General features: G+C 37.1%; 5 protein-coding genes and 1 long non-coding RNA gene across 23 annotated transcripts in view; 3 read left to right on the top strand and 3 right to left on the bottom strand.

Annotated features, from left to right (window-relative positions):
• LRRC7 (leucine rich repeat containing 7) overlaps window positions 1–40364 on the top strand; it is a 544610-nt gene extending 504246 nt beyond the window's left edge. The window contains exons 25-27 of the mRNA XM_031935208.1: window positions 3377–3469; window positions 23473–23547; window positions 38660–40364. Of these exons, the coding sequence (XP_031791068.1) occupies window positions 3377–3469; window positions 23473–23547; window positions 38660–38767 (276 nt within the window). The 3' untranslated portion in view covers window positions 38768–40364. The remainder of the gene's footprint in view (window positions 1–3376; window positions 3470–23472; window positions 23548–38659) is intronic.
• Window positions 40365–53673: 13309 nt separating this feature from the next.
• Window positions 53674–61380, bottom strand: LOC111541050. The gene is made up of 2 exons (XR_002731158.2): window positions 55828–61380; window positions 53674–54022 (listed from the first exon to the last, which is right to left on the bottom strand). It is a non-coding gene; the product is annotated as an uncharacterized LOC111541050 (long non-coding RNA).
• Window positions 61381–61603: 223 nt separating this feature from the next.
• Window positions 61604–125014, bottom strand: LRRC40 (leucine rich repeat containing 40). The gene is made up of 15 exons (XM_023209593.3): window positions 124733–125014; window positions 107352–107533; window positions 105701–105774; window positions 103223–103352; window positions 99096–99219; window positions 96853–96995; window positions 93810–93982; window positions 91748–91835; window positions 91591–91636; window positions 77174–77282; window positions 73081–73188; window positions 69522–69632; window positions 68221–68298; window positions 65561–65746; window positions 61604–62696 (listed from the first exon to the last, which is right to left on the bottom strand). The coding sequence occupies exons 1-15, from the start codon at window positions 124920–124922 to the stop codon at window positions 62591–62593; spliced, it is 1848 nt and encodes a 615-aa protein (XP_023065361.1). The 5' UTR covers window positions 124923–125014; the 3' UTR covers window positions 61604–62590.
• On the top strand, window positions 124991–173027 carry SRSF11 (serine and arginine rich splicing factor 11). Of its 17 annotated transcripts, XM_023209646.2 has the most exons (15): window positions 125042–125123; window positions 141552–141773; window positions 148410–148543; window positions 151069–151177; window positions 151835–151951; window positions 152244–152353; window positions 154691–154783; window positions 155523–155572; window positions 157433–157560; window positions 159399–159480; window positions 164650–164781; window positions 166747–166836; window positions 169885–170001; window positions 170328–170466; window positions 170571–173027. In XM_023209646.2, the coding sequence occupies exons 8-15, from the start codon at window positions 155553–155555 to the stop codon at window positions 170766–170768; spliced, it is 906 nt and encodes a 301-aa protein (XP_023065414.1). In that variant the 5' UTR covers window positions 125042–125123; window positions 141552–141773; window positions 148410–148543; window positions 151069–151177; window positions 151835–151951; window positions 152244–152353; window positions 154691–154783; window positions 155523–155552; the 3' UTR covers window positions 170769–173027. The 17 variants fall into 17 exon arrangements, with proteins under 17 accessions (XP_023065398.1, XP_023065392.1, XP_023065373.1 ...); XM_023209669.3 differs by lacking the exon at window positions 125042–125123 and having other exon boundaries at window positions 141312–141773; window positions 169906–170001; window positions 170574–173027; XM_023209654.3 differs by lacking the exon at window positions 125042–125123 and having other exon boundaries at window positions 141312–141773; window positions 169906–170001.
• A 4398-nt stretch (window positions 173028–177425) lies between these two features.
• On the bottom strand, window positions 177426–269778 carry ANKRD13C (ankyrin repeat domain 13C). Of its 2 annotated transcripts, XM_023209570.3 has the most exons (13): window positions 268960–269774; window positions 249500–249541; window positions 237878–237982; window positions 228499–228584; window positions 226660–226705; window positions 221751–221817; window positions 216765–216909; window positions 212509–212640; window positions 208763–208924; window positions 195139–195218; window positions 193113–193211; window positions 189254–189354; window positions 177426–181440 (listed from the first exon to the last, which is right to left on the bottom strand). In XM_023209570.3, the coding sequence occupies exons 1-13, from the start codon at window positions 269387–269389 to the stop codon at window positions 181310–181312; spliced, it is 1626 nt and encodes a 541-aa protein (XP_023065338.1). In that variant the 5' UTR covers window positions 269390–269774; the 3' UTR covers window positions 177426–181309. The 2 variants fall into 2 exon arrangements, with proteins under 2 accessions (XP_023065338.1, XP_023065348.1); XM_023209580.2 differs by lacking the exon at window positions 189254–189354 and having other exon boundaries at window positions 268960–269778.
• HHLA3 (HERV-H LTR-associating 3) lies at window positions 269501–270492 on the top strand. Its single transcript, XM_023207203.1, is given in 3 exon segments — window positions 269501–269553; window positions 269859–270158; window positions 270160–270492. Coding segments are annotated over 3 exon segments (504 nt in total). The 3' UTR covers window positions 270311–270492.
• The last annotated feature ends 17866 nt before the right edge of the window (window positions 270493–288358 follow it).

Raw genomic sequence — 288358 nt, 5'->3', positions numbered from 1 at the left:
GAAGCAGACTCTGAAAGACCATTGATTGCACTACTACTGCATGTGTTTTCAGCCAAAACATTCATTCTTTAAAACCAGTCTCTTCAAAGAAAACTGAGGCTGGCATGGTGGCTCACAACCATAATCCAAGCGCTTTGGAAGGCTGAGGTGGGAGAATTACTTGAGCACAGGAGTTCAAGACCTCATCTCTACAAAGAAAATTTTAAAATTAGCCGAGCATGGTGACACGTGACCGTAGTCCCAGCTGCTCCAAAGATTGAGATGTGAGGATCACTTGAATGTGGGAGGCAGAGGCTGCAGTGAGCCAAAATTATGCCACTGCACTCCAACCTGAGAAACAGCAAGACCCTATCTCAAAAAATAAAAAATAAATAAAAAGAAAATTAAAATACTGGTTCTCATTAAATAAGCTATTTATTAGCTTCCTAGACCTAATCTTTTACTAGAACACTGCATTTCCTCTTTGCTGATCCTCTTTAGTTTCAGACTGTTTCTTGGATGTAAGGTATTCTGTCCTCTTACATTTTATGGCTTCTTTGGGCCCTAGCAGGCAGGTGCAACTACTTATATGTGAGAGGAATACTCTCTCTGACATGCTTTATGAGACCCACTAGTCACAATACAACGTATTAGCCATATCTTAGCATGCCCAAGAGCAGTCTAGCTTCAGATCAGAATTTATGTTTGTCACATTTATAAAACTCCACTGTCATCTTTATTATTTCTATTATTAAAAAATATATTAAGACAGTTCTTCATACAGTTGGCACATGTGAAATTTGTCTCTCTTAGATTTTTAGTGCCTTCAAGATTTACAATAATATAAAATAGATATAGTCACTACCTTGAAAGAGAACAACTGGAAACTACTCTCAGCAATTTACTTTGTAAATTAAACCTGTTATATTTGTTTCCTTTGAGTTTTATAGTGTCCTAGAGAAAGCCAGAAGTGCATATACCTTCTACATATTATGTTGTGGCAATATGAAATATTCACACTAGAAAGATACAACCTCAATTTTAAATAATGTAATTGGAAATGCATAAAAACGTGGAAAAACACAAAAGAAAAATGATTTCATCATATTGGTTGCTTTCTTCTCATTTTCTAATTAATAAATAATAACAAAGAGATCATCTAGCATACTGAATAAAGCTAAAATATTTCTTTCAGCTACATCAGGCTATTGTAAGTTTATATTCATAAACTATTCATAAACTATGATCAATATAAAAATACAAAGTATTATAAACTGTAAATTCTAGTACCTATGATAACTAGTTTTGACAAATCTAGCTGAATTGAAGGAAAAGTTATAATTAAACATCTTTAAAATAAGGGACAGTACTTATAGTTTTACTCATAATTTAGAAACTATTCATTAATGACTACATAAAGATCACATTAGTGCATAGGTTTTCATCCAAGTTTTTCATCTTGTATTGCAAGTGAACTATCTAATAGTTAAACATTATATTTACTATTATGAAATATGACAGTGAATTAAGTATAGGATTATTAAACAGACAAAGCTAATTGATCCAGGTTCCAGTGACAGTATGTGCTAATTAAGTCAGAAATAGGACTCAGTTTGCCTTGAACTAAGAGGTAGGGATTGAAGATAGCTTCACAATCAAAATGTAAAGAGTGTTCTGGACATTTACATTTGCCATAAGCAAATTAATAGGCTAAGCAAGAATGCTGGGGGTAAAAATGTGCTACTTAAGAAGCAAATGTTTACAATCACGTTTAAGAACTTTTCCAGTATGTAGTTATGTAAATACAAAATATATGCCAAAGTATGTCATCTTATTTTTTTTCTTAACTCTTTATTAATCTTTTGCCTGCTAACCTTTGGTAACACTTGGTTCGCCTAATACTTACTGTGTACTTAAAAGTTGCAAAAGAGCTGGGCACAGTGGCTCACACCTGTGATCCCAGTGCTTTGGGAGGCCAAGGTGGGAGAATCACTTGAGGACAGGAGTTCGAGACTAGCCTGGGCAACACAGCAAGACTCTATTTCTAGAAAAAGAAGCAAACTAAAATTATTCAGGCATGGTGGCATACACCTGTAAGTCTCAGCTAGTTGGGAGGCTGAGGCAGGAGGATCCTTTGAGCCCAGGAGTTCAAGGCTGCAGTGAACTGATTGCAGCAGTGAACTGATTGCAACACTGCACTACAGCCTGGGTGACAGAGTAAGACCTTGTCACTAAAATAAATAAATAAATAATACATAATAAAGTTACAAAGTGTTTTTTCTTTATGTAACCAATGTATACTGCCTCTTGGTCCCAAATCTTTCAATTATCTGGGATCACTCTGTCCCACTTTACCTGGAGAACTAACATTTTTACCATAGCCCACACACAGATCTCCTGCTCAGGGTCTCCAGGAATTCTTAGGTTTGTTAGAGTTTCTCTAGGTCATCCCTGACACTGATGTCATTTCTGCTGAGTTCTTAATCTACACTCTTTTTATTAACTTCCGTTATTGCTATCATTTTTACTACAGCCTTATCCCAAGGCAGACCCTACTCCTAATGCTGTCATTCCCCCATACTACTATAAAGCAAAATACTTTCATGTTTAATAGACTTTTATTGATGATTTGTGATGTTGGGGAGGGAATATAACACAGAACATTAGAATGTGTTGCTTATTGGCCATTCTCTTTCCCTAGCAATGTCTCCATAATTGTTGACTTCTTTCTTTAACTAGACCTCATCACACTGTTCTCCTCTTTCTTCTAAGGTTCCTAACTCCTACTCCAGGAGCTGCTGCTAGACTTGAAGCTCTCCACTGAGCATTTCATTTTTCCATTTTTTCAACCTCACACAAGCTGTAGCTACTTTCTCAAACTAAAAGATCTAATATTCCTAAACAAAGAATTATCTAACAAGGAGATGAATTGTTCTACTCCACTACAAAGCAGGCACAATTTATTTAAATAGCAGTATTTTCTCTCAGTCTACATTTTAAAATTTTGTTTCACTTATTCAGACAGTTCTTTCTAATCAACCTGAATACATGTGCATTTATGGTCTATAGCTAAGATAATGCATAGTATTTTAAGTGTTTATAAGACTTTTAATTTTTAAAAATGGCTAATCAAAATTTAGTCCTGTACGTGGTAACAAATAAGTACTTGCTAATATATTCTTGCCCAGGTAATTTCAAGCTAGTTTTCATCATAACTGATGCATATAGAAGCATTAAATCTTTTGTCAAAGTTTATATTGTCTTTTGTGTATCAAGTCAATATAGGCTAACCCTAAGAAATCAAGTGAAATGTGAATATTTTCTACTGAAATACAGTTTTTGAAAATATTTAGTTTTGATAGCTATTTACTTACCTTTTTATATCTTTTTTACACAGTTTTGTGTGAGAATAGAAAAGAATCCTGGCCTTGGATTTAGTATCAGTGGTGGAATTAGTGGACAAGGAAATCCATTCAAACCTTCTGACAAGGTAAGAAATGAGTATCTTGTTGACAATTTTAATTAGAAAATTTTAATTAGAAAAATACTATCTACTACAGTAACAAAGGTTAGAAAAAAATTCAAGAGTTTTTGCTGTGTTTTCATGAGCTAGCTAACTCTGAAGCCAATTAGAAATTTTTTCAGCACAGGGATAAAAGAATTTACTGCAGCACTTGACACATACTAAGAATAAAGGGAAAAGTCTCTAAACATTCTATTTAAAAGGCAGAGTATTTTTGTATTTTTGTAGGAAGGCTTTGTGTTTTGTTTTTATTTTTGGCTTCACAGTTGTCTATATTTGTAAAGAAAGGTATATAGGCAGTTTCTTACAAGTTGTTTCCAAAGGTTAACTTGTAAGTCACTTATTTAGGAAACTGTTTTCTCACAATAGCGGAATGATTACATAGTAATTCAATGCAAAGGCAAGCTGACTGCCATCTCTTCAATTCATCAAGCATATAAAGAATTTTGCTAATAGAGCTGTAGAATTGAGAAACCACAGAAAACAAATTTTCTATGAGAAAATCAGTTAGCATTAGCAGAAGAATTAGGTCCTCCTCTCATACTTACCCCTGCTTGTCAAACTGTGGAATTAAGGCACGCCAACTCTAACCTCAGCCATTTCCTGGACATTCAAGATGTTGCTCTTGCTCACATGTGACCTGCCTGATGCTGATGTGAACCATCTGATTTTTTATTTTTTAAATGTTTACCTGGAGCTATAGAACCTGCCCTGCTACCATCAGTGTTTAATACTCTCAGCTTTGAATCAATTAGTAATTATTCAATGATAATTGAAGCTATCTACTTTTGCCCTCATCAAATTGCATTAAGTGACCCCATAAAACTTTAGGATGATGAAGAGAGACAAAAATTAAATATCAATAAAACCTCCATATGCTCTGTACTTACCTTTGAGTCACAAGCTAGTCCACACCCTGTCAACTCATCACGATTATAAAAACCTACAGATTAATTTCTGATTATGAGACCTACTTCTGAAAAACCAAGATGCTGTTACTCTAGAGCTTTCTGTAGCCTGAAACAGAGCCTTTAACACCACATTTTCCTCCTCTTGTTCCCAGTGATCTTGTTTCTTACACGCTTCCTACCCTTCTTCCTTTCGTTTTTGGAGAAGGTCAGGAGAAGAGGATGGTCCAAAAGGAAGAATTGTTCACACGATTATATACATTAGGAAGGAAGAGACCAGAGGAAAATCTCCAGTGACCATGGATGAGAGCTCCTTTGGTCAACAGGCTGGAGCAGCTACTCATATAAAAGGAATGTATATGAGGCAATCTTATAATTAGGGGAATGCCAGTTGGAAACATCTGTTCCTAAGTAACTACTATGTTTCCATTTTGAAATGATGTTGAGGATACCATTGATTTATTACAATTAAAATATTCATGGCTTAGACCAACTGCTTAATTTTAATAAATTTTAATATATCTTAAGCATAAAAGTTCAAAATTATCAGAAACATGATAGCATTTTTTAAAACCTCAAATCATTATGTCTTATTTATCTTGACTCCTATTTTTGTCTTTCATTTTACATCTCTTTCATAAATTCTTTCAATGAAAAGTTAATAACCTTATGATACTTAAGATAGTTGAAATTCAAGACATATTTTTCTGTTCTTTGTCACCAGCATATAAATCTTTTCACTATGTTTTTGGAAGGTACAGGGTAAAAAATGTTTTTAAATTAAGGATGAATAGATTGTTAAATAGTCAAAATGTCAGAATACTGTTGCATTTCTGCCCTTTGCAACTGAAAGAGACTAGATCTGAGGCTTTCAAATCATTGCCTGCAATTCTTCCACTATGATGAATATGAACACTTCATAGCTATTCATTTAATTTCTCATTTGTAAGATTCTGATGACTCTGGTGAGACTGAACTATTTCTATGATCTTATAATTTGCTCTTTTGGTTAAATGTAACAGATAAAGCACTTGAATTGTATAATGTTTCCATTGAAAGATTTCCCCTCAAAAGCACTTTTCTTTGGCTGATTACACTCTAAAATCATTCATAATCTGAAAAGTAAATCTCTATTATTATAAAATAGGTGGGAGCAACTAGGAGTTCCAGATCTACAGAAGAATCTCAGTACTGCCTTTCATTTATTGACCAGTTTTGGTGGCATACCAAACATATGGGTATACTTTGGTTAACTGTTCAGAGGATCTAAAGGCACTGACTGACAATTTACGTAAGAATTTAGTCCACTCACAAGGAAAGGGATTAATCTGTTGGAAATTCAGTTGTGTTTTTGTTTGTTTGTTTGTTTGTTTGTTTTTAAGCCCTAGTGCCCTATTCTGAAAGTGTTGCATAAAAAAAAAAACCTAGTGCCTTGGCCGGACGTGGTGGCTCAAGCCTGTAATCCCAGCACTTTGGGAGGCTGAGACGGGCGTATCACGAGGTCAGGAGATCGAGACCATCCTGGCTAACACGGTGAAACCCCGTCTCTACTAAAAATACAAAAAACTAGCCGGGTGAGGTGGCGGGCGCCTGTAGTCCCAGCTACTCCGGAGGCTGAGGCAGGAGAATGGTGTAAACCCGGGAGGCGGAGCTTGCAGTGAGCTGAGATCCGGCCACTGCACTCCAGCCTGGGAGACAGAGCCAGACTCCGTCTCAAAAAAAAAAAAAAAACCTAGTGCCTGAACCTACCCAAAAATATTAAACAGTAAGAAAATGAAAATTTAGAGAAACAAATTGGTTTTTCATGAAGTGGCTGATTTACAGCTGGAAGTAAGAGGAGCCAAGTTAAAGAGATGTTTAAATTCAACAAATACTGCGTGAGTCTGAGGTAGACTTGTAAGGAGTCTACTCATGCAAAAGTTTAAACTTTAATATGATACATACTCTCTTCAAATAAATAAGTCATTGATTAGGAATATTCTCAGAAATACACTATATTACTTTTCTTACTGCTCATGGATGTTTGAATGTTTTGCTGCTCAAAAAAGTATCCAAGAACGTCTGAATGTCTTAGAGGTACTGAGGACTTTCTGTACTGAAGTTAATTAATACATTTGTTCCGTTCTCTTCATTATTGTTGAAGGAAACTAGTTTCAGGGAAATGTCAAGGACCAATGTGAGACAGCATCCAAAATGATGATAGCCAGACAGGGAAAGACTGAAACAGTCATCTCAAAAAGCTGAGAGCCGCAGCTGAGGCAAAAGGGAACTGTATTGTTCGGTCTGGCAGACGTTCTGATCTAAGTTCTGGGGTAGTGTGAGATTATTGCAGAAAAGCACTTAAGGCAGCCCAAAAGTTAACTGGGGCTTTATGGAGGAATCAGGATTAAGCCAAATATGAGGGAATATTTTTACCAGACTTTGAGCATTTAGAACAGCATCTCATCTAGCAAACTTAACTGCCCTTCAAGATCCAAGGTAGTCTTGATCAAATATTTTCTCCTCCAGTTAAAGGGGTAGAGCACAATTAGCCCTGCAGTTGATATTGTCAAAACAATGTTTAGTAGTTAAAAACACCAGTCCAATCACCATAGAACTCATTATGTCGGTGTTCACTGTCAAGCAGAAACTGCTTTTACATACTTGGAAAGAGAAAGCAGTAGAACACTGGATGGAAATTAGTTGCCTCTGTTCTCTCAAAGAAGTGTATGATAGCCATTATCTGTTTTATTACAGTAAAGAAACATCACTGTCAAATTGTCAAGATGTGCAGAAAGATGAAAGATTTTGAGCCAATAAATCTGATAGTAAAGCAATAAAAATAATAGCCTTTTATTGAGTATATACAACATGCTGGGCACTGTATTAGGCTCTTTTTTATTATTATTATTATACTTTAAGTTCTAGGGTACATGTGCATAACGTGCAGGTTTGTTACATATGTATACTTGTGCCATGTTGGTGTGCTGCACCTATCAACTCATCAGCACCCATCAACTCGTCATTTACATCAGGTATAACTCCCAATGCAATCCCTCCCCACTCCCCGTGATAGGCCCCAGTGTGTGATGTTCCCCTTCCCGAGTCCAGGTGATCTCATTGTTCAGTTCCCACCTATGAGTGAGAACATGCGGTGTTTGGTTTTCTGTTCTTGCGATAGTTTGCTGAGAATGATGGTTTCCAGCTGCATCCCTGTCCCTACAAAGGACACGAACTCATCCTTTTTAATGGCTGCATAGTATTCCATGGCGTATATGTGCCACATTTTCTTAATCCAGTCTGTCACTGATGGACATTTGGGTTGATTCCAAGTCTTTGCTATTGTGAATAGTGCCGCAATAAACATACGTGTGCATGTGTCTTTATAGCAGCATGATTTGTAATCCTTTGGGTATATACCCAGTAGTGGGATGGCTGGGTCATATGGTACTTCTAGTTCTAGATCCTTGAGGAATTGCCATACTGTTTTCCATAGTGGTTGAACTAGTTTACAATCCCACCAACAGTGTAAAAGTGTTCCTATTTCTCCACATCCTCTCCAGCACCTGTTGTTTCCTGACTTTTGAATGATTGCCATTCTAACTGGTGTGAGATGGTATCTCATTGTGGTTTTGATTTGCATTTCTCTGATGGCCAGTGATGACGAGCATTTTTTCATGTGTCTGTTGGCTGTATGAATGTCTTCTTTTGAGAAATGTCTCTTCATATCCTTTGCCCACTTTTTGATGGGGTTGTTTGTTTTTTTCTTGTAAATTTGTTTGAGTTCTTTGTAGGTTCTGGATATTAGCCCTTTGTCAGGTGAGTAGATTGCAAAAATTTTCTCCCATTCTGTAGGTTACCTGTTCACTCTGATGGTAGTTTCTTTTGCTGTGCAGAAGCTCTTTAGTTTAATTAGATCCCATTTGTCAATTTTGGCTTTTGTTGCTGTTGCTTTTGGTGTTTCAGACATGAAGTCCTTCCCCATGCCTGTGTCCTGAATGGTATTCCCTAATTTTTCTTCTAGGGTTTTTATGGTATCAGGCCTAACATTTAAGTCTCTAACCCATCTTGAATTAATTTTCGTATAAGGAGTAAGGAAAGGATCCAGTTTCAGCTTTCTACTTATGGCCAGCCAATTTTCCCAGCACCATTTATTAAATAGGGAATCCTTTCCCCATTTCTTGTTTTTCACAGGTTTGTCGAAGATCAGATGGCTGTAGATGTGTGGTATTATTTCTGAGGACTCTGTTCTGTTCCATTGGTCTATATCTCTGTTTTCGTACCAGTACCATGCTGTTTTGGTTACTGTAGCCTTGTAGTATAGTTTGAAGTCAGGTAGCGTGATGCCTCCAGCTTTGTTCTTTTGACTTAGGATTGTCTTGGAAATGCGAGCTCTTTTTTGGTTCCATGTGAACTTTAAAGCAGTTTTTTCCAATTCGGTGAAGAAACTCATTGGTAGCTTGATGGGGATGGCATTGAATCTATAAATAACCTTGGGCAGTATGGCCATTTTCACGATATTGATTCTTCCTATCCATGAGCATGGTATGTTCTTCCATTTGTTTGTGTCCTCTTTGATTTCACTGAGCAGTGGTTTGTAGTTCTCCTTGAAGAGGTCCTTTACATCCCTTGTAAGTTGGATTCCTAGGTATTTTATTCTCTTTGAAGCAATTGTGAATGGAAGTTCATTCCTGATTTGGCTCTCTGTTTGTCTGTTACTGGTGTATAAGAATGCTTGTGATTTTTGCACATTAATTTTGTATCCTGAGACTTTGCTGAAGTTTCTTATCAGCTTAAGGAGATTTTGGGCTGAGACAATGGGGTTTTCTAAATATAAAATCATGTCATCTGCAAACAGGAACAATTTGACTTCTTCTTTTCCTAACTGAATACCCTTTATTTCTTTCTCTTGCCTGATTGCCCTAGCCAGAACTTCCAACACTATGTTGAATAGGAGTGGTGAGAGAGGGCATCCCTGTCTTGTGCCAGTTTTCAAAGGGAATTTTTCCAGTTTTTGCCCATTCAGTATGATATTGGCTGTGGGTTTATCATAAATAGCTCTTATTATTTTAAGATACGTTCCATCAATACCGAATTTATTGAGCGTTTTTAGCATGAAGGACTGTTGAATTTTGTCAAAGGCCTTTTCTGCATCTATTGAGATAATCAAGTGGTTTTTGTCTTTGGTTCTGTTTATATCCTGGATTACATTTATTGATTTGCGTATGTTGAACCAGCCTTGCATCCCAGGGATGAAGCCCACTTGATCATGGTGGATAAGCTTTTTGATGTGCTGCTGGATCCGGTTTGCCAGTATTTTATTGGAGGATTTTTGCATCAATGTTCATCAGGGATATTGGTCTAAAATTTTCTTTTTTTGTTGTGTCTCTGCCAGGCTTTGGTATCAAGATGATGTTGGCCTCATAAAATGAGTTAGGGAGGATTCCCTCTTTTTCTATTGATTGGAATAGTTTCAGAAGGAATGGTACCAGCTCCTCCTTGTACCTCTGGTAGAATTCAGCTGTGAATCCATCTGGTCCTGCACTTTTTTTGGTTGGTAGGCTATTAATTATTGCCTCAATTTCAGAGCCTGCTATTGGTCTATACAGGGATTCAGCTTCTTCCTGGTTTAGTCTTGGAAGAGTGTAAGTGTCCAGGAAATTATCCATTTCTTCTAGATTTTCTAGTTTATTTGTGTAGAAGTGTTTATAGTATTCTCTGATGGTAGTTTGTATTTCTGTGGGGTCGGTGATGATATCCCCTTTATCATTTTGTATTGCATCTATTTGATTCTTCTCTCTTTTCTTCTTTATTAGTCTTGCTAGCGATTGATCAATTTTGTTGATCTTTTCAAAAAACCAACTCCTGGATTCATTGATTTTTTGGAGAGTTTTTTGTGTCTCTATCTCCTTCAGTTCTGCTCTGATCTTAGTTATTTCTTGCCTTCTGCTAGCTTTTCAATGTGTTTGCTCTTGCTTCTCTAGTTCTTTTATTTGTGATGTTAGGGTGTCAATTTTAGATCTTTCCAGCTTTCTCTTGTGGGCATTTAGTGCTATAAATTTTCCTCTACACACTGCTTTAAATGTGTCCCAGAGATTCTGGTATGTTGTATCTTGTTCTCATTGGTTTCAAAGAACATCTTTATTTCTGCCTTCATTTCGTTATGTACCCAGTAGTCATTCAGGAGCAGGTTGTTCAGTTTCCATTGTAGTTGAGTGGTTTTGATTGAGTTTCTTAGTCCTGAGTTCTAGTTTGATTGGGCGTGGGACCCTCCCGGCCAGGTGTGGGATATAATCTCCTGGTGTGCCTGTTTGCTTAAAGCGCAGTATTGGGGTGGGAGTTACCGGATTTTCCAGGTATTGTGTGTTTCAGTTCCCCTGGCTAGGAAAAGGGATTCCCTTCCCCCTTGCGCTTCCCAGATGAGGCGTTGCCTCACCCTGCTTCAGCTCTCGCTGGTCGAGCTGCAACAGCTGACCAGCACCGATTGTCCGGCACACCCTAGTGAGATAAATCCAGTACCTCAGTTGAAAATGCAGAAATCACCTGTCTTCTGTGTCGCTCGCGCTGGGAGCTGGAGACGGGAGCTGTTCCTATTCGGCCATCTTGCTCCGCCCTCAAGGCTCTTTATATATATGAATTGATGAATTTGTGTGATCTCCATAACAGTTTCTGTTAATTGAGTAGTATTATTATTCCCCATTGTACTGAGGCCTAGAGGGGTTAATTAACTTGCCCAAGGTGATTTAGCTGATCTGTGGCAGACAAGATTTGAAACAAAATTGAGCTGACTCCAAATGCTTTCCTTAATAAGCATTATAATACATGCCTCTATCTGCAAATGTAACTTAGCAGAAGAGCCACATGACAAATTTATACCCTGTAGAGTTGAGAGTAATATGATATTCTAATATTGAGAGTATTACAGAGCCCTCTAATTAGTCATAGTCTAGATATTTGCTTCAACAAGTCCTTGGGAGTCAGCATGTATTCTCTATTGAACCTAGATAATTAGGAGCATATTGTACAGAGAAGATTGCTAAGCAATTATATAACTTGTGGACTAAGGTATCATTACAGTGGTGATTCTGCCAATGGAGCAAGCCACAATATTCTTTGCTTGTATGTAAGCACTCATAAAATAATAATTTTGCATTGCAAAATTTAAGGAATTTACCAGTATAATTTCCACAGGATGTTGTTAGAAAGAGGACACTGCATTAATAGATAACTGATGTCATGCTGTTATAAGGCAACCCAGGACTCTGCAAACGAGATAATTTTTAATGATGCATTCACAAAACTCATCATTCAGGGATTCATATTCTTCCTTGCTCCATCTGCGGGAAGAACTAAGCTCCTGGATCTTAAAGACATTAAAAAAGACTCATAGCCCCTTTCCCTATATGGTGTAAAGGTGTTGCACTGAACAGTGGCATGAACGATTATCTACTCATAGTATCAAAATGAAAGCTGTTTTATGGATTCAGCCCATCCTCAAAGGACCTGACAGCAGCAAATATACATACTGGGGCATTGGGGCCAGAGAATCAGTTATCCTCCACGGTCCACCGTTTATGTGGAGAATAGTCATAAGTGCCTAAGCTCAACAGATGCCAGAGAGCTCATCCATATTTCCACTAAGTTGGGCCATCTAAATGTAGCCATAGAAATGATGGAATAAAACAAATTCATGTTTTTTCTTAAATGCCTTAATTTGCTTATGGTACAGGTCAAATTCCAAGACATCAAAAGAATATTAGGAGCATAGAAAATGTAAATTATTATCACCAATAAACTCTAAGTAAATGTCCTAAAATTTCAGATTAAATTACTATAAATTATTTACATTACATTTAAATTATTGCCTCCAGATGCCCAAACAGCCTGCAACAGGACTTAAGCCCCTCCTCTTTTCACTCCATCTTTTTTGTGTGGATAGGGATATTATATCAAATAAAAGTTTTTCCATGATTAATATTAAGAAAAGGAGGACCCTCAGACATGCAGAATTGAAGCTTTTATTTAATACTTTTACCCAAGGATAACAATACTCAGAGGCATGTGGGGCAATGGCAAGTTCGAAAATGCGCAAGAATAACGTTCCAGTTTTGCTCAACTTCATGACATTGGGTCATCCATAAACAAAAGCTTGCTAAAGATATGTTTTTAACTCATAAAAAAGGTACATACCATATGCCTATTTCCTGTCAGGTTTTCTCCATGGATATAAAAAACGAGAATAGCAAACATATTTGTTTAAAACTCCATATAGTGCAAGATGTATATTTACTACATAAATATTAAACTACTTTTAGCACATTTCCTTAACTTTGTGCAGCTACTAGACAAATACAATTTTTTGTATATGTTTCTAAATTCATTTTGTAGGTAATATAATTTATATATGTGTCACATCCTTAATTCTACTTCAAGTGATTGTGTAAGGCAAAGTAATTTCAAAAAATGTATGCATTATATGAAAATAAAATTCAGGAGCAAGGGACAGAGATCAAATTGTTTTAGTACTTCAGACTAAATTTAGGAAGGGGCTGAAACAGATTTTATTTTATATATAAAATGATTTTTAAAAATAAATTTCAAGCACAAATTATTTTATAAACATAACTGATTACTTCAGCTGCATCTTAGTCACATTGCAATTTGAGGTTCAGAATGCCACTAGGTTGTTTGAGGACATTAAAAGTGAGATGAATTCTTTCTTTAATAAAAAATGAATTTTCACCTTTCAGTTCATTGTCTTAATGTTGGAGTAAAAAGTCCAAGATCTATTAGAAACATTGGTAGAAATGAAATGTAGTCTTCACAATCTCCTACAAATAGTATTCCTACAGGTGTGACGACCTATATCAAGCTTTTTTAAAAAGGCATGGTAGCGTGCTTTAGCCAATTGAAAAAATGTCAGTATCTAGACATTATAAAAGAAAGGAGACATGAATTTCAGCTTATGAAAGCAAATAAATATCATTAATTCTTTAGGAAATGTTCACTGGGGTATAAATGTGAAAAAGTAAGGTCATTTAAAAGTATCAGTGTAAAGCTAATGAACAATTAAATAAATGCATGTATGTGTACTTTGGAAACCTAAACATTTTTAATCAAAATATGAAAGCACTTAAAATTAGCTTATCAGTAAGATCTTACATAATTACTAAAAAGAATAACCAATAAATCCAGAGTTAAAGAGTAAGTAATAGTAGTTTAGGATTACTGAATAGGTACCAAAGTACACATATATACTTTTTTTTCTTTTTTTTTTTTTTTTTTGAGATGGAGTCTCGCTCTTGTCGCCCAGGCTAGAGTGCAGTGACATGATCTCGGCTCACTGCAACCTCTGCCTCCAGGGTTCAAGCAATTCTCCGGCCTCAGCCTCCCGAGTAGCTGGGACTACAGGCGCCCACCACCACACCCAGCTAATTTTTGTATTTTACTAGAGATGGCGTTTTACCATGTTGGGCAGGCTGGTCTCGAACTCCTGACCTCAGGCGATCTGCCCACCTCGGCCTCCAAAGTGCTGAGATTACAGGCATGAGCCACTGCACTTGGACTATGCATTTATTTAATTATTCATTAGCTTTACAATATAAATAGTATAGTTATACATAGTCTAAGTATCTGATTCTAAGTACAATGGAAAAGAAAACTGCTTCCTATATTTAAAAATCGTGTTGAATAAACCCATCGCCATGCACAAACCACATTTCCATTAAAAGGGACTATCACTTAACCCCTGAGGACATTCATTAATAGAAAACAAGCAACCTCTCTAGGGTAGAATTCAACATTAAAATGATTAAAGAAAAGTCATATGTATTTATTTGTCATTTTTTGTTTATTGAGGTATACTGAGTTCTCTGTTGAAAGAGGAAAAAAAAATCAGATGTTCCCTTTGTCCTCTCTGTCAATGAATGTGTTTCTACCTTGACTCAGAATGACTGACTTTGGAAACTTTCCTTATTCCTACACTGAAGAAAAAGACCCATGATATGTTCAAGTTTTGCATAACTTGCATTAGCTGGAGTAGCTTCAGCTGAGGTGGTGGCATTAACTGAGGTGGCTTCAGTTCCCTGAAGGTGTTCATCTCTGGACCATAAAATGAGAGTGGCCAGACAGACAAAGAGAGAATCAAGAATGACTTTTACTTCTAAATCTTTGCTGGTTCTGCTGAGTGTGAACTGCTACCGTTTCATCCATCAGCCACAGGCAGTCTCAATGCTTTTCCTCTGTGTGGCATAATTATCCTCCTTTAAATGCACTCTTAGTCTCAGATGTGTACAACTACAGTATCCTTTTTCTTTAACCTACACCTTTTTAAAAACACATAGGTAATGAATGAAAATATCAGCACTGTAAAATTTTAAATAATTATATAAATATCGAGACTAAATATGATTCCCTCACCCCTTTCGTTCTACTCTACACCACCTATGCACGGCCTTGACCTAACAGCCACTTTATTAGTCATCATATCAAGAATTCACAACTGTAGTGTCTTCTGGCACTTGCCCCCAGCCTTTTTGACTTCCTGAGCCATCTCTAAGAAATGTTCTAGCATGTTCTGACCATAAAATGATGCATTAACCATTAAATAAAACCATATTAAACCTGTAAGAATCAGTTTGACTGAATATAGCTTACAACAAAACACAATTTTTCACTTCAAAAACCTTATTTTAGCAGAATTAGTTAAAGAAAGTTTCACTGAATTATTCACTTTTCAATTCATGATTTTAAAATAGTGCAGATAGTGTCAAAAAATTATACAACCAGAGGGGCTTTGAGGGAGCCTTCAGAAATTATCATCAGAAACCTGATTGTCAATACTATTTTAAGAATAGCTAAAAAGAAGAATCCACAGCCTTTTACAGTTCCCACTCCTGTTTTTAATCATTTTTACTATTTTATGTTATTTGTGAAGCTGAGAGGAAAAACCAGTAGGGGCTCTGAGTGGATCAGTAAACTCTACAAATCTTAGCAATTCAAATATTCACCACAAGTTGGGATCCCAAATTAAATACAGGCTGTAAAGGATTTATAAAATAAAATAAATGGTAAATAGTTCTTTTATTTTTTCCTAAGAGTCCAGAAATCCAGAAGGGTTGTAAGTGAATGAATATGATTATTGACTTTTAAAAGAATATATGACAAGCAAGTAAAAGAAAATTTAACAATTTCACTAAGAAATAAACAGGATGCAAATGCACTTTCAGTCACAATAGACAGACATCCCCGATATGTTTAATTGTTAAACAATAGTAGAAATACTAAGCAATTAATAAAAGTTAAAACATAATTGTAAAGTGACCAAAACCAAACACAATTTTAGCACTTACGTTCAAATTCTCTAAAAAAGAACAGCCCACAATCAGTATCAAACTATTAAAAAATATTCTAGTACTAATATATCATTTCTAAAAGCAATCTCAGAGAAACAGGAATAAATTGCTTATTTTTGATTGCTTTTAACAGGTCTGAAGAGTGTCATCTTGACGCTCTTTGTTTAGTAGCATATATATATGTGTATATATATGTGTATATATGTGTGTATATATATATGCTACTAAACACATATATGTGTATATATGTGTATATATATATATGCTATTAAACAAACTTTTAGAATGACCTAAAAGAATGATGCAAGTCCAAAGAGCAAACAACGTGTATTTATTTTGCTAGAATATTACATTTCATAATCTTGCCACTAAGAGATTTGTGATCCCATAGTCCATTTCTTTGGGTTGCACTAGTCTCTTTGTTGCTCCAATGCATTATTAATAAATTTTTTTACAAATGCAACCAAGTGATTTCCATTGTAATACTTACTTTTTTACAAATTAATGAAACTGAAATTCCTTTCTATGTATAAAATTTTTGTTAAATTTTTAGAAGACTTTAATCAGTTGCAGAATTTTTATTCGTATCTCTGCCTCAAATTTTCTGTTTCTAAAGCAGTACTCCTTTCTGTTTATCTTTTATGGATTTTACACTTAACTGTTTTGTGAGCTAAGTGCAGCCATTCATGGAAGCATCATATTTAGCTGTCAGTCTCCTTTTGTTTCTCTCTCCCTCTTTCTCTCTTCTTCCCTCACTTCTCCTCTCTCTTAGCTTCTAATGGCCATAGGATAAATCTCTTGATGATATGAATTTATCAGTTGCTAAGGTAGCAAAGTATTCAAAGCCTAAAACTTGATGCATAGCAATTAACCTTAAAATACTTTGTCATCACACTTTTGATTCATGGAGAGGAGCACTATTGATAATACCTTTATCCTTGATATGTCAAGTGTTCTAATAATCATAGGGACTAAGTAAATATAGGCTCTGATATATATCTAATGTTGCTTCTACAAGCCACAATATAGCTTCAATATTAACACTGCCCACATTATGAAAGAAAATTAATATTTGCTACTTTTTTAGAAAAAAAAGTTTCCCCCTAATAATTGAACCTATGGCTATTGAATCTATGGCTCTGTTTGCTGTTTTCATGAGTCAGTTTTGCCTCTAGAAACACTCTTTGAACTTCCATAGTTATATGAAAGCATGAAATACTATATGCTATTTTTAACTAATATGTTCTGAATTGTAGTTGTATATAATTTTTACTTGAGATATGGTCTTCTAGAAACCAATTTCTTAGCATCAGCTAGAGCCAAGACTTTTCAGAATTTTAAGGAAAAGTATATTTCATATGTTGAAGTCGTAGGTCCCTTAAGACAAGTTCTATTTTGGTGTCTACGTTTACAATAGCTGGACTGTCACAATCGTTCACCTTCATCATTAAAAAGCCATATAAAGTTCCTTTCTCCTCTAAACTTAGAATGTTAAATGTTGGCCTTGTAAACTAGCTTTCTAAGTCCTTTAAGGTTTATGTCCAGAGATGTAGAGGCTAGGAAGCCTCCCAAACTTATCCTTTTCCAAAATTACTTGTGAAAAGCAAAACGTTTTATAAGCCCATTATGAGTACTTCTGGAATAGTCATTATGACTTGTATTATAAAGACTACTGATAGTTTTAAAATGAGGTGGAAATAGGAAATGGCAACAGATCATGCCTATGTGGCACATCCAGCTAGCCCTCTCTAGATTAACTTTGGTTCAAACTAGAGGAGTCCCTCTGTGATGCATGAATCCACAGGATCTGTGCCTGTCTCAAACACGTCCGAATGCTGGTGTCTGAGAAGAGCAAAGATTTCCATTCTTTTGAAAGGAGCTTGCAGTACCTACCATGTTGCTCTGTTGTGAGATACCCTCTAGAGGTGGTCCTGAGGGAAAGCCATTGTGCTTTCAAGTCAGTAAAGAACCTGAGGTGAGAGATATAAGAAAAACCCACTTAAAGATGCCACAAGCCACTAACTATAGTGGATTCTATTAGCCATTACTATAAAGGGTTGAGACTCCTAACTTGGAACTACTAAAGGAAGTGGTCCCTGAAAGTTAATAAAAAATCGTTTAGAAAGCCCTCCAGATGGGACCCATGTCCACCACTAGGAGTGAACAGTAACTGGAGCCATTATCACTGTGAGTCACAACCAGGAAGCCATAGATGAGGCAGGAGGAAATTTCCAGCCCCTTCTCATCCCCTTCCCTAAATAAGACATGCCAATGTCCCCTTATTTGTTATGAATTCAAAGGAAAGATGGCAAATATTGGCCTTTCAATATACTCTAAACAGAGAGGAAAATAATTTTTCCTGCCAATAAATCTGGTATAGTTGGAGACTCAGAAACTCTCAATGTGGGCTTTGCTGGATTAAAGACCTTGAGTTGTAGATTGAGTTTCAGACTTTTTTTAAAAAGTAATAATAGAGATGGGGTCGCACCATTTTGCCCAGGGTGGTCTCAAATTCCTGGGCTCAAGCAATATGCCTACCACAGCTTTCCAAAGTGTTGGGTCTAAGGGAGTGAGCCACCATGCCTGGCAGAGTTTCAGACACTTTTGATAATTAAAGTAACATTTATTGATGCTATACTGAGTGTCATCCATTGTTCTATTTTATCTGTACGCAGTCACTTCATCTAACAATTCTGTAAAGTATGTACCATTTATTAACCCATTGTACTGATGAGGAAAAGTTAAGTCCATAGATATTAACTTGCCCAAGGTCACCAATTGTAAATGGTGAACACAGACAGGTAAACTCAAGAGCTATGCTCTTGACCACTACTTGCAGTGTGGTAGACAGAAAAAATGGCTTCTCAAAAACATCCTAGGCTGGACACAATGGCTCATGCCTGTAATTCCAGGACTTTGGGAGGCCAAGGTGTTTAGGAGTTCAAGACCAGCCTGGGCAACATGGCAAAACCCTGTCTCTACCAAAAATATAAAGATTAGCCAGGTGTGGTGGCACATGCCTGTAGTCGCAGCTACTCAGGAGGCTGAGGTGGGAGGATCACCTGAACCCAGGAGGCAAAGGCTGCATTAAGCCACGATCATGCCACTGCACTCCAACCTGGGTGACAGAGTGAAACCCTGTCTCAAAAAAAAAAAAAAAAAAAAAAAAAAAAAAAAAAAAAAAAAAAAAAAATCCTAATTCTCTAATTATCAGAACTGTGAATATGTTACATTACATGGCAGACAGGACTTTGCAGATGTGATGAAGTTAAGGACCTTAAAATGACAAGATTACCCTGGATTATTCACATGGGCCCAGTGTAATCACATGGGCCTTAAAAATGGAGAATCTTTCCTAGCTGCAGTCAGAGGGAGATGTGACAGCAGAAAAATGGTCAGAGAGATTCACCATTGCTGGCTTTGAAGATGGAATAATGGGATCGTGAACCAAGGAATGTGGACATTTCCTAGAAGCTACATAAGGCAGAGAAATGGATTCTCCCCCTGAAGTTTCCAGAAAAGAATGCAGCCATACCAAAACTTTTATTTTAGCCCAGTGAGACCTATGTTGAACTTCTAACCTACAGAACAGTAAAATAATAATTTGCTGAAGTTTTAAGTCACTAGGTTTATGGTACTTTGTTACAGCAACAGTAGAAAACTAATACATATTGCCTCTTTGAAAAAGAGGGTTATTGATTCCCTTCCTCTGGGACTTGACAGAAGCAGAGAGTCTTCATGGTATGTAAATTAAACTTGAAATTAAAGTTGCTACTACTTTTAGCTCCTGGTTTTATGGGTTATTATATAACAGCAGTTTTATGATAAAGTTTTATGATAAAGCTATGCAATAATAAGCTATCATAATTTTTCATTTTGACTTACATTAGTACATTACATAGCTAGTTTTAAATGTATTGCATCATAATTTGTCCTTCATTTAGCATTCTGCCAAATGTTATAAGAAACAACACATTTAAAATCTTGCTAGCAGAGTTGAAAGATTTATAAGATGCCATTATTTGGATATTTGATACACACAAGTTGGCTTCTTATTGTTTGAAAGTTAGGAGATAGCTTTTCACCAAACAGTAGGAAGTTATTGTTTCTAATTTTTAGAATACAAACAGACTGATTATTTCCCACCAAACTCTGCCAACAGTGCCAAAGTATTCTTTAAAATCTCAGGATAAAATGAGTTTTTAAAAGGGTGACACGTTGCTACAATGAGCTTTTTCAAAGCAGGGTCAGCATTTTCACATTTCTCATCAATATTCATCATAAAAGAGACCACAAAATGGGTTTAGATTTATCTGGTCTCTTTCATATAGCAACGTTTATATGCCTAAATGCAGTTGAAAATTAGGGCACTGACCTTTGCAGGCAGTCTTGGGAAACATTCCACCTCCACAAATAGTGAATGCCAAAAACCGTGATCAAATGGAGCAGTCATTGCTCTCTGTTTGGATTAATGTGGCAGTATGCTGGCTGATAGGATATATATGGAAAAAAGGAAACTATACCAATGGGCAGGACCAATTTCTTAGTTGATAAAGTATATTGATTAAAAAGACATAATAAAGTGAAGTAATAAAGCTTTCGGAAAAAAGCAATACATGCTTTGGAAGACTCAGGCCACCATAAGAGTAAGCAAAGCAAGTCTTCAGAACAGAGGTTGAATCCTCCAGAACTATGTGATCAGTGAAATTAAACCTGCCACAGACAACACATTTGTATTCTTTCAGCAGTTCAGGTGCGGACTGTTGCTAGTTCCTCCCAGCATTGCAGATATGATGGCCATAAGTCAACTTCTACGAACTGGATTCATACAAACATTATTAAAACTGTTCCTGTACAATGAGCTAAAGAAAGGCAATCAAAATTAACTGGGTAGCAGACATTTTGACTGCTGAGATAAAATAATAGTCAAAACAACTTCACTTCCAGCAATCAGAGATGTAGTGGGTTATTTTGGGCAACAGAGTCATTCTGCCTATTGTACAGAGACCCCACTAGTAAAGGAGGGGCTACCAGGGGAACTGATTGTATATATAGTCTCTTCAAATGATGGAACATAAGAGCTATTTGCCCAGTGTGGAAAGAACCATGTATTATATTCGTTGTCACAACTAGTGCTATTCACTGGCCTGGTGGATGAAATCATTGAGCCTTATTGAACTCTTTTTTTCAAACAACTAGTTTTCTTTTTTCTTTTGAATTGACCGTTTGTACAACTGAATTGGCCAACGCTGTTAAAGCATCACTCCTAAGAGTGCCACCATTAACCCAAATTTTTTAAGTTTGTTTTATTTTCTTAATCTTATAAGTAGTGCGTAATCATTGTAGAAAAATAGGAAAACACAAATAAGAAAAAAGAAAAAAGAAAAAAAAACCTGATGTCCCATTACCCTTTATTACCACTGTTAATGTTTAGAAGATATCCTTGCAGATATTTGTCCACACAAATATATATATAAACATATTTCAGCAAAAATAGCATCCCACCACACACAGTGTTTTATAACTTGCTTGTTTCATTAAACATTTGTGTACTTCTACCTCAACCATTTAGGACTTCCCTTTTAGTGACCACATATCATTCTACTGTATGGATTTACTACAATTTCTTTAATCAATACCCTGTTATTAGACTGTTAGGTATGGTTTGTAATTTTTGTTATTACAAATAATACTATTATGGACATATTAGCACATGTATATTGCATATTTGTCCAGTTATATCCTTTTAAGTCCTAGAAGGCTAATTACTTGGTTAAAAGTTATATAGTGTTCTAGAAATTTTGATGCCTATCTGTAGTTTCATCTCTAAATAAGAAGGAAAACAGATTAAAATATGAAAGATAAAAATCATTCAAAAGTCTTACATTAATAGGTTTCACAAACTTCTGAAAAACCAAGTGAAAACACAAGTAGAAATATTTTAGTTTGGGTCTGTTGTTAAACCATTTATACACACACACACAAAGTTATGAGTTTAAGTGAGTCATTATGTTTACAGATCAGCAAACAACATGCTTTTCTAAATAACAGGCAAGAATATCAAAATATTATCTTCTATTTTATTCATAATGCTTAGGAATAGAAAACTATTAACAGCTATATTGAAATATAATTGATATACTGCAAAATTCACCCTTTTAAAGTGTACAATTAAGTGACTTTTATGTGTTCAGAGTTGTGCAACCATCATGATTATCTAATTTCAGAACATTTTTGTTATTTACAAAAAGAAACTCTGTACATGTTAACAGTTACTCCCCAGCTACTGGCAAATGCTAATCTGCTCTCTGTTTCTATGCATTTGCCTATTCCTGACATTTCACATAAATGGAATTATATAATAGTTGGCCTTTTGTGACTTGTTTCTTTCACTGAGCATAATGTTTTCATAATGCTTTCTTCTATGTTGTAGCATGTTTCCATACTTCATTCCATTTTATTGCCAAATAATATTTCATTATATAGATATATACCACATCTTGTTTATCCATTCATCAGTTCATTCTTTGGATGTCAATTGAAATCTTATCACCATCATGTTTAAAATCTTTCAGTAGCACCTGAAATTGGTAAGAAGGTTTATGAAAAGCCATCTTAATCTTGCCCTAACCTACTTTTTGGCCTGATCCTCTGCTGCACTCCCAGCCCCATCCAGCCCCATCCACTACCACCCTTCCATCAGCACTCCAGCCATAGCAGAACCACTTGCAATTTCCTAGATATAACAGGCACACTCACTTATGTGCTGTCCCTTCTCTCTGCAATATCCTTCTTCCCCTTACCTGTGTAGATGACTTTTGCCTATTCTTTGTCATTCAGCTGTCAGGTATCTTCTCCTCTTGGAAGACCTAACACACAAATATAAGCTAGGTGCAACATATTTTTACAATCTGTTATACGTCTGTTATAACACTTGTCACAATGTTTATAATTATTGGTTTTCTTGACTTCTCCTCCACTAGACTGTGAGCTCATTAAAGTCAGAAACTATATTCTGTCTATGTCTATATCATGAACCATCCAGGCCTAGCATGTGGTAGACATTCAATATATGTTTTCTTTCTATACATGGTCAACAAAATTAATTTGACTTTCTTATAAACTGCATTAATCAATTTAGGGATTTTATAACCATATAGTCATAAACTTTATTTAAAATGCGTGTTCCAGTTTTCTTATATTTAATTTGTTCATATGCATTTTATATTAAAATTCTCAGTAACATATGAAACAATATGCATTAAAATAAACCCGAATGTATATATAATTCTAGTAAAACTTTTAAAGTATACAATGAACTATCAAATAGAAGACACTTTTTCAAATACCTTCAACTGCCTTTAATGGAGACATATTTAAGAAGAATAACTTAAGACAAATTCAGAATTTATACAAAAAATGGTTCAGCATCACATTTCAAATGATTTAAGAAAAAAAATCATTAAGAATATGCCATGAGATCAATTTTTAAATCATAATTGCACTTTCAAAACAAGATAAGCTTCTTTTTGCAAGCAAAAGTGTTACTTCTCTTAAACTTGGCTTGGAGAGTGCTGCCTTGCTTAAAATACTATAATAATCTTTGAAGCCTACATGCATAAACTGTTTCTGAATCTGTTTTCACTGTTTTCTATGTGCATGAAGATTTGTTTAAGTAGGTCTGGTTCTTGGTAATAGAATCCTAACCTCTGTTACTTCTGACTTATAGGGTATCTTTGTTACTAGGGTTCAGCCTGATGGGCCAGCATCAAACCTACTGCAGCCTGGTGATAAGATCCTTCAGGTAAGGCAGATAAAAGAAATGCATGCAAATGCCAATACTAAAACAGATATGTAACCATGTTACCACGTTAAATGATTTGAATTACATGACTGAAAATAAGTCCTTCTCACATTGCTTATTTGCCTTTATTGTTTTGGGGCTGAAAGTCAAGTCAAAAACATTTCAGTCTTAGCACCTTACACAGTACTTGACACATGACAGATGTTTTGCATATTTTTGTTGAACTGAATGGAATTACTTGATAATATAAGAAATATATATATGTGTGTGTGTGTGTGTGTGTGTGTGTGTGTGTGAATCTATGCATAGTTATCAAGTAAGAGTAAATGCCCAAACAGAGTATGTGTGTGACTTTCATGAAGGAGAAGGAACTGGTCCATATTTAATTTCTCAGCCACAGGCTTATTACTGTTTGAATGCTATGAAATACATAATACATCATTCTACTCCCCCTGCTTAGATAAACAAAAGTTTAGCTGTATATAAGGTGACTTTTTAAAATGCATTGTGTGATGGAAAATGACTTTCACTAACTTAAAGCTCTGCATATCAGAAAAGGTTCACCCCAATAAACAGTTAAGCAAATACTTTACATAACCTCATTTATTTGGCTTTTTTTGTCCTTGTCTCTGAATTCATTGTCTTTAATTTTTTTGCTTTGTTTCTTATCAGTGATTTGCAGCTCATTAATTCACTTCCTATATAAGAGGTACATAATCATTTTCTACATTCCAAGGAAAAGCTCTTAAGCATTACTGACGTATTTAAGATTCAGTATTTTTACTCAGAACCCCAGAAATTTCCCATTATATAAATAGGTGGAACTACTTGATACTACTGATATTTGACCATGTGCAACAATTATGAAATGGCTCAACATAATATACTGAAGATTTAGATTCACTGAGAAGACAGGACATGTGAAAAAGGAACCTTAGATCAGTTATACAAACACAGTTGACATGTGAAAAAGGAACCTCACATCAACATATTGGAAGAAAACCCCACCTCCAATATTTAACGTGGGTTCTTTTCTATTTCCCTAAGCATCGCGGCTGGTTTGAGAAATAAAGGAAAAGAGTACAAGACAGAGAAACTTTAAAGCTGGGTGTCCGGTGGAGACATCACATGTCAGCAGGTTCTGTGATGCTCTCCGAGCCATAAAACCAGCAAGTTTTTATTAGCGATTTTCAAAAGGGGAGGGAGTGAATGAATAGGGTGTGGGTCACAGAGATCACAGGACGGGGTGAAATTAAAATTGCTAATGAAGTTTCTGGCATGCATTGTCATTGATAACATCTTATCAGGAGACAGAGTTTGAGAGCAGACAACCTGTCTGACCAAAATAGGAGACCAGGGCTTATTTCATCCCTTTGGCTTCGACCAAAAAGACATTGCCCCCATGGGGGCCGTTCATAGGCCTACCCTCGGGGACGCATTCTCTTTCTCAGGAATGTTCCTTGCTGAGAAAAAGAATTCAGCGATATTTCTCCTATTTGCCTTTGAAAGATATGGCTCTGTTCTGTCTGGCTCACCGGCAGTCAGACTCCAAGTCTTATCTCCCTTGTTCCCTGAAGATTGCTGTTATCCTGTTCTTTTTTCAAGGTGCCCAGATTTCATATTGTTCAAACACACATGCTCTACAAACAATTTGTGCAGTTAACGCAATCATCACAGGGTCCTGAGGCGACATACATCCTCCTCAGCTTACGAAGATGACGGGATTAAGAGATTAAAGTAAAGACAGGCATAGGAAATCACAAGGATATTGACTGGGGAAGTGATAAGTGTCCACGAACTCTTCACAATTTGTGTTCAGAGATTGCAGTAAAGACAGGCGTAAGAAATTATAAAAGTATTAATTTGGGGAACTAATAAATGTCCATGAAATCTTCACAATTTATGTTCTTCTGCCATGATTTCAGCCGGTCCCTCCATTCAGGGTCCCTGACTTCCCGCAACAGACATGTAAAAAAGAAACCTTAGATCAACTATACAAACACAGTTAAAGAATGCAAGGATCCCCTCAAGTCAGCTCCAAGGAGATCTTCTATCTCCAATGTACTGCGTCCTCTCAGAAAGTCCTAGAAAAGTAGAAATCCTAAGATTGCTTTAACATTTCATTCTCAGAAATTTTTGTTGTTGTTTGTTGTTGTTTTTTGTTTTGTTTTGTTGTTTGTTTTTTGAGATGGCATTTCACTCTTATTGCTCAGGCTGGAGTGCAATGGCACGATCTTGGCTCACCACAACCTCCGCCTCCCAGTTTGAAGCGATTCTCCTGCCTCAGCCTCCTGAGTAGCTGGGATTACAGGAATGCGCAACCACACCCAGCTAATTTTTGTAGTTTTAGTAGAGATAGGGTTTCTCCATGTTGGTCAGGCTGGTCTCGAACTCCCAGCCTCAGGTGATCTGCTCACCTTGGCCTCCCAAAGTGCTGGGATTATAGGCATGAACCACTGCGCCTGGCCTCTTGGAAATGTTTTAAACTAACAAGATCACGATCAGCTACTCAAGTTTTCAAAAATGATAGTTCTCTGAAAAGAGTTTAAGCTACTTCAGCCTGTGCCAATGTCACAATAGAAATACCACCCAGCAGGCCGGAGTCCATTCTATGCAGGCAGAAGATGCAAACAGCAGTTGGTCTTTTGAAGTAGAGCTGAGAAACAATAACAACCACACATATAATAACTAAAATTTTCCTTTACCGCTTTATTATGGAAGTTCTATATTTTTGGATAGCCTAACAAGTTCTTTGATCTTAGATATTTTACATCATGTCTATGGGCCTCAAATTCATTATTTGTAAAATGAACTGCTGTTTATATGTCTGAAGTCCCTCCTAGCTCACAAATTCAACTCTTTGAAAATTGTATGAATTGCAGTGAAAAACAGCTGAGAATAAACTTAAACTAACAACGTAACTCTCTTAACATTTGGTAAATGCTGCTCATTAGCAAAGGAAATGGCTAATTTTTTTCTCCACCGAATTTCAAAGACATTTTTTTAAATCTTAGAGTCTGGAAAAAAATATAGCCAATTAATCTCAGATCTCTTACCTACTAGAATGTGAGGCTGGGTAGAGAAGTATGCTATAGCTTGAGCCAATGTTACAGAGTTCCTTCTTCCATGACAGAAGCTAAATAAAGATTTTTCCCTTCTGCTAGAATTCAGAAATGTATACGTAAGTATTATAACAAAATTATACACAGTATATCTTGCAGATGGAAACATAGGTTAGTGTCAGGCCAGACATGATGGCTCATGACTGTAACCCCACCACTTTGAGAGGCAGAGGCAGTAGGATGGCTTGAAGCCAGAAGTTTAAGACCAGGCTTGGCAGCGCAGAGAGACTTCATCTCTACAGAAAATTAAAAATTAAACAGGTGCAGTGGCAAGCACCTGTAATACCAGCTACTCGGGGGGGCTGATGTGGGAAAAGTACTTGAGCCCAGGAGTTGGAGGCTGCAGTGAGCTGTGATTATGCCACTGCACTCCAGGCTTAGTGACAGAGTGAGAATCTGTCTCAAAAAAATAAAAAATAAAAATAAAAACATTAGTGTCTACTTGCAAGGTATTAGAATGCTCTTTTCTGGCTATGAAATTCTAGAATTATATGTGGGGACATGAGGGTTATGAGGGTTCAGTATTTCTAATCCCAGAGAGGTAAAAATAACAGCAAAATGCAAGGAAATGGATTCCTCATGCAAGAAGTAGCAAGAAATTTTTAGCCAAGAATACTGCAGAAAAGCTGCACCCAAGATGTCTCTTCTCTCCACAAACGACTATCAAAGATGTGACATTTTATTTTTGCCATAGAACTCACTTGTACCTAGTCCAGTAAAATCAAAGCCCATTTTCAATAAAGAAAAAAGTACATGGACTTTAATCAAATTATGTATTTACAGTTTCATTCATACTAGTTAAAAAGTACACATGGGCAATTATACTTTCTGAAAGAAAGAAACGAGAATGACTAATTCTAAAATGAAATTGTTTGCAACATCAGATGCTAAGAAGGCAAGCTATATATTTATCTATTTATAATACTGTTGTCTCTTAGCTTAAAGAATGCTGGGGGAAAATTGTTTCATAACATTGGGTTATCTGTCACTTAAAAGGTCAGAATCATGTGTTTTCAATGGAGCGAATTTATTTACAAAGCTAATGGCAATGTTCAACCTAGAGAATCGAAGTAAAAGAAAGGAAAAAAGGAAAGAATGACCCTCCCTAAGTGTCAATACTTTTGGGGTTTAATCTAACCCAATAGCAAATAGCAAAAGATATATGAGAGAGCACAAGAGATACACCTTTCCTAATCCCTCTTCCCAAACCCAGAATTTATTAGATCTCTTTCTTTCTCTATAACTCTTTTTTTTTTTTTTTTTTTTTGAGACGGAGTCTCGCTCTGTCGCCCAGGCTGGAGTGCGGTGGCGCGATCTCGGCTCACTGCAAGCTCCACTTCCCGGGTTCACGCCATTCTCCTGCCTCAGCCTCCAGAGTAGCTGGGATGACAGGCGCCCGCCACCTCGCCCGGCTAGTTTTTTGTATATTTTTTAGTAGAGATGGGGTGTCACTGTGTTACCCAGGATGGTCTCGATCTCCTGACCTCGTGATCCGCCCGTCTCGGCCTCCCAAAGTGCTGGGATTACAGGCTTGAGCCACCGCGCCCGGCCATCTTTGTACCGTCCACTCTTTTCTTATTCTGCTGTGATATTATGAGGATGTTATTTGAATTACATGAAGATGTGTGCAATAAGGGATGATGTTAATTAAAACATATTCACATCATTTTTCTGTTGTATTATTCATTTTTCCAGAATAGACACATTGTAATTACCCTAAGACAGTGTGGCATATGGAAAGAGCAACTGACCCTTCATAGACTCACCTTCTGCTAAGTTCAATTATATAACAGTAAGAGAAAAAACTGAAAGCATATGGAATATAAAAATATGTCAGAATGAGCCTTTTGAATTTGCCAATATTTGAAATGACCGTTTTGTCAATTTATCATCATAGTTTCTTTTTTCTAATGTTCTTTTCAACTAAAAAATTCACTCTAATTCATTATACATTTTATAATTCAAAATATATATGAATACAGAAAATCTAGTAATTATAGTTACTCTGTTGAAAAGAGGAATAGACTGGAAAACATATATATATACTGTACCTGATAGTTAACAACATGATTCACAGTTGTAACCTAAAACTCACTTGCAAGTATGTCCTGTTCTGTCAGGGAAGCCAAACCCTCTCCTCTTCATTTACCCACCCCCATCTCCATACATAAGCCTAATTTTGGCAAGAGAAGAGAAATAATTTATAGAGAATTAGTTAACGACATCCAGATTTTGCCAATAACCAAAACAGATTTTTCTAATATGAGGTATATAAATAAGGTACTTAATTGAAGATAATTTTATAGTCTCTTTTACCTTGTCATCATTTTAAGGGTTTTGGAATTTGCAATCCAAACATACTCTTTGTCTACAGCTCTATTTCAAGATGCTAAAAGAGAATAATCAATGAGATAATAATTCAAACAAGCTAGATACTTTTCTTTTTTTCTCGTCTTAGAAAGACCCTTGGCCCTACAATTCATATAGACAGTTCAAGAAACTACTGTCAACAATGTCTATCAACAAATACTTGGACTATTAGCAAAGTCATTATTGCACTTTTTTTTACTTTTTTAAAGTTAGTTTATGGTAAGTTGTTTGGCTCAGAGCATCTTATCTTGGCCAAAATCATGGGGTTAGATGCTTGTTAGGCCTATTATCATTGCTCTGTTCTATACCCACTGACAACTCCACTCCACATCCTGATTAGTGTCTTACAAGGAAATATCATTAGAAGCCCCTTAATAGGTAGAAGGGAAGTCATGTGTCCTAAGGGAACTAATAGCTGGGGAGACAAAGTGAATGTATGCACTCATTAGGAAACTAATAAAGTACTTGATTTTGTGATGTATCTAATAAATATTGTAGCTGTGTTAACGGAATGGGGTAATTAATATAAAAGTGTGTATCCTGGGATGCAGAGAGGATGGCCACTCACAGACAAAAATACAAGATGTAAGACCCTCCTCTTCTTAGCTCCTCCAGTGAATCAGTGAGGGAGTGGGAGAGGAGACCTTTGTGGCTGGGTGCACTGGGGATCATGGAGATCTCTGGTTGTGGGGGGAGTTGAAAGAAGGGAGTTTATTCCTGGTGGAGCAGAAGTTCCTCCAGGCTTAACAGAGAGGAAAGAAGGAGGAGGAATACCTGTGGGCTAGACTGACATGAGTTTTCAGGAGCAGGGGTAAGAGTTTTATGCTAGAAAGGGTGAGTATGGAGTATAAAGGAGAGAATATTGGGGAAGAAGACCCCAGACTCATGTTAGAGTCATGAAGGAAGGAAACCCTGGGATTTTAATAAGTTTTTCATGGACTGGGAGAATTTCAAGCATGGCGATGAGTTGGAGTGAGGCTCAGGATGGCGGTAGGGAGAGACAGCAAGCAAGATATGGCATTCAAAGCTCAGAATGGGAGAGGTAAGTTCAGACTCCCCAAAGAGAAGTCTAAATGAAATGTCTGTGCATGGGTGGATCTGTTGCACACAGATATATATACAAACACTGAATCAATGCTTCCTTGTCTGAATAGAAATTCGATGGCTCTTTAATGACCAGTAGGTGTGATCAGCTTGCTGAGAGAATTTTCTTACTTAGGTAAAGCTCACTTATTCAACAGCCAGAGCTATAAGAAACAAAAACGTAAGCTAGAAAACAAAGTGCTTCTGAAGAGGCATAATTAATGTCACAAAGTCCATGCACTACATTTCATTCCTTTTACTCATAAGAGAGGATTTATATCGTACCTGGGAGTCTTTTATCTAGTTGTCCAGACCACCAAAGTGAAAGCCTTTGGCTCCAGGCTCATTGTCAGAAGCAAGAAGTCATAGCCAACAGCTTCACTCTGCAGTAAGAGAGAAACTTCTTTTAAAAGCCAGAAATAGAAGAGAACAACTTCTTTTAAAAGCCAGAAACAAGATTTTAAAAGTATAGCAGATTGTACTTCTAAAATCTTGTTTCTGGCTTTTAAAAGAACGTTTTGTACTTTCAGTATGGAACAGTTTTTCTCAATGACATTTTTTGACCTATCTTTGAAAAAAAAGAGTTCATGGTGAACTAAGTTTCGTAATCACTTCATACTCTATCCCTTGTTTCAGGACTTTACACTGTACTAAATAGGCTAAGAACTCTAAGAAATCTTACAAATATATGTTTCAACATGTTTAACTATACAGTCCTCTTTACCAAAGCGTCAATTAACCACTTCCACACAACACACTTTGGGAAATGTTTGTTATAGAAACAAACTAACGGGGCCATGGCTGTGTCCAAGAGAGTGTTGATGTTCACAATTATTACCATAAATCATTAAGAAAGGGTTAATGTTCAATTTCTGAGTTTTTAACAATTTCTCAAAAAAAAAAAAAAAACCCTCCAAAAATATAACCCCTAAAGAATGAGAAATGGTTTATGGTTAAAATGAACTGTTGAACCCTTAAAGAAATAAAGCATTTGAAAATTGTACTAAAGCATTTCCCAACAAGGCCAAGTAAGTTCCACATTTCTATAGTTTATCTTATTTATGGTTGAAAATCAAAAGCACCAGAGACACTGGGAGTGGGGGACTATGGAGGAATAATCACATAACTTTTAATGTTTAGGTAAATAATTGCTTATAATAATACAATACATTGAAGAGTAAGATTTTGTTTAATACATTAGAAAGGAACCAGAAATAGGTTTGAAAACTATGTGTTGGTTAGGCCCAGTGGCTCACACCTGTAATCCCAATGCTTTGGGAGGCAGAGGCAGGAGGATTGCTTGAGGCCAGGAGTTCAAGACCAGCCTTGGCAACATAGCAGATCCCATCTCTACAAAAAAAATTAAAAATTAGCCAGGCGTGATGGCACGCACATGTAGTTCCAGCTACTAAAGAGGCTGAGGTAGGAGGATCCTTTCAGCCTAGGAGGTTGAGGCTACAGTGAGCTATGATAGAGTCACTGCACTCCAGCCTAGGTTACAGAATGAGAACCCATCGTTAAACTGTCTTTTAAAATATGCTTTTATATGCCAGATTTTGACTGCATATTATACATTTAGTTTTGTTCATAATATACAATGTTCTTACACAGAAAACCAATAAAAATATTGAGGAAATACTTTTTGAAAATCAAAATGCATTTTGAGTATTTAGTAAAACATGAAAACCAATAAAACAAATTAGGTTTTTTAGGGTGACTCTATCCTTCATAGTTTAGCTAACAGAAAAGTAACATCCATTAAGTGTCTCTATTGTGTCATTTAAATCATACAACAACCCTGCAAGACATCTATTGTTGACAGATGTTCGATAACTTATTTGAGTTCTTCCATTGTGAACAAAATAACAAACAGAGAGACTCTTTAAAAGAAAATGATGTTTATTTGGGAATAGAGCATTGAAATGGGAATACATATGCCATAGTAAACTATGCATGTATTCAGGACGTTAAAGAAAGACAGCGGTTTTCAAAGGAAAAAATAAGGATTATGTAACTACTTTTAAATAATTATCCTTGGCTACAAAGATCAATAGCAAGGATGATGCCAGTCCAAGATTGGACAACAAATTGCTGGGCAATGTCCCTGCAGAAGTATTTGTTGTGTAAGGTTGCAATGGCTTTTGTGTAAGGTTGTGTTTTTGCAGTCTTTTGTGATAGTTTTTGTTATCAGGTATATAAGTATGAGAACCCTCTCTTCATGGCCTTCCCCACTCTATTTGCCAGGTTTTTTGTTGTGTTTTGTTTTGTTTAACACTAGTCACTCCAATTGATTCTGACAACTTTCACACCATTGCACAATACTGATTCTATGGAGCAAATTTTGCTGATGGTATCATATTTATTACATTTTCTAATTTATTTATTTATTTGGAAAATGTGCATCAAATGCCCACTGTGTACAAAGTATTGTGCCAAGAAATGTAAACAATGTTATATGAATGTAACCAAGTTCCTGCCTTCCACAACCTAGTCCTGGAAATAGACATACCCAAGTTATACAGAGCAGGAAACAAAGCAGGAAAAGAGACAAAAAGCTGAGTATCAAACATTTGATAAAATGAACGCCAGCCTGTCATTTAAGAGCAAGCTCTTCATCAAAGTGGACAGCAGCCTGGCTACAAAGAGCCCCCGAAAATTTGGGGTTGATTTTGCAGTTATTCTTTTTGTGAAAAGTAAAAGGATTGTGACTTGTTGGGAAATTGGCTTGCAAATCAAGGTAGGAAATTCATTTGTTGGAGATGATCATTTGATATGTTTGATAAAAAGAAAACAAGCATTTAAAAATCAGAGCAGATAAAGAAATAAATATATCCAGATTTACTATTTATTATCAGTTCCACACCTGAGTTTCTATTCAAATAATTCAGTCTTCAGTTGAGTATATTCTACGTTGCCATATCTTTTATGAGCCTTAATTCATGAGAAATTCAAGCTGCAGTACATGTGTGTACTTAACACAGAAGAGAAATTCTTGCCGGGTGCGGTGGCTCACGCCTGTAATCCCAGCACTTTGAGAGGCCGAAGTGGGCGGATCATGAGGTCAGGAGGTTGAGACCATCCTGGCTAACACGGTGAAACCCCCTCTCTACTAAAAATACAAAAAATTAGCCTGTGGTTGTGGCGGGCACCTGTAGTCCCAGCTACTCGGGAGGCCGAGGCAGGAGAATGGCGGGAACCCGGGAGGCGGAGCTTACAGTGAGCCGAGATAGCGCCACTGCACTCCAGCCTGGGCGACAGAGACTCCGTCTCAAAAAAAAAAAGAGAGAGAGAGAGAAATTCTTATTTATGTTTTGTTCTGCAAAGGTTTTTTAAAATACTAGAATAAAACTCGTTAAAACTTCAAACTTTCTCACATTTACAAAAGCAATGTAAATTTTTCAAATGAACTCTCTAAGAACTGAAAGTCTGTAATTCAGGTTTTCGATAGAAAAGAAAATTTTTTAAATAGCTTGACATAGAGTCAATGTAGTATTGATTATGAGTATACTTAGCCCTAAATATATCCTAATACTTAATGAGAGTACTCTTATCAGATTAAAATTTGAAATGAGAATTAATTCTGGTTAGTTAATGTGAAGCACAATGAGGATTATCTGAGATTCCTACTCTTTCTCATAATACCTGGCAATCAGAATGGAACACCATGAAGCGTTGCTCTTATGGCACTAATTTGGTTGCTGCATTATTTCATTTTCCTTCATTCTAAGAGCTGTAGGCATTCAAAGTGCAATATATCAATGTATTAATATTTCTCTAACATATAAAATTTATGTGTACTAGCCCTTTAAAAAGGCTTATCCCTTGGAAGGTGAATTTAAATCAACCAGAAATCACATGCCCATATCTCCAAACTGATTTCTTTTTTTGGAGTTTAAAAAGATCTGTGCTGTCCTCCCTGTTGGATAATCCCACCAACCCTGTGGTCTGGCCTTCTCTGAGGCTAGTTTTTAAGCTTAGAGCCTTGAATAATAAGAATGCAACAGAATTTCTAGGAGAATTACAACATCATCTGGACTGTTTCTGCAATGTGAACATCCATAATTTATCCATTTAACAAAACATTTACCAGAAGGTAATCAAACATAAATCCAGGAGAGAATAAGAGAGGAAATTCAGAAACCAAGTGTGTTTTACAATAGATTGATGAGCTCTATTTGCAAAGCTCTACTTTTTGTTGGATTTGCAAATACTATTTTCATTAACCTTCAGTCTTTTCATGTCTAAATCATGAAAAGGGACAATTAAAAAACATTTCGTGGCACAGAAAATATCAAATAAAATTAAAATAACAAGAGATGTCTTCTGAAAATGATGTAACAATTATAGTAACATGTTCCTCCATACTTTCAAATCAGCTAAAGCTAGAAACCCATTAATTACATATTTTTTAAGGATTAAATTTTCAGAATATCTTTTCCCTTTTTAGATTGTTTTCTTGGTAACTTCATTTCAACTTAATAAGTGATTTCTCATTTTTCATTAGGTTGCAATTTCCTCAAAATGGTACACATTTTATTCAAATCTCTGATAGTATATCTATATAAAACATATAGGCAGCCAAATGTGGCAAAATAGTTTAAATTTTTATTAATTTAGCATTTGTTCTTCATATCATCTTTTTCATAGTATGCATATATTTATTAATATAATACATTACATTAATACATGTAATATAATATAAATGTAAATCATGTGCATTTATTTTTTCAAAGCATCATTGGGTTTATACCCTGCAATGAACATTGCATAGTACCAGCCTTTATTTCCTCAGCCTTTTCTTCTTCTGTGCACACACACACACACACACACAAATGCAAAACTCCATTAGTTGGAATATTGTGATTCTTCTGGTCTTTATTTTAACTGGAGAAGCCCTACACAAATATAGTAACATAGTTGTTTGATTCCCTGTCTGAACTATCCAAGATGTAAGCCTGATAACCACATTCATGTTAACAAATACAATGTCAATTCATTTTCCACTTCTGTCCTAAGAATGAAAGAAGTTTCTCTGGAACTGAGATTTATTATTATCATCTTCCACTCAAAAAAAAAATTGGAGATTCAGCATTTCTGTAGATATTTAATTTAGGACTAAATGTTACTTCTACCAGTATTTTTAGAATAAGTTAAATTAAACCTGATAGAAATCTGAATGGGAATCACAGCTTGGCAACCACTGTAAAGAACAGAATTATCTTTGGAGATGATATAGCAACAGTTTTTTAAGGGAAAAATGTTCATTATTTTATCATGGTCAGTGAAATGTCAGCTCAAATTACTTGACATGATTGTGGTCTTATTATTTCAGTGAAGTAATGAAAGAAACAAGAAGAAGGAATATTACGGTATCAGGTGATTCAGCCTTAGCCCTTTCCCTTGTTGTTTGACCTCAGACAATTTGTTTGGTCTCCTTAAAATAAACAACAGGATTAGTCTAAACTAACAGTTTTCACACTGGGCTTTCATGAGCACTGTAGGGGTGGGAAGGTATTGGCAAGTAAGCTGGTTCGCTGGGTCCAGTCTGTCTTCCACCTCTCTCCCTTTCTCTGTCTCTCTCTAAAAAGATCTGTTTAAATGTTTTACATATTGGGCTATCTCTCTTCCTTTTGAAGAAGAGGTTTTTTGAACTAATGCCGTGTTTAAAAAAAAAAAAAATGGCCCCTCTACATAAGTTTATTTTTATGGTTGCTTCCCATGCTAAAGCCTATGGTCTAAATTCACAGGTTTTGGATTTGGTGCTTTTTTTGTTTTTTATTTCTTAGAAAAATGATTCCACACATGAACCATTTTAGAATGCTTTATTCTGCACATACTGTTACAGAACTTACCTGAAAAAAAACAACTGTTAACATACTGAGGGCTCGAGGAGACTCTAGGAATGAGACAAGACAAGGACTGTAGTCCTTTGGGAATCACACTCGTTCTATGCCTCAGAGAAACAGCAAAGAGAAGATGTCCCTCTCTTCTTTGCCCTCCTCTGAGCTACTCTAGCACTTTATTTCCCTCTTCAGATATTAATTCAATTCAGCATATATGTACTGAGGGCTCATTCTACATGCAACATTATATGTTATTTTTAGTTACGTGCGTGACTTATTTCCCCTCCTGAATGGCTGCTGCTTTGATTGGAGCCTTCCTGTTTCATCTCTTTCTTACTTCCCATCCCAGTGCCTAGCAAAATGCCTACGGAAGTGAGTACAAAACAGACATTCTTTGATTGAAAAAAATGCTAAAGTAATCACATTGAGAGCAGACTACCCTTCTTTGAAGATCTTTCATAATAAAAGTACCACTCTAAATTAACAGCTATGATTAATTTGCTAAGTTTTATACCACTTTTGCCCTTAACACTGATATTTTTAACATTGATACTATGTCAAGTATGATGATGAACGACGTACCATTCATGGCCTCCAAATCCTAGAAAATTTTTTATTTCTATAACTGTGAGATATTTAAATTTTGAACAATTCCCTGAAAATTCTCAGTGGATTTTTAATTCATTGCAATTCTAGGTTTCAGTCTGCAGATAGAGAAATCTGAGCACTCACAAAGTCATTATTATGGTTTGACATTCAAGAACTCCATTATTAAAGTTCAATTTTAATTTCACAATTAAGTTACAACTTTTGGTCAAATCGAAGGCATTAAAGTATTTTGATCAAATTGAAGGCATTAAGGTAGTCAGTACATCCCTCAAAGCTACAATGGAATAAATATTTATTTCATGCAAGTTCGCTATGTTCCTGATGTCTGAAACAGGTTAAGAGTAGAAAAAAGAATGGACCATATGCTGTATTCCTTACTCTCCATCAAAACTGATCAGAAATGACACCAAATATAACCTCATTGTCTGATTTTTAGTATAACGCAGAGCAAGAAATTTGGGCTGTGTAACACGCCCAAACTACTCAACTACTGTTTCCCGACACTGAAACAGCCAATGTCAACTTCTTCTTTTTTTTTTTTTTTTTTTTTTGAGACCAATGCCAACTTCTATGGGCATTTTCATTTATTAAATATCGTTAAGGAATGCCTTTAAGGTTTCTTTAATTAAAAGCAAATTTTTACTTCTAATTACATGAATTTCCAAGAATTTATATTCTGTCACCTAGTATTTTTTTATTGGCAGATGTACTATGGTTTACAAATGTAGTATTTTGGAATCTTCTTTACCACATCATTAGTCAGTCAATTTTAATGAACTAGTGATGAGATATAATGTATCATATAACTTTCATCTAAGTTTTAAAGGTTGTCTGATATTTCTAGAGATATAATGCTGCTTTAAATTTGAAAAAGCTAAAGTCAATGAAAGAGTCTAATTATTAAGTGATTGGTTATTTGAAATATTAATCATATTTTAAGAAAGCATAAAAACAGTAAGTAAAATAAAAAAGGCAATGTGTAACCAAAATAAGTATCAGTCCATTGAAAATTGAAAAAGTCAACCAGTGAACTGGCTCTATTACCTCTACTCAGCCAAGCTGTCAACGTGATCGACTCTTTTCTGAATCAACTGAGTCTCAAACCGCAAAGAAAACAATTACATAACCGTCAGTCATTAAGTTGCCAAGATTTATTTCTATCAAGTTTCAATAAGGTTGTATTTAATTTTACCTTTATGGCAGTGAAGGCTTATGGGATACACTTCTTTCTGTATTAATAATAAAAATCATTCCAATCAAGACCATCTGCAACTTAATGTGGAGAAAATCGAAGACCCATGGCACTCAATACAGAGAACAATATACATTTTGTGACATAAAATTCATATAATAGACAGAGGGAACTCTGAAACTGTAACCTTAGGCTATGTTTAAACTGAATATCAATTGCTTATATCAATGATTCTTAAACAGAAGAGAGCAGACATGTCCTCTGTTACTAATGTCAGTGTGTTTTATCCCCAAGGGACACATTCCTTAGGTATAGTGGATTGATTGAGAACCACTACTATAGATAATAAGTATACTTGCATTTAGCAATAAGGGAAATAAAAAATATTTCTCTAATATAAAAGTGTATAAACCAAGAACTTTCCAGTGAGTCAAAATAAGATTTAAATGTACTATAAGCATCCAGTCATGTTTGGCATGATTGAAATATTTGGTCTTGTTGATGAGTTTATATTAGCATTTATATAACACTAAGGTAATGGCCATATGCCCATTTCCAGACCACCCCAATCAGCCCCTGCAAAAGCAAATCAGGACAACAACAATGGAACTGAACTACTGTGACACCAGTACATCTATCTGTTATTTACCAGGGCATCTTGATGATTAGCACAGTGGCAAAGACATACTAGGTACTTAATAAATATTTGTTGAATTGATAAATTTGGTTGAATCTGGATAAAATTAGTTATTTCCATAATTGCGATTCCATTGTGAATTATAAAAACTGATCACTTTTTGTTGCTCAGTGCTCCCATGAATTTTATGAATAGAAACAATGATACAGTGATAATAGTTTGCATTGATTGCCCTGTTTTATTTGTGTATTTACAGGCAAATGGACACAGTTTTGTACATATGGAACATGAAAAAGCTGTATTACTACTGAAGAGTTTCCAGAACACAGTAGACCTAGTTATTCAACGTGAGCTTACTGTCTAAATATTTTTTATAAATAGTGAAGATACGTCTAGCCAGACCTAATGTTCAAAAATAAATTTATACATAGAAACAAATTTTGCCAATTGCTGGACCAATGGCAAACATTAGTGCCAAATGTATAATACTATATGTTAGCACTGACCATCCTTAAAAATGTTAACTCTATAAATATGATGTTCATGTGGTTATGTATTAGTTTTAATTGTCAGCCTCTGGCTGTGCATTGGTGCAGTTTTGTTTCTGTTTTTGTTTTTGTTTTTAATCAAATAAGTTTCTTCTCAAAGTGGATTTCATATAATTTCGGAGCACGGAAGCACACACAAGCTCTTTATGAATTCTGCTCTCCATCAGAAACACTGCCTCAAAGTTGTATATGCCTTTATATAGAAACTACAAATATAAAGAATTGTAATTCCCATAAAATATTTCTAGCACAAGGTATATGTTGGCATATATACAAAAAGAATATAGAGAAAAACAATATTTTCATAAACTAAACGTCTCGGATAGAGAAAAAATATATCTTAAAATAAGACTTTACTATATTGAATCTTTTTCAATAAAAATTACATGATAATGCCTTATGAAAGTAACTGTACATATGGTATAAAGTGTTTATATTTGGTTCCATATTCATTTGCTAAATTCTCATGACACAGAGTGAAATATTTCATAAATTAGCCATTTATCTCTGGGACCCGAATAAAAATAGGATGAACTAATTTGTTCAATGCCTTTAGCTAATTACAATACATGCAGAGTTTAGAAACAGACTAACGGTCATTGTAGTTAAGTCTTTTTCACCACAAATTTAAGCAGTGGATGATGGGTGGCAGGAAAGGTATTGCTTTATTTCTTTCAAGTTCCTGTTGATTATAAACTGTAGCCCCTGTGATTTCTTTACTTGTAAATGTAGAATTTATTTGTGTGTTGCTTAATCTAATTTGCTACTTTTTAAATTATTTAAAATGAGTTTTGGAAATTGATAAAATTTATCATTACGAAAGACTGCTGTTAGAAAGTTATGGTGGGTGATTTTAAATCCTTGGTATTTAAATATGAAACTTCAAATATAATTTCTCAGAGCTGTGGTCTACCTGTATCATTAATTTCAATGACTGATTTTCTAGGCAGAAATAGATAAAATACTTTTTTTTTCCAAAAACAGTTTCAAGGTATGTACAATCCTGAATGCTTTCTCACCAGAGAGAAAGACAAGCATGGTTAATGTAGAATTACTTACTTTTCTATTGAAACCATTTTCCTGTATAAATGATCAAAATTTATTTTATAATCCTTCAAAATATTTGTCTTTCATATTAGTCATTAATTTAATTACAATATTAATTTGAAATTCTAGGATAATTTCTCAGAGTTGGTTGCATGCATTCTCTTTCATAATTTTACATAGTTCTTTTGTTATATAATGAATTTACATGCTAGTGTTTCAAGTATTGTATGAGGATTTTCACAGTAGTATCACTGATTGATGTCACCAAAGCTCTGAGAATAATATTTGTAAGTTAACTGTTTTATGGGGACATTGAAAATATTGTATTTTTGTAGGGTCTATTAAAATGAGTGTCACTTATTAGAAGTACAGTGGTATTTTTTTGGCAATAGAATTTGTCACTTGGAAGCAAATAATACTTCACTTTATAGATGATGCACTAATTTTGATGTTGCTTTATGTCAGGATGACATTATACCATGATTTTATAGGGTTTGACAATTAGCTAATGATTAAATGATTGGCCTATTTAGTATGTTTCCCAGAAGTAACTTTTAAATGTATTTTAATATATTGAGAGTTTCAGATGAGAAATGTCTTCCAGAGACTAATTTTCTTTGTTGAAAACTCATGTCAAGCCACCATGTCCAGATATTATAGGATGATCATCATTAATCAAGATAGAGGCCTTTACTGGCATCATAAGATCACTTAAAGAAAAAGAAACTCATGGCTGTAGTTTGGTGGCAATGAAACATCTGAAATCATCCCATCAGTTTTTCTCAATCTTTTATGGAAGAAGTGGGAGAAGAGCCAGATATGAACTGCCCCAAGTCTTTTTCTTATGGTTTCTATATCAAACCCAGGGCTTCAGGAGATCCTTCTGAGGCACACAACTGAAAGGATCATAATCCTAATAAACACCTCTGCCACTCCTGATGTGACAACATTGTCCTGAGCCACTGCTTTAGTACTTCCTGTTCTGCAGTTCAGAAATGATGAAAAGAGAAAAGGGATCTTTGACCAAATGGAAAAGTGATCTGATATGCCAAAGCACCTCATTGTCAATAGTACTTCCATGTTGCATACTGAGAACAGGCAGGTAATAATGAAAACAGACAGGCCAGGCATGGTGACTCACACTAGTGATCCCCACTCTTTGGGAGGCCAAGATGGGCGGATCACTTGAGGTCAGTTCAAGACCAACCTGGCCAACATGGTGAAACACCATCTCTACTAAAAATACAAAAATTAGCTGAGCATGGTGGTGGACACCTATAATCCCAGCTATTTGGGAGGCTGAGGCATGAGAATCAATTGCTTGAGCCGGGAGGCAGAGGTTGCAATGAGCTGAGATTGTGCCACTGCACTCCGGCCTGGGCGACAGACCAAAACTCTGTCTCAAAAAAAATAAATGCATAATATTTTTAAGTAGAAAAGAGGCAATTTTTTTAGGTTGACTGAATAGAATCACTAAACACTTGAGGGATGTAAACCTAACTAATTCTATAGGTGATGAAAACCAATTATACATTGATTTTTGATTATTGCCTTTTTGCAGTAATTGATTTTGCTGCCTGAAATTAGAATCTGGTTATTTTAACAATAAAAAAAGTCAAGGGTGTGCCTTTTAAAAAAAAAAGATAAATCGATAACAACATAAAGGACTGGAATTCATGATGGCTCCAATAGACTCTACCTCTTGGTCTTTAATTTTTATTGGACTCTTTCTGAGGAAGCTGTTTATATGTGATGAGTTAGTAAGATGTAATGGAGGACACTGAGAAACATTAGAGGTAGAAAGAGCAAGTGATGAAAATTACTAGTAAAATTGCAAATTTTGCAAGACAAATAGACATTAGTAGATAATTTTTAAAACTATTTACAAGGCTCATAATATTTTACCATAAAAGCTCTGCTATGATAACTCCAGCCTTCTGACAAAACAATAATGTAAACACACATAATAACTTAAAAGTATAAGTGCACTTTTGACAAAGAATATTCAAAGTCAGTGTGAAATACAAATATTTACATTATGCTAATACATTGCCCATTGAAACCTATAAAAGATATGTATTTCCATTACTTAGAATTGTAATTATTAGGTTCCTGAAAAAGTAAATGCGGTGTTTACCATTAAAAGTAAGGGCAGAAACCACAATTACTTTTGTTCCAACCTAATACATAGACGTAAAACAATCTCAGTTGTTTCTGGACCTTACCTTAGATCATGACCTTTGAGATGGAAAACAGTTTTAAGGAAAGACTGACAAGCCAACGTTAATTTGCTCTTAATCTTAAAGATGATTGCACACATATCACTAATGTAATTGTTTATTTAAATATAGGACTGACATATCTTTCAACTGGTAAGCTAAAGAGAGAAAAAATTCGGAGGGAGAAAACATGGAAGAAATTTGATTTATATATTCAAATATTAAGTGAAAAGTATCTGAATTTGCCAAAATGATTAGATTAAAGAAACCAAAAAAACCACTTTATTTTTAATCATAAAATCTATTTAATATATATTTAATATCTCTTAATATTTAAGCTTTCCAATGTAAAGCTTTGGAAAATATCGTGTACTTGCCACCTTGTCTTTCCATTGTCTCTTGACGCTGTCCTTAACTAATTTCTACCCCTCGTTGGCACACCGATCAAATATGTCTGATGAATACATTCTTATCAAGAGGCAAGAATGCAACATAACCAGGTCAAAAGCCATACTGATGTAGGACTGCCACTCAAAGTCTTTGATAAATTCGATCAGACAACACATTTGGCTAATTCCTGATATGCCGACCAAACAGCAAGTTTATTGGCACACTGGGTCAGTAAAATGTTATGTAAATAATGAAATCCAATAGGTTAAGAAGATGGGTCCTTTATCTAGTATAAAGAAGCAGGGTTGAAGTTCCACTGTAGTTCCTTTCACAGAAATGCTAAATCTTACTGAGCTTAATTAAATGTTCAAACTCTGGGTTGGTAATGTGTCCTCTCTTCACACTTGTAGCTACCTGATTATCTGGGACTTGGGGGGAATCTCCAGATTGGTGATCACTTGCATGAACATTTTTCCTTAGCAGTACAACCACCTTCTGTTAAGAGAAGCATCTTGCCTTGGCTCAGAATATTTCCTATCACCCACCATGACCATATCCAAAGAATACATTATAGCAAGAAAACAGAATGTGGGCTGTGGACAAATCGATGTGCACTATGTATAGAAAGCATGTGGGTCACTATTACAGGAGATCCTCAGTGTCAGCTCCATTTTGATCTAAACTATTCAGGAAATATATTTTCCAAGACGCACCACTTGTACAAACTAAGGTAGATGCAATCAAGTTTTCTAGTCATATCCTGAACCTTCTGGGGGCATTTCTGTTTCTAGCGTGTAAAACTGACCTGTCTTCATTGCTGCAATTGCTACTGTAGATCCATCCCTCCACCTCCCCATGCTTTTCCAAAGGCAGTGGATGTCTGCTTCTATCCTGCTGAAAAAAAGATAAGAGGCCCCTTTAGAGTGATAGCTGTTCGGCGAGCCTTGAGTATCAACAGATGGTTACAGCTCCCAATTTGGGAGGAACTTTCTTGGGTGATCCTGGAACCTGGAGTAGTAGCATTAACCAAGGCCCAAAGATGGAGTGCTTATGTTACTGACAACAACAAACAAAGCTTGTGTGCAATGGTGGGGGTGGCAATGCCTTTATAAAACTGTTTCCACTTCTGTTTTTAAAATGCTGGATTTTGTTGGATTGAGGGATTTGCTCTAAGCTTCTCAGCTTCTTTTTACTGGGACAGGTTCCAATCTTCCTTACTTTCAACACTGCCTGAAAGAGAATGGTTTGGGAACACTCCCTGGTAAGGATATAAACTGCACAGCTTCTACTTTGGAGAATTCAGAGATTTTTGAAAAACTGAGGGGGAAAATCTACTCTAAGTTTTTATTTAAAAAACATACAGTTAAAGTATAGAAATATTAAATCCCTTGGGATTTTAGCCATGTGGTTATGTCAACCTTCCCTAAGAACAGTTCTATGGGAAGTAAGGAGAGAAGACCTGAGAGAGGAGAAAATTTACTGGTTAACTTCAGAGGCATTTCTTCAGCTGGTAGAGTCTTCCCAGTTGGGTTCTGAGCTCATGCTCTTTATAACAACACACTGAGCACTAAGCAATGTAAGAAATGGGCCTGGATTAAGGCATGCAGAAATGAGAAGGATACCTCTGCAGCTCTGTCAATACTTCCACAAATTGTCTGCAAAACACCCCTTTTGTGCCTAATTTTGTTATGGCAGCACCTCAAAAAGTGGAAGGTTGTGAAATTCAGGCAGCATTTATGTAAAAAGTCCATGACTCTTGTTAGTCTACAGTTGGAATCACTATATAGTCCTACCGAAAGACAAGATCTGGGCCAAATTTCCACAGGTGAGATTTTCAAACCTAGCATAATTTTCTCTTCTCCTTTAAAAAAAAAAAAAAAAAAAAGATTTTTATGTGGCTTTTTCTTTTCTTTTCTTTTCTTTTCTTTTTTTTTTTTTTTTTTTTTTTTTTTTGATACAGAGTCTTGCTCTGTCACCCAGGCTGGAGTGTAGTGGTGCTATTTTGGCTCACTGTAACCTCCACCTCCCGAGTTCAGGCAATTCTCATGCCTCAGCCTCCTGAGTAGCTGGGATTACAAGTGCGAGCTGCCACACTGGGCTAATTTTTGTATTTTTAGTAGAGACGGGGTTTCACCATGTTGGCCAGGCTGGTCTCGAACACCTGGCCTCAAATGATCCACCTGCCTCGACCTCCCAAAGTGCTGGGATTACAGGCATGAGCCACTGTGCCCAGCATTTTTTTCATTCTTTAAGCTAGCATAAATTTCACTGGGTGCAGAAATTGGTGTCGAAAGAAAGTTAAATGAATCACTCAATCTTTCTCTAGTTTTGAAAGTGTATTTTTTTATATCACTGTTGCACAAGTGTATTGTTTGTGCTTATTTTTTTCTTCTTTAAAATAACAGGTTAAATAAGAAGCTAACAAATAGCCAAGTATCTTTACATCCAGAGTGAAATATCTTAGTACAGGAACTTTTATTTTCGTAGCAAACTCTTGTATTTCCTCCACAGGAAAACATTTACTGTAGCTGAATCTTCAAGGCCTAAAGTATATTATTCATAAACTCAAAACATTTGGAGACATTTCATTGAAGAATATAACAAAAACATTAAATATTATGATTATAAATATTAAAATAAATATGTGTTGGGCATCAACTACAGATCAGGTACTACAAGGGATATAATGTGGTCCCCTCAGCACAGAATCTCACAATCAAAAGGAAAGACGAGAGATGTTGCAGATCAAAGACAGTACAAGGCAATGTGGTGAGTCCCTTTGTTCCTGCCCTCAACCATCCTATTGCAAAAGGAAATAGTCTTTATCTAGTCAAATCTATTTCAGTCTGAGCATGGTTTGTTCCATTTGGAGCTACAGATAGGTCTTCTGCTGGTTCCTGTGACCTTCATACAGCTAACATAAAGAGTGTCACGAGGCCAGGCACGGTGACTTATGCCTGTAATCCCAGCACTTAGGGAGGCCGAGGCAGGTGGATCACTTGAGGTCAGGAATTGGAGACCATCCTGACCAACATGGTGAAGCCCCATCTCTACTAAAAATATAAAAAATTAGCCGGGCATGGTGGCGCGCACCTGTAATTCTAGTTACTGAGAAGGTTGAGGCAGGAGAATTGCTTGAACCCAGGAGACGGAGGTTGCAGTGAACTGAGATCGCGTCACAGCTCTCCAGCCTGGGTAACAGAGTGAGACTCCATCTCAAAAAAAAAAAAAAAAAGTGTCACCAAAAGTGTGAGCTGGATGAATATTTGCCAGGATTTAGGGCAACATTTGATAGTCTAAACGTGGCAAGTGTGAATGCCTTACTAGACAAGATAAATAGCAACCAAAATCTCTTGAATCTCTGGGAGAGGAGTGAGAATTTTGCCAATTTGTTTGTTCTAAAGAGGAAAGGAAATGAAGAATGGTGTCCCTCAACTTGGTCCAGCACCGCGTCTGTATGCCCCTGACATAGGAGAAGGAGATGGAATTCGACACTTTAAAAAGCATGGGGGGTTTGCTTGAAAAGAGTCTTCTAGATTCTGCAGCCCCAAAAAGTCCCTCCTATGACCACTGTCAGGGAGTGTGAGAGTCCTTGCTGTCCAATATTAGAGTGACCCACTCAGAAATGCAAGGAGTTGAACAATCAGCTGGCTGCATTTCATGTTTCTTTACTCCACTTTTTGGGTGGAGAACATTTTCCCTGCACACTGCTCAAGTGATCCCCTGAAAATACTGTTTGCATGAGATTGGATCACACATATCCATATATCATCATCATCTGCTCTTCTAAGGAATTCTGATCCTCTGAATCTGGAAATTGTCTTCTTTTCTTCACCCTATGCATGCTCAGTGTTTTAGACACATATAAATCCTTACTTTTCTGAATCTTCACTGTGTTTTGTATTTCAGCTTTTGCCCATACTATCCTGCTACTGGAATGCCTTCCTCTCCCTATTCCCTTTCTAAATTATTAAAATCATACGCAGCCTTCAGAGCCCGGCTCAAATAGCACTAGAACCACGAAACCCTCCCTAATCTTCATGGAAAAAACTTTCTGTACTGAGCACTACCATATTAATTTTTTCTTATATATTTTAGTATCTTTCCCATTCTGCCTGAGATCATAGCTATTTGGGGTTTGTTTTTCCTATGAACTTTAAGCTTTTTGAGAGAGAGGATCAGACAATACTTAACAAAGGCCTTCTAGACAGAACAGCCTCAGGAGAGGTAAAATGACCAGATGTTTTGTTTACCATATATCCTTAATGCCTGTCATAGTATCAGAAGCACAGTATAGGTTCTCTATAAATATTTGTGTAATTATAAAGTGGATGACAGACCTGGCGCATAGAGCACTTTATAAATATTGAACTAAACAGCAAGTTGATGTTCAATTTGTGTAACCGTAAACTACCAACCTTTCATCTTCTCAGTTGACTCACAATTCCCAGTTAAAAAATTTTTTTCCTTTTAAAATCAGTTTTCCTCTTATCTTCAGCATTTTTCTAAGACATTCTTCATCTTTTCTGCAGTGTTTCAGCAGTTACATTTAATTTTCCTTTTATGTGTTCTAAGGACCTTAACACTACCCAAAAAGTCACACCATTCAAAAAGTTTAAGAAGTGGCTTTTATTTAATTGGAGCACATCGTATCTATCCTTTTGATTTGCTTGGGATTTATTTCTCTTTGAGAAGAAGTCAAGCACATTGTGACTTGGTAGATTACATTACCTAAGCAATTTTTACAATTTGGAGGTGGAAGGAAGAATAAAAGATGTCATGAGAGAGACGGGGCTATGGAAGTGTAGTTGGGAGAAAGGGGTTTCCATCCCCCAGTTTAGCTCTAAATTTTAATTAAACTGCTGCCAAATGCTGCCCGTCCTGTAAGTAGATAATCTGAATCATCTGTCCACAGGCCTTTGGCCACCGTTGAGCATGACAATGTTTACACACTGCATTTTGGCATCATTTCATGAATAGATCCCACCCCCTATATCCCTAAAGTGAAGATGTCATATAGTTCAGCCACAATTCTCAAGCCACTGTCAAAGCTATATAACTGATATGATTAACTATTTAGATAGAGCACAGAAAAAAATCAGGTTACCTTGACAAAACCATATTCCCCCTCCCAAACTTTTATAGAGATAGAATCTGGCCTGTTGATCTCAAAGTAGAAAGAGAGCATGCTATTTATACTGCCATGAGCATTGGCTTCATTAGATCCTTCCCTTGAAGGGACAAAAAATGGAATCCAGTCCCTTGAAAGAAAAATGATATCTAAGTGGGAATCCAGTGATATCTAAGAGCCCCAGGTTGGTAAGCTCCTAACCACAATCCCTTTATTACCTCATGGGACCTTCATTTCCTTTCAAGTAAAAGCATTTCTGTCCTAGCTTTCTCACAAAAATATTTCCCAGTTTTTCTATTTGGGTTTCATAGCAAAGTGACTCCAGAATTGAGTGAAATATTCCCAAACATCAAATGTTTTGTCATTGACTATTTTACTTATACTATTAATATTAATTACCCCATTCTACCTCTGCTTTTTAATTTCTTTGTATAAAGAGAACTTGATAACTATCAAGTTAATTATGTCTTCTTTTCACAAAATTTTTGATTTAGAAAGATTTAGATAAAGACATGAGTATGCCTTGAAGGCAACGGCCACCATTGGTGTCTTTGATAGCATGCTGCCCAGGGGGCTACTCTTTGGTATCTTTCAGTGGCCGGATCTCAGCTCACTGCAAGCTCCGCCTCCCGGGTTCACGCTATTCTCCTGCCTCAGCCTCCCGAGTAGCTGGGACTACAGGCGCCCACCACCTCGCCTGGCTAGTTTTTTTGTATTTTAGTAAAGACGGGGTTTCACCGTGTTAGCCAGGATGGTCTCGATCTCCTGACCTCGTGATCCGCCCGTCTCGGCCTCGCAAAGTGCTGGGATTACAGGCTTGAGCCACCGCGCCCGGCCCTCTTTGGTATCTTATAGCCCAGTGTCTATACATTTATATGGGTAAAAAAATGCCAATGTCTCTTTTAACAAAAATCAATGAGAAATGAACTGGAAAAGTGAAATATTAATTGAGAGAATGACATTATCTTAGGATAGTAAGAATATTTTAGAATAGTAAGAGCACTTTAATGAAATATTTTTAAGAGCATTTTGGAATAATGAGTGAGTAGGAACAAGAACAGACTAGGGTTAGGAAAGAGGGAAATTAATAAGTTATTAAGGAAGAAAGAATGAAAAAGAAGGGTGACAGAGGACTGATACAGACAATGAGAGAGGAACTGGATAAAAGAAATCAGATTCAGGCCGGGCACGGTGGCTCAAGCCTGTAATCCCAGCACTTTGGGAGGCCGAGACGGGCGGATCACGAGGTCGGGAGATCGAGACCATCCTGGCTAATACGGTGAAACCTCGTCTCTACTAAAAAATACAAAGAAAAAAAAACTAGCCAAAAAAAAAAAAAAGAAATCAGATTCAGGCATATATTGTCTGGTCTCTTGGTTCTGGTAACCATGCCAGCCCCGAATTCCCTTCGTCTCTCTCTGCTCTCTTGGCCAGAAGGGTGATCGTTCCGCCCGTCTTGGTTTCTAACTTCCCTCCTGCTCTTCCAGGTGTCAAAAGAAGAATTTACAATGTAAAATAAGGTGCATATTAGAAATATATTTAGTTTAATTGCTATTCATTTCTAGAAACGTTTTTCTAATGTCATAGGTAATGCTTTAGTCATACTTCGCAGAACAAGGAAAAAAAGTTATCTCATTTTAAAAAATTACCAGAGTACTTAAATAAAGGCTAATGTCAGACAGTGTGGCTGTAGGTAAAAGATCTGATAGTGTCCTGTCAAAAGACAGAAAGGGACCTTGAGAGGATCTGGTTCATCTGTCTACAGGGAAGGATTCATGCTATTCTTAAATTCCTCCAGAGAAGGAGTGAACACTTCCCTCTGTAACCTACCCTTATAAAGCAACAAATTGTGTTTCATCTCAATAAAATCCTGCAGTTTAAATTACTGCGTTCAAGTCTGACAAATACCTCGTATTTAGTTGTACACATCCACATACTTTTAAAGAAACGTGTCTGCAGTTCAGAAGAGTCACCACTAGATGGAGACCTCATATCTACATTTTAAATCGCAGCCTTGGCAATTCTCTAGCTTGGGTGAGCACAGGCTCTACACAGTCCGATTTTTGTTGTTGTCGTGGGCGTTTTTTGTTTGTTTGTATTCAGACAGTGTCTCTCTGTCGCCGAGGCTGGAGCGCAGTGGCGCGATCTCGGCTCACTGCAATCTCCACCTCCTGGGTTCAAACGATTCTCCTGCCTCAGCCTCCCGAGTAGCTGGCACTACAGGCGTGCACCCCCATGCCCGGCTAATTTTTGTATTATTAGTAAAAACAGATTTTCTCCATGCTGCCTAGGCTGGTCTTGAACTCCTGGGCTCTATCGACGCGACGCCTCGGCCCCTCAAAGTGCTGGGATGGCCTTACACAGTCCGTTTTTATGCCCCTTGTGCTGATACAATTGCTAACACCACCACTTTCCTTTCTCTTCTGAGAAAATTTGAAACAGTGCTCTAAATTTACACAATTTAAGAAGAAGAAAAAAAAAACAGCTTTGAGCTTATTCTAAGCAGTTTATGTGTTTTTTTACTAAACCTCTCATGTTGTGTCAATCACCCAAAACCTAATGAGACGGAAACCACTCTCTCAGTTAGTCTTGAGTGTTTAAAGTTTTGATGTTCTTTAAGTGTTCAGTTTAATTATTATACCACCAGTTTAATAGTTCTTCTCTAACTTGTGTTTTCCAAATATTTTGCTCCATCTCCCATTATTTTAGCCACACTTCCTTCAGGTATGCCCATTGCAAGTATGTGGGTATAGATTTGCCTCGAGTTATCAAAATTTATTTTTAAAGTTGACTTTCCAAAACTTAAACATCAGGAACTGCGGTTAATTTTCCTGGCCTTCTTTATGTAATTCTAAAACTAGTCCAATCTGAATATGTGTGTATCTGGGTATAGCTTTATTTCCATCTGGCAATAACTAGGCATCTACAATAAACTCCTAATTTTTCATTTTGTTTATGTGTACGAGTAATCAGCATAATATGACAGATTTTATTATGAAGTGAATAAGAAATGTATTTCAAAATGTCTCTCACAAAGTGATCATTGGATTCCCAAGGTAGTTTGCAATCTCCCCAGCCTCTCTCCGTTCAGTAGGAGTATCTGGGTGTTGAAAGCAGAGAACCCTGGCAGCCTTGGTGACATGTGTCCTCAAACTATTTTGATTCTTCTTAGTCATTTGAAATTCCAGGGCCTCTGATGGCTGGACCATTGCTTAAAAGGCCAAATGTTATTGTTCACTTCTTCTAAGCTAATTATATCCTCATCCTCACAACTTAGCCAGCCCCCTGGTCTGGGCTTCTCCTTTGCTAATTCCATCAAAGCCCTACTTATTTATGGGTTTCAGGTGCTCCCCTGCCGCGCATTTAATCTTTTTTCTTTCAACCCCGGAGCAAAGGTAGAGGGAAGACAGTGTTCTTTCCCAAATTTATGTGAAGCCATTTATATCCTCTGGTGTTTTCCTCCAAAAAACAATTTCCTTCTAGCCACATGATCAGCAGATACTAGTACAGAGTACACTTCCTTAGCAAATTCCATTTAACCTTCTTTGGGGGTTCATATGTTATAAGTTCTTTCTGACCTCAAGCCTGCCAATTTTAATGCACCACTTCGGGTTTGTTTACCAAGTGTTCTTCCTCTCTTTTCAGAGAAGTTAAATATCTCCTTAACAAATTTAAATTGTACATGACAGTGTCACCCATTTTAAAGCAAATCTCAGCAGGTGTCCATCATTGAGCTTTTGAGTTTTTGATTTGCCTGGTTTTCTATTTCATCTTTTTTATTCCTTCTATTTTCCATAACCTTTTAATGATAGGTTTAGCTGTAAAATCCAGAACTATTTAAATACTAGAATAAAAATTAGAATTTTACTGAAGAGTATAAGAGAAAATGTCTTGAAAGTTTCTATGTATTCCAATTGTGCTTTTTGTTTCTTTTTTCCTTTCTTTTGCACTACCTCAGATTTTTGATATCAACTATTATCAAAGTATTTTTTTTCTTTGTCTTCTACGGATAATCTTAATTTTTTAGTCCTGGGAGCAACCTCTAGCTCAGTGCTTGCTATCCAGCCACTAGCATAGTTCCCCAGGAGCAGGCTATGATTATCTCCTCAAAGCACAGGGGCTTGTGGCTTCTTCTTTTCACTTTTTTACTCATCTCCGTGCCATACTGTAGAACAAACACCATTTTTTAGTTCTGTCATGATGTAAAGAGGTTGAGAAGCTCTGCTTTTAGGTACAACAAATGGAAATATCATCTAGGCTGGGTTGGGGTGCAGGACCCCCAGCAGCTGCGTGAATAGAAGAAAGCAGGAGAAGCTGTCACTTAAAATGCACTGAGATCCTTTTGAAATATTTCATGCACGCCTCCCCTCCCCCAACCCAAGGGTGCTGGTTGTCCAATTTTGTCACCACCCTGACAAATAAGTGAATAACTGTCATATTCAAGACTTCGCTTTTAGTGATGATGATTAAGCTGGAATCTGTAAAAGAGAAAAAGAGAAAGTTGTTAGAAATCTGTAAAAGAGAAAGTTGTTAGATTGTTAAAACAATCAAGACAGACAGTATAGACAAATATTACAAGGCAAGAATAGTTTGGATGATGATATCCTGGAGGAAAAAATCACTTTTAGAGAATGGGACTTGTTCACTGTCTGTCTTGATTGTTTTAAACCAGCTATCTTTGATAGTCAGTTTTGGGACATAAATCTTCAGCTGTACTTGTAGAATCATTCAACTAAGCAACAGGTGTCTTGCACTTGCTAGGCTCTCACAGTCTCATTATGATCAAGATGGATATTCCAGCAGAACATCACTGCTATATTCTTTATAAAGCCATGAATGTTGCTAGCAAACAGTTCAGCCATTTGTGGCTGTTTCCCAGAGAAATTCAAACTTGGGAATATCTCTGTGTGTGTGTGTGTGTGTGTGTTTGTGTGTGTGTGTGAGTGTGCGTGTGTATGTCTATATATCTCATCAAGCACTTTTTTTTTTTTTTTGCATTTCCACATATTTCCCAAAAAATGATAGTTACTATCCCTGTCACCTAGGGCCCTAGGTCATCATAAACTACTCAAAGTGAAGGGACTATATTTTCTTCTTTTGCTTGGTCTTGCCATAAATATGCCCAGCAGGTTCACCTATACCCCAAAATATATACTCATATTTCGAATATTCATCCAGACCTGTAGGTTTGAATACAGGGATGTTTAAGTAATTCTCTCGTAAGTTTGCCTCTGGACCATTCTAAGGTTTGTCCTCTAGCCAATCTATATGTTTATCCTTTTTTAAAAAAAAAATATTAAACTGTTAAAACGATTTGTCTTTTTCTCACTGTGCATTCAATTTAATCAACAAATGTTAATGAACAAAAGGTTATGTTCAAAATTCTATTGTAAGAACAATGGAAGATACAAATATAAATAAGCCATGTTCCTGCCCCTCAAGAAACAGTCTAGCAGGGAGACACACACAAAGTCTAATAAATGCTATCGTGTAGGTACAAAATATGAGGCGAGAACACTGTATTCTCGCTTTCTCTCATAGTTTAGTAAAATGGCAAATGCTTCCTTTCTGCTTTATTGCTTTTTAGTGCCCTTTTTTTTTTTTTTTTTTCTGAGACTGGGTCTTGCTCTGTCACCCAGGTTGGAGTGCAGTGGCATGATCATGGCCCACTGCAGCACTGACCACCTGGGCTCAAGTGATCCTCCAGCCTCAGCCTCCTGAGTAGCTGGGACTACAGACATGCACCGCCACTCCTGGCTAGTTTTTTTTGTTTTTTGCAGAGACAGTCTTGCTATGTTGCCCAGGCTGGTCTCGGACTCCTGAGCTCAAGTGATCCTCCCACCTCAGCCTCCCAAAGTGCTGGGATGATAGGCATAAGCCACCATCCTCGGCTCTATTGCTTTTATAATATGACCTAAGGAACGTATTTCTGTTATCTCAGGAAGGAAAGTTCTTGTCCCTTGTGTGTGTGTGTGTGTGTGTGTGTGTGTGTGTGTGTGTATCTATATATATATCTTGTCAAAAAGGACAAGGCTCAGGTGACAGTGGGGACATAAATAACTGCAATATCATCCTGAATAAATCATATCATGGAGAGATAGTAACAGACTAGCTAAGCTCGAGCTTTCCACTTTCCTTGACTCTGTCTTTCCGAGGAGTGGCCTTTTTGGGTCAAAGTCAGAGGCGGCTTGCAGGAATCAAGGGCACCTCCTTCTTTCTGGAGGAAGGAACTTCATCTTAAGACTTGATAACAAAGGCTTACTGTTCCACCTAAAGGGATCAATCTGAGGAAAAAAGAGAAGTTAACCGTTAGTGTCCCTTGAAAGCTTTAAAATAATGCGTTTGTGTTTTAAACACGTAAGAAAAATGTACAAACATCCGGTGGACTTGCATATCTTTAACTCTTGTCATAACACATACAAGGAAAACGTTACACTCTTTACTGTTAGCAAACACTCCACTACTGGGGGTTGCTTTGTGTTTAAGTACCTGATAGGACCCATTAGAGTTCAGTAAGAAATACAACTTGAACAACCCATAAGATAACGTTTTCTAGGAAGTAAAAAAACTAAAGAATGCCTGGAATTATGCAGACACAGATCAAGTCTCATGCATGTCATTTAGACAGGCAGCCGAAATGCTGACATGGCCTATGCAGCCAGAGCCTTCGCTTAAGAGTTCTCCAATGTTGACAATTACAGCTGCCCTAGCAGCCTCTCTAAGCACTAAGTAGTGTAGCCTCTAAATCCTTACAACTTATTCTAAGGGAAGAATCTCTTTAGAGATTACATTACACCAGCAAGAGAATATTAATAGCCCATATGGCTTTATTTCCAACAAAATCCCAGACTTTTTGCTTGCTCTTAGAGGTTAAAATCAAAGATTTTTCACTCAGGATTAGCCTAGATGTAGAACAGCAACTGTATAATAAAGTTGAGTTCAAAAAGTGTATGAGTTCAGTTATGGTCTGGAAAATTAGCTGCCATTTTGTGATGAAGTGTTTGGTTTTTCCTTGTAGAAACTTAGTGTCATGGCGCATCAACTTAGAAAATGTGAATTTATTAAAAATATGCAATGGATTGTGCAGCATGCTTACATTTGAAAATGGAGATTGTGCCTGTAAATACTTAATCAAAGGACTCCTGACCTTCAAGTACCAGTTGTGGGCATATTACTGGAGATCCAGGTTAAAGGTATTGAAAAAAAAGCTCTGTATCTTCGTATATTCAGTTGTCAACATGGAGAAGCCACCTTTTAAAAAATATCAGTTCTGTAAAGCACAGTGCCTACTACACAGACATCATTATTCTACTTAAAAGTCTTTTTGTTTTTTGGGTTTTTTTTGAGATGGAGTCTCGCTCTGTCACCCAGGCTGGAGTGCTGTGGCCGGATCTCAGGTCACTGCAAGCTCCACCTCCCAGGTTCACGCCATTCTCCTGCCTCAGCCTCCCGGTAGCTGGGACTACAGGCGCCGCCACCTCACCCGGCTAGTTAAAAGTCTTTTTTTAAAATTCCAAATGCTTGTGGTAGTAGAAAGCAATAAATATTCTAAAATGAGGGATATTGGTCCTTTTGTGACTGAGCTATATGATAAACTAAGGGAAACTACGTAAGTTATGCCTATAACTCTTTAAGGTACATGATATAGCAAATAATCACTTATACAACCTCGTAGAAAGTTGAGAGGATTAATCAAATTGTTTAAAAATTTTCAAGGAGCCAAATTTAAATTCTCAATACCCTATGAGATTTTTTGTAACTATTTTAGATTTTTATCTGAAGAATGCATAGATATAGTAAAACCATTCAATACAGTAGTATCTGGTGGCCTTTCTGTGTGGAGGAGCTCGTTTGTCCAAGGTATGATCTACCAGTGAGAGGATCAGTGCCAAGGCACAACAAAAGCTAATCATTCTTAGTTTAATCCTGACCAGCTAGTCTTCCTCCAGACATTAGCTACCTGATTTTAAAGAGATCATGTTAGAAATGAAAAGCAGCAGTCTCTATCATATGTTAAATTCAAAGGCCTAGCTGCTTGTGAAGACCCTATTATGCTTTATTTGCCAATCTAAGAAAGAGATCTGCTTACCTGTCTTTAGGAAAAAGCAATGCTTTATGTAGCTTCAATTAGTCCTACATCAGGTTATTCTAATGCTTCCTGCTGCAAAAACCAAGCACGTAAGTCTCCAATCCTGAAAGTCACTAGAATATCGATATAAGGAATTCTGTCAGCAATATCACAGTATTCAAACCTCTGTTTAGGGTCCTGCATGTATTATCAAATTGGCCTCCAAACAGCAAGTGATAGAAAATTCAGGTGTTTATTGGATTTAAGGAAATTAATGAGTATTTGACATTTCAATAACCCCTTGAGATTGTCAAAAGCTTCAATAAGGAACTTTGACAAATAGATCAGAAAGTCCTAAGTGAGAAAGAAACAAGCATGTCTAGTGAAATCTGTCCAGTGTACATAACACTGCGCAAAGCATTATTTTATTCAGACCATTTGCATTCAGATGTACCCCAAAGACTACTATGCTATAATGGCTTGTCTCCTACTTCCTGGCCTCTAGCCCTACCCATTGCCTAGGTGGACGTTATGTTTTTAGTTTTTCCTTTGTGGGTGAGGGAAGAAGAGGACATCAGGTGAAGCGTGCCATTACTATTTGAAAACTAGCTCTGCAGGAAGGGTTAAATCAAATCCTTTACAGGGTGACCTTCCTATATCTCCTTAGAGCAACTGCATTTCAAAATAGGCCAAAGCTGAAGTCACAGGAATGAGACATTAATTGTAGGTTTTCAGGAAAGCTTCGGGGACACAGCAGGTACATTCTCCTAGAGCCTTTGAAAATACAACATGTAAGTCCTTCTTAGATTAGGCTGAAACTCCAAATCCTTGTTAAAGGTTTTCCTGGAATCCTGTAATAAACTGATCAGTTTATTATTAAGTACTGACTGAATGACAGAGAAAGGTACACAAGGAGGACTTGTATCACGTGAAGTAAAATAATTATTTCCTTAATGAGAAACTTAATTCTAGATTACTTACAATAGCTGCCTTATTGGGGGAAGGGAGGCATAGATTTGCAAATGGTGGGGGTTTTTTTTGTTTGTTTTTAAGTATTTGAAAAGATGCGTCAAGCAATAATAAACTAGATATGCAATAATCTTGTCGAGTAGTATGTGCTGGTTTTGGAAAGGTGAAAAGAAAATTGTTACATCAGGCTGCTTTTATCAAGCTAAGCATGGGCATGCCTTTCCAAAGGGTATATTTGATCCTACGGTTAATTTTAACATTTGGACTGGAAGCTTAACCTCATCAGGAGTGGAGTTAGATTTTACAAAGTTCCCCTTATCCAAACCACAGTATGCTTACTACTTTCTCCCTGCATTTTTCACACCTCAGCCTCCTAGGGCCAGCTACTGGCAAGTCATTTTGTCCATTTTCATTGATCTGGCCACATAAGGAACATCCTGTTTCTTTAAATCCTCAATGCTTAAATTGCCATGTAGAAATCAACTCCCTATCAATTTTCTACATTTAATCCTGAGCTTCTTGTCATATTTTCACTTTTCTGCACTGGTTCCCATGGCAACAAGTCTGTTGGCAGAGAAAGTATGACTCTGCTTTTAGTCTTCTGCACAGGACAAAATCCTTCTGGTGATCCTCAGGCAAGTATCATATAAAAAGTCAGGAGTTGACTACAATTCCCTTGGCTAATGCCTCTAATCCTTTACTCTCTCGCATGCCTTTTCCACCTTATTCCCAAACTAGGCTTGAGAAGAAAAGCATTCAAGGGCCCTGCCCAGTATCTTTTTAACTACTGATCCAAGTATTCAAAGGCCCTCCTGTCCAATCACAGCTGCAAAGACTGAATATTTTGGTTCAGACGGCTTTACATTCTCCCTAAGTATCAGCAACTTAACTGACATAAATGCGTAATTAATGACACGGACCACTGGGAGTAGCATCGAGAAGCAATTTTCAGTCATTTTTCTATAAACTTTCCTCAGTTAGCATCTAAGGTGTAGCCCAGGGAATAAGTATGTCCTGAATTGAGCCTTAAATCAGTGTCTAATAAGGCAATGGAACATTCAAGCAGATTTTCCCCTAATGAGTAGTTAAGTGGCAGAGGAGAGGCCAAGGAGTCATCCCAGAGTTCTAAGCTCATAAAGAGGAAGAGCTAACAAAGATGTAGGTAAGAAAAGAGGACATTGTAACTGGTGGCTGCATATGAGCAAGGGAGCTTCATTCAGTTGGGAACATTCAGGGTTCAAGTATGAAAAAGGTATGAAGCCTACCGAAAAATAAAGAAATGGAGCATGGAGAAAGAAAGGGTTTTTAAGAGTTAACAGTCAGTAGAAAGGGAGCCTGCAAATGAGAGAAGAATAGCTTCATGCAGACTTTGGCCCAACTCTTGTCTACAAATATTTTTGCAAATAATGTTTCTCTTAATAAAATGACATATTTTGTTTTGAACTTTGGAATTCCATTGCGACTTGGCACTAAATTATAGGCCTAGCAATCCTAAATTTCCTATGTCCTCAATATCTAGAAACAAGCAGGAACTGTTTGTCAGAAATTAAACAGGACTTATTTGAATGTGCTTTAAAAAAAAAAAAAATCAATGAATTCAGGGGAATGAAAATACATGTTAGAAATAAAAATGTGGTTATCTCAGCTATACTTAAGAAAATTATCAAATGTAAGTGATCCTTTTTTGCTAGATCTTATAAAATATGTGATACTTAAGTACATGGAAGTTTTAAAGTTAGCTGCTTATATTATACAAAGATATTTTTGGCTCTTTAAAGGTTATTTTCCTATATTAAGAAAAGCTTTCTTATATTAAAAACTTTTATTGCGACTCAGGTTTTGTGTCTATGTATAGGCACACATACATAGGAGGTGTTTTTCTTTGCACATTTGTTTTGCACAGCTAAAATAATGAGGTTAAATAAAGCCCAGGTATGCAGGTCAATTGACCTTTTTAATAGCTTAAGGAAAGCATTTGACAAATGGACAAAAGAAATCACATTGTATTTCTTTATATCTCTCCATTCCTCTTACCCTTCCCCAACCCTCTACTAAAGAATGTGTCTTATTTAGTCAGGAAATCTTATGTAATTTTTTGGGAAAGTCCATAGGAAAAGCAAGATGAAACTCTCAGGCAGACAACATAAAGCAGCTCCCATATCTGCTAGAAAGGTCATTGATTTTCAGAATATATTGTTGAAATAATTTTTATTTTCAATACTTATAGTCTTTCCACTCAGAGGACTCTTTATTTGTCTTGAATGTGGAAAAGGCATCTGGTTCAGGTCAGTAAGGACTGTTGTATGTTAAGTTTTACTCTAGAAAATTTGGTTTTAGCTTTGATGACACCTAGCGTCAGTGGAATGCAATGCATGTTTAATACTTCGGCTTCATAATGTTTGGGCATTTCTCTTGAACATCCTCAAGTACACGTTCATCCTTGAAAATGTAAGCCTATTTTCTGTTTGAAATGAAGAGAAAGGTAATTGATAGTCAGATAAACCAGGCAGTTTTTGTCTGAAGAGCCAATCAAGTTTCTCTTTGTACTCGGTAGGGACTAAAGGAAGCTTAGAGATAATGACATTGTCTTCATATGAAGAAGAAATTTTTTACTAGTGGAAAATTAGAAGTAAATCTACCAAATTCTGTTTGTAAATTTTAAAGACCACCACAAAAGACCTTGAAAAAAGTGAGATGACTGCAAGATTACTGTCGGTTATTGAAAGTACTACAGTTTTATTTTTTCCACTTTGTAACTGCCCAAGGGCTCCTCCCCCAACCAGGTATATATAAGAAAACCATAACATGAACTAGGCTCTTTCTATTCACAAAATAAACATTAAACTAACATAAGCAATTCTGAAGGAAGACAGTGGTAGGTTTTCAGATAGTTTCTTAAAAATTGTATGTAAAAGGATACTAGATATTATGTTTTGGATGTTTTTTTAAGTATCTATGAAAATTATTTTTTCCTAAACTATTTGATAATTGATTACTTTTGACCTCAGTTATTTTGGGGCATAATCCTTTTACTGCTCTATAAAGAAGTTCTAATTCTACCTATATGAATTAGTATTTTTCCATATGCCAAACACACACACATAAATGTTCCTTTTCTCATGTCAGGTCATACAATTCAGTGAAATATTTCACTCTTCTGTAAGTTTAAGAACAATTCCTAAGCAGTGATCCAACTTTGGGTCACTACTTTAGTAAAATGAAGATAGTCTCTAGACTTTTTTTTTTTTTAATGATATCTGACTTCACTACCATATGTGCAGCACAACAGTGACATCTTAAGGCCACGTAACCAGAGCTCCTTTACCCAGAGAAAAAACTTGAATTGGGATCTGATTTCAAAGAAATCCCATTATATTATCAAGTCGTTTTCAAATTTACAATATTCGACTGGTAGAGAAAGTGCTTCTTTATGACTTCTTTTGCAGTCTTTGTGAATCTTTTATGTGCAATAGTAAACATTGACATTTTACATAGACATATTGTATATTAATGCATGCATTTCACTGCATAGTTTATTGACACTCCCCTTGTAAAGCTTTTATGAAAGAACCAACAAGCCACAGCAGTATAGCAAAAGAGGCTCAATCTTTATAAATTGGGGCCTTTTCTGTCTCTTTGCTAGCCTAGGTGGCTGTATACAAATTTGGGTGGGAGGGGGCAGGAAACACCTCTTAACGTTTAAGGTTTTCTACTTGGGTGTACTCTAGCCAATTCAAGACAAATTGCTTACTTTAATAATACAATTTTACCATTTTATAAAAAAAATTAAATCACAACATGTTTAACTGAAATGGCTGTATTGTAATTAATATTTTGAGATAATTGTGATTTTGAGCTTAAATTATATATAAAAAATTGTCATTTTTGTATGTGTTAAAAAGACTACTATATCACAATTAAAAGTACTTTTTAGTTGAACTACATATTGATGTAAATAAAACTGAATGAAGACATATTTACTACTTTATTAACATAGATCGTGAATGTACTTACTGGTTTTTTTGCAGTATGAGACCATAACAACCTTGAAAGCTGCTTCATTTTATGTGCAAAGAAGTCCTATGAAACTATATTTTAAATTTACTGAACCAGTGAAATTAATTACTTTGTCAGTTAATTTGCAAATGCAAGCTGTATTCTCCAGTTTTATTTTATGTATTGACACTAATTGGTAAAGGTGTACAATGTGATTAGAATGCATTTTGAAGATGCTTTCTGTACAGATACAAAATACAGGGACTAAAATAATGCTGTGCAGTGTATAGCAGAGCCATTTTTCGGCTTTGGTGTACTCAACTTTTTCAGTATTTAAAAAAGTGTTTTGAATAACATAAAAGTCTCCTTATTGTATAAATAATAAAATGTCACCTTATTGTAAAGTGTCTTTTGTTTACTATCAAAGCAGACCTCGTAGTCAGCAACAGAGTTGTAATAAGAAAAAGGCATGTTTTTGTTTTTATATTTTTTTGAGATGGAGTTTCACTGTCACCCAAGGCTGGAGTACAGTGGCGCGATCTCGGCACTCTGTCACCCTCCACCTCCTGGGTTCAAGTGATTCTCCTGCCTCAGCCTCCCAAGATGCTGGGATTATAGGCACATGCACCATGCCCGGGTAGTTTTGTTTTGTTTTGTTTTTTGTATTTTTAGTAGAGATGGGGGTTTCACTATGTTAGCCAGGCTGGTCTTGAACTCCTGACCTCAAGTGATCTGTATGCCTCAGCCTCCCGAAGTGTTGGGATTACAGGCATGAGCCACCAAGCCCAGCTGAAAAGGCATGTTTTTTAAAACAAAAACATAAACATTGTAATCAATATTTGAAAAATGTAACTTTTATTCTGAACATGTAGTATTTATCTTTATTAGCAATTTTTTTCATAATATAAGCATGCCTCAATCATCCAAAAGCTATCTATCTATATAAATTGATATACATGCTACTGAATTGACTTCTTAATAGAATCATATGGTGTTTTAATGACTAATCAACCTATTTCTGATAATTTTGGTGTAAACAAAAATGATATTTAATTTTTATTAAATCAAGTTTATCTATATCAAATTCCCTTTTAGAAAAATAGTGCAAGTTTAGTCTTACCAAGATTGCAAGTAAATTTTAAAATTACGGTGCTGTAAATAAAAAGGTTTTAAGTTGAAATGTGTACTGAGATTAGTCACATCACAAAAGTCCTATGATGGGTAATGAAAAGTCTTACTTTTAATATATTTTTGTTTCCTTTTTCTTTTGACATGTGGCCCAAGATGAGGTCTTATTTTTTAAATGCCAAAGAACAGCATTCAACAAAATTCAATTTAATTTTATATCTAACAAAAACATAGAAACTGGCTAGTCATATCCAAGACAATTGGTCACACTGTATGGAATACAAAAAGAAATGAGAAAAAAAAACCAGTTCTACAAAAATGCTTTGTTATTATAATACTAAACCACATTAAACAAAAATTCACTTTTGGAGAAATTGCTTGCTGTAAGAAAATGAAAGTTAGTAGGATAAATCCTATGCAAAACATTTAGAACAAATGTATGAACACTTTGTGGTTATCACCATTACAAATGTTTACAACACCTTACAAAAATCTTAAATAAAAATGTAAAAATATTTACTGGCAGTGAATATGGCCCAGGCTAATTATACCAACGGGTAGGTAATACTGGGAAACTACAAGATCAATTATAGCAATCATCTTTTAAGATGATACTAAAACAAATGTTATATCTTCCTTAGAATTAACCAGGGTTAATAATACATGACAAGGGTTATAAAGCAACTCCATGTTAAGCAGGAATTCGGTCTCTCAAATATTCAAGTATAGCAGCTGTTCCTTTGATTAATATGGCTGCTCGAGGAACTCGGAATGGATTTCCATCCAGAAGTAATGTTCTAAACAAAAGAGAGAAACTGAGAATGTAAACATTTTCCATTAACAAGGTTTTTCATCTAATTTCATTTGCAATTTTATAAATAAAATTTGTATTTTTTTTTCTATTTGCCCCTTTTTATTTTTATTTCTTTTTTTTGAGACAGAGTCTCACTCTGTTGCCCAGCCTGAAGTGCAGAGGTGCAATCTCAGCTCACTGCAACCTCCACTTCCCAGGTTCAAGCAATTCTCATGCCTCAGCCGCCCGGGTAGCTGGGATTACAGGTGTGTGCCACCACACCCAGCTGATTTTTGTAATTTTAGTAGTGAGGGGGTTTCGCCATGTTGGCCAGGCTGGTCTCAAATTCCTGGCCTCAAGTAATCTGCTCGCCTCAGCCTCCCAAAGTGCTGAGATTACAGGCATGAACCATCATGCTTGGGCTAGTTGCCCCTTTTCAAATCTGAGCATTTAAACATTAGAATTATAACTAATTAATAACCCAAAACATATTAACTGAATACTTACTTTGTGAAAGGTATTGAGCCAAGTAATTTATATTCACTAACTAACTCTTAACAATCCTACTCTCTCAACAATCCTATGATGGAAGTACCATTAATAGTTCTATTTTAATAGATGAGGAAATACAAATTTAGGGAAGTAAGAAATATTGTCTAAGATCAAACAGCTACTAAATGGTGGAGTTGTGATTTGAACCACCCTTTTATCCAGCCCTCTCAATCTTATTAAATGACTATACACTAAATGATCAAGTAAGATTTAAACAAATATCAGCAAGAGTTATCCAAGCCAAGGACTGTAATGTAATCAATGCATCACCACCACTGCTCCACCCCTTGCCTCCCCAAAACATTAACACATTCTGCCCTCTCCCTCCTTTGAGCAGATATACATATATAAACCTATTTACATGATCTGAGAGTTCAACTTAAGATTTAAAAGCTTGTTTTGTTTCATTATATAATAAAATATCTTCAGCTAAGAGAGGCTTTTTGGCCGAGCATGGTGGCTCATGCCTGTAATCCCAGCACTTTGGGAGGCCAAGGTGGGTGAATCACCTGAGGTCGGGTGTTCGAGACCAGCCTGACCAACATGGAGAAACCCTGTCTCTACTAAAAATACAAAATTAGCCAGGTGTGGAAATCCCAGCTACTCGGGAGGCTGAGGCAGGAGAATCGCTTGAACCCGGGAGGCAGAGGTTGCAGTGAGCCGAAATCGAGCCATTGTACTCCAGCCTGGGCAACAAGAGCTAAGCTCTGTCTCAAAAAAAAAAAAAAGAGAGAGGCTTTTATATTACTTTTTAAGTTAAGTGTTTATATAAACAAAAATCAAAGGACTCACACCATATTGTTGATCTAAATTATATCTTCAAATATTTCTGTTTCTTGGGAATTCTTTTAAAGACTTATTTTCTTAATTTCTAGAAAAAAGTTGATTACAGTTGATCCTCATATTTGTGGGTGCTATATTTGCAAACTCGCCTACTCACTAAAGTTTGTAATGCCCAAATCAATATATGTGGCACTTCCGAGATCATTCATAAACATGCAGGGAGGAACAAAAAATTGGAGGCACCCCACGGGCATGTTTCCAGGTGAGGTTGAACAAGGTGATGCTTTGTCTTCTTGTTTTAGCTCTTATACTGTAAACGGGTCCTTTTTGGTGGTTCATTTAGTGCCACACTTTTCAAATTTTCATACCTTTGTTGGTGTTTTCACTGTGTTAAATGGTCACCAAGTGTAATGCTAAAGTACTGTCTAGTCTTCCTAAGCACAAATGGGATTTTGAAAAAAATACATGTGTCAGGTAAGCTTTGTTCAGGCATGAATTATAGTGCTGTTGGCCATGATTTCAATGTTAATGACATGACAATAATATTAAATGAAGTATCTTACTACAGAAACACATATATAACAAAGTTATATATTGACTGGTTGCTGAAAATGTTGTGACTAGACTCTTGCAAGAACCTAATCCCTGTATTTCCCAGCAATAGGTCAGTATTCAACTAACAGGGTGTTCAGAGTGTCTATAGAACATAACTGCCACAAAGAATACGAATCAACTGTATTTGTCTCCTATAACTTACTAATATGAGGTACTAGAGCAGATACCAGTGTTGCCCCAGTGAAGGAAAATATACCGAATCATTAATATGCAGTTTTCAGCAATTAAATTACTTCTGACACATTCTGCTTAACCACTTGGTTTTCTGTTGATATCTCAAACCTCCTTTATATTCACTTAACAAGCACTTACTGCGTGTTTACTATGTTTTAGGCACTGAGACAACTCTTTTCCAAAGAAAGACCCAAAAATCGTATAAATAAGTCCAAATGAAGCATGACGGGAAATCAGGTTAGGGACTAATTCTGCTTGGAGGACAGGGAAGGCTTTCAAAGGTGACAATCAATAGGCCAATTATTGATGAAACAGGGTAAAAGTACCTGATGCTGAGGGAACAGGAGATGTAAAGAGTGAGGAAGACTATGCTGGGCTCGAAATAGAATGGTGGTAATCTGCAATCAATTTCAAAAAAACCCTGTATTCAAAGCTAAAGAGTTAATATTTCCCTGACATTTTTATGCAGTAGAGATTCAGGTTATAAACATACACAGTGATAAGCAAAGTGCCATTAGAAACAATTAGTTATTATATTTACACATATACCATATAAGCAAAACTAAAAATATACATTTGGTAAAATTTGAAAAACAGAATTGGTACTCTGGGTTTTGTTACTTGTTATTTTTAACAGGATATTAAATCTGTTACTTTAACTTCCTGTAAATTTATCTCAAAAAGAAAAATCACTTCAATAAATCAATAAAATAAATGAAATAAGCAGTAGAATGGTATAGTTACCTTAAGTTCACACAATTACCAAGCTCTGGTGGAATTTGTAAGAGGTCATTATTTTGAAGGTCCAACGTGGTCAGATTTTCCATCATCTTCATTTTCTGAGGGTCCACAGATCCAACCTGATTATTACTAATCAGAATTGTTTCAAGTGTGAAGATACGATATAGAACTTCAGGTAGCATTTTAAACCTATTAATACATGAACAGAACACCTAAATATACTGGAATGAGACATCAAAACATTCCTTAAAACAGATTATCTTAAATTTGACATGAGTTTTTTCTTTAGTTTATGTTATTCTATAATTGGCATTAAGTCCTTTATTTGAATTTTACAAAAAATAAAGAGAAAGGGCTAATTTTGAAAATCTTGAAATACATGTTAAGCAGACAAACTTGTAACACTTACTATTTATTGTACAAAATCAGCAAAAGTTCAGAGTAAATTTTCCCATGTTTCTCTGTTCACATTCAAGAGAAGAGGAAATCTTCTCTAAATGTATCCATGTAGGTATTCTTCCTTTCACTTTTACTTCTTATGAAACATAATCACTCCCAATATATTACGTAAAATTCGAGATTTATATTTTGCTTTGACTGAAGCTTCCAAAATGAGTACACTTTGGGTTCTTAAAAAGACAGCAAATTAGCATAGACTGCTGGCTTTCTTGTCCAAGCAACCCTGAAAATGCCACAAGATATGGGAAGGCTAACAGCTCTCAAATCTATACTTGCAATTAACACAAAAATGGCTCAGGACCCTGCAGGGGAGAAAGGCTAGCACAGTTTTAGCATAAGGTAAACTGCAGCCTTGACTAGAAAATACAAGAATGGGCCAGAAAGGAGAGCTTTGGCCTTTTCACTTCCGCATACTGTCCCCTTCCTTTGCTGCCTTGATGAAAAAAAGCAACAGTGAAGTGTAAACTCAAGGCAGTGCTGAAGTTCCAGTGAGACTAGAGAAGCAATAGCCAAGAGTACAGATGGACCAAATGACCCCTTAGTAGGCTCTTCTCTTCCCTCCCTGTAACCCATGAACAAGATAATTATCTTGTTCACAGAAATTTAGGCTAGCTTTTGGTACTTCCCCAAAGATATCACTTGCAAGGCAACTGTTAGCTCAATTGACAACACAATATAAAACTGATAGCTCAATTCACAAGTAAAACTTAGGAGAGATCTGAGAAGTGCACATATTTTAAAACAATGACAATAATGGTGCAATCTATATACTAGAAAGCACAAGTAATGGAGCAGACAGAAGAAAAATTTAAATAAGCAATATTTTAACATCACTATGCATTAGCTTCCTCATCTATAAATGAGGAATAATAATAGTACTAAACATATACACTTGTTATAAGGATTAAATGAATATATTTGAAGACCTTAGGACATTATCTGGGTTACATTAAATATTAGCTGTTAATATTTTATTTTTTAAATTTTATTTATTTATTTTTTGAGACAGTCTTGCTCTGTCGCCCAGGCTGGAGTGCAGTGACGCAATCTGAGATCACTGCAACCTCCACCTCCTGGGGTTCAAGCGATTCTCCTGCCTCAGCCTCCCGAGTAGCTAAGTTTTACAGGCCACCACCACGTCTGGCTAATTTTTGTATTTTTAGTAGAGATGGAGTTTCACCATGTCGGCCAGGCCAGTCTCAAACTCCTGACCTCAGGTGATCCGCCCACCTTGGCCTTCCAACGTGCTGGGATTACAGGTGTCAGTCATTGCACCTGGCCAGTTATTCATATTTTAATTAAATTGTCTTTAGAATCCATTTTCATCATAAGAAACAATGTGACATAGTTGTTAAGAGCCCAACTTCTGGAGCCAAACCACCTGGACTCAAATCTCAGCTGTATAATTAACTATTTATGCATACTTTAGATGAGTTACTTAGCTTCTAATCCTTGATTTTTAAATGAACACAGTAACAGAACCCACCATGTAGGGTTCTTGTAAGCATGAGCTATTACATGTAAAGTACTTAGTACAGCACCAGCAGAATCAGCTCTTCTCAATAAATATGTTACTCTTAATTATCTGCAGTATCTTGATAGTGTTTGCAGAATAAAATCTAAGTTTTGTTGAGCATAAAAAGCTCAAGGTCTGGCTACTGCTTACTTGCCAAACTTTATCTGTTCCTTCTACTCCTCTACCTGCTTGCTTGATTGTCCAAAGCACACTGAACTTCTTGAAGTTTCCCAAACATCCCATATGTTCTCACATCTTTGTGCCTTGGCATACGCTATTTGCTTTAACTAGAATGCTCTCTACCTGAATGGCTGGCAAATGTCTACTTTTCAAACCTCGGTTTCAATGCTATCTCCTCTACTTAGAAGTAATCTCAGAAGACATTTTCCCCTGCACTATGCTTCCATTAGAGCAACTGTAATTATTTATTTGAATATTTATCTTTCTAGGCTACAGGTTTCTCAAAACAGTAAAAAGAAACAAAAAATATGTTAGACATCAACTATGAGAATTCTAAGAAAATAATATTTTTACCTCTAAGAAGAACTAAGTGAAAATAAAATCTGGATATTGAAATAAAGTAGAAGGGGCCTTTTTTGTTTATTTGGCTTTTAGTTGTTTTCTCCAATGAGAAAGATCTACATATTTCCACAGAATAACAATTGGAATTGTCTGTTCTGTCTCTTACCTATTAAAGGAAAGATTGATCGTTTGTAGTCTTACCAGTGATTCCATTTCTTCGGGCAAAGAATTTAAAAAATTGTTCCTAAATTGGAAATCAAAACAGATGATTCACAAAGTTTGAAAAATTTTACAAATTTAATTTATAATTAAAATGTTGAGCAGGAAAAAAAATATGTAGATCAGTTTGTCAGTCCTTGATCTGACTTTATTAAGGCTGAGTTCTGAGAATTCTGAATCAGTCACCTACCGCAGTTATTTGGTTAGTATGCCAAATCCTAATCACATCAATATGCAACCAATTGATAATGCAATGAATTCTTTATAGGTTTAATAGTGATTACGTGGTAAACATTGTAAACTAACTCCTTCAAAGTGGGGTCTTTAATATTTCCCCCACATCTATAATACCACATAAAATAAATATTCCATTGGTATTAATACATATGATACAGACATGAAATTCTACTCTAAGAGGAATTTTAAAATTATTTTAAAAATGAACCAGGAAGTTAAAGAGTTCTATTAAGAGATTTGGAGTTTTCTTCTCCATAGGTATAAGGCAAATCTATTCCTAAGTTTAGAATTTAAATCTACACAATGACTATTTTTTTTTTTTTTTTAGCTCTTACAATGAAACATGACAATAAACAAAATCTTATTTACTGTTGGAATGATCCGGGAGCAATGTTAGAAGAAAAGTTAACAAAAAGGTAAAAGGATTTTAGAGCCAATATAACTACTAATAATGAAAATACCTGTGAGAAAATTATTCCCAACTAGATGACTACCTATTACAAATAAAAACTTTTCGCTAACCTATTTCTTTGTTCAGAAGTCAAGCCTAATATGTAAAAGTCATACTTTCTACAGTATAATCTATATTCTTTTTCTATATCTATATTCTCTGTACTTTTCTCCAGGTATTGTCTGCATTAAGTTGTGTTAAATAACCCACTCAGCTGGTTTTATGCTATTTACTTTCAGAAAAGAAACAATGTGAAGAAAATACTTTCCATGTGTTATTTGTAATTTTGCTTAGAATGGGTTAATATTTTCAGTAATTTTGTCTTATCACATAACTTGTAAATTGCTTACAAATGATAAATGTCTGATTACAGTATTCTTCCTAAATTCTTTCTTGGGTTTCCTAAACACTATTTTAGGATTCTCCTAAACTACTGTTAATAAATAAAGGCCAGTTTTCATATATACCTAGGAAAATATGAGGCAAAAGGAATAAGTTAGGCAAAACTCAAAGACAAGTTATAACTTTTTAAAAAGTCAAGCAATAGTATCAATAAATACCTGAGATCTAAAAAAGTCAATTTTTGAAGCATACATAACTCCAAGGATATAAAGGAAAGTTTATTAAAACTGAGATTGACATCAGAAACCATTTCCTTCAGTTCTACCATCCTGAAACAAAAATAATTTTTAAATGTTAGCACTTGAATTCACTGTCAGAACTTCAAAACTGTAAGCAGATCAAAGGAGGAAATTCCTATATTTAACTTCTGCTAATTATGACTTTTTGTACCTTTTACTTTTTCACAGGAACATTAATGAGTTTGGATATGTAACTAATAAAAATAATTTTTTTAAAAAGGCTCACTTTTATCTGACCAAAAGTTTCTATTTGGCTTTAGATGTACATTAAAGTCGCTTAAAAAACTATTTATTTTGCATTTAAACCAACTTGGCATGAAGGAGAAAAATCAAATCTAGAAAATTTGTATACTTTATTCTGTTAATAACTTGAATCAATAAGACAAACTGTTAGACAGACATCTGTAACACAGTAGTTTTCTACTACAAAAGTGGTGTATCACCACTAAGGAGCTTTAGTTTAAAACTTAGAGGAAGAATTAAACATTTCTAAGTAAGCCTAATCAAGGTTTATAGTTTTAATCCTGTTATTAATATGATTTAATAACAAATGAAAGTTGGCTGGGTGTGGTGGCTCACACCTGTAATCTCAGCACTTTAGGAGGCTGAGGCAGGTGGATTACTTGAGGTCAGGAGTTCAAGACCAGCCTGGCCAACATGGTGAAACTCCACCTCTACTAAAAACACAAAAAATTAGCCAGGCATGGTGGCAGGCACCTGTAATCCCAGCTACTCGGGAGGTTGAGGCAAGAGAATTGCTTGAGCCTGGGAGGCGGAGGTTATAGTGAGCTGAGATCACACTACTATACTCCAGCCTGGGCAACAAGAGCAAAACTCTGTCTCAAAAACAAAAGAAAAGAAAACCAAATGAAAGTTGTACAACTTAGTCTATATCACATTAGCAAAGAAAAAAAAAAGGATATAAAATGCTGTGCTGAAAAAGATGTAGTGAAAGAAAGTGAGTTTCAATGTGTAACTGATAAAACTTTTTTTGATATATCAAGAGTCAAACTCTGACTTAATAATTTTTCTGGAAATCTGGCCTAGAAAAACAATACGTTTCCTTTATTGTCATAATCAACCTTATAGTATATAGTTAATTTATATTTTTAAAGTATTGTTTATAAACAGAAAAATACTTATGATAAATAAACCAGTTAAGATACAAATTATGGCCAAGCACGGTGGCTCACACCTGTAATCCCAGCACTTTGGGAGGCCAAGGCAAATGGATCAGTTGAGCTCAAGAGTTTGAGACTAGCCTGGGCAACATGGCAAAACCTGGTCTCTACAAAAATTAGCAGGGTGTGGTGGCATATGCCTGTAGTCCCAGCCACTAGGGAGGCTGAGGTGGGAGGATCACTTTAGCCTGAGAGGTTAAGGCTGCACTGAGCCGTGATTGTGCCAGTGAACTCCAGTCAGGTCAGTGAGATCCTGTCTCAAAAAAAAAAAAAAAAAAAGATACAAATTGCATGTGTAACTCCAAATGGAGAATAGCTTGAAATAAAATATGCAGTATGCCACAAAGTTAACAGAGTAAATCAGTGATGAAACTACAACTGATATATTCCTTTATCCCAAAATTTTATGAATATGTATTATTTTTATAATCTTTGGTGAAAAGTATGAATTGTTTTTTTTTTTGTTTTTTTTTGTTTTTTTTTGTTTTTTTGAGACGGAGTCTGGCTCTGCCGCCCAGGCTGGAGTGCAGTGGCCGGATCTCAGCTCACTGCAAGCTCCGCCTCCCGGGTTCCCGCCATTCTCCTGCCTCAGCCTCCAGAGTAGCTGGGACTACAGGCGCCGCCACCTCGCCCGGCTAGTTTTTTGGTATTTTTTAGTAGAGACGGGGTTTCACCGTGTTAGCCAGGATGGTCTCGATCTCCTGACCTCGTGATCCGCCCGTCTCGGCCTCCCAAAGTGCTGGGATTACAGGCTTGAGCCACCGCGCCCGGCTGAATTGTTAATTAAAATTTTTTTTAAAAGGGTAAGTGATTTGGGAACTTTCTAGAGAAAAGCATGGCTTTTTTAAAGCAACATGTCCCCGTAATAAGGCATGTCTTGATTATTTTCTTGACATTCTAAGTTGCTCAAAATGTGATACAATAGCTGTGTCAACAGAATGACATTGTTTTGCAAAAGAAGAGTCAGATAGATAAAATGAGGCAGTAAATAATAACTAATGTCTCTTAAGTCTATCTTTATTCCCAATTAACTGGATCCCCTCCAAAAGCAAACCTGTCCTATCTGAGAGCAAATCTAAATGCTCGATTCTATCAAATATCCTCTCAGTCCTTTAAAACAAGAGAGAACCAGAAGACAGACTAGAGATCCCTTCTGCCATGGACTATCTTAAATTTGTCATCTTTTAAGATCTACATTCCCTAAACTATGCTCTGTGAAACAGAAAGCAAATTATAGTTTGTCTCACTTTTTAAAAGTTTTAAACATCTAAAAAAATTATGATAGTCAGATGAAAGTCATTCAACTTCCTCAATTCATCACATCACTCTCCTCCACGACATCACCTTTTTTTTCCTTTTAAGTATTTACGTGCATAAAAGCATTAGGCTCTAGCTGAATGCTTTGTGTGGATTATGTCATTTAGTTTAATTCTTATAAATAGGCACTATTATTATCCCTATTTCACAGGTAAGAAAACTAAGAACAGCTAGTTAACCTGTCCAAAAACGACACAGCAACTCTGGCATATGGTATAAGCAATTGACTCTATAGCTCAAGTTCCTTATCAGTACCCTATCCTATCTCACACTGGGTTGTTTTAACTGCTAGATTATCTGTCAGCTTTCTTTGGGTATATAGTTTACTGCTGGATAACAAATGTTTTTTAAAGTTCAACAATATACTAAATTAATTGTTTCTCATAATCTAAAGATTTTGCTATAATTAACAACAAAAAATGTATTAAACAGTACAACGTATAAAGCAAATGACTGCATGTGAAGAATCCTTTTCTAGGAGAAAAATATTAACAGGTTTCAGTTAATTTTGCTTTTCTTATCAGTGGAAAAATTCTAGGCTTTATTAACATAAAGCCCCAGATGGAAATTCCTATTAATCCATATGGACCTGATGTTAGACAGTCTCTTAATACTTTTCCCTAATACTTCATGTCATTGTATGGGTGTGTGTATATATATATATATACACCTTATATTTCATTATATGGGAAAAATAACAATGTTTTTAATAATTCTTATACCCATTTTCCAAGTTTAAATATAAAAGAAAAAGAAACAAAACATTGTAAAATCTCTATACCTCTCAGAACAAATGATGAAATTGTGTCAGTAAATATTTAATGACATTTTGCTAAATCCCTCTAATATTAATAATGTAAAAATTTTTACATATAGTTTTAAATTTAAAAACCAATAAAAATAATTTTGATTGCAACCAAGATGGAAAAACAACAGAATGGATCACAACCTATAGACATGACATCATAAATAGTTCTTACCTTTTTGGAATTTCACATAGTTGATTCTTACTGAAGTTAACAGAAGTGATGATGTTGCTTTTTACTGCATTAAACACCTCATCAGGAATCAAAGTTGCTTGTTTATCACTAAATGAAAAATGGTTTTAAAAAACAAACCATTCTTAGCAGTCCAAAAAGATAGGATTATTACTCTTCATTTTTAAAGGTATTTAAAGATTTTATGAAATTTTTCAAAGCCATTGATTATAAAATTTTGTAATAAATGCCATATAATCTACCAAGCCATAAAAGGTTCACTGTTAAGAATTCAGACAACATATTGTGTTAGAACATATTGTGCCACATTTTCTGGGCATTCATATACTCAGTGTGAATAAAAATAGACATTTATCTTCGGAGTCTAAGATATCTACAAGTCATATAGTAAATGGAGCCCATTCCTTTACCTCTGAGTAGAATTAAATCTATCATTTTAAAACCTAGTTGTTGCCCAATCTTAAAAATCTATAAAAGGAGTTTTCTGTCAAATTTGTTTGGGTATATAATTTCTGCATGATAATAATTATTTTTAAAAGTTCAACATTATACTAAAATAAAATTAGTCTAATTAGTTTAAAATTAGTTTCAGTTTAGTAACCTAAACCAATTTCTCTCTCCTTTAGTATGTGACAAGGTAGACAGAGCAGAGGACTGAGATTAAACTATTCCTATTTCTACCATTAATGAGCTTTGTAACTTACCTCCCCTGTATCTCAGTTCTGTGACATTAGAATCTGAAGGACTATTTATTGTTATTTATGCCACGTTTTCAAATGTAAATATAAATAAATTTCCTTTTTATTAAAATTTTCAGTAACATTTTCAATAAAATACAAATTTAATCTTAAGTGAAAATACAGTAGTTCCCCTTTATCCAGACCCCCGAGGGATGCCAGAATCTTCTGAGAGGACCAAATCTTATATAGTATACACCATATTTTTTCAATCTGATAACAAGATGACTGACTACTAAGTGACTAAGGATGGGTAGCATATACAGCATGGATATGCTGACAAAGGGATGATTCATGTCCTGGGCAAGTCAGAGAGGGATGGCATAAAATTCCATGATGTTACTCAGAATGTGCGCAATTTAAAACTTATAAATTGTGCGGGGCGCGGTGGCTCAAGCCTGTAATCCCAACACTTTGGGAGGCCGAGACGGGCGGATCACGAGGTCAGGAGATCGAGACCATCCTGGCTAACACGGTGAAACCCCGTCTCTACTAAAAATACAAAAAAAAACTAGCCGGGCGAGGTGGCGGGCGCCTGTAGTCCCAGCTACTCCGGAGGCTGAGGCAGGAGAATGGCGTAAACCCGGGAGGCGGAGCTTGCAGTGAGCTGAGATCTGGCCACTGCACTCCAGCTCGGGCGACAGAGCAAGACTCCGTCTCAAAAAAAAAAAAAAAAAAAAAAAAAAAAAAAAAAAAAAACAAAACTTATAAATTGTTTACATCTGGAATTTTCCATTTAATATTTTCAGACTGCAGCTGATCACAAGTAACCTAAATTGCAGAAAGTGAAACTGTGGATAAGCGGGACTACTATATAGAACTCTAACATTTGCAGATTTAACTGTTTTTTTTTTTTAATGTTATAATTAGCCATTATCCTTACATTCTTCTTTTAAAATTATTAGTGCTTGGCCGGACATGGTGGCTCACGCCTGTAATCCCAGCACTTTGGAAGGCTGAGGCGGGCGGATCACAAGGTCAGGAGATCAAGACCACGGTGAAACCCCATCTCTACTAAAAAATACAAAAAATTAGCCGGGCACTGTGGCAGGTGCCTGTAGTCCCAGCTACTCGGGAGGCTGAGGCAGGAGAATGGCGTAAACCCGGGAGGCGGAACTTGCAGTGAGCCGAGATTGCGCCACTGCACTCCAGCCTGGGCGACAGAGCGAGACTCCATCTCAAAAAAAAAAAAAAAAAAAAAAAAAAAAATTATTAGTGCTTAACACAATGTCATCCACCTACAAGAAACTTCAACGGAATGCCAAATGAATGACTGTATGAACAGAAAAAACATTACATATAATATATAATATGGAAGAATTGTATAAGAAACGCATTGTAATACAAATATGTGAAAAGATAGCCTACATTTCACAGTTATTATGCCTTCTACTTCTGCTTTAGAATCCCATTTTCTTCTGTGTAGATGCAGCATTTTCATCTCTTCAATCACAAATGCTCAAGTTCATGGGGAACTGATTCATGCTAGTCAGACTTAAAAGATTCATGCTATTTAAAAATTTTAGTTGAAAGCATTTATGCCTTGAGATTGAGAATTTATATTTTAAACAGGATACTCCTTTCAAGTCTTTAAGAAAAACAAATTCCAATACATTTAGAATCAAAGCAATCTAAGATTATGCTTTTGTGATATCTGTGCCTTTAAGAAGTAGAAATGGTTATCCCAAATAAAATTGGACCAATACTCATCAATCAGTTTATTTATGATACCTAGCACAGCATTTGATACTTAGTAGACTCCAAAAATACCTACTGAATAAATGGGTGTATTATTTGGAAGATAAGATATGCTAAGTTGGCCAGGCATGGTGGCTCATGCCTGTAATCCCAGCACTTTGAGAAGCTGAGGCAGGAGGATCACTTGAGCTCAGGAGTTCAAGAACAGCCTGGGTAACATAGAGAGGCCCTATCTCTATAAAAAATTTAAAAATTAGCTGGGCATGATAGCGTGCAGCAGTTGCAGCTACTTGGGAGGCTGAGGTGGGGGGATCACTTGAGCCAGGAGGTGGAGGTTACAGTGAGCCGAGATAACGCCACTGTACTCCAGTTTGGGCAACAGAGCAAGACCCTGCCTCAAAAAAAAAAAAAAAAAAAAAAAAAAAAAAAAAGGCTAGGTTGCCATGCTCTGTAAGAAGGAGTCAAACACAAGTACAGAAGAGTGCTACCTGTGTTAGCGTGGCAAAAGAAATTTAGCTTAGAGTAGTGATTTCTAAGAGTGTCAGGCAAGAGGTGAGAACAATATAAATGAAACACAACAAATGTGAAATGGAGACTGTATCCTGACTGCTAAGAAGATAGTTCCTACTGATACATTAAGGATAAAAGACCACACACTGATGTTGGCTGTGTAGATTCTTGAATAAATCTAGTCACCTATCTGACTTTAGTCTATATTCTTTTGTATTTTCACTACAATACCCATAAATGAACCAATTGCTACAAAAATTTTGACAGTATTGCTTATGTTTTTGTTGTTGTTGCCTTAGACAGTACTGAAAGGATACCTGACAACTACCTTCAATTTCTGCATAGGTATCTTCTTTTCCCAATTTAATATACTTCCATAAAAAATATTTAAAATTTTTTTGCTTTGTCTCAATTTATATACTAACTTGTACTTTTTTCAGTTTTGGAGTATTTGCTACCATAGCACATTATTACTATGATACATTATTTGACTTGTGTTCAGATAAATTAGCAGGGAACAACCTCTCAAGCTTTGCCTGCTGATCAAGGTTTTCATTAACCAAATGATACTAGTTTCTTACTTACTAACATAGACACCCAACAATATGAAATTCTCTCTGGATGCTGGTTACTGAGTCAGAGAATTTTATCACCAATATGGTCATTCTTTTTTTTTTATAATAATGTTCCCATTATAAAAATATCACTATTAACAAACCATCTCTCTCTCAAGCATAGTAAAACACAAACTGCAGAAGGAATGGCCACTGAAGGTCATTTATACTTTTAATATCCTTCTATTTTTACTATACTTTTATTTTTACTATACTTCTATTTCATCATGGTTTTTTGCAATTACTATTATTCTAAGTCAAGTACTCTGATGAATTTTTCCTCATCAATTGTCCTTTTTTCTGAAGGATTTCTTTCTGAAAACTTTCCTATGTGTTTGGTAGTGTTTAAAAAAAAACTAAATTAGGCCAACCATGGTAGCTCAAGCCTATAATCCTAGTACTTTGGGAGGCTAAAACAGGAGAATGGCTTGAGCCCAAGAAGCTCAAGACCAGCCTGGGCAACACAGTGAGACCCTATCTCTACAATAATAATAATAATAATAATAAATTACATACCTATAGTCTAATATTTTTAATGTAATGATGGCATGTATATTGACTCTGGATTCACTTGGTAGTGTCATGGCAGTCTCAGCAGCAGATTCACTTTGGCTAGGTCCATCATCTAGCAAAAGAAAAGTTACATGAAGCCAATGTTAATACTATAGAGTCATTCTTAAAATTCTTGATAATATATTAAAACAGTGTATGTGATTTCTAGATATTATTGGTGAGAATGCCATTAGTCATATGCTTTATTTCCAATGGCTCAAATCTCAATCTGGAATTTAATATTTAATTAATAGAAAATAAAGTTACTGTAGCATGGCTTCAAAACTGTTTAACGAATCCTACCAAAAGGAAATTTAGCAGTAAGAAAGAACCTTCATAGAATAACTATGGTTCTATAGAAGAAACAAATAACAAGCAATCCTTCCTCTTAAGGAAAATAATATGGTCCACTAGAAGAAATTTGTTAATGAAGGAAAATCATTATTTCCCTCAAATGTCTACCAAATCAGCATAGGCTTTTCAGTTTAAGAGACAAAATTGATTATCCTCAATCACTTAAAATTTGACAATCTGCATAAATGGGTAAGTCTCCAGTATATTTTATATGTTAAGATTTTTTTCTTCGCAAAAGCATACTTTAGTTTTTATAGATATTTTCCTAACATGCTACATACTCACACATTCACACACCATCAACCACCTTACTATCTCCAGAGACTGTTTATAGTATTATATTTTTTAAAATACACATTTTAAAAGAAATGGCTTTGTGTTATTTTTGCAAAAAAGACTTGAACAATAGAGAAGTCAAATAAGACTATCACTTTTCAACAATGTGAAAATGATGAAACAGTCCCAGCATTAACACATAAGAGCAGAAGGCATGCCAAAAGAAAACAAAAAATTAGTAGTATAACTGATCTTGCTTCAGCCCAGTAGGCATTCAATAAACATCTGTTGAATATTCCTAAGTATATTCCTCTTGCATTGAGCTCATCAGTTATTCATTAGCCAATAATGATTAAGCTATTATTGTTTCTCATGCAAGTATCATATGAATACTTTATTCACAGAAGTAGCACAGAATAAATGACAGACTATCAAACAGAAATGAAAGGACATCAAAGAAAGTATTGACATCAAGTTAATGCTCTAGTAGCAGTACTACTCTCCTAGCAGTTTGGTTAAGTTACTTTAAATAATATGCAATACAGTGCCAAAATTAAATAAGCAGAGAGACAGTATTAAACCAGCAACAAAATCCAGCATTGTTTTAAAAATATCTATGTATACTACCATGATCATATAATGAGACAGGGTATTCTCAACAACTTCCAAAGAGCTCCTTTTAATAATTAGCATCAAGGAGAATATAAGGAGAGAGTCTATTGTCTCCGGGGAGAAGACTGTTGTAAGAGAGATTTCCTTTCATTATATATCTTTGCGTATTGGTTGATTGTTTTTTTTACCATGTGCATTTACTGTCTTTTTCATTTAAAAAAAAAAAAAAAAAACTACATAATTTTTAAAAACATCAACATTTCAAATTGAAAGGGGCATATAAGTGCCAAACACAATACATAAGAACCACACCACAGTTAATTACCAGAAAATTTCAAACAATGTCAATGAATAGAAGACCCTGTAAGTTTCCAGAGAGAGAGAGAAAAAAAAAGTTGTAATTGTACAAGTGACTGACAAGAACATAGCCAAATAAGAGGTCAATCACATAAGCAAAAACGGAGACTTCTTTTTTCTGGTTTTTTTTTTTTTTTTTTTTTTTTTTTGAGACGGAGTCTCACGCTGTTGCCCAGGCTGGAGTGCAGTGGCACGTTCTCGGCTCACTGCAAGCTCCGCCTCCCAGGTTCACGCCATTCTCCTGCCTCAGCCTCCTGAGTAGCTGGTACTACCAGGCCCGCCACAGGCGTGAGCCACCGTGCCCTGCCATGGAGATACCGTTTTAAGAAATTTTTGGCCGGGCGTGGTGGCTCATGCCTGTAATCCCAGCACTTTGGGAGGCCGAGGCGGGCTGATCATGAGGTCAGGAGATCGAGACCATCCTAGCTAAACACAGTGAAACCCTGTCTCTACTAAAAATACAAAAACTTAGCCGGGCGTGGTGGCGGGCGCCTGTAGTCCCCAGCTACTCGGGAGGCCGAGGCAGGAGAATGGTGTAAACCCGGGAGGCAGAGCTTGCAGTGAGCCGAGATCCGACCACTGCACTCCAGCCTGGGTGACAAAGCGAGACTCCATCTCAAAAAAAAAAAGAAATTTTCAAATGTATTCATTTGGTGAGTTTGGAGGGCATGATGGGTGATTTAGTTGAATGAGTGTCACCTAGAATGAAATCTTCAGAGCTTCAATTTATCCCTTTGAAGCAAATAAGCACTGATCACTCTGCCTCTCCAGGTTTAGAAGGGGTTGGAAAAGCTGATGAGCCTGTCTCTTAGAAATAAAAGTAAAAAACTAGAGTCCATTTGGTTATTTATTTGTTCCTTCATTCTACAACATTATCCATCACACATAGACTGGTAGGTACTACTGTAAGTAAGAGACAAAGACAGAAGATGAACTCGATCTAGTGGACAAGATAAACAAAAATTATAAAATAGTATGGTAAGTACAGTAATATATGTATGTTGAAAGTATTTTTATGGGAGCAGTATGTGTTGAGGGTAATTCCCAAGAGAGTAACCACCTCAGAATGGAGAAATTACAAGTTCTTGTTAATAATAGAAGAATTGAAAAGAATTTGTCATCTTTTAAACTTCTCCATTTCATTTTTTAGATTTTTTTAATGTTTGATTTTATTATCCTGTATTACTCTTAAAATGAGAGGAACTAAGTGAACCATCATTTTCTGAGGCAACAAGGCTGGGGATTGGAAGAACAAAGCTTAGGAAAACTACTAAATATGTTAGTCAGGCCTGTAGAGTATAACCCCTAAGGATGCAGTGAGTGGCTACAAAAAGAAAAGCAGATAGTTCTTGGAGAACATGCAGAGCTAGTTTGTCCCCTGAGAAGACATCTGAGAAGGACAGAGGCGTAAAATGCCCCAAAGTGTGGTCCCCAGAATAGCAACATCACCCTAACCCGGGAACTTGTTAGAAATGCAAATTTCCAGGCTCAACCCAAACCTATGAATCATAAATTCTGAGAGTGAAGCCCAGCAATCTGGTTCACCAAACCCTCCAGGTGAGGCCAATGGACATTAAATATCCAAACCTAGTTCTTTAGTCAAGCACTCCACTTTTATCACATGAAAGATGATGAACATAAATTGGTAATACATAACCAGTAGCAATCCCTGGGTCTAGATATAATCACTACAAATGTATTCATTTATCCCCCAAACTGTTACTGTGCTTCTACTCTGCGGCAGTCATTGTACTAAGTGATGGGGATATAAAAATGAGTAAGACACCGTGTGTGATAAACTATGGCCAGGCCTTTTGTGCAGAGTCCATCCTAAGCCTGATAACAGAGACAATAATTGCCCAAAGACTGTTCCTTAGTACAAGATTGCAAAGAAACTAAAAATATGATTCCAATTCATTAATACATAATTTACCAGCATAAATTATTTTATGCCCAATTTATGAGCAGTTTTCAGTTTTCTATGGTTGCTTTAACAAATTACCACAAACTTAGTAGCTTAAAACACACAAACTTATCTTACAGTTTTGTAGTTCAGAAGTCTGCAATGGGTCTCATTGGGCTAAAATCCGGGGTTTGGCAGGTCTGCATTCCTTTTTCCTTTTCTTTTTCTTTTTTTTTTTTTTGAGACGGAGTCTAGCTCTGTTGTCAGGCTGGAGTGCAGTGGCACCATCTTGGCTCACTGCAACCTCCGACTCCCTGGTTCAAGTGATTCTCCTGCCTCAGTCCCCTGAGTAGCTGGGATTACAGGCACACACCACCATGGAACTTTACCATGCCCAGCTAATTGTTGTATTTTTAGTAGATACGGGGTTTCACCATCTTGGCCAGTACGGTCTCGATCTCCTGACCTTCTGATCCACCCACCTCAGCCTCTCAAAGTGCTGGGATTACAGTCGTGAGCCACCGCCCCCAGCCTGTATTCCTTTTTCTAAAAAAGAATCTGTTTCCTTGCCCTTTCCAACTTCTAGTAGCCACCTTATATTCCTTGCTTCAAGGCCTTCTTCCTCCATCTTAAGCCAGCAACAGTGGTTCTTCTCATATCTTATTACGCTGACCTCCTCTTCTGCTTCTCTCTTCTACTTTTAAGAACCCTTGTGATTATATTGGGCCAACACAATTCATAATAATATGCTTATTTTAAAGTCAATCAATTAGCAATCTTAATTGCCCTTTGCCATGTAAGGTAACCCATTCACAGGTATCAGGGATTAGGGTGTGGCCATCATTGAAGGGTCATTATTATGTCTATCAAAGGTAGCACAGCAAGATGCTTCTGGTGACACAGCAAGAAATTAAACTCAAAACACAGATATCAGAATCAGGTGATAGAGCTTGAATAAAGGCAATGTTTGCAATCAAATAAAGTAATCAAGCTTAATGCCATGATGGTGTAATTGGGGTTGGCACCTGTCTTAGTCTGTTTGTGCTACTATAACAAAATACCACAAACTAGGTAATTTATAAATAATAGACATTTATTTCTCACAATTGTGAAAGCTAAGAAGTCTAAGATCAAGGCCCAGCATTTGGTGTCTGGTGGGGGCTTTCTTGCTGTGTCTTCATATGGCATAAGGCAGAAGTGCAAGAGAATGCTGCCTTCAACCTCAAACCCTTTTTTTTATAAGAGTGCCAATCTGGTCGGGCACGGTGGCTCACGCATGTAATCCCAGCACTTTGGGAGGATGAGGCAGGCAGATCACCTGAGGTCGGGAGTTTGAGACCAGCCTGACCAACATGGAGAAACCCCATCTCTACTAAAAATACAAAATTAGTCGGGCATGGTGGCACATGCCTATAATCCAGCTACTCAGGAGGCTGAGGTAAGAGAATCACTTGAACTCAGGAGGCAGAGGTTGCAGTGAGCCAAGATCACGTCATTGCACTCTAGCCTGGGCAACAAGAGTGAAACTCCGTATCAAAAGGAAAAAAAAAAGCGTGCCAATCCTAATCATGAGAGTAGAGCCCTTAAGACTCAATCTCCTCCCAAAGACCACAATTCTCAGTACTGTTGCACTGGAGATTAAGTCTCAACAAAACTGTAGAGGGGAAACCATCACTGAAACCACAGCAGCACCCACTGGGGAACTTTACCAATCTGGCAGGACCTCACCCTTGGCAGGCATAGTATCACCACCACTGGAACATATCTCTCGCCAATAAACTGGGGAGGCTTTAGAATCTGCACTCACTTAACACCTCCAACTTGAGATGCTCCTCTTACAAGGGTTTTTTAAAATCTAAAATTGATCCTTTGAGCTTATCACAAACTGTAATGAGTGTAAGATTTGCTTGTCAGATTGCTACTTTGCAAACCCCAAACCTAGTCCTTAAAAAAGATATTTTATAAACCATAAAAACAAAATTTAAATTATAGTCCATTGATATTTACTTAGCCTACTGATGTAGAATGGAGAACAAGTAAATAGCTATCAGGATTATTTGAAAGTCTGTGTAACCAAATAAGAAGGTTTAATGCTATTTAGATGAATCAAGAACATTGTAGGGTAATTTCACACAATGCTACCTCATGAAATTGTGATCCTCAAAAGATACCTTTCAAAAAGGTATTATCTGCATTTTACATATAGAGATGTGTAGGCTCAACATAACAACACACCAATTAAAATGTAAAAATTAGAATAATGATCATCTGGAGAATGGTTTAAGTACTCTAGAAAAAGATTAATTTTTCAAAAATAACAATTTCAGAGTTATATTTGTAGGCTATCTGGGATTTGTATATTTACTCTTCCTAGCAAAAGATAAATAAGAGTACACTGCAGAAAGTTTTTCTAAATCCTGTATGAATTACTGCACTTCTGTTAGACATTGGGAAGAATATAAATTAATCACAACCAAAACTTAATAAGCTGTAAAAGAGAAGATTTTTCTTCGACACGGTCTGAGGAATCTGTGGACCACATTTCTACATTTGAAGCATCACAGATAAGTGCCTTTTAATGAAATTTTAAGTTTATTTTAAACTGGTACATAACTTCATGCTTCTGGATTGTTCAGTTTCTTTAAAGTTAGTAGTTTCTACTCACTTCAGCACAAAGTTTTTATCTCATTTTACCAGCATCCTTTGAATCAAATGATCGGCACTGTTTTCAATTTTCACCAATTTCTACCTCTAAAACTGAGAAAAGAGTACTTAAAAAGCAGAGAAGAAAAGCTCAAGGAAAAAAAATATATATGAAGTAATGAAGTGTCCCAACTTTTTCCTCAAAGAGCTCCAGAAAATTCAGAGATAATTAAATGCAATTCCACTCTAACTATTGTTTAAATACTTAGGCCCCATTACCCCAAAATTCAGATTTAATTCGGCTGAAGTCTGGGCCTGGGCATATATTTTTTTAAAAGCTCCACAGGTGATTCTTACATGCCTCTAGATACGTATGTAGATTGCTCTTTCACCGAGCATCTTTTCACTGAGAAAATACTTATTACTTATAAATAATAAAGTTATGCTTTGATAAGGAAAAAGTCTTGGGCCCTTGTATGTATGTGGAAAGTTAAGTATTAATTCAAAATAAATGTTTCAGTTCTATTTGAAATTCCCCTTAGATTATGCACACACATAATTGTTCCCCATATGATTATCACAATTTTAAGAGTCTTGCCAATATATGCTTTGAATAATTCAACCTATTTTGAAGTCCAAAGGAATTTTCTAAGTATGTATTTTCTAAGTATGTATACCTGTACAAACACCAAGAAAAATGGAAGAGATAACTAAACCCCAGAAACTACAAATGTCTGAAAATACCAAGGGATTATTTAAATGTGATTGAACAACCAGGGAGAGAAGGAAGAATGGTAAGATGTTAATAACATGACCAATTATTGGCAAGAAGCAGAGCAACAAATAAATAATAAATAAATATGGCCTGGGCATGGTGGCTCACGCCTGTAAATCCCAACACTTTGGGAAGTTAGACAGAAGGATCACTTGAGTCTCAGAGTTCAATACCAGAATGAGCAAATAGCAAGACTCTGTCTCTACAAAAAAGTAAAAATAGCCTGCTGTAGTGGTGCATACCTGTAGTACTAGCTACTTGGAAGGCTGAGGCACAAGGATTGCTTGAGCCCAGAAGTTCAAGACTGCAGAGAACTAGTATAGTGCGACTGTACTTTAGCCCAAGAAACAGAGCAAGACTTCGCTTCTAAATTTAAAAAAAAAATTAAAAATTTAAAAAATGCTTTTTAAGTAAATTACTCTCTCAGGCTTTGAATATTTATATTGGGATATTCCTCTTTGTATTATTTTTTTAAGTAGCTGAGCTGGATATTTTCTACTTCTGAACTTCTTAAACAATAAGGCCATTGCTTACAATCCTGTTCTAAAAAAATTTTCCCCATCCCCAAAAGAAAGGAGAAAAAAGGGGGAGGGGGAGAAAGAAACAGGGAAAGAGACAACGTAAAGGGTTGTCATAGACAACAAAAGAGCTATGAAAAACTGAGAAGAAGGCAAAGATATATATATGGAGAAGTTCCCAGTAAAAGATTCTACTGACATATGGCCAATGGGCTTTCAATTATTGCTTATTATGGAAGACTGCTAGTTTTATCCAGTTTTTGTTCTCCTTTTGCATAGACTTCACATAGAAAATATACTTGCTAAAGATCAACTTCCATCACGACAGCAAGAGGAGCTCTGTTAATCTGCTCCGCAGAAAAGCTGGTTAAATACTGTAAAAAAATAATTTTTTTTTAAAAAGTTGGTGGAAAGGGATGATGAGCACGGTGGCTCACACCTATGATCCCAGCCCTTCGGGAAGCTGAGGCAGCCAAATCATCTGAGGTCAGGAGTTCAAGACCAGCTTGGCCAACATGACAAAAACCCATCTCTACTAAAAATACAAAAAAATTAGCCGGGTGTGGTGGCAAGTGCCTGTAGTCCCAGCTACTCAAGAGGCTGAGGCAGAGGAATTCTTTGAACCTGGGAGGTGGAGGATGCAGTGAGGTGAGATTGCACCACTGCACTCCAGCCTGGGCGACAGAATGAGACTCTGTCTGAAAACAAAAAGAAAAACAAAAAATAAGCATAATTTAAAGCCTCTGGAAATGAATCTATTTTTATTTATTTATTTTGAGACAGAGTATTATTCTGAGTTGCACAGGCTGGAGTGCAGTGGTACAATCTCAGCTTACTATAGCCTGCACCTCACAGGTTCAAGTGATTCTCCTGTCTCAGCCTCCTGAGTAGCTGGGACTACAGGTGTGTGCCACCACTCCTGGCCAATTTTTGTATTTTTAGTAGAGGTGGGGTTTCACTATGTTGGCCAGGCTGATCTCGAACTCCTGACCTCAAGTGATCCACCTGCCTTGGCCTCCCAAAGAGCTGGGACTACAGGCGTAAGCCACCATGCCTAGCCTTGGAAATGATTCTATTAGCAAACAGCAAATGAAGAAATAGCTGTTCAAGAAAATCTGCGAAAATTTGTTAAGAGGTGAGTCTGTGGTATTTGAACCTAGACTGCTCCCTCTCTCCCCTTCTCTAGGTCAGAGAGGTAGAAACTCCACTCCAGAAGGCTATAACTAAGAACACAGGGTTCCCTCTTCCCCAACCCTCCAGCCCCAAACCTTATCTCCCAGCCAGAGGGCTTTCTTCCTGAGAGGAATGTCAGCATCTCTCATCCTGCCATCAGCTGCCTGTTGCTAATGCTAAATCCCTGATGAGTAGGGTGAGGACTCCCTTCTTCTACTCCGGTCCCATGTACAGAAAGGAGGCTCTACCTTGAACTTGGCATGATGAGAATACTGGGGCTCTGACTGCTCTTCCCCTGGCTCATAAGTTGGTGGTTCAAAGAAAGAAGAGGCAAACCAAGAGAACCTGTCTATTGCTGACTCCTACTGAGTGTTCAGCTCCTAGAGGAGAGAGTTACTCTTAGAGAAACTTGCCATCTTCCATATTCCCAGCTTCACAGCCCGGGCTCAAAGATTTTGCCTGGGGAAGAAACAGGTCATAAAAACGGCTCCTAATCTCTTCCCAAAGGAACTGATTTCACTCACAACAAAGCATGAAAGCTCTCAAAAACAATGAAGGTTGTGGTAAAAGGCAGTTGGGATGAAATTCATGGATCTACTGAAGATACAGCCTAGATTGTACACAAGCAGGCTGTACACAAACTAGCTCACAGGAGGAAACCAAGGAATAAGACACTACAGAAACTACAGAAAAGCTGAGTGTCTATAATAATATCAGACAAAACAGACTTAAAACATTTTTTTATGTCAGGGACACATTATAATGGAAATTTAACAACATATCCTTAAACAACCAATGGGGTCAAAGAAGATATCAAAAGAGAAATCATAAAATACTTCGAGGTAAATGAAAATGGCACGACATACCAAAACATATGAGCTGTAGATAAAGCCATGCTTAGAGGGAAATTTATAGCTGTAAATGCCTCTGTCAAGAAACAAGATCCCAAAATCAATAACCTAACTTTCCACCTTAAGATACTAGAAAAAAAGAACAAACTAAACTCTGGAGTCCTGATAAGTAAGCAACAATTAAAAGGGGTGGGGTGGGGGGAGAACAATTGTTCCAAGAGACAGCTAATCATAGACAACTCTAATCACAACTTGCTGGCACATCCTGTTCCCAAATACCTCCCTCTGTACACAGCCCCAGCAGCATGACCTCGTTCTGTAGAGCCCACTCCAAGCATGAACCTATAAAACTCCCCTCCAGCACCTGCCTCTTGGCAGACAGCCCATTTTACTTGTTGCACCCTTTCAACATATCTTCGTACTTTCTCTAATAAATCTGCCTTTCTTTACCACAACTGTCTTGGTAAATTCTTTAACCACCCACAACGCTGGCGCCAGTCAGTTGAACCTGCAATAGAAATCTAAACCAATTAGGAGGAAACAAATAATTACAGTGTTAATTAATGAAATAGAGAACAGAAAAACAATAGAGAAGATCAATGAAACTAAAAGTTCATTCTTTGGAAGGTCAACAAAATTAACTAATCTTCAGCTAGTGTGGCCTAGAAAAAAAGAGAGAAGACTCACATTACTAGAATCAGAAATGAAAGAGAGGACATTATTACTAACCTTACAAAAACGTAAAGGATAAACTATGGCAACTATATGCCAACAAATTAAATAACTCAGATAAAATGGACACATTCCTAGAAAGATGCAAACTACCGAAACTGACTCAAGAAGAAACAGACAATCTGAGTATATCTATAACATGTAAAGAGTAATAAAAAAACCTAACCACAAAGAAAAGCCCATACCTAAATGGCTTCACTGCTGAATTCTACCAAACATTCAAAAAATTAATATCAACTCTTCATAAATTCACCCAAAAAACAAAAGAGGAGGGAACATTTCCCAACTCATTTTATGATGCCATTATTAGGCTATGACCCAAACCAGGAAAAAAAAAATCACAAGAAAACAAACAGATCAAAAATTCTCAAATTCTCAACGAAACACTAAAAAACAAATCTAGCAACATTTCCAAAGTATTATACACCATTACTAAGTGGGATTTAACCATGGATGCGAGTTGATTTACCATCTGAAAATCAATTAATGTAACACAGCATATTAACAGAATTTTTTAAATCACACAACCATCTCAACAGATGCAGAAAAAAAAATTGACAAAAACTCAACAACTCGTTTAGGATAAACACACTCAAAAACCAGAAATAGAAGGGAACTTCCTTAACATGATAAAGGGAATCTACAAAAAACCTACAGCTAACCTAATGTTACTTAATGATGAAAAACTAGAAGCTTTCCCCCAAAGATGTCCAGTCTCAGTCCTTCTATTCAGTACTGTCCTGGAGGTAGGTCTAGCTAAGGGAATTAGGCAAGAAAAGGAATAAAAGGCATCCGAAATGGAAAGGAAGAAGTAAAACTATCTCTATTTGCAAATAACATAGTCTTGTATATAGAACATCCAAAGGAATACACCAAAAAATTATTGGAACTAATAGTTTCATCAAGGTTGCAGGGTACAAGATCAGCATTCAAAAATCATTGTATTCCTATACAGTTGCAAATAACAGCACAAAAATGGAATTAAGAAAACAATTATATGCCTAATAGCATCAAAAGGAATAAAATGCTTAGAAATAAACTTAAGTATAAAACTTATATTCTGCAAACTATAAAACATTGTGTAAAGAAATTAAAGCTCTAAAATGGAAAAACATTCCATGCTCATGAATGGAAGACTTAATATTGTTACAACAATATTCCCCAAACTGATCTACAGAAATGCATAATCTATATCTTTGTAGAAATTAACAAGTTAATTCTAAAATTCATATGGAATTGCAAGAAATCCATAATAGCCAAAGCAATCCTGAGAAAGAAGAGGAGCCCTCCTAAAGTAGGAGCCCTCAATCTTCCTGATTTGATTTCAAAACTTACTACAAAGCAATGGTAATCAAGACAGTTTGGAACTGGCACAGGTCAGACATATAGATCAATAGAATAAAACTGACGGTAGAGCAATAAACCAATACATTTATAGTCAGCTGATTTTTTACAAGAATGCCAAGACCATTCAAAGTAGAAAGAATACTCTTTCCTTTTTTTTTTTTTTTTGAGACAGAGTCTCACTCTGTCGCCCTGGCTGGAGTTCAGTGGCGCAATCTTGGCTCACTGCAAGCTCTGCCTCCCAGGTTCACGCCATTCTCCTGCCTCAGCCTCCCAAGCAGCTGGGACTACAGGCGCCCGCCACCACGCCCGGCTAATTTTTTTCTTTTTTCTTTTGTATATTTAGTAGAGACAGGGTTTCACCGTGTTAGCCAGGATGGTCTTGATCTCCTGATCTCGTGATCCGTCCGTCTCGGCCTCCCAAAGTGCTGGGATTACAGGTGTGAGCCACCGCGCCCAGCCAGAATACTCTTTTCAACAAATGGTGCTGAGAAACTGAATAGCCACATACAAAACAATGAAATTGGACTCTTACCTCACACTGCATATAAAAGTAATTCAAAATTGATCAAAGACCTAAATTGTAAAACAATGGCAGTATAAAATGTTTAGAAGTATAGGCCAACTCTTTATAACCTAGGATTTTGTAAAGCTTTCTTAGATATTAAAAAAAAAATGAACAAAAAAAAGGAAAAAATGAAAAATTGGACTTGCTCAAAATTAAAACTTTTATACTTCAAAGAACAACATCAAGAAAATGAAAAGACAACCCACAGAGAACTATAAAATATTTGCAAATCATTTATTTAACAAGGGATTTGTATCTAAAATATGTAAAGAACTCTTACAGCTCAATGATTAAAAAAAAACAATTAAAATATAGACAAAGAATCTGAATAGCCATTTCTCTAAAGATGCACAAATGGCTAATAAAGCACAGGAAAAGATGCTCTACATTATTACTCATCAGAAAAAATGCACATCAAAGCCACAATGAGATGCCATTTCAGACCCAACAAGATGGCTAGAATCAGAATTAGATAACAAATGTTGACGAGGATGTGGTGGAATCAGAACCCTCATATACTACTGGTAAGAATGTCAATTGGTGCAGTTGCTTTGGAAAACAGTTTGGCAGTTCCTCAAATGATTAAACATAGAGTTATCATATGACCGATAAATATGTTACTCCTAGGTATATATACCCAAGAGGAATGAAAATATACATTCACACTGAAACCTGTACATGAATGTTTATTACAGCATTATCTGTAATAGCCAAAAGGTCTTTCTGATTTACTAACTCAGTCACCATCTGTTCAGTTATGCTATGGCTTAAATGTATGTGTTACCCCAAAATTCCTATGTTGAAATCTAACCACCAAGGTAATAGTATTAAGAGGTAGGGCCTTTGTAAAGTAACTAGATATTGAGGGCAGAGCCCTCATGAATGGGAATAGTGCCCTTATAAAAGAAGTCTTAGGGGGCTTCTTAGCCTCCTTTTGCCATGTGAAAGCATGAAGAAGGTGCCATCTATGAGAAACAGGTCCTTACCAGACACCAAATCTGCTGGTGCTTTGATCACAGTTCTCTAGAACCATGAGCAATAAATTTGTTATTTATAAATTACAGTATAAGATATTTTGTTATAGTAGCCCAAACCAACTAAACAACTCACTTTCCAATGTCCACATGTTTATTATTTTATTCTTCCCCCATTCTCCCTATCTTTATGGAAGTATACCTTTAAAACATTTCCGTTACCAATTTTCTTTTTGTAGGGTTTCTGGAAAGAATAAAATTATATGAATGGATTCACTCTCCCATCTTTGGATAGAAACTGTCTAACAGAAATGTTTGTACATAACTGTAACTTACACTAAGTTCATCTTGGCTTTCTGTTCATATAATTTTGATCAGTCTGACATGACATGACCTCTAACTGATTCATGACAGAATAATCAATTTGTTTTGGACGAGAAAGCATATTTGGAGAAGGAAATACTTTCCTTGATAGAAAATAAGAGTCTTAGAAAACTATTTTAATAATTTACTTGAAGGATAAAGCAGAAAAAATAGCTAAACTATGCAATTATCTTATTTAATATATGTTGACTGGCAACATAGTGCTAAGCTAAGCTATGCATAACCAACAAAGTTGTGAACTAAATTAACAGCTACCACATTTAGCCATTATGGTCTGGAGTGGTTTGTTACTTAGCAAAGCACTTGTACAACTATTTTTTTTTCCAAAATGTTTTAGTTTATTCTATAATGATAGACATAAATAAAAACTGGGTATATGACATGTTTAGTAAATTACTAAAAATTAAGTTTATTGTATTATTTTCACTTTTGGTACATATTCTTGCTAAATTAACATATCCTGAAAAGTGTGTTTTGTCTTAATTTTTGTCAGAGTTTAGCAAAGCTGGGCAAGAAAAATAGATAATGAAATACTTGTCAATATACGTTCTAGTCAACAGAACCCATATATCCTGAAAGTCAAGTTTTACTCCTTTTTCAAAGTTGAAGTACTAAGTGCTTACTGAATCTTTCTTGTTAAATTTTCTAACTGGCAGACTTAACACAAAGAGATTACAGATTCAAATTCAAAGAGATTACAAATTCAAAGAGATTACAGACAGAACATTATTATTGTAAGTTTAAAGATATTTTTATAACCTCAGCACACTTACAGACTATATGGATTTAGAATTAGCCACACCTGCTAGGATCTACTACTTCCAAATATGTATACCCAAAAGACATTTAAATTTATGTACTATTAATTCTTCACTTTTTATGAACCCTTCAAAATATAAGAGAACATTTTGAAGTACCTTTGATCTTGCTTCGTAGATATTTTAGGACTTCTTGTGTTCCTTTCTAAAAGGGTGGAGACAAAGACATTCACCAAGACATGCCTTGCAGTTTTATAGATCAACATATATGTCTGAATTTCAATTTAACAAAGAGTTGAATTCCAAATATACTTACATTTATAATTTCTCTTCGAATTGTTCTCAAAGGATTTCCTTCTAATGCCAAAAATTTCAAATGAAGGTTCCCCAATGAATAGGGAAGACTATAAAAGATTAAACTGATTTCAGGGAAGGCATCAAATGTAAGTATACTCCAACCATAGTTAACTATAAAACAACATACGGCAAACAACATATCACAGAATAGTCTCAAAGAAAGGCCAAGTAATGCAGACCTAAAACATTTCCCTTCAAGATAAATGATAAACATATAAAAAAAAATCAGATTTGTTTTCAAAATTGTCATACTGGGATTAATTTAAAAAGAATGTGAGCTATAAAACATTTGTTAAATTATAACATTTGCTAAAAAAGTAAATGTCAAACATAAATTTGAATGAATCAGTGATTCAAGACAGACATCCTCACTGATACTAAATGTTCTGATTTTGCACTTAGAGCAAGGAAACAAAATTCTAATTGAAAAAAGATGACAAATAGAAAGAAAAATATATTTTTGAATGTCCAATTCATGTTTCCATTCAATAAGGAAATTCATCTTCATCTCTGGCACATTTAAAAAACCATTTATACACAAAAATTCACTATCAATAAAATCTATTAAGCATCTACAAAATATAGCGCACAGGTATAGTGATAGCAAGATTCTTGTTCTCAAGTCCTCAGTTGAACACAGGAAAAGAACACATACAGGTAACTAAAATATAATAAGTATTATCTTACAATGCTGGTGGGAATATAAAATAGTACAGTCACTTTCAAAAGTGGAGTCTTTAAACATATGGTCACCATACAACTAAGCAAACACACTGCTACACGTTTACTCAAGAGAAATGAAAATAATGTCCACGCAGAAACTTGCACACAGATGTTTACAATAGCAAAAAATCAAAAACAACTCAAATGTCCATCAACTAACTACTGAAAAGACACATGAACTGTGGTATATCTATCTCTGTACAATAGAGTAACATTCACCAATAAAAATAAAACTACTGATACATACAACCACATGAGTGAATCACAAAAAACTTTATGTTACATGAAAGAAGTCAGACACAAAAACTACATTCTATGTAATTCCATTTATGTGACATTCTAAAAAGGACAAAACTATAGTAACATAGCACGTCAGTGGTTGCCAAGGGTTGAGGTATGGAAAAGGAATTGACTGCAAAAGGTATGAGGAAACTTTTTAGGGAGATAGAAATGTTCTACATGGCTGTGATTATGGTTACACAAATATATACCTTTGCCAAAAATCATCAAGTTGTATGCTTGATTGATAAATTTTATTGTATATAAGTTACATACTAACAAATGAATATGATATAAAAAGACAAATGCTAAACAAGCCAAGTTGCCATGAGAGTAGAGATATAGACACTGGTGAGGCTTTAACGGGGAGAAGGGAGTAGCAAAAACCAGATTTGGACTTAAAATGAAAAATGAAATACTATTAGGCAAAAAAAAAAAAAGGCATTCTAGAGTAAAGGAATAAAACAAAGAAAGGGTTGGTATACATGGTTCCCAGTTAATTGCTGGTTGGAAGACCAGAAGCATCAAATTCTAGGAATTGTTTTAAAGAAAACAAAGAACAAAAATTCTAAGGTCCCATCATCAGAGATTCTGATTCATTAGTGTCCCAGAAACTGTATTTTTTTTTTCTCAATGTTTCTCAAATGATTCTAATACATACCCATATTTGGGAAACAGTGCTATGGCAATGCTTTTAGAGTAAATATATTCCAGCATTCTTAGAATTTAGTTCTAGGGGGTAACTAGAACTAAATTATACTCTAGTAAGAGTAATAATACTAATACTAATGACAATCTAGTTAGAGTAAGTCATAAATATGTCTGCTTCTATTATCATATCTAGTTTGCTGCTAAAGACAAAACCTAATTAATCTTTATCTGTTCATAATTACTGCTCAATCAATATTTAGAATTAAATTTAGAAAAAAGGAACCTCATGGTTATTTAACAAATATTTCAAATTATGAATTACAACCAAATACAAACACAATTTCTATGCATTTGATATTTAAACTTACCTACTAATATCATTGTTGCTTAGGTCAAGCCTTTCCAAGGACTGTAGTAGTGTAATTTCATCTGGAACAGATTTTAACTTGTTATCCCTCAGGTCTAGCACAAGAATTGAATTCAGATGTTTAAGATGCTCTGCCTCTAACATTTCAATCTGGTTTTCACCTACGTGCAATTCCTACAAAATCAAAGATGAGTTATGTGTATCTCTGTATTCAATTTTATAGTAGATAATGAAAATAAAATTGTAGGTACTCTCAATTTCAAGTGATTGAAAAACACATAGAAAAAATGCAACTTTATAAATATCAAGATGTTTACATTTTCAATTACATTTAGGCTATCTTTCAGCTAAAGAAGAATGGCAAATGAGAAATTTTTTTGGCAATTTAAAAATAATCAAAGGTTGAATCTGGCAGAAACATCAAGTTTATAAAACCAAAGTAGGCTGGGCGCAGTAGCTCATGCCTGTAATCCCAGCACTTTGGGAGGCTGAGGCGGGCGGATCACAAGTTCAGGAGTTTGAGACCAGCCTGGCCAATGTGGTGAAACCCCGTCTTTACTAAAAATACAACAAATCAGTCAGGCGTGGTGGCGCATGCCTGTAGTTTCAGCTAGTCAGAAGGCTAAGGCAGGAGAATCGCTTGAACCCAGGTGGCAGAGGTTGCAGTGAGCAGAGATCACACCATTGCACTTTAGCCTGGATGACAGAGCAAGAACCCATCTCCAAAAAAAAAAAAAACCAAAGTAGAGAAATAATTTAGTAGTTACATTTAAATAATAGAAGTATAAATCAAAAAACTACTTGCAAAACAAAGCTGTAACAGCGTTTTAAAAAGTTATTTATATTATACAGTTGGTCCTTGAACAAGGGTCTAAACTGTGAGGGTCCACTTTTATATAAATTTTTTTCAGAAAATATATTGAAATTTTACTTTGGAGATTTGTGACAATTTGAAAAAACTTGCAAACCAACTGTGTAGCCTAAAATCACTTTTAAAAATAAAAAAAAAAAAAGTTACTATGTCATGAATGCATTTAATATATGTAGATACTAGTTTATCATTGATTACCATAAAATATATACAAATCTATTATAAAAAGTTAAAATGTATCAAAACTTACATACAACTTACAGAGAAATGTAAACAAATGTGAAGATGCAGTCATCACTACATAAAACTAGGCCAGGCACCGTGGGCTCACGCCTGTAATCCCAGCACTCTGGGAGGCCGAGGCAGGCTGATAACCTGAGGTCAGGAGTTTGAGACCAGCCTGGTCAACATGGTGAAACCCCATCTCTACTAAAAACACAGAAATTAGCCGGGCGTGGTGGTGGGCACCCGTAATCCCAGCTACTTGGGAAGCTGAGGCAGGAGAATCACTTGAATCCATCAGGCGGAGGTTGCTGTGAGCTGAGATTGCACCACTGTACTCCAGCCTGGATGACAGAGCAAGACTCTGCTTCAAAAAAAAATAATAATAATAATAATAATAATAATAAATCAGAGACTCTGCCTCAAAAAAAGAAAAACCATAACTATGTAAAATTAACTGTAGTACATACTGTACTATTATAATAATTTTGTTGCTACTTCTTGTTGGTACGGTGGTGAGCCTATGTTGTGAGCATCTACTTAAAACCTGTATGAAGCTAATCATTTCCGGGTGAGCAGTTCACCTCTCCAGTAAATTGCGTGTCACAGTAAAAAACGATCTCTTGCAGTTCTCTTGTGTTTCTCATAGTGTTTATTGCAAAAACTATAAATTTCAAATAACATCATGGGACTAATATGAAGTGTTATTAGTGATGCTGAAAGTTCTCCCAAGGAGTGAAAAGTCATGACATTACAAGAAAAGTCGAATTGCTTGACATATACCATAGATTGAAGTTGCTCACCATTTCAGACACAGCATTCATCTTGTAAGCAGATGATGTAAATTGTGGTATCAATACAGCATGGTACTATAAACACAGTTGATCCTTGAACAACAATGGGTTTGAACTGTACAGGTCCACTTATATATGGATTTCCCTCCACCTCTGCCATCTCTGAGACAGCAAGACTAACCCCTTCTCTTCCTCCTCCTCAGCCTACTCAACATGAGGACAATGAAAATGAAGACCTTTATGATGACTGACTTCCATTTAATTAATAGTAAACACATTTTCTCTTCCTTATGATTTTCTTAATGAGATTCTTTTCTCTAGCTTACTTTATTGTAAGAACATAGTACATAATACATATGGCATACAAATTATATGTTAATCAATTGTTTATGTTATTGGTAAGGCTTCTGGTCAACAGGAGACTACCACTAGTTTTTGGGGAGTCAAAAGCTACACACAGATTTTCAAGTCCATGGGGGTCAATGCCCATAACCTTTGCACTGTTCAAGGATCAACTGTAATCAGTTGGTTACGTAACATTTTCATTAGTGATTATTTTATATACTGATCTGCCATTATTAGAAACTATAATTATCAGATGAAAAATTATTCTTAATTAAAGGAAAACTTTTTCAGTTCATTTTATAGGTCATCGTTCTGTTTAAAATAAACTGTTTTAACACTAGAGCTTAAAGGTATATATAAAAAAAGGCAAACCAAGGCAAATTTAGAAGACAGTATTAATTCTACATACTTAAAGCCAAAAGAATGTAATTCATTTCAAACATATTTGATTATGATTAGGTAAAGGTAAGAGGTGGCACTTTATAGAATTAGGTGCATAATCCTGGTTGGTATTCCAGGTCTCCTACTTACAATTTTAGCCTCTTTATCTACTACTTCTCCAGTTATGAACTACTGGTCAGATGAAATGGACAAATCTCCATTTTTAAAATTCTTTTTAAAAATGTATTACTAAAAATACCACTAATGTAAGTAATCATGTTCAAATTCTGAAAAGTATTAACATAGGAAAAACACAGTACTTATAACTAATACATAGTCCCAATGTAAAACAACATTAGCTCCTTTAAAAAATGCATTTTAATAATTAACTTTTGGAAAAAATAGTTATTTAATAATCAACTAAATAGTACCTTCAACAGACTACAAGAAGGAAATTCTGGTAGAAAACGTAATTTATTCCTCCGCAAATACAGCAATTCTAGTGATTCCATACCAGCCAATTCAGGAGGTATAGTTTCCAAGAGATTTGAATTACAATCCAAATGCTTCAACCCTGTAATATATATTCAGTGAAAAACAAAAATACTAGAGGAAAAAAATTAGTTTCTGATCGTATACAACTTTAAAGAATGTGTAAGAAATTACTATGAGGACTTATGAACCTGTGCCATATAATCAAGAATATTCAAACACCATTGAATTAAATAAATGTAAATTTTTCTACATTTAATTATAATTAAAGAGAAATAGTAACATTAAAATTATTATTTAGGCCAGCTGTGCTGTAATGCCAGCCCGCACTTTGGGAGAGCCAAGGTGGGCGGATCACTTGAGTTCTGGAGTTCAAGACCAGCCTGGGCAACATAGAGTGAAACTTCGTCCCTACTAAAAATAAAAAGAAAAATCAGCTGGGCATGGTGGTGCATGCCTGTAGTCCCAGCTACTTGGGAGGTTGAGGCAGGAAGAATGCTTGAGCCTGGGAGATAGAGGTTGCACTGAGCTATGATCACGTCATTGCACCCCAGCCTGGGCAATTTAACAATAATCCGGGTCATTTTCATAATACATTTAAAAATAAAGTTCTGGTACTCTGTTAAAGTACAACTAAATGTACTCTGTGTAACAGCTTAAAAGTATCATTGTTATGGCTGAGAAACAGAAAGCATCTGGTCATAACATTGGATATTAGAAAAATTACTATAAACTCAAATGTATTTTTCAGTTGATTTATCTGTATGTTCCTACCTCTCAAGATATTTCCACTCAATTTATGAAAAAAGTCCATGCTGCTTATATCTTCATTCTAGATATATTTTACATTTAACTGCTCTTTATAATATCCTTATTGAAAAAAATGACAAATACAGGAAAATCTTAACTATTGGTATCCCAAGTAAAGACTCCCCTAAAATGTCAATTTGATTTAGGGCAGATTTAACTCATTTTAAAACTCCAGTTTTAAACAACAAATAACTATTAATCTAAAGCAAAACAACACAATTTTAGAAATTTACCTCAAACTTATCTGCAACTGAATGCAGGCAATCATTTCTATGACTTGCTCCACAAAAGGGAGGTTTTTAAAATTGAAGAAGGCTTACAAATATCAGGAAAAAAAAAAAAAAAGACTAACCATCAACCAAGAAATAACAACAAAATAACAGTTTCTTTAATTAATCTATTTTATTTTACTTTTGTATAGAGAGAGAAGAGGTCTCACCATGTTGCCCAGGCTTGAGTGTAGTGGATATTCAAAGGGGCAATCCCACTATTGATCAGATGGGAGTTTTGACCTGCTCTGTTTCTGACCTGGGTTGGTTCACCCCTCCTTAGGCAATCTGGTGGTCCCCCACTACGAGAGGTCACCATAATGATGCTGAACTTAAGTGTGGACACCCAATCGGCATAGCCACACTATGGCCCAGAACTCCCTGGGCTCAAGCGACCCTCCTGCCTCAGCCACCTGGGTAACTGGGACTACAGGCACATGCCATGGTGCCTGGTAATAACAGTTTCTTTCAACAAACAAACAAAAAAATCACTAATGATTTTAGACTCTTAAGAATTTTATAATGAAGCATACTAATTTAAAAGGTACTAAAATGTACCTTGACTTTTTTAATCCCTTAATATTAGTTCTACAATACTTCAAATACTATGGTTTGATGGCAAACTTTAATAGAACCAATAAATTTTGACATTTTGTTTTTTTAAAAAAAGATTGACAACCTGGGACCTCAGACAAAACATGACTTATTTCTCGACATTATTACTTATGGACCATGAGGAGGCTACAGCTTTAATACAACTAACTGCATATCACAGGTAGATTCACCAGTAAGAGGGGACTAACCTCTCTATGAATGTAGAATGAATGAATGAAAGACAGTATAGCTTAGGTATATAATCCTACTACAACTAATAATCATATTTTCTTCTTTTTCATATGCCTAAGTATCTTTATGACAGTATTTCTTTAGGCAGTTGATACATAATAATGGTCTGGAGAAAATCTAACCAGTTGCTTTTGTTTGCATTTACCACTATAAAAATCTACTACTTTAGTTCTCTGTAACTATATTAAAAATTACTTTCTAAATGTAAATTGCATCAACTTTAAATTTATGTATTATATAAAACAGAAAATACTTACTTTTCATTCTATTTATTCCCGCTGGCAAACTCTTCAGTTGATTACTAGAAAGATTGAGTCTCACCAGACTGGACAAAGAAGAAAAACTAGCAGGAACAGTTGTAAGACGATTGTTTGAAAGATCCTTTAAAAAGAGAAAGACAAAATAAATGAATAAACAAGTAAAAAAAATAAATAAACAATGCTCTAAAAAGGATTTCAAATTTTTGAAGGAATTACAACATAAAAGAGACTACTTAAGATGTGATAAGTTTTGTAACCCTCAGTCACTGAAAATTTCATAGATCATCATTCATTTCAAGATTCTTTTTCAATATCTGCAGGCCCACTATATGTTCATCAATGGTACCAGACAGGATATAAATGAATTCTAACTTCAAAACTATTTTACATAACGGATTCTGTTAAAACTAGGTCATATTATGCATCATATTTTCAATGCAAAAATTCATATATTCATCCAATATTTATCGAGTGCCCAAGAAGAATTAGATGTACTATTAATAAACTCTCATGTGAAATGAAAAACATCTTTGCAAGAAAGAAAAATTCCTGAGAAAAGGAAAAATAAGGCTGAAAAAATGGCCATTCAAATTTTTGAGGGAAAAAAAATATTTTCTGTTGGTTCTTCTGCTGACTTCAGCAAGTCAGCTCTGACTGGTACTAGAAGTTTACCCTCTACTCTTCATTCACTCAAGATTGATTAAATAATCGCTATACCTCAATGTTTCTTTTTTTTTGTTGTTTTTTTTTTGAGACGGAGTCTCGCTCTGTCGCCCAGGCTGGAGTGCAGTGGCCGGATCACAACTCACTGCAAGCTCCGCCTCCCGGGTTTTTACGCCATTCTCCTGCCTCAGCCTCTGGAGTAGCTGGGACTACCGGCGCCCGCAACCTCGCCCGGCTAGTTTTTTGTATTTTTTAGTAGAGACGGGGTTTCACCGTGTTAGCCAGGATGGTCTCGATCTCCTGAACTCGTGATCCGCCCGTCTCGGCCTCCCAAAGTGCTGGGATTACAGGCTTGAGCCACCGCGCCCGGCCACCTCAATGTTTCTTTAAATGATTGTTTGTTTTTTCTATAAATAGTTATAAGAGAACTTTTTTTTGAAACTCCCTTTAAAAGCCGTTGTTACAAATCAGGTAATTTTTTTTGTTGTTGTTGTTCTTTTTTTTTTTTTTATTATACTTTAAGTTCTCACTCAAATTAGGTGTAAAGTGCTCCACTACATAACAGCAAAGTGTTAAGTAGTATCAATGGCAACAATGAATAAGAAAAAGTGGTTTTCCTTTAAAGAACGGAAAACCATTCCGAAGATTTTCATGTAATATAACATTAAATAATCTAACACTAAACAATTCGTTTAATCTAACAGTAACATTTTGTAACTCTGAAGAAACCAAGAAGATAGAAAAACGTAAAAATACTGGATCAAATCTTTTTTTGAAAACATACTGCTATAATTATTTTATAATAACAATATATTATTATAATCTACAACAGACAACATAACATATTCTACAACTCTAATACTAAAAACTCTAAGAATCAAAAGATTGCTAATAAATAAATATTTTATAATATCAAAAGTTAGTAACACTAAATGAAATGTGGTATCCTGCATTGGACTCTGAAACAAAAACAAGGACATTAGTGGAAAAACTGGGAAAATCTAAATAAAGTCTGCACTTTAATTAGTATTGTACCAATGTGAACATTTGAGTGTTCCTGTGGTTATATCAAATATTAACATTACAGAAAGTTGGATGTAGGGTATATGAGAACTTTTACTATATTTGCTTTTCTAGAAACCTAAAATTATTCCAAAATAAAAAGCCTAAGATAATAATCAACAAAAAACTTAATTCAGAAATTTTCAAAGCATTTTTAAAAACCCAAATAATTCTAATAAACTCCCTTGTAAATTCTAAATAAAATTACTAATAAAGTTAAATAATTACTGCAGTTAGTAATTGCTTGACATAAAACATAAATACACTGTATATAATCCATATTTATGCCAAGTCATTCCTTTAGCAAATATTTAATTAGTTGCATTGTGCTAAGCAGTTTTTATATGTTATTACTTATATTACTAGTATATATTAGTAATATTACTAGTTTAAATTATAGGTGTTTAATCTGTTTTAATATATTGTTGCTCACATTTATGGTTTATTTGACACTGAGTCTGTAGAACACAATTCTGAAATGAAACATCCTTTCATTATGCAAATGAGCCTTTGGGAACATGTAAGGTGGATAGTAGAAATTTTATTTATTTTAAATTTTCCTTTCAGTTCTCAACTCCAAATGGACTCTTTTAAATCAACTGCTACCTTTTACCACCAATTTTTATAAGAAAATCTGATGGCTTCTTCCTTTGCCATTCATTTTATCTACCTATGCCTTTTACTTTCCAAACCTTATTTCCGATCTGATCATATGGAAAGACAAGAAGATACTGAAGGAATGGTTGAGAAGAGTATATATTTTGACTTTTAAACACTAGAGCAAATGATGGGAAATATCAAGGAGGATGCACACACAACAAAAATAGAAAAGGAGTAATTTCTTCCTTTAATGAAAAGCAAGCTAAAATGACAGGAGTTTTCCAAAACATGTAAAAGGGAAAAGAATAACAATGCAATATGAATTGACTATGTGGAGTAGATATTATATATTAGTATCTTTGATTTAATACAGCTAAAGTCTTTCACATGGTATAGCCTACAGTGGAATCTTATTCCTTTGGTGGTAAAATGGAAAAAAAGAGATAGATACACTTTGGAGTCAAATTGACTTATACACAAATTCTAATTTTGTTACTTATCAGTTGCGTTACTTTTGACAAATTTCCTTTTCTCTGTCTCTTTCTTTCTTCCTTTCTGTTTTTCTTTCCTCTCTCTCTTTCTTTGAGACAGGGCCTCCTGTCACCCATGCTGGAGTGCAGTGGCTCAATCATGGCTCACTAAAGCCTCAACCTCCCTGACTCAGGCAACTTCCCTGCCTCAGCCTCCTGAGTAGCTGAGACTTATAGGCATGTGCCACCACACCTGGATAATTTTTGTATTTTTTGTAGAGACAGGGTTTTGCCATGTTTTCCAGGCTGGTCTCAAACTCCTGGGCTCAAAAAATCCACTTTGGCTTCCCAAAGTGACGGAATTACAGGCACGAACTACCACACCCAGCTCCAAATTTCCTTTTTATCAGCTTTACTTTCCTATTGTATTAGGGGATAAGACTGCTTACCTTGCCATATGTAATGCTCACAGATAAACGTCTACTGTTTTTATTATTCTTAATAATATGACTAGGCCAGCAGTGGTGGTTCAAGTCTGTAATGCTGGAACTTTGGGAGGCTGAGGTGGGTGGATCATTTGAGGTCAGGAGTTCGAGATCAGCCTGGCCAACATGGGGAAACCCCATCTCTACTAAAAATACAAAAATTAGCCAGGCAGTAGCAGTACATGCCTGTAATCCCAGCTACTCGGGAGGCTGAGGCAGGAGAATCACTTGAACCTGGGAGGTGGAGGTTGCAGTGAGTGAGATCCCGCCACTGCACTCCAGTCTGGGTGATAAGGTGAGACCCTGTCCCCCAAAAATAAAATAATAATCATATATGACTAAAATAATATTTGTATTGCTTTATGGTTATCTCTGTTTAAGATAAGTGAAACAATAGAATTAAAATTTTGCCAGGAAGTGTGGCCATTTTGAAAAGTAGAGAAGACGGACCTTCAGTGAATTACCTGGGCATCTGGAAGGCAGAAGGGCCACAGGTAATATAAAGAAGGAAATGGAAATGGGCATAGAAAAGAGAATTGGTATATGCCAAAGACCACTTTCCTCTATTCTGCTATGCTGTAAAGCCTCTGGATAACAAAGTAATCTTCACTGCACCCTTCCCAAACTCTTCCTAAATTAAAACTTAAAGTTGATTTCATAATACAGGAAAACCAAATTTACAATGACAAATTTAGCTATCTAACTTAAATGCACATTTCTGATAATCTAATCACAAAATCAGTTTTCCATGTTCCCACAGTTTCAATCATATATCTAATTTCTCAGCCTGATGAAAAATCCCCCCAGCCCAGAATTATATAAAAATTGGAAAATCACAACTTACTAAATCTTCTAAATTGGAAAGTTGTTCAAATCCCTCTGATATGCAGGTTAGTTCATTATGCTGGAGATACAGGCACTTCAGGTTTCTTAGGTTTGTAATTTCTTCAGGGAGTATTTTCAGTTTGTTATGGCTATTGGTTGATAAAATAAATGATGAATAATTTAGTGGTAATACAATAAATATTTATCAAAGACATTTCTTGCTAACCAATGACACTGGACTCACAAAAATCAAATATAGTTACTAATTTTAAGTACTTATCAAAATTCATATCCAAAAATATGTACTCATTACAATAATAGTAATCTAAAGTAACCACATTGGGGTTTCAAAGAAAAACAACATAAGAAATAAAGGCTTTTAACCAAACATAAATAATTTGTGATGCTTTGATTGCATGCTTATAATCAACTCTTGATGTGACATGCAATATGATAGGACATTCTAGGCTCTTAATTTGTTATACTGTGATATGCTTTGGTTGTGTTACCACACAAATTTCATCTTGAATTGTACTCCCATAATTCCCATGTGTTGTGAGAGGAACCCGGTGGGAGATAATATGAATCATGGAGGCGGTTTCCCCCATACTGTTCTTGGTGGTAGTAAATACGTCTCACTAGATCTGATGGTTTTATCAGGGGTTTCCAATTTTGCATCTTCCTCATTTTTCTCCTGCCACTGCCACGTAAGAAGTGCCTTTTGCCTCCCACCATGATTCTGAGGCATTCCCAGCCATGTGGAACTGTAAGTCCAATTATATCTCTTTTTCTTCCCAGTCTCGGGTATGTCTTTATCAGCAGCATGAAAACGGACTAATACATACTAAAACTGACTTTCAGAATTTTGACAAAACTATATGCACACATACACCATAATGGAGTTACATCTTACATGGAGATTCGGCTTTAAGGCAAAAATAGCTATTTCTGTTTGAGGACCTAGGATGTCAAGTTGAACGTAATACGCAATTCCACTCTTCTTCATACTTGGTCTTTTCAGTTAAGCCCTTCTGGAGAGATATTCAGTGTAATGGTTTAGAAGTCCCAAATCATGGAGGATGATACACTCCGTGATAATTAACAGATGAATGAACTAGTTCCCAGGTTTATCACAACTTAAATATTCACTTATGAATTCCATGCTATTTTCATGCCATATACAGTTACTTTACAAATAACAGGGGGAAAATGGGAAATATAAGGTGCTTACAATAACCCTAAATTACAGTAAAATAAAACTTGTTGGGACAAAAAAAGTCAAAAGATGTCTTCTAAAACAAGAACCAATAATATTGTTACGTCAGTTACTGTTACTGGTTACTTAGCTGAAATCTTTGCATACTTGATAGGGATCTAACTCGGAAGAGACGTAATTTTAGCTATATATTTCCTCCATCTCCTTTTCTTAGCTAATTATTCCACCCTAAGATTCATACTTTTTTTTAAACTTCTCCACTGAGAACATACCTGCATACTCTTAAGTATACAATCTAAAACTTAAGCCATGTCACTCAAAACTTACTGCTTCTTCTCTTCCTCTCAACAATCCCCACTCTTGTCTTTACAGGCCACGTCTATGCCTTTGACTTGTAAGGGGAAGATACTCTGATAGAGTTCTAAATAATTAGCACCTTTTTATGTATATATATTTTCACTGGCCAATGGTAATTTTGTGTTTTCCATCAAACGAGGAGTGTTACTGGGAGGGACTATTTTCCCTCAAACCAGTTAGCTTATCTCCAGAAAACAAATTTGACTATATTATGTTACATAGCTCTGTAACCGTACCTATTTTATAAGCCACAGTTTTTCAAACTATGCTTTCAGTTCTTAATCCATTTATTTCTACTCCAAAATAAGACCTCTTTAAATCTCCTTTCCAATAGCCTGTCTATATAACAAACATAAGGCAAAGTTATTATTTCTTAAAAGTCTGGGTATGTATCAGAAAGCAAACAGTTAGCTAGACCCTTTGCCACTGAACATCCCATGTACCAGTATGTCCGTAACAGTTACAAAAACATATCTGTAGAACCCCAGGAGTCCTTGGAGAAGTTTGAAAATGACTACTAACAAAAACTATGAGATATTTCATTTATGAAAGAATTGTTTTACATTTCTTCATTATTGTTTAGATATTTTTTAGAATATCAAGGTAACTTAAAAGTTGAGAAGTCAACAAAGAAGTTTACTACAATAACAAACCACTAAGAATTGTTTTATAAAAAAAAAAAATTTAAGCATTAAAAAAAATCAACTAGCCTTGCATTTGTAAAATCAGAAATCATGGGGGTAATGCGAAAACAAAGAAAAAAACATACAAACTAAGAATTAAAGCTTTAAAAAACTTAAAATTCTTACTCTGCTTTACTTTCTGAGATAATTCAAATTTTTTTTAATGTTGACAAAATTTAAAGAATTTTAAATTTAAACCATTATAACGGCAATAACAGAAGTAAGTAAGCTTAATTTTTACCTGACATTAAGTTTCTGAAGATTTTCTAGCTCTCTTATAGCAGAAGGAAGGGATGTCAGCTGATTATCATGTATCTAGAAGTTTTTAAAAGACAAAGACAATATTTTTAGTCTTATCACTAACAATATATAAGCTTTGCCTGTGTACAGAACTATTAGTCAATAATCTCCTGTTCCTCAAATTCAATGGCAACAAGTTGAACTACCAAACTACTGTTCAACATACTTGTTTTGTATGTAGAACAGTTTGAAGATGACCAAATGGCTGTTCAGAAATCATGAAGTAAGGCCAGGTGCAGTGGCTCATACCTGTAATCCTAGCACTTTGAGAGGCCAAAGAAGGCAAATTGCTTGTACCCAGGAGTTTAAGACTAGCCTGTGCAAATTAGTGAGATCTTGTCTCTACGAAAAAAAAAAAAATTCTAATTAGTCAGGCATGGAGGTGCACACATGTAGCCCCATCTACTCAGGAGGCTGAGGTGGGAAGATCGCTTGACCCTAGGAGGTCAAGGCTGCAGTGAGCCCAGATTATGCCACTGCACTCCAGCCTGGGCTACAGAGTGAGACCCTGTCTCAAAAAATGGAAGAGAGGAGAGGAGACAAGGGGAGGGGAAGAGAGAGAAATCATGAAGTGTTAAGTCATCCACTTTAAATATTATACTAAGAAAAATTTCAATTCATTGAGTAGAGTTTCAATTTCAAAGAAGAGATTAGGGGGTTAGAAACTAAAAGCAGCTCTCTGATGACATGATTTATGCCAATATATACAAAAATTATATGAGAAAAGAGAAAAGGACTTTTCTCATGTTCTCACAGAATCATAGTTTTTAAGGTAGAAAGAACCTTAGAGTGAGCCAATCCATTCATTTTACAAATTAAGAAAATAAAAATGTCCCTAAAAATTGATCTGTTTAGATTCTACTTTTCTACACATGAACTGGAGGATTTTTTACGTTGATAAGTAAAGTATACCAGACTGTGAAGCCTGCAGGTTCTGAAATATACTACTCATGCTTCCTTTTACCACAGGACATGGCAACAAAGGACTAAAAAGAATCCCTAAATAAAAACACAAAACATTTAAGTTCAATAATTGAACTCAATGAGATTGAAGGCAAGTAGTATATATACATACAGACCTGCTTTAGTATCTAGAATAATGATGATAAAAATAGTAACAATATGCCAGGTGCAGTAGCTCATGCCTGTAATCCCAGCACTTGGGAGGCTGAGGCAGGAGGAGAGTTTGAGGACAGGAGTTCAAGACCAGTCTTGGAAACATAGACCCTCGTCTACACACACAAAAAAATAGCCGGGCGTGGTGGCATGCACCTATAGTCCCAGCTACTTGGGAGACTGAGGCAGGAGAATTGCTGGATCCCATAAGTTCAAGGCTGCAGTGAGCCATGATCACGCCATTATTTTGCCTGTGCAAAATAGTAATAATAAGAAAAAGAGATGAGCAGAAATAAACACTTGTTGAATATTGATTCTGTTTGTATTCATTAACTTATTTAATTCTACAAACAAAATTTTTAAATATCTGTCCTTGCATTACCAACTCAACATGAAAGGTTTTCTGCTATCAAAGCCTAAATTTAGCTTTAGAGTCTCTTCAATTAATAATCCATATTTATAGTCAGTCAACTTACATCAAGAACAGTCAGTGCAGGCAGGAGTCGTAGGTCATCTGTAAGTGACTGAAGTTTATTGTTTGATATTATGAGTTTGGTCAAATCTGTCTGCTCCCACCATCTTTCAGTAGCACCAAACGAAAGATTCTGATTAGCTTCCTCAGGGATATCCACATTTATTCTCCAGACACACTGTGGCACTAGTTCCATCAGCACCACACCAGAAAAAAACAAAAACAAAAACAAAAACAAAAAACAGATGAAAACAAGAACTAGATACTAAGTGACATACTTTTATAATAGCCATTCCATTTATCTATTGAAAAACATTTTCTGAAACAAAAAATAAGTCAAATAGCAATAATTGTAACTAGAGTGAAAGTTGATTTTATTTTAAAAGGCTATATATCAATAATATGTCTTCTACATATTAGCTTCCACTCTAACCTCCATTCAACTATATTTACTAGGTTTACATACACTGAAAAGCACATACACTGCACAGCACATTGTGGTAAATATGTAAGACAAAGAATGCATTTTACCATCAGGCTAACAGATTAACAAAGAAGGCATGGAAATCAACATGCATATGTAATAACGTTTATAACAAAAGTATATACTAAAGCTCAGAAAGAACTAGTAATAATAGCTAACACTTACAAATATTTCTAACATAATAATTCATCTAAACCTTGGAACAATTCTGCAAAGTAGGTATTATTATTCCCATCGGATGGATGAGAAAAATAGAGCACAAAGAGAATGTATAATTTGGCCAGGGTTACAAAGCTAGACAAGTACCACAGATGTGATTCAATGCCTAGCAGTGCTATATTGTCTTGCTTTCTATTAACATTTGGGAGAAATATCTGACTTTGGTAGCTACTCTCTATTTTATCTGACATATAATTTTATTTCTTATGGCACCATACAACACTGTGTTATGCTACTGCAGCAAGTGACAACACCTGTATAGAAAACAAGACTGTACAAATGAAGCAGGGATAATTTGAAGCTCCAGAAGGTAGAACGCTGTAGTGTTGTAGCAAAACTATTTTAAATACAGTCCTTCACTCCTTGTTAAAAATAGGACTACATTTAGGGATGATGTAGAACTTCAAGCTGGTATTAATCAAGGCAAAAATTGGTTATACCTTGCTGCCACAGGCTATAATTTCAAAACCATCAGAGATTATGTGAAAAGGTATAGTCAAAGTTTCAGATTCAGGACACTTAAGTGCAGTTTTGGATGATTAATCAGATAAAATGGTGCTACAGAAGCAAAGCCAAGCCCCTGCATGAAACTTATACTCACTCAAAAAATGATTTAGCGAGGTGTGGTGGCTCAGAGCTATAATCCCTACACTTTGGGAGGCTAAGGTGGAAGCATCACTTGAGGCCATGAGTTTGAGACCAGTCTAGGCATCAAAGCAAAACCCTCTCTCTTAAAAAAAAAAAAAAAAAAAAAAAAATCAGCTGGTGTGATGGCACACACCTGTAGTCCTACTACTTGGAAGCCTGAGGCAGGAGGATTGCCTGAGCCCAAGACTTTGAAGTTCAGTAAGTAACTGTCATCACACCATGGCACTCCAGCCTGGGAAACAGAGTGAGACCCTGTCTCTTAAAAAAAAAAATTAAAGAAAAAGAAAAAAACTGAGCTATCTACATTTGTATTAAAATAAATTATAAGGTCCCTCTCTTACTCCTTATGTCTGATTAGGTATTCTCTGCTTCTCTACTCTTCAACCACTGAATCTCCATTAAGTATTAGCAAAATAAAATATGAATCCACCTGTGTTTCTGTTTGTGGACGGAAGTTTAATTTTAAAGTGAAGCAAAATAAAATAACTTTACCATTCTTGACTGATTTGAGAGCGAAAGCACTGCACAACTTATCATCATCGTTATTTTGGTATGCAGGTATGGATAATTAGTTAAGTATGAAAGAGAAAAGGAGATCAGCCAAGCAATTGGCATGTGAATTTACTGACAAATAAAGCAGCCAACAGAAATGTGGTCACACATATACTTTTCTAAAAATAAATATGACTCTTGAAAAAAAAAAAAAAACTACTAATGTGCCATATAGTATGAGTCACAAACAGAAAGCTCCAGATTAAAAAAGACAAAACAATACAAAACACTAAAGAAGTATATAGAAAAAGCTATGTGAGATGCACAATTCTACTCCTAAAGATGAGACATAGAATATTTGTGCGTGCATTTTTTTCTAACATCTATACATAGGTATATTAATGCCGTTATACCTAAAAAGCAATGTAATAACAAATGGCTTTTTCTGGATGGAGAAAGGTGGGCATAACAAGAAATTTATACATAACATAACAAAAATACCTGTTACCCATCAACTATACTGAGTATTCATGTTTTATTATTACTATTCAGATATTTTTATTAACAAACTTGGTCTTTGTGGGAACTATCAAGGGGCAGATACATGTTGATACTATTATTGAACATATATCCATTAGCTTTTCCATAAACAATTACTTACTACTCATTCATTTCCCCACTAATCGTTTTTGAGGTATCCCAATTTCTTCCAGAGCTTACAGCATCAAGATTCATGTCACTGTTGCAACTGTCCCATAAGAACCACTAAAAAGCATATACAGTCTTAATTGTTAAGAAATTCTGTGAGGCCAGGCGCGGTGGCTCAAGCCTGTAATCCCAGCACTTTGGAAGGCCGAGACGGGCGGATCACGAGGTCAGGAAATCGAGACCATCCTGGCAAACACGGTGAAACCTCGTCTCTACTAAAAAATACAAAAAACTAGCTGGGCGTGGTGGCGGGTGCCTGTAGTCCCAGCTACTCGGGAGGCTGAGGCGGGAGAATGGCGTAAACCCGGAAGGCGGAGCTTGCAGTGAGCTGAGATCTGGCCACTGCACTCCAGCCTGGGCGACAGAGCGAGACTCTGTTTCAAAAAAAAAAAAAAAAAAGAAATTCTGTGGAGCTATCCTACAAGTAGTTTACCAATATCTAAAATAGAAACTACCCACATAAAAATGAATGTCAATAGCATATAAATATGAAAATAATTACTATGGAGTTGGATATTATAAAAAATTTCAAACATATACATACATTTAAAGAGTAGCATAATGAAATCAGGTAGTGTGATGCCTCCAGCTTTGTTCTTTTTGCTTAGAATTGCCTGGGCTCTTTGGACTCTTTTTTGGTTCCACATGAATTTTAAAATAGTTTTTTTCTAGTCCTGTGAAGAATGTCATTGGTAGTTTGGTAGGAATAGCACTGAATCTGTAAGTTGCTTTGGGCAGTATGACCATTTTAACGATATTGATTCTTCCTATCCATGAGCATGGGATGTTTTTCCATTTGTTTGTGTCATCCCTGATTTCTTTGAGCAGTGTTTTGTAATTTTCATTGTACAGATCTTTCACCTCCCTGGTTAGCTGTATTCTAGGTATTTTATTCTTTTTGCAGCATCTGTGAATGAGAGTGCCTTCCTGATTTGACTCTCTGGTTAGCTGTTGTTGGTGTATAGGAATGCTAGTGATTTCTGTACATTGATTTTGTATCCTGAAACTTTGCTGAAAGGGGAACCCTTACACAGTTTGCAGGAGTGTAAATCAGTTCAACCATTTTAGAAAGCAGGATGGCAATTCCTCAAAGAGGTAAAAACAGAACTACCATTTGACCCAGCAGTCTTATTACTGGGTACATACCCAGAAGAATATAAGTCATTCTGCCAAAAGGACACATGCATGCAAATATTCATTGTAGCACTATTCACAATCGCAAAAACATGGAATCAACCTAAATGCCCATCACTGACAGACTGGATAAAGAAAATGTGGTACATATATATCATGGAATACTATCCAGCCATGAAAAAGAACAAGAGCATGCCTTTTTCAGGAACGTGGATGGAGATGGAGGCTATTATCCTTAGCAAACTAACACAGGAAAAGAAAACCAAATACTCTTATGTTCTCACTTATAAGTGGGAGCTAAATGATGAGAACTCATGAACACAAAGAAAGGAACAACAGACACTGGGGTCCTCTTGAGGGTGGAAGGTGGGAAGAGGACGAGGATCAGAAAAAATAACTAATGGGTATGAGGCTTAGTACCTGGGTGATAAAGTAATCTGTATAACAAACCCCTGTGACACAAGTTTATCTATGTAACAAACCTGCACAGGTACCCTTGAACCTAAAATAAACATTTAAAGAAAAAACAGTATAATGGAATAAAACTCCATGTATCCATTGTCCAGTTCTAACAATTATCAGCACATGTCTCCTGTTGCTTCATCTATAACCCCATCCCACAATGATCTAAGCTACAATCTTAGGAATCTAGAAAAAAGAATTAATTAAATCCAAAGAAAGCAGAAGCAAGGAAATAAAAAGTAGCAATCAATGAGATAGAAACAAACAGAGAAAAAGCAATAAAAAATACTTACATAAAAAGACTAATAAATTGATAAACCCTTAGCTAGACAGATGAAGGAAAAAAGAAGAAGAAACAAATTATCAAAATCAGGAATCAAAGTGAGAATGTCAGAGATCCTACAGATGTTAAAAAGATAAGGGTATATTATGAACAACTTTATGCCAACAAATCCAATAACCTGGACGAAATGGATAAACCCCTAGAATAGAGAAAAAAAAGCACAACCACAATAGAAAGTAGCCTTGCATCTATTAAAGAAATTGAATTAGCTACTTAAAACTCCCCACAAAGAAAATTTCAGGCAGACATTTTCACTGGTGAATTCTACCAGACATTTAGAGCAAAAATAATACTAATTCTACACAAGCTCTTTCAAAACATAGAGAAAAGAACAGTTCCCAATTCATCTTATAAGGCCAGTCTTACTCTGATGCCAAAAGCAGATAAACACATTAAAAGAGAAAATAAAACAAAAACTACAGGCCAACGTATCTAATGATTATAGACCCAAATTCCTAAACAAATTTTGCAACTCTATATAAAAAGGATAATATATCATGATCAAGTGTGAGTTATCTTAGGACTGCAAGGCTGGTTTACCATTTGAAAATTAATCAATATAATCTACCATATTAACAGAAAAATTTAAAATACTATGTGATTGCTGAGATACAAAAAAAGCATCTGACAAAATTCAACAAAACTCAGAAAACTGGGAATCAAAGGGAACTTCTTCAGTCTTATAAAGGGCATCTGTGAAAAACCTAAAACTAACATCATACTTAATGGTGGAAGACACAGTGCTTTCTCTCTAGAAGAGTATACAAGGCAAGGATGCTCATTCTCACTACTTTAATATTTTACCAGAGGTCTTGACCAATGCAGTAAGATGAAAAGAAAAAAAAAGAAATAAAGAAACAAAAGGCATTCAGATTGGACAAGAAGTAAAACTGTCCTGATTAACAGACAACATGATCATCTATATACAAAGTGCTAAGGAATCTACAAAAAAATTATATGCAATCAATGAGTTTAGAATGGTCACAAAATTCAAGCTCAATATAGAAAAATCAACCACGTTTCTATGTATTAGCAATCAAATAAAAAGTTTTTTAAATGTTAAAAGATTTACAATACAAGACAAAACCATGAAAGAGTATTAAATTTACAAAATATGTACAAGATCTGTACATGAAAATACAAAACATTGCTATGAAAACTTAAAGGTCTAGATAAGTAAAGAAATGTAACATAAGACAGCTTGGAAGACTCCATATTATAAAGATGTCGCTTTTCCCCAAAGTGACTTATACATTCAGCACAATCCTAATAAAAATCCTAGAAAGCTTTTCTGTAGAAATTAACAAGCCAATTCTAAAATGTGTATTGAAATGCAAAAGAACTAAATTAGGTCAAACAATTTTGAAATAAAAGAACAAAACAGGAGACTTTACAGTATTTGATTCCAAGTCTGACCATAAAGCTACATTTGTCAAGATAGTGTAGTATTAGCATAAGGATTAGCATAAGCATAAGGATAGTGTAGTATTAGCATATAGGTCAATGGAAAAAGAGTTCAGAAAACATTCCACACAATAAAATACTGAAAATTGATTTTCAACAAAGGTGCCAATAGAATTTAACAAAAATGAATCATGTTTTCAACAAATGGTACTGGAATAACTATAAAATAAACTATAAAAACGAACCTCAACCTTTACCTTGTGACACACTCAAAAATTAACTCCAAATGGACCACAGACTTATATGTAAATGATGAAACTATAAAAATTCTAAAAGAAACAGAGGAAAAAATTTTCACAGCCTTCAGATAGGCAAAAAATGTCTTGAGACAGAAAAAGCTCATCATAAAAGAAAAACAATTGATAACTTAGATTCCATAAAAATTTATAACTTACATGTTTCTAAAGTTACCATTAAGAAAATAAGCTACACTGGGAGAAAATATTAGACAGATACTCATACAGATATCTGAGAGGGAGTTGTGTCTCAAATATATACAAAATCTTGTTACCCAAGAATAAAACCCTACTCAAAAAAAAAAGACTTAGAACAAACACTTAACAGAAGATACACAAATGGCTAAGAGGTGGTAGAAAAGATGCTAAACATCATTAGTTTTAAAGGACATACAAATTAAAACCACAAAAAATTATGCCAACACAGCCACAAGAATGGTTAATATTTAAAAGATGACAACACAAAGTGCTGGTAATGATGTGAAGCAACTGAATCTCTCATATGTTGCTAGTGGGAAACAGTTTGATGAATTCTTATGTTAAATAAACACTTTCTGGGATTTTTTGAGGCAGGGTCTCACTTTCTCACCTAAGCTGGAGTGCAGTGGCAAGATCCTGGCTCACCGCAACCTCCGCCTCCCGGGTTCAAGCAATTCTCTACCTCAGCCTCCCGAGCAGCAGCTGGACTTTCAGGCATGCGCCACCACGCCCAACTAATTTTTGTATTTTTAGCAGAGGCGGGGTTTTGCCATGTTGGCTACACTGGTCTCAAGTGATCCACCCGCTTTGACCTCCCAAATTGCTGGGATTACAGGTGTGAGCCACCATGCCAGGACCTATACTTACTACTAACTACTACACAATACAGCAATTCCATTGTCAGGTATAGATTCAACAGAAATGGTATGTCTACACAAAGACTTATACATGAGGCACAGAGATCCACCACCTTATCTCACCACTGTCCAAGACACAGACATGCCTTCTGCTTATAAGACCTATGAAATGTTTCTAAGAAAAAAAAAAAGGACTATACAAGAAAGCTTATAGCAATTTTATTCATAACAGCCAAAAACTGGAAACCACTTAAATGTCCATCAACAGGTTAATGGATAAATAAATTGAATTGTATACACAAATGGACTATTACGCAGCAATTTTTTTTATTATTATTACTATACTTTAAGTTCTAGGGTACATGTGCACAATGTGCAGGTTTGTTACATATGTATACTTGTGCCATGTTGGTGTGCTGCACCCATCAACTCGTCAGCACCCATCAACTCGTCATTTACATTTATGCAGCAATTTAAAAAACTGCTGGGCGTGGTGGCTCATGCCCATAATTGCAGCACTTTGGGAGACCATAGCAGGAGGATAATTTGAGCCCAGAAGTTTGAGACCAACCTGGGAAAAAGGGCAAGACTTTGTCTCTATTAAAAACAAAAAAATTAGCCAGGCATGGTGGCATACACCATGAGTCCCAGATACTTGGGAGACTGAAGCAGAAGGATCACTTGAGACCAGAATTTTGAAGTTGCAGTGAGCTACGATTGTGACACTTGCACTCTAGCCTGGGCAACAGAGGGAGACCCTGACTGAAGAAAGAATAAAAAAAGAACAACTGATATAAACAACATGGATGAACCTCAAAAATATGATTCTAAACAAAAGAAGCCTTAAGCGAAAAAGAAAAAATAGCAAATGTAATATTTCATTTACACGCAATTTTAAAAGAAGTAAAATTAATCTACATTGACAAAAAGCAGATCCGTAGTTATGTGGAGCCAACAGTAGGACTGACAGCAAAGGGGCACAAGTAAACTTTTCAAGATGTTGGAAATGTTCTATATCTTGATTGTAGTACAGGTTACATGATGGTATATATTTGTCAAAACTCATTGAACTGTACACTTAAAATGGATGCAACATACTCTTTGTAAATGATACTTCAATAACGTTAACCCCAAAAAAGAATAATTTTAAAATATAGGTGATATAACAAATCAAGGCAATTCTATGGGAAAAATATACACATATAATATATATCACAGGGTAGATACAATATCCTTAAGCTGCACGGCTCAACAGAACTTTCTACAATGACGTAAATGCCCTACATTGGCACTATTTAATAGGACAGATACTACTAGCCACACATGGCACTTGCAATGTAGTTAAAGTAACTGATGAACTTGATTTTTAATCGTATTTAGTTTTGATTATTTAAAATTTAAAAAGCCAACACGAGTACAGGCTTCCACAATGGACAACATGGCCCTAAAAAATAGTGGGGGGGAAAAAAAGATTTGATTTTTTTTTTTTGAGAGCCTGTCACCCAGGCTGGAGTGCAGTGGTATGATCATAGCTCACTGCAGCCTCGAACTCATGGCTTCAGGATGCACCTCCTGCCTTCATCTTCCAAGTAGCTGGAACTATGAGGACTACAGGCATGTGCCACCACATCCAGCTTATTTGTAAATTTTTTGTAGAGACGGGGTCTCATTATGTTGCCCGGATTGGTCTTGAACTCCTGGTCTCAAGTGATCCTCCCACCTTGGCCTCCCAAAGTGCTGGGATTATAATCATGAGCAATCACACCTAGCCCCCCAACCCCCGGATTTTTTTTTTTTTTTTTTTTTAAAGCAAACTGTCTTACTCTTTTTTTCCACTGGTTAACAGCTAACTATAGAAATGAGGACTCACAAATGGGTTGATCACAGAGAACTACCTAGTTTGGGGAGAATATTTACGATACGGGTGGATAAAGAGATAGAGAAGAAATAAAAAACATGCTTAAAATGGTGTTTGCACAGAAGGATGAAAGAATGTGGCTGGGCACAGTGGCTCATGCCTATAATCCCAGCACTTTGGGAGGCCAAGGCAGGTGGATCACCTGAGGTCAGGAGTTCGAGACCAACCTGACCAACATGGTGAAACCCCATCTCTACTACAAATACAAAAAAAAAAGAGAAAATTAGCTGGGCATAGTGGCAGGTGCCTGTAATCCCAGCTACTTGGGAGGCTGACACAGGAGAATCTCTTGAACTCGGGAGGTAGGGGTTGCAGCGAACCAAGATCACACCATTGCACTCTAGCCTGGGCAACAGAGTGAGACTCCATCTCAAAAAAAAAAAAAAAAAAAAAAATGTAGCCAGTAAACTGTAGGAGCAACAAACCATGAGATTTAAAAATCTTTTTTGACTTTTTTGGACAACTTCATAGATATCACGATCACCCACAGTAATGACAGTAATTATTTCCTTAAGGCAGAAAATCATGTCCAATTCCCCTTAAGGTCCATATCCTAGCATATGTCAATTCCTATCTTCCAAAAAACAGTAAACATGTTAAACTGTGATACACGGTATGGTATCTCAGACAGACCACTGATCTAAGAGTCAGGGACCTAAGGCTGTGGTTTAAACACTGCAACTAATTATATTGGTCAGTAACCTAATATGGCATTCTCTGGTCCCCAGTTGCCTTGTTGATTAAACGAGAGGTCCCCACTGACACTTAAATGCTAGGACCTAACAACAGTAGTATAAAAAGGGTTATGCTAGGTTTAGGGTAGTATTCTGATGATAACAAGCTTATCCTACAAATGTTATTCACTGAACTGTCTACCCAATTATGAGCACTTTAAAAGAATAAACCAAGAAATCAAATCACTATGTAAAAAATCAGGGAAAGCTCATCGATAAATATTCCAGTTTTCTCCACAGTAGTTTATTCATGGCAACCAATGGACTCATACATTAAAGAACCCCATATTGGCAAAGCACAATTCTGCACTGTCACTTTCAGATAATCTTTAAATTTTAATGAGAAAAAATACACACAAATACACACCCCAAAGACAAAGAGTTATATGAAAAGCATCAACTTAGTTGCAGCTTGAGTATGACTCAAAGGGATGTATCTTTGTGATTTAGACCATCTGAGCCATTATTAAGTTAGAAAGCATAATGGGAACTGTTCTATCCTAAAGTCCATCAAGGACATTGTAAGAAAAATGAAACAACGTTTAACATATGAAAAGGAAAGTATTTTTACCAATCTCTGTGAGAGGAAAACATACCCAAATTTATTACTTTGAGAGTACCTTCACCTTTATGATGAAGATAAGCCTTAATAAAACTGTAATTCCATTTTTCCCAGTCTGTTTTTTCCTATGACAGTATCTATGACAGAGGACATTCACTTGTTGTCTAACTCCTCCTTTTCCTCTCCTACTCAAGAAAACATATTAAAATGCAGATGAGTGAGCTGACATTAATAAAGGAATAATTTAAATTTGCACTAATTTATAAAAAAAGCTGACATTGGTAATAATAACTTGACATATATATCTCAAGAGGTTGAGACGTTAAGTTCAGAACAATTATTTTAATGAATCAAGAAACAGGAATACGACTTTCAATTAACTATCTAGTTCCTTGTCTTGTAATCCAAACACAAAGACTTCCTTAGATTTTAATAGACTAAAGATTAAATGTTAACCTTAAGATTCTGGCACATATATATACACATGGGTATGTGTGTATGTATACATGTGTGTATGTGTACATATACACATATACATATATATGGGCTTTCCTCTTGCTTTAATTTCTAACAATTGTTTAAGAATTAGCTTGTTTTAACAATCACCTCACCAGGAAGCACAGTTTTTTTCTGGAATTATTTGTTATTAAAATATTCTGGATACTTTGGATACTTTGGTTAATTTTCATTAGCTATTTAGAAATATCACAATAAGTTCCATTAAACCACTAGTAGTCAAAATACAGAATCAAGCTAAATAGTAAAGCAGAACATGGATTATACAGATTTAGGATGGCTATTTAAAACCTTGAAAATATACAGTTTGTGTTAAACTTTTTTTTGTTTATTTTTTGTTTTTGGAGACAGGATCTCACTCTGTCACCCAGACTGGAATGCAGTGGCCAGATCACAGCTCCCTGCAGCCTCGACCTCCCCGATGCAGGTGATCCTCTTGCCTCAGCTTTCCAAGTAGTTGGGACTACAGGGGTGTGCCACCATGCCCGGCTAATTTTTTTATTTTTAGTAGAGACGAGGTTTTGCCTTGTTGCCCAGACTGTTCTTGAACTCCCAGGCTCAAGTGATCCACCTGCTCTGGCCTCCCGAAGTGTTGGTATTAAAGGTGTGAGCCACAGCACACCTAACCCTGTGTCACACTTTTTATTCTGTCCCAACAAACTATATGTATTGAATAAGGCAAATTCTCATTACCCTAGAACAGTAGGTTTTCTTGATGATTAGGTGCCCTAGACCTAATTACTTAATTACACAAATAAAAGGTAACCAAACTGCTCTCTTCAAGATAAGGCAGGATAGTCTTACACCCATATTTCCCTTTCAAATAATTAGTTTTCAAGCTAATTTAACTGGCTTGTTTAATGAATTATCCTCTTACCAATTTGCCTTTCCCATCAACAGTGCAGTTTCCATTAGAATTTACAGTATTCTTTTGTTCCAAACTCTGGCACCTTTTACTTTTCCTCAGTTTTAGATAATCATCCAATAACATTCTTGCACTACTGTTCTGCCATGGCCCTGCAGCTGGAAAGCATCAATCAACACCTCTTTACAACTCCATCTTCATTTTATCTAGTCCAATGAAAAAGAGCTGCAACACTGAACCAAACTGACAATATATTCTCATGTTGCTGCTCCTAAAAAGAGCTGTCACTTACATGTACAATATTTTCCTTTGAAGTTGGTCATTAACAATTATTTCTATTTGAGAATATCTTTCTAAGTAAGTTATAGAACTGACACTCAGAATTATTACTTAAAATTGCCAACAAAATTTGATTGTTTAAATATTAATACATATTAATTATAGTAGTCATAAGATGGACTATTATACAGCCACTAAAAATAAGATTTTTCAAGTGACAATGAAAATGTACAATTAGAAGTCAGAAAAACAGGAGTCAGTGCAATTCTAAATTTGTTAAAAATAAAAAATAGGGCCAGGCACAACAGTTCATGCCTGTAATCCCTGCATTTTGTCAGGCTGAAGTGGACAGGTCGCTTGAGCTCAGGAGTTCAAGACCAGCCTGGGCAGCATAGCAAGACCTCATCTCTACAAAGAATATAAAAATTGGCCCAGCATGGTGGCACATCCTTGTAGTCTCAGATACTTGGGAGGCCGAGGTGGAAAATCACTTTTGAGCTCAGGAGGTCAAGGCTGCAGTGAGCCATGATCTCACCACTGCATTCCACCCTGGGCAACAGAGTGAGATCCTGTCTCAATCAATAAACTAAATTAAATAAAAAATAAAAAATAGTAAAATTATACATAGTCTCTCACACACACACACACACACACACACACACACACACACACACAGAGTATTAGAAGAAAAATCTCTACAACATTTAACAGTGATTAACCCTGGCTGGCTTCTTCACTTTTCATGCTTTTCTCTATAGATTCTAATCTTTCCACAGCAGACCTGCTTTTATAAACAAGAAAATAATAAATATTATTTATTTATGGTAAATGGTATTTTTCAAAAAAGAACTAGAGCCTACAAAAAGAAAGTACAATTTATCCTTGCACAATATGTGATTGAATTGCATAGGTTCACTTACATATGGATTTTCTGCTGCCTCTGCCACCCGTGAGAAAGCAAGGCCACCCCCTGCTTTTCCTACTCCTCTTCAGCCTGCTCAGTGTGAAGATGATGACAATGAAGACCTTTATGATGATCCACTCCACTTGATGAATAGTAAATATATTTTCTCTTCCTTATGATTTTCTTAATAACATTTTCTTTTCTCTAGCTTACTATTATAAGAATATAGTATATAAAACCTCTGTCATCCAGCTTGGGTGACAGAGCAAGACCCTGTCTCTAAAAAAAAAAAACCTAAATATATCTTGAATGTAATTCATAATTTGAGGTACTAATACTTTGGGGTAAAAACAAAGATAATAAGACTATTTTTAGATTAACATATATTAAAAATACAACATGCAAGGAATCAGTACAAGGGACAAGCTAGTAAGTTTATCAGAAAAGAAAAATCACTTTCTGCGATTACTTTCAACTGGGTCAAAAAACACCTCTGCCGCATTTATCTAGGCTTTATATGATACAAAATTTAAGAATCATAACCAACAAGCCACCAGTCTATTTATATATGTCACTTATTCATTGAACAATCAGTTGCTGAGCAGAAACAAGTGGCATAAAAAGACAACTATGATCAACAATAAGGAAATGAGCCCAATTAAAAAACGGGCAAAAATTAATAGACACCTCACCAAAGAGATATACAGATGGCAAATGAGCATATTAAAAAATACTCAACATCATATGTCACTAGGAAATACTAAATTTAAACAATAAGATAACACAATACACCCACTAAAATGGTTAAAATCCAAAAACCTGATCATACCAAATGCTGGTAAGAATGTGGAGGAGAGAACTTTCATTTATTCCTTGTGGAAATGTGAAATGGTACATATTAGTAGTCTGACGGTTTCTTACATGGCTCATCACAGTCTTATATGATCCAGGGATCATGCTCCTAGGCTCTTATCCAAATGAGTTGAACATATATCCAGACAAAAACCTGAACATAAATGTTTATAGCTGCTTTATTCATAACTGCCAAAAACTGGAAGTATCCAAGATGCCCTTCAAAAGGTGAATGAACAAAATGGTACATCCATACAATGGAATATTACTCAGCAATAAAAAGAAATAAATGATTAAGTCATCAAAAATACATGGATGAACCTTAAATGCATACTGATAAGTTAAACCATCAGTTTGAAAAGGTTACGTACTGGTATGATTCGAATTAAGAGACATTCTGGAAAAGGTAAAACTACAGAAACAGGAAAAAGATCACTGGTTGCCCACAGTTCAGGGGAAGATGGGTAAGGAATGAATGGGTAGAGCACAGGGGATTTCTAGGGCAGTGAAATTATTCTTTATGATACTCTAATGGTGGATACATGACATGCATTTGTCAATTTCACGGACCTGTACAACAGTAAGAATGAACCCTAATAAACCTATGAACTTCAGTTAATAATAATGTATCAATATTGGTTCATCAATTATAATAAATGTACTATATTAATGCAAGATGTTAATAACAGAGGAAACTGTAAGCTGGAGACAGAGGGTATATGAGACTATAATGTACCATCTGCTCAACTTTCATTAAAATAGTCCTTTAAAAAATTTTTAAGTATGGTTTTTTGGGGGGAAGGTAATTTTTGTTAGTATCATTATTATTATTATTTTAGAGACAGGATCTCACTCTCTTCCCCAAGCTGGAGTGCAAGGTAACAATCATAGCACTCACTGCAGCCTCCAACTCAGGCTCAAACAATCCTCCCACCTCAGCCTTCCAAGTAGCTAGGACTATAGGCGCATGCCACCATGCTCATCTAATTCTTTTATTTTTTTGTAGAGATGGGGTCTCACTATGTTGCCCCAGGCTGGTCTTGAATTCCTGGCCTCAAAGCGACCCTCCTGCCTCTCAATTTTCCAGAGTGCTGGGATTACAGGCATGAGCTGCTATCATTATTAAAGCATACGATGCTGAAAAGAGGCCACAGAGTATATAGTTAAGGGAAAGGATTAGAAAGGCTTTTGTATGCTGTGCTAAAAACCTTACCTATACTGTATCTTCTGGGCTATGGGAAGTCATTAAACGTTTTGAGTGATGTAAGATCTGTTTGGGAAAAAATGACTCTTGGTAATGATACTAGGATTCAGAGTGTGAGGGTAGTTGTTGTTGTCGTTTATCGACAGGGTCTCACAATATTGTCCAGGCTAGAGTGCAGTGGCTATTCACAAGTGCGATCATAAGGCATTACAGCCTTACACTCCTGGACTCAAGTGATCCTCCTGCCTCAGCCTCTGGAGTAGCAACAGTGAGATGTAAAGTAAAAACTCCAGGAAACCAATTAGAAGGTTACTGCCATGATAATAGCAATGGTGAATTTTTACTGTGTACTTTTTATGTACCAGGCACTTTACTTCATTTTATCTCATTTAAACCTTAATAGGTCCTGTTACTACTCCTGCATAACAAATGAGAAATTAGGGCACAGAGTGATTAACCATCTCAATGTTATGTGAGCAAAGATAGGAAGATAAGACGCATGACCCTGTAACGAACTGCAAATAGTTCAGAATTACAGTGATTTGCCTATTAAAGTTTCAGTGACAAGTGATGAAACTGAAGGCTACATACAGCCAGACAGGGAAAGACCTTCTATATTATAGTAACAGGGATTCCTTTTTTATATATAAGCTACAAATACCATGAGTTTCTCCCATTTATATTTTTCCCTCCTATGAAATACTGTTTATTCACTCATTTAAAATCATTTTAGGTACCAGGTAAGTGTTAGGTTCTGGTTATACAACAATAGCCTAAGCAGTTCTAATCCATATCATCACGGACCTAAGAGTCAGAATCCATGTGCTCTCTTAAAGTTTAACAGACTAAACCACCTGAGTCTAGTCAATAAGTACATTCCAGTACACCACTTATGATTTGAGAATACTCATTCACTTACTTATTGCTTCCACAATATTTAATAAGACTCTACTATGTACAAAGCACTATTTTCAGTGATAGAAATACAACAAAGCATAAAACAAAGCTCACTAACTTCATGGTATTAATCTTTTAGTTGGAGGGCAGAGAAGACAAAAAACATAAATGATATTATGTTTATATAATAATAGTGACAAATACTGTTAAAAAATTAGGTAATATAAATTCTAATAGTGATAAATACTGTTAAAAAATTAGGTAAGGGCCGGGCGCAGTGGCTCAAGCCTGTAATCCCAGCACTTTGGGAGGCCGAGACGGGCGGATCACGAGGTCAGGAGATCGAGACCATCCTGGCTAACAAGGTGAAACCCCGTCTCTACTAAAAAAAAAAAAAAAAATACAAAAAACTAGCCGGGCGAGGTGGCGGGCGCCTGTAGTCCCAGCTACTTGGGAGGCTGAGGCAGGAGAATGGCGTAAACCTGGGAGGCGGAGCTTGTAGTGAGCTGAGATCCGGCCACTGCACTCCAGCCTGGGCGACAGAGCGAGACTCCGTCTCAAAAAAAAAAAAAAAAAAAAAAAAAATTAGGTAAGAGAACAGAGTGTTAGCGTGATAGTTAGGTATGCAAGTTTAGAGAAAAATGTTTCAGGCTTTGGGGAAACCAAGTGTGTGTATATATATATGTATATATGTACATATGTAGTATATATATATGTATATATGTATATATGTAGTTTGAAAATGCATATGTTCCCATTGATCAAAAACTCTTTTAGGTGGAGTAGGGATTCTATGTCATATGTCCTTTCATTCATTCAGCAAGCATTTGCTTGCCTAATCTACTTGATACATGTCACAATAAGAAGGCAATCATTAGAAGGAAAATGGAGAGTTTTAATCAGTCTTTAAACCTAAATATAAACTAAGAAAAACATTACAGGAAGAATGCTCTATTTCTCCATATCTCCATTCCCCTCCCTCTCCCTCTTACATACACACGACAATCAGAAGAGCATCTGACCATTCATTCATGATATCCAGATTTGTGCTTGTTGGTCTTTAACAGGTTTCTCAAGATGTCCCCACATTCAAACACTCTGTGTGGCATCTATCCTGATCTTCAACTCAGAAAATATACTCATTATTCCTTGTAATTAGGACTCTGCACAGTTGCATACAGAAGAGCGTCTCGGCAGGGAACAGTGCAGTTTCACAAAGGGGCCGATAAAATACATAATTTTGGCTTTGGTAATTGCCCTTGAAGATTAAAATAAGAGGAGGAAAATAAGAGCCAAAGAAACAAAAAATTTGCCCGTGATTTGATAGCTAGTTTCGTCACATATTATGTTGCTCATCCCACAGAATGTGAGAATCCCAGAAAGCGCCCCGTTTAAATTTAGACCGTATTTTTAGCAGGGTCCCTTTAACAGAGATGGCGGGAACCTGGGAAGGAACTGAACTGGGCTGACCAAAACGGTCGAAATGAGCACAGGAATTAGATCAGAGCACAGAAATTCTGGCTAGCAATCTGAGAAAGCGGCCAAAGCCAGCCCAGAGAAAAGGGAGGTTTCCTGGGCCAAAGGCTTTCTGACGGGAGACACAATAGGATAGTACCTCTGGGTCTTACCTTCACTGAGGTTTCTACCCGACAGGTTTAACTGGCCGCTCTTCCTCGCTGCCTTCAATAGCCCTTGGGGTACCGAGGTACCGCAGTCTCTTCCAGCGGCTTTGAAACCAGCACGGGGATCCTGCCCCGCTATCCGTTTCAGGCGTGACATGTTCAAAGTCCTAAGTCCGGAAGCTGCAGCCCCGCCCATGACGCTTAAAGGTGGCGCCGCTGGGATGCCACGCCCCTTTCGTGAGCGCGCGCTCTGTGCGCCTGGCTCGCGGACTCGCGCTGGGCCTTCACTCTCTGAGGCGCAGTCCAGATGTCGTCAGCACCAGCGCCTGGGCCGGCAGACAGAGAAGCCCTTTCCGTTGCCGGTGCCGGCCTAGCGTCCTGGAATTACTTCGCTCAAGTAAGTGCGTTTGACGGGCTTAAGAGGGGTTTTGGGTTTATTGTTTAAACTGTTACTGCGACTCCACCCTTCTCCTCCGTGCTTCCACCGTGGCGAGGGTGTCAGGAAAGATAACCCTCTCTTCTCCCCTCTCCTAGTCTGAACGTGGGCCTGGACTAAAAACTTGAGATCTGGGCGCGGTCGGCAGGCTTTCTGGACCCCAGCCTGTGTTTGTCGCTTGTGGTGGTGGCGCCAGACCTCCGGCGTACGGAGTAAAACAAATTTTCTGTTCTCAGGGCCTGTACTCTGACACCATTCTCGTTGTATTGAGGGTATATAGCCCACCCAGCAAAGGAGGTAATGTGAAGTGGAAGAACTGGCAACATAGAAGACAAAAACAAAAATCTTAAAATGTAGTAAATGTTCTCTGTATCAGACAGTTTAGGGAGACAGGTAGTGGTACAAGCTTTAGTGAAGCTCAGACAACTTGGATTTTTGAGCCCCTAAAAAACAAGTTCAAATCTCAGCTGCTTCTTTACTTTAGAAACTGTGTTAACGTTAGGCAGTTTACTCAACCGCTTTTAAAGCTCATTCCTCTTTTTCATTACTTTGGGGATAATTCCTACCGCATAAGGTTTTTGAAATAAGTGAAGATAAAAACTTGAATCTTGAGCTCTTGGTAAGTCCGGAATAATAGCAAATGAAAATTTTGTTCAATAAGTCGGTGTTTCCTAGGAAATTAAAGTTTTCATCTGAAATGTACAACTTATTGATTCATTCAACAAGTAATTACTAAGTTTCATCCTCCCTAGTATGTACTATCCTGGGTGCTAGACTTTTTTTTTTTTTTTTTTTTTTTTTTTCTTTTGAGACCGAGTCTCGCTCTGTCACCCAGGCTGGAGTACAGTGACCGGATCTCAGCTCACTGCAAGCTCCGCCTCCCGGGTTCACGCCATTCTCCTGCCTCAGCCTCCCAAGTAGCTGGGACTACAGGCGCCCGCCACCTCGCCCGGCTAGGTTTTTGTATTTTTTTAGTAGAGACGGGGTTTCACCGTGTTCGCCAGGATGGTCTCGATCTCCTGACCTCGTGATCCGCCCGTCTCGGCCTCCCAAAGTGCTGGGATTACAGGCTTGAGCCACCGCGCCGGGCCTAGACTTTTCTTTTGCCTGAAATGATTTTGTTTTAAAAGCGTATGCCAGGGAATACCATTTTAACCCCCATCAAGTCTACTGAGGATTGGTAGAATAGTTGAAAGCTAGGATGAAGTCCCTTTGACAAATTCTTCATCACGCACTTTTACCTGAGTCCAGGTTATTGCTACCTGTAAAATTCGGTTTTTAACTCTACCCTTTTTGTTCTTAGTTCTGTAGAGTCCTTTTCAGTAATATCGAACAAGAGAAAGTTACCAATAGTTGTTACCCTGCAAAAAAAGCAAAGAGTGGTTTTTGTCTTGATTTTTTTTTTTTTTTTTTTTTTTTTTTTTTTTTTTTTTTTTTTTGAGACAAAGCCTCGTTCTATCGCCTAAGCTGAATTGCAGTGGCGTGATCCTGGCTCACCGCAACCTCCTCCTCCCAAGTTCAAGTGATTCTCCTGATGCATTCTCTCCAGCAGCAGGGATTATAACCGCGCACCACCACGCATGGCTAATTTTTGTATTTTTTAGTAGAAGCGGAGTTTCGCCATGTTGGTCAGGCTGGTCTCGAACTCCCGGCCTCAAGCGATCTGCCCAGTTCGGCCTCCCGAAGTGCTGGGATTACAGGTGTCAGCCACTGTACCCAGCCTGAGTTTTAAAGGAAAACGACCATAGCAGCTTTTGCAAGGTTATTAATGAGGTCCCTGGTCAACTTGCCTTTGCAGTAATGGTAATAGCTGCCTTATTGGGCCCATACCAAGCTCAGTGCTAATAATACCTCTATTTGCTATTTCTTATTTAACACAGTGACTAATTTTGCTGATGAGGAAATTGAGGCTAAAAGGGGTAAAGAAACTTACCCAACCTCACAAGTTTCTCTGAATAGCACAACCAGGAATTTTAACCTAGATCTGTTTCCAAAACCTTTCTTTTTAATCACCATGACTTGCCTAGTGGCTGTTCATAATTCCCGACTTGCTTTTTTTTTTAATCCTGCAGTCATAGTAAGAGACATTTCAGTTGTTTTTAAGAAGATTTATTTATTAAAGAACCACCTTTTTCTCTTTTGTAGGAAGTAACAACCTACCTTTGGGGAAGTAACAACCCACCTTTGGAGAATTGAATTGCTCGAGTACAAAATTTTACAGTCACCACACCTCCCCCTACAATAGATTCTTCTTTGGTTCTTTTTTTTTTTAAGAGACCAGGTCTCACTCTGTCACCCATGATGAAGTACCATGGTGTGATCACAGCTCACTGCAACCTCGAAATCCTGGGCTCAAGCGGTCCTCCCACTTCAGCTTCCTGAATAGCCATCACACAACCATGCCCAGCTAATGGTTTTTTTTTTTTTTTGTAGAAACAAGTGTGTGTTGCCAAGGTTGGTCTTGAACTCCTGGCTTCAAGCTATCCTTCCATCTAGGGCCTTCCAGAGCACTGGGACTATAGGCATGAGCTGCCTCAAGCAATCCTTCCATCTAGGGCCTTCCAAAGCACTGGGATTATAGGCATGAGCCACCACACCCTGCCTAGTTCAATTTATTAAAAAATAACAACAAGGTATAATTTTTTAATTTGTTGTTCTTGAAGTTAAATATTTCATTATTGACATTTAATGATACTTATTAAAACATTGTTTCATCATGTATAAGGAAAGTATATTCTGTTAAATGGCAAAGAGTAATTCTGAAAAAAAAAAATCCCGGTGGCCATATGCTTGTGGTAAACTCTAATAGATATAAACTGACATATGTAAGAATGTACTCGTTACTGTAATACAATGTGTGGTGTGTGCTGCGTGTGTGTGCATGTGTGTGTGTGAGAGAGAGAGAGATGGAGTCTCACTCTGTCACCCAGACTGGAGTGAATGGCTCAATCTTAGTCACTGCAACTTCCACCTCCCAGCTTCAAGTGATTTCTCGTGCCTCAGCCTCCCAAGAAGCTGGTATTACAGGTATGCGCCACCACACCTGGCTAATATTTGTGTATTTTTTTAGTAGAGGCAGGGTTTCACCATGTTGGCCAGACTGGTCTCAAACTCCTGGCCTCATGTGATCCACCTGTCTCGCCCTCCCAAATTGCTGGGATTACAGGTGTGAGCCACCGCACCCAGCGTGCTGTATTGTATTTATGTAGTAAGTGCAGATTGAGCAAGTTACAGTGAAAATTATTACCTCATGCAATAGAGAAAATAACATGTTTTGTCTCAAATTGACGGAAACTGAAAGCTAATCAACTTCAATTGAGCTTCTTTATGAAAAAGTAGTTATAAATACTTATATGAGAATTAACTCCATTTCAATTGTTTTAAGGAGAATACATTGAAAGCAAAAATTCTAACTCTTTTCCAACACTGGCATTTAAGTCAAAGTATTTGCTTTTTTAGAAAAATTGACTTTATATACATTACCAAAATAATATGAAATGAATGTCTCCTGTGTCAAGGCTGCAGACTTCTGCACAGCTACCTTTTGTAATGGAATTGTCTAGCTAGTATTTATTATATTCATTTTATTTATGTGATGAAAGCCTTCCCTCTTCAAACTTCTTTGCTAAATGCAAAAAGAAAGTGAAGAAACCAAATTTATGTTAAACCTAAAAATCACATTGGCCAAAGGGTACTGTTTTGTTTCATAACAGAAAGTAAGACTGTTATCAAAGTATAGCGCAGCTTGTCTCTACCATTAAAATTTATAAAGACATAGATAAAAAGTACAATTGATGGGATGGATTATTGAAGTCTGAAATTATAGTAAAAGTAAATTGAGTTAATTTGTGCAGATTTGCAAGCACATTTGTTTATAAAATGGAGTCAAGTAAGAGCAAAGTATTTGTTTAGCAGACATTCTAGGAAGTTTCTTTTTGTGTAAAGTAACAAATTTAGCCTATTTCAAATTGTATTATGTTTATCTTTCAGAATATTGCCTTATCTGTGGGGGCTGCTATCTTATGGTAAAAGTTATTTATTGAGAGAACATTTGAGCTTTCTTTCTTTAAAAATTTAGACTTGCAGTTTCATATTTGTTTTCCCTTCAGGCCTATCATTGCCAACTTTAAAAGTAGTTAGGAAAGGACATTCTTTTTTGTTTGTTTTGCCTTTTGTTCTGAGACAGAGTCTCACTCTGTTGCCCAGGCTTACTGCAGGTTTGACCTCCCTGGCTCAAGGGATCCTTGCACCTCAGCCTCACAACTAGCTGGGACTACAGGCACCTCACTTTTTTTTTTTTTTTTTTTGTGGTAGAGATGAAGTTTTGCCATATTGCCCAGGTTGTTCTCAAACTCCTGGGTTCAAGCAGCCCACCTGCCTTGGCCTCCCAAAGTGTTGGAATTACAGGCATGAGCCACGATGCCTGGCGAAGAACACATTCTTTTCTTTTCAGTGAAGGCAGTACATATTTTGCATTTTATTGATAGTTTCAAATGTGGCTTTGAAATTTGTATTATGTTGTTATTAGAGTCGGATATGGTCATTTTTTCTAATGGAGAAAGTGGGCCGGGCACGGTGGCTCAAGCCTGTAATCCCAGCACTTTGGGAGGCCGAGACGGGCGGATCACGAGGTCAGGAGATCAAAACCATCCTGGCTAACACGGTGAAACCCCGTCTCTACTAAAAAATACAAAAAACTAGCCGGGCGAGGTGGCGGGCGCCTGTAGTCCCAGCTACTCGGGAGGCTGAGTCAGGAGAATGGCGTAAACCCGGGAGGCGGAACTTGCAGTGAGCTGAGATCCGGCCAGTGCACTCCAGCCTGGGCCACAGAGCGAGACTCCGTCTCAAAAAAAAAAAAAAAAAAAAAAGAGAAAGTGCATTGTCTTTGGAATAATGCGTTTGTATATTCTTTGTTTTCTCTGCTTCTCTTATATACTTTTGAATCGTGAAACAGCTTGCTCTAGGAGATTTAATATCTGATTCTAATATTTTCTGTCCCCCCGCCCATTTTTCCCCCCCCAAGATAGAGTTTCACTTTGTCACCCAGGCTGGAGTGCAGAGCTTACTGCAGCCTCAAACTCATGGGTTCAGGTGATCCTCCTGCCTCAACCTCCACCCCATGCCCCCCAGTAGCTGCGACTGTAGGCTCATGCCACCACGTCCAGCTAATTGTTTAATGTTTTATAGAGACAGGATCTCCCCATATTGCCCAGACTGGTCTCAACTCCCAGGCTCAAGCAATCCTCCCACCTCAACCTTCCAAAGTGCTGGGATTGGCCAGGTACGGTGGCTCATGCCTGTAATTCCAGCACTTTGGGAGGCGAAAGCAGGCAGATCCCATGAGTTCAGGAGTTCGAGACCAGCCTGGGCAACATCTTGAAACTCTGTCTCTACAAAAAATACAAAAATTAACTGGGCGTGGTGTGGCATGCACTTGTGATCCCAGCTACTCGGGAGGCTGAAGTAGGAGGATGGCTTGACCCCAAAAGGTAGAGGTTGCAGTGAGCTAAAATTGCTCCACTGTACTCCAGCCTGGGCAACAGAGCGAGACCCTGAGGGGCTGAAATTACAGGTATGAGCCACCACACCCAGCTCTCTCTATTTTCAACACAAAAAAATGTTAATCCCCAGATTTAGGAAAATTTTTTTTTCCTCTTATATGAGGGCTTTTTTTTAAATGTTAGTTTTATTTACTTGAACGTGGAAGAATTAGTAAAAAATAATTATCAAAAATGCTTTTAATTTGGGGGTTTTCCAGTTTATTTCATTATATTATAAAAAGAAACTGAAACAAGGGTGGTGGTAAACCAATCCTGCTTATGTCATTTTCAAAAAAGCACTATAATACTGAGATGTGTTTATTGGTTGTTTTTAAATCAGCTGGAAGTGTTTCCTATTATTCACAGTGATTATTACTCCTAACCTTTAAAAGCTAGTGCAGTATTCTTGCTCTGTTTTCCAAGATTAATGTGTTCTCTGACTTAAAGTCTCAGATTTTGTATTAATTGTATGGATTTTATGTTTTTGGTTTTTTTTGGCTTTAAACTAGTAAAGTAATACACAAGTAAAGTTAGGGCACCAAACACTATCTTTATGTTAACACATACACTACTGAGTAAGTCTGTTTTAAAAACAATTTCAATGAAAATTCACTATTTTAAAATTTGACTTTTTATCCACCCCCTCCCCACCCACAATTTTGTTCAATTGGGTTCTGCTTGCAATTTCATTCACTTTAAAAAGGGAGATACAGTAAATGTTTATAATTGGCAAATACAGTTTATATAGCAAAGCTTGCCTACAGTTTTTAATAAGACAAAATATGGTCTCTGAGACTTTATCCTTAAACATCAACTTAAGGAGAAAAATCTGAATAATTTGGTAGTTTGTTAACAATCACAATCAATAGATTGTTAATTTAAAATTTGATACTTAGATTTCTAGACCACATATTTATACTCACAATTTGGTAAGTGCTAGTTTAGCTTTCAGAATACCTTCAAGATTGCTCACAATTTTTTTTTTCTACTTGAGGTTGTTTTTTTTCCATCGTTTGCAATATCACAGTTACATATACTTAAATATTTTAAAGGTATGCATCATTGGAGTGTTGAAATACTAGTGGACATTTAAATACTTGGTACCTATGATGCAAATCTGTGAACCCAGCCATCATCATTCTAGAGGTACATGTTTTTCACTCAACACTAAATTTATCAGCCATCAGTACAACTTTATGGCCATCTTAGAGGTGCTGACATTTTTGCTTTTCTTTTTAACTCATTTCCTAAAAATATTACATCTCTACCACCTCATCCCTCCCCTAAAATAATTACTTAATCAATATCTCCAAGTGCTTTAGACTTCAGCCTGAGCTAATTGTGGCTTGAAACTAACAACAGTTTATTGTTTCAAGTGCCTGGGGTGGCAGTTGGGGGAAAGAAACATGGCCCTTAAAAACTACTTACTGTACTTTATTTTTAGGAACTAAAATTGTTTAATTTTAGTAAAATTGTGAGTAATATTTTACTTTTTAAAAATTTATGCTTTGGTTATTTTATAGTTTTTTTGTTCTGACCCATGTCACGGCACTTTTAATTAATTTTTATTTATTTATTTATTTATTTATTTTTGAGATGCAGTCTCACTCTGTCACCAAGGCTGGAGTGCAGTGATGAGATCTTGACACACTGCAACCTCCACCTCCTGGGTTCAAGCGATTCTCCTCCCTCAGCCTCCCAAGTAGCTGGGATTATAGGCACACACCACCACACCCGGCTAATTTTTCTATTTTTAGTAGAGTAATTTTGTATTTTTGGGGTTTTGCCATGTTGGCCAGGCTGGTCTCGAATTCCTGACCTCAGGTAATCCACCCACCTTGGCCTCCCAAAGTGTTGGAATTACAGGTGTGACCCATTTTGCCTGATTTTAATTTAATATTAATCAAAGATAGGTGCAATTGTTTTGTGTCTTTTTATATTGGTGTCATGTTTGCATTGCAGTAGCCTGTTTAAAGAGATGGGGCATCTAATAATGGTATAATTCTTATCTTTACTATAACTTAACTGTTTATAGGGTATATTCTTATCAATTTAATTTTGACAATAATGCTGTAAAGTAAGACAAGTATTACTGTTGTTAGTCATCAATTGAAAAGATGAGGAAAGCCAAGTGTGGTGGTTCATGCCTGTAATCCCAGCACTTTGGGATGCCCCGGTGGGAGTTCAAGACCAGCCTGGGCAACATAGGGAGACCCTGTCTGAACAAAAGTTTAAAATATTAGCTGGGTGTGGTGGCATGAGCCTATAGTCCCAGCTACTGGAGGGGTGGGGGTAAGGGGCTGAGGCAGGAGAATCACTTGAACCCATGAGTTTGAGGCTACTGTGAGCTCTGCACTTCAGCCTAGGTGACAGAACAAGACCCTGTCTCAAAAAAAAAAAAAAAAAAAAAAAATTAAAAAGAAAAGATGAGGAAATTGGAGAGTTGGAAACTGACTTTCCTATAATGACATGTAACATTTGTTGGGTGCCTATGTGTTGGGCACTCTGCTGAGTGCTTTGTATTCATATTTTTAATCTTAGAACTTCAAATGGCATCATTATCCCCATTTTTCACATAAAGGACACATTAGCTCATGTGGCTAATTAGAGGAAGTATTTATTACAGTAGGTGAGAACACACATAGGGGAGTAGAATTAGGGAGTAGAATAGAAGCCGCTTATGTTTTTTACAGTCATATAGTTTGAGTATTTAGCATTAAACTTATTGCTTTATAATTTTTAACATGCCACAAAAAAACTTATTTTAAAATGTGAAATCTAAACAAGAAACTGTTCTCACTATGTAAACCAACTCTCCTGAGTTACATCTTTCATGTGAGTTTAAATTTTTCTGGATTTATTATGAGAAGACATAGTAGGAGACAGTACAACATAGTGGAAATACAGGCTTTGGCGTGAGATGTAGTACCTGGTTTTGTTTTTTTAATCCCTGCTCTACTATTACCTGCTTCATATGTTAGACAAGTTGCTTAACTTTTCTAAGCCTTAGTTTCTTTATTTGTAGAATAGTCATTATAATAGTAATTTATTCTAAGCATTTGTATTAGTAGTCTCACTTATTATCCTCATAACAACCCCAATGAGGTGGGCATTATTATTACCGTCTTAGTTTAAATAAGGAAATTGAAGCACCAAGTAATAAGCTGAAGTTCACACAATTATCTTAATTGGTAGAGCCCCTTCAGGTTGACTCTAGGGCCTGCATTATTAATCACTCCAGCACCTTTTAAGTGTTACGAGGATTGAAGGTCGTTTTAAAAGCATTCAGTTAATGTAATTCAGCCTTATTAATGAAATGTACTGATTTGAGTACACTTTCATTTTTTTTCCAGTTTTAAGTAAGTCTTTAAAAATAATTTTCCTTCATGAAGAGAAAGTTAATTTTACTGCATGGGGGAAAAAACCATAAAAGGTCAAATGGTGCATGTGTTTAATTCCTTGATTACGAAAAGCTAATATTAAAATGCATGAAACTATTAGAGGTAAAGATACATATAACTCTACTGGATATTTTCTTGCATTGAAATTTTTTTTATTTTTTAAGATTGTGAAGCATTCCTTCCAATGGCTTTTTGTCAGTTAAGACTCCAAAAGAATCTTTTATAACATAGAAGATAGTATTGAGTAATCAGTGTCTGGAGCTTCCCCAGCCAAATGTTTCTTTTGAGCTGATTAAATAAAAAAGCCAAGCAAATCTGTACAAATAAACTGATTCTGATTTTCCAAGCAATCATGTGCACTATAGCTGAGAATACTGTGCATACGATGCAAGCAACAGTATCTTAATTCTCTGACTACTACTTTTTCCCTCTATGTTAATCATAAAACAAAGCTGTGAAAAATGGTCACAGATAGATTTTTACCTATAATTTTAGGGTGTTCACAGACCCTGCTCTGTCAATTTAAAAACATACATACAAAATCCTTGCTATTGGAAGACAATATATATTAAACGATATGAAAGAAGTATTTGAAAATAAACATAGGTAAACTTTTTTTCTGTCCTGGTATGTGTGTCCATGTGTTCTTTTGTCAGTCAGTCCCCTAGTGCTAACTCATCCTTATCCTCTCCCCTTCATTTAGATGAAGAAGAAATGGGAGCATGGGATTTACAATTTGATTTTTAAACACATCTGCAGATAAATTTTTTTTTTTTTTTTTTTTTTTGAGGCAGAGTCTTGCCCTGTTGCCTAGGCTGGAATGCAATGGCACAATCTCAGCTTACTGCAGCCTCTGCCTCCTGGGTTCAAGCGATTCTCCTGCCTCAGCCTCCAAATAGCTGAGACTACAGTTGCATACCACCATGCCCAGCTAATTTTTGTATTTTTAGTAGAGGTGGGGTTTTGTCATTTTGGCCACGCTAGTCACTCCTGGCCTGAAGTGATCCGCTCACCTTGGGCTCCCAAAGTGCTGGAATTATAGGCATGAGCCACCGTTCCTGGCCTGCAGATAAGTTTTTTAAAACTTACGGATTTGTAACCAGCAATTTATTTCCTAGGTTTTTCTTATTGCTCTCTATAGTCAAAAGGAAAAAAAAATTATAGCCAAATACTTTGAGAATTTGCTCAACCAAATTTCCCTCTAAATGAAACAAATATATTACCATCTTCATTCACAAAGCCTTTACTGCAGGCATTCCCTTAATATACTTTAGTGATAAGCCATCTCCCTTACAAGAGTTGAGCAGATTGTATGAGGCATTTGTAAAGTTCCTAGCATATAGGTGATGGTAGATTTTTGTTTAATGCTGGACTTGTTCCAGTATAATATTGTTAGGTATCGGAAACCCAAAGACTGATAAATTGACTTTTCTAGCCTCAAAAAATGTATTTGCTTGGGGTAGAGGGAAGAGCTGTTTAACAACTAATTTCATAAAAGTCCTGTTGCTTGTGGCGATTTGCAAAATTGTGTTAATTGGAAGGACTCCACTGTCTTTTCCATTAGTGTGAACAAAAGTGGCTAACAAAAAGTGGTTTGATTTATCCAACTGGAAACAAGGTGTCCAGTGGGTAGAGGGATTATGCATACCTGTGTCTGCTCTTTTTTTTTTTTCTTTTGAGACGGAATTTCGCTCTTGTTGCCCCAGGCTGGAGTGCAGTGGCACAATCTTGGGTCACCACAACCTCCACCTCCTGGGTTCAAGCAGTTCTCCCTCCTCAGCCTCCCAAGTAGCTGGGATTACAGGCATGTGCCACTACGCCTGGCTGATTCTGTATTTTTAGTAGAGACGGGGTTTCTCCATGTTGGTCAGTCTCGTCTCAAACTCAACCTCGGTCTCCCAAAGTGATGGATTACAGGCGTGAGCCACCGCGCGTGGCCTGTCTGCTCTCTTTTATCTGAAAGACCTTCCATCTAAATACAAAGATCTTTTTAGAAGCTTGAGATGGGAAAGAACTAAAGCTTGTTCATTAGGACTAAGAGGATTAGTATTGTTTTAAGGATGTGTACAAAGACTCATTGTCTAATATTGTTTGACATGTTTTCCTGCCAATATCAAGCACCAGTTAATTTTTTTTTTTTTCAGTGTGGCAGTAGTGGTTCCCTACCTGTCCTACCTGTGAATCTTCAAAGTATTTTGGGGAACCTGTAAGTTATTTCCTGTGTTTCAAAAGCCTATCAGAAATCATGCACTTTTCCATAATGTAACTTTATAGGCCAAATGATAGGTTATTTAACTTTTTTTTTTTCTTTTGAGATAGGGTCTCACTCTGTCACCCAGACTGGAGTACAGTGTCACGAACCCAGCTTACTGCATCTTTGACCTCCCAGGCTCAGGTGATTCTCCACTTCAGCCTCCCAAGTAATTGGGACCACAGGTGCACACCACTACACCCAGCTACCTTTTTTGTATTTTTGTAGAGATGGGATTTCTCTGCGTTCCCAGGCTGGTCTCAAACAACTGGGCTCAAGCAATCCACCCACCTCTGCCTCCCAAAGTGCTGGGATTACAGGCATGAGCCACCATACCCAGCTGCATTAATTCATAATAAAATTGATGATAATGATCATTTATATATAACTAGAAGCTTTCCCTTACTTACATCCAAAGATGAGCTAATTGAACCTTCTCTGTGCATACTTCCTTCACTTCACTTTCCACATGACAAGATTTCTAAGTCTGTCTCTGAAATATAAACTGGAAAGCATTCACTTCACAAAAAAATGGTCTTCTTTTCTTGAAAGCTTCAAACTTGTTCGTATCCTTAGGGTCTTTCTAATTTGTTATTTCCTCTGTCTGGAATACTCTTCCTCCAGAAAATCAAATGGCTGGTTTCTTCCTTTTAGTAAGGTCTCAGCAGATAACACTTTTTCCACCATCCCCTGTCCTATTTCATGTCATCACAACACATCACTCCTTTCATCTTTGTGGGGTTTTTTTTTGGTGTTTTTTGTTTGTTTGTTTCTGGTTTTTTTTTTTTTTTTTTTTTTTTTTGGAGATGGAGTTTTGCTCTTGTTGCCCAGGCTGGAGTGCACTGGCATGATCTCAGCTCACTGCAACCTCTGCCTCCCAGGTTCAAGCGATTCTCCTGCCTCAGCCTCCCAAGTAGCTGGGATTACAGGCATGCGCCACCATGCCCCGCTAATTTTGTATTTTTAGTAGAGACAGGGTTTCTCCATGTTGATCAAGTTGGTCTCGAACTCCTGACCTCAGGTGATCCTCCTGCCTCGGCCTGCCAAAGTGCTTGGATTACAGGCGTGAGCCACCGCACCTGGCTGTGTTTTTATATTGAAAGTTTGCCATGCTAGACCTGAAGTTTTATGATATCAGGGACATTCACTTCCTTTTCCCTACTCTATTTCCAGCAGCTAGGAAAATCCGTGGAATAGAGTTAGGTACATAATATTTGAAGAAATTGTGAGTTTTTTGACTGCCTGTTAATGATGTTGTAGATACAGTGAATAAAACAGGCATGAATCCTGTCTCCAGATTCTATATTTTCTATAGTCCTGTTTAATTGTGAGCCTAAATAAATCTGAAGTGATTTAAAACTGTCATAAATTGGTTATATTTATTTGCTTTAATGTATTTGTCATTTGTCTTTAGGTATATGTCTTATTCCTATGTAAAACAGACATTAATGTAATTATTTAATCTATTAGACCTACAAGAATCTTCAGAATTATGATTCAGCTCTTCATTTGACTGACAAACTGACATAGATTTTTAGAAATTAAGTCAAATTTCCTCAAATCACATGCTTAAAGACAGGGCTGGTTGTTTTTTGTTTGCTTGTTTGTTGTTTTGTGTGTGTGTGTGTTTTTGAGACAGAGTCACGCTCTGTCACCCAGGCTGGAGTGCAGTGGCGCAATCTCGGCTCTCTGCAAGCTCTGCCTCCTGGGTTCATGCCATTCTCCTGCCTCAGCCTCCCAAGTAACTGGGACTACAGGCACCTGCCACCACACCCAACTAATTTTGTTTTTGTATTTTTAGTAGAGATGGGGTTTCACCATGTTAGCCAGGATGATTTCAATCTCCTGACCTCGTGATCTGCCCACCTCAGCCTCCCAAAGCACTGGGCATGAGCCACCGCACCTGGCCAGCAGGGCTGGTATTTTAAGCCAGCCTTCTAACTTTAAATTCAGTAATTTTTTTTTTATTTTGGTAGCTGCTAAATGATTTGAAAATAAAATATTTTAAAATCTTCTTCATTTGAATAAACTTTTTGCCACCTAGTTTCTCTGTAGCAAAGTGTCATCTATTTTTTCAGTAAGTTATTATACATAAATTGGCTTCTGGTGGTTTAAAGGATTTTATTACAACTACTTTTGAATTTGTAATTTTAATTATGAAATGTGTCCAACATACAGAAAAATGTAGAGTCATATAAAAGATTTATGTGTACCCATCACAGAGAATAAATAAGTGTTAACATTTAAGGAAAAAAAGAAAAAGGCATGAACCCTGACCTTCTGTTATTTGTCCTTTTATCATCAAATATTTTAACATGTGTGGCATATAGTAGGCAGTCACAATAAATGTTAAACTATTAAGAATCTGTAACTGGCAGTTACATATGTCTGATTCAAAATGAGAAAATAAATTACCATTCTTTGTATTCACAGATATTTATGAGTGACATGCAGTTAGTTGTACAATCAGCCTCCATATCATGTGTTCCACATACTTGGGTTTAGCCATCCCCTATCAAAAATATTCAAAAAATAAAAAATAATGACATTAAAAATGAAAGTTTTTAGAAATGCAGTATAACAGCTATTCACATAGCATTTACATTGTATTCAGTATTAAAGGTTGAGTATCCCTAATCCAAAAAACCAAAATCCAAAATGCTCAAAAATCTGAAACTTTATGAGCACTGACATGACACAAAGTAAATGCTTATTGGAGCATTTCAGATTTTAAATGTTAGGATTAGGGATGCTAAATCAGTAAATATAATGCAGATATTCAAAAATGTTTTTTAAAAATCCAAAACACTTATGGTCACAAGCATTTTAGATTAGGGTTACTCAAGAGTATGAGAGTACGTGCTTACATTATATGCAAATATAGTCGTACCAGTCCTGAGGTGAGTATTCATGGGGAATTGATAACAGGACCCCAGAGGATACCAAAATACACAGATGCTCAAATTCTTTATGTAAAATAGTATAGTGTTTGTATATAATCTGTGCACATCCAAATATTTTAAATCATTTCTATACTAATACGATGTAAGAGCTGTGTAAATAGTTGTTAGACAAGAAATAAAAAGTCTGTACATGTTTAGACCATCAATTTTTTCCCAAATATTTTCAGTCCCAGGTTGGTTGAATCCACATACATGGAGCCCATGGATACAGATCAAATGCACTGTTACACAACACCATTTTATATAGGGGATTTGAGCACCCTCTGGTTCTGGTATTTGTGGGAGGGTCCTGGAACCAATCCCGCACAGATACTGAGGGACAACTATATGCTTTTCTTTAAAATTCTGAGAAGTCTTGACTCCAGCTAATGCTAGTTGGTTTCTATGAAGGCCATAATTTGTCATTTTGCTGAGGCTCACATTCAATCAATCCATCCATTTTCTGTATAAGCACTAGTGACAGTCACTTAGCCAGTTGGCTCTACATCCAAATCTCAATAACCTTGTGCTCTAATCTCTCACATATTGCATCTTGACTGCATTGTGCCAAGAAGTATTCACTAATGTAGATACTCTGTTAGGCTTCAAGTTGTTTGTTTTTACCTCTAAAACCTCTAAAAGTTTTACCTCTAAAAACATTCAAGGTCAAGTAAATTATTTAGTGAACTGTCTTAAATGACATTGTCATTAAGGTATGTTTGTGCGTGTGTCCAGCACATGTATTGGGACTGTGTGACAGACATTGTGCCAGGTTCTGGACTGACCCAGGAAGCTCACAACTTTGAGTGATACATGTCAATAATAAATATATGTATCTTCTGTTACTTAGCAGAAAAGAGGAAGCCTTAACAGCTTGCAGAAGTCATAGCAGTGAGGGAAGGAACGCTCTACAGAAGATGACAGATGAATGATGTTATTAATACCTTGTATATAGGCACAGAGATATTATGGTTTTTGTCATGTTTGGGGCACTACAAGTCACTGGAGTACACACTGGATGCAGTTGAGAGAATAGTTCAGATGAGGTTGAAAACTAAGGCAAGGATTTTTTTAATAGTCAAAAGCTTCAGAATTATTTTAAGCAAGAATATGTGAAACAAGTTTTTCTTGAGAAATTGCAGTATTTTCTTTAGAAATATATACTTGAATATATTTAAGTACTGTAAACTGTTTCCAAAAAGTCAGCTATTGTGAAATTGGGCACAGTGGCTCACGCGCCTGTAATCCTAGCACTTTGGGAGGCCAAGGCGGGTGGATCTGCAGAGGTCAGGAGTTGGAGACCAGCACGGCCAACATGGTGAAACCCCATGTCTACTAAAAATACAAAACTTAGCCGGGCGTCATGGCAGGCGCCTGTAATCCCCAGCTACTCAGGAGGCCGAGGTAGGAGAATGGCTTCAACACAGGAAGCAGAGGTTGCATTGAGCCAAGATGGTGCCACTGCACTCCAGCCTGGGCGACAGGGCGACCAGAAAAAGAAAAGTCACTCAAAAAAAGTCATTCATTGTGAATAAATGTACAAAACGCTTATTAGTAAGTGTAATATTAAAATGTATCCTTTCTGAAAGTTTTAATGACAAAACAAATTGGTTACAGATTTAATGTTACCAAAATTCATGAACATTTAAGATTCCGGGACATTTTATAGTGGTGGTGGTGGGGTGGTATCTTAGCTTGGGTTTAAATATCATTAGTAATTGGATAGATCTGTAGATGATTATCAGTATATAAAGACATATCGTGAGCAGTATTTAGTAAGAATAGTTACTGAAGTGACTTTTTGCAGGGGGATGAATTAAAAAAAAAAAAAAAAGTTTATACGTGCCTCTTCTCTCTTCCAAAGAAAAAGAAAAAAACGAGAGACGAAGGTGGATAACGCTTCTTTCTAGACCGCGGTGCCTCGCATATCTCGGGCTGCGGGCGAGGGTTGCTGGGCCTGCGCAGGGTAGAGGCGACGCTGACGCGCCCTGCGCCGCAAGGCATTGTGGGAGCTCGGGCCCGCTAGTGCTGTAGTTGGAGGCTAGGGGGGCGGCCGTTTGTTTTCTCGTGGTCTCGAGCTCGCGCGCTCTCTTCCCCTCCCCCGCGGCGTGCAGCGGGGCGGAGAAACGGCGACGGCGGCGGCAACGGCAGCAGAAGCAGAGGCTGTAGCATCGGACACCCTCCTCTCTCCCGCGAACCGGTTCCTCTTCCCCCTCCTTCTCACTGTTTGTTGTGTGTTTGATGTGTTAAAGCAGGAGCGAGAACCCGAGCAGCGCCATGAGCAACACTACCGTCGTCCCCAGCACTGCAGGTCCGGGCCCCAGCGGCGGGCCCGGTGGCGGAGGTGGTGGCGGCGGAGGCGGCGGCACCGAGGTAATCCAGGTGACTAATGTCTCCCCGAGCGCTAGCTCTGAGCAGATGCGGACTCTCTTCGGTTTCCTAGGCAAGATCGACGAACTGCGCCTCTTCCCGCCGGAGTGAGTATCGTCCACCATCACTGTTCCTGCTAACGCCGCCTCAGCGTAGGCCTAACACACACACAATTTCCTTAGGCCCCTGTCGCTGCTTCCCCGGGCCGGGCTGCTTGAGTGGCTGGTGGCTGTTGCATTTACCTAAGACGGTTGTGTTCCAGGCCTACAAAAAAATGTAGAGAGGCAGGGCCAGGGCATTTTGGGATTAGGAAACTCTGACTCTTATTCTCGGGAATTTTTTTTTTTTCTGACTTAAATTGTGCCAACGTGGTCGTTTGGCTTTGGGGGCTTAACGCAAGACTAACTGCACTCTGTACGTCGTATATAGGTTAAATCCCCTTTTTAAAAAACTGAGTATTTTTTCTTTGCGTTCTTGGAAGAAAGAAAACAAAATTATTCATGCCTGTGTTAATTTAGTGTTGAACTTTGTAGGTTGTTGGTCACTTACTGCTCTTCCTGTTATGTGGTTCTGGCCCAGCAATATAATTCAAAGATCGTATTCTTTTTGACAGACGCTTACTTTAGTGAGCCTGATTACTTAATTTTTATAATGTCAAAAAACGGGTTATATCTGAAACCAGAGATTTTCCTTTGTTTGAATAATATACAGATTTGTGATATTTCACAGTTGTTCTTGAGAAGAATTTTTATAAATGTTGAAATTTGAATTAGAGTGTATGACTTTTTATCCTTTTGTTTCACTTTTGAAAATTATTTCTATCGCAAGAATATTAAATGGATTAATTGTAAAGAAAAAATAAGTTATGAAGTAAGATAAGGTGTACTTTTAAAACAGACATTTGGAATAAAAATAATAGTCTTGTGCTTTTTGGAAGACTTATTGGTGGAGAAGTGACAATTCAAGTGTCATTGTCAGTAAACACCATATATTGAGAATTTTATGATGTCATTTAAATACTAAGCAGGAAATTGGAATTCTCTAAGAATCTATTGTTATGGTACAGGTAATCATTAACTTTCTGCTCAATAAAATAATTGACAAAAGTTTATCATAATGAGATATTTGTTAAGTATTAACATATTTCATCACTTTCCACTTAAAATACTTTCAAAGATTATTGGTGTTCTCAAATTGGTATATTCCTAATTTTTAGGGAAATGTACATGTGGAGAGAGGATTTACTTAGCATGCCGTGGAGTTCTGGGAACAAACACATGTTTTTATTCCTGTTATTTTGACAGATACTTGATTTGGTAATGAAGGACAAATAGCTTTCATAATATGAACATACAAAAATAGATGCTTTGCTATTGTTCAGTTTTCTCAAGACTTACTGTTTTAAGCTTGTAAAATTAATAAACAATAAAATAGCAGAAAATACTGATACATTGGATGATTTTAAGTGTTTTATTAGTGGGATATTTGAGATATTCGATTTATGACAATTCTTTCCAGTCCTACAAGAATTTTATTATAGTTGCTGATTTTTAAATGCTGTTTATTCTCCGAAGGCAGTTTTATGATGCATTTAGAAAAAAGATGAGAGAGATGTAGGCATTATACTGGTTCATCTTTTACCTAATGCATGACCAGTATCTTAGAGGAAGTTGTGATGGACCAGAGTCTTTCTGTTTTGTAATCAAACGAGTAGTTCCTTCATAACCAGGATGGCTAGTGTGTGCTTGAGAATTTCTCCCTCAACTATATGATCTGGGATACTCTGCATTAAAAGGACTCCTTTCCCCGTATTGAGAGAAAGAGAGATAAATTGACAACATTTTTACTCTGACTCTTTCATTTATCTTTCCACATACAAGATCATTTTGTCTTTCAAAATGTACGAGGTTACAATAAGTTAAATGTTACTAGTGGCATTCTACATTTGATCAGTAATGTAGATGGCTACTTTTATTTACTTGATGTTGCATTTTGGTTTTTTTAACTATAAGTTTCAATAAACTAATCTGACTTGCACAAGTTGCATATACTTTGTTGGTAGTTTCTATCAACTTAGTAGAGCTTTCAACAGTAAACTTGCCAGGGATAATGTGCAATGGATTCCCAGTGGTCTACAGGGTTCATCATTCCAAAAATATTTACTCGTAACATTGAATGGCTCAGATTACATAAAATTCTGTCTGTTGTGAACAGGTCACCTGATTGTAACTAGTATCGATACACAGTTGGCCTTCTTCATCTCTGGGTTCCACATCCATGGATTCAGCTCACTGTGGATTGAAAATAGAGCATCTGTACTGAACATGTACAGACTTTTTTCTTGTCGTCACTCCCTAAACAGTACAACTATTTACATTGTATTAGGTATTATAAGTAATCAAGAGATTTGAAGTATACAAGAGGATGTGCACAGGTAATACGCCATGATTTTATTTTTCCTCCACATCTTCCCCCTCCCTACGTCATTTTATATAAGAGACTTGAGCATCTGGAATTTGTTATCTGCAGGGAGTTCTGAAACCATGGATACTGAGGGAAAACTGTGATTTCCCCCAAGAAGGCGGTGACATGCACCTGTAACTCTTTTTCCCCTAGACATATCTGTGACATGCTTAACTACTTTTGTTTTTCCAATGTCACTTTAATCAGAGAAACCTTCCCAGACCACCTGTGTAAAATAAAGCACCTCTGCTGTTGCTTTATTCTACTTAACACTACTTTTTTTCTGTAGCACCTGTCACCAGTTGACAGGTTAAGTTTAACAACTTCTCTCCTGTAGAATATGAGGTGCTTTAAAATACATATATGACTGAACCTCACCCACACCTACTGAAACTCTTCATTTTGGTTCTGAATGCCTATTTTGGGGAAACATTTCCGGGATTATGACAGACATTTCAGTGACAACCTGCTCAAGGAGGTTTCCTGCATTGTCATTGTTAAATCCATGTATTCCTTCTTTTAAACCAGAATTTCTGGCCTATAATTTCACTGAGAAATAAAGATACTACCTTTACAATAGGTGGTATTCTAACCCTCTCTACAGCATGATGTCTCTGCAGCTATTTGAAAGCATCTCTCAGTGTACCCCACATATACTCTTGTTAAACTGTTTTGATTCTGGTTGTTTCTGAAATGCGTGTTGGAAATGCAGCATTGTTTGAATGTCTATTGTGAGTTAGTTGCTTTCTAAATTTATCTTAATCCTTACAAACCCAGAGGAAAAAATGTTTTTGACCCTGTTTTACAAGTTCATGAACTGAAATTTACATAGGTATTTTTTGTATGCCCAGGCCATACTGCCAGTGTCAGAACTAGACCTCGAACCCAAGTTGTGACTCTCCTTTACCACTTGATCAGGAGTTTGTTGATTTAGCCAAGTAACTTGTAAGATCTTCACATGCTTTCTTTTAGTGGGATTGCCCAGCAAAGTGCTTATCAGGTATCAGGTAATGATCCCAGTGAAGTATATCACAGCTATGCAGTAACTTCAGGCTGGTATAATACTGAGATAAATTGAAGTTCATTAGTAACTTTTCAGTGACCCAAAATGGATACTTTAATGGTCATATAGGTATAAATTAGTATATTAGGTAAGGGAAAGTGTTTAGTGCATCTTTAAAGAAAAAATGGTTTTAATAAATGCACCATTTTACTGTATATTTCTTTATGTAGTGAGGAGGGGGCGCATGAGGTCAGCAGTCAAGTTTTCAGGTTAATGTCGTCTTTGTCACACACCTCCATTTGTGAGTTTTGGAGATACTTTCATTTATGAGCTCAAAATTCTCCACTTAGCACACTATTAAGGTGGAAGTTGAAAGGCTGATATCAGTGGCCTAAACCTGAAATTCTGGTACGTTAGTAGGCATGAATACCTTGTTAAGAATCTGGGCCTTCATATAAAAAAGATTCTCTACAGACCTTAGGTGAACAACAGAAATCTCGATTTTCTGTGTGTAGCCTAGAAGATTCTGAAATAGCCCTCAGAGGACACGTAAGAACTGTTAAAAACTGTACAGCCAGTCTTGGAGGACAGAAGTGGCATGCAGGACTCACTTTACCTATCTTGTTCCTCATTTCTCCCTACTTTATATTAATTTTTAAGAGATACAGAGTAAAATACATGTCATATTTGGAAGCAGTACTTCCACAGAATTTTAGAGAACAAAAATTAATTTCAGGCATCAGTCCTCTATCTTATATTATCTTAAGATAAATTTTATTAGGAGGCCGAGGCAGGTGAATCACCTGAGGTCAGGAGTTTAATACTAGCCTGACTAAATGATGAAACCACGTCTCTGCTAAAAATACAAAAATTAGCCGGACGTGGTGGCGCATGCATGTAATCCCAGCTACTCGGGAGGCTGAGGCAGGAGAATTGCTTGAACCTGGGAAGCAGAGGTTGCGGTGAGCCGAGATTGTGCCATTGCACTCCAGCCTGGGCAACAAGAGTGAAACTCCATCTCAAAAAAAAAAAAAAAAAAAAGACAAATTTTAATTAAAAAAATGTAAGAATGTAATTCTGGGCCCAGATACTAACAAAAACTTGTTTTAAACCCATCTAAAGGAGGCCATTTGAAGTGGAGAGAGATGAAATTATATTTTCCTTTCTGAGTTACTATTTTATTCACGGTATTCAAATTCATATTTAGTCTGTACTGTACCATCACTTAACAGATTTTGATATAGCCAAAATAATTGGAGCATTCCTATGATATTAATGGGTAGGAAAAAAAATATGAGTCCCTTTAAGGTTGCCAAGTATAAAGAATACAATTTGAGCACAGGGGTAGTACTTTTTTTCCTAAGGAGCTGTTCATTTACAGATAACTTATTTGGAGTCATTTCTTTTCATAAGATAACAATAAAAAGTGTTAAAGAATTGGTAGAGGCTAGTTTTTAAGAAGTGTTAAGTGCCCGCTATTTCCCAACATTATCGTGTTGGGTGTTAAGAATATGAGATGATAGCATTAAAAGAGCTTTGTAATTTAGTGATGGAAACACGGATGTCAGCAAAGAAATGTGAAGTGCCACAGCTTACTAAACCTGCTAAAGTACTTGACAATGAGGCACACCTGCAGCCCCATCTATTTTGGATGCTAGAGTGGGAGGCTGGTCAACATAGTAAGACCCCTCCCATTTCTTTAAGGAGAAATTGCTAAAACATTGTTTTTACTACTGCAGGTGCAACATTGTTAAGTTTTATACCAGCAGTGTTTCACATCTAAAAACCACTGTATTCTTTAAGAAACATTCAGCAGTGAGCCTATGTAACAAGGTGGTTTAACTTGCTTGTGGATACCCTGTTAATTTTGCTTTGAACTTGGGTTAGGGTCTGTGCTTAGCCTGGGAGATCCTTGTAGGGAAACTTATATCAGAAGTTGTAATGGGTTTAAGTTCTCTGGCCATGTATAGCATCATGTTGTTAGTGTTTGAGTTGTGATAGAAATTGTGGGGGTTTTTTGTTAGGCCTAAAATAAATTATTTTTCTTTTCAACAATGAATCTGAAATTCTTAGTATAACCAAATCTGATGCAATTACAATTTTATGTACACATGAGTGTGTTTCATTTGTTAGAAACTGAAGCCTCATTCAGATAGTGTTAAAATATAGGATTTTCCTTTTCATTAATGAGTCCTATGATGTGTTATATTAACGTTACAATGAAGTAGTTTTGCACCCCAGGTACGTAAAATTGTCAGAATTAAAAAAGAGCTCAAACTTCATCAGAGATCGTGATTTAATTGATGTGGATCGAAGAGTGTGAATTACCCCCAACTCCCCACCCCATGACTCTAATACACATTAGAGTGTATTAACTAGGGATGGTGTGTTTATTTCTGCCTTAGGGTACTAGCTTTCCAAATAACTTTTGGTATGGGCTTGAGCCATCCCTGCATTCTTGCACAGAGATTCAAGACAGAAATTTGAACTACCCTGTAACTTAACAGTTGAAAAAAACCCTGCTTCTTTTGTTACCTATCTTACCTACACTACCATAGCTTGCAGTTTAGCACTTGTCTTTCTTTACCTAAGGAAGTAATTTGCTGAGGGAACTGGCCCTTTTGCTTACTGAAACTTTACAAGGTAGCACTAGTGGAGCATAGTACTATTTCCATGTGTACCTAAATTTTTTCTTTTATCTGAAAGTGCTCCAAGCCAGAAATCCTTGATTATTTATAGTGCATAAGAGTTCTTATATGCTGTGGGTAAAAGAGCGCAGGGCATGGGACCTGTTTATTATGCAGTTCAAGAAAACTCATTGATTATTGAGTACATGTTCTTTCTCCTGATATTCTTTTGTCCCTGACGTAAAAATTGTTCATCTTTCTTACTCCGAGAAAGCCATAAGGAAGTTTCTAAACCCAAACTACTGTTACCTGTATCTAAAAATAGCTGGTATTAGTATTATGAAAGAAACTGCTGACAATTTTGTGGTCCCCTCAGTCTCTGAGACTTTAGTACCAAACTGTTTTTAACCTGATACCCTGTAAATATAAGTTGTGATTGTAAGTTTTTATCTGAACTGCAATTCACTACATCATTATTTCAATGAAGAGTATATTATTGAGAATGTTTTCTTTTGAATTTAACTACGTTAGTATACACTTAGGTTTTTTTTTTTTTTTTTATCTGCTTTACTTTTGAAATTTGTTGGTTTGTGAATCAGCATTTGTTTTAACTGATACTCTGTTTCTCTTTTATGTTGTTTATTTTTTAGTGATTCACCTTTGCCAGTCTCATCTCGTGTCTGCTTTGTTAAGTTCCATGATCCAGACTCAGCAGTTGTGGCACAGCATCTGACAAATACTGTATTCGTTGACAGAGCTTTGATAGTCGTACCATATGCAGAAGGTTTGTGCTTTGTTTAACTACCTATGTGGGCATCCTAAGATGACCATCTACCTCAGTAAATGTAGAGTGAGCATTAGTAGCATGTTAAATCTAAGCTATTAACATTTTTAAACCCTTGTTATACTGCAGTCCGTAATTTTTGCTTGCAGTTTTTTTTAATTCTAAAAATGAGAAATTAAGTCTGTTATTATAAGGTATTTACCTTTTGTTTTCTTTTAAAACATTTTTAAGTTGTTTAAAACCATGTCCCTTATTGTAACTCCCTGAGATACATCTACTTAGTTAATTTAATGTTGAGTTTTATGAAAAAGCCCTGAAAGTAAATGATTCACTCCATGTATGCTTACAGAGCCTTCAAATAAATGCATGATGTTATTTCTGTTTTAAATAAATGAGTAGGTTGATTTTATTTTCTTAAAGTTTCCTCACATTGATAATCTGGAGGAAAAAAAAAAAAACCACATTGAATTTCAGTATACCAAGGGTTACAATGATTTTGGTTTTCGTGAAAGTTCAAGATTTCCTGTAGCTTAGGTGCCAAATGGGCACTGGGTGTTTTATTTTATGCCAGATTTTCTTGTTCATTCTTGCTATATTTCTAGAATATCTCTAAATAATAAATTCTTCTCTCTGTTATTTGTGTGTGTGATTTTTGTAGTGGAGAAGGCAAATGCAAAACCCTTCCAGATGCCTGAAAAACAGTGGGTCCTCTGCAGCTACAGGGGATTCTAGACATTAACTAAAGGCCAGCAAGCACTCAAGTGCCCCAAGTGTTTTCCTGGTGTAACCATTTGTTAACTACATTTTCTCTCTTTTTACATTTTAGGCTGTTAAAGTAATTTGACAGAAAAAAAATGAGCAGGTTTTTTGGATCTAAAAAGCCACTGTGACAAGAAATTTTAATACCATTTTGTAAAATTTTCTAAGGCGTATTTCATAATTAGTTTGTTCCCAATGTACTGCTGCTTGATTTGCTTTTTGGTAACTATAAATTTTACTCGAATCATTGAAATATGATAAAACTGCTGGATTTTAAGTTAATAATTTAATATGCTGACCAGGATTTAAATGCTTTCCCCTTTCCTTAATAAACTGGTCAGTGGAAGTGGAATCTTAATGCTATCTGAAATCTTTGAATACAAATGTGAACATTTACACCATACCTTGTAAAAGTTGTGAAATGTCTAGTCCTTAACACTTAGAGAAATTGCCTCTGGTTTTCTAAAGAAATTATATTTGTAAATGGGTTAAGGCATGTTATGTAATACGACCTCTGTCTCCATGATATTAAAGTGTTTCAGCCAAGTTTTAAGGTTTTATAATATATAGATAGATAAATTTTTGAGTTAGTGTGTTTTGGTTAAGCAATTTCTTTTATGTCAGTATGCCTGTTGTAGGATAAGACCATCAACAGAAAATTTACAGAATTCAAATTCAGGATGAATAAAATAGAGTATAGGTCTTGGAACAAGGGTCAAATCATGTGAGTAATATGTAAAACATTTTGGTTAGCCTGTAAATTTAAATTTTTTATTGGCTAAGTATTATAGTTCCCAATCCCTGAACATAATACAGTATATCATATAAATGACTTTCATAAATATTTTCAGGCCATAGTAATTTTTCTGGACCTATTTTTGGAAGTGAAATATTTAGGAATATACAGTACATAGAATTAGGGGAATGTTTCAGAATTCTGTTGTTGGTGAATTTAATTCTGGTATGATATGCTGTATTAATGTCACCTCCAGTAAATACCATTCCCTCCAGATTTAGCTATTACACTTTGGTGTTAGCTCTTGGTCAGTGTTTTAGAACAGTAGACATAGTCTACGGTAAGGAATAGTCTTAATTGGTAAAACTAAGATAACTTAATTTGGAAGGAACTCTTAATGGTAATGGATTTGGGGATTTTTTAGGTTCCTTGGTTAATGTTTGTTTCTTTTGTCTGTTTCTTTTTCTTTCATTTCTACACATTCATGCAGTATTTCATGGTTCTATCAAAGCAGCAGTAAAAAAAATACTCTTGACGCATGAAAATTAACTGGTGAGGGGCCTCATTGCTATTTTTAAATTGTAGTTTTATTTTTAAATAGTCTTTTTTTAATCAGAGGATCAGATGCATGACTTTTTTTTTTTTTTAATGGATGCAGATCTTCTATCAGGTGTCTCACAATAAATTCAAGAGGATTTTAGTTTGCCAGAAATGTTGCAAATGCACTAATTTGAGTAAGATGTTGTTACTGAATATATCCTCTTGAGACATAATTTTGCATGCAAAATTATCCCATAATCTTTGTAGGTTTGTTAATATTGATGCATTACTGCCCTATATCTAAATGATCTTCTCCCCCTTCCCCTCCATAACTCTTGGTATCTAAATTGATGACAGCTCTGACACAAGCAAGATAACAGTGCTGTGTAGTATACATTTGTTTATATTATCGGCACTTCTCAGTATAGGTGGAAGGAACCATTACCTTTATTTAACAGTGGTTTTTCTTTTTTGTTGTTGTGTTTTACAGTTCTTTTCCCTGGTTCAGCCTGAACTATATACCAGGCCCTGCTGAAAATACCACCCAACAGTTTTCTTCTGCAGCTTATCCAGTTTCTCTTAAGTGCCCTGTACATATTGTATGTTTTATGATGAGATGCAGTTTCTTAATATGTATTACAGAAATACTACTGGTATTTGCAAATATGTAGTTTAATTGTATTATTGAACTCTCATTTTGGGGGCTTGGGCACATTAACAGATTAATCCATCTGTATAGGGCTTTTGCTGTTGGATAGAATTTAAATTGTCTACATAAATATTTGTTTTAGGACCCTTAGATTTTATCTGAATACACAGATTAGGCTTTAAAAACAGATATATATGTCATTTTTGGCTTAAGGAGTTTGGCTAAGTTAGCTTTTCAACTGGCACTATATAGCAGCATTTTTTGGTATGGTTAGCATGGCACATGGCGAAACATAAAGCATTTTACTGTACAGGTAAGGAATGTGCCATGTTGTTTTACCTATCTCTCTCTCTCTCTCTCACTCCCATGCACACATCCTGTGTGTATTCAGAGACCTTCAGAAACATTCATATTCATTTTCATGAGTCAGCAAAAGCCCTACGCTTGATTCCAACAGAATATTTCCTTTACATACTTTCTTCTCTTAATTTTTACAAAATTTGTATGGTAGGTGTAAAAGAAAATCATAGTAACTGTACCATATTATTAACCCCTAAATCAAACTTTTTTTGTCTTGTGTATCTTGATTTTTCTGTGTGCTTTATAGTGAAGCAGCCGACACGAGTCGTTGTTCATAAAACAGCTTTTGAAAGTTGAGAGCACACCCCTGGAGAACCGACTGTGCTTGCTTACGTTTGGTTCATGACTTAAAAATCGAGTACAGGTGATGAAATCTTGGCAGTGTTAACAAAAAAGTAGTGTGTATTGTGCTATTTTTTTTTTACTCTAGAAACTTAACCATTTGTAGAGAAAAAGGAAAAAATTTTCACACATTGAAGTTCATTCTGACATAAAATTAATGATAAATAATCATAGAAATCAAGCTTTGTATTTTAGCGAACATAAGTACTTTCAACAAACTCAGGTGGTGTATCAGGGAGACATTTTCTGGGTGTTTTTGTGTGTTTTCTGTCTTAGAAAAGAATGTGTTCTAATGCAAGGATGTTTCTCTGCAGGAGTTATTCCTGATGAAGCTAAGGCTTTGTCTCTGTTGGCACCAGCTAATGCAGTGGCAGGTCTTCTGCCTGGTGGTGGACTCCTGCCTACTCCTAACCCACTTACCCAGGTACTCGTTCTTTTGAATTCTTAAAAGATGGGGGGAAAAAAACAGAATTGTGGATGAAGCTAAACATATTTGAGCTTTGTAGGTACTCATGAGATTCTAGTTGAGATAGCATTATCACGTGTACAGTATTGTAAAGAGCTATATCGAAATCACAAATAGTATAGAGGAGCTCTTAGACTTCTGTATTTTAAGAACATTCTGAAAATCGTAAAATATCTATTATATCACATTTACCATTGGCTCTCAAAATAATCCTAAGTAGTTTTGGAGCCATCCCATGAGGCACGAACACTTCTCTGAACACACTGTTAAAAATGTGTTCATTTGGACCAGGAAAGAAAACTGAGGTTCAGATTTCACAAGTGAGCCCTTCCGTGTTTTTTTTTTCCTTCCCCTTTATCTTTTCCTGTTACTTGAGGGGTTTTTGGCTTGAAAACAAAGGCAATTCTTGATGGAGACGTTTGATATGGGAACATGAAAGAAAACTGGTTGCAATAGTGTTTCTAACACTGACAATGCTGTAGGAAGCTTATCATTTTAGAACTAAAAGACACTTTAAATACGGTGTATTCTAATTAATGAGATTGTAACTGGTCAGTAGTTTCAAAGATTGTAGTGAATGATGAGCCTCAACTGGAAATTTATAAAAGCATTCTTTCTAGTATATCATTTTGCGTGTGTAAATAATTGACCAATTGACTCTTAACTGAAGTGAACTATAAAATGAAAGATTAGGAGTTCCTAAGCTTTTTGGGTGTGACTTTTATCACTTAACTCTGAGGGGTTTTTTTTAACCTATAAAATGAGGATCTGGGTAATTTTCTTTTTTCTTTGTTTTGTTTTGGTTTTTGTGTTTTTGTTGGGTTTGTTTGTTTGTTTGTTTTTGTTTTTTTGAGACGGACAGAGTCTCGCCCTGTCACCCAGGCCGGAGTGCAGTGGCACAATGTTGGCTCACCGCAGTCTCCACCTCCCTGGTTCAAGCAATTCTGCCCCAGCCTCCCAAATAGCTGTGACTACAGGCGTGCCACCATGCCCAGCTAATTTTTGTATTTTTAGCAGGGGTGGGGTTTCACCATGTTGGCCAGTCTGGTCTTGAACTCTTGACCTCAAGTGCTCTGCCCACCTTGGCCTCCCAAAGTGCTGGGATTGCAGGTGTGAGCCACCACGCCCAGTCCAGATCTGGGTAATTTTCTAAATTCCTTTAATGTATAAAACTATGCAATAGCTATGTTGGACAGTAAGTTAAAGTAGTATTAACACAGCATAAACAGTTAAATTGCCTGTACTGAATAAACAGTTAAATTATAGAAAGTTTGATAGTTTGTATTTACTAAATAAATTGAAACAAGGAGAACTTGTAGCACAATGTGGAGAAAGTGAGGCTGTTTCAAAAGCTACAGATGGTTTTAAAGCAGCCTCACTTTCCTGGTTTGTGTCTATTACATTATGCATTAATCAGAATTATGTCAAGCAGGTGGCAGAACCCTGCAGTAATTTGAACAGGGAACATTTAAGGAATTACTAACTAGTGATAAGAGATTACTCGGGGAACTCTAATGAATACAGGAATCACAAGTATAAGAAACAACCACTACCTCTGAGGCTGAAGCAGAAGGAACACAAACCCATTTAGTTTAGGGGACTCCTCTTTCCCCATCTATGCTGAAATTTAGATTTGTTTTTGGAAGAATGACTAATAAAGAAGTTCTCTTGGGTGCCCTGGGGAGCTGTATAAGGAGTTGATACTGAAACTCATGAGAGGTGAAGGCTGCTGTGGTTTGACATGGTGGTACAGGAATGATCAGGGGACACAGGAACCAGGAAGAGCCCCTTCCTTAGTGTCCTTCCAGCACTCTTTCCAAATGAAGTGTTATATCATGGCAGCTGTCAAAGGAGAAATGCTTTATAAAGGTCCTGCCTCCAGTATCACAGAACAGCAGGGCAAAGAATAGTAGATTTGGATCCTGAGAAGCAATAAATAATTAAAATCAGCACAAGAATATGTTGAAATATTTTGTCTTTTTGTCTTAACCTAGGATTTAGGGGGGAAATGTGTTGTAATGGATGGAACATGGGTGTCATATAGCGCAAGACCCCTGTTTCTATTAATATTGTTATTGGACCACAGCCATTTGTTTAGGTATTGTCTCTGGCTGCTTTCAAGCTACGATAGCAGTAGTCATATGGAGTTGTGTACAACTGGGTAGTTGTACAGAGACCAGAGACCATGTAGCCTGAAAACTGAAGTTATCTGACCCTTTACATTAAAAAAGTATTAACCCCTGGTATAAGGAACTGAAATGAAGCTTTACATAAATAAAATTTGACATTTCACAGATTGGCGCTGTTCCACTGGCTGCTTTGGGGGCTCCTACTCTTGATCCTGCCCTTGCTGCACTTGGGCTTCCTGGAGCAAACTTGAACTCTCAGGTATAACTTAGTAACTTCAAGTTTTTCACCCATTTTTACAGAAAATCTGTTTAACTGTTGGTTTGCATTTCAAGAGCAGGAGCTAATGGCTATGTTGTAGTAATTTTTTTTCTTATTTAAACTTGTTAGAGCTTTAAACAGTCACTGAATGACTACTTATCCGTTCATGGATTTTTTTTTTTTTATATAGTTCAAAATAGAAAATAGGTTCACAAGAAGCCATTACATTATCAGTGTGTCATACAGTCAGAGTAAACAGTCATGAAAAGATAGGAATGTGGTTTATAATTTTTCTATAATGGAAATTTTTCTTTTATTGTTATTTAGCTAACCTTTGTTTCTGAAGTTCTTACTTTGTAGAGATCATTTGTATTATATTGGCTAAGCTGTTTTGAGTTTTATGTGTTTCTTTATTTCAAAAAGTGTTAAAGGAGACAGTTGTATAATATCAAGACTGTTCAGCCTCATGATCTTTAGATAACTTGCTAAAGCTGCTCTATCCAATACTGTAGCTACTGAGGTCACCGGTTTCTTTTTTTTTTATTTTTTATCTTTTCAGTGTGGCTACTAAAAAAATGTATGTTTCACGGCATTTAGTTTGCATGGATTTCTGTTCAGTTTTCTGCCTACAACATACTTGTAGGTTTGGCAGTTTGTCCCAGGGCATTTCAACATAACTCAGAAAATATTAGTTATTGTTTTATGTATTCTCATTGTTCTTATGTTTTATTTTTTGCAGTCTCTTGCTGCAGATCAGTTGCTGAAGCTTATGAGTACTGTTGATCCCAAGTAAGGGTTTTTTCTTTGTTTTCATTGGTGATGTGATACCTGAATGTCTACAGAACTAGAGTTTTTTTTGATAGCTTATAAGAAAGTTATCAAGTTTTCTTTCTCAAGACAAGCAATATATATTGTTACCTAGAAACAAGGAGAGAAATACAGAAGTAAGTAAGCCCCTCTAAAATACTTTTAGTGTCATTCGAGTCTTGAATAGTAATTGTAAATGACTTATACCTGGATGATAGCAAAAGAACTATTAAGGGGACAACTTAGTTTGAAGATCAGACGCTGAGTCCTGAAGATAGTAGGAGTTAGAGGTAAAGCTGAGGGAATCACTATCCCAGAGCAAAAGTAGTATTACATATTATATAATTAAGAGCCAACATTTTCTTTTAGTGCTTTTAATAAGTGCTCTTTATGCTGTCACAGAAATTGTTTCCGACTTGATAATGTGACAAATCAGTTTTTTTCACTGGTTATTTCTTGGCATAATAAATTTGAACTTTATACCTTTTCCCCTTAACTTGGTGAAAGCCCCTATCAGTAAGTGAGGGAGCATGGAAAGAAGGACAGAATCGTTTGACTTCAGTAGTCAGTGGCCTTTTTTATTAGCAATTATCTAAAAATAAAACCAAGCATGTACCCATCACCCAGCTTATAAAATAAAATAATACCAATACAGTTGAAGCTTCCTATGTACCCATTGTTTAGTACATTTCCCATTCTGCCCACAAATAACTACTGAATTTGGTGTCTGTAATCGTTTGTTTTCTTTCTTTTTTTTTTTTGAGATAAGTCTCACTCTGTTACCGAAGCTGGAGTGCAGTGGCGCAATCTCAGCTCACTGCAACCTCCGCCTCCCAGATTCAAGCAATTCTTCTGCCTCAGCTTCCAGAGTAGCTGGGACTACAGGCGCATGCCACCACTTCCAGCTAACTTTTTGTACTTCTAGTAGAGACGAGGTTGCACTGTGTTAGCCAGGATGGTCTCGATCTCCTGACCTTATGATCCACCTGCCACGGCCTCCCAAAGTGCTGGGCTTATAGGCATAAGCAACTGTGCCCGGCCTATAATATTTTTTTACATGTGTTAACCTGTAAGGGGCATCTTTAGCCTTTCCACTCAAGATCTGATGTGCAATTTTGGTGGGCCATTGGTCTCTGCCTTAGTTCCTCCCCAACTACAGAGTAAAAGGTAATGCTCTTCCTCCACAAAATTACTATGTCATAAATTTTTTTTATTTATTTTATTTTTTGTTTTTTTAGACAGAATCTTGCTCTGTCCCCCAGGCTGGGGTTCAATGGCACAATCTCAGCTCACTGCAAGCTCTGCCTCCCGGGTTCAAGCAATTCTGCTGTCTCAGCCTCCCGAGTAGCTGGGACTACAGGCACCCGCCACCACGCCCGGCTAGTTTTTTGTATTTTGAGTAGAGATAGGGTGTCATCGTGTTAGCCAGGATGATCTCGATCTTCTGGCCTCATGATCCGGCCTCCCAAAGTGCTGGGATTACAGCCGTGAGCCACCATGCCTGGCCAAAAATTTTTAATTTATATGAAAAAAAGTTCTTAGCATCAGCATATTTTATTGTACTGGCATTTCTAAAAATGTGTTTGTTTATGGAAAGTTAATGGATGTTCAGCAAAATAGATATTTTTCTAATTCCAGATGACTCTTATTCATTAAAACAAATACTTGTAAATATTCAAAACAATGCTATACTATATGTTGTTTACCAAAGTTATCATGGGAGTCCTCCCCTCCCTTTTTTTGAAGGAATATTTTGCTAAAATGGTATTATATACTTATTTATTTGAAATGCTGGTGTGCATTTTAAAATATTTCAGATACCATTTCTTGATTCTGTTTCAGGTTGAATCATGTAGCTGCTGGTCTCGTTTCACCAAGTCTAAAATCAGATACCTCTAGTAAAGAAATAGAGGAAGCTATGAAAAGAGTACGAGAAGCACAGTCCCTAATTTCTGCTGCTATAGAACCAGGTAAACAATGTTTATGCAATTTTGTTGTGTGATTCTTGGCAAAAATGATTTTCACGTGTGAAATTGTGTGGACTGACACCCTAGTTGTTTAAAATGTTCTAAATTCTGATAAAAAGATTGAATAGTTGAGTGCCACTCAGACGTATTTGGAGACAATTATGGTGGTCACAGGAGTGCCAGCTGCATCTAGAGGGCAAAGGGCCAACATGTTGCTAGATAATGCTGCAACAAACAGGGCAGCCTTCCACAGCAATGGTTAATCTAGTCCAAAAAATCAGTAGGATTATCTAATACTTGATATCATTATTTATGTTTATCTAAGTTGAGGTAGCCTAATTTTAAATTTTTTCATTGATCAAGAGAACCTAGTGAAAATGCTTCTCTTTAAAGTGCTATTTCTTTAAAGAAAATTAGTTGTCTTCTTTGCAGATTGTCTTTTTGAGATTAAATGAATAGATATCGTTATCTGCCTGTATATATTTAGATCTATGGCCCTGGATTTTCTTTCTTATTATCTTATTCATTTAATAAATGGGAATGTTTTTTAATATGCCTAGGATTAGGAAAATAATTTTGAAGTATAATAGTGGATAAACTGATACCAAATGCTTTGTATGTGTTATGTTATTTAACCAATAAAATGTCAAATAATTAGCCACAGTCACATGGCAAACAATAGGAGCTTTTAGATAGCACAGCCGGGTCTATGTAAAGTTTGCTACACCACCGTGTTCTAACTGCTGTTTTTATTGAAAACTTATGACTAAAATGACTAAATGTAGTTTCTTTATGAACTGATGTTTTTACCAATATTTTTATGAATTTATTATTGATAATGACATTCACAATATATTGAACCCTATTAATGATATGACTTAAATGGGAAAGAAACTCAATCTCACTTTGATGATAGTCAGTGAATGTAGAATACAATGGCTTTATTTCTCTTGTTATGTCCCCGGTTAAGAAATTTCTTATGTGTAGTTGTAGATCTCCTTTCTGTACTTACACAATTAAAGATTGGTAGGGAAGAGGAGTAATGAACAGATAATAGGAAGCGAGCTAGCTTACTAAAATCTGATTCTGTCACAGAAGTGGACTAAAATCAGTGAGTGAATCATGACTTTCTGCATTTGGGGGCCAAATACTGAATCTGTGAAAAACCACGGAAAGGAAAGGGGACCCCTCATTTAGAAACTTGTCGAGTAAATTAGAGCCAAAGAATGAGGAATTTAGCCTCTTTATAGATTGCTTTACAGAAAACATTTCACAGCCTTTTAAGTCTGTCAAGTAAAATAGTCAAAGGAACATTTAGCTAGCTGAGAACTAGAAGTCTAATTTGTATCTACCAAAAGCTTGGATGATTTATAATTTATAGTATTTCAGTAAGCTTCAAAATCATAGTTATAAAATGGTTACTTGTAACATTCAAGGGTTGTATGTAAAAGCTGAAAACTAAGGTGAAAAATTATTAGAATAACTTCTGAAAGGGATTAATCTTCCTATTTGATACAATTTTTAGTTTATTTGTTTTTGTTTTTGAGAGTCTCTGTTGCTGAGGCTGGTGTGCAGTGGTGCAATCACAGCTCACTGCACCCTCCATCTCCAGGCTCGAGCAATCCTCCCAGCTCAGCCTCCCAAGGTAGCTGGGATCACAGGCACACACCACCATGCCCAGCTAATTTTTGTATTTTTTGTAGAGATGTGGACTCATTATATCGCCCAGGTTGGTCTTGAACTCCTGGCCTCTCAAAGTGCTGTGATTACAGGAATGAGCGACTGCGTCTGGCCCCTATTTAATGACTTCTAAATGCGAGTTCCTTTTCTTTTAAATATAGATAAGAAAGAAGAAAAAAGAAGGCATTCAAGATCAAGATCACGTTCTAGGAGGAGAAGGACTCCCTCATCTTCTAGACACAGGTTAGGTTGCTTTTTAGTCAGTTATACCTTAGACAAAGATAGCTTACATATGTCACATCTTTTTCAATTTGCTATTAATCTATTAGCCTCTGGTTAAAGTGTTTTAAACCTCTGCTGTTATAGTGTGTGAATGACTGTTCACACATGTATAAAGTAAGAAAAGATACAGACGAAGTAGATGATTTATACTTTAAAACCCCAAAAAATTCAGAGGTGGTAGGAAAGCATTGGAACTTGAGTAACAAAATGAAAAATAATTGATTCATTGAATTATACAAGTTTCCAAATACTGACTTGTATTTGTTACCTAGTATCAAAAAAATGACATCTGGTAATATCTCATCAGTAAAATGCAAGTACTAGGAATCTGGCATGCTCATAACAATGGAGTCATTTTCCAAAATTTAATTTTCTCAGATTTTTATTATTTGCAACAAACTCATCTGTTTTTCTTATATAATAGACTTCATTTATTTTTCAAAAAATTGTCTGCCAAATACCCAAGTCTGAGTAATCACAGTTTGTAGATTCTCAAAGGGGATAATGAAAAAACAGTTAGTTCAGCTCATAACTCACACAGGTGTCTTCTTTAATACAGCCATTATACTTCGTAAGCATCAGAAGTGATTTATGCATACTTTCCATTTCATCACACACAATATTACTCAAGAGACTAGATTTAATTTTGCTACTATGTTAATAGTACTCAAGAGAGATTTAATAAAATTAACTTCTGCTTCATCAAAGACATCTTTATAAAAGTGGCGTTATTTTTTCTTTTACTGCAAGTGCATACAGAAGTGCCAGTGAAGAAGATAGTGACTCCTAGGGCAGTTCAGTGGCCCCTACCTTGATTTGTGTTGAAGAGTTCAGTATTTCTACCCACTATGGCCTTTGTGACATTGTTGCAAACGTCAACACAGTGGAAAAGGCAATAATTTATTATTATTTTGAAAATAGTTTTGACTTTATGCACCCCATAAAAGGGTCTTAGAGCATCCACACTTGCGCAGACGACAACATGAAAGCCCTTGCTCTAGGTTATTCACCAACTATGTCAGCCATTCTTCAATTTTCTTAATTTCCAAACTCAATCCTAATTGGCCTAATTGCATTCTGGTTCTAGTCAGAACCTTTTAGGGTTGACATTCAGAACTAGAATATTCCAGTTGTGGTCAGTTACTTCAACTAGTTTCAGCTTCGCTTTACATACCCCTCCACCACTTGACTTTTTTTTTTTTTGGAGGCGGAGTCTCACTCTTGTTGCCCAGCCTGGAGTGCAATGGCACGATCTTGGCTCACCACAACCTCCACCTCCCGAGTTCAAGCGATTCTCCTGCCTCAGCCTCCCGAGTAGCTGGGATTACAGATGTGTGCCATCACGCCCAGCTAATTTTGTATTTTTAGTAGAGACGGGGTTTCTCCATGTTGGTCAGGCTCATCTCAAACCCCCGACCTCAAGTGATCCGCCCACCTTTGCCTTCCAAAGTGCTGGGGTTACAGGCATGAACCACCATGCCCAACCAGTCACCACTTGACTCTTAAACCTTCACTCCTGGGTTCGTCTGTTCTGGAATCTAGTTCTGTCAGTTGTCTGCCTTTTCTTAGTGTCTGTTACCCCTTAGTTTTTACCGAGGATTAGATAAAATCATTTCTCCTAGATATTGTCAGGATTTTTTCAAGAGCAGTGTGACTTGAATCCTAGACTTTGTCACATCTCTATTAAAAGCACTTACATCATAAAATATCTAAAAAATCACATTTATTCTGTCTCAGAGATGGCCTTTTCACTCTGTTTTTATTATCTTCTAATATCATTTTCTTAAGTCATTTCTTGGAGTATTACAGGAATTATCCTATATGCTATGTTTATTCCCTGTCACCCACTTTATCCCAGTCTGTCTCATTCTTAGAGACATCTTTCAGAAACCCAAATATAGATCATGTCACAGATACTGAGAAGCTCCTTATTGCCTTGATAAGGTGATAGATAAAACCTTAGAATGGCTTTCAGGGTTCTTTAGTGTTCTGTCTGGTTTATCTTTTTACACGTGTCATTTGCCACTCCAAAAGTTACAGGACTAATTGCCTCAATATATCATTTTCTTTATGTCTTCATATTTTTGCTCATGATCCTTTCTGCCTAGTGTTTTCCCACATCTTCCATTTCCGCCTTGAGGAGCTCCTTTTTCTTTCTTCAGGTTAACAATCCTTGCAGTCTTAATCTTCCACAACAGTGCTCTCATAGTTTAGTTTAACCTCTGCAATAGGATGTACTTCATAATATGATTACTATGATTGATATGTGTTTCCCTTCTCTTTACCGAACTCTTATTAAAAAGGAGAGCCTGGGCTGGGTGCATTGGCTCACGCCTGTAATCTCAGCACTTGGGGAGGCTAAGGTGGGTGGATCATAAGGTCAGGAGATTGAGACCAGCCTGGCCAACATAGCGAAATCCCATCTCTACTAAAAATTCAAAAATTAGCTGGGAGTGGTGGCATGCACACCTGTAATCCTAGCTGCTTGGGAGGCTGAGGCAGGAAAATCGTTTGAACCCGGAAGGCGGGGATTGCAGTGAGCCAAGATTGCACCACTGTACTCCAGCGTGGTGACAGCGAGACTCCATCTTAAAAAAAAAAAAAAAAAAAAAAAAAGAACCTGTGTCTTTTTCTTTATATTAAATCTTACTGGGACTCTCATTTTAATATTAATTACTTTACTATGACCAGTGAAAAGTAGAAGTGAAATATATCCCTGAATCCAGACACTCATGATACATCGTAACGGAGATCATTGTTGTGAGTTGTGGGAACCCCCACCACAGACACACACACACACACACACACACACACACACACACACACACCCCACCCCCCAGCTCAAGCCATCCTCCCACCTCAGTCTCCTGAGTAGCTGGGACTGCAAGCATGCACCACCACACCTGGCTAATTTTTGCGCCTTTTTTTGTTGTTGTTGTTAAGAGACAGGGTTTTGCCATGTTGCCCAGGCTGGTCTCAAACTCCTGAGCTCGAGCTGTTCGCCCATCTCGGCCTCCCAAAGTGCTGGGGTGACAGATAGAAGCCACTGAGTCCAGCCCAGTTGTAATATCTTAAGCATCACATCTTAGTGTGTTAAATGATCATGACTTTCACAAGCTTTTTGACTTTATTAAATATATTTTACACTAATCTCTTTGGCTGGCTGTTAAAAGCTCATATGAACTAGTAAGTGTAGAAAAGTGACTCTGTAGTACATTTCCCTTGAAAAACAACTGTTTAATCTCTTAAGGTTATGATTGTGATATTTTATATGCCTCTGTTTCATTCAAAGTATATTATTGGTGCCATTTATTTAAATCCAGCAGTGTGGTAGTTGCTTAAGAATACAGTCATGAAAAGACTTACTTCCCATGTCTTTGTGATGCCTATGGAAGGGTAGTTAAGTGTATAAAAACATCTTAGGATGTGGAGATGTTATTGCAAGGAATTGTTTAGTAAATAGTTCCAAATGCGGCTGAAAATAAAATGTTAAAGTTGAGTTCAATAACTCAAATAGTTTATTGAGACATTACTATGGGTTTTGAGGCAGTTGTTTTATGGAATTATGGCAACAGAAGCTATATTAGCACATCAGTAAGAGGAAAGAAGGCATCAATATTTAATGTACAGTCCCTCTGTATATGCAGGGGATTGGTTACAAATCGACCTATACCAGAATGCATGCATACTCAAGTCCTCTGGAATCCACATATAGGAAAAGTCAGTCCTTATTATACATGGGTTCCTCATCCTTCGAATACTGTTTTTAACCCACATTTGGTTGTGGCAAAAAAAAAAAAAAAACTGTGTGTAAGTGGACCCATGCTGTTAAAGCTCATGTTATTCAAGGGTCACTGGTGTGTGCCTACACTAAGGCACCGAGCTAGACTCTATCTTTGCCACTATTTGGTGATGGAGGTGTTGACTGGTATTTGGTGATGGAGGTGTTGCCACTATTTGGTGATGGAGGTGTTGACTGCTGAAGTAACCAGGTTAGAGAGGTTAGATGATACTCTTAAGTTACCTGGCTTATAAATGAGAGTTTGACACAAGTCTTTAAGATGTCCATACTCTCATACCTTGAAAAGTAGGCAGAAAATTTAGACTATATTTGAAATGTTGCACAGAAAGAAGTTGAATGGTCAGTAAAAGTGATCAAGACTAAGCAAAGGACTGCAACTTATTTTTAGTTTTTAAAATAGAAGAGAATGGGCTGGGTGTGGCGGTTAATGCCTATAATCCCAACTCTGGGAGGCCAAGGTGGGCTAGTGGCTTGAGCCCAGGAGTTCGAAACCATCCTGGGCAACATGGCAAAATCCCATCACTTAAAAAAAAAAAAAAAGAATGAGTATTTTAATGCAGTAGCGGGGATGACAATATCTGAAGGTTAAATGTGCTTCTTACGTCCTGGAAGAGCCAGGTCAGGACACAGTGGATGGGGGCTCGGTGTGGGGAGTAGAGAAACAGATATGTCAGGGAAAAAAGAGAGTAAAAGAGGCAGTTTATACACATTGTATATATTTATAAAATGTTTGCATTGCCTGGAGTTTCCTAAATTGTGGATTAAAGGAGAGGAATTTGTTTAAGAGAAAAATTTGAAATAGGAGATGGCAACACAGTAAGTGGTTTCTCTTTATAAAATAGGAAAATAGTGGCATTTACTTTATGGACTAATGAGACCAATTTATAGTTTATATATAGCATGATATAAGTATTTGATTTATGATGAGGAAGGTTTAAGCTGCAGTAATGAGGAATCAAATAAGAAATACATGCTAAAATGCTATATAATTGTATAAGATGATGCAAATAAGTCATATTTTTATTCTCCTTCATGATCTAGTAGTAGTTTCAACCTTGGAGTTGTAAGTACAGTGAGCATAGAAGGACCTATCTGACAGTTTGAGCAAATCATTAAAAGCTGAGGAATTCCAAATGTTTAAAGGTATTACTAATTTCTAAGGTGTTGAAGGTGTTTGTTCTGTGGGCTAAATAATAGCAACTGGAAGGGAATTATCCCCCATTTAATTGTTTAGTCCATTTGTCTGAATCTTTTGTCTGATACTAAGCACAAAATTTATAGTCTTTTTACATTTATACGCATGTATTGGCTTCCTTTTACATTATTAGGCGGTCAAGAAGCAGATCGAGACGGCGGTCACATTCTAAGTCTAGGAGTCGGCGACGATCCAAAAGCCCAAGACGGAGAAGATCGCATTCCAGAGAGAGAGGTAGAAGGTCAAGGAGCACATCAAAAACAAGGTATAGCATTGGGTGAGAAAGCAAATTTTAGGATTCCCAGTATCACCAGTACTGTGCTACTTAGTAACAAAAGAGGTGGTTGGGGTGGGGGGCAGAGAAATAGCGCTAGACAAGGGAAGAAACTGTCAATATTTGAGTTTGAGGAGGCTGACATTTATTTTTCTGGTGCTTCATTATAAACTGAAACTTCAGCTTATAGCTGAGAGCGTAAGTAAAATTTCTTAGTAGTAGGAATTGTTAGCTTTCCTGCTACCTTCTTTCATAAGAAACACCTTAACGTTTTATTTCCATCTAAAAATATATTCAAAAACCAGTCTTTTTGTGTAGAGCCAAGCACTTTTAAATTAGTATGCCCCCAATCATTTATAGTTGTGAGGCATACAGTTTCACAGCACTTAGTTTTTTTAGCAACTGCTTTTTATCTCTTGCTAAAATATCTTAATTTTCTAGAAGCAACTATATTTGGCATTATTTTGTTCATTTATATATTTAGTTAAATCATGTCATTAAGTATAGCTGGGGACACAAACAATATAACTTACTCTTGGGAAGCATAAAACTCAACTGTTGAGAACAGAAGAGTGGGGGTAGCTTTACTATCTTTGTTAAACCCTTATGTGCTACAGAGTGAATCAAACGACGTCAATAGAACAGTTATACAATGGAATTAAGCGTTTCTTTAAGGACTTTCTGATTGCTAGAAGAGGTGTGATGGATTTAATTACAGGCGAGGAACCATTAAATGATGATTGCTACTTGCTGATGTTGGAAGAAGTTTGAGAATGACTAGAGTATTAAATTCTGAAAGATTTGACTAGACTTCAACGTGGGGCATGCTTTCAGGTCGAGAATGGTGTTTCTTGAAATAACAGTATTTTGGTGTAGTAGGACTAGAAAATGAGGTCAGGAAAATATAATGAGACAGATCATGGAAGGCTTTGTTGTTCACACTATGCACTTGATCCAGGAGGCAACAGGAATGAGTTGAAAATGGTGAACAGGGAATTAATATTTTTAGGTTTGTACTTTAAAAGATTCATGACAGAGTACGGAATCAGTTTATGGAACCTACTAGGGGACTATTCTAGTAATCTAGGAGTTAGATGATAAAGATTTGAATGAAGAGGGAACCAATGATAAAGATTGAATGAAGAGGGAACCGAGGATGACCAAAGAAGGGAAAAAAATGAAATAGAGAATATAGAGTGGAAACATTAGCTTAGAACAGTAAGAGAGGGATACTTTGATTCCTAAAATTAGAGAGTAGTTAAGGGGGGGGTTATGAGACTTCTCATTCTACAAATATATATCATTTATCTACTCTTTGCTCAGCATCTTGGGGAGAATGATGATCTTGGGGAAAAAAATATTGTGAGGAGTAAAAATTTATAGGAATCTGTAAAAAAATAAAATTGAGTTATGGCTATAGTCACAATCTGTTAATGATATTTTTCTAATAAGCCCTGAATAGTTCATAATACATAGCAGCAGAAAAAGATAAAAGCTTGTTTGATCCATGATAGAGGTTGACAGGGGATATGTGTCTTGGAAGAATATTCATGATATTGATGAATGATTTTGGTAGTGCTCTATGGGTTTTGGCCTGATAGGAGTGGTGAGTTGGGTAAGTGGTCATCAGCTGAGAGAAAAAGGAGTCTTGAGGAGCTTAGAGACAGTTAACTTATTGGTGTTTACCAGACATATTTCAAGCCAACATCCTAGTTACTTTCTCACCCATCGTCTAGTCTACTCAGGAGAAAACCTAGGAAAATAGGATTTTAAAAGAAGTTACTGTACTTCAGATATGCCACGTGAAGTATTATTTTTAAAACAATTTCTGTCAGAATAACATTTATGCTTTTAAGAATGAGATTAGAGCTGATTATATTCTTGTGTATGTAGTGCTATATAAATTGGCATCAGCTGAGTCTTCTAATGCATTGATCAATTGTGCTCGTTTGTTAGAGACAAAAAGAAAGAAGACAAAGAAAAGAAACGTTCTAAAACACCACCAAAAAGTTACAGCACAGCTAGACGTTCTAGAAGTGCAAGCAGGTAAGGTGGCATTGTGAATTCTTGGCAATTATTTTTTAACTTTGCTTCTAACAGTATCAGTATGCTGTGAATATGAAGTCTTTTCCAGAACATAAGTATTTCAATGTTGAAAAAAGTTACATTTTGCCGTTATTGAAGTTTTTAAAAGGCAATTTGTGAAGAATAATGTAGTTTATTTTTCTTTTTACTTAATATTTTGTGGTCTAGAGTATATTTGAAGTAACATGGAATTCAACAGAGGTGAGTTTTTCTCTTTATAGTTTTAAGTTTTAATGGCTAAACCATACTAAATTGTTCCATTAAGAAAGTTTATTATAGTTAGCTATATTTATCATCTACATGTTAGTACTTGATAATTTTTCTATCTCTTTTAATGATTGTTGAATTAATGGGAAGGTAATGCAGATTCTGGTTTGTGTCATTCTTAGATGAATTCTGTCTTTAAGCTGTCAGTGAAAATTGAAATGTTGCAGACTTTCAGTTGCACAAACTGCACGAAAAGCACATTTTCATCCTTAATTTGGGATTTGTAAGATATTAGTAAGGGCTGGACTTCATTCCATTTTTCAGATCTCATTCACATGTATCGCTGCAGTGCTTGTTTTATTCATCAACATTACTTAAATTCACGAGGAGGTTCATGCCATATAAAAAATTTAACTGAAATGTATAAAAGACCTAAATGTAAGAGCCAAAACTGTAAAACCTTCAGAAGAAAACAAAAGTGAATCTTTGAGACCATGAGCTTGGTGGTTTCCTAGATATGACTTCAAAAGCATAAGCAACAGAAGAAAAGACAAATTTTTGGAATTCACCAAAATTTAAAACATTTGTATTCCAAAGGATGCTATCAAGAAAGTAAAAACCTGAAGTGTTAGATAGAAAATGCTTGCAAATTATATATCTGAAGGAACTTAATATAGAATATATAAAGAACTCTTACAACTCAGCAATAGAAAGGCAACCCAATTTAAAAATGGCAAAGAATCTGTAGCCATTTCTCCAAGGGAGATATGCAAATATCTAGTAAGTACATAAAATCTGTTCAACATTATTAGTCACCAAGGAAATGCAAACCAGACCACAGTGAGATACGTCACAGTCACCAGGTTGGTTTTGAATCAGAAAGACAGATGATAGCCGAGCCTAACAGATGACAGTAAGTGTTGATTAGGATATGGGGAAATTGGAACCCTATGCATTGCTAGTATGAATATAGACTGATACAGGTGTTTTAGAAAACAGTCTGGCATTTCCTAAAAATGTTAAACATAAGAGGTTTTTGATCCTCCAGTTGTACTCTTGGGGAAAAACGAAAACGTTCACACAGAAACTTTTACGTGAATGTTTGTGACATTATTCGTAATAGCCAAAAAGTTAACTCAAATATCATTAACACATGGAGAAACAAAATGGTATATCTATACAGCTGAATATTTTTCAGCAATAAATAAGATTGATACGTGCTACAGTATGGATGAAACTTGGAAACATCCATAAAAGGCTATGTATTGCGTGATTCCTTTTATATGAAATGCTCAGAATAGGCAAATCCATAAAGATACCAAGTAGATTACTGATTGCTGGGGAGATAGGGAGGATTGGAGTGATAGCTAAAGGTTAAGAAGTTTTTGGGGTGATGAAAATTTTCTTAAAAACTAAATTTTTAAGGATGAAACTGAAACCAAATATCAATACAGAAGGAAATGCTACATCAGGCCTGAGGGATAGGTGACAGATAGAAAAGATGGAAAGTACTACATGTATTTTCTTACCTTAAAAACTGTTGAGGCGTTTTTGTTTTTTTTTTTAACCTGTTGCTTTATATAATGTAAGTGCCTTCTCATGCTGTATTATTGGCTCGCTCTAAATTAAGGCATCTTCTGTGAGTTATTAAATACCCACTGTGTTTGTAGTCGTGCTACAGTCTATTGAGGGACACGGAAATGTAATATAAAATATTTCTTCCATCTAGAGAATTTGGAGTTTCAGTTACACAAGACAGTAGTAAAAAGTATAAGGTACACAGTCGTGACAATGTTTGATAAGTGAATACTCAGTTATGTGTATTGTTTCCAGGACAAGGATCACAGAGGGCTATATATGTAGAAGAAAAGCTTCATTTGGAAACTAGACAACTAAGTGCAGGGTTTTTTAAGTCTGATAACTTTTGAGAATCAAGAACAATTTTTTTTTAAGTCACAGTAAAAAGGGGAAGGCTGTATATCTTCCAAGTAATTGGTGAAAGCAGGGTTGTTGGGGTACTGGGGGTGGGAATTTTGCTAGAGTATAGGGTTTCTACCTTTGCTCTAACTAGTTCTCTGAATTTCATCTAATGATTTAAAGGTGAATATGGGGATATTTTATTAGTAACTACCTTCTGTATCACATTATTGAATTATTCTGTACTTACTTTGAACACTGAATGTTTGAACCAAAAACTAACTTCTTCAGTAATAGTTTACTTAACACGTCACCCCTCTCACATTAGTTTTGTTAAATCAATTTTTTCTTAAGCTTACTGTTTCTAACATTTTGTCAACAATTAAAAGAATTGCTAGAAATTAGGAGTTTTCTTGAGGGTAGTAAAGGGAAAGGTACATGGTTTGCAGATGTTTACATTACTCATTTAATTGTTTAGTTCATACCAGTATTGTGAAACAATCTTCCATTTATCTGTTTTTGAGACAGGGTCTCTCTCTCTCCTTCTCTTGCTCAGGCTGGAGTGCAGTGGCCCTATCACAAGTCACTCCAGCTTCAACCTCCCCAGGCTCAAGTGATCTTCCTACCTCTGCCTCCTGAGTAGCTGGGACTGCAGGCATGCCCCACCACACCTGGCTAATTTTTTTGTATTTTTTATAGAGACAGAGTTTCACCATGTTGCCCAGGCTGGTCTGGAACTCCTGGGCTCAAGCAGTCCCCTCACCTCAGCCTGCCAAAGTGCTGGGATTACAGGCGTGAGCCACTACACCCAGCCACTTCTTTCATTGTTAGAACCATCTATGATGTGTCTGCATTTTTAAGATCACACTGTATTTTAAAACCTAGTTTGCACATTTGTGATTCTAGAGAGAGACGACGACGAAGGAGCAGGAGTGGAACAAGATCTCCTAAAAAGCCTCGGTCTCCTAAAAGAAAATTGTCTCGCTCACCATCCCCTAGGAGGTAAGAATGTTAATCATTCAAATATATTTTTGTATTTTTCAGAGGTTTTTCATTTTAAAACTGTCCTATAGTTTTTCTTTTCAGCAGTTACAGTTCCTAAGAATATTTTAATGTATTCTCTTTCTGACTTGTGACTTAAACACCATGAAGGATTGAACACTTTAGTCCTGTAACCAATTTAGTTTTGTAGCCTATGTTACTTGTGTACTTTGATGGTCCAAGATTTTGAAGTTGGATCTTTGCTGTACTACTTACATCCTGTGAAGTCGGGTCAGGCTTATCTAAACAAGTTAAACCTGTTGCTGTACATTTTACTGTCATTCTAGACATAAAAAGGAGAAGAAGAAAGATAAAGACAAAGAAAGAAGTAGGGATGAAAGAGAACGATCAACAAGCAAGAAGAAGAAGAGTAAAGATAAGGAAAAGGACCGGGAAAGAAAATCAGAGAGTGATAAAGATGTAAAAGTATGTTTACAAATTGATTTATTTTTATATTTGGGTTGATGTTGGTACTTTCAGAAGTTATTTTTCTTTGGAGAAGTTTACTTGTATTATTCTCCTTGGCAAAGCAGGTTACACGGGATTATGATGAAGAAGAACAGGGGTATGACAGTGAGAAAGAGAAAAAGGAAGAGAAGAAACCAATAGAAACAGGTTCCCCTAAAACAAAGGAATGTTCTGTGGAAAAGGGAACTGGTGATTCACTAAGAGAATCCAAAGTGAATGGGGATGATCATCATGAAGAAGACATGGATATGAGTGACTGAATATTGCCTCTGTGGGAATCCAACTGTATACCTGCATCAGTGTCATTCCTTTGTGTGATTTCTTAATGCTGTATTTGTTCATCTCAAACCTAGATGTATACAGCTCTGAGTTACAAATGGTTATAAAGCTCCTGTTACTGATATTAGTTATTTACATCAAAAAGCTTTTAGAAAATGGTACGAGGTAACCAATTCTTGTTATGGTGAAATCTGATCGAGTAACCAAGCAGTTTTACTATTCTGGTGCTGCTTCATAACAAAAATGAAAAGCTGCATGCATCTACATACAGCAGGCATGGATTGTTTATGTCGTATGATCTCCTTTATTAAGTAAGTTCACTTATAGTATTTCTATAATTTGATTCATTACCGTAATAGGGCCATGTAGGAAATGCACTGATTGCATGTTATTGTGGCAAGAATATCCTAAATGTCATTAAAATCCTCCAACATGATGGATCTGCTTATGGTCTTGTTTGTTGACATCACAAATTAACATTCTTATAGTTACATCTGGAAATGAGCATTTGAAATAGATAATCCTTTAAGCCTTGTGGCAAAATTTTTGTGGCTTTTATTTAACTTGGAAAGGTTATTGTGCACTAACCTTTTTTGGTGGCTAATTAGGGTTTAAATACAGAAACAAGATTTCAAATAAAACTGTCTTTGGCAGTGAGTAAATAGCAGCATATTTTGAAGTAGAGTTGTATACTTTTTCATAAGATGTTTGGGAATTTTTTTTCCTGAAGTAATAATTTATTCCACATCTACATCAGTGAAAGCTATCTACCTATCCTGAGTCCATCTTAAAGGGAAAAAAAAAAAAAACTTATCTCTTGCCTTTATTTTTAATTTTCCACTCTTTGATTAATTTGTTTTAAGCTCCGTGTTGGAAAAAAAGGGGTAGTGCATTTTAAGTTGACCTTCATATGCTTTTAAAATAAGACAAATCTACTTGATAATGTACCTTTATTTGATCTCAAGTTGTATAAAACCAATAAATTTGTGTTACTGCAGTAGTAATCTTATGCACATGGTGATTTCATGTTATATATGCAAAGTAGTTAGGCAACTGTTTTCTTAGTTACAGAAGTGTCAGGCTTCACTTTTGTGCAGTAGAAACAAAAGTAGGCTACAGTCTGTGCCATGTTGATGTACAGTTTCTGAAATTGTTTTACAAGACTTTGATAATAAAACCCTTAAACTTATGTTCATGTTCCTGTAAAACCGTATTTGTATTTATTTACACTATTGAATGTATGACATTTACCTCATTCATTTTACAAATTATTTCCCTTTCTGTCCACATGTTTCAGTATAGTAAAAAGAGGAAGTCTATCACTGTAGTGATAATTGCCATCAAAATTGTCAAAAATGATTTAATTTCTATCCAAAACAGTCCTTTTCTTAGCTTAGTATCATTTTACTGCTTATTTTTTGTGTGAGAATGGGGTTGGATAAAGCAATGAACTTTAGTATAAACAAATCCCACCTATATCTAGCAGATTTATATTTTCAGTGAAATATAGATATTTGCCTTTTCTGGAGTAGTATAGAAGCTGTCAATGATATGTATTTACTGTACAGTACTAAATAGTGTATTCATTTATGAAATGAGTAGTGTTTGGGTGGATGGGGTTAAGGGAAAATGAGACTTGGAATTGTAGCTTTTATCCAAGTTTTGAGTATAAATAGAATTTTTTTTTTAACCTAAAAACTGAAATGCCATATAGAAAAGCAGCATTGTTTTTATGGTTTGTAGTAACTTTTTAAAAGATTTTATCAAAAGGAATTTTGTCTATAGTGAGTAAAAGAAGTTCTAATAATGGTCCTAATCACTGCATTTTTAAAAAACAAAGTTGAACACAAATGACATTTGTTTTAAACTTCAGTAGATAAAAGGTGAACCATGTGACATGGCCATTTTTGTAAGACAAAAACAAATTTCACATATGGTAAACCTAGTAACATTTACAGTCTGCTCCCTCACTTGTAATCTCTGAATACAAATATACTAGCTTTTCTAAAGGGAATCATTTTTTTAAAAGTAGTGCCACTGACAAGATGCTGCAGTGAAGATTATCCATTCTTAGGATATTTATTTTCAGTGAAAGTTTTCTGCACAAAGGTAGTGTTGCACTGGGACACAAGCCTTTTAACAGATAACCAGTTGAAATCAAACACTGCCTCCACACCGAGTTCTGTTCTGTATTTGATAGTAAATTGATTTAAAAATAAAAGTGGTTTTTGTTAGAAAAATGTTTTGTCCTTATTTATTTGCTTAAATTCTTTAGGAGTAAATGAGAGGTGGTAGCTATACAATGAGCTTTTTTTAAATGGAAAGATAGTGTCCAGTCATGCATTTGGTCTTTATTTCATAGAGCTGGGGTAACTGTTCCTTACCTTCAGTTTCCTAGGGGTAAAATGGAAGTGATTGCTACCTTGTAAAGTACAGACATACCTCGGAGGTATTGTGGGTTTCGTTCCAGACTACTACAATAAAGCAAGTCGTGAATTTTTTTGGCTTCCCAGTGCATATAAAAGTTGTTGCCTGGGCACTATGACTCATGCCTGTAATCCCAACACTTCGGGAGGCCAAGGCAGGAGTGCTTGAGCCCAGGACCAGCCTAGGCAACATAGCAAGACCCTGTCTACAAAAAAAAAAAAATAGCCAGGTGTGGTGATGCACACCTGTAGTTCTAGCCACTGTGGAGGTTGAGGCAGGAGGATCACTTTGAACCCAAGGAGTTGGGGCTGCAGTGAACTATGATCATGCCACTGCACTCCTGCTTGGGTAACAGCAAGACCCCATCTGTATCTGTAAAACAGTAATTTTTAAAATGTAGCCTTTGGTGCCTGGGACATTAAATGATAGCTGCTATTTGATTATGGGGCCCTTGAAAGTTGTGTAATTAATTTGTTTAGGGGGTAATGTTAAAAGCACAAAATAAATTGCATACCTTTTATTGAAAAGGCTGTGTTGCCCTAAATGTTTTCATGAAGATGAAACTTAGGTAAGTTTCCTAGTGGTAATTCTATACATGGAAGATAGAAAACTGCAAATAGGCACTTGGGAAAAGGAATTAAAAGAGGTAGAGGATAAAAAGTACTGTTAACCTTGCAGCTACATCTTAAAACTGAGTCAAGTTCTGGAGTGTGCATTATGCAGCTTATGTCATAAAGATTACAGTATTATCAATACATCAAATTTATCTCTAGCAAAATTATCACTTTCAATTGGGCACTACATGAAGGGTTGGATCCATGCATGCTGTTTGTAGATTGATACACATCTTTTCAAATGGAATTGAGATTTCTTTTCCCTCAGTCTGCCTCAAAACCAACGAATGCACTTCCATCCTGTGCTGCTTGAACTATTTTCTCTAATCAAGTACATGTAGTTGTGTTTTAATTAAATATGGGTGTAATGGAATTGTTACTCGTACTTTTAAAAGCATTCAGAATGTCTATTAAAGTTTTATTACCGGAAGTAGTAATTATACCTTTCTAAATTTCTCAATGAGACAATTTTGGAGTGGTAGACATTTCAAATTTCAACCTGTTTTACTCAGTTTTATTTCTATTCTCATTTTCATTTTATGTCAAAGTATATGTGAAATTTATTGAGACATTCTTAGCAAACAGGTGAGTACCATGACAATTCTTTTATCAGTGGGAATATTCCTTAGAATATACTTAAGGTTTATCATAGAAGATGGTTAGCAGTCGTGTGTGTGTGTGTGTGTGTGTGTGTGTGAGTGATGGAGTTTCATTCTGTCATGGTCGTCGCCAGGCTGGGTGCAGTGGTGCAATCTTGGCTCACTGAAACCTCTGCCTCCCGAGTTCAGGCAGCTCCCCTGCCTCAGCCTCCTGAGTAGCTGGGATTACAGGCATGCGCCACTATGCTCAGCTAATTTTTGTAATTTTACTAGACAGGGTTTCACCATGTTGACCGGGATGGTCTCCGTCTCCTGACCTCGTGATCTGTCCACCTCTGCCTCCCAAAGTGCTGGGATTACAGACATGAGCCACCGTGCCTGGCCAATGTTTATCAGTCTTAAGACAATTTAGAGTCTGATATGACTAATATTTTTAGGTGACCAATAGAATGTTCTTATATAAATAATAGAAGTGACATATTCACATCATTCTCAGATTTCTCAATTTATTAAAGGTTATTTTTGCAATGCACTGTCACTAAAATTAGTACCATGATGTCTTTTTTAAGAAAAAGCTAGTTAGGACTGGGTGCAGTGGCTCACGCCTGCAATCCCAGCACTTTAGGAGGCTGAGGTGAGTGGATCCCTTGAAGTAAGGAGTTCGAGACCATCCTGGCCAACATGGTGGTGAAACCATCTCTACTAAAAATACAAAATTAGCTGGGTGTGGTGGTGCATACCTGTAATCCCAGCTACTTGGGAGGCTGAGGCAGGAGAATCACTTGAACTCAGGAGGCAGGCACTCCAGCCTGGGCAACAGAGCGAGACTCCGTCTCAAAAAAAAAATTCATTTAAATGCCAAACGTTGGAAGACAAGCATCAAGTAGATTAAGAACATATTTATCTTTCCACAAAATTAATCAGGATTCAGAGAAGCAGAACCACAAGAAGAGGTACTTTTTAACAGAGATGTGACATCAACAATGGTGAGACCTGGTTAAGCAGTTTGTAAGGCTTCATCTTTGCATCTGATGCTGGAGGTTGAAGTTCATTTTAGGCAATTGGAAAGCAAAGGTGGGAGGGATGGTGGCACTAGGAATAAGCTGGAACCAGCCACAAGCACAAGCTGGAACCCACAAACATGGACTGAAACTCTGGTCAGATCTCACTGCTTCTGACCTTGGTGGCATGGATGTCCTTCCAAAGTCAGGACACTTCATCATGGAGCAAAATATAGCTGGCCAAGGAGTCTGAGAAGCTGAAGGAGGATCTGGGGACAGTGGAACAACTGCAGGCCGAACTGCTGCCTCCTCCCAAAGGAGCAGCAGATAAGCAATGTGTGTAAGCTACAAAATTTGTTTCACTTCAGCCCTCCAAAACTCCTACATTATCCATATTCATTAGTCATGCACTGCATAATATTGCCTCGTTTTGGTCAACAATGGACTGCATATAGGATCGCGGTCTCATAAGATTCTAATGGAGCTGAAAAATTCCTGTCACCTAGTAACATCGTAGCCACTGTAACATCCTAGCCCAGTGAATTATGTGTTTCTGGTGATGCTGGTGTACACATACTCTGCTGCCAGTTGTATAAAAGTATAGTACATACAATTATGTACCATACATAATACTTGGTAGTAAATTATTACTGGTTTATGTATTTACTATTTATTTTTGCAGTATGTGTGTTCTTATTACAAAAAAAAAAAAAAAACAGTTATCTGAAAAACAACCCCTGGCAGGTCCTGCAGAAGGTATTTCAGGAGGTATTGTCATCACAGCAGATGACAGCTCTATGCATGTTATTGCCCCTTAAGACCTTCCGGTGGGACAAGATGCGGCGGCGGAAGACGGTGACATTGATGATCCTGACCCTGTGTAAGCCTAGCATAATGTGTGTGTGTTTTAGTTTTTTTAAAAAAGGCTAAAAAGTAAGGCCAGGTGCAGTGGCTCATGCCTGTAATCCAAGCACTGGGAGGCAGAGGTGGGTGGATCACAAGATCGAGATCAAGACCATCCTGGCCAACACGGTGAAACCCCATCTCTACTAAAAATACAAAAATTAGCTGGGCATGGTGGTATGTGCCTGTAGTCCCAGCTACTCGGGAGGCTGAGGCAGGACAATCACTTGAACTAGGGAGGCGGAGGTTGCAGTGAGCCGAGATTGTGTCACTGCACTCCAGTGACAGAGATTCCATCTCAAAAAAAAAAAAGGTTAAAAAGTAAAAAATTTTAGTAAATAGAAAAAAGCTCACAGAATAAGGATATGAAGAACATTTGTGGATAGCTGTACCATGTGTTTTAAGTGAAGTGTTATTGCAAGAGTCGGTTAAAAAATGTAAAGCGCTTTGGGAGGCCAAGGCGGGTGGATCACCTGAGGTCAGGAGTTCCAGACCAGCCTGACCAACAAGATGAAACCCCATCTCTACTAAAAATGCAAAAATTAGCCGGGCTTGGTGACAGGCGCCTGTAGTCCCAGCTACTCGGGAGTCTAAGACAGGAAAATTGCTTGAACCCAGGAGGTGGAGGTTGCAGTGAGCAGAGATTGCGCCACTGCACTCCAGCCTGGGTGACGGAGAAAGAGTCCATCTCAAATATATATATATATAATAAATAAATTTAAAAACTTACAAAGTAACAAGTTATAGTAAGCTAAGGTTAATTTATTATTAAAACAAATGTTAAAAATATATTTAGCATAGCTTAACTGTGTTTATGAAGTCCACAGGAGTGTACAGGTATGTCCTAGGCTTTCACATTCACTCACTACTCTCTCACTGGCTCACCTAGAGCCATTTCCAGTCCTGCAAGTTCCATTTATGCTAAATGCCCTATGCAAGTATACCATTTTTTATCTTTCTATATCATATTCTTACTATAGTTTTTCTATGTCTAGATACACAAATATAATGTAAGTATAATTTGTGTAATACACAAATTGTGTTAGAATTGCCCACAGTACTCAGTACAATAATATGCTGAACAGGCTTGTGACCTCGGAGCAATACGCTTTATCGTATAGTCTAGGTAAGTGGTAGGCTATACCACCTAGGTTTGTGTAAGTACACTCAATATGGTTCTCACAATGACAGAATCACCTGATGCATTCCACAGAACATATGCCCATCATTAAGTGACACACAACTGTATTTAGAACATCCCAATCACTGTCATCCTTCTTCAGTCACCAAGAACTCTATATATGGGAGGTACAGGTAAGTAAGTGGTGGGTTTTATCTTTTTGGTTTTATGTTAGATATTGTTTCTTCTCTAAGCTAAAGTCATTTTCACCTACAAAACATGATGAAAACCAAGAATGGTTAACAAGCACCTTTCTTAGAAGTTCTTAAGAGATTTTGCTTCAATATTTTTCAGTGTGTGGAAAAAGCAAAATTGTAATTCCATGTACCGTAGGCACCATTATGACTAAAGAAAAGTACTACTCTTCTAAAATGAACTATAACAATTAAGAAGCTCATCACAAGGTAAGCTCACTCTGTAAGGATGGTTTGCATGATGTAAAAAATGTGATACTTAACATGTTATGAAATTTTTAGGTGGCAACCAGAGTTACTGCTGCCCCAGATTTCTGACATAAAATGCTTTGCAAGAGTAGTGTTGGCTATAGGTATACAAATCATGGGCTTTTTACTAAGCTTAGTTCTGCTATCTTTTTACAAGTGATTTAATACCTCCTGTCCACTTCTCTTTCGAAAGTTTCCAAAGTTTGCAAATACAGTAACTTTGGTAAGAATGCATTTTGTTCATTTTAGAAAACAAGATTAAAATACCTTTTGCTGGAGTTAACAGCAGAGGCATATTATGTCCCATACTAAGCTGAGATTAATAATTTTTTACTCCATTTTAAAAGCTAGCATAATACAAGCAGGACTTCTAATTCACCTCAAGTTTTCTACTCCAACTTTTTCTCTAGCACGTTTGTAAATATGGATAATATCAATGAGGAGAAGGAAGCACCTTTAATTCAGCAGTTGAACAACACAGGTTTGGACTGCACAGGTCTACTTATATGCAGATTTTCAACTGAATCCCTAACCTCCATGTTGTTCAAGGGTCAACTCTGTTTATTTACAATATTTACTTCAGCCCTTTCCACGGCCTGGAAACAGGATCTTTGTCTTCTGTAGACTTAGGGAAAACTAGGAAGAGGGCTCATTAAATAATCATTATTCATTACCCTCCCCGAGGGTGTGAATAATAAACTGTATGTGATAATACTATTAAAACCCATTTTTATTAGCATGAGTGGGGCTTAATTCCAGTTCTGAGCAGAAGGAAACTAGTTTTTCATCTACTAACAGTTATCAGCAGACAGATGTGACCGTTTCCAAACCATCATATATACTTACACTCACAAAAATCAGGGCATCTACTTCATGCTCCCCTTTTAGGAAGTGTGGCAACTCTCTGTATGTGAATGTCTACAGAGGGCAAATTGTCTCATCAGAGAATTGTTTTCTCAAAGACAGAAACCTGTCTTCTCTGGATACCATACCAATGGGGAAGAATATTAAGCATTTCTAAATGGCCACTGAAGATGACTGTACAATGGTCCGCCTAACCAATTTAAACAGTTTCAAAATCACAAATGGAGAAGAACATACAAAATTTTATGTACGTATATTGCAAAATCTTGATTTTTCATGTGGTACTATGAAAACATATGGTGTTTTGATGTATTCATTGGAAACACTGCATATAGCTTCATTAACTGGATTAAAAGGCACATTTCAAAAAATCTTCATTAAAAGTAATACTGTGAAAAGTTTATTTGCATCGATTAATTCCTTTTTTTCACCATCATAAGAGATATTGACATTTGTTTGCTCTTTGTGATCACAGAAAAGACACTTTGGAATGGATAATCTGTTTCTACCATTCTTTAAAGAAAACAGCTTTAAAAACAAAATTCAAGTGCAAAAATTTCCAGTAGTCTTCCTACCTCCAGTGTACCCCAGCAAAATATTCATAGCTGTGCTGTTAGGGAATTAATAAACCACAAGCTTCAATTACCCATGTTTTTTTCCTCCCTGTCTGTACTTATGAAAACATATATAGAATATTCCTGAAAGTATACCATATTCCTACAAAGTAAGGGAGCCTAGAAGCAACAGTGATCACTGCCTTTCAGTGTCTCCAACCCCACATAACCACTGATAGGATAATTCAGTCTCTAAGTCATTTGATCTACCCATTTCCTAAATAACAGGGATCAACTTCTATTCAACAAAGCTAGTCTGGGTTTACTAACACGTTCCCCAAAATTCAATAGGCTCATGTAAGGTAGTAATTAGGTCTTTCAATTTTTAACTATGATTATTTTTCTTCATTATAAAATGTATTTAATGTCAACATATGCAATGCATGCATCAGTATGGAAGATGCAGCTTTAAAGATGTTTATTTAAAATTTTTCTTATGGTTTATGCTTTGGATTTTTAAATCATATTTTCAATAAGGGTCTCTAAACTCCTTTCAAATTACCTAAAATCCTGGAAAAAGTTTAAGCTACTGGTCAGTCTAAAAAACTTGACAGATGCATTCTTGAGATATTCATCAGGATACATTTTAAAAACATTGATCTAAGTAAGCTCTTTAATACAACATGATACTTTATAACTGTTATACATTATTCCCCCTAATTTATTTTCATACTTGGACCTTCAAACCATCTTGGAATAAATAAGAAAAATTTTAAGTGCAAAAATGAGTAATATATGATTTTATCACTTTGGAGACAATGAAATCAATATTTTCCTGTGATTTAAAAAAAATAAGCAATAGGAGTAATCAATCTTGCGTATACTTCTGGACTTGTAACAAATATATTCTGTTAGCATATAAAATGTTTTTATCTTATTTTGAAAGGATTAAATATGTAGGGTTGTCCAAAATATGTGTATTGTTTTTTAAAACTGACACCAATGCATCCATATTCTACTAAAAACAAACAAAATAATCAGACTGATGTGCACTTATTAGGAAGCAAGTTTAAAAATTTGGAATTATTTTTAAAGTGCTGAGATTTGGAAGAGGAATATTTTAAACATGCTAACCATTGCCTTATGATGAACATAACAAGGACTCAAACTCAAGTTTAGAAAAAAAAAAAAAAATAGAGGTTCTATGAAAGGAAGATTAGTAACAAACATTCAGGTAAAAACAAATAGCACCACAATGAATTGCACTAAGGTGCTAAAGGAGGTACCTTATTCCCTGCAGAGTGAACGCTCCTTCTGAAATGTATTGCAACACATAAATGCAATTGTTTAATGGTTACCATTTGGTTCATTCATCTACAGAAAATTGCATTCCTTCTAGTTCATTATATTGAACAAACATTCAAATTACTGAACTATACATAATGTTACATAGTTTACATTTTATGAAAACAAAGCTCGAAGGAATATTTATAAATGTCACCTTGCATAAAGATGACAAGTTTAAAAGGGCTCCATACCTCTTAAGACATTTAATTTACGTTAATGGTCCAGGAGTGTTTTAGATATAGATATAGATATATTTATATGCATATATATTTCAACAAGAAGTGTAAAAATTTTTAAAAACAAATCACAGCACTCATAGCTGCTTTACATACGAAGGTCTTAGGGTCATTAATGTGTCAAACTATTACATTTATAATATGTATATTTTTAAAAAGACCAAAAATGGCACATCAGAAAACTCGCTGAAATCATTATTAGAGGCCCATTTCACTGTATCGTATTACTGATGCATCAATTCAATGTGTAATTCCCTTTTCTTCACTGAAAGCATTTGTCCCTTCTATTTGGATCCACTTCTAGGGTCTCTGCATTTTCTTTCCTTGGTTAGACAGCATCCTTTTCCACGTCAGTTAAAGATCAGGAAAACGGCTTGGGTCTTCCTTGTAGTCATCAGGTATAGTAAAGATGGAGCCATCAAATTCATCGTATCGAAACTCTTGAAAAGTCACAGTGGCTGTGATTGTGGGAAACACAGGTATATCTACAGAGAGAACATCAATGATAACATTGTAAAATCAAATGTTAATATTCATAGACTACAAAGTACTAAGGAGATGTCCATACTCTTTAAAATGTTAAAAAAAAAAAAAAAATACTCAAGAACCAGAAGAATATGTAGTACTGAGTGTGTGTTTCAGAGAGAGTCCTGGGTATTAATTAGTGAGAAGAAAAAGACATTCAGGCATCCAGTGTTATATTGAAAACTCAAGATCCCATGCCTTCCTAGTCTTAAGAATATAATGCCAGATTCTACCAGTCCTTTTTTCTTTTTCCTGGGGCAGAGGGACAGCTACTTTTGTACTTTTTGCATTCTGACTTTTTTTTCTTCAGATTATAGTATATATACTATTCCAACTCTTTCAGCTGATTTCTTTCACTCTTACTAGCCCAAGTAAAATACTCTAATCCTTTTTTGTTTTAAAACATTAAAAACAACCTATCACTTAAATATGTGGGATAAAAACAGTCTCATCAGAAATGGAAAAATATCATACCACCACAGCCTAATCTTCCAAATGAAATATATTTCTGGCTGAAACTGTAAGTAAAATCAAGCAATTAAAATGAGCAAGTTAATGATTACATGGGAACCAGAAACAGTAAAATAAATAAAATGAACAAACACATTAAATTAAATGTTTAGTTTTATTCCTCATATGAGTTACTGACATGAGTACAAATCATAAAGCCTGGGTTCAGACTCCTATAATCATTTTACTCATGAGCCTCAGGGATTTCATATGTAAAATAAACTCCGAAATTCCCTTAAAACTCTGAAATGAGGTTGGGTGTGGTGGCTCACACCTATAATCCCAATACTTTGGGAGGCCAAGGCAGGAAGATCACTAGAGCCCAGGAATTCAAAACCAGCCTGGGCAACATAGGGAGACCCTATCTCTATTTAAAATAATAATAATAATTTTTTTTAAAACTCTGAAATGAGTGTATGAAAGCTAATTCAAGTGTCTAGGGTAAGGACATACAGTAAATTAAGTCTAACTGATATAAGCTAGTATTTTATTGCAGAAAGTTATGTTCTTATGTAAAAAGCAAAACAAAATACCTTAGTTAGATTTAAACACAATAATCAACATACCAATTATAGAGTTTCCAATGATTTCTGGAGGAAAAAGTCATTCCTTTGTACCTACTGTGTGCAGATGCTATCCTTATCCAGAGGTCTCTACAGTAAGTCCTATGGCCATGCCTATTTTGGTAAGTAAGGCCCACAAGCTAAGAAAATATTTTACATTTTTAAATGTTTAGGGGAGAAAAAAGAATAGTATTTCATGAAGTGAAAATTAGGCTGGGCATGGTAGCTCACACCTGTAATCCCAGCACTTTGGGAGGCTGAGGTGGGTGGATCACTTGAGGTCAGGAGTTCGAGACCAGCCTGGCCAACGTGGCGAAACCCCGTCTCTACTAAAAATACAAAAATTAGCTGGGTGTGGTGGTGGGTGCCTGTAATCCCAGCTATTCAGAAGGCTGAGGCAGGAGAATCGCTTGAACCCAGGAGGCAGAGGTTGCAGTGAGCCGAGATTGTGCCACTACACTAGAGCCCGGGGAACAGAGCAAGACTCCATCTCAAAAAACAAAACAAAACAAAAAAAACATTACATGAAAGTCAAACTTCAGTGTCTGTAAATAGCTTTTTTGGAACACAACAACATGCCCACTCACTTACCTATTGTCTATGGCTGCTCTCATTCTCCAAATAAAAGAGTAGTTGTGACAGAAACCATAGAGCCCACAAAGCCTAAGATGTTTATTATCTTTCAGACAAAGTTTGCTGACCCCATTCTAGGTTTTGGACATATATTACTAAATAAGAAACAAAATTCATGCACTTATAGAGATTACACTGGTTAGGATGGGCAAACAACAAGTAAATGATGATGAGTATCTAGAAAAAAATAAAGCATTGACAGCAGAATAGGGAGTCTCAGTGCTGGGGGTAAGAGTTGTTGAATAGTGTGGCCAAAGGAAAACCTCAATGAAGGGACTTTTCAGTAAAGACCTGAGATAAGAACAAACCATGCAGTTGCCTGGAGGAAGAAAATTCCAAATAGAAGAACACGAAGTACAAAGCCCTAAAAGGAAAGTATCTGGTTTATTCTCGGAACAGCCAGGAGGCCAATGTGGCTGCAGCCAAATGAATCAGGGGAAGATTAGCAGGCGATGAGGTCAGAGGGCAAATAGGCTGCCAGATAGGTGGGGTTTAGCCCAAGAAAAAAGACTTCAGTTTTCACTCTGGATGAGGTGGAAAGCCAATGGAAGGGTGTGACCAGGGCAGTAATGTAACTTGAGTTTTGGCAGATGTAGTGAGAATATAATACAAGGTGACAAGAGTGAAGAGGGAGATGTACTCCAGAAGCAGCAGCCAGAGAGGGAGGAAGAAAACCAAGAGAGAGTCTATAAAAGAAGTCAGAGGAAAATGGAATGGCTTGTCTCAGTTATTCATTGAGCCAAGGACTTCAAAATAAGAAAAGTCAAATCTTGAAGAGATTAAGATAAAAACAGATTCTAGTAGATTTAAAAATAAGGATCAATAATAAATAAAAGGAAGAGAGAATCTATAATGAACTAAGGGAGTACGCTTTTTATTCTGAGATAATTGTAGATTCACAAGCAATTTTAAGAAATAATAGAGGCCAGGAACAGTGGCTCACACCTGTAATCCCAGCACTTTGAGAGGCCACGGTGGGCAAATCATTTGCGCTCAGGAGTTTGAGACCAGCCTGGGCAACAAAGTGAGACCCCATCTGTACAACAAATACAAAAATTAACTGGGTGTGGTGGCTCATGTCTGTGGTCCCAGCTACTCAGGAAGCTGAGGTGGGAGGATGGCTTCAGACTGGGAAGCAGAAGTTGCAGTGAGCCGAGATCATGCCACTGCATTCTAGCCTGGGCAACAGCATCAGACCCTCTCTCGAAAAAGGAGAGCGGAGGGGAGAAAGAAAAGAAAAAAGAAAAGAAAAGAGAAAAGAACAGAACAGAGGAGAGGAGAGGAGAGGAGAGGAGAGAAGAGAAAAGAAAGAAAAGAGAAAAGAGAGAGGAAAGAAGGAAGGAAGGAAGGGAGGGAGGGAGGGAGGGAGGGAGATTTCCTGAAGCCTTTATTCAATTTTATCCAATTTCCCCCAGTGGTAACATCTTACAAATAATACAATATCAAAATCAGGATATTGACAGTATAGTAAAACATGATGAATATTTCCATAACCACATGTTGTTCTCATGTTGGATCCCATGGTGTTGCCCTTGTATAGCCACATTTGCTTCTCTTATGCCTCACCCCTTCTGTAGTCCCTGCCATCCACTCAACTGTTCATTGCTACAGTTTTTTTACTTCAAATACTTTATATAAATGGAATCATACAGTATATAATTTTGGGGATTGGCTTTCTTCTACTCAGTGTAATTCTCAAGCAATTCATCTAGACTGTTTCATGTATTAACAGTTCATTGTTTTTATTAGTGAATAGTATATTCCATGGTACAGGTGTATCATTGTTCATTTACCTGTTGAAAATTGTAGTTTTGGGCTATTACAAATAAAGCTGATAGAAAATAAACATTTGTGTACTTTTTGTGTGTATGTAAACATGCTCTTCATTTGTCTGACCTAAATGCCTAGCAAACTAATATAGCTATTCTAGCTTCTTTGCCTTTCCATCCAAACTTTAAAATAATCTTGCCTATGTCTATAAAAATATCTTGCTGGGATTTCTCTCTCAGCACTGCTTTAGCCATGTTCCACAAATTTTGATACGTTGCAATTTCATTTTCATTCGGTTCAACTTGTTTTATTTCCTTTGAGACATCCCTCTGACATAGAGATTATTTAGAAGGGTGCTCTTTAAATTTCCAGGTGTTTGGACGTTCTCTTGTTATTTTTCTAATATTAATTCCTAGTTTAATTCCATTGTAATCAGAGAACACACTTGGTATGATTTTCGGTTCTTTTATACGTATTCAGGTTTGTTTATGGCCAATACGGTCTACCTTGGTATATGTTCCATGGGCACTTGAAAGGCATGTGTATTCTGCTGCTGTTGGGTGGAGTATTCTATAAATGCAAATTAAATCCTGTGGCTTATGATGCTGTTGATTGTTCTATATCCTTGCAAATTTTCTGTCTGTTGTTTTATCAATGGTTGAGAGAAGGGTGTTGAGTCTCCAGTTATAATTGTGGATCTATTTTTCCTTTCCATTCTTTCAATTTTTGTTTCATCTATCTTGCAACTCTGTTACTTGGTATATATACGTTTAGAATGGCTACATCTTCTTCATAGATTGACCCTTTTATCACTAAATAATGTTCCTCTCTGTCTCTAATAATTTTCTTTGCTCTGATATCAGCCCTAATTTCAATATGGCCAATCCTGTTTTCCTTTGATTAATGTTTGCATGATGTATCTTTTTCCATTCTTTCACTTCTAATCTGCCTATATATATCATTATATTTCAGGCAAAGTTTATTAAAATAGCAGACAACTGAATCATGGTTTTTGTTTTGTTTTGTTTTTTATTGAAAAACAAAATGGAATGAGTGCAGTGGTGTGATCTTGGCTCACTGCAATTTCCATCAGCCTCCTAGGTTTAAAAAAATTCTCCCACCTCAGCCTCCCAAGTAGCTGGGATTACAGACATGAGCCACCGCACCCAGCCTGGATCATGTTTTTTAATCCACTTTACCAATCACTGTCTTTTAATTGGTATATTTAGACCATTTACATTTAATGGAACTATTAATATGTTAGGGCTTAGGTCTGCTATTTTATTTTTTGTTTTCTGTTCATTATCTCTGTTCTTCATTTCTGTTTTCTTTTTCTTGCCATCCTTAGGTTACCTATTTTTTAGAATTTCATTTTAATTTATCTATAGTGTTTTTGAGTTATCTCTTTGTACAGCTTCTATAGTGGCTGCTGTAGGTATACATTATTGTGTGTGTGTGTGTGTGTAAGTAAACTTATCACAATTTCCCAGTGTCAAAATTTTACCATCTCAAATGAAGTACACTTATCTCCCTTTATGTCCCTATACCTTCCCCCCATTTAAAATATAATTGTAAACAGAAAGTAGTAAGAGATAAAAGTAGGCTTTCAGATAGCTTGGCTGTGAAAAGCAAAGATTAAAGCAAGTGCTGGTGAAGTTACGGGGACTGTTTTTTTTGTTTTGTTTTGTTTTTTGTTTTTTAGTTTTTTGTCTGATTTTAAAAGGGGAGAGACCTGAGCAAGCCTAACAACTGAGAGGAAAAATGCAGTAGAGAGAGGTAGAAGGAAAACGAGAAACACGAAGTGACTGATACAGTTAGCTTATTTATTTTTTCTTTTTTTTTTTTTTGTTTTCCTCGAAACAGAGTCTCTTGCTCTTGTTGCCCAGGCTGGAGTACAATGGTATGATCTTGGCTCACTGTAACCTCTGCCTCCTGGGTTCAAGCGATTCTCCTGCCTCAGCCTCCTGAGTAGCTGGGATTACAGGCGCCCACCACGACGCCTGGCTAATTTTTAGTATTTTTAGTAGAGATGGAGTTTCACCATGTTGGCCAGGCTGGTCTCGAACTCCTGACCTCAAGTGATCTACCCGCCTTGGCCTCCCAAAGTGCTGGGATTACAGGTGTGAGCCACCATGCCCAGTAATACAGCTAGCTTTTTAAAAGAGCTGGGATAATAGATTCATAATACAAATGAAGACATTACTCAAAGAAGAGGGGCACTTCCAGTGAGACAGGAAGATAAAAGAAAAGGTTGGGCTTGGGGCAGAAAAGTCTGTATAGGGTGTTGGAAGCAGTAAGGGAGGTCCCATTTCTGATATTATCTTTTTGTATCAAAGGAAGTAAAAATCATCTGTGCTTAGGTTGTAGGAGGAAGTGGTTGGGGAGGATGAAGATGTGATGATGAAAGAGGATCAAATTTAGTCTGGGCAAAATGAGAGAAGAAGCCAATCAGAGAAAAGACCATTCATAATCAGCACTTAAAGTTCTGGCTGATTCTGAAACATGTAATTGAGTTAACAATAATTTCCAAATTTTTATAATTTATCCCAATTGTGTTTTTTATCCTAAATGTAGAAAAAGAAATGGTGAAAGATTAAACATACACAGGAGGAAGTTTTACAGGATTGGTTTAAAAGAAGGACAGTGAAACAAAAGAGAAATAGTTAAACAAATATCCCATAACTTTAAGTATACAAACAAAAGATTATTCCTTGTTAAAAATGTGGTTCTACATCAAAGAAATGCCTGCAAAGAAAGGATTACAGATTTTTTTCCTTCTCATATAATGAAAATATTTCCTTTGCATAAAAATAAATGTATTGTGGGGTTTGATTTGGGTTTAGAACTTAAAAATAGATGTGAATACGGAGATAGTTTGAAATTCTCATCTGTTTAACTCCTGTTCTCTATTCTGGTTTGTCATGGGTCTCTTAACAGTACCTAGAAGGGAGTCTAAAACTTGAAATATTTCCCTCACCATAGAACATGGCAGTGGAGTTTTAAACTTCTGCAGAAATGCTAACGTGAAGATCCCTTATGGCTATGGCACACAGCTCTGAATTGCATTAGTTTTCTAACCATTTCTGCCTAAGATCTTATCACTGATTTATCCAAGTAGACACTGGGTTCCTAGTGCTTTTGAATTGCAAAGGGCAACTAGAGGGACAATCTGAAAATCATTTATTTAAAAGTCATTTTTAATCTAGAAAACGTTTATTTCCAAGTGTGCAAAATGGTGAAGATCAGGTTTAATTTTTAATAATGAAAACATTTTGGCCTAAGTATTCTGAGACGTGGTTTTAAAAATATTGAATAAAACAAGATATATCTGAAGAATTACAGTACTCATTAAACATTGAGTGGCTGAATTGATGGATAGTGTTAAAGGATCTCCTGAAGCTTGAATTATTGCTAAATCTAAATCTAAACACCCAAAACACCTTTTAATAGTCTCTTCTTCCTCGGTTTCTGATATATTAGAAAGAAAAATATATGCAAAAATGACTGCTATTTCTAAAGATCATTGCTTAAGACGAAATTAAACATTTAGGGCTGAAAAATAAAATGTACGAGTATTACTTTATCCATCAACAGTGACTGCTGACTCCAGAAACATTCTAACTACACAGAAACTCAAAGCATAGCTGAAAATCTGGGCTAATCTCTAGTCTCCCTTTTTCACATGAAAAACATTATTACAATACATCATTTAGTTCACCCACACTTTTCTTGTGTGAAATAGATCCCTTACATTTAATTTAAATCAAGTAGAATAAGAATTCTCATCAGGCACTTTAAATATTAGACAAAACATAAATAAATGCATATAATTACTGAAAACCTTTACAAAAATGTAAGCAACTAGGAAATCTATTTTTCTTTAAAACAGCAGCCCCCAACCTTTTTGGCACGAGGGATCTGTTTCGTGAAAGATAATTATTCCACAGACTGGTTGGGGTCGGGGGAAGTTTTGGAATGAAACTGTTCCATCTCAGATCAGGCATTAGATTTCACAAGGAGCATGCAACCTAGATCCCTCACATGTGCAGTTCACAATAGGGTTCATGTTCCTACAAGAATCTAATGCCACCACTGATCTGACAGGAGGCAGAGCTCAGGCGGCAATGCTCACTGCCTGCTGCTCAGCTCATCTCCTGCTATGCATCCCATTCCTAAAAGGTCATGAACCAGCAGAGGTGTTGAGACCCCTGCTTTAAAACAAATTGCTTATTAAATGTTAATAAACAGCTCCATATTCCTAATGGACACTAAAATTACATCTAAATTTTTCTCTTACCTAATTTTACAGGAAAGCCTGGAGGAAGCTTCATCTGAACAAATTCTCTAAGCTTGTTAAAGTGCTTGAAGGGAGCTATTACTTCTAAAACATTCAATAATCTGAAAAATGGAAGAAGAAAAAAATGTTTTCATTGTTCAAATTGCTATGTGTCCTTATGCTTTTCAACTACATGCTTCAAACTTGGACAGTAGTATTGACTTCCAGATATTAAGGATGAATAAATTACACACTTTATTCCTCCTAACTTTTTACTCTATAATGGTTTGTAACTTTTGATTGTTCAGCCATAATTTTCACAGTTGTTTGATTTTAGGTCCATATTTAGATGGACTCAAAGCTAGTAACTAGATTCACTGTTTGGGTGGCTGATTTCCACTGTCAATTTATTGTGTGTGTAAAAGGCTCTTATGTGCTTAATATTCCTTGATTTCCTGCATATTTGATAAATGACTGCTTATCTTTATTATATTTAAAGGGAAATTTGACTTACATAAAATTTCAGGTTATACTATCTTTCCCTCTGAACTACAATTTCATAATATGTCTTAGCATTCTATATCATATTAATCATTATGCTATAATTTCTTTCATGTTTTGGTTGGATGCATTTCTTTTTTAAGTAGTAGTATTTTTCTTTCAAAAATGTCCTATGACTTGAATTCTTTTGTGCTTGAGAATATCTTCAGTTGCCTCCATACATAAATGAAAGTTAGAAATACTGACAGATCACACTTTTGTTATTCAGAAAAGCAAAGATATATGAAAAAATGTAAGGCCAGGCTGATTTTATCCCTTTTCTGCCAGGGTGCCTTTGGATTTCTTTATCAACAAATGAAGCCTAATAGTTAGATCAGGATAATTTTTGTTACTAATCATTCTGTATCAATTTTTCGTAGAACCTAACGTCATCCTATAGATTTAGTTCTTCATTACTGAGAAAATTTCTTCTATCATATTTTGAATATTATTTTGATTATACTTGGAGGCCTTTTAAGTAAAACATGAATGACTCATACTGAACCACTTTTGTCTTCCATACAAATTGCTTGTGTAATTTCTTTAATCTCTTCTTCTACTGAATTCACCAAGAGCTGTCAAAATTTAATTTTCAGTTACATCTATTCTATTCATTACTGTTTCTGCTGTATTTATTTTGTAATAGTGTCATTTAGTGCTCAATTTATTTCCTTAGCTTTACAATTTCCTTTTCATTTCATTTTACTGTCTTACATTCTCATCTCAGAAAGATCTACTTTACTGATTTCGTGTTCTTTCTTGTTTTCTATGGCATATATACGTAATTTTCTTTTTCTTTTTTTTTTTTTTTTTTGACCTTTTAGAACAAATTCTTTGGCATTTGTATGCTGTGTTCCATATTTCTTTTTCTTTTCTTTCTTTCTTTTTTTTTTTTTTTTTGAGATGGAGTTTCACACTTATTGCCCAGGCTGGAGTGCAATGGCGTGATGTCGGCTCAATGCGAACTCTGCCTCCTGGGTTCAAGCAATTGTCTCAGCCTCCCGAGTAGCTGGGATTACAGGCACGTACCACCACTCCTGGCTAATTTTGTATTTTTAATAGAGACAGGGTTTCTCCATGTTGGTCAGGCTGGTCTCAAACTCCCGACTTCAGGTGATCCAACCGCCTCAGCCTCTGAAAGTGCCGGGATTACAGGCGTGCGCCACTGTGCCCGACTCCTCATTTCATTTTCTTTTTCAGGAGTAGTGGTTATAACTGCCACATTTTATAAATTCTAAGATACTCTTTTTTTCATATAACATATCTGAAATTAGGATAACTCCTAAAATTGATGACATCTTAATATTTGCTGCAATTTTCACCTTTATTAGTAAGTAGAATATAAAATTGGTGAATCTTTGGCCAGGTGTGGTGGCTCACACCTATAATCCCAGCACTTTGAGAGGCCCAGGTGGACAGATCACCAGAGGTCAAGAGTTTGAGACCAGCCTGGCCAACATGGTGAACCCCATCTCTACTAAAAATACAAAAATTATCCAGGCGTGGTAGTGCACACATGCCTGTAGTCCCAGCTAATTGGGAGGCTGAGGCAGGAGGATCACTTGAACCTGGGAGACAGAGGTTGCAGTGAGCCGAGATTGCACCACTGCACTCCAGCCTCAGCAACAGAGTGAGACTCTGTCTCAAAATAAATAAATAAATAATAAAATAAAATTGGTGCATCATTGAGTCAATCGGATCCTAGATATGACAAATTATGGCAGATCTGTATGTGTAGCTAACTCTCCACATTTTCTGACACTTACCTATCTCTGACATAACTTGAAAGCTGTACAGAACATTCTATCTACTTTTCTAAAGCCTAGGTATAGGGAAAGCTCAGGTATGTACATACTTTTTTAAAAAAAATATGCACCCTGCTCTCTTCTCCAATCATTTTTTAAAAATGTATTAGGCCGTTAAAAAAATTAATGCATTAGGCCAGATTTGAAAGGGAAGGAACTAGTAAGAGAAAATAGCCCAGTGCTTCATCTCCTCCCTCCCACTTTAGTGAGGAGCCTAAAACTATCGTCGTATCAGTCAGTTCTTGCTACCCATCTCTCATTCCAGTCATTTTTCCAAATTGAATATTTTTAAAAAGGAGCATACAATGAGTACATGTTTGAGAGGATATATTCAATATGTTTACCAGAATATTGTTGAAAATGGTGACAAACGACAAATAACCAAATGTTTATCAGTAAATGAATGATAAACAGTATATCAACACTACAAAATACCAAGGAAAAAGAATAGACGAAAATATAATCACTGTAAAACTTCAAGACACACTCATTTTTTCTTTTCTTTTTTTGAGATGGAGTCTCCTTTGTCACCCAGGCTAGAGTAAAGTGGTGTGATCCTGGCTCACTGCAACTTCTGCCTCCTTGGTTCAAGCAATTCTCCTGCCTCAGACTCCCTAATTGCTGGTTTTACAGGCACGCGCCATATGCCTAGCTAATTTTTATATTTTTAGTAGAGATAGGGTTTCACCACGTTGGCCAGGCAGATCTCAAACTTGTGACCTCAGGTGATCCGCCCGCCTTACCCTCCCAAAGTACTGGTATTACAGACATAAGCCACCATGCCCAGCCAAGATACACTCACTTTTAAATGAAAACAAGAAACACACAGAACAAAACATGAACGATTCCCCCATTTTTATTTTAAAAAATGCAAAAATACGGATAACTCTAGTCAAAAATACACCAAATAACCATTAACTAGTGATGTGTTAAAACATCACATTTTATTCTGTAAATTTCCATACTTTTTGAATTTTTTTAAAAACAAGCATGTATTCATGTATTACTTTTATAATTTAAATAACCTCCTCGGCTGGGCATGGTGGTTCGCACCTGTAATCCCAGCACTTTGGGAAGGTGAGGTGGGTGGATCACCTGAGGTCAGGAGTTCGAGGCCAGCCTGGCCAACATGGTGAAACTTCATCTCTACTAAAAATACAAAAATTAGCTGGGTGTGGTGGTGGGCACCTGTAATCCCAGCTACTCGAGAGGCTGAGGCAGGAGAATCGCTTGAACCCAGAAGGAGGAGGTTGCGGTGAGCCGAGATTGTGCCACTGCACTCCAGCCTGGGCAACACAGCAAGACTCTATCTTTTAAAAAAAAAAAAAAACTACTCAAAAATGTATCTGATGAAAGCAGCAAAACTCAATACTGTTGCAAACCAGAAAATTTCCAGAACGGTGCACACACTATCAAATGGCTATTTGCTTTTCATTTCAAAGGTCTCAAATGCACCACTGGGGTACAAATATTATTACAGCCTTTAGGGTTTAATAGTTTCTTTCATAAACATTTGTAGTTAGTAACAAACTTACAACTCTATCCCTAAGGGAAATTCCTGGCTCATGGCTATCGTAGCTTTAAACGTTTTCTTACTCTCTTTGCACACCAATTCTCTACCCAGATGAGGAGCTCTAAAATGGGAGGAAAAAAAAAAGTTAGGAAACTTTTTCCATAGTCTATCACCTTCCTAAGAAGCATCTGTCATCTTTCAATGACATTCATTAATATTTCAATTTTTCTTACTGTCTGTAGAAATAAAATTATGCTAAAAGAGAATAAGATATGCATAAGAAATTAAGACAAGGGCAATAAAAAAGAATAGCAAAGAGTAAAAGTTCAGAAATTATCAGATCTAAACTAATTTCACATTGAATATAATTTTAATAATCACTATTTTAAGGAAGAAAATAATTAGTAAAAAAATTTTTAAGGTATCATTGTATATCTTTAAAGCCACTTATTCAATTCAACTTCTATACTGTATATTGCAGTCTCTTCACTGATTAATAAGAAATATTGTGAAGAATAAGGAATTCTATATTAACTATTATCAAAAAAAATTATCAATTTAGCATAAAGATCTAATTGGCTTTTATTTGCAGTTCCAGCACAGGACAGTACCTAATTCTGTGAAGTAGAATGAGCATTCCAATAAGCTGAACAGAGGAGATTATCTTTACAGACTGAAAAGGGCTGAAGTGGAAACAGTGGGGAAAGAAGATGATCTGGTTATTTCAAAGTTGCTTTCCTTATACAGTTAAAAAAACAGAAGACTTCATTACTATGCCGACTCAGGTTGCCTGGAATGTCCTTTTTTTTCTTTTTAAACTGGCCCATTTCAAAGTTCAGTTTAACTATGTAGTACTTAGCAGAAGTAACTACATTCTGGTTTGGTATGGTCTGCTGGTGCCTAGTGCATGCAGGAGGCTAATCTAATACAACAATCCACTCATAAATTTTGTTTAACACTATAAATTATTAAGGTGAGGCACAGTGGCTCATAGCTGTAATCCCAGCATTTGAGAAGCCGAGGCAGGTGGATCACTCGAGCCCATGAGTTTGAGACCAGCCTGACCAACACGGTGAAACCCTGTCTCTACTAAAAATACAAAAATTAGCCGGGCATGGTGGAGCGCACCTGTAATCTCAGCCACTTGGGAGGCTGAGGTGAGAGAATGGCTTGAACCTGGGATGCGGAGGTTGCAGTGAGCCAAGATCACACCCACTGCACTCCAGCCTAGGCAAAAGAGTGAGACTCCATCCCCCCCCAAAAAAAAACTATAAAAATATTAAGATGGAAACATCTTGGAGAAATTAGAAAAATACAACAAAACTTTCAATAAGAAAAAAAAATGACAACTTCTTCCTAAACAGGAGCAGGAAAGTAATATTTTATATTTTATTCTCCACCAAAAGGAAATAATGGTTGACCAGGATACACTTTTTACTTATCCATTTATTAAAAATAAACCCTTTCTTTATTCATTCATCATTCTTTCAGTCAATAAATATAAACTGAGTATGAGCTATGTGGTAGGCACTCTACTGTTAGTAATACTACATCAGCAAAGGTCCTATGGAAGGATGGTGAGTAGTCTAGCATAGGTTGAAACTAAAGGATAATGACAGGTGAGGAGCTTGGAAAGGCAAAAAAGAAGATAAATAATGAATGGCCTTGCACACTATGCTAAAAAATCAGGATAATCACAAAATAGAAAAGCTCATCATACAATGGGAAATCTCAAATAAGCAACTGCCCTGTGCAATTTCCTACATCCTATTTCCTTAGAACAGTGTCCTTTAGTTTTTTAGGTGTGTATAAATTGACAGGAGGGATACAGAAAGAAAGATCTACAACCATTTGCAAGAGTTTACATAATTTGGGACACTTTGTCCTTATTATACTTAATCCATATTTTTAAAAGGTAGAAGAATTGCTTCAGTCAAAAATATATCAATAATTCTCTCCAAAATAATTTTACACCTAAATATTCATGTATTCAGTTTTTACAAATTATTCTTTCTAAAAGTCAAATAATACATAACAAAAAAACTTACTTTCCATTTTCAGCAGATATATATTCTTCCCATGTAATAGTGTTCTGAGGAGGAGGTGTAAGAGACTGTCTTCGAATCGGCTGCCAAAAACAAAAATAAAGAAAGAAAGTGGGGGTGGGGGAAAAGAAAAATGTTATTTTTTAAATATAAGATGAAAATATATAGTAAACGATTAAAACTAACAATCTACTTAATCTCTTAATATAATACTTGAAAAGGTTACTTCCAAGATCATTCCATAGTGGTTTAAGTTCTATTGGTAATATTTATTAACATTTTTTTTCTAAATCCCAAAAGGACAAATATCAAAGTAATAACACCCATTCATTGAATGTGTCAATCATCTAAAATGTTCCTAGCATCATACTAGCTGCTAAACATAGGAACTACAAAGAAGTGTAAAAACTAACTCTGGGCCAGGCCCAAGCATGGTGGCTCATGCTTGTAATCCCAGCACTTTAGGAGGCCAAGGTGGGTGGATCACGAGGTCAGGAGTTCAAGACCAGCTTGGCCAAGATGGTAAAACCCCGTCTTTACCAAAAATACAAAAGAATTAGCCGGGCTTGGTGGTGAGTGCCCGTAATCCCAGCTGCTCAGGAGGCTGAGGCAGAGAATTGCTTGAACCCAGGAAGCGGAGGTTGCAGTGAGCCGAGATCGTGTGACTGCACTCCAGCCTGGGCAACAGAGCGAGACTCCGCCTCAAACAAACAAAAAAAAACCAAAAAACTCTGACTTCAAGGAATTTACAATTCAGTTAGAAAGAAAAGAAAAAAAATACAGACATGAACAGTTAACCAGAAATATGAAAGAGCATATTAAAGGCCAAATGAGATTACAGAAAATAGAAAATATGTCAGAAATGATAGGAATCTTCTGTGGGGAATAATCAAGACTATGCAATTGGACTTCAGATTTAAATGAAGATGAAACAGAGTGTTTTTAAAACAGAGAAAATTAAAGGTAAAAAACACAAGGAGACTGATTTAAACTCAGATGGGAAGTTTAAAACGGAGATCAACTTAGATGGTAAAAATTGCAACGGTCAGATTTTAAAACTTTCACCCTATCTTTGCTAAATATGAATTCCAATCACTGTAAGATGAACTGGCAATAAGGAGCTAAACTCTGGAGCACAAGTGGAAATTGGAAATTCCTGGGCCAGGTGGAATGGCTCATGCCTGTAATCCCAACACTTTGGGAGACAAAGATGGGAGAATCACTTGAGTCCATGAGTTTGAGACCAGCCTAGGCAATAAAATGAGGCTCTGTTTCTTAAAAAAAAAAAAAAAAAAAAAAAAAAAAAAAATCAGCTAAGTGTGGTGGTGCATGCCTGTGGTCCCAGTTACTTGAAAAGCTGAGGCAGGAGGATCACTTGAGCCCAGGAGGTTGATGCTGCAGTGAGCCAAGATTACGCCACTGCACTCCAGCCTGGGTAACAGAGTAACACCCTGCCTCATAGGAAAAAAAAAAAGAACTGGCCAGGCATGGTGGCTCATGCCTATAATCCTAGCACTTTGGGAGGTCAAGGCTGGTGGATCACTTGATGTCAGGGGTTCAAGACCAGACTGGCCAATATGTTGAAACCCCATCTCTACTAAAAATACAAAAATTAGCCAGGCGTAGTGGCTCACACCCGTAATCCTAGCTACTCAGGAAGCTGAGGTAGGAGAATCATTTGAACCCAGGAGGCAGAGATTGCAGTGACCTGAGATCATGTCACTGCACTCCATGACCCAAGATCACGCCACTGCACTCTGGACTGGGCAACAGAGCGACTCTCTGTCTCAAGAAAACAAAACAAAACAAAAAAAAACCTCATACATTTTTAAAAACAAATTGTTTTTCAATTGCTAATGAAAATCTAACAGGACTATGGAGCAAAAAGATAGTAAGTGAAAGACTAATATAAATAATAAGATGATAACATTAAGAGAGGGTCTCATTCAAGAAATGTGGTTTTACATATAATTAGTGTAAGATGTTAATGAGCTGTATATTAGAGTTGTTAAAATCAAGGACTGTAAAGACAGAAAATTGAGTTAGAATCCCAGCTCCAATACCTGGTAGTTGTGTGAATTTGTGCAAGTTGCTTTCTATTATGTCAACTTAACTCACCTGCAAAATGGGAATTGGGCCACTAACTCATAGTTAAAAATTAATGGAGATAACATATGTAAAAAGCTTAGTGCAGGCCAGGTGTGGTGGCTCATGCCTATAATCCCGGCACTTTGGGAGGCCAAGGCAAGTCAATCCCTTGAGCTCAGGAGTTCAAGACTAGCCTGGGCAGCATAGCAAAACCCCATCTCTACAAAAAATACAAAAAAAAAAAAAAAGTACCAGGAGTGGTGGCACACACCTGTGGTCCCAGCTACTTGAAGGGCTAAAGTGGGAGGACAGCTTGAGCCCAGGACATGGAGGCTGCAGTGAGCTGAGATCATGCCACTGCACTCCAGCCTGTAGGACAGAACAAGACTGTCTCAAAAAAAAAAAAAAAAAAAAAAAAAAAAGAGAGAGAGAGAAGCAGTAAATGGAGGAAAAGTTTTTTCTCTGTCCTCCCTGTTTTCTGCCTAACTACAGAATATAAATTTTGCTTCACTGGAGATAACCTGTACTCTTACTGGCTCAGTGACAGCACCAGAGGAATCTGCAAACCTTACTCCTTTCCTGTCCTTGGAAACCTAAAATCACTTTCGTTTGTCCTGTCATTTCTCTACAAATTTATTGTTCTTTGTTGAAGATGCTATATAAGTTGAGTTCTAAGCCACTATTTTGAGTTACTTTTTTTTTTTTTTTGAGACATAGTCTCACTCTGTTACGCAGGCTGGAGTACAGTGGCATAATCTCTGTTCACTGCAACCTCTGCCTCCCAGGTTCAAGCAATACTTCTGCCTCAGCCTCCTGAGTTGGGATTACAGGTGTGCATCACCAAGACCAGCTAATTTTTGTATTTTTAATAGAGATGGGGTTTCGCCATGTTCGCCGTGCTGGTCTCAAACTCCTGGCCTCAAGTGATCTGCCCGACTCAGCCTCCTGAAGTGCTGGGATTACAGGTCAGCCACTGTGCCCAGTCCTTGAGTTACTTTTCATTGGGGTTTCTCGTGTGGTGTGTGGCACGCATTAATAAACTTGTGTGCTTTTCTCTTGTAAACCTGTCTTTTGGTACGAGAGTCCATATCAACTAAGAACTAAGTTTGGAAGAAGTTTAGTTTAGTTTCCTTTACAGTATAATGGAGGCCAAAAGAAAAGACTGTTTCAATATCAAACTACAGAGACTTTGAGGAGAAAGAAGCCTGAAAAAGGCCATAAATTTTGTTGGTTAGAAGTCACTGGTAATCTCTGACCATGGCCACCATGTCCAGCTAATGTTTTGTATTTTTTAGTAGAGACGGGGTTTCACCATGTTAGCCAGGCTGGTCTTGATCTCCTGACCTCATGATCTGCCCACCTCAGCCTCCCAAAGTGCTGGGATTACAGGCGTGAGCCACCGCGCCCGGCAGTATAAATCATCTTATACCATGTGAATGGAAGGCCACATCCTAGGAATGGCAGAGAAGACAAAAGAAAAAAAGCTGTCTGAGATTAACTCACAGAGCAGAGAAAAATCACACAAACTCAGATTTTTACATGAGAGAAAAACAATCGTTTAAGTCACTGTTCTTTTGAGATTTCTTATAAGCAGCCAAACTTCCATCATAACCAACACCAAATTCCAAATTTACACTGGGATATTACACATAATATTACGGCATGTAACAATGGCTTATCAGTAGAACGACAAAGAGGCTTAAAAGCTAGTTAATGACCCTCACAAATGCTGTGGCAAAACATTAGGTAAAATAGTATCTAGTGATATGCTAGAAAGCAGAGAGACATGCGTTAATATAACCTTTAAGTTTAGGGGAAACCGTTGGAAACGTTTAAGATTGCTCTGTAACCTACAACCACAGCAAAGACTAATCCCATATCCACCGAAATCTCTATCTATTAATATTTTTAATATTATATATATAACATTTTCATAGTAAAGACACATTTGTCACATGATTACATAACGTGGCATGTCACATCGTTATATTTTTTCAGGTAATAACTTTTCCAAATAAGTTTCTACCATTTCTAAATAAACTCTTTTTAAACAGTACATTATACATTCCCCATCTTAGTAAAGAGTGTAATCAATATAATTTAACCTTTTATTGAGCACTTTATCTCACTGTTATAAATATCAATTATATTCTAAAAATGTCTTTCTAGTTTAAGTTTATCCTAATTAGTCCTTTATTTTTTTTCAACAAATCCCAAATAGATTCAGAGTCCTTTATTATATACTGACACTTCTAGCTGAATCCTTCAGTGCCCCCTCTATACTGATGCCATGGCTATCTAATGGAACAGGAAGACACAGAGGTTGGTGCAATACCAGATAACTCTTTAATGTTATTTTGCCAAATCAATCAGCTCTGTAACTGAAATACCTTCAAGCCTTTCCCTCATAATTAAATGTAAAACTTCTGACGACTATTTTCCTTGAAGCATATAGGAAATACTTTATTTCTAGGTTTGTTATCATTCTAATATTTCATATGGCAAAGCTTTCTGAAAGTTTAAGATATTCATGTATTTTGTAAAAAAATCCATGCTGGTGCAGTGGCTCACGCCTGTAATCCCAGCACTCTGGGGGGCCGAGGCAGGTGGATCATGAGGTCAGGAGTTCGAGACCAGCCTGACCCACACGATGAAACCCCGTCTCTACTAAAAATACAAAAATTAGCCGGGTATGGTGGTGCACACCTGTAATCCCAGCTACTCAGAAGGCTGAGGCAGGAGAACTGCTTGGAGCCGGGAGATGGAGGTTACGGTGAGCTGAGATGATGCCATTGCACTCCAGCCTGGGCAACAGAGCAAGAGCAAGACTCTGTCTCAAAAAAGAAAAGAAAAAAAAATCCATAATCATGAATAGGGCTTAACTCAATATTCTGAACATATAGTTGGCACAGTATAAGTGCTTTTATCACTGACTCTGACTAAGGTATAAACGGAGCATTGTTCCCTACTCCAATGATAACTGGTTACAAGAAGGAGCTAAAAATACAAGAGCAAGTATCCATGATTTAAGAATTTCTGAGCACTTAAATTTTGCTATCAAAATTTTTGTCAAAAATATATATTACATACTAGAACCACATCTGGGAAAGAAGAGAAAAAAAGGCAGAAGAAGTACAGTAAAAGTAGTCAAACGGCAAATAATTCCTTCTAAATATTAACTATAAGCCATTTCTTGCAGAAATTGAAATAAATGTTTGGCTGGGGGTAGGGGACAAGAAGAAACCCAAAAGCTATTTATTTATAATAAAGCATATAAATTCATTCCAAAAAGGAGTAGACATTTATTTTTAAGAATTGAAATTCTATTAAAACATGGCTTTAAAATATAGAATTTTCATGTCTTTTGAAAAAAATAAGAAATCATATATATTTTCTAGATTTTTGAAACTTTTAATAATTCTCCAAAATCAAAAATATAATTTTTACTATTATGTGCTCTACTAGTTTTTACTACGTTTACCAATAACATATTCCCAGGATTATTTCTTAAGGTTTCCTCCACTCTTTCCCAACTTCAATTTCCCAGTATGTTGAAAGAATTGCTAAGACATGTTAATACCTGGATATACAGAAAGAAAAAACTATAACAAAGACAGACTAAGAAGCAAAGTACTTACAGCAAGAACAGGCTTGCAGTCAGGTTCCTAAAATAAAAGCCCATCTCTGCTTCTCTATCTTCGTAACTCAGACAAATTAACTTACTTAAATCTCAATTTCTTTTTTATAAAATGGGCAATGGCTCTCACCTTTTAGGTCATTACAATAACTAAATCAGATAATATATGGAAAATATTTAGTACAAGGCCCATGCTAACCACTCCAGTGCTTTAAGTCAATACCAATAAGAAAGAAAACTTTGTTGAGGTGTATATGAATTCAGTTTTTGTTGTTTTCTTTTTCCAGCCAGCTATGAAAGACATCCAATAAATTTAGTTTTTAACCTGCAGAAGCTGAAATTGAGTTTATGGCACTCAACTCAGATTAGGTAGGCCACTGGAGAATCCTTCATTACTCTCTGATAAAATATAATGCTTTCCACACAACTGTTATTAATTAAATACATCTGAGTTACTAATGTACAATTCACCATGACTTGAAAATTAATACAGCATATAGCATGTCTATTTCTACACTTGATTTGTTCTTACATTGTCAGCTGTCATCTTGAAAGCGTCAATTTTCAATATTGATTTATAACATCTTTTTTTTTTTGAGATGGAGTCTCACTTTGTTGCCCAGGCTGGAGTGCAGTGGCATGATGTCAGCCAACTGCAACCTCTGCCCCCTGGGTTCAAGCAATTCTCCTGCCTCAGCCTCCTGAGTAGCTGGGATTACAGGTGCACACCACCATATCCGCTAATTTTATTTGTATATTTAGTTGACATGGGGTTTCACCATGTTGACCAGGCTGGTCTTGAATTCCTGACCTCAAATGATCCGGTCACCTCAGCCTCACGAAGTGCTGGGATTACAGGTGTAAGCCATCGCACCCAGCTATAATGTCCTTTAAAACTTTAAACTTTAAAATCTAGTTCACCATTAAAATGGGAATGTCTCTTGAATTTATTTGACAGGTCTCTCCTCTTTGACCCCCTATTGTTTAACCTCACATTAAATAATAGAGTTAAACACTTTTTTTCTTTGTTTTTTGAGACAGTCTCGCTCTGTTGCCCAGGCTGGAGTAGAGTGGAGTGATCTCGGCTCACTGCAACCTCCACCTCCCAGGCTCAAGCAATTCTGCCTCAGCCTCCAGAGTAGCTGGGATTACAGTGTACCACCACGCCCAGCTAATTTTTGTATTTTCCGTACAGACGGGGTTTCACCATGATGGCTAGGCTGGTCTCAAACTCCTGACCTCAAGTGATCCGCCTGCCACCGGCCGTGCCAGCCAAGTTAAAGACAATCTTTTATGATAGCCTCAAAAATATTAAAAATTTACAAGATAAATTTAATAAAATATGTGTAATATTTATACACTGAATACTTCTGAGAGAAATTATAGAGAACCTAAATAAATGAAGAGATACATATATATATACCGTTCTTAAAAAGCTTACTATGTAGGCTTAAAAGAACTGTACTCCTAAAATTATAAACAAAATGCATACAAATATTTCTTTTCCTCTTTCATGTCCACTATTATATATATATAAACTGCTAACAGTTCCATGCTGCTTTCCAGGTGTTCAATTCTGTGCCTGTGTCTAAGAGAAAAAACAACATACAGCTACCGGTATCCTTCTATAATTAGACCTATCAATTCCACTTTGTTGTTCTTGCATCCTATACCTTACCTAATTAAACCAAATCAAATTATACATATTGATGAATATCTGATAGAATTACTATTAATATTTTCTTTAAATTTCTTCTAAAAAGATTTGTAATTGAACTCTGAAAATATTCTCAAATGCAATTCTTCGATTCCTCCTTATCAAAAGTCCAAACAACATATAACAAGGCACATTTTCTTTATTCTAAAAAAATTTAAAATATAATATTAAAAGGATTACTATGCTGACAAACAACAACAAAATCTTGGTTCCTAGTAATCATTAAATGACTTAAGTCAGGTTGAAAAATAATAGAGTAATTTTTTTTAAAAAATTAATGTTAGTATAAAAAAGTCCCTTCTAAGATCAAGAAAAAGCCAAGTGCACCTGCTCATAATATTTTTATTCACAATTTTACTGGTGTTACTTCCCAGTAAAAGTGAGGTAAGAAAAACAAATAAAAGAAGTAAGAACAGGCAAGAGAAAAGTAAAACTACCATTATTATTTGATGACATGAGCATTTGTAGAAACTCCTAAGTAATATACAAAAGACTATAGAATACACCAGGCACAGTGGCTCACGCCTGTAATCCCAGCACTTTGGGTTGTCGAGGCAGGTGGATCACCTGAGGTCAGGAGTTCTAGACCAGCCTGGTCAACATGGCGAAATCCTGTCTCTACTGAAAATACAAAAACTAGCCGGGTATGGTGGTGGCTATAATCTCAGCTACGCCAGAGGGTGAGGCAGGAGAATCACTTGAACATGGCAGGCAGAGTTGCAGTGAGCTGAGATTGTACCACTGCACTCTAGCCTGGGAGACAGAACAAGACTCTGTCTCCAAGAAAACAAAAAATAAAATAAAATAAAAAGACTATAGAATATATAAATGTAGAAATATAAAAATCACATTTATTTCTATATATAAAAAACAAACTGGGAAATGAAATTTAAAGACAATCTTTTATGATAGCCTCAAAAATATTAAAAATTACAAGATAAATTTAATAAAATATGTGTAATATTTATACACTGAACACTTCTGAGAGAAATTATAGAGAACCTAAATAAATGAAGAGATATACCATGTTCATCAAACAGAATATTCAATATTGTTAAGATATCAAGTCTCCCCAAATTGATCTATAGATTCAACACCATCCCTATACAAACCTCAGCAGGCAATACAATGGAGGAGGAACAGACTTCTCAAAAAATGATGCTGGAGCAACTGGGCATCCAAGGCAAAAAAAATAAATAAACCTTTGACCTAAACCTCATACTTTCCACAAAATTAACTCAAACTGGTCATTTCCTTAAATGTAAAATATAAAGATATAAAACTTAGAAAAAAACACAGGAGAAAATCTTAGACACCTGGAGCTAGGCAAAAACTTCTCAGATTTGGCATGTGACACAAGATAAAAATTGATAAATTGGATGTCATCAAAATGATAAACTTTTTTTTCAATGAAAGCCCACTTTGAGAAGATGAAAAGATAAGCTACAGAGTGAGAGGAAATATTTGTAAAACATCTATCTGATAAAGAATTAACATCTGGAAAATATAAAGAACTTTGGGCCAGGCATAACGGCTCATACCTATAATCCCAGTACTTTGGGAAGCTGAGGTAGTCACCCAGGAGTTTGAGACCAGTCTGGGCAACATGGTAAGACCTTGTCTCTACAAAAAAAAAAAATAATAAAAATAAAAAGTTAACTGGGCATGGTGATGCATGCCTGCAATCTCAGCTTAGGAGACTGAGCTGGGAGGATTGTTTGAGTTGAGGTGGTCAAGGCTGCAGTGAACCAAGATCGTGCCACTGCACCCCAGTCTGACCAAAACAGTGAGACCCTGTCTCAAAAACAACAACTTTGAAAACTCAACAATAATGAAAAAAAGAAAATCCAATTAGAAAAAGAATAAAAGGCATGAAGAGACATGCTACAGAAGAGGATATACAGATAGCAAATAAGCACATGAAGAGATGACCATTCAATATCATTAGCCATTAGGACAATGCAATTAAGTCAAAATGAGATCGCATTAAACACTATCAGAATGAGTAACATAGAAAATAATGACAATACCAAAAGCTTGCAAGGATGTAGAAAAACTGGACCATTCATACACTGCTGATGGGAATGTAAAAAACGAAAAACACTTTGGCAGTCTCTTATGAAACTAAACATTCAGCTAACTACCATATGACATAGCAGCTGCACTCTTGGGCATTTATCCCAGAAAAATGAAGACTTATATTACATTCATACAAAAACCTATATGTGAATGTTTTTTGCAGCTTAATTCATTATGGCCCAAAACAATCCAGATGTTCTTCAACATGTGAATGGTTAAACAAACTGTGGTACTCTAATACCATGAAATATTGCTCAACAAAAAAAAGAACAAACTATTGACACATACAACTTAGATAAATCACCAGTGAATTATGCTAAGTGAAAAAAAAAAGCCAATTTCAAAAGGCTAAGGCTAACTATAAAGCCAATTTCAAAAGGCTAACTATATGATTCCATTTACAGAACATCCTTGAAACAGCAACACTAAAGAAATGGAAGAACAGATTAGTGGTTGCCAGGCATAAGGGACGAGAGAGGCTAAGAGGGCAGCAAATGTGGCTAAAAAAGAGGAACATGAGGGATCCTATGGTGGTAGACATCTTCTGTGTCTTGACTACAAATGCCAATATCCTCGCCGTGGTATTGTTCTATACTTTGGTAAGATGTTACCATTGGGGGAAACTGGGTGAGGCATACATGGAATCCCTGTATTATTTCATACAACTGTATGTGAATTTATAATTATTTCAAAATAAAAAGCTTAATTAAAAAAAATCCAAACAGGCTTTTATGTCAAAATTGATTTACCTACAGATTCAACATTATCCCAATCAAAATCCCACCAGATTTTTTATCTTTTGTAGAAACTGACAAATTGAATTTCAATATTCATCAACTATAAAGCTCAAAATCCTATGGTTCATATGGGAAGTGTTTCCTTTAATTTCTGATTCGAAGTTGAAAGCTTAATTATTTAATGTAATTAATATTAATTTGTTCCACTATATAGTTATCTCGCATTAAACTATGTTTTAATTTCAACTTGCAAAACTACAGCTGCTTAAAATGCTACTTAAAGACCTCTTTAACTATTCAAGTACATCCGGTTACAACCTCTGCCCTTAAGAAAATCAAGTTGTCTATCGTAAATTTAAATGTACATAAATCAGACCAAAAGAGGCAACTGGCAAATAGTCCATGAAACGGCATTCTATAAAGTCTTATTTCCATATACTTATCCCAAATTAGTTTGTTGCCCAAATTTTATTTATTTATTTATTTTGAGACGGAGTCTTGCTCTGTCACCCAGGCTGGAGTGTAGTGGCATGATCTCGGTTCACTGCAAGCTCCACCTCCCAGGTTCACGCCATTCTCCTGCTTCAACCTCCTGAGTAGTTAGGATCACAGGCATCCACCCGGCTAATTTTTTTTTTTTTTTTTTTTTTTTTTGTATTTTTAGTAGAGACGGGTTTTCACCGTGTTAGCCAGAATGGTCTCGATCTCCTGACCTCATGATCCGCCCACCTTGACCTCCCTTGGCCTCCCAAAGTGCTGGAATTATAGGCATGAGCCACCGCGCCTGGCCTGTGTTGCCCAAATTTTTTAAAAAGTAGCAATAACCACCAACACAACAAAATCACTTTTTTTCAAAAGAACTCTAATAAAATTTAAATCACAATATAAGTCCAAAGAGATGGGCTTTTGTCTGGTCAACAATGGGAGAAGATAGCAGCCCTGTCAAAGACTGAGCTCAGCATTTCCGCTATTAATTAATCTCCATTTCTATTTCCTGAGTGCATTTTGGCCTGTATTTCCTACTGACTGAGAGATCAGTAAACACTAGCAGGCTCCTGGAAAATTAAGTCTGGTGAAGCTTTCTCCCAAAGTCAGAAGAAAAACGAGGAGCACAGATGAGATGTGGCAGGAAGGGGACAAGATCACACTAAAGTGGTATGATCACAATTTTAAACATTTTACATAATGTACTCAAGTAAACTATGGTTGATTCACTCAATACATGATCTTTCTAAGTATTAAAAAGTACTGACAAACATAGTACTACCATGAATTAGGTGAAACCTGGCATACTATTCTGGAAAGTTTGACCATCACTAAAACATAGAATCCAGGACAATACTATAGGGAAAGCACTAAACATTCCAGGAATTCAAGCCTCCTTGTAGTAGCCTTTTAACCTTTTCATAACTGTGACTCACAATTTATATTACAATCTGGCACTCACACACATATGCATGTTTATACAACACACACACTCTCTTGAAACTATTGCTTCATGAAGTAGTAATGACTCTCATTATGTATAATGTGCTCTGATTTTTCTTTTTTTTTTTTTTTGGTGAAAGGATCTCACTGTGTCACCCAGGCTGGAATGCAGTGGCAGTGGCATGATTATAGCTCATTGCAGCCTCAGTCTCCTGGGCTCAAGTGATCGTCCTGCCTCAGCCTCCCAAGTAGTTGGAACTACCGCACACAGCTGATTTTTAATTTTTTCTTTTTTTGGTAGAGGCAGGGTCTTGCTCTGTTGCCCAGGCTGGTTTCCAACTCCTGGACTCAAGCAATCCTCCCACCTTGGCCTCCCAAAGTGCTGGGATTCCAGGTGTGAGCCACTGTGCCTGGCCTACCATTTTCATTTAGATACTAATTTTTTTCAGTATTGCCAACAACTAAGGGGGGAAAAGGAAAAAAGTAGTCATGGCCCACTAAATTAATTTCTTATAATCTACTAAAGGATCCCTATATCGCAGTTTGAAAAACAGTGCTATACAACTGGCAGTATCTGGGAAACTTTTTTTTTTTTTTTTTTTTGAGATGGAGTCTCACTCTTGTTGCCCAGGATGGAGTGCAATGGCATAATCTTGGCTCCACAACCTCCACCTCCCAGGTTCAAGCGATTCTCCTGCCTCAGCTTCCCGAGTAGCTGGGATTACAGGCATGCACCACCATGCCCAACTAATTTTTTAGAGGCGGGGTTTCACCACGTTGGCCAGGCTCGTCTTGAACTCCTGACCTCTGGGGATCCGCCCACCTTGGCCTCCCAAAGTGCTGGGATTACAGGTGTGAGCCACCATGCCCGGGCCCATCTGGGAAATCTTGATGAAGGTGTCCAAGAATTCTCTGTATGACTCTAGTATTTTTTTGGAAATCTAAAATTATACAAATACAAAATAAATTTAAGAATGCATCTAATTCACTTCACAGAGGAATAAAATTTAAGGAGCAGTTACCATGTCTCACACATCTTTTATTTCCTAATTTCCCCTCCCCTTTCCTTACTGTCACACAATTCTTTGCATATAGCAGGCTTTCAGTAAACATATGCTAAACAAGAAATATATGGGAAGGTATAAGTCAGAGACGACACCATAAAGTAGATGGATCTTTAGCTGGGCCTTCAAAGCAGTGGATTTTGATTAGCAAAGCAGAAAGAATTAAGCGCCTGTAATCCCAGCTACTCGGAAGGCTGAGGCAGGAGAATCACTTGAACCCAGGAGGCAGAGGCTGCAGTGAGTCAAGATCTCACCACTGCACTCCAGCCTGGGCAACAGAGGGAGTCTCCATCTCTAAATAAATAAAGAAATAACACTGGGCATAGTGGCTCGCAATCTGTAATGCTAGCACTTTGGGAGGCCGAGGCAGGCAGATCACTTGAGGTCAGGAGTTTGAGACCAGCCTGGCCAACATGGTAAAACCCCATTTCTACTAAAAATACAAAAATTAGCCAGGCCTGGTGGCAGGGCCTGTAATCCCAGCTACCTGGGGGGGATGAGGTAGAAGAATCACTTGAACCCAGGAGGCAGAAGTTGCAGTGAGCCGAGATTGAGTCACTGTACTCCCGCCTGGGCAACACAGCAAGAATCTGTCTCAAAATAATAATAATAACATTAGGTTTCAAGCCTTTAATCTACTTATTAATGAAGACTCAAAGATAAAGTACAGATTCACAAAAAAATCCCAAAGGCCATTTTTTTCTTTTTTATCTTCTTCATAATAATGACATCAACGAAATGAAGATTCACAGAAAAAGGTAACATATAGTAAATAAAAGCTGTGAGTATATTTATATACTTACTGAATGCCACCAAAAATGAAATCTATCCCCTCTCTTCTTAGGAAACTACAAATTAGGAGAATTAAAAATTATACCTCAAAATTCTGTTCCATTATGTTTCCACCTTTACTCAAACTCTCCATGATGGCCTTATTTCGAAGAATATCCTCTTCACTGAGATGTTCTCTTCTTTTCCTTGATTCTAAAACAAGTCCATTCACCAGATAAAAGTCTGCCAGAAAGTTTCCTACTCTTTCCTAAAACAAAACCAAATATTTAAAAGTAAAATTTTTAGGTTAAAAAAAGTGTCAAGGTAATATATTTTTCCATAAACATGTAACATGTAGGTAAAAATGAATATTCCTTTGGTACTTGAAATTATCAAATTATTTTACATTTTCTAGGTTTATACAATATATATATCTAAGTTATTCAATAAGTTAAAAAATATACAAAGCATACATTTCAAATCAGTAAAGAGAAATTTAAAACACACAAAAATGTATGGTAGTTAATTTGCAAATGATTTTAAATAAAATTGCCACATAGCATTTCTTTAGATCCTACTCCCAAGTAGCACAAAGCTATCTCAAAACTATTAAGCTGGCAGTCAAATATCACAAGTAACAAGGAGGGGTCAGGGATAACACTGTTCCCATTTTATAGATAGAAAAAGAGTGGAATAAAAAGAAATAGTCCACATCACATAAGAATCTCTAGTACAACCAGAATTAATGACCTGTTCAAATTCTCTATTCTCTAACAGGCACCAAACTTCAAATTATAGCTGCTTGTTTTCAACAAAGAAAAGAGTTCCCTTGCTCACCAATACAATTAAAGTGTTTTAGGGAAACTCAAGTGGTGTAAAGGACATCAAGAAAAGTCATTGCTTCCTTTCAACAAAGTCCTCTTAAACCTTCAACATTAACTTTTACCTTTTTCAGACCCACAGGTATTCAGTTTGAAATACCTTACTTAAAAAAAAAAAAAAAGATAAATAACTTACTGAAAACAAGCTTCCCATTTCTATCTGCATGCAAATCACATGTCTCCACCCTACTGCTGTTTACTGACATTCCAAAACTACATGTTCAGAGTTGTGTTCCGGTCCACCTTGCAAAAAAAGCAAAGCATTCTGCACCTATTTCTACCTACAAAATGGGAACCTTAGGCATTACTGACTCCCTCCTTACCTGTCAAAGATTTAAGAAGATCACCTAGATGCTTCAAGAGCTTTGAGCTGCTTAGCAGTAGTACTAGATGATTAGCAGTTTCAATTTTTATCTTCTCTTGAAGTGATCCATCTAATGCTGCCCAGAAGAACAAAGTACAAACAAGTAAGACTTTAAAGCCAACAAATGGACTGCAATGTAGGACCTCACAACTGAGAATGCTATAATGCCATTAGGCTTAGAGAGGAAAATCAGTGAGCTTAGATTTCCTAACAGAATTTATCTGTGGCTGGGAAATAACCAGGTGGTAATCATCAGTTTTTGAAACCTTATAATGAAAAACCACTTAGTAAATGTAAATTATCATATCAACAAAATGTTAAGTGTGTATTCCCCATTATCCAGCCACTTAATTTCTTGCTACTTATAATTGGCAAAAGCATGTAAAAGGATGATAAACACGTCATGTATAATGGCAGAAAACTGAACACAAATATGTGTCTATTCATTTAAATATCCAAAAACAAGACTGAATAAGTTAAGTTACAGTATATCCATCATATAGAATACTATGCAATTGCTAAAAAGAATGAACTAGCACTACATGTACTGGTAAGAGAAGACTTCTAAGACATACTAAAGAATGAGGAAAAAAAGCTAGCTGCAAAACAGTAGATACGATACGACACTTTATGAAAAAGTAAGCATCAGCAACAAACGGCTATCTATTATTATGAGTTCATATTTATGCATTGAGAGCATAAAAAAGGTCTGGAGGATATAAAGAATGGTGACGTTCTGCAAGGGGATATGGGACTGTGGGCAGTGGCCAAGGAGGGCTTTTTAGCTTTATATATAAAGTTATATGATAATTTTATGTGTCAGCTTGGCTAGGCTATGATGTCAGGTGTTTGGTCAAACACCAGTCTAGATGTTGCCGTGAAGGTATTTTTTAGATGTGATTAACAACCAATGGACTTTAAGTAGAGCTAATTACCCTGCATAATGTGGGTGGGCCCAATCTAATCAATTTGAAGGTCTTAAGAGCAAAAACTTAGGTTTCCAGGAAAAAAAAGCAATTCTACCTCAAAACTGCAACACAGAAACCCCGCTTGAGTTTCCAGCCTGCAGATTTCTTTTTCTCTTTTTTTTTTTGGACAGGGGTTTGCTCTGTCACCCAGGCTACAGTGCAGTGGTGTGATCACTCACTGTGGACTCAACCTTCTGGGCTCAAGTAATCGTCTCACCTCATCCTTCCAAGCAGCTGCGACTATAGGCTTGTGCCACCGCAGCCATCTAATTTTTACATTCTTGTAGAGTCAGGTCTTGCTCTGTTGCCCAGGAGGCCAAGCTTGAACATTTCTAACTCAAGAGCACAATATCCACACATTACTAAATTTCCAGCCTGCTAGATTGCTTTACATTTCAGATTTGCCAACTCCTATGATTTCATGAACCACTCCTCAAAATCAATCAATTTCTCCCTCCTTCTTCTCCTCTCCCCCTTACTCTTTTTTCTTCCTCTCTCCTCTCCCCACTCCCCTTCTCTCTATTGGTTTTGATTCTCAAAGAACCCTAATAAGGCTATTTTTTAAATTTCTCCAGTGAGAATATATTCATTTCACTGTGCATAATAAAAATAATTTTTAATAGAAGTCAATCTTGACCCTGACTTGATGTAGTTACTTATTGCTAAACTTAGAAGTTTATAAAAATGCTTCTTCATACAGCTCCTTCAATTTTATATTTATTTATTTATTTATTTATTTATTTATTTATTGAGACTGAGTCTCACTCTGTCTTAGGCTGCAGTGCAGTGTCACCATCTTGGCTCACTGCAATCTCCACCTCCCAGGTTCAAGCGATTCTCCTGCTTCAGTCTTCTGAGTGTTACAGGTATGCACCACCACACCTGGGTAATTTTTGCATTTTTAGTAGACACAGGTTTTCACCATGCTGGCCAGGCTGGTCTCGAACTCCTGACCTTGTGGTCCGCTGGCCTCAGCCTCCCAAAATGCTGGGATTACATGCATAAGCCACCGCATCTAGCCTCAAAATTTTTCGAATATATGTTTGAATGGTCCTATATAACCTCTTGCTGACAGATAAAATGGGGAATTATGGAAATAATTTACACTAATGGGGAAACTTCCACAGAGATTTGATTTAACATTTCTACAGTGTTGCAGAAATGTAAGGTTATTTAATCTTAGTCATATGTATAGAATACAATGTAAGGTTATTTAATCTTAGTCACATGTATAGAATACAAGAAACAAATATTAAGTAAATGAGAAGTCTAAAGTAGGGAGAAAAACAGGTTCAGAGAAATAGTCAAGTTTATCCCTTTTTGTAGTCTTCTTATGGAATAAAGCACTAGAAGTGTGGAATCATGTGAAAACATTGTTCCCTGTAGAATAACAAGGCAGCTAGCAGTAAGAGTCCTTCCTGACAGAATTCAAATGAGCTGAGCTTTCTTTCCTGAATTCTCCAAGGACACATTCTGACTCTAACCATCCATTATAATTCCTTATCTGGATTCAAGAAAGAGAGAAAAAAAACTACTTGGAGACAATGTTGTAAGCTACTTCTTGCATTTCATCACATTATTTTGGAAATATTAAATACCGAACAATGCTTAAAGTTTAAAAATCTAGATTTGCACATACTGTTTTATCTTCCCGAAAAAGCCATCCTGTCTGGGCACGCGTGAAAGAAATTGATTTTGTTGATAAAGTTGCAGAGTAAATATCACTGCTCATTAAAATATCAACCTCTTCTTCTGTTTCCATCTCCGATTCCTGGGATCAGAACAAAAGTTAAACATAAAAATCTAGGTTTTTCAAAAGTTCTTAGTGCTACATATGAAAATATCAACAATTACAATGTTACAAATTTTTAAAGACAAAAAGGACAGTCTCTAAATAATGTGAAGTGCTACTTACCCTAAAAAGAATTAGATGTTTAAATTACACATACTAATATCTTCTCTAAGTTAGCGTTATAACTAATTATGAATCTACAAAAGCAGGACACATGAAATATAGTACCCTTACCCTGTTATAGATATGTAATGGAAGCAGTACTAGATTACCCATTATAAGACTATATAGTCCATAAAGCAATGTTTAAAAACTACTCTAAGAATTAAGTTGACAGATCTGAGAAAAAAGCCCAGATAAAGAATATTTTTCTTTCAATATAGATGAATCTTACTTTAGTTCTTTTTAATGTAAAGATCCACTACCGTCATTTGAGCCTTTCTTTCCCAATAAATTCTAAGTGGAAGAAAGAAAGGAAGAAGAGAACATAAGGGAAGGATAGAAGAAGGGAAGCAGCAGAGAGAGAAGGAAGGAAAATAAGTAAGAAGGGATCTTTTCTATATTCCTTATAAAATGGAAAGGAATCCATAAATATCAACCATGATCTCTAAACTTAATGAGTAGCCATGCTTCAAGTTTTATCCTGTACATATTCCATAGTGCTGGTATATAATAATTGAGCAATAATTATTTTTTATATGAGAAAAAAGGAAAGTTTTGTGCTTGCTTCAGGGACAGAAGACTAAATGATCAAGTATAGAAAAGTAAGTGAGCAGGTATAAGATGAGATTCTATTCCATAATAGGCCAAGAGAGATATCCTAACTAATATTTAAGACGTTATAAGGAAGAAAAAAGGCAAAACGTAGAGAGTTGTCTGAAGAATAGGGTTTACAATAGTTAGAGGTGCCATTCTCCATACCTCTTTATTTCTGGGTTCCCAAGAGGCCCATTTCCTATTCTTCACCATCTAACTTTAACCTACATATAGTCCCTTTCTGAATTTCTAAAAACAATACCCATGGCAGCCAGGTGCAGTGGCTCATGCCTATAATCCCAGCACTTTGGGAGGCAGAGGCAGGCGGATCACAGTCAGAAGATAGAGACCATTCTGGCTAACATGGCGAAACCCCATCTCTACTAAAAATACAAAAAATTAGCCAGGCATGGTAGCACGCGCCTGTAGTCCCAGCTACTCAGGAGGCTGAGGCAGGAAAATCACTTGAACACAGGAGGCGGAGGTTGTGGTAAGCTGAGTTAATCAAGCCACTGCACTCCATCCTGGAGACAGAAAGAGACTCCGTCTCAAAACAACAACAAAAAACAATAGCAATAGCTTGGGCCTGGGACAGTACCATTTCCTCTACCCATACAAGTAAAGAATGCAAAATCTTGGTATTACTGCTAAAGCCATAATAGGTGAAAATGTATTCCTGGTAACCCAAATTAATTCTGAACACAATTTTCTTTAAAAAAAAGTTTGGTTGCAGTAGTTAAACAGAACTGTTAAACACTATACTTCAAATACATTATGAATCAACTAGAATTTTACATATTAGCTTGGAAACTGAACACTATATAACCCATTGTCTATGAGCAAATTTGCCTTACATTTCAAACATCCTATTTTCAATAAACTTTTGGAACAGAATTCTTATATAAATCAGAGACTATCTTTTAACCACATCACTGAAAAAAAATCTGCTGTTTTAATTAATTACATTGCTTCAACATTTAATGAAGTTACTACTTATACATACATATTAGGATAAAAAACAAGTATTCTCTGCTCAAAGGAATACTGCTTAAAATCTATCTTTCCTGTATTGTAGGCATTATAAAATACATAATACATATATGTATGTATACATACATACCTTAATACCTTAAAACTGGTAGCCTTAATACCAGTTCTTTGGTAATACTATGACATTCACAAATACTTATGCACTATTAGCCTTAACTTCTAGCTTCTCCTTCAAGACCATATTTCCAATTCACTTATTGCCTAGTTGGCTATCCTGTTGTAATTTCATAAGTAAGAGGTCAAACTATTTAATAAATATCTGAAAGTCTAATATAGGAGTAAGCAAACTATAATCAGCCGCCTGTTTTTATGAATTAAAGCATAATGTAATATAATCATTTATTTACATATTGTCTGTGGCTGCTTTTAACAACAGCAGAGTTGAGTAGTTGTGACAGAGGCCATGTGGCCCACGAATATATTTTAATATCTAAAAATATTTATTATCTCTTCCTTCACAGAAAGAGTTTACCAACCTATAGCGTAGAATGTACTGATGCTGTATTGGATACTGGGGAATACAACAAAAAGAACCCCATGCCCTTGAGGAGCTTCGACTAACAGAAGTTAAAAAAGCCATGTCAGTAAATTTTTATGGTTCCAAATTTAATGGGAGCATAAGGACAACAAAAGTCATTTGGCGGGAGAGAAAGTAACACCAAGTGCATGCCCGACAGGTGTGAGGGTGCAAAAAGAAAAGCATTCCAGGAAGTGGAAAGAACATGAAAAAAGGAATAAAGGCCCAAATAGCCTGGCACATCTGACAAACTGCCAAGAGCGCAGTATGATGGTATCTAAAATAGCAAGGTAAGAAAAAGGCTAGAAAGGTGAGCAAAATTCAGGTGACAAAAGGAAACATGCCATGCTAAGGAGATTAGATTTCACTCTAGGTAATGGTGAACTTTTTAAGTATCTTTAAGTAAGTAAGGTTTCACAAATGTGTTTCTAAAGTTCAGTGTATCTCCAACATGTGGGATAATTTAAAAGCAGACGAGAAAGGAGCCAGGAAGATCATTTATAAGACTTTCCAATGGTCCAGTTGAGAAATAATGAATATTCAAATTACAGTAGTGACAGTGTGAATAAAAGAGGAATAATTATGAGACATTAAGGAGAAATAAATGACCAGATATGTACTCTGATGAGAAAACACAGAGTACAAGAAAAGATACCAGAAATAACTCCTAGGCTTCTGACTGAATAGAGAATGGCATCATTTATCAAGAGAGGAAAAACAGGAAAAAGAGCAAGTTTTGAGGAAAAGTAGTAAGGTTAGTTTTAAATAAGGTGAATTTTGAGGTACCTGGGAGACACACATGATATCCATTAGGCATTTAAACACATAAGCCTCTACTCAGAACTGTCTGGGACACAAACATGTATTTGTAAATCATCAACCTATAGGACTGTGGGAATGGAAGGGATTATTCTGGCAGTTTGTAAAAATGAGAACCATATCAAGGGCCTATCAATGGTTTTTCAACACAAAGATATGGCATGAGAGAAGGAAAATCATGTTGTACTCAAAGAGGGAAAGGACATAGAAAGGAAAGGCAGCCAAACAGTTAGGAAAAGTTAAGACTACAGACAGAGCCAAAAGAAGTATTCATATTAAGGAAATAAAATAAAGATTGTCAACAACATTAAAAGAAGGTAAGATAAAAAGATAATATATGGTAAAGGTCCAGCACAGGTTCAACAAATGAAAACTATAAATGAGAATGAAGAGAAGTTGGAGTTCACTGATGTAGGAGATAATCAGTTGAATTCTTAGCAGAGTCAATGGACTGGTCAAGATGGAGACCAGAGGATAGAAATATAAAAAATGAAAATAGGCCAGATGCAGTGGCTCATGCCTGTAATCTCAGCTCTTTGGGAGGCCAAGGTGGGTGGATCATTTGAGGTCAGGAGTTTGAAACCAACCTAGCCAACAAGGTGAAACAAAGCCTCTACTAAAAATACAAAAATTAGCTGGGCTTGGTGGCGGGTGCCTGTAGTCTCAGCTACCCTGGAGGCTGAGGCAGGAGAATTGCTTGAACCCAGGAGGCAGAGGTTGCAGTGAGCCTAGATCATGCCACTGCATTCCAGCCTGGGTGACAGAGAGAGACTCCAGTCTCAAAAAAAAAAGAAAGAAAAAAGAAGAAAAGAAAGCTAGTGGTCAGGAAACTATAGCTTTAGGAGCAAACTATCTCAATTATACCTTAAGCTTTTAAGCAAATTATACTGAGGCTTGGCTAAAAACCTAGATTTTTTTTTTTTAACAATTTAAAGGAATATTGATAAGACAACATGCTTACCTCATGATGTATTCGCTGATAAACTTTTTGTTCATTGTCTAATACTACAAAAGATTCAGAGGGTGCCGCATCCCCATTGAAAATGAAGCTTAGATCCCCTCGTTGGCACTTCATGTCAGTAAAGTCTATGAGAGTTGTGTCAAGCCTGTGAAACATGGGTAGATGAGAAACTCTGACAAATATAATTTTGATAAAACTTCACTAATAATTAAATAAGCTTTGTTCCTTCTAAACTCAAACCGAGATGCTAATACCATATTGCAAAGTCAAATTTATACATAAAAACTAAATTTAAAATATTCCAATAAAAACCAAAATACTAATGCCTAACCATCTGATACAAAACTTTGTTTATCCTTCAATTTGATAAACCATTTAAATTCTTGGCCATTCTATTTGACTTCTCAGATTTGGAAGTATTCTCTTTCCCAGCCAACATCTCTACACCCTGGAAACCTTACAGATCATTCTGTATCCAATACTCATGGATTCACACATCTGTGTGTTTACTGTGCTCTTTGGTAACCTGGACCTGTCGTGGTCTAGCCTAATGTGCTGGTCTCAAACAACATTCTACAAAGCACTACTTGCTGAAATTAGGAAAAATACTGAAAATAGAAAGCTTATAATACATTGAAGTGCTTCAATCTTGCACATGGCTCTATAAATCACCAGATCAGGATCACCCTAGCTAATGGCTGCTAAACCCAAGAAGCTGGTTGGCCCCGCTGTCAAGAGATGCTGGTCACATCCCCAGGAAGCTCCTTTAAGCCTCCGTGAAGATCCACCCTGGCTACTGAATTTCTAATGCAACTGTAATAATTCATTACTCTGTATGTTTTTCAGTTCTCATCACAGACAAGGCAAAATGAGTTGGTATTCTTGGTTTCTCTAGACAGGAAAAACAGAAATAAAACATGCCTCACATGCATGAAAATAATAACTAAGGTTACATAGAATTTATCATCAAAATTAATAACAACTAAGAATGAAAGTGACACTATTGATAATTCTGCCAGGAAAACAGCGGTGAGCCAGAGCAAAGAGGGAAGTATGGTTGCCTTATGTATCAAGAAGCCCTAAAAAAGTAACGCATCAACTCACAGGGGGCTGGGGTGGGGAGACCTTATCTGTTGCTTTATAGCTGAAATCTAGTTTTTAGTCCACTTCCAGAAGCTAGAATTCAGCTATACTATTAAATAGCACCTATCACTGCTTGAGCATGTGTCTTAAAAGAAAATAGTATTAAAAAGGACTCTTCCCCTATCTCTGTAAGATGTGGGCTCCTCATAATACCAAAAAGGACCAGATCATTCTATATGTAAGTGCACTATTTGGGCTCCAAGCTTCAGCTATCAGGGAATGTTATGCTCTACATAAAAGAAGAAATGGGCTACAACAGTCTTCTGCCTCCATTCCCTGCTTGCCCATCATAGGTGAAAGTGGTGGTGGCTTGCCAGGAGTGGGGATGAAAAGGTGAGTAAAGAGATGCACAGAAAGACAGATAAAGAAAGACAAAGACAGACTGAATGGTGACCTTTGAGATTTTAGATCTAACGATATGTAAAATTAGTCATAGAAACTTCCCAGTTATATAAATTAATACAGCCTATTTTTATTTCATCCATGTTTCTACAATTTGCAATAAAATGGGTAATACATTTTCTGTATATCCCTGACATATTAGATGACCTGGTAAGCTGCATCACATATGACTCAATAAATAATGTTAATTATCACGATGGCATTTTAAAGTACTCACTAGTCCTTGGCGTTAAGCCTATGAACCTAAATATTTTTAATTTTTCCCATGTAATTAGCCATGAAGAAGAAGTTCTTTATACAAATGCAAATATTTGAATGGAAAGTATTATAAGAAGAAAGCCTGAAAAAATGCCAAATAACACTGAAAAAAGGAACTAAAGCCTTCACTTCAGACAAGAAAATCCTGAAAAGTGTGCAAATATACTTTCAATCAGTGATTATAGATTACCTCTTAATTATTTATATTTTTGGTCAAAATCTTTGTCAGTACTCTCAAGAATAATGTTGCTCACACTTTTGAAGTATTAGTCTCTCTTTGATACCAGAGAAGACATTTCAAATGATTACATGGCTGCCATGAGATAAAAGTAAACTTAAAGATTTCTCTTTGAATATATTTTAAAATTTAGCTTTATTAAAATAGTGTTAAAAATTGTCTTATGACATTTAAAATAGCAAGTTTTTATTTAATGTTAACAGATTTTTTTCTTTAGATTCTTATCACCTAGGCAAAAAACCTTTTGTCATACATCCTAAAAGCTATCCTCTCCATTAATCTGGTAAGCCTTGTTTGATGAGAGCTTTAGAACCTATCACATTTGTCCTTCATCCTCAGTTACTAGTAAGCCCCATGTCTGAGTTGCTAAGCTATAGTAACTTCCCCTTAACCTACAACCTCTCTCACAATTTTTCTCCCCCAGGCTTTTACCCTCATGTTCCTTGTTTTAACTTTTGTGTGTGTGTGACAGGGTCTCACTCTATCACCCAGGTTGGAATACAGTGGCAGAATCTCGGTTCACTGTAGCCTCAACCTCCTGGGCTCAGGTGATCCTCCCACCTCAGCCTCCTGAGTAGCTGGGACTACAAGTGCGTGCCACCATGCCTAGCTAATTTTTTGTATTTTTTGTACAGACAAGATTTCATAATATTGCCCAGGTTGTGTTTTAACCTTTTTGGTTTTATTACCTATAGTTATTATATAATGTGTACCAAAACATTTACTTTAAAAAGTCATATATAAATGTGAAGCAATTTTTTTCAAAGAGACTCCTTTTTGCCTAAACCTAGGACTCAAACAGAATAAAAACTTTATTTTTTTTGAGACAAGGTCTTACTCTGTTGCCCAGGCTAAAGTACAGTGTCATGATTATGGCTCACTGCAGCCTCAACTTGCTGGGGTCAGGTGGTTCTCCCACCTCAGTCTCCCAGGTAGCTGGGAGTATAGGCACGTGTCACCTTGCCCAGCTAATTTTTAATACTTTTTTGTAAAGATAGGGTTTTGCCATGTTGCCCAGGCTGGTCTTGAACTCCAGGACTCAAGTGATCTACCTGTCTCAACCTCCCAAAGTGCTGGGATTACAGGCATAAGCCACCACACCTGGCCTAAAACTAACTTTTTAAAGTATCACATGGAAGATAATAGTATCCTCCAAAATTGCCTACCATCTTTGGCAAGCACCTATATTAAAAATATCTAAATTAATGAAACCATAATAATTGCTAACAAAAGGCTGCTGAATTAAATCCACATCTAAAATCCTTTTCTACTTAATTTTTCTTCTATTTTTCTGTATTTTCCAAGTTTTCTGTAATGACAATGCATTTAAGGTACATGAGCACTTTTATAATTAGAAACACCTGAAGAGGTTTTTAGAAAACAGGATAGGTGTGATGGCTCACACTGTAATCCCAGCACTTTGGGAAGCCAAGGTGGAAGAATCACTTGAGTCTGTATGTTCAAGACCAGCCTGGGCAATATAGTGAGACCCCATCTTTATTATTTAAAAAAAGAAAAAAAAAAAAAAAAAAAAAAACCAGAAACATCTACCTTAACCAAATTCTATTGCTTAAGGATAATATCCTAGAATTTACTTCCAAGTAAAAGTTATTGCTTCACTAATTCAAAATACTAAACAATAAATTTCTCAGAAATAGCTGATTTTTAAAAACTTCTGCTTTGTGTCATGGTGACAAGAACAACGAACAAGAAATCAGAAGTCCTGGTTCAGCCATTAATTTGTAAAATGCTCTTGTAAAAAAATCACTTAACTTCTCTGAGCTTTCTCATCTCTAAATGAGGACTTAATATGAGATAATCCTTCAAGTTATTTCTAGTTCTAGACCCTTAAACATTCAAATTAATATTCTGGAGATATACAGACACACACATACACAAAATTTTATATATACACATATACTATTTATAAATATACCAATATATGCACATATATATATAGAAGTTGGCATATTCACTAGCATTATATATAGTTTACAAATAGATAATTTATAAATATGGCTATATTATTATAAAGCAAAATAAAGAATGATAAAAGTAAAATTCTCACGTAAGTTAAACAGATGTATTTTCCATCAGATCCAAACATTAATCTTAGTTATAAAAGGAATAGAATAGAAGGAAATTAAAATTAGCCTCAAAGTATTCACTGGAATGGATAGATGAATGAATGAATGGAAGAACAGATGTACGGATGAGTAAACAGGGGAAGGAAATATATGAAACAGATGGAGAAAAAGTCAAGAATTGGGTCTTCCGGCCGGGCGCGGTGGCTCAAGCCTGTAATCCCAGCACTTTGGGAGGCCGAGATGGGCGGATCACGAGGTCAGGAGATCGAGACCATCCTGGCTAACACGGTGAAACCCCGTCTCTACTAAAAAATACAAAAAACTAGCCGGGCGAGGTGGCGGGCGCCTGTAGTCCCAGCTACTCGAGAGGCTGAGACAGGAGAATGGCGTGAACCCGGGAGGCGGAGCTTGCAGTGAGCTGAGATCTGGCCACTGCACTCCAGCGCGGGCGACAGAGCGAGACTCCGTCTCAAAAAAAAAAAAAAAGAATTGGGTCTCCCTTATATGTTCCTTATTCCTTAATAAATCCAGGATCAGGAAGGTAACCACTGTAAATCTTAATATTATATCAAGATTCTCACTGTTTGCCTTCTAGATAGTCTGTAGTTACATAAGAATAGTATCTTTGCTTTAGTCAAGATTTTATGTCTTCCACTTTGAGTTTGTTCTCTAAGTAATAAAAAATAAAGTTTCTATGTCTTTGATTTTTTATCTATATGTCTCAAATGAGATAAAATATTGTGAATCTGTTACAGAATTTTAACATCATAAAACACATGTAAGTTATGATTACAGGGAAAAAAACCTTCCTCTAAATCTCAACTTTCTTTTACTGAGAAAAAAATCAAATCACCTTACCTGATATTGATACCTTGTTTGTATATTTTACATGCATCGGAAGGCAGAATTCGGGAAAGTAAAGGCACTGTATTTTTAAAAACAAAAGGTAAAAAAATAACTATCTAAATTTTGAAATATTTACAAACTTTTAAATTAAAAGGGTAATGTGACATTTTATTATCAAATTATAATAATTTCCTTTCAAATAATATTTTTCCATTTAAAAATAAATAAAATATAAAAAACAATTTTGAGCAACTTCAAATATCTACTAGTTACTTGTAATTTCTGTATAGTTTACTACACTCCCATCCCACCCACAAACAAGGGTAGCAGAGTCAATATGATGCCACTCAGGTACAGACTGCATATTACAGATGAGTAAACAATACCCTGTGGTAACTAAACCCTCCTGAATGGGTAACCAGATAGACCTGAACCTTATCTAATTTTTTAAATAAAATTTGGAAAAATTGCAGGAAAGTAATGTGTATAATAGAAAGAGGCATCTTTGAAGTGAGACAGTTAAATTTGAGTTTGAATCCCAAATATATGCCTTGGTTATTTAGACTCAAGGTACCTGAGTTTCAAAATCTGTATTTATCTATAGACTTCTACATTCCTATGTTGCTATCTATAGCTCATATACAAGCCACAAGCTGTATTCTGATAGTTTTTTATTATTTATTATCTGCTATTTTGGGGAGATAGGAGTTATTCTATGGATAAATAAAGCTATATAATAGGCTATAATAAACTACCATGTATAAAGAAATGAAAAAAATGTGAAGTTCAAATTCTTGAAATTAAGACCATATCACAGGCACATGTGTACATAAGTGTATGTGTAATATACAATTAACAGTCGCAAATACAGGATGGATTGATTCTGTAGATAACAAATAAAAATAGAAAATTAGTTTTTTAGTTAAAATGTGCTATCTGCATAATGCAAAATTTAAAGTAGTGATCATATTATAAATCATTTGACATTTTATAGTGTATAAAGGGCTTTATAGTATACTTTATAGTATACAAAGTATTACAGTATACAAAAGGCTTTCTTCAAAAAAATGATTTTATTTCATATACATCAAAAGAAAGTTTGCAACAGTGGGATAGTTAGTATTACCCTCATTTTAAAAATGAAGAATCAAGCTCAGAAAACATATAAAATATGTGATTTGCCATGTCAAATACTTAGGGGCCGGTACTTTTGATTCCAATTCAAAGCTTTTATATACCTAAAAACCCAGGCTGGAATATTTCAGTTACCTTCAAACTTGTTACTAAGTCTGTGGCTATTTTCTCCGAAGTCTGAATATAAGTAACAGCATTAAAAAAAAGTGTGCTCTACTATCTCAAAAGTAAACTCACCCTGATTTCAGTATTTCTTGGCTTCCCCTTATTTTTCGCTTGCCGTTTTAAAAATTATTATGTGTTTTGACAAGGGAAAGAAATATGCCAAAACTCTTAAAGCTTGATCATAAAATCTAATAAAAGACCTAGGCTATCTAGAAGCCAACGGGTTTCGTTTTAGAATTATATATATGACATCTAATCATCACGTACTAATAGTTGTGACTTTAAATCAGTAAAATCCTTTATTAGGAATGAAACAGATGTGCTGAGTTTTTGCATCAAAGTCAAGTTCTCAGAGAAGAAATACTTTGGACAACTGTCTCATGGTTACTTCAGGAACTCAATTATGCAACATTTATAATGTGTTGTTTATGATATATACACGATTTTAGAAGTGATTGCATGTATTTATATCTTTTAGTATAATTAAAATATCACTTTTAAACTATTTTATAACATTTTGTTCAGCAATATACATTGACTATTTTAGAATTTAAACCACTAATGATTACTAAGGGAATCAGTTAAAGAGCCAAAATACTCAAGAAACAATCCAGTTTAGGATCACAAAGCAGGACTGGGGTCTCTACAGATGGGAAAAAAATCGGGTAAAAAAGATAGTATTCAGGTTTTAGACCAATCTAACTTGGAGCTCCTTTACCACACAAGGCTACTATAAACCTGTTTTTCGATGTGTTCTAGGACACCAGGACCCCCGAATGATATATAAGGCATAAAAGTAACAGAGTAACAAGACTGCATAATCTTTAACAGAGTCAAACTAGCCTAATGAGCTAGAGTTATAAAAATGTGAGAAAAAACTGATTAAATATAGAATTAAAATTCTTTATACAAGGATTAAACACACTAGAAAAATCTTAATCATCCATGCCACAAAGTATTATGCAGCTGTTAAAATTAGTGAAGTATTACCACATGAAATATGGTAAGATGCCTATAATTGGTTGAATAAAAATGACAGCTGGGTGTAGTAGCTCACGCCTGTAATTCCAGCACTTTGGGAGGCTGAGGAAGGCGGATCATCAGAGTCAGGAGTTCCAGCCTGGCCAACACGGTGAAACCCTGTCTCTACTAAAAATATAAGGCGCACGCATGTAGTCCCAGCTACTCAGGAAGCTGAGGTGGTAGGATCACTTGAAGCCGGGAGGTGGAGTTTGCGGTGAGCTGAGATCACATGACTGCACTCCAGCCTCGGTGATAGAGTGAGACTCCCTCTCAATAAATAAATAAATAAATAAATAAATAAATATGTCAACTTGCATAACAATATAATAGTATGATGCTATGGGCGAAAAAAAAACCTAATTCTGAGGGGTTGTGTATGCATAGATATATACACAAACACTTCAGTAAGCACTGAAAAGCATTTGAAAGTAGTCATACGAAATGTTAACAATGTTAACCTCTGGGAAGTAGTAACAGGGAAACTTAAAAATACCTGATTAATTTTCTATAATGTTCAAAACTTTAACAGTGAATATTAAAAATAGATTAAAATCTTTGTAAATTCTGAGGATAATTTTAGTATTAAATTATAATTTGTATTAGTAAAAACTAACTAAAAAGCATAATATAATTTTTAGAAATGTATACATATGTTATAAAATCAATGCTTAAAATTTACATAAGCTGTAGTCTGATTTGTATCTAAAAGTTCCAAATAAAGAAGGCAGTTTATCAAAACTATAATTTGTAGAAAATTATTACTTGTTGAAAAGAGGCCAGATTCTTTCTCAAGACAGTAGAATACTACTATTTTTTCATACAGTAGAGAGAAATAAGTGTTAATGGACTTCAGATTTTTAGCTGCATTTATTTTTTCAGAAGAAATCAGAAGATATAAGGGAATTAGATGAAATAACAAGCATAATTGTTAATTAAAGTTTAAATCTGGTAACTTCCTAGGCATTTTACTGCTATATGGTATATTGTATAACCATATATTTTCTTACTGATGAGTTGAAGCTGAATTTGCAAACCCAAGTGTATTGTGAGAATATCATATTTTTCTTACTGATGAGTTGAAGCTGAATTTGCAAACCCAAGTGTATTGTGAGAATATCTTAACTTCCTCTAGGTTAACAAATGCCAGAATGTAATGTTTTAAATTAAGTTGCATTTATTCACCTAACATAGACCAGGCCTAAAACTGTGAAATTTCTATTACTTTTCTTTTTTTTTTTTTTTTTTTTTTTTTTTTTTGAGACAGAGCCTTGCTCTGGAAATCCCACTACAAATTGGGAAGGGCAGTAGCAGCACTGGATGGGGCTAAGTACTGTAAGTAATTTCCATTTCACAGTCTAGAATTTGTTTTTAAATGTATAGAGAAAATCATAGAGGCACAGAATGTAGAACTGAAAAGAAACAGATTTGCTAGTTCAAAATTCCTATTCTACTGACTTTGAATTATTAGCCCAAAGTTCCTCATTTGGTATAATATGCATATGTGCCTGGGCGACAGAGTGAGTGAGACTCTGTCTCCAAAAAACCAAAAATTAATTTAGATGCTTTAACAAAAATGCACATAAGCTCATTATGTCCAAACCTTTTTACAGATTACATTTTTTTAAATCTTTAAAACCAACAAAATTTAGTTGTTCAGTTAGTGAAATAAAGGTCACTAGAATCAAACTTCATATTTGGATATGAAAGTTTTATGAAGAGGAGAAAAATCTTGTTAAGGTAAGTCAATAAATGACTGCAAAAAAATCTGGGGCAAAATTAGGGTCTTTCATAAGTCATTGGAATCACTGTTCAACCAAATGGTATGTAAAGAAAGTGGCTATAAAGTATGCAAGAGGCAAAATAACTGAAAGACAACAAAATATACATAAACAAAAGATGTTAACTAAATTCTCCACATTCAGAGATCTAAGTACTAGATTTCAAACATCCTTAAATTCAGTAGTCCTATAATCCCATAGTTATTTTCTTTTCTGAAAACTCCTTGCATTCTATTATTAAATTTTAAATGCTGTTTGTAAAACAAAATTTTTAAAACTAAAAGTACCATCTTCAACCTTAAAAATATAAACTATTAGCCAGATGTGGTGGCTCACTTCTGTAATCCCAGCACTTTGAGAGGCCGAGGTAGGAGGATTGCTTGAGCCCAGGTGTTCTGGACCAGCCTGGGAAACAAAGTGAGATTCCATCTCTACAAAAAATAGAAATAATTAGCCAGGTGTGATGGCATGTGCCTGCAGTCCTAGCTACTCAGGAGGCTGAGCGGGGAGGATTGCTTGAGCCCAGGAATTCGAGGCTGTAGTAAGCTATGATCGTACTACTGCACTCCAGCCTGGGCAATAGTAAGAACTTGTCTCAAAAAAAAAAAAAAAAAAAAAAAAAGATTTATTAAAGTTACTAATGAATTTAGATAATTAAACATTATAGGGCTTTATAACGATTACAGTCAATGTCACGAAAAATACTTTTCCTCACAGCAAGTATTAAATTTGTTATCTTAACATTTCTATATGATAGGTATTTTCATACTTGCATTTCTGCATGAGTACATATTTTATAGTAAAACATAGCACACTCTTACCCCAGCTTTGAAAATCCCAGTGAAGTTCTAGATAAAAGTCACCTAGCTGAAAAATGAAATATGAATAATTACTAAATGCACCTTAGTTAACAGCTCTTATGCTTTAAAAAATCTTTTATCATCAAAGGTCTCTAGTCAGAAATAGAAAATGATAAAATATTAACTTTAATGTTTGGAATTTGATAGAAAAAATATGGCTATTCCTTAAAACATTATAATACATGCATTACTATACTTAATTACAAAGGAAAATATGCATCTGTATATTTTATAAGAATATTTTAATTACATAGTAACATATCTGAAACTGGTAAGCATTTAAATTTCTATCAACACATATTACACTTCCCAGTATAAACAAAATAACAATAACGATAAATATTATTTTTTAAATAGATAACTTTAGAAGTGTTATTAAAAATTACTACCAAAATGATTATTTGTATAGCCTCATAATGGCATTTAAAAAATGGCCCATTGTAATAGAAAATATTTTTCTGTAAAGGGATAATACAAGTTTATAAAATCTGAAACATACCATCATATAATATCTATGAAAAGAATTTTTTGTTTATTTTGAGACACAGTCTCACTCCATCGCCCAGGTTGGAGTACAGTGGCATGATCTTGGCTCACTGCAACCTCTGCCTCCTGGGTTCAAGCAATTCTCCTGTACCAGTCTCCCAAGTAGCTGGGACTACAGGCACCTGCCACCACACCTGGCTAATTTTTTTTTTTAATTTTTAGTAGAGACAGGGTTTCACCTTTTTGGTCACGCTAGGCTCAAACTCCTGACCTCAGGTGATCCACCCACCTCAGCCTCCCAAAGTGCTGGGTTTACAGGCATGAGTCACCATGCCCAGCCAAAAACAAATTTTTATTTTGCAAATCAGAAGTTAGACATCAAAGATTGTAACTGTGAAGAGTATATATTCTAAATATAAGCAGAGCATTAGAAATATAGCAATATCAACAAGTTAGTCTTTCTTTTTCAAAAAGTGATAAAAGTGACTGTTAATAGTAGAAATCATTGCAACATGAGTAAAACTATTTTCTGGCTTTTTCTTTATTTCTTCAGATCTTTAAAAAAAGAAAAAAAAAAAAAAGCACGACTAACAGAGACAAGCTATCACCATAACATCATGACAGGTCTAATCTTTCTCCCACAGTTCTTTGAGGCAGCAGAAATACAGAGGAAGAGAGTAACAACAGAAAACAAACCACTCTCTTTTTTGTGCCAGCATACCCAGTTCTTACCACAAGGACGTAGGACAGATAAAAAGAGTTTTTGTTATATAAAGAATATACAGGCTGGGCACGGTGGCTCACGCCTATAATCCTAGCACTCTAGGAGGCTGAGGCAGGTGGATTGCTTGAGCTCAGGAGTTTGAGACCAGCCTGGGCAACATGGCAAAACCCCATCTCTACTAAAAATACAAAAAATTAGCTGGCGACAGAGTGAGGTGCTGTCTCAAAATAAATAAATAAATAAAAATAAAATAACCTGCCACTTCTAGTAGCAATGGCTTTAGCTCTAGAGAATGTTCTAATTCAAAGACAAAGGAAAATTATTGCCATTAACTATGACTCACCTCCTTTTGTTTTCTTTAGACCTCTTATCTAATTTATTGAAAGTAATAAATCTTTATCTTCCTAGTTCAAAGTGAGGTGTAGAAGATCACATTTATACACTATAATTATTACGTAATTTAGGCATAATTTTTTACCATATTTTGGCCCTTAATAAGTGAGAATTTCAATTGTATTAAGAAAAAAATGCTTAAAACTACACTTATAATTACTCCCAAGGTGCAAAATAAACAAAGAAATATAGCTTACCTCTTTCAGGGCTTTTAATAATCGAGGTCGTTTTTCTTCAACACTTTCCCTGGATTGCTGCTTAAGCTTCCTCAAAAGAGCTGTAACTAAAGTTTAAATTTTAAAAATAACTAATTTAAATTTCATCATGCAATAAAAACACCACTGGCTTATTACACATATAGATAGATAATACATGTACACATATGCGCACATGCATGTGTGTGTGTATGTATGTGTATGTGTGTGTGTATCTACAACCACAATACATTTTGAAAGGCCAAAAATCAAAGAGCAATGTTTAAATTACTGAAAGTCTCTTGGAACAGTAAAAGAAGCTGAGACACAGAAGTCAGAGAACATGGGACCTATACAGATAGAATAAGTTAGTAAGTAAGTTTAATAAAACTGGTATGATCCCCAAAGAATAATGAGAAGAGATATTTCAACATCAACCTACACCATATTCACACTAGCTTTTACTAGTTTTTAATTATCAGTAAAGATTTACCTAACTGTGCCAAGATAACCAAACTCATTCAAATGATGTAATATCCTAATAGAACACTGACCTCAAGAAAGATCTCAAAAACAACAGATCTCAAAAATCCCACTGGAAGCCACTTTTCTAAAAATGTATAATTACCTACAATTGTTACCAGGTGTATCTGTTCTTTTTTCACTGGCGGATATACCTTCACATACTACCAGCACAGTATAAAAAACACAAAACTGAATCTTATTGTATCTGGAAAAAGAACTTCTGAATCTAAGAAAACCTAAAGTCCTCCACAGTATATTTTCAATTACTAAGAGACTGAGATTTAAGCACATTGCTAAAGTTCAAACCCCCACTTCACCATTTAGTGGTTGTGTGTAAACTTGAGACAAGTTATTACTGAATTTCTCTAAACTTCCTTTTTTTATTCCCTCCTTTGTCAAGTAAGAATAGAAGTAAGGGCACAGTGGCCTGCACCTGTAGTCCCAGCTACTCAGGAGGTTAAGGTGAGAGGATCACTTGAGCCCAGGGGTTCGAGACCGGCCTGGGAGACATAGTGAGACCCCATCTCTATTAAAAAAAAAAAAAAAAAATTAGCTAGGGCTTGATGGTGTGTACCTGTGGTCCTAGCTACTTGGGAGGCTGAAGCAAGAGGACTGGTTGCGCCCAAGAGTTTGAGGCTGCAGTAAGCTATGACCACTGCACTCCAACCTGGGTGACAGAGCAAGACACTGTGCCTGCAATTAACTAAACACAATTTTTATCTGTTAGAATGAAGGTCTAAAATTCACTGGCAAAAATCATTCAATTAATCCTTAACATTTATCAAAATAAGAAAAAGTATTAGACTTGAATGAAATAAACATAGAAAAAATAAGAACACGGAAAAATGTGCACTGGGGGAAATATATACATCAATACACGCTAATTTCCTCCTGATTCTAATTTTTCATATACATACATATACATACATATACATATGCGTTCTGAGGGCTTTTTAAAATCAGTAAATTATTTTTACTATTTCACAGTATGCGTTCTTATAAACCACTTCAAGTCCCACGTGGAACACAGAAGAAGAAGGCGAATAAAAAAAGAAGGTAGTGAAAGCTTGGACCAGATTTTTTTTTTGTCCACATAGGCCCAAAATTAGGAAAAATCTAGGGAAGGATGTAAAAATAGTAGGAGTTCTTCTTATTTTTAACTACAGGTCTAACTAAATCCCAATATATTTTAAAAAGCCAAAAATCAAAGAACAATGTTTAAATTACTAAAGATGTCTCAAAATAATAAAAACTGAGACACAGAAATCAGGAAACATAGGACCTAGTTTCAGTTCTACCATTTATTAGCTCGGTGACCTAAATCAGTAGTTCCCAAATACGAACCTACATTTCTGTGCCCAACTGTTTGAGTTTCCAATGATATGCAGAAAATGAGAAAAAATGTGTACTAGAATGAGTTTTTTCTTAATAAATTTTTAAAAGAACTATTCTTCCTACTTTTGGTTTCAAATATCTTTTTTAAAAATAAAATGTGGATCACAAAAGACAGTAGTTATCTTTTTTATAAAGTTCTGATAGTCTAAAATGAAAAAGTTAGATTCCCTATATAAATCACCAGTAAAAAATTTTTTTCTGGTCTGTGAAATCCAAGAAGTCTGAGAATCAATGACTTAGATAACCATTTACAGATTCAAGTTCGTATGAATCTAGCAAACCTTCCTGTTCGTTTTATATTTAACTTTAATGTCAAAGTCACATTACCCAAATGTAGTAAAATTCTTTTTAATGGTCATTGTTTTCCACTATAAGCTCAAGTACCTTAATAAATTTTATTCAATCTACCTTGCCTTCAGATCGAAATGGACCTTGGTTGAATGCAGAGAATGAAAAGAATTCAATTCCTGGATGGAAAGCGTCTTTCAATAAAAAGCAGAGGCTATATATTTTTTTATCAGCCTGATTTTATTAACTAAATATAATTGTAACTGACTGAAGGCATTCAATAAATAACGACCAAACATCATTAAAAAGGTAATGGCAACCACTGTATATAAGCATAGTATAATAACGTATGCAAAGAGATTCCCTTTTCTATATAAGACTTCATATTGAAAAACACCAGAAACTCAATCTTCTTATGGATGCACAAACATTCAGAAAGCAATTACACAAAATTACCAGTATCCTTTTTAGGCAGCAGTATTGCAGTATTTGTATTCCCATATTGTAAGAATTTTACTAGTACTGATTAATAATGAAGATAAAATTAGCTTTAGAGGATTTAGGTGATAAGAGAATTCATACAAAGACTCAAATGCAAAAGTCCATAAACCGCAAATAATTTCACTTTCTCATTTCTCCTTCTCCGACTGAAGTTTACAGTTTGACGTAAAACTTTTGGAACTATGCCCTGCTGCTCCAAGTATTACTTAAATCTGCATCTTTTCCACTCCTCTTCCTTCTAAGCTCCAATCTATGTCCTGCTTCCCACTTGGACAATTCTACCTGATGTGCTACAGTTGATTCAAACCCAACAAATCTAACACAAATTAAAGATCATATTGCTCTTGCTCCTATAGTCTACATATCAATTAATTAATGAAATCACCATCAATCCATAATAGAGAACTTAGAGTTACTCTGAATCATTCTATCATTACCTATATCCAAGAGATAATCCATTCTGTTAAATCTTTCTTTTTTCTTTTTTTTTTTTTTTTTCAGACGGAGTCTCGCTCTGTCACCAGGCTGGAACGCAGCGGCACGATCTTGGCTCACTGCAATCTCTGCCTCTCGGGTTCGAGCTATTCCCCTGCCTCAGCCTCCAGAGTAGCTGGGACTACAGGCGCACACCACCATGCCCAGCGGATTTTTGTGTTTTTAGTAGAGACGGGGTTTCACCATGTTGGCCAGGATGGTCTAGATCTCTTGACCTCGTGATCCGCCCGCCTCAGCCTCCCAAAGTGCTGGGATTACAAGCATGAGCCACCATGCCCAGCTAAATCTTTCTTTTAATTACTTTCTAATCTATCCCTTTCTTCTCTATGTCTTTAAGTCAAGCTTACCTCATTTGTTCCAAAAATGTTTTTTTCTAAATATCTCTTGCCTCCCTGACTCCACTGTATTAATTAGAAAGTCTTTTCACTTATCTAATAATATCAATCCCTGCTTTGAAGTCTTCTGGGCTTTTGCAGAGACCAGAAATTGAGATTAAAATCTTGAATAGCACATAAAGCTGGTATCAATGTGGTCCCTTTATCATTACAACTTCATTTCCCAACACTGGTCTCTGCCCCTTCATCCATCTTTGCCATGTGTCATTAAGAAGCCAAATACAGGGGCATGGTGGGTCACGCCTGTAATCTCAGCACTTTGGAAGGCCGAGCCAGGTGGACTGCCTGAGGTCAGGAGTTTGAGACCAGCCTGGCCAACATAGTGAAACCCCGTCTCTACTAAAAATACAAAAAAAAAAATAGCTGGGCATGGTGGCAAGTACCTGTAATCCCAGCTACCCAGGAGGCTGGGGTAGGAGAATCGCTGAACCTGAGAGGCAGAGGCTGCAGAGAGCCAATATCGCACCATTGCACTCCAGCCTGAGCAACAAGAGGGAAACTCCATCTCAAAAAAAAAACAAAGAAGAAGCCAAATACATACTGTTCCCTAGCATATGCCTTGTTTTTTACATTTCCACACTTTATACACATTTCACTCTGGCAGAGTAGAATGTCTTTACCCACCTTTTTAGCTCCTAAAATCCTTTGAGACAGCTTTAAGAACCAAACACCTTGCTAAAAACCTGAATAACTTTTCCACTCATCAGTTTCCCCCAGGACTTTGTAAATACTTCAGAATGCCACAGAATATTCACTGGTCTCTCTCCCTAAAGTAGGATGATTTCCTCAACATCATAATTAATGGCACATCCTGACTATGTTTCTGACATATCCAGTAGGTATTTAGAACACAAATAGACAACTCCTGGCCTCATACACTCTGCCTAAAGGGAATGGGCAGAGTTATGACACAGTATATGAGCAGAGAAAACTTCCTTGTACTTGAGTTGAGATCTGAAGAATCTTAAGGAGCTATGACAAAAAGAGGGGGATATATAAGTATTAGGACTATGAGAAACCAAAAAGCCAGTCCAGCTGACACATAGAAAGCCAGATGGAAAGAACAAGATGAGGAAGGAGACAAAGAAGTGGTACTATCATTCTGGACCTCATAAACAAAACTAGCAATTTTGGTCTTTGTCCTCAGAACAGTAGGTTTTAAAGAATTTTATGTAGAGAATAATATGACCAGAAGATGAAACTAAAATATAACAAAATATTAACAGTGGTTGTCTTTTTTTTTTTTTTTTTCTTGAGACAGGGTCTCACTTTGTCCCGGGCTCCAGGCTGGAGTACAGTGGCACAATGCCGACTCACGACAGCCTCAGCCTCCCAGGCTCAAGTGGATCCTCCCATCTCAGCTCCCAAGAAGCTGGGACCACACACGCACACCAACATGCCTGGCTAATTTTTGTATTTTTTGTAGAGACAGGTTTTTGCCATGTTGCTTAGGCTGGTCTTGAACTCCTGGGCTCAAGCGACCTACCTGTCTCAGCCTCCCAAAGTGCTGGGATTATAGGCATGCCCCACTGCACCTGACCCAACAGTGGTTATCTGTGAGTGATATTATTTTCTTTTTTTCCCCCTATAATTCCTAATTTTCTACAATGAATGTCATCATTTTCTTATAAGAAAAAACATTATAAAGTTTTGAAAACTCAGGAGAGTTGTAATAAGTAAAAGTCCTACTATAATTCTTCACTTTTTTCTTTTTTTTTTTAGACAGAGTCTCACTCTGTCACCCAGGTTGGAGTGCAGTGGCGTGATCTCAGCTCACTGCTACCTCCCCCTCCCAGGTTTAAGCAATTCTCCTACCTCAGGCTCCCACGTAGCTGGGACTATAAGCACACATTACCACACCAGCTAATTTTTGTACTTTTTGCAGTGTTGGGGTCCCCCTATGTTTCCCAGGCTCAAGCAATCTGCCTGCTTTGGCCTCCCAAAGTGCTGGGATTACTGGCATCTAATATAACACTTTTAAGAAAAATTTTGATTCTTGATACACAGTCTCGAATTTTCTTTGCAGTTTTTATTCATCTCTTCATTAATTCATTAAACAAATATTGTACCAGAGATAAAGGGGTGAATAAGACAACATATGCATGACTTGAAGTCTCACAAAGTTTATATTATCAAGATATACAGAGTAGGGAACACATACTGAAAAATTAATAAGAAGTATACAACATATTGCAAAGGAAAAGACTAAACCACTTTGAAAATGTAAAACAAGAAGAACTTAAGCTACTCTAAAAGTTGAGGAAAGCCTTCTCTCAAAAAGAAATATAAAATTGAAGGCTAAATGAATACTTCTAGTTCAACGTAAGACTATAAACCAATACGAATTGCTGTCTCTCACACCACGTTAACCTTTGATGCACCACAAAAATAAGACAAAGGCCGATAGAATTCCCAAAGCTACCATAACGTAAGTATACCATGACATAAATCTGCACACAAACTGTGAGCAACTTCTGGAGAGAAAAAACACAACTAGATCCCAGAGTGCATAAAGAATCCAGAGCTGTCTAGATCAGAGAAAGCTAGGGACCATGGGTGAGGGATAAATTGTGGGGGAAAAAAAGGCTTTTTACTTGTATCCTATCTCTATCTCACACTGGTCTGGGCTGATCACTGTTTACCAGGTAACCACTGTAAGGCACAAAAGCAATATAATCTTGAAATTTTATTATTAATTAGTGAAATGATTCTAAACAGTTTCTGACAAGTAGTTTGCATTGTCTGTTTTGTGGTACAAGAATGTTAGCAAAATTATCAGAAATCAGAAAAAATGGACAAATAGGTGACAAAGTTTTTGCCAATAATTAATAATATTAGATTATCTCTGATTTTTCAAAAAACATAATTTTCTGAGCCCAGAAAATGTTAATGTAACACAAGCTAAAAAATCAAAAACTTAATCACAGTGCATAACATAATTTCGAAGTACAGACATAGCCGGGTGTGGTGGCTAACGCCTGTAATCCCAGCACTTTGGGAGGCCAAGGCAAGTGGATCACCTGAGGTCAGGAGTTTGACACCAGCCTGGCCAACATGGTAAAACCCCATCTCTACTAAATATTCAAAAATTAGGCAGGTGCGGTGGCAGGCACCTGTAGTCCCAGCTACTCGGGAGGCTAAGGCATGAGAATCACTGGAACTCGGTCTCAAAAAAAATAAATAAATAAAAATAAGTACAGACACATGTTTAACACCATTATACATTTATATTACTATTTGTAAATATGCACCGTAAGAGTTATTCAATTAATTATCCTTTAAGTTAGCAGTTAAGTATTTGTTTCATGTGATGGAAAATAATGAAAATATCAACACTGAGCAATTATGGCTATATAATTACATAATAATAGTCAATGGGGTATTATTTAGAATGGCTAAGATATCACTCTACCTAAGAAAATCACTTTAAGAACAGACCTCAACTATCTGAGTCTCAATCTTTTACCTTTAAATTGATTGTTAAATATCCTTTAACTAATTTTCCATGATAATTTTGTTTATTGGCCTTCCCAATAATTATGAATTCTAATTCTTAAACAGAAGAGACGAGGTCTTTTATTCTCCACATCTTAATATGCACACATGTTTTATAGTAAGGACTCAGTAAATACTGATTCTGAATAAAAGAATCCTTGAAGCCAAGTGCAGTGGCTCACACCTGTAATCCCAGCATTTTGGGAGGCCGAGGCTGGTGGATCACCTGAGGTCAGGAGTTTGAGAACAGCCTGACCAACATGGAGAAACCCCATTTCTACTAAAAATACAAAATTAGCCAGGTGTGGTGATGCATGCCTATAATCCCAGCTACTGGGGCAGGAGAATCGCCTGAACCGGGGAGGTGGAGTTTGCTGGTGAGCCTAGATCGCGCCATTGCACTCCAGCGTGGGCAACAAGAGCGGAGCTCCATCTCAAAAAAAAAAAAAAGAATAATTGAAAGTCACAAAAGTCACACTAGACAGAAACCCAGAAGCCAACCTGCTTTCCTCTCCACTCTGTTAATTAGTTAGAAAAATCAGAGGAAGTTTCTTCAGACCAGTTGTTGCAACTCTTATTATCACTTTCTTTTGGATTTGCACATTTTTTATCCTTTCCTTGAAATAGTTCTAGGATTAGTATTGTTTCTTGCTCTCATGAGAGTCTCCTGATATATGTCCAGAAAGGACAACTGTCAATGTATAACAAATAAAAAAAAATACACTCATTTTAGTTGTTAAAATATTACAATTTTATCTCAGTAAATCTTAGACCCAAATATAACTTCACCATTAAAAGTTGTTTATAGGCTGAGCACAGTGGCTCATGCCTGTAATCCTAGCACTTTGGGAGGCTGAGGCAGGCAGATCACGAGGTCAGGAGTTTGAGACCAGCCTGACTAACATGGTGAAACCCCGTCTCTGCTAAAAATACAAAAATCAGCCGAGCGTGGTGGCAAGCGTCTGTGATCCCAGCTACTTGGGAGGCTGAGGCAGGAAAACCCCTTGAACGTGGGAGGTGGAGGCTGCAGTGAGCCAAGATTGTGCCATTGTATTCCATGCAGCCTGGGTGACAAGGCAAGACTCCGTCTCAAAAAATAAAAAAGTTGTTTATAAAGTTCAGGAAGTCCACAAAAATGTATATGAGGTAGAATATACAGCTAAATAATTTTTTTTTTTTTTTTTTGAGACAGAGTCTTGCTCTTGTCGCCTGAGCTGGAGTGCAATGGCGCGATCTCCGCTGACTGCAACCTCCACCTCCTGGGCTCAAGCAATTCTCCTGCCTCAGCCTCCTGAGTAGCTGAGATTACAGGCGCCTACCACCATGCCCAGTTATTTTTTTGTATTTTTAGTGGAGACGGGGTTTCACCACGTTGGCCAGGTTGGTAGTGAACTCCTGACCTCAGGTGATCCTCCCGCCTTGGCCTCCCAAAAGTGCTGGGATTACAGGCATGAGCCACCGCGCCCAGCCTGCCAAATCTTAAGTGCCCAGAAGAGCCCAAAACATAGCATCAAAATAAGACTGAATCTATGTAACATCCTAGGAGAGTTCCACATTGTGCATTTCTTTAATAAAGCTGCCAATGTTTTTTATTTCTTTCCACAAAGTTAGATTTAATTGATCATTTTCAGCCTAAAACTATAAAGATAATATTATCAGCAAGATAACATTCCCATTCATCCAGATTAACTTTTGTAAAATTTTCCACTACTGAGATATACTTGACAAAAATAAGATCTGTATGTGAAGTTGAAAAAAATTATGGGTAGGAGGAGGGAGAGTGGAATAACTGAACATTCAGCATATTATCAAAAAGAATAGGACATGTTTTGGAAATACTCTTTTAATGACTAAAACAAAATAGAGACAGTCTTATTCCTTGCTTCCAGCAAAATCTATACCTACCAACTAAAGCAGGTAACTATTGTAACACTATTTTTAGTTCCAATAATGGCCTAAATAATTAAGCAGTTGCCAAAAAGGACAGTCAGGTTATTAATTGTTTTAAGTCCTGTATTATGGATGAATAAAAAAAAAATCAGAGAACATCAGTCAGGTAGGTAGAATGCTGCAAAAGAAAAAAATTCATGATTTTAAACGTGATTCCTCAATTCTTTCTGTGTACCACTCAATGTTCAAGTTCCTAAGTCATAAATAATTCGTATGTAAGTTTATATATAGTTGCAAATGTTCATATCATGGCAAGTTAAATTGAATGAAGAATATTTCAAATGCATGACTTCATATTTTTAGAAGATACATCAACAACAGTAATTCATATTGCTTACTCATCTGTCTATCTCCATAGCTGATGGCTTCCGCCAGAGGGCTCCATCCCTGAGCATTTTTCACCTTGACTGGAGCATTGTGAGCCAAAAGTAAATGGGCACATTCTGCAAAATAAAGTAGTAATAATATCAAACATCATGCAATTTTTAGAATCTCTAAATATAAATATATAAAAGCTTAATATACCAAATTAACATAAATAGATGAAATAAACACTGTACCATGTAGAATTATGTAATTTGAAAAATTCCTATGTATCTAACTAAACCAGGTAATTTCAGATCCCTAGATTTAAAAAGTATCCATTCTACTACCTAAAAGTAAATTGGATCTCTCTGCAAAGAAGGTATCATGTTCCCTAATAATTGTTCCCAAGAGTATTTTTTTCATGTTTTCATACTCTAAAAGATAACCCAAGAACTTCAAGACAGATTTACATGCAAATATCTATCAGCTAGTAAAACCCAAAAGAGGATTTTTATGTCCATAATGTCAAATAGAAAGTTCATTTTTTATTTCAGAAACAAAAGTGCTTTCAAAAAGAATCAGTAATGTTTCCTATAAACACTTATTTTTCAAATTTTATAATTCTTATTGTTTGGAAAAATGTTCAAAAAAGGGGCAAAACTTGGCTTATGATACAATGACAAATCTAGATAGTTTTTCAAATAATCAAAAGAAGTCTAAGGTATAGACCTTTCTATAGGTTGAGAAAACTTTTTCTTTAATTAAAAATAAAAAGTTGGCTGGGCGCAGCGGCTCATGCCTGTAATGCCAGCACTTTGGGAGGCCGATGCAGGCAGATCACGAGGTCAGGATATCGAGACCATCCTGGCTAACATGGTGAAACCCAGTCTCCACCAAAAATCCAAAAAATTAGCCAGGCATGGTGGTATGCGCCCGTAGTCCCGGCAAATTGGGAGGCTGAGGCAGGAGAATCTCTTGAACCCGGGAGACAGAGGTTGCAGTGAGCCGAGATTGCATCACTATATTCCACCCTGGGTAACATAGCAAGACTCCATCTTAAAATAAAATAAAAAGTTTATTTAACAGGAAAAAAGTTACAACTGAGGCCCACGCCATGCGCGGTGGGTCATGCCTGTAATCCCAAAACTTTGGGAGGCCGAAGTGGGCCGATCACCTGAGGTTGGGAGTTCCAGACCAGCCTGACCAACATGGAGAAATACCATCTCTACTAAAAATACAAAATTATCTGAGCATGGTGGTGCATGCCTGTAATCACAGTTACTCCGGAAGCTGAGGCAGGAGAATCGCTTGAACCCGGGAGGCAGAGGTTGCAGTGAGCCGAGATTGCCATTGCACTCCAGCCTGGGCAACAAGAGCTAAACTCTTTCTCAAAAAAAAAAAAAAAGACAGCCATCCATCCATTCATTCAATCAATAATTCAGCAAGTATTTACCAAATGTCCATTATATGCAATTTCTAAATACCAGGTACTAGATAAGGTATTGTTATCGAAGAGCGCGATTCCTATGTTGGAATATAACATGTAAATTAATAACTAGAAAAGAAAAATAATGCAAGATAATGATAAGTGCTTTAAAAGAAGTAAAAGTGTCAAGACAGTGTAATGTGGTTGGCTAAGGTGGAGAACAAATGGCACTACTTTAGCACTATTCCTAGTGATAGAAGAAATAAATACACTAGCAGGGAACTTTATTACAATAATGTAAAATAAATACAGAAATTTCATAGCAGTGTTTCAATCTGGTAACAGTATATAAGAATATAGGTATTCTTATATACCTACATATATAAACAGGTATATAAGAAAATAAACGAATATTTATTTTAGTGTTGTTTGTATGGCAATTATATTGGAAACAAAGTGAATGTCCACAGTAGGGCAATAATAGGCATGTTGCATCTACATTACAGTAATAATATACAGTCATTTTTTAAGACTAGAGTCATATTAAAAGTACAGAGAAGCTAGCTTGAATGGTTAGCCAAATTTGGGAAATTTAGCATCAAAAAGAATAATGGCTAACTAGTTATAACACATTGAAAAAAAAAATGATAAGCCCATAACAACATCAAGAAATAAAAGGGAGGGCAATAAGTTCTTACTTACAGAATAATGCAATGCTACCTAATAAATGTAGAATAAATGATAAAATTAGAAAATTTAACATAATACCCATGTAATTTAACATAAAACCCCATGTAACTGGTTTAGGCAAAGGTCTTTATTGAACGCTAAAGCCAGTAGGTAAAAGGCTTTATGCTGGGAATAGGATATTCACATGGAACCAAAGTATTGTCCCAAGAATATTTACTAATAATAAACAGAAAAATGTTCCTTTACAATGGATATATTTGAAGATCATCACTTAAACTATCTAACTTAGTGGCAATTAACAATGAAATAATCTGGTATTGTGTGTTTCCAGTGTGATATATGTAAAGTTCCTAATTTCACCTATGAAATATTCTATCCAGAAATGTTTAACCTGAATCTAATAAAGCCTCTATAGCTAATTTTCAATTCACAGAAAAAACAAAGGATAAAGAACAGGTTAAGAAACATGGAGAGAAAATGATCAGGCAAATCTGAGAGAAAGGACATTCTACAAGTTAACTGGTCAAGACTTTTCAAAAAGTTGGGCACAAAGGTGGGGAAAAGGTGAACAAACTGCTCTAGATTATGAGACATAACAACCAAATGCAATGAGTGACCCTCAACAGGGTCATGTTTCAATATAAAAAAACCTATAAATGACATTCTGGGAACAACTGGAGAAATCTCAATATGCATTGGGTATGACACGATATTTTAACGGTATCATTAATTTTCCTTGGTGTGATAATGATAATGTGGTTATGAAGGAGAATGTCTGTATTCTTAGAGGTGCATGCTGAAGTATTTGGGAGTAAAATGCATATCTACATTTAGGTTTCAAATGGTAAAACAAAAACAATATATACAGGCCAGGCGCAGTGGCTCACGCCTGTAATCCCAACACTTTGGGAGGCTGAGGGGGGCAGATCATCTGAGGTCAGGAGTTTGAGACCAATGTGGCCAACATGGTGAAACCTGTCTCTACTAAAATACAAAAAAATTAGCTAGGCATGTTGGCATTCGCCTGTAATCCCAGCTACTATGGAGGCTGAGGCAGGAGAACTGCTTGAACTCAGAAGGCAGAGGTTGCAGGGAGCCGTGACCGTGCCACTGAGTGAGACTCCGGCTCAAAAACACAAACAAACAAAACAAACAAATAACAACAACAAAAAAAATTTATATATATAAAACATACAAAGATAAATTAAAATATGAAACAATGTTAATTATTGAGTCTATGTGGAAAGTATTTGAGTGTTTGTTGTGATAATCTTTCAATTTTGGGAGTATATTTAAAATTTTTTATAACAAAATATTGAGAAGGATAAAGGAATTAAATAAATCAAAAAAAGGAATCAATTAGAGCCATCCCAACAGGCTTAAAGGAATTTTCACGGTGTACTGCTAAGTGATACAATTCATCTGCTCAGCACAAAAGTATATAATGATTGCATTGTTTAAAAAGCAATGAGTAAGACTAGGTGCGGTGGCTCACACTGATAATCCCAGCACTTTGGGAGGTCAAGGTGGGCAGATCACCTGAGGTCGGGAGTTCAAGACCAGCCTGGCCAACATGGTGAAATCCCATCTCTGCTAAAAATATACAAAGTAACCAGGTATGGTGGCACACGCCTGTAATCGCAGCTACTCAGAGGCAGAGGCAGGAGAATCGCTTGAACCCTGGAGGCAGAGGTCTCAGTGAGCCAAGATAGTGCCATTGCACTCCAACCTGGGCAACAGAGCAAGACTCTGACTCAATAAATAAATAAATAAATAAATAAATAAATTAAATAAAAGGAATGAGTAAAAAACTACATACATAAATGTGTATGTTCAGACACATGCACAAATATTTCTATATAATAATAAGCATACAGAAATGTATATAAGAATATCTAGCAAGTTTTAACATGGGTTACCATGTTTATTGGAAAGGGGATTAACAACAAGAGGGAATGACGACCAAGATAAAAAGAAAATTTTTTTTTAAAAAGAATAAAAACAAACGGACCCATCTCCCAAAAAAGCACTGGGTTTTGTAAATATGTTTGTATGTATACATGTATAGGGGAATGTAAACATGTAAGATATCGACAAATTTCTACAGCTATTTCATGGTAGACTTTTGAAAGAAAAGAAAAATATGGCAAAGTACTATCTGTAGGGATTCTACTTCCATGAAGACAAAGTCTGTGTTGTAAGTAAAGCATATGATATGAAAGGATATCCATGAGGCTGTAAATGATAACTACATCAGGAAAAAAAGTAGAGAGATGATGCTTTTATAAATCTATGTATTGTATGATTTCAACTGTTTCAACATGCATATGTTAGTAACCAAAAAAAGTCATTAAAGAAAAAAATGGGCCAGGAACGGCGGCTCACACCTGTACTCCCAGCACTTTGGGAGGCTGAGGAGGGTGGATCACAAGTTCGAGACCAGCCTGGCCAACATAGTGAAACCCCGTCTCTCTACTAAAAATACAAAAATTAGCTGGGCGTGGTGGCGCATGCCTGTAGTCCCAGCTACTCAGGAGGCTGAGGCAGGAGAACCGCTTGAACTCAGGAGGCAGAGGTTGTGGTAAGCCAAGATTGCATCACTGCACACCAGCCTGGGCAACAAAGCGAGACTCTGTCTCAAAAAAAAAAAAAGAAAGAAAAAAGATAATATAAAAATATTAAAAAGCAAGTTGCACAGCAATATCTTAGAATTCATATAAGATTTACATATTATCCTAGACATGTCAACAATGTTTCTGATATGCCACAGACCCAGCAGAACAGATGCCCTTCACTCACTAGTCACAACTCAGCTGAAGTAGAGATTAGCAACTAACAAAAAATCAGATACTCATAGATATGCTAATAACCTATGACATAGTCTTATAATTAAAAAAAAAAAAGAACTGGTGGCCAGGTGCAGTGGCTGACACCTGTAATCCCAGGACTTCAGGAGGCTGAAGTGGGCGGATCAGGAGGTCAGGAGTTTGAGACCAGCCTGACCAACATGGTGAAACCCCAGCTCTACTAAACATACAAAAATTAGCCAGGGGTGGTGGCACACACCTGCAATCCCAGCTACTCAGGAGGCGGAGGCAGGAGAATCATTTGAAACCAGGGGGCAGAGGTTGCAGTGAGCCGATATCGCACCACCGCACTCCAGCCTGGGTGACAGGACAAGATTCCGTCTCAAAAAATAAAAAAATTAGATAAATCAAATGTCTTCTCTCAGTAATGTTAACAATGCATAATAAGAAAAGAAGGTAGTTAACAATTAGGCACTAAGGCTTAAAGAATGCATAAATGTGCCAGGAAGAAGTCAAGACGAGGATTGTGGAAAACATAAATTATGAGGAATAGAAATCACACATTTTGACCAGGAACAGTGGCGCATGCCTATAATCCCAGCACTTTGGGAGGTCAAGGTGGGCGGATCATGAGGTAAGGGGTTTGATACTTGTCTGGCCAACATGGCAAAACCCTGTCTGCACTAAAAATAAAAAACTTAGCCGTACGTGGTGGCATGCGCCTGGAATCCCGCCCACTCAGGAGGCTGATGTAGGAGAACTGCTTGAACCCGAGAGGTGGAGGTTGCAGTGAGCAGAGATCATGCCACTGAACTCCAGGCTGGGTGACAGAGTGAGACTCCATCTCAAAAAATAAATAAACCAAAAACAACAAAAAGAAATCACACATTAATAAGTAAGAACTATAAAGGTGATCAAATACACAGAGAATCAATGAGAAAAATAGGACAGTTAGCTGGGCGCAATGGCTCACGCCTGTAATCCCAGCACTTTGGGAGGCCAAGGCGGGCAGACCACGAGGTCAGGAGATCAAGACTATCCTGGCCAGCACGGTGAAACTCCATCTCTACTAAAAAAAAAAAAATACAAAGAATTAGCCAGGCGTGGTGGCGGGCACCTGTAGAGCCAGCTACTTGGGAGGCTAAGGCAGGAGAATGGCATGAACCCAGGAGGCAGAGCTTGCAGTGAGCCGAGATCGCGCCACTGCACTCCAGCCTGGACAACAGAGCAAGACTCTGTCTCAAAAAAAAAAAAAAAAAAAAAGAGAAAAATAGGACAGTTGGAAACAATAGAGTATCTAGAGTTATTAAAGTGAGAAACCTTATTAATTCTAAAGTCACTTTAGGAAAAAAATTAAAAATTGCAGATCCAAAAAAGACTGAAAATGAATTAAAAATTGCAGCAACTGGTTTGAAAAACCTTTCTCTGATGTTTTCAACCAAAAGGTTAAGAATTAAAGATTACTTTTTCTACATCATCTCGTAAAACTTCCTGAAACCTTCCTTAATTAAGTATAATATTCTTCTTCATTTCCATCCAAATCCACAGTTCAATAACTTCCCATGTGACATCACTAATATTAGTCAATGGACTCAGAAATTCAGAAAAAAATCAGTTTCTGTGGTGAAAAATTAACGTTATTCAGTAGGTTAAGATGCGTGAGAGGAAGAAAGCATGTAGAAGTATAAAAGATTCTCTTTACCTCAATCAAAATATTATTTGAAGGCCCTGGGAAATTTTGTTGTGTTTATAGACAAGTACACAAACAGAACATGCCCTTCAACAATGAAATCACTAAAGGTACAGTGTATCTTAAAAGAAGATAAAAGAGAATAGACTATCTAGGCTGAACAATGATATAATGTAAAAGCAATGTATAGAACACTAAATAGGCCAGGCATGGTGACTCGCACCTGTAATCTCCACTTTGGGAGGCCAAGGTGGGTAAATCGCCTGAGGTAAGAAGTTCGAGACCAGCCTGGCCAACATGGAGAAACCCTGTCTTTACTAACAATACAAAAATTAGCCGGGCATAGAAACACATGCCTGTAATCCCAGCTACTACTAAATGAAATCACTAAAGGTACAGTGTATCTTAAAACAAGATAAAAGGGAATAGACCATCTAGGCTGAACAATGATATAATGTAAAAGCAATGTATAGAACACTAAGTAGGCCAGGTGGGGTAGCTCTGTAATCTCAGCACTTTGGGAGGCCAAGGTGGGTAAATCACCTGAGGTTACGAGTTCGAGACCAGCCTGGTCAACATGGTGAAACCCCATCTCTACTAACAATACAAAAATAGCCTGGCATGGTAATGCACGCTTGTAATCCCACCTACTACTAGGAAGGCTGAGATGGGAGAATGGCTTGAACTCAGCAGAGGTTGCAATGAGCCGAGATCATCCCACCGCACTCCAGCCTAGGCAACAGAGTTAGACTCCAACCCAAAAAAAAAAAAAAAAAAGAAACACTAAGTATAAACTAGATGTTTTATTTTCCGCTACATATTCCAATCTCACTCTTGTGCAACCAAATATAAAAAATATAAACAGACTTTCAAGTTTGTTTGAGTTATTTTAAAAAGAGAATTATACAAACACATACATAAAGATCATAAGAAAAAAAGCAAAAAAAAAAGGTGCATAACTGGAAAAATGCTAATGGATCAGTATGTAATCGGTTATGTCTACTCTATTTGAAAAGGATTCAGAAACAACAAATACCAACATTATTTGCAGATCCTGAGTCATCTAACCAAGTGTTTCCCAAAATACATCCCACAGAACTCTAGTCTGTCAAGATATTTGTAAAAAGAGCAAACATCAAATAACTGTGGGGAACTCTGACCACTATGGCCAACACATGCCCCAACTTGAAACATTACAATGCATATTAGCATATCAGATTTCTAACAAGTTCCACAACAAAGAAAACTTTTAAACTTTTATTTACCTAATATTTTTCAAATTGATTTGCTCTGGAAACTCTATTTTCTTCTAAATACCTTTCAATATCCCATGAAACTAATGTAGTTTTTCTCCTGTACTCCAATGGATGCAAATAAACTAATGTTTTATGAAATATATTTTAATTTGTTGTTGTTGTTGTTGAAACGGAGTCTCGCTCTGTCATCCAGGCTGCAGTGCTGTGGTATGATCTCGGCTCACTGCAACCTCCACCTCCCGGGTTCAAGTGATTCTCCTTTCTCAACCTCCCAAGTAACTGGGATTACAGGCATGTGCCACCATGCCCAGCTAATTTTTGTATTTTTAGTAGAGATGGGGTTTTGCCATGGTGCCCAGGTTGTCTCAAACTCCTGACCTCAAGTGATCTGCCCGCCTCGGCCTCCCAAAGTGCTAGGATTACAGATGTGAGCCACCACGCCTGGCTGAAATACATTTTAAAACAGGCTGATACAAACATACGATGAAGCATAATAGTACATCTATCTAAAATTAGAATACCCTCTCTCAGAATATATTTGAGTGGAAAAATAAAATAAAATTAGAACCCTAAACCAGAGATGGCAGATAGGCTTCATTTCACATTCAAATCCTGGTAAATCCATATTAACTACTGAAGTGCTAAATTAGGAAGGATTCCAGAATAGCAATCAGATTTGGCAAGCTGCGTCTTGGCCAACTTTGATAATAGACCATATCCTTTCTGAATGGTTCTTAGTGGAAAAGAGGGCAAAGCAATACACCATTAAAACAGATTTTAGAGCCGGGCACTCCCAAGTTGAAACTGAAACTTGGCTACTTGACTCTAGGCAAGTTTTGGGGCTGTTTTTCTTCCATAAAATGGAGATAATAATAGTACTTCACTCACATGGTTGTTGTAAGAGTTAAATTAGTAAATACGTGTAAAGTACTAGGAAAAGCATCTGGTATATTGTAAATAATAAATTATAGTTATTTTCTAAAGTTCCAATCCAATGTTCTTTGGGGAAAAAAAAGCGTAAGTTTTTATTGATCAAATTCAGCTGACTATATCTGACATATTTTCACCAAGGTTGCTAGAGATATCAATCATGGCCAGCCCTATGCACATTTCTGCTAAAGTAAACATACTTCCTCTGTATTCCTGATTCCCTCTCCTACCCCCAAATCTCACCCAAGTCAGTCTAGCTAACACTAATTTCACAGAAGCAAATACCTATCTTAAAGACAGATAATTAATAAATCCGCCATCACCCATCACTGTGGCTTGGCTTGACATAAACTAGACCAATCAAACTTTTTGCTCAGAAATTTGGGAATCTAAGAAACCTGTCTAGTTAGTAGTGAACACTGAAACCAGAAAGTCACTAAAACTTAGGATCCTAAAAGAATTATTTTAGGTCTGTTCAATTTCAGTAAACAGAAAAAGTCAATCATGAAAAAGGAGAATACTGCAGATATACAGAACAGTGGACACACCATAAGAGATTGAAAGATGATAAGGAAATAGATAGGAGAATGACTGATTCCTCCAAACATCTTGGTTCCCACTCTTCCTGAGACCTGGCTGGTCCCTACTTCTTGAGTTTCTCTAATATGTAGCCTTTTAATGAATACCTCTTTACTTAGAAGTTACTCTAGTTAATCTTCCTTGTGAAGAAGAAGAAGAAAAAAAAAGCCATAACTATAACATTGAAGATACAGATTTGAATCACCAATTTTATAGAATTAAAATAAAAATTAAGGTCAGGCACAGTGACTCACATCTGTAATCCCAGTGCTCTGGGAGGCCCAGAAGGGAAGATTGCTTGAGGCCAGGAGTTTGAGAATGGCCTGGGCAACATAGCAAGACCTCATTTCTAAAAATAAATGTAAAAGTTAGTTAGGTATGGTGGCATGTGCCTCTCCAGTCCTTGCTACTTGGGAGGTTGGAGACGAGAGGATCACTTGAGCACAGGAGTTTGAAGTTGCAGTGAGCTAGGATCGCACCGCTACACCCCAGTCTGGGCAACAGAGCAAGACCCTGTCTCTAAAATAAAAATTATACTATCCTGCAGATCATATGCTTCATTTAAACATTTGGACTTAAAAATCAAACTAGCAAAAGAACTTTGTTTTTCAACAAAACAAGTTCAAGCCAGGGCAACAGAGGGAGAACCTGTCTCTACATAAAATGAAAAAATTAGCCGGGCATGGTGGCATGTGCCTATAGTCCCAGCCACCCTGAAGGCTGAGGCAAGAGGATCACTTGAGTTCAGGAGTTCAAGACTACAATGACCCATGACTGCATCATTGCACTCCAGCCTGGGGAACAGAGCGAGACCATGTTTCAAAAATAAAATAAAGGCCAGGCGCGGTGGCTCATGCCTGTAGTCCCAGCACTTTGAGAGGCCAAGGCGGGCGGATCACCTGAGGTCGGGAGTTCAAGACCAGCCTGACCAACATGGAAAAATCCCATCTCTACTAAAAATACAAAATTAGCCAGGCGTTGAGGCACATGCCTATAATCCCAGCTACTCTGGAGGCTGAGGCAGGAGAATCACTTGAACCCGGGAGGCAGAGATTGTGGTGAGCCGAGATTGCACCATTGCACTCCAGCCTAGGCAATAAGAGTGAAACTCTTTCTCAAAATAAATAAATAAATAAAATAAAATAAAAACAAGTTCTAGCAATATCCCCAGGTCAGTAGACATTCAGATCAAATGTTTACATTGACAGATACATTATACCATATAACAACAACAGATGTTCATAATGATACTTCTAGATCATTGAAAAAAAAATCTTAACAGAAGTTCATTAGCCTGTTTAAAAATATACAATTATATTTCTTTAAAAAATTTTATCGGCTGGGCACGGTGGCTCACACCTGTAATCCCAGCACTCTGGGAGGCCGAGGCAGGCAGACATGAGGTCAGGAGATCAAGACCAGCCTGGACAACATGGGGAAACCCCGTCTCTACTAAAAACACAAAAAATTAACCAGGCGTGGTGGCACATGCCTGTAGTCCCAGTTACTCAGGAGACTGAGGCAGAAGAATTGCTTAAACCCAGGAGGCAGAGCTTACAGTGAGCCAAGATTGCACCACTGCACTCCAGGATGTGCAACAGAGCGAGACTCTGTCTCAAAAAAAAAAAAAAAAAAATTCTATCAAACACATTTAAAATATAAAAATCTAGTACTCAAAGGATTGCTATTCAGCTATCTAAAATCCACTTTCCAGAATAACTGGGGATCCAAATAACTGAAGTTTTACTGCATTTAGGAATAACCTACAAAAGTAAGTATCTTTTAAATCACCTGCCTATAAGGTTTTTTTAATTAAAGAATGAATACTTTAACAAATACTTAATAAACAAGTATTAAGTTTTTGCAATTATCTACCATACAAAAGGCTCAACTTATGACTTTAGAGACATAAAATATTATGTATTAAAAATCATATAAAACTCTAATATGAAAAGTATAATAATTAATGAATCTTAATATTTGGAAATAAATCTTCTAAAATTATAAATTCCTGCTTAATAAAACAACCAAGTAAGGGGAAAAAAATATAGTTTCAAAAGACATAAAAGTTAGTACAGGATTTCCACCAACACTTTTTAAAAAGGGCTATGGAAAACAAGAAAATATTTACTAATTTCAATATACTAAATTCCAAGTTCAATTAACAAATAAAATAAGTGAGTTTTTAAAAACTCAAAAGACAAAATTGATCTTAAAAAGTTTAAACAGACTATACCTAAATGAAGTTAAACATAAAAAAGAAAAGATTTACTAACCTTTATTTCCTAACATCACAGCAAGGTGTAAAGGAGTATTTCCTAAAAAAAAAATAAAATAAATAAATTAGAAGGTGTCAAAACATAAGAACATTTACTTAAAAGTGGTTTCAGTTCCTCCAGAAATTTCACTGGCAGATTTTAAGCAAAAATACTGTGACTGCAAAATAATATTGCTTATATAGTAAATTTAAAGTCAGAAGATATCACAATTTCTGAGTACAATGTACTCCCCAACCCCTCCAAAAAAAAGGATATCCATTTTGAGATTTATTTTTCAAACAGATTTCACAGATTCCTTTTGCTGCTAATTTCTCTTTCAGATTATTCTTTGTTCATTTAGCAAACAATTTAAATATCTAGTCATCCTTGGGGACAAAAATCAGTAAGACCGAATCCCAGTCTTCAAGTTGTTCAGAAAGTCTTCTGTTACACAAATATGAAAATAAATAATAATTACTATTTATTAAATAGAAGGGAGTATAGCCTGACTGTGGAACACAGTGCAGAGCTCATAACTTTGCAGAGAGTTAAATATTGAAGAATGGACCACACTGAAATGAGCCTTAAATAATTTGTTAGAAATCTGTAGGTGAACAAAAGCAACACTGGCTAGCATTCCAGATTTTTTTTTTTTTTAAGTTATCCAAATCACACTCAAGTGCAGGAACAATTTATATTTGGGAAACAAACAAAAAGTTATTAGTGGGGGTGAAGAAGTTATAGAAAACAGTAAAGAATGAAATTGGAATGATGAGCAAAAGAAAAAGACTTGAAAGCTATGATATGAAGTTTGGACTACATTCTATAGCTGTTGTTATAGAATGACTAATTTAATTTCAAAATGATACCCTAAGCTACACTTATGATCTAAATATTAAATCAACAGTAATATTTGAAATTAAAAAGTTAGTAAATTTGCTAAATTTCACAGATTAGCAATTTTACAGAAGTCATCACATTAATTACGACCAAAATAATAAGCTAAACATTATCAAGGGATCATATGCAGGATGAAGTAAGAGATGTGCATGTGATAAATTCCAGTTTCCTCTTTGCTTGACAAGAGATCGGCCATGATTAAAACACACACACACACACACACACACTTTTGCTCAACAAAGGCAGAATGGAATGGGAATTGTTGGCAAAGTCAGCAAAATACTATTTTGAGCAAAATTTAGAAAACAGCACAAAGAAATTCACTACACTAAAGTCACCCCCATGGCCAGGCACGGTGGCTCATGCCTGTAATCCCAGCACTTTGGGAAAGTGGCAGGCAGATCACTTGAGGTTAGGAGTTCAAGACCAGCCTGGCCAACATGGTGAAATCCCATCTCTACTAAAAATACAAAAGCTATCCAGGCATGGTGGTACCCGCCTGTAATCCCAGCTACTTGGGAGGCTGAGGCAGGAGAATTGCTTGAACGTGGGAGACAGAGGTTGCAGTGAGCCAAGATTACTCCATTGCACTCCAGCCTGGGCGACAAGAGTGAAACTCTGTCTCAAAATAAATAAATAAAATAAAGTCATCTCTGTAAGTAATTTTACCAAAAACAAAACAAAACCCTGGATTACAGAAAATCTCTTTATCTTAACTAGGGACAAAAAAACAAGACAGATTTGGAGATACAAGTCACATTATGCTTTTCGGAAATAAGAACTGGAGGTACAAATTTCCATTGGTACTTAGTACTTTAATATGAAATATGCAATGAAGAAAAGCATCTTTCAGCCGGGTGCAGTGGCTCACGCCTGTAATCCCAGCACTTTGGGAGGTCAAAGTGGGCGCATCACCTGAGGTTGGGAGTTCAAGACCAGCCTGACCAACATGCAGAAGCTCCTACTCTACTGAAAATACAAAATTAGCCAGGGGTGATGGCATATGCCTGTGATCCCAGCTACTGAGGAGGCTGAGGCAGGAGAATCGCTTGAACCTGGGAGGCAGAGGTTGCGGTGAGCCGTGATGTTGCCACTGCACTCCAGCCTGGGCAACAAGAGCAAAACTCCGTCTCACAAGAAAAAAGAAAAGAAAAGCATCTTTCATTATAGGCAGTTTTATATATGAATTTAGTAAAACTGATTTCTCTCTCCTCTCCTGTAGAAATTGCATACCTATCTCATGAAGATATTAAAGAAACCACCCCTCCCCTCACAAACAACTCTATGTCTGCAATTTTTCACTTTTCTCCAAAGGACGTATAGAGACACTCAAGTGAATTTTCCACATTAGGAACTCTCAGTAAAACACAGTTTTCCTACTACTACTAACTAATATGTTCAGTTCAAATAAAATGAAAATGCTTAAGAACTTTTTTTGTTGTTGTTGTTTTGTTTTGTTTTGAGACAAAGTCTCATTCTGTTGCCCAGGCTGGAGTGCAGAGGTTGATCTGGGCTCACTGCAACCTCTGCTTCCGGGGTTCGGTCAGGTGGTTCTCCTGCTTCAGCCTCCTGAGTAACTGGGATTACAGGCAAGTGCCGCTACGCCCAGCTACTTTTTATATTTTTAGTAGAGATGGGGTTTCATCATGTTGGCCAGGCTGATCTCAAACTCCTGACCTCAGGTGATCCGCCCGCCTCAGCCTCCCAAAGTCCTGGGATTACAGGCATGATTGAGCCACCACGCTCGGCCCTTAAGAACAATTTTAAACACAGTTACACACTGATAGATTAGGAGCCATCTGTGGGTCAGATTCATAAACTATTCAGTGCCTTCAGCCTTCAGCGTAATACAAGGTTAAAAAAAAAATCAACATGAGCAAGTAACAATTTCCAATGTGACTGGTCTAGAATGAAGTCCTCTTCCTTCTTTTCAAAATATTGAACTAAATTTCCTAAGTTTGCATTCACATTCGATGATAATTTACCAAGACCTAAAAGTAGTCCTAAAAAGCAAACAAATTTGGCCGGGCGCAGTGGCTCTCACCTATAGTCACCGTACTTTGGAAAGCTGAGGTGAACAGATCGCTTGAGGTCAGGAGTTCAGACCAGCCTGGTCAACACGGCAAAACCCCGTCTCTACTAAAAATACCGGGTGTGGTAGCGCACACCTGTAATCCAGCTACTCGGGAGGCTGAAGTAGAAGAATCGCTTGAGTTCGGGTGGTGGAGGTTGCAGTGAGCCGAGATGGCGGCACTGCACTCCAGCCTAGGCAATAAACTGAGACCCTGTCTCAAAAAAAAAAGCAAACAAACTTTTGACAATTTGGTGCTAAAAACAAAAGGTCAACATCAGCTATGCCAAAACCAAAGCTTTACTTTGAGCTATCATTTTTTTTTTTTTTTTTTTTTTGAGACGGAGTCTCCCTCTTGGCTCACTGGAACCTCCGCCTCCCGGGTTCAAGCAATTCTCCTGCCTCAGCCTCCCAGGTAGCTGGGATTACAGGTGCCCACTACCATACCCGGCTAATTTTTGGATTTTTAGTAGAGACAGGGTTTCATCATGTTGCCCAGGCTGGTCTCAAATTCCTGGCCTCAAGTGATCTGCCCACCTTGGCCTCCCAAAATGCTAGGATTACAGGCGTGAGCCACACCGCGCTTGGCCCTCTAATTCCTTTATATGTGCATTCTGCCAAACTAAATATTTCTAGCATTGTTTATCTATTTTCATTTATTGGCATAAAATTTGTTCGAAATATCCATTAATGATATACTATGACCTTTGAATTTATACTGATGTACCACTTCTCATTCCTAATATCTGTTATTTGTGCCTTCTTTTTCTCTTGATCAGTCTGTTTATTATTATTATTATTATTATTATTATTATTATTATTATTATTATTATTATTTTGAAACAGGGTCTTGCTCTGTCACCCAGGCTGGAGTACAGTGGCAAAATCATGGTTCACTGCAGCCTCAACCTTCCAGGCTCAAGTGATCCTCCCACCTCAGCCTCCCAAGTAGCTGGGATTACAGGCACACACCACCACACCCGACTAATTTTTTTTTTTTATTTTCAGTAGAGATATCTCACTATGTTGCCCAAGCTGGTCTCAAACTCCTGGACTCAAGCAATCCTCCCACCTTGGCCTTCCAAAATATTGGGATTACAGGCATGAGTCACTGTGCCTGACCTATTAATTTTATTCATCTTTTCAAAGAAGAAAGTGTTGGCTTTGTTGCTCTATTTTTCTAATTTAATCACTCCTGCTCTTTTATTACTTCTATTTTATTTGGGTAAAATAAACTCAAACTGGGAAATTAAGCAACTTAAAATTGTTCTTCTAATTTCTTAAAACAGATTTGATGATTGATATTTCAGCCATTTTCCTAAGATATCTACCTTTGTAAAAATGTCTAGCTTATCTGCATTGCAATCAGAGAACGGGCAGTGTAATTTCAGTCATCTGAAATGTGTTAAGATTTGCTTTATGGTTGAGTCTGACCAATTTTTGTAAATGCTGTCTATATCCTTGAAAAAAAAAACTTTTTTTTCTGCAGTTGTTGGGTTCAGCATTTCATATAAATCTACTAGATCCATTTTAATGGTGTTGTTCATGTTTTTTATATCCTTATTGATTTGCTGTTGTTGTTGTTGGCTTATCTGGTTACAAAGAGAGGAATGTTAAAAATCTCCCACTATAATTGGGGTTTCTATGTCTACTTGTAATTCTAGCAAGTTTTGCTTGATACATTTTGAAGCCATGTTATCAAGTGCAACCAAACTTAAAATCTTCATAGATTATTGGTTAATTGAACCACTTTTCATTGTGAGACATGCACCTTTTTCTCAGATAATGTTTTGTTTTAAAACCTATTAGGGGGCGGGCACGGTGGCTCATGCCTATAATCCCAGCACTTTCGGAGGCCGAGGCAGGTCCTGATCACAAGGTCAGGAGCTCGAGACCAGCCTAGCCAATATGGTGAAACCCCGTCTCTATCAAAAAACCCCATCTCTATCAAAAATACAAAAATTAACCAGGTGTGGTGGTGTGCGCCTGTAGTCCCAGCTACTCAGGAGGCTGAGACAGGAGAATCACTTGAACCCAGGAGGTGGAGGTTGCAGTCAGCCAAGATCACACTACTGCACTCCAGCCTGGGCGACAGAGTGAGACTCCATCTCAAAAAAAAAAAAAAAAAACCTATTAGGATATTAACACCATTACCATTATCCCAACTTTTTTGAATTGGTATTTGCATGGAATATATTTTTCAATTCTCTTACTTACAACTTTTTAACATCCTGATGTTTTAGATACGTCTCCAATTGCATGCAGTTGGGTGTTTTTATCCTACAGTAAGACAGTATTTGTCTTTTAACTGAAGCATTTAATCCAGTTTATATATACTTACTGATATATCAGGGTCTAAATCTACCATCCTTTTTGTGTTTTCTTTTTTTTTTTTTTTTTTTTTTTGAGACAGAGTTTCACTCTGTCACCCAGGCTAGAATAGAGTGGTGCAATCTCGGCGCACTGCACCCTCCACCTCCCAGGTTCAAGAGATCCTCCTGCCTCAGCCTCCAGAGCAGCTGGGATTACAGGCATGCACCACCACACCAGCTAATTTTTGTATTTTAGTAGAGACAGCGTTTCACCATGTTGGCCAGGCTGGTCTTGAACTCCTGACCTCAAGCAATCTGCCTGCCTCGGCCTCCCAAAGTGCTGGGATTACAGGCGTGAGCCACTGCCAGCCCAGCCCCTTTTAGTGTTTTCTATTTGTCCTGCCTGTTCTATATTCCTTTTGCTCATCCTTCTTACCTTCCTCCAGATTGATAATTTTTATTATTCCATTTTGTTTTTTCATCTATCTGAAAGGTATACATATTTTACTTTACTATAGCAGGAAAGTGGCATGATACAAATTACATTTTAAAATCATTCTTGTTCTCATGTAGAGAATGGATTGGAGGGGGACACAGGGAGACTAGTTATGAGTCTGGTGCAATATTCCCAGGAAAAAATATAACTAAAATTGGTCAGTCTCAATGTGGGGGCAGAGGAGACAGAAGTAGACTGGTTCAAAATAACTTGCTAATTATATGTATATGGGGAATAAGAAGTTGTGAAACAAAGAATGATCTCAGTGACTGGCTTGAGCAACTAGATAGTTAACGATGTAATTTAAAAGAATGGGTGGCCAGGTGAAAGGGAAGGAGGCAGAAAATGGCAATTCCAATTTGGACAAGTTAATTTTAAAACAACTCTGAGATTCCAAGTGAAGATGAATACAAAATCTAGAATTCAAAAGAGAAGTATAGGCTGGAGATACACATTTGGCAGTAAAAAAGAAGAGATGAGCCTGAAGCAGTGGCTCATGAATGTAATCCCAGTACTTTGGGAGGCAGAAGCGGGCAGATCACAAGGTCATGAGTTCGAGACAAGCCTGACCAACATGTTGAAACCCCATCTCTACTAAAAATACAAAAATTAGTCGGGCATGGTGGCGCATGCCTGTAATCCCAGCTACTCAGGAGGCTGAGGCAGGAGAATGGCTTGAACCTGGGAGGCAGAGGTTGCAGTGAGCCGAGATCGCCCATTGCACTCCAGCCTGGGCAACAGAGTGAGACTCCAACTTGGTGGAGGGGGAATAAAAAAAAGAAAAGACATTTACAATCAAATGTATAAATTTCTGAATATCTCTTTTTGTCTCAATAGTGGAAGAGGTGGCAACAGTTCCCTTTCTTCACTTCTCTATCTTTCAGGAAGAAAAAGAAGTACCATGCTCCAAATGGTAAAAAAAAAAAAAAAAAAAAAAAGAAAAACACACACACACATATAAGGAACTGATAACACTAGCTGCTGCCCAGGAGGGGAACTAGATAGGTAGAGATTGGTGAAAGGGAAACTTAAAATGTATCCTTTTATTTTTAAGAATTCTAAAGCATGTGAATATAATATCTATTCAAAAAAATTTTGAATTTAAGTCAAGGAGTGTCCACCAGAGTCTAGACAGATAACCTAGGTGAAGAAGTCAAGGTGTCCATGCTCCTGGATAATTATCCTTTGTTTTCTTAACCCCTCAAGAACACAAAGAGGCGGTAAAAACATCAGTACCTACTGAAGTTACAAATGAAACCTTCCATTACAAGTCCAAATTTTAATCATATTATCACAAGATGTATGAACTAGAAGTCAGTTCAACAATTCAATCCCTCTTTTTACAGATAAGAATATAAACAGAAATACCTTCTACTATGATGCTAAACATCATGCTGTGCTAATTCAATATTTTAAATGGCAAAATCATCATCATCATCACCTGGCTAATAGTGAATTTACTGTATCCACCAAGTATATCATAAAACTAAGTGCTCCAATATCCTAGTTACCTCCATCTAATATCTCCTCAGTTTTCTATGTCCTCAACCTGCTGCTTAAGCTAATTTATTACACAAAGGATTATAAAAACATAAAATAAACTTTGCTATCAACTTTTCATAATGTACTTTTTAAATCTGAAATTGAACGCCTTCATTCTAACTTGGTAAACTAAATCAAACTGTTTTGTCGAACAAGTGAAAAACACTTTAGCTTTTAGGTAGGTTGGTTTGTTTGTGGCAAAGTCTCTCTGTTGCCCAGGCTGGAGTGCAGTGATGCCATCTCGGCTCACTGCAGCCTCCACCTCCTGTGCCTCAGCCTCCTGACTAGCTGGGATTACAGGCGTGCACCACCATGCCTGGCTAATTTTTGTATTTTTAGTAGGGATGGAGTTTAGCAAAACTACGTTGGCCAGGCCAATCTCAAACTCCTAGCCTCAAGTGATTCGCCCACCTCAGCCTCCCAAAGTGCTGGGATTATAGGCATGAGACACCGCACAAGGCTGACTTTAGTTTTAAAATATGTAAAAAACACTGGCTGGTACAGTGGCTCAAGCCTGTATTCCCAACAGTTTGGAACACTGAGGCGGGAGGATTGCTTGAGCCCAGGAATTCAACACCAGTCCATGCAACATAGGGAGATCTTGTCTCTGTAAACAGTAATTTTTAAAAATTAGCTGGGGGCTGGGCACAGTGGCTCACGCCTGTAATCCCAGCACTTTCAGAGGCCGAGGCGGGTAGATCACTTGAGGTCAGGAGTTCGAGACCAGCTGACCAACAAGGTAAAACCTTGTCTCTACTAAAAATATAAAAATTAGCCAGGTGTGGTGGCAGGCGCCTACAGTCCCAGCTACTCGGGAGGCTGAGACAGGAGAATTGCTTGAACCCAGGAGGGGAAGGTTGCAGTGAGCCAAGATCGTGCCACTGCACTCCAGCCTGGGCAACAGAGCGAGATTCCATCTCAAAAAATATATATATATATATATTAGCTGGGCATGGTAGTGTGGTATGCCTGTAGTCCCATCCCTGTAATCCCAGCTACTCGGGAGGCTGAAGCAGGAGAATCACTTGAACCCATAAGGCGGAGGTTGCAGTGAGCCAAGATCACCCACCTCAGGAGGGTGAGGTGGGAGGACTGCCTGAGAGTGGGAGGTCAAGGCTGCAAAGAATCATGGTCACACTATTGCACTCCAACCAGGATGACAGAGTGAGACCCTATCTCAAAAAAAAAAAAAAAAAAAAAGAATAAATAAATACAAATAATAAATAGAATCGCTGGCATTTCATGGGTATCTATTAAATGTGTTGGGCACTGTGCCGTATACTTGTGATACCTTATTCATTTCATTTGCTCAATAATCCTATGAAACAAATATTCCTATTTCTCAAGAAGAAAAATAGACCTAATAATAGTTATTTTCCAAAATTACATATCTAGAAACCAGGACAGTTAATGACACAAAAATTTATATTCTTTTTACTGTATTTACAGTTTTCAAGCTTTTGAATCTCAGGACTCCTTTATACTTCTAAAAATTATTAAGGATCCCAAAACCATTTGTATAGATATATCTATTGATATTTACCATATTAGAAATTAAGATTTAAAAAATTTTAAATTTATTAATTGTAGAACTATAATACTCATTACCTGTTAATATAAAATTTCTTATGAAAAAATTAACTACATTTTCCAAAACAAATAAGTGACAAGAGCAGTACTATTTTAAATTATTTAATCAAAAATAAAAATAAATTACATTTCTTTAATGTCTGGCTTAACAGAAGATGGCAGCTGCGTTTTTATATATGCTTCACACAAATTCACAGTTGATGAGAGTAGGAGTATTTTAATATCCTTTTCTGATAATTGGGGGATATTATTCTTTGCTACTACACCAAAATTCACTTCTTAAAAGTTGGTTGCACAGCCGGGAGCAGTGTGTAATCCCAATACTTTGGGAGGCCGAGGCAGGTGGATCACCTGAGGTAGGGAGTTTGAGACCAGCCTGACCAATATGAAGAAACCCCGTCTCTACTAAAAATATGAAATTAGCCGGACATGGTGGTGCACGCCTGTAATCCCAGCTACTCGGGAGGCTGAAGCAGGAGAATCACTTGAACCCATAAGGCGGAGGTTGCAGTGAGCCAAGATCGCGCCATTGCACTCCAGCCTGAGCAAGAAGAGCGATACTCCATCTCAAACAAAAAAAAAAAAGATTGCAATGTGAAATCTAAAATCATATCAATAAGTTTTTTGTACTGTATTACACTGAAACATACTGATCCATCTTGTGCTTTGAATGGATCTTGTACTGATGCATGATTCTGTAACACCATGCATTGATCAGTTGAAAAACACCAGTTGACCAGGTTATGGAAATCTTCAAATGCTGATATATTTCACTGTACAATAGCAAAAAAATCACATTTGGCAATATCACCTCCAATGTGACTAAAACAGTCTTTTATGTACTGGGAACCCATCAAGCTTACCATGGCAGAGGTAAGTTCTTCAAATTTCTGCTTTTCATTTGAAAGCTTCAATTTTTTCATTCACAATAAATACTATCACTTGTTTTCCTTGAAGTCATAGGTTTACTTCATTATTTTCCAAAAAATTTGCCAAATATTCAAATTGTGATAGTTTGCAAACTGTTCTTTGAAGTAAAAATGGTGTTCCATGAAAAAGGTGGCTAGCTCAGCTTACACTCAAATACCCCTCAAACTTTTTCCTAATACTTTTTTTCTATTTGTCTTTTCTTTCTTTTTAATAGAGATGGGGGGTCTCACTATGTTGACCAGGCTGGTCTCGAACTCCTGACCTCAAGTGATCCTCCCATCTCGTCCTCCCAAAGTGCTGGGATTACAGGCGGGAGCCACTGTGCCTGGCTTCACTACTCAAACAGTTTAACAATGTTTTCCCTTATTTACCCCTTCAGTATGCAGCAGAAGAGCAAAAGGCACAATCCCAATTATGTCACAAATACCAAAAAAGCATGTACTCAAGATTAGGATGTAATAAAATTCATAATTTTTACAGTTTCATCAAAAACATTAAGAAAATTGGCTTGTTTTAATTTTTAAAATTAAAAATTAATTTGCATGCCAGTGAACAATACAATGACTACCAGCCCAGTTTGGTACTCTGACTTGCACTAAGATGTCAACAATTTTACTCACCATTGCTTTTGAACCGCTAATGAAAATGTCTGCAGTGAAAAAGGCAAGCAATGACTAGATATTATTATAAAAATAGTTTTGACTTTGTGCACCCCTTAACTATAGAACAAAGCCGGAAATTAAAAGTACTAGTACACAGCTCCAGGTTCTATAGACTCCTTCAAGTCCCATCCAAGCAAGCAGTAAAAGGGGATAATTTCTGCATTTTCTCTAAAAAATGCTAATATACTACTAAAATATACACACATGTATCATCTGACATCAAATCCATCATCAACTTCTACCAGCTCTATCTTCTTATCACCCCCCCAGTTTCCCCCAACTATAATAGTTTTTTATACGGACCCTTGCCTCACACAACAGCCCGAGCGAGCCTTTTAAAATCAAATCGTGTTACTCCTCTGCTCAAAACCCTTAAATAGCTTCCCACATTGCTCTGAGTAAAACCCCAAATCCTTAACAAGGGTCTAAAAAAGTTGTGCCTCTTAAATCTCATATCTCCTACCACCCTCCCCCTTACTTTGTTCCAGCCACGTCAACCTTTCTTTCCTTGAATGTAGTACCTTTGTTTTTGCTATTTTCTGCTTGAAACTCTGTTCTGCCAGATGTCTGCTCCCTAGTTTTCTTTAGGTAACTGCTTACATTTCTTATTCATTGGTATCTTTCCTGACTCTGACCTCAGGGAAATAATTACTACTTTTCCTTCCCCATACTCTGAGCACTCTTTATCCTCTGCTTAATTTTACTCTATGATACTTATCATTATCAGTCATATCATATATTTATTAGTTTGTTTGTTGTCTGTCTCTCCCATTGGAATGTAAGCTCCATTAGAACAGACACTTTGTCAGTTTTGTTCACTGCTATAACCTCAGTACATAAAACACTGTCCATCACATATTATTAGAAGCTTAGTATCTGTTGAATGAATGAAATCAAAGAAAAAAGAAACTATAAAGAACCAGAAGAGCATTGTCAAAATCTGATTTTACTCTCCAAAAAGCATTTCATACTAGGACAATGCAGGTCTCCACCTAATTCTGTATGATAACCAAACAAAAGCTATATATGCATAAGAGGATATGCAACATAGCACAAGTTTTTACAGAACTCACTACAGTGCTAAGAAAGGGCATGCATTAACTGCCTGATAAGATATTTGCAGGCCGGGCGCGGTGGCTCAAGCCTGTAATCCCAGCACTTTGGGAGGCCGAGACGGGCGGATCACGAGGTCAGGAGATCGAGACCATCCTGACTAACACGGTGAAACCCTGTCTCTAATAAAAAATACAAAAATCTCGCCGGGCGAGGTGGCGGGCGCCTGTAGTCCCAGCTACTCGGGAGGCTGAGGCAGGAGAATGGTGTAAACCCGGGAGGCGGAGCTTGCAGTGAGCTGAGATCCAGCCACTGCAGTCCAGCCCGGGCGACAGAGTGAGACTCCGTCTCAAAAAAAAAAAAAAAAAAGATATTTGCAGCCAAGAATCCAACTTCATAGCCGGGCACGGTGGCTCATACCTGTAATCCCAGCACTTTGGGAGGCCAACGTGGATGGATCACCTGAGGTCAGGAGTTCGAGACCTGCCTGACCAACATGGAGAAATCCAGTCTCTACTAAAAATACAAAATTAGCTGGGCATGGTGGCGCATGCCTGTAATCCCAGCTACTCAGGAGGCTGAGGCAGAAGAATCGCTTGAACCTGGGAGGAGGAGGTTGCGGTGAGCCGAAATCGTGCCATTGCACTCCAGCCTGGACAACAAGAGCAAAAACTCCATCTCAAAAAAAAAAAAAAAAAAAAGAAATCAACTGAGCTACACCAATAGTAAACTAAAGGTAACTTATAGGAGAGTAAAATAAACCTAATTAACCCTTTAGGACACTCACACACGGTATGAATTCAAGCATCAGATAAAACCTCAATTAAGGCCGGGCACAGTGGCTCACGCCTGTAATCCCAGCACTTTGGGAGGCCGAGGTGGGCGGATCACCTGAGGTCGGGAGTTCGAGACCAGCCTGACTAACATGGAGAAACTTCATCTCTACTAAAAATACAAAATTAGCCAAGCTTGGTGGTGCATGCCTGTAATCCCAGCTACTCAGGAGGCTGAGGCAGGAGAATTGCTTGAACTCAGGAGGCAGAGGTTGCGGTGAGCCAAGATTGAACCATTGCACTCCAGCCTGGGCAACAAGAGCGAAATTCCGTCTCAAAAGAAACAACAACAAAACAAAAACAAAAACAAAAAAAAAAACCTCAATTGAAGTCCTGTCAAAACCTCAAAAAGAAAGAGTAGCTTCTGAAGGATGGTACTTAATACCAAAGGTGAGAGCAACATACTGATATTAATTGGTATTGTGCGAACCTTCAGAGTTAAAATATTTCAGTCCTTTTTCCCATTTGAGACTATAAAGCTCCAAGAGGCAGATATTATTGTATCTGCTTATTTCAGAGGTTAAATAATATCATTAAAACCAGTTCATAGAGAAGCATGGTCTCAAACTCAGATATGACCCTGATCTGATCAATACAGAAAAGGCAAAAGAACTTTTCCCTTTTTCCTACCCCTATTTTACATACTTCAGTCTTGCTCTAAAACTGATCTCCCAGCTCTCCCTCAAGAAAATAAATGGTATAGGAACAGAACCATATTGTTTGTCTGCCTGGCCCCCATCCAATTCTCTAGGAACTGCACTCATTTTCTGGAACCCAAGCATTCTGATAATTACATTATACTCTGAATTAAAGTAGATTTTTATGACTTAAGAATGGCATCAACTTGGGGCAGCTATCCTACCGAAAACTCAATTCTCCTATGAGTCCTCTAGAATTCTCCTACCTCATTGAGGATGCCCAGGACCCAGCATCACCAATAATCACCCATTTCTGCTACCTTTTTTGCCAAAGCTAGATGGTCAGAATTTCTATTCCTATTGCAGCCCAGTGCAGAAAAGGGGAGAAGAGGATCCTCCCTCCCTTTTAATACACCGTTCTGAAGATGTGTTCTTATCACAACGTTTGTAAGCAGTGGGTGAAGTTCTATAGTACTAATGGTGACACCAATCAAGAAACACAGCCACTTAACCCAAGGCCAGTCCTACGCTGTTGGAGATGCACATGATGAAGAAAGACAAGAAAGAAGGAAGATGACATTCATCTAATAATGAAGATCAACTATATTAACCCTGATCAATGGAGTAACACTTCACCACCAAATCACCCCCACACCCAGGTAAGGTGTATAACACACTTTAATGTGTTATAAACTTGAGCCTCTAGACACCACTTTCTTCCTAAGGAAACTGAGGTCTGTCCTACAAAAACAAAGTTTAAAAACACCTATAAAACAGAAAGCAAATAAACAAACATAAAACTACTCATGTTCTTTTAAACACAAGCCCTCATTTTAACCCTCTCCTGCTTAAAATTATTCACCAGGAGCTTAAAGTTTTTTTTTTTTTTTCATGCGGAGATTAGCTTTATAGTCACCTCTTCTAAAAGAGATCTATTATGTATTATTCTTTTGTATCACCCATCATGAAAGTTTTAGTGACTAAAACAAAGCAGAGAAAAAAAATCAAAAGGAAGATATGAGATTTATACAGAATAAACCAAAATAAACATACCCTATGGCCACCAAATAGATTATCCTATCTTTTCAATCCTCAAAAGCACTTTTTTTTTTCTTTTTTGAGATGGAGTTTAGCTCTTGTTGCCCAAGCTGGAGTGCAATGGTACAATCTCGGCTCACCCCAACCTCCACCTCCTGGGTTCAAGTGATTCTCCTGCCTCAGCCTCCCGAGGAGCTGGGATTATAGGTGCCTGGCACCATGCCCGGCTAATGTTTTGCATTTTTAGTAGAAACAGGGTTTCACCACGTTAGGCTGCTCTCCAACTCCTGACCTCAGGTGATCAGCCCGCCTTGGCCTCCCAAAGTGCTGGGATTACAGGCGTAAGCCACCGTGCCAGGCCTGCACCTTTTTAATCTTTCTGAAATTGAGATTTTTTTCAATCACTGGCTAAAGAAATCTGCCAGCCATGAGGCAGAGATTTTACACATTAATCATTTCATTGTCACTTCCCTGTGGCAACTGCATCGGCAGGAATATTCTCAATTGAATTTTAACTTATAATTCGAAATCTCTAACATTGTATGAAATAGCTTCAAGAACACATTAACATAAAAATATTACAAGTAAATATGAAAATTAACAAGGAAAAATTAAAATTAACCATAGAGAAGATGGCTTGTCACCTGCCAGGCAATGTAATTAAAGGCAGGAGAAACTGCCAAATTTCTCAGAATAAACCAGAAATTTTTCACATCTAGGAAAGGCTGGCTTGAGCAATTCATATGTTCAGGACTTTCATCACTTTGGCACCTAAAAGCTTCTGACTAGCATCCAAGAGAAGCTGCTTAGCTTCTTAAGGACATTTAACTCAAGGGAAAAAACAAAATTACAAGTCTAACCAATAGGAAGTATAGTCAAACCAAGAAAATCTATGTTTCATATTCTCAATTCTCAATAAGTAAAATTATTATCAATCATAAAAAAAGTCATGTCATCATGATCCTTTGCCAAACTATCAATGGCAAAAATTGATTCAGAAAAATCCTTACACTGACAGTGGAAAAAGGCTTAGATTCAATCTTTTAATTTTACACTAAAGAAAAAAGTGGTATATAACCAAAGACACAGAGTTCCATAATTTTGTGTACATTTAATATTTCTTCCTCATCCAAAAACAGCTGTTATTAAGTGATGAGTCACAATCATTTGGCATATTTGAATACAATGTATACATGATTTTATAGCTGTTACTGTACTTAACACACCTCAAGAAATAGGTTTGGACCCAGAATACAATACTTCACAAAATAATTGATGACTCAAAAAAAAATTCCTATTCAACCAATATTTTACCACAGAAGTAAAAGCTCTATCCTTTCTCCTATTCAATTTAAGTCAATAACTTGCAAATGCACACACATACCAAAAAATTTTACCAAATCAGAGATAGTTTAAACTCAAATAGCTTATGAACTGAACTAAATAGTGATCAAATCAGGATTCAACAAGCTCTCCAGGTACAATAAAGGACCAAAACTAACAAAATAAAATGTAATAGCTCTAAAGTCCTTTGTTGAGGTTAAAAAAATAAATAAATACAAGAAGGGATAGAATGGAAAGACAGCAGATCACTTGAGAACAAAACATAATTAAAAAATTAACATACTCTTGGCCGGGCACGGTGGCTCATGCTGGTAATTCTATCACTTTGGTAGGCTGAGGTGGGCAGATCACTTGAGGTCAGGAGAGTTCCAGACCAGCCTGGCCAACATGGTAAAACCCTGTCTCTACTAAAAATACAAAAATATAAAAATTAGCCAGTGTGGTGGTGCATGCCTGTAGTCCTAGCTACTCAGGAGGCTGAGACAGGAGAATTGCTTGAACCCAGGAGATGGAGGCTGCAGAGAGCCAAGATTCCACCACTGCACTTCAGCTTGGGTGACAGTGAGATTCCATCACAAAAAATAAATTAATTAATTAACATACTCTTGCACTGCATAACTGTGTGCTGCTTTACAGCATTATAGTCTCCCTGTTGTCTTTGCTCACGAGGCTAATATATCTCCAGCAACAAGGTTAGTTCTGAGCACCATCTTCTACGGGAAGAATTAACAAACAAGTTCTACTAAACAATGACGAAGATTTTCATTTACTTATTTAACACGCATACAGTATTTACTATGTTTCAGGGACTATTCTAAATACTTTACAAACAATGTGACGAGGAATAGATACAAAAGTTAGGAATATTGAACCTGAAGGTAATCTTGCCAAATATCTAAAGGGCTATCATGTGGACAAAGTAGCCCATTTATTTGGGCCATTATATAAAAAAGAAGTAGCAAACAGGGCTGAGATCTGGGCTCCACAGAAAAACCTGAGATGTCCAATGGTAGGATCTCTTTACAAAACTCTTGTAAGGAATGAGAAAAAAATATATTAAAGAACTTTGCTCTAAAACCCCAAATGCACCTTATGAGAAGTGACTTCCTTGCAATATAGTGGGTCCCAATCAATAGAAATACTTACAAAGGGGTTCATGATATGCTTTGGAGTCCTTGTTATGATTCATAGCTTTGAGATTTATACTATGTAACTTTAGTGACGTTTCCTTCTCTCTCTAGGCTTTACTTTTCTTATTTTTAAAATGAGTATAAAACTATCTGCTTTGGGCTGGACACGGTGGCTCATGCCTGTAATCCCAGCACTTTGGAAGGCCGAGGTGGGTGGATTACCTGAGGCCAGGAGTTTTAGATCGGCCTGGCCAACACGGTGAAACCCAGTCTTTACTAAAAATACAAAAATTAGCCAGGCATGGTGGCACACGCCTGTGGTACCAGCTGCTCAGGAGGCTGAGGCAGAAGAAGCGCTTGAACCTGGGAGCCAGAGACCACAGCAAGATGAGATGATTCCAGGGCACTCCTTGGCAGGGCTGCTGTGAGGATTAAATGTTACAATGTATGTAAACAATTAGCACCCTGCTGACCTACTGGATAAATTGTATCTATAATAAGGACAATAATCATCACTGTCACCATGTTGGGAAAGGAATCCTTATGATGAACATAAAACTCTGTAATACATGGTATAATTGTCTGGCTCTGCTATGTACCTGTATGAGTGTATTATTCTGCTATGCACTTATATTAAAGCAATCCAAAGAGAATATACAGCTTTTATTTATTTATTTATTTTTTATTTTTATTTTTATTTTTGAGACAGAGTCTCTGTTACCTAGGCTGGAGTGCAATGGTACGATCTCAGCTCACTGCAACCTCCGCCTCCCGGGTTCAAGTGATCCTCCTGCCTCAGCGTCCCAAGTAGCTGGGATTACAGGCATGCACTACCATGCCAGGCTAATTTTCGTATTTTCAGTAGAGAAGAGGTTTCACTATGTTGGTCAGGCTGGTCTTGAACTCCTGACCTCAGGTAATCCATCCACCTCAGCCTCCCAAACTGCTGGGATTACGGGTGTGAGCCACCGCACCTATCCCAGCTTGCTTTTGTTTAAGTGATTTTATAAGTATTTATCTTCTATAATTTTAAAGGAAAAACATCCTAAAAATCTAAAAGCATCCAGGTTAGTAAAACATCAAGATTAAAAGTAGTAATGTATCAGAAAAATTTATGAGGCTATGGGAGAAAAAAAGACTAAATAAGAAGCACATTAAATTGAAGCCACTGTTCCTAGGACGCCTCACTATAGGAGATGAGCATGTACACATTGCAGGGGGGAAAACAATTATATTTACCCCAGGTATGTGAACCACTGGTTACATTAATCAGAAACATCAATGATATAAGGTCAGCTAAACACAATAAAAAACTTTAAAAAAGTGAGTTTCAGTGGGCTAAGGACAAGAGTTTAAGAGTATATAGGATTGTAATTACTTCGAACAGAATTTGAACTTAAACAAATGTACTCCTAAATGTTGGGCTGAAGACATGGAAGCCCAATAATTCTGTAATTCAATACCTTCAGTGATACTCATCCATCTCTTATTTCAAAGGGAGTTAACTCTCAAACCTTTTACCTGTTTCAGGGATATTTCAAGGTAATGTAACTATGGCTACTACGTAGACCAAATTTGAAAAACTTCCTAATAATTGACTAATAAACTGAAGCTACAACCCATCTGCCACTAACAACTGTTTTCCAAAGGGTTAGAATATAATTACCATCATCAACAAACAACATTATGCTTCTACTATAATAGCAAAATGATTAAGTAATTTAAATGTAGGAATGAAAAACTGGCTGCAACTTTAAGATACTTTTTTGGGGATTTACGATAAATGATAGGTGGTGATTTCATTACATTACAACATTGTAAATTCGGAAAACAAATGCAGTTGTTAGAGAATTATACAGCCAAGAGAAACCTTACTCTTTTTTTATCTGAATTTTTGTCCTTAAAAGCCTACAACCCGATGGAATTAAAGGAGCTTATTTCACAGGCAAATATTTCATTGATATGTATATCATTTTGAGCACAAAGTTCGTTGAGCGTGTTCTAACTGAATGTATACACTTTTCATATTAAAAGCTGAGCGATCAACAATATGTGCCAACTACCCAGTTTAAAACGGCCTATTAAATGTTAAAATGTCAGTGTTCACATTAGTTTTCATTAATAAATTTACTGCTGCTTAAAAGTTAACTCAGTCACACGATTTTTTGAATTAAACAAAAAATTCAGCTTACAAGGCAAAAAGAAATGGTTAATATAGACTAAGATAAAATTACTATGAAAATTACAATTCTATTTTTAGTCACAGTCATCAAGATGAGACATTACTATTAGCAATTATCTACTTAAAACAAGCAAAAAATCAAATCTCTACTCCAACAAAACTCGGCTGTTGAGAAGTCTAACTGTTCTAGGTATCAAATACCAACAAACTTCTACCGTGTGGCTTTCACAAATCAAACATTCTAAGTTTACTGAAAGCAGACAAAAAAGAAACAACCTGATGGCAGGCAGAATCACAACCAGTTGCGGTCAAGATGGGATCTGTTGTGAGTAATGAAGGGAGGAGGGCAATTTATGTGTTCAAAATTTAAAATGCCAAGGTGGGGGGAAGGGGAGAGAAATAAAAAATACATAGCTCCATAAACAAAAGGAGAAAACCAGGTTGGGTGAGAGGCAACCTAAAATTTCTGGCAGTCCAGAATCAGCAAATCGAAGGCCTGTCTCAAACAAAACAGCTTCTCACGAGAAACTTTGAAGTGGGCAAGGAGGATACATTCCTTTGCACCCACAAGAACCAACCCCCTGACCCCTGGCACGCTATTACTGAGTCGGTCATGATTTACCGAATGGCCCGGATGATGGGCAAAGTAGAGGAAAGAAGAGTCTGCTGGAGGGGGGGCCTAGGATTCCAGAAGCCTGGGGAGGCACACCCTAGGCTCGGGGAAGGAGAGAGGTGGAGAGGGGCTAGCACTCCTCACCGTGATTATCTTTCTGCCCGATATTGTGTGTGCGGATGAGAGAGGAAAGTCTCCTCACATCCCCCTTGAAGACGCACTCGTGCACTGGGTAGTGTGCAGGGCAACTGCCTGCATCCGCGACGACAGCAACGGGGTTGGTGCCGGCCAGAAGGGCCGGGGACTGGGAGGTGGCAGTCACGGAGGAATTGTGCAGCGGCAGAGCCGGTGCGCCGGGGGGATTGGAGGAGGACGGAGCTGCCTTTAGCTGCAGCCGGTGGTGATGGTTACTGAAGATCTTATGACAAGATTTGCCGCCCTTGCCAATCCTGCTTCTGGTAAAGGTGCCGCCAAGGGCAGCCGCCGCTTCCTCATCCCCGGGCTCCAGCAGGTCCCCTTCTTCTTTGCTGGGCTTGTGGTCCCTCCGCAGTGAGCGGATCTTCTCCCCGGTCATCGCCGCCGCCAGGGGCAAGGCGGGGAATCGGGAGGCTCACCGCTGGCGACGGAGCTGGCGCTGCGGCGGCCCAAGGCGATTAGAGCGGTGGCCAGGAGCCTCCAGCGCAGCATGAACTCCCACTGCGCCCCCGAGCCTGGGACAAACGCATCTCCCGGGGAAGAGCCGGCTCTCGCCTAGGCACGAAGGGACGCGCGCTCGCTGGGGGGAGCTAGAGCTCAGGTGCCCACGACATCAGGATCTCAGCCTCGCCGTAGCAGCTGCCGTCGCCGCCTCACACCGAAAAACAGGGCACGGCCATCTTCCTCTTGCTCCTCTCGCGAGAGCTCCCCCCGGGATTGAAGAGAGAGAGAGAGCGAGAGCGAGAGCGAGCGAGAGAGAGAGAGAGAGAGAGAGAGAGAGAGAGAGAGAGAGGAAACACCGCGATAAGAGAGCTGCCAGCTCCCTCCCTCGCACCTTCTATTCCCAGAATCACTAGGCGCCGGCGCCTCCCAGGCAGCGTGTTTCCGCCCGGAGCTGGAGTCTCCCAGCTGCCAGGCGACCTCGAGACCGCACTCCCACCAACCGCGCTTCTTGTGGGCGGTCTGAAACCACAGCCTGCGTTGGATGTGTTCGGTGCACGTTATAAACAACCACTTAAACCCTCCGGATCTGCGCCTACCGCAGTCAAGGAATGCAGAATGACGCCACGGCACGCAGGATGTGATGTCACCGAGATGCACGGGATACTCGTTCAATCAACATTTACTGAGCATCTGCTTCGTGCCATACACCGAGCTAGCAAATATGTAGAGCACCAGTCCTGATTGCAAGGAGCGCTATACAAGAGGAATGACAGCCAAACGATTAACAGAGGAGGCGGGGTTGCACGCAAAAAAGGGAGGGGCGAATTTTTGTGTTGAGTTGTCAGGAAACTCATAGAAGAGTTTAGGGGCTGACTTTGGAAAATGATGGGCTGTCCAGCAAACGGAAAGAGGGGAGGCCACTCAAATATGTATTAGATGAATGAATTTCGGGCAGATGTCAGTTAACATGAGGGTGGAGACACTTAAGGAGCGCAAATAATCGTGTAACTGAGATATAATTGTATTAGTTCATGGCCAACCTCAACCTAGTGTCAAACTCTGAAGAAACGTAAATCTGCCAACCATGAAACTTTAACAAAGTAACTAAAGCTGGCCACTGAGGAGGTAAGGGTGGGGGTTAGCAAAACATCCTAAAGATCTTAACCCATTTAGCTCTCCAAAGTTCCCCTATATTCTGACAGCAAATACTTCAGGTCCCTTTTTTTTTTTTTTTTTTTTTTTTTTTTTTTTTTTTTTTTTTTTTTTTGACAGCATCTCTGTAGTCCAGGCTAGAGTACAGTGGTGTGATCTCGGCTCACTGCGACCTCCATCTCCCAGGTCCAAGCAATTCTCCTGCCTCAGCCTCCAGAGTAGCTGGGATTATAGGCCCGCACCACCCCACCAACCTAATTTTTGTACTTTTAGTAGAGACAGGGTTTCGCCATGTTGGCCAGGCTGGTCTTGAACCCTGACCTTAGTGATCCGCCAGCCTCAGCCTCCCAAAGTGCTGGGATTACAGGCATGAACCACTGCGCTCAGCCAGATCTCTTCTTTCTGAAGTTTATACTACCACTAACTCATCTCCACAAACAAACAACTCTGTGGGCCTCTCTTAATCCTCCCTGATCACTCAACTTTTCACCTCCAATTTTCTTCCCAGTCTATTCAAATAAACCTCTTTCTTCCTTTTCTTTCTTTTTCAGTGGAGAGTTCCGTTTATGTTAAAGCATTACCCAATCAGCAGTTCAAAGCATCCTCTTGCAACAGCAGTAGAGATTGAACAAATACATGCAGTAATATTGTCTTTTTCCACAACAGCCAATATTTATTGTTAACACTAAGCCAGGCAGTATGCTTGGCACTTTATATGCTGTATCTCCCCCTGATTAGCATTAATATCCTCACTTGAGGTTTTTTAACTTCAAGTTTAAAAAACTTGCCCAATACTTCAATGCTAGCATGTGGTATAATCAAATCTGACTGTAAGGCTATAGAGAGAGGAAGGGCCAGGTCATGCAGGGCTTTGTATGTCATCTTAAAAGTTTACACTTGGCCAGGCACGGTGGCTCACGCCTGTAATCTGAGCTCTTTGAGAGGCCGAGGTGGGCAGATCATGAGGTCAGGAGTTTGAGACCAGCCTGACCAATATGGTGAAATCCCCCTCCCTACTAAAAATACAAACATTAGCTGGGTGTGGTGGCATTCGCCTGTACTCCCAGCTACTCCAGAGGCTGAGGCAGAAGAATCACTTGAACCCAGGAGGCAGGGCTGCAGTGGGCCGAGATCATGCCACTGCACTCCAGCCTCGGCGACACAGTGAGACTCCGTCCAAAAAAAAGAAAAAAAAAAAAGAGAACAGTCTTTTTAGAGAACTTAAAGCAGGGAATAGCATAATGCAATTCACCTTTTTAGAAAATTCAGTCACTCAGGCCAGGCGCAGTGGCTCATGCCTGTAATCCCACCACTTTGGAAGACCGAGGTGGGTGGATCACCTGAGGTCAGGAGTTCAAAACCAGCATGGTCAACATAGTGAAACCCCATCTCTACTAAAAATACAAAAATTAGCTGCGCATGGTGGGCACCTGTGATCCTAGCTACTCAGGAGGCTGAGGCAGGAGAATCGCTTGAACCTGGGAGGTGGAAGTTGCAGTGAGCCAAGATCGTGCCATTGCACTCCAGCCTGGGTGAGAAGAGCAAAACTCTGTCTCTAAATAAATAAGTAAATAAATAAATAAATAAATAAATGAAAATTCAGTCACTCATACTTTAGATAAGCATCAAGAACAGAATTTTAAAGAAGTGTGCAGTAATTCAGATGATGAGAGCATGAACCAAGTTAGTAAGAGTGAGGCAGAGAAAGGTTTAAGAATTTTTTAAAAAAATGAGTTCAATCTTAGCATATTGAGTTGAAAGTTGCTTATCTGTAGGGAGTTAGATGGTCTACATTTTAGATATTTGCAAGTGATCCTTAGGTGACAGAGAACTAGGTATAGGCTGGATTCAGAAGTTATTATTACACAGAAGTTGATGCTCAAGAAGTAGGTGAGTTGCCCAAAGAAGAGTTTATAGAGTGAGAAATTAAGAAGGTCCAGTATAAAGCAAAATCTTGAAAACACCAATATTCAAAGCGTGTGTATAGGGAAAGTGGCCAGCATACTATTATTACTAAAAACCTACACCAAATAATATCTCATTATACTTGTGAAGTATTCTATCACTAGATCCTAGATTTGAAATTTCTTTATTAGTAGCTGTCACCCATGGATGACATGGATGTTACCCATGGAATGTGGAAACTCCTAAGTATCCCTCCAGTAAAATCAAACACCATACATATCAAAAATAATAGGCCAGGTGTGGTAGCTCACACCTATAATCCCAACACTTTGAAAGACCAAAGCGGGAGGATCACTTGAGGTCAGGAGTTTGAAACCAGCCTGGGCAACATAATGGAATCCCATCTCTATCAAAAAATATAAAAAATTAGCCACCTGTGGTGCTGAACACCTGTAGTCCCAGCTACTCAGGAGGCTGGGGTGGGAGACCCACTTGAGCCCGGGAGTCCAAGGCTGCAGTGAACTGAGATTGCACCACTGCACACCAGCCTGAGTGACAGGTAACCTGTTTTAAAAGTAAATCATCATTCTCAGCAAACTATCGCAAGAATAGAAAACCAAACACCACATGTTCTCACTCATAGGTGGGAATTGAACAATGAGAACACTTGGAAACAAGAAGGGGAACATCACACACTGGGGCCTGTTGTGGAGTGGGGGGAGGGGGAGGGATAGCATTAGGAGATATACCTAATGTAAATGACGAGTTAATGGGTGCAGCACACCAACATGGCACATGTATACATATGTAACAAACCTGCACGTTGTGCACATGTACCCTAGAACTTAAAGTATAATAAAAAAGAAAAATAAATAAAATTCATCTTTATTTATTACTTATTTTATTTAATTTTGAGACGGAGTTTTGCTCTTGTTGCCCATGCTGGAGTGCAACGGTGTGGTCTCGGCTCACTGCAACCTCTGCCTTCTGGGTTCAAACGATTCTCCTGCCTCAGCCTCCCGAGTAGTTGAGATTACAGGTCTCCATCAGCATGCCCAGCTATTTTTTGTATTTTTAATAGAGATGGGGTTTCACCATGTTGGACAGGCTGGTCTCGAACCTCTGACCTCAGGTGACCTGCCCACCTTGGCCTCCCAAAGTGCTGGGATGACAGGCATGAGCTACCACACCAGGACTTATTTTTTGTTGTTTTTTTGAGATGAGGTCTCATTTTCTCAGCTAGGCTGAAGTGCAGTGGCGTGATTTCAGCTCACTGCAACCTCCACCTCCCAGGCTCAAGTGGATCCTCCCACTTCAGCCTCCCAAGTACTGGGACTATAGGGCCTGGCTAATTTTTGTATTTTTTTGTAGAAACTGGGTTTGACCATATCACCCAGGCTAGTCTCAAACTCCTGGACTCAAACCATTAACTCATCTCGGCTTCCTGAAGTGTTGGGGTTACAGGTGTGAGCTACTGCCCCCAGCCCATTCATTATTATTATTATTTTTTATAGAGACTGTGTGTCACTGTGTTGGCCAGACTAGTCTTGAACTCCTGGTCCCAATCGATCCTTCCACCTCGGCCTCCCAAAGTGATGAGACTACAGGTGTGAGCCACTGCACTTGGCCCCATCTATTATTTTTAAGGGCTTGTAAAAATGGCAGAAATATAAGGTTACAATATATTATTTAAAAAAGATAGAAATATGACTGTAATACATTATGAAAAATACAAGGATTGAAATTATATAAGCTCCCAATATAATATAAAAGAGGAAGTCATTAATTCTATTTGGGGAAAATAGAAATTGGATGATTAGAAAATCTTTCTGGGGCTGGGCATGGTGGCTTACTCCTGTAATCCCAGCACTTTGGAAGGCCGAGGTGGGCAGGTCACTTGAGGTCAGGAGTTCAGCCTGACCAACATGGTGAAACCCCATTTCTACTGAAAAATACAAAAGAATCAGCCAGACATGGTGACGTCTGCTGGTAGTCCCAGCTGCTTGGGAGGCTGAGGCAGGAGGCCTCAGTTTGACTCCTGAACCCAGGAGGCAAAGGTTGCAGTGAGATTGCGCCACTGCACACCAGCCTGGGCGATATAGAGTGAAACTCTCTCTAAAAAAAAAAAAAAAAAAAAAAGAATTACATCAAATTTTATCTCTTCTTAGCACAAGTATTTTTTTTTTTTTAACTTGGCATAGAATTTAGAGCCAGGAAATTGTGTTGAACTAACTCTCTAAATAAAATTTAGCATGTCATTCTATTATGAATGTATGCCACAAACCACAATAGTATTAGCATTAGTAGTACCTGTGACTTCACAACCAAAAAAACCACAGGTATTTTCATTTCACATAACAGTTGCAGCAGACAACTCAAAATTTCATTTGTGGCCGTTAGTACCTCTAAAATTAGCTTAATATGTATGCTCATTGCTATATCTTGTTCTTTAATGAGTTAATGAAGAAACATATATACTACTGTATTACGAATTTGCTTTTAAAATATTTTGTTGGCTATTTCAATACTCAAAATTTCCTTGTAATCTAAAATATTTTACGCATTTAAAAACACTGTTCTGAAAATGGGTCCCTAGGTTTCTCCACACTGCCAAGGAGTCAATGGCACAAAAACAGAAGTTAGGAACTTCTTCATAGGAATATTTAATGATACCTGCCCATTCAGCTCCTTTTCTCTCCTATCCAACAACCCATCATTCTGAATTAGGTGTCCCTCCTTTGTCTTCTTTCTGATTTCCCATTGTAACTTCTGCTTGCCTCCTTGATATTCTTATCTGGTCTCAACTAATCCTTGGAGCTCTCTGAGTACTGGAACCATGCTGACCATTGCTGTATGCAGAGTGCCCTACAGGGAGTGAATGCTTAATATTAATTATAAGCAGTTGTTGAATTAATCAATCCATTAGAACAACTGCAGACTCAGTAATGACATGCTTTAAATAATCCCAATATAACTACACTGAAATTAGCTACTACACTCTTGGATTCTTACATGAAACCAAAGGATAGATACATCATTTAGGACTTTTTGTTTTTCATATGCAAGTAACAATAAATTCAGTTGAAACAGGGTTAAATTAAAGGAATGTATTGACTTACATACCAGAAAGGTGCAGAGATAAGTCTTCAAGAGTGGCCCCTCAGGATCCCGTGTCAGTTTTTCAGTGAATCTCTCAGTGCTTCTCTCTGTATGAGGAGTGCTCCTCAGGCCAGCTTCCTTCAAGAACACAAGATAGCTGCCAGCAGGTAACAGCGGCCACATGCTTCCTCCTTAAGGTCCAAAGGAGTTCCTGCTCCCAGATAAATCTGGAGTATGACACTTACAAAATAACTGAGAGTCCAATCTGTGTCCCAGAGAATGGTGATTGGCTCAGGCCTGAGTTATCTGACAAACCCCTGTGAAGGAGGGGATTACTCAGATTAGTTTCACTCAATCAGAATTGATCTCGGAGCCAGAGGTAGGGCCAAGCTCTCCAAACCGTGAACTGTTTCATAATGGGAATGAGGTGGAGAATAATGTTGGAGATACAAACGCAGGAGTGGTCAGCAAAAGTACTACACCCAAAGACTTAAAACAGGATTTTGCTTCAAAAAAATCTGTTATCACAGTGTCTTGAATTCAATATGATAAAATATGTAGTGATTATCAATTATATCAATATGTAATGAGTAAATAACTTCACTGGTAAACACTGTATTTACTTTTTATTCAAATTTTACCAAGATAGAATGCAATCCAACAATTCAAGTGTAGAACTAAACTACTGGCCATGTGCCGTGGCTCATGCCTGTAATTCCAGCCCTTTGGGAGGCCAACCGAGGCTGGTAGATCACCTGAGGCCAGGAGTTCGAGACCAGCCTGGCCAACATGGCGAAACCCCATCTATACTAAAAATACAAAAATTAGCCGGACATGGTGGTGCACCCCTATAATCCAAGCTACCCAGGAGGCTGGGGCAGGAGTATCGCTTGAAGCTGGGAGGCAGAGGTTGCAGTGAGCCGAGATTGTGCCATTGCACTCCTGCCTGTGCGACAGAAGTAGAGTCCATGCCAAAAGGAAAAAAAAACAAAAAAACAAAAAAAAACTGAAAACTAAACTACTGAATTTGCTAGGTAATACTCTATAGTGCTACAAATTAGCAAATTAAGTTCTCTCATGGTGTAGTTACCCCGAATAATGCTCAATTTGCCTTGAATAACAGAAAGCTTCTGAAAAATGAATGTTTTTCAACTTTTTCTATTGAGAGTTTTGTTAGTTTATGTGCTCACCAACACAAAACACTGACTAGACAGTTAAATCTGGCTCTAAGAAAGAACATTCTGAATTTTGCCAGAAATTTATGTATCCGTATTAGCCCTATACAAAGCACCTAATCCCTGTCGTGGTATCTTCATTTAACAAAAGCAGTAGTACGGTAACATGAAATACAGAACAGCAGTACTGTGCAAAATAAAATCTCACTCGTTATATTTTTTAAATGTATCAACAGACATCTGTAGTTACTAACCTTATTCAATTCTCATTGCATTGCATACTAATAATGTTTCTAGTGTAAACATTAGTGCAAGTTTAGTCTACATCTTTTTTCTTTCATCTTCTCTGAAGATTTGTGTTTCATATTCTCACAATAATCTGGAATATGATTTCCTACACTCCACATTGGTTGAACAAGATCTAGGAGTATTTTGTTTGATAGATGATACACTGTCTGACTAATGAGGTAATCGTCTCTGAAATCTGACAACACTGAATCTGAAATCTGTACACTGACAGATGAAAATAACAAACCATGTAAATCAATACTTTCTTCACACATTTTACTTCCATCTCCCTGGGTCTCAGTGTTTTTCTGTTTCCTCTAAATCTGCTCCCTTCCTTTCTCAGAGGCAATGCAGAGCACTTTCCCTTTTTTCTACAGTTTCTGAACAGTGGTTATCAGTGATTTTGTAAAATTTCTCTTAAGTAATCAGAAAAAAATCTGAGAAGCAGGGGTTGCCAAGGAAACCAGAGCCAATAACAGCCGGAAGTTCCTGAAGGAAGAAACTCGTTTGAGACAGATAAAACCCACAGACTGATTTGGAGGAAGAGGGAGAAAAAAATGCCAGGATCATAGTGAAAGGCTAAGTCAATGACATGAAAAGGAAAAGATAAAATACAACATTCATAATTAAAATTATTTTTAGATCGACAAGGGCTAGAAACAAGAGAATTAGAACAGACATAGGAATGGGTTTTTTAGTGAAAGAAGAGGTTAAGACATAAAGGGTAGGCCCAACACTTTGGAAGGCCGAGGCAGGTGGATCACTTGAGGTCAGGAGTTCAAGACCAGACTGGCCAACATGACGAAAACCCATCTCTACTAAAAATACAAAAATTAGCCAGGCGTGGTGGTGCATGCCTATAATCCCAGTTACTACAGAGGCTGAGCAGGAAAAATGCTTGAACCCAGGAGGTGGATGTTGCAGTGAGCTGAGATCCAGCCTGGGCAACAGGGCACGACAGTCTTAAAAAAAAAAAAGGGTAGTGTGTAACAGATTAAATGGTATAGATAGACAAGGGTCAGTACTTGTGTCCATAGCTTCCTGGATATGTTTTATTTTAAATTAATTTATTGTTCAGAATATATGTAACTATATTCTGTATCTACAGTCTAAATACTCTGGGCTGGTGCAGTGGCTCACGGCTATAATCCTAGCACTTGGGGATGCCAAGGTGGGTACATCACCTGAGGTCAGGAGTTCAAGACCAGCCTGGCCAACATGGCCAAACCCCGTGTCTACTAAAAATACAAAAATTAGCTGGGCGTGGTGGCAGGTGCCTGTAATCCCACCTACTCGGGAGGCTGAGGCAGGATAATCATTTTTCCCTGGAGGCAGAGGTTGCAGTGAGCCGAGGTCGTGCCACTGCACTCCAGCCTGGGTGACAGAGTGAGATTCTGTCTCAAAAATAAAAATAAAAATAAAAATAAAAATTAAATTAAATTAAATTAAAATTAAAATTAAATAAATAAAAATTCCTCAAGAACAACTAACTCAAAACTTCCAAAATGAAACTCATCTCCATCAGCAATCTCACTGGCCAAATCCATATTTCACTTCTCATTACCTTTGACTCCTCCCTTACCATGAGGCAGGAAAATAGGGTCTGGAGGCAGGAAACATAAGGCCAATTCACACTTGAGCTATGACAGGAAATATCCTCTCCATAGGGTGTATGCTGTAAATAACTTCGTAATTTTACTTCATCCTCTCCATTTACATAGGATGTAACCCAAGTAACTAATGGAATCCTCCAGGGGGTATTTAAACTCCCAAAAAAATCTGTAACAGGTCCTTTGAGCCCCTATGCTCGGGCAGGCTCCCATGCTGTGGAGTGTACTTTCATTTTCAGTAAAACCCTTCGTTCCTTCCTCGCTTTGTGCGTTTTGTCCAATTTTTTGTTCAAGATGCCAAGAACCTGGACCCCCTCCACCGTTGACAGTCATAAACTCCACATTCAACCAGTCACAAAATCTTGACCTTTCTACCTACTGCAGAGCTCTAAAATGATACTATTTCTCTTCATTTTTCCACTGCCGATGAAAAGAGTCAACCTCTGTAAAATATTTGAAGAGATTCATTCTGAATCAGATATGAGTGACCATGGCCTGTGACACAGCCCTCAGGAGGTCCTGAGATCATGTGCCCCAGGTAGTCGGGGTGCAGCTTAGTTTTATACATTTTAGGGAGGCACGAGACATTAACCAAACACATTTAAGAAATACATTGGTTTGGTCCAGAAAGGCAGGACAGCTTGAGGTGGTGAGGGAGACTTCAGGCTATCAGTAAATTTATTTGTTTTTGTTTTGTTTGAAATGGAGTCTCCCTGGGACACCCAGGCTGGAGTACAATGGTGTGATCTCGGCTCACTGTAACCTCAGCTTCTTGGTTTCAAGCAATTCTCCCGCCTCAGCCTCCTGAGTAGCTGGGACTACAGACATGTGCCACCACACCTGGCTAATTTTTGTATTTTCAATATAGATGGGGTTTCACCATATTGGCCAAGCCATTCTTGAACTCCTGACCTCAAGTGATCCGCCTGTCTTGGCCTTCCAAAGTGCTGGGATTACAGGCCTGAGTCACTGCATCCGGTTTATAGGTATATTTAAAAATTTTCTGGTTGACAATTGGTTGAGTTTGTCTAAAGACCTGGAATTAACAGAAAGGATTGTCTGGGTTAAGATAAAGGATTGTGGAGATTATTTGCAGAAGAAGCCTTCAAGTACTAGGCTTCAGAGAGAAAAGACTGTAAAATGTTTCTTATCAGACTTAAAGTCTGTGCTGATGTTAATGCTGGAGAGGTGTAATGAGGCATGCTCCACCACCACTTCCCATCAGGACCTGAAACAGTCTCTGCAGCTGAATTTTAGAAAGAGCCCTGAATGAGGAGGAAGTCCATTCAGATAGATGGTTGGAAGGGGGTCTGAGAATTTTATTTTTGGTTCATACTACTAGCCATATTTGGATTCAGGCTACTATCACTTGAAACTGTCTCAAAACTGATCTGTCACTCCCATTTCCCACCTATGCTTGGACACACAAAACCCCACATCACTCACCCCTTGGATTGCCAGATGTATCAAATAAAATTATAGGATACCCAGTTAAATTTAAAGTTCAAATATCCAACAACTTTTTCGTATACGTGTATCCCAAATAAGACAGGGATATTTGTAATACTTGAGATATTGTCCCATGCAGTATTTGGGATGTACTTATACTAAAAAAAAAAAATTAAAAAAAAAAAATGTTGGCCGAGTGCGGTGGATCATGCCTGTAATTCCAGCACTTTGGGAGGCTGAGGTGGGTGGATCACGAGGTCGGGAGATTGGGACCATCCTGGTTAACACGGTGAAACCCCGTCTCCACTAAAAAATACAAAAAATTAGCCAGGCGCGGTGGTGGGCGCCTGTAGTCCCAGCTACTGGGGAGTCAGAGGCAGGAGAATGGCGTGAACCTGGGAGGCGGAGCTTGCAGTGAGCCGCCATCGCGCCACCACACTCCAGCCTGGGCGACAGAGCGAGACTCCGTCTCCAGGAAAAAAAAAAAAGTTTATCTGAAATTCACATTTACCTGGACTTCCCTAAAGCAAAAATAAAATTGTAAGGCCGCCCCCCCCCCCCCCCCCCCCCCCCCCTGAATAGACTTCCTCCACAGCCGGGGTGCTCTGACTACACTTCCTCCACAGCCAGGGGGCTCTTAAAATTTAACCTGAGAGGCTGGGCGCAGTGACTCACGCCTATAATCCCAGCATTTTGGGAGGCCGAGTCAGGCGGATCATGTGAGGTCAGGAGTTCGAGACCAGCCTGGACAACGTAGTGAAAGCCCGTCTCTACTAAAAATACAAAAATTAGCTGAGCATGGTGGCAGGCACCTGTAACCCCAGCCACTTAGGAGGCTGAGGCAGGAGAATGGCTTGAAACCAGGAGGTGGAGGTTGCAGTGAGTCGAGATTGTGTCATTGCACTCCAGGCTGGGTAGCAAGAGTTAAATTCCGTCTCAAAAAAAAAATAATAATAAAAAAATAACCTGAGAGACTGGTTCAGACCATAATGAGAAGTGGGGGTCAGACCTGCTTCATGATACCTCTCAGGCATTAACATCAACACAGACCTTAAATCTTAAATAGACCTTTACAGTCTATTCTTTCTGAAGCCTGCTACCTGGAGACTTCATCTGCATGATAAAACTTTGGTCTCTGCAAGCCAGACATTTCCTTTCTATTGATCCCAGATATTTAGATAAACTCAACCAACTGTCAACCAGAAAATGTTTACATCATACTGGAAGCCCTCCCCACCCACCACTTTGAGTTGTCCTCCTGCTTTTCTGAACCCAACCAATATATTTCTTTTCTTTTCTTTCTTTCTTTCTTTCTTTTTTTTTTTTTTTTTTTTTTTTTTGAGACGGAGTCTTGCTCTGTCGCTCAGGTTGGAGTACAGTGGTGTGATGTGATCTCGGCTCTCTGCAAGCTTTGCCTCCTGGGTTCACGCCATTCTCCTGCCTCAGCCTCCCGAGTAGCTGGGACTACAGGCGCCCGCCATCACGCCCAGCTAATTTTTTGTATTTTCAGTAGAGACGGGGTTTCACTGTGTGAGCGGGATGGTGATGGTCTCGATCTCCTGACCTCGTGATCTGCCCGCCTCGCCTCCCAAAGTGCTGGGATTACAGGTGTGAGCCACTGAGCCTGGTGGGAAGGAGTTCTTATCCCCAAGCACATGGCTCCTGCTGCTGTGTCCTTCCCCTATTGGCTAGGGTTAGACTACACAGGCTAAATTAATTCTGATTGGCTAATTTAAAGAGAATGACAGGGTGAGTGCTTTGGCAGGAGTCAGAGCAGAGCAGGTAGCAGGTAATTGGAATGAGTTAGGGTGGAGCTGGTGACTGGAATGTAGGGTGGAACAGGTGATCAGAATGAGTCAGGGTGGAGTAGGTAATCGAAAAAGGTTGCTTTATAAGGAAGTTAAGTTTAAAAGCAGAAGGCAAATAATTGAACATATTAATAGTGACATATTAATTCTTTGAAAAGAAATTTAGGACTCATATCTAACACCATCTTGCTTTTGGTGGGTTTTGGCTGGCTTCTTTACTGTATGCTGTTTTATCAGCAAGGTCTTTGTGACTTGTATTGTGCCACCCTCCTTAATCTCCTGGAATGCAGCCTAGTAGATCTCAGCCTTAGTTTACCCAGCCCCTATTCAAGATGGAGTCACCCTGTTTCAAATGCCTCTGACAGTTTTGCTTTGTCACCCAGGCTGGAGTGTTGTTGGTTCACTGGAACACGAGTTCTTATGTTTTTGTCAGGCCTCTGAGCCCAAGCCAAGCCATCATATCCCCTGTGACCTGCATGTATATATCCAGATGGCCTGAAGCAAGTGAAGAATCACAAAATAAGTGAAAATGGCCGGTTCCTGCCTTAACTGCTGACATCCCACCATTGTGATTTGTTCCTGCCCCACCTTCCTTCTCCTGGTTCAGAAGCTCCCCTACTGAGCACCTTGTGACTCCCACCCCTGCCCCAGAGAACAACCCCCTTTGACTGTAATTTTCCTCTACTTACCCAAATCCTATAAAACAGCCCCACCCCAATCTCCCTTCACTGACTCTCTTTTCCTAGTCAGCCTGCCTGCACCTAGGTGATTAAAAAGCTTTATCGCTCACACAAAGCCTGTTTGATGGTCTCTTCACAGGGACGTGTTACCGAGGGTCCTTGCTGCTAGAGCTCCCAAGATGGTGGCGGGCCACTTCCAGAAAGGCAGCGGGCCACTTCCAAGATGGTGGCAAGCCTCGTGTTCTCTGACCTGGAGTTCTTAGCCTCACAGATTCCAAGGAATGGAATCTTGGGCCATGCGGTGAGTGTTATAACTCTATTAGAAGCCATGGGTCACGGAAGAGAACGGTGGAACCCAGTGACTAGTGTTCAGCTCAATTAGGACGAACCCAGGCACTTAGCCATTGCAGGAAAAGTGGCAAGCCTTTACCCCGATTGGGAGTGACAATGGGCACCTCACTGGATCAAGAGCACCTCAGACACCCTGCTGGATCCAGAGGGATGAAAGTCAATGGCGGGTCTGTGACAGCAGCAAACAGCAGTGGTGGATGGTGAGCGAAAGCTCAGCTGGAGCTGTAACAAAACACGGACCAGAAAAGTGCAGTTGCGAGATTTAATAGAGTGAAATAAAGTGAAGACAGAGCTCCCATATAAGGGGAGGGGACCCAAAGAGGGTTGCCTTAGCCGGCTCAAATGCCTGGGTTTATATCCTGATCCTTGTCCCTCCTGCTGTGCTCTCAGGCAATAGATGATTGGCCTGTTTTGCCTAATTAGCATTTTAGTGAGCTCTCTGATTGGTCAGGTGTGGGCTAAGTTGCAAGCCCCCTGTTTAAAGGTGGATGTGGTCTCCTTCCCAGCTAGGCTTAGGGATTCTTAGTTGGCCTAGGAAATTCCAGCTAGTCCTGTCTCTCAGATGCATGTGACATTTGGTGCCGTGGCTCAGATCGGGGACCTCCCTTGGGAGATTAATCCCCTGTCCTCCTGCTCTTTGCTCCATGAGAAAGATCCACCTACAACCTCTGGTCCTCAGACCAACCAGACCAAAGAACATCTCACCAATTTTAAATCGGGTAAGTGGTCTCTTTTTACTCTTTTCTCCAACCTCTCTCACTGTCCCCTCAACCTCTCTCCTTTCAATCTTGGTGCCATCCTTCAATCTCTCCCTTCTCTTAATTTCAGTTCCTTTCCCTTTCTGGTAGAGACGGAGGAGACGCATTTTATCCATGAACCCAAAACTCTGGCAGCGGTCACGGACTTGGGAAGACAGTCTTCCCTTGGTGTTTAATCACTGCGGGGACCCCTGCTTGATTATTCACCTACATTTCAGAGGTGTCTGATCATCACAGGGACGCCTGCCTTGATCCTTCACCCTTAGCGGCAAGCACCACTTTCCTGGGGGGCAAGCACCCCCCATCCCATCTCTCCATGTCTCTACCCTCTCTTTTCTCTCAGCTTGCCTCCTTCACTATGGGCAACCTTCCACCCTCCATTCTTCCTTCTTCTCCCTTAGCCTGTGTTCTCAAGAACTTAAAACCTCTTCAACTCACCCCTGATCTAAAACCTAAATATCTTATTTTCTTCTGCAATACCTCTTGACCCCAATACAAACTCGACAATGGTTCCAAATAGCCAGAAAACAGCACTTTCGATTTTTCCATCCTACCAGATCTAGATAATTCTCGTCATAAAATGGGCAAATGGATCTGAGGTGCCTGATATCCAGGCATTCTTTTATATATCGGTCCCTCCCTAGTCTCTGTTCCCAATGCAACTCATCCCAAATCCTCCTTCTTTCCCTCCCATCTGTCCCCTCAGTCCCAACCCCAAGTGTCACTGAGTCTTTTCAATCTTCCTTTTCTACCAACCCATCTGACCTCTCCCCCTCCTCCCCAGATTGCTCCTCTTCAGGTCACTCCCTACCAGGCTGAATCAGGCTCCAATTCTTCCTCAGCCTCCACTCCCCCACCCTATAATCCTTCTATCACCTCACCTCCTCACCATGTCGGGCTTACAGTTTTGTTCCGTGACTAGCCCTTCCCAACCTGCCCAACAATTTCCTCTTAAAGAGGTGGCTGGAGCTAAAGGCATAGTCAAGGTTAATGCTCCTTTTTCTTTATCCGATCTCTCCCAAATCAGTTAGCATTTAGGCTCTTTCTCATCAAATATAAAAACCCAGCCCAGTTCATGGCTTGTTTGGCAGCAACCCTGAGACACTTTGCAGTCCAAGACCCTGAAAGGTCAGAAGGCCATCTTATTCTCAATATGCATTTTATTACTCTGTCTGCTCCCAACATTAAATACAGCTCCAAAAATTAGATTCCGGCCCTCAAACCCCACAACAGGACTTAAGTAACCTCACCTTCAAGGTGTACAATAATAGAGTAGAGGGAGCCAAGTAGCAACAACATATTTCTGAGTTACAATTCCTTGCCTCCATTGTGAGAGAAACCCCAGCCACATCTCCAGCACACAAGAACTTCAAAATGCCTAAGCTGCTGCAGTCAAGCATTCCTACAGGATCTCCTCCATCAGAATCTTGCTTCAAGTGCCAGTAAAGTGGCCACTGGGCCAAGGAATGCCCGCTGCCCAGGTTTCCTCCTAAGCCATGTCCCATCTGTGTGGGACCCCACTGGAAATCGGACTGTCCAACTCCCCCGCAGCCACTCCCAGAGCCCCTGGAACTCTGGCCCAAGGGTCTCTGACTGACTCCTTCCCAGATCTTCTCAGCTTAGTGGCTGAAACTGATGTGACCTGATCACCTCAGAAGCCTCCTGGACCATCATAGATGCTTTGGGTAACTCTTACAATGGAGGGTAAGTACGTCCCCTTCTTAATCGATACGGAGGCTACCCACTCCACATTACCTTCTCCTCAAGGGCCTGTTTCCCTTGCCTCCATAACTGTTGTGGGTATTGATGGCCAGGCTTCTAAACCTCTTAAAACTCCCAAACTCTGGTGCCAACTTGGACAACATTCTTTCATGCACTCCTTTTTAGTTTTCCCCACCTGCCCAGCTCCCTTATTAGGTCGAGACATTTTAATTAAATGATCTGCTTCCCTGACTATTCCTGTGCTACAACCACACCTCACTGCTGCCCTTTTCCCCAGTTCAAAGCCTCCTTCACATCCTCCCCTTGTATCTCCCCACCTTAATCCACATGTATGGGAAACCTCTACTCCCTCCTTGGTGACCGATCATGCACACCTTACCATCCCATTAAAACCTAATCACCCTTACCCCGCTCAATGCCAATATCCCATCCCACAGCACACCTTAAAAGGATTAAAGCCCATTATCACTTGCCTGTTACAGCATGGTCTTTTAAAGCCTATAAACTCTCCTTACAATTCCCACATTTTACCTGTCCAAAAACCAGACAAGTCTTACAAGTTAATTCAGGATCTGCACCATATCAACCAAATTGTTTTGCCTATCCACCCTGTGTTGCAAAACCTATATACTATCCTATCCTCAATACCTTCCTCCACAACCCATTATTCTGTTCTGGATCTCAAACATGCTTTCTTTACTATTCCTTTGCATGCTTCATCCCAGCCTCTCTTCGCTTTCACTTGGACTGACCCTGACACCCATCAGCCTCAGCAACTTACCTGGGCTGTGCTGCCATAAGGCTTCACAGACAGCCCCCTTTACTTCAGTCAAGCCCAAATTTCTTCCTCATCCATTACCTATCTTGGCACAATTCTTCATGAAAACACACATGCTCTCCCTGCCGATCGTGTCTGTCTGATCTCTCAAACCCCAACCCCTTCTACAAAACAACAACTCCTTTCCTTCCTAAGCATGATTGGATACTTTCACCTTTGGATACCTGGTTTTGCCATCCTAATAAAACCATTATATAAACTCACACACAAAAAACTTAGCTGACCCCATACATCCTAAATCCTTTCTCCACTCCCTTTTCTATTCCTTAAAAAACAACCCTAAAAGCTGCTCTCACACTAGCTCTCCCTAACTCATCCCAACCCTTTTTTCATTACACATAGCCGAAGCACAGGGCTGTGCAGTTAGAATTCTTACACAAGAGCCAACACCGCACCCTGTAGCCTTTCTTTCCAGTAACTTGACCTTACTGCTTTTGGCTGGCCCCCACATTATTCCGGATACCACACCTGACCCCCATGACTATATCTCTCTAATCCACCTGACATTCACTCTATTTCCCCTTTTTTCCTTCTTTCCTGTTCCTCACCCTGATCACACTTGGTTTATCGATGGCAGTTCCACCAGGCCTGAAAGCCACTCACCAGCAAAGGCAGGCTATGCTATAGTATCTTCCACATCTATAATTGAGGCTACCACTCTGCCCCCCTCCACTACCTCTCAGCAAGCCTTAACTCGGGCCCTCACTCTTGCAAAGATACTATGCATCAGTATTTATACTGACTCTAAATATGCCTTCCATATCCTGTACCACCTTGCTGTTATATGGGCAAAAAGAGGTTTCTTCACTACACAAGGTCCTCCATCATTAATGTCTCTTTAATAAAAACTCTTCTCAAAGCTGCTTTACTTCTGAAGGAAGCTAGAGTCATTCACAGCAAGGGCCATCAAAGGCGTCAGATCCCATCGCTCAGGGCAATGCTTATACTGAGAAGGATAAAGAAGTAGCTAGCATTCCAACTTCTGTCCCTCGCAGCCAGTTTTTCTCCTTCTCATCGTTCACTCCCACCTACTCTCCCACTGAAACTTCCACCTATCAATCTCTTCCCACACAAGGCAAATGGTTCGTGGACCAAGGAAAATATCTCCTTCCAGTCTCACAGGCCCATTCTATTCTGTCGTCATTTCATCACCTCTTCCATGTAGGTTACAAGCCGCTAGCCCATCTCTTAAAACCTCTCATTTCCTTTCCATCATAAAATCTATCCTCAAAAAATCACTTCTCAGTGTTCCATCTACTATTCTACCACTCCTCAGGGATTTCTCAGGCCCCCTCCCTTCCCTACACAGCAAATCTGGGATTTGCCCCTGTCCAGGACTAGCAAATTGACCTTTTACTCACATGCCCCGAGTCAGGAAACTAAAATACCTCTTGGTCTGGGTAGACACTTTCACTGAATGGGTAGTGGCCTTTCCCACAGGGTCTGACAAGGCCACCACAGTCGTTTCTTCCCTTCTGTCAGACATAATTCCTCAGTTTGGCCTTCCCACCACTATACAGTCTGATAATGGACCGGCCTTTACTAGTCAAATCACCCAAGCAGTTTCTCAGGCTCTTGGTATTCAGTGGAAACTTCATACCCCTTCCCATCCTCAATCTTCAGGAAAAGTGAAACAGACTAATGGCCTTTTAAAAACACACTTCAGTTTTGGCCGGGCGCGGTGGCTCAAGCCTGTAATCCCAGCACTTTGGGAGGCCGAGACGGGCGGATCACGAGGTCAGGAGATCGAGACCATCCTGGCTAACACTGTGAAACCCTGTCTCTACTAAAAAATACAAAAAACTAGCCGGGCGAGGTGGCAGGAGCCTGTAGTCTCAGCTACTCGGAAGGCTGAGGCAGGAGAATGGCGTAAACCCGGGAGGCGGAGCTTACAGTGAGCTGAGATCCGGCCACTGCACTCCAGCCCAGGCGACAGAGTGAGACTCTGTCTCAAAAAAAGAAAAAAAAAAAAAAAAAAAAAAAAAAAAAAAAACACACTTCACCAAGTTCAGCCTCCAACTTAAAAAAGACTGGACAGTACTTTTACCACTTGTCCTTCTCAGAAGTCA

Source organism: Piliocolobus tephrosceles, chromosome 1 (genome assembly GCF_002776525.5).
Source record: "Piliocolobus tephrosceles isolate RC106 chromosome 1, ASM277652v3, whole genome shotgun sequence".
Classification (NCBI taxonomy): domain Eukaryota; kingdom Metazoa; phylum Chordata; class Mammalia; order Primates; family Cercopithecidae; genus Piliocolobus; species Piliocolobus tephrosceles.
The sequence above is the reverse complement of the archived record's forward strand: the minus strand, read 5'-3'. Positions and strand labels throughout refer to the sequence as shown.

Bases quoted from the DNA above. Each gene is read 5' to 3' on its own strand.
- LRRC40 (XM_023209593.3), bottom strand. From the start codon at position 124,922: ATGGGCGGGGCTGCAGCTTCCGGACTTAGGACTTTGAACATGTCACGC. The intron at 103,353-105,700 runs GTAAAAATTAAG...ATCAACCAATAG, and splicing joins CTTCAGAAACTTAATGTCAG to CCATAACAAACTGAAAATAC. The intron at 77,283-91,590 runs GTACTTCAAAAT...TTCTTTTGCTAG, and splicing joins TCTACGAAGCAAGATCAAAG to ATGATGGACCTAGCCAAAGT.
- SRSF11 (XM_023209605.2), top strand. From the start codon at position 141,574: ATGAGCAACACTACCGTCGTCCCCAGCACTGCAGGTCCGGGCCCCAGC. The intron at 155,573-157,432 runs GTAAGGGTTTTT...ATTCTGTTTCAG, and splicing joins ATGAGTACTGTTGATCCCAA to GTTGAATCATGTAGCTGCTG. The intron at 170,002-170,327 runs GTAAGAATGTTA...CTGTCATTCTAG, and splicing joins CGCTCACCATCCCCTAGGAG to ACATAAAAAGGAGAAGAAGA.
- ANKRD13C (XM_023209570.3), bottom strand. From the start codon at position 269,389: ATGACCGGGGAGAAGATCCGCTCACTGCGGAGGGACCACAAGCCCAGC. The intron at 216,910-221,750 runs GTAAGGTGATTT...CATGTTTCACAG, and splicing joins AAACAAGGTATCAATATCAG to GCTTGACACAACTCTCATAG. The intron at 193,212-195,138 runs GTAAGTTTTTTT...CTCCCATTTTAG, and splicing joins ATATCTGCTGAAAATGGAAA to AGCTCCTCATCTGGGTAGAG.